Source organism: Lygodium microphyllum, chromosome 8 (assembly GCF_053477565.2).
Source record: "Lygodium microphyllum isolate KBCC chromosome 8, Lygodium_microphyllum_v1.1.10, whole genome shotgun sequence".
NCBI classification, from domain to species: domain Eukaryota; kingdom Viridiplantae; phylum Streptophyta; class Polypodiopsida; order Schizaeales; family Lygodiaceae; genus Lygodium; species Lygodium microphyllum.
The window spans coordinates 48,827,055-49,115,412 of record NC_141142.1 but is presented as its reverse complement, the minus strand read 5'-3'; the positions used below and the strand labels follow the sequence as shown (position 1 = coordinate 49,115,412).

General features: G+C 41.7%; 2 protein-coding genes across 3 annotated transcripts; both read right to left on the bottom strand.

Moving 5' to 3' along the window:
• Positions 1–11,217: 11,217 nt before the first annotated feature.
• LOC148032258 (haloacid dehalogenase-like hydrolase domain-containing protein At2g33255) lies at positions 11,218–29,635 on the bottom strand. The gene is made up of 5 exons (XM_087682910.1): positions 29,245–29,635; positions 12,863–12,905; positions 12,625–12,685; positions 12,394–12,531; positions 11,218–11,781 (listed from the first exon to the last, which is right to left on the bottom strand). Exons 1-5 carry the CDS (start codon positions 29,543–29,545, stop codon positions 11,593–11,595), a joined length of 732 nt encoding a protein of 243 aa, XP_087539036.1. The 5' UTR covers positions 29,546–29,635; the 3' UTR covers positions 11,218–11,592.
• Positions 29,636–100,586: 70,951 nt separating this feature from the next.
• LOC148032257 (uncharacterized) lies at positions 100,587–221,489 on the bottom strand. Of its 2 annotated transcripts, XM_087682908.1 has the most exons (14): positions 220,964–221,487; positions 155,630–155,700; positions 155,435–155,530; positions 133,600–133,745; positions 133,260–133,361; positions 133,088–133,174; positions 132,828–133,001; positions 132,394–132,516; positions 132,174–132,304; positions 131,816–131,966; positions 131,569–131,700; positions 101,614–101,658; positions 101,454–101,531; positions 100,591–101,368 (listed from the first exon to the last, which is right to left on the bottom strand). In XM_087682908.1, the coding sequence occupies exons 1-14, from the start codon at positions 221,056–221,058 to the stop codon at positions 101,306–101,308; spliced, it is 1,494 nt and encodes a 497-aa protein (XP_087539034.1). In that variant the 5' UTR covers positions 221,059–221,487; the 3' UTR covers positions 100,591–101,305. The 2 variants fall into 2 exon arrangements, with proteins under 2 accessions (XP_087539035.1, XP_087539034.1); XM_087682909.1 differs by lacking the exon at positions 132,828–133,001 and having other exon boundaries at positions 100,587–101,368; positions 220,964–221,489.
• Between the last annotated feature and the right edge of the window lie 66,869 nt (positions 221,490–288,358).

The window sequence follows — 288,358 nt, the reverse complement described above, 5'->3', positions numbered from 1 at the left end:
CCTCATAACATTCCATGGGAGTGCCGAGCAGCGTTGCTTAGATTCGTCTCTCGATGGACCGCTAAAAATATGCATGAACAACCAATAGGCGGGCACGTTACAATATGTCATGTATAGCCTATTTATATGTACGTATAGCCTTTATATCTTCTATATAAATAACCTATGCATATGTGTATATCATGTCATGCTTCTAATAAGCATTAGTACAACAAAGGGATGTGCAATAATCCAAATGGAATAAAGTGTCAATACTAATCATCATTGGTGCAATAGACAAAGCGTGGAATCTTTAGCCCATAGCAAACAAAGGTGCAACAAATCTAAATGGAGCAAATTCATTATGGGGAATGTGGACCCAAAAAGGGCCTCGTAAAGAATTGATTAGAAATATTTTATCTTAGATTAATCCCTCTTCAATGGTCATCATTGCATGTCAAAGTGCCACATCAACAACTCAAATTTATTTTTATCCAAAAAAATTTTAACATTTTTAACAAAAATTGAATTTCTTTTTCTTAAAAGGAACCCAATTATATTGCAAGTTAAAATACTCTTTTTTTAATACTTTTTTACATTAGAGATCCTCCAAATTAGTTCATCCTCTAAGAAGGAACTATCACACTCCCAAAAGTGCCACATTAGCAACTCAGATTTTTTTTCCAAAAGATAAATTTTTCACAAAAAATAGATTTCCTATTCTCAAAAGGCGCCCAATCATATTGCAAATTGAAATACTCATTTTCCATAAACTTTTTTGCATTAAAGGCCCTCATAATCAATTTCTATTTTTTAATACCCACACATGAGATACCTAGGACCCTGTAGAGGTAGCTACATATCTACTTTATGCTCCATTACTCCTCTTAACTACAACATTAGTAGAGCATATTAATGTTGATCCCAAAAAGTGACTTTTTCCCTCCCATCTCAAAATATGATATTTTCCATCTCTAGTGGTGCCTAACCGTACTATATATGTATCTAAGCATTTTTCATGATCCCTTTTTCTCTCGTACCTTATATTTGACCTAGTTAAGTTGCAATATGCCATGGCTCGTTTCTACAAGGTGCAATGCTCGAAAGATATTGACTTGTCCTAATATAACATTAAGGATTTAATACAATACACTTGTTTCTACTAAGTTCATACCAACTATGATTACCAGGTTTTGTTTCAACCTTGGAGTTTGTTATCAAAGCTTAACGAATGCCAAATTGTAAAGAGACACAAGTTGGAGAGGGTGGGCCTAACATAAATGAATTACATTATGGCCTATGCAATAGATAGCATGCTTATTCAACCATTTCATGTGCAATCAAAAAAGAAATTTTAGTGGCTAGCAACATCCAAAGTGCCTAATAAGACCCATTATATTCTCTCTTAGATCTTCTGACATACTCCATATCTAGATATAATTTCCAGGCAAATAAGTGGTGAGAAGCTCTACGTAGAAGGATTCAGAGAATTCAACATTAATTAGCACTTAGGTGACAATCTCAAGAGGTCTAAAGTGTATGTTCCATTGGTGTGACATTAAGGTATTATCATCATTGCCTTGTCCATTTTTCATGAAAACAAACAATTCTTCTGAGGCCATAGATAATATTGCATGGAGGGGAGGAGTATTGGCCATCAAAGAGAAAGGGCACCACTAAATAGGTCATGCCTTGATGAGAATTGGAAAGCCATATTCCAATTAAAATTGAGAATGTCCATTTTTGCACTTTGCATTGCCTCATGTGTATATTTAACAAGTTGTCAAAGTTGCATATCAATTATGTATACACAATGAAGCATGTCTCTAGAAGTGAAGCAATTATTGATAAAGTCAAGAAGCTATTAAATTCATTAGGTGTACTAAAGGCAAGATAAAGATTAAAAAGGTTCAAAAAATGTCACACTTAACTTATGATGTAGTACAAAAAATATCAATGTGAGTGGAGCGAAGACAAAGAGATTTCTGAGCAATATGATTGGCAAGTCATCAAAGCCAAAGTGAAAGCTATGGAAAGATTCAGGCAAATGTGGTATAGATTTGAAAAGAGATCCTAGTCTTAAGAATGCCCAAGTGAAAGTTTGGCATTCTTTTGATAAGCTAGTGTGTATAATGCTAAAATCATCAATAGATCATTCCACTCAAGTTGAATTTCATACAGTAGTCAATGATTTTACAAAGCTAGTTGTCAATGCATGGGGAGAAACCAACGTCACCCACTACATGTTATGCCTTCAACTCTACTACTTGCATGTTCTTTAATATTTGTATACTTTGATGTTTCAAATTTAATGCCAATGCTCCATACCTTTGTAGCACATATTATATGCTCATGGATCATATTTTTTGGAGAAGTATGGATAGAGCTCTTTTAGTTCATTTTTTGTTTTATACTTTTGTTGTTGTCTTCTCTTCTAATCCACCTCATGGATCACACCAAGAAAACTGTGCGATGACATCCACTACTAGGCCAAGGCCAAGGATAAGTATTCACTTCTTCACTGTGGCAAGACAAAGAGATCCCTAATTTCAGCTAGAGAGATGACTCCAATAGCACCAAAATCTCATCATCTCCATGTCCTTTCCTCCCCCTCATCCATCCAAAGGCTCATAGGCTCTCCCTAAGTTGACCATGGAGACTTTGAAAAGAGCTTGCAAGTAAGAAGACTCTTTTGAAGAGAAAGAAGCAAGCGAGGATGTGGAGGCTAACAACAAATGGCTAGAGAACAATGAGGGTGAATTTTCCACGAATGAGGAAGGTGGAAATAATGATGAAAAAGGGAAATATTGACGATAATATCACTAGGCCCCACGTCATGATAGAATGGCCTGAGGCTAGTATAGATGCAATTGAGGGACACAACTTGTGGTAAAGGTCCCATGCGATGTCCCAAGCTAAAAACAAAGCAAGCCAGACAACTTCCTCCTTCTCCTCCTCTAATATCCCTCCTCCCCCTACCCCAAAACTAGCCCCCGTTAAGCAACCCATGCCTTAGCCCCAACCTCAGGCTCAACAACACAAGGATGACAACCATGGTAGTTGGCCCAGAGCAAAGGCTATAGCGGAGGAAGAACTATCACGTTGCATCTCTTACGAGATCTGCAAGTACCAAAAGAGCATAGACTTGCTTATCAAGAAATTTTCCTTAGTGAAGGAAATCCTTCACTCTTATGGATATCAATTCCACATGCAAGGGATTGCAATGGAGGCTATCTAGAAAGTTGTATAAGCATATATTGTTACCCTTTCTGAGGATGCATTTTGTGTGCGATTTGTGCCAAGCAAGTTACCATCATGCAAAGAGACATGCAATTAGCAAGACGAATAAGAGGGGAGAGAGAATAGAGAGGCCAAGGGCCTAGAGTTTTTGTAATACACACTACAATGCAATATATTTTGTCAACTTTGACATAATGATAAACCTTTTCTTTTCAATTGCCTCAGATGTCCCATATTATATTTTTGTATGATGGTGTAATTATTAAATTTGCAGTGTTACTTGAAAACTTGACGATTAAATAGAACAAGCAGTCAATTATCGAGACAACCATCTAGTTAACATTTTTGCGATGTCGAATAACAAGTTAGCATGCATCATGCAAGTGATGATGTACAGAGTTCCTTGAGGAGGACCACCAAGTATGTTTCTTCATCTTTCATGAGATCTTCAACAGCATAAACACATTTGGATGGTTCTAACTTTTTTGCTAAGCTAGCTTCCTTCACCTTCACAAGCCCTTTAATTGGTTTGCTTGTTATAAACTCATTTTTTTCTCCTAGTGTGACTATCATCTAGTCTCATTTATTATATCTCCAAAAATATTTAGGGAGATGATTGAGGTTTTGTTTAATCAAGCCCTTCCTATCTCTTTTCTTATCTACACTCAACTCGTCGCAAGTGGATAGGTAAGTCCCTTTCTTTGTTCTTTTCTCCATTGGTTGTGTCATTTTGTTTCTTTTATTGAACTCGATTGTGCTTATGGAGGAACCGTATTTTGATGGATGGTAACTCACATGCTTCAATTTCCACATCTGGGAGAGCTCCATTTGTTTGGTTTCCACCTCATGAAAGCTACTCATTTTATAGGACATGCTAATTTTTTTCATTTTTCTCTCTTTCTATTTTTCGTATCACCTTCTATCCTTACCTTGAAGGTCATTGTCCTTGTTGGATTCCCTTTTAGCAACACACATCAAGCCATGGTCATTAATTTTAAGACTAACTCTACTATGATATTTATGTTTACCTCCCCAAACCAATTGTCTCTAGCTATCCTAGGTGCAAGGTGACTTTTCTCAATTTGTTCTAAATGCTCCTTATTCTCTAACGAGATATTCATTCGATCCTTGTTTGAGAGTCCTCTCTTGGATCTAGAAGGAAGTCTCATGGTCATGAGCCCTTAAGCATTGCTTATAATTTCGTGACTAGTTTAGACTTTTCTTTAGCTTCCCTAAACCCAACCTTTGGTGCCATATGTTTATCAATTGATGTTCGAGATTGTAGTGTTCTTCAACCCAACCTTTGGTCCCATCTATTGTTTCAATTGATGTTTGAGATATAACTTTTTCATGTTTAGCAATGGCCACTAAAGGAGGTAGGGTCCTCCTTGCACATGATACATCAAGCTAAGTCACTTCTATCACATCTCTCTCTTGAGAGCATCTTATTGATTTCTCTCCTCCTCAACGTCTTATTTATATTCTTCTTTCCTATCACCAACCCACCCATGATTAATGGTCCTAGTAGGCTTACTCATGTCCTCTTGCCTTACACTCTCAAAATGGCATCTAGTGGTATAGAGCTAGACTCCTTAGTCATCATTTCCACATTAAAACAATTTAATGGTGTTGATAGCACAATAGCCTTGTTAATTGACACGTTTCAAGTACAAACATCTCAACAAATACCACACAATTCAATATCTATACCCAACACATAGTATTGTGGGGAATATGAATACTTTGCATGATCCATTTACTTAATTTCAAACACAATAGAAAGAAAAAGATCCAAATACATGATACTCTAAACAAGAGAAAGTAGATGAACATGATAGTAGTGATATCTAATGCATTGCATGATTTAGGTTATATGTTTAACTGTTACAAGTGGTAGCCAACGAGCATGCAAATCCAAACAAACACTAGTGATAAATGTGTAACTCCTAATTGTTGTGGTGATGACCGATTCACCCAGCACCAACAATAACTTTCACCTTGGCAAGTCAAAATACATGTCTGTGGTACCACACTGATGGCATCTTTGATCTACCTTGCCATCATTTTATGCCTCTTATCTCTCAAGTTACATTGACAATATGTGTCTAGGTTGGCCAAAATTTTGATAAGTGATATCTTTGCAAGGATTTCACTTTCCTCTCTCCCTCTTCCTTGTCCTACCAGCATGACTAGAATGGGGTACAAATTCACTTGGATTGGTCACCATTTTTGACATAAGAGACAAATAAGGATTTTTTTGTGAATGTTCATCCATTAAATTTTTTTAAAATAATGGGCAAGTACATCAGTTGCAAGATGCAGCATGTAAGGGCTTGGTGGAATTGGATGCCTAATGGGCTTATTTTGATTTTTGGTCCATTGGATGTTTTATCTTATGGGATTGGCAAGGCTAAGGTGTCTCCCCTCTAGCATAAATAATAGGTCTATTTGCATGTATTGATTCACATGATAAGGAAAGTGTCTAGGGACTTAACAACTACACCATCATGACTAGGGTTACCACAGGCTTAAGAATATCCTTTCCCCACTGGGAATCCCTTCACAACTACTACAAAGACACTATCGCTTGAGTCTTTAGTTAAGTCTTCAAGCACATAGTGTATGCATTTGAACACTATGGAGGCAAGTGTTTGCCACCACAATGTATACATTGGGCATTGGGCATGGAGATTTTTCTAGGCTTTAGGCTTTCCACTAGTCCCCTCAACTTTCTTGGCTTTGCTACTTAAGAGCAACCATCTCTTATGAGAGACCCTTTCTCAACTCTTTTGTCAACTTGGATTGTGCTAAAAGATCTATACATTGTTTTCCCTACTCATTTTATTATGTACATGTATTACCTCATCAAAATACTCCATTCAAATTGCTTCAATATAGGTGAGAATTTCTTAATATAACCTAATAGCGGCTATCATTGTAGATTTCACTAATGAAAGCTCTAGAGATGGCCTTCTGTTGGACCAACCTTGAATCTTGGAGACATTATCTTGCATTGACTCTTATTCTGCTTGCTTCGAGTTCATAAAAGGACTATGAGGTTGTCCCCATACCCAACTTCTAAGAAACTCTTGATGAAGAAATCGTGGAGTATAGACAAGTACACCTCCTCAGTGAAGTCTAAGTTTATACATCAAGTTTTCCCTTTTGTCCTATTGTAAGGTCAAAAGCTTAAGACTCCCTTTTTGGAGATACGATATTGTTGGCTTGAAACTATAAGGCCATCGCCCAATCTTGTCTAATTACTTTGTGGCCAAGGAAATTTTGGTCCACTCCTTAGTAGAGTAGCATAATCTTAGGCCATTAAGTAGATTTAACACTAATCTAGCACTAGCATCTATACTGGACCAACTTTTTAGGATTGGCCTTTATATAAGGCCTGAGACAATGTTGTTAAGTGTCATCTATATCCTAGTATTGAATAGCAATCTTTGGATTCCTTCTAACTTTGCTCTTTAAGCTCATCTAAGTGCACTTGGATGGTATTTTTTCCTTCTAATGCTCCTTGTGTTGCAACATCGTGATTTTACTTTTAAACAAGCTTTGATTCTGTATTGGCTCCTCTACATCACTCCCCTTCTTATTTCTACTTATTAGGCCATGTAGCAGTCTGATGGAGTCATTGGCTCTTTTGAGAATATCCAGCTCCAACAAGTGCTTTACAACTTCGCTTATGTCTAAGTTAGTTGTATCTAAAAGAGGTTCAATTTCTCTTACAAGGGTTTCTCATGAGAAGAGACTACGAAAATCACGATCAAATGAGATGAACTATGAGGTCTAGATGGTTTAGGTGATTTGATCTTGGATCCACTTTATATTGCATGCATCACTGCCATGTTTAATTTTTTGTGATGTTAAATAAGCTCTTTCTTGTTTCATTTCTTTCTATTAAAATGCTTGAAGTTAGTATTGTAAGGTGTTTGAAGGTTTTATAGGTAATGTATGGTTATAAGACACTATTCCTTACGCTAGTACCTTTCTAGGTGTTGTTTGATCATCATATCAAGGTTTGTAGCCCTCGAAATAAATTTTGGGAGTCAACTAATACTAATTCATATTTGAGCTAGGAATTCAGTGCTTTTTCAACTTCTAACAAGTTTTACAAAGTTTAATAGTTACTTGTGTGGATCAATAACAATGGGCAGTTCACCTAGTTCAAATCAAACATTAGTATGGAGTCTTATGCTTCAATTCAATATCAAATTTAAACTTAAGGTGAAAATTATGATTTCACCTCTTTTTAATTATTTTCAACTTCTAAATCAATCGTAATAACATACAAGTTCCTCTCTAGCCTCCTAGTAGCATTAGGGACAACTCCTATACTTGCAGTGCTTGAAAATCTTCATGTTATGAAGAACAACAAGACTTCGAATTGAGGTGAAATTTTTTGTTTTCACCTTGAGTTCAAGTTTTCATTGTCTATATGACTATGACACTCAATGAAACTGCTTCTAGGCCACTATGGTTCCTCATCAACTTTTATGCATACACTATAGTAGTTGGAGATGGACTAAGATCCTTGAAAGGTCTTCAGCATCAACTTAAGTTGCAAATTAGATTTTTAATATTGAGCTATATTTCTCTAAGTTTTTTAAGATTCTAACAAGATCGAAACTATCTTCCAAGGTCCCCAAGATCCCCAAGCTAGTCTAACAAGCACACAAGAGGTTCTATGATGGTTTTGAGGTAAGTGTGTGCCAAGATCAAGCATGATCTAGCAAGTTGAGCACCCCAATTTAGGTCTTTCGCAAGCTCCATTATAGGGCAAAAGTGCTTCTAGGGTACTAAAGATGTTGTGCAACTTCTATATTAGCCTTATGGGAAACTAAATATGAATTGTGGTAGCTTCTTAATGACTTTCAGTACATGGCTTGCCTTAAACTACAAGTAGAGCTGGGACTATGGGTTTTTACAATTATTTAGCATTTTTCACAATGAGTTGGGGTTTCAAGGCTTTGGAAGTTTTCAAACTATGTCCTAATGTTCAATGATCACTAGTTGGGGCTTATGCAATCACCATTAGTGATCTAGGCTTTAGAATTATCATTCAAGGACTTGGTTATAATTCCAAGTCCTTAACATAAACTATGATTTAAGAACTTTCCAAGGTCATTCTATGATAATAGTGATAGCAAACTCAAGAGGAAACTTGGATTTTCACCTTGACTTTATGATTTTCATTTTCCCCTAGTTTAGATTTAACATTTGTAGTGAACTTTTAGATGGTCCAAGTCAATAATCTTGTGCAAGGTTGCAATATGAGTTTCTAGAGCTAGAGTTTGGTCAAAATAGGGCCTTTGAAAAGTCATATTAGCTTCAAAATACCAAGTTGAGGTAAACCTCACACTTTTCACCTCAATTTTCCATTCGTTCAATCTTGGATAAGGCACTTTGGTTCTCATTATAGTATAGAATCACTAAAGATTTCTTGTGATTTTCTAAAATCACTTCAAGTTTTGTGGTTGTCTACAGTTTTTAAGAACCTCCTATGCATCTACAAGTTTGATTTTTGGTGTAAATACGTGCAAACTGAGACAAGCACTTGGCTATGAATGGGTATTTGGAATCAATACATCTAGAATTTTCAACCTTGAAGCATCTTTCCACAAGGCAATTTGAGCCTTCGAATGGACCCAAGCTACCAAATGTAAGGAGACCAGAGGTTTCTTGTAATTTATGGTTTTCAAAACCATGTTGGTCAATTAGAGATGGAAACCAAGGTTTTCATCTCTCTATTTTTTGCAACTATTAGCATGCAAAACACTTTTGCTTATGCCTCTCGTCACTCGTTGATTGATTTTCTCAACAACAATTGATCAAGACCTCCATTGCAATATAGATACCTAAAGAAGTTTCTTGACCTAGTTAGCAATGAGTTTAGGTGGTTCAAGATTAAACTAGAGATGAAACTTTCCAACTCCTAATGAAAATGAAACTCATGATGAAAATACACTTCACTACAGAATACAATAACACCTTTAAGCTTTTTAGGCTCTCTAAGTACTCGAATGTGTGGGATGACCCCTAAGATAAACCCAAGTTGTCAAATGGAGGAATCAAAGTGTTTTATTCATGAAACTAAGTTTCCAACTTTTCATCTGGAGTTATTAAAAGTGGAAATATCTACAAGTGAATGATGGCTAAGTGCACCTAGGGTCAAAGATCTTGCTCTAACAAGTAGCCTAGAGTGGTTTAAAAGCAATCCAAACATCGAACTCTTATACAAAAGGCAAGGAATTTTCCAACCGATGATGAAGATATTTTCATATTGTTGACGCTCAAGCAAGCATATTTGGGTTTTGAAGCCCTTTAGAACTCTCCTCAAACAAGGGTTTTGAATCCCTTGAACACCCTCCTCAAACAAGGGATGACCCCTAATATGAACCCAAGTTATCAAATAAGGAGATGGATGGAGCCGAACTTCTGATTTTCTTTTCCAGATGAAAACCAAAAGAATCTGAGTATGAACTTTTAAGTATAGTTGTTGTGAAAACTATGCACATGCAAACTAGCTAGGGTTAAGATTTAGTACATTTTGAGGACTCCATGAACTAACCCCATTGAAAATCAACCAACTCATGATGAAAATCGAAAGTGATGGATGAAAACAAGCTCCACTTGAGTTAAGTATAGCATTGTATGGCTTCAAGGCCCTCGAGTGTTCACTTACATGCGAGATAACCTTTGCTTGCTTATATGCATAGTTGCACGGTATTTACACACGCATACATCTCAAAACTACATACGGCGTGACACAAAATAAGGGATGCACATGTAGGAAAAGAACAACTATACATATAAATTGGTCTAGCCATATACAAAAGAGCTATAAATCCTGTTACCCTTCACTCCAGAGGCACGATATTGCTGTTGGGTGGCAGTGCCGACACAGAAACTGGGAGCCATACAACGCTGAGGAAGAATGTGAACGATTTAGATTTAGACCACGCAACCACTGCAAGATGGAGCTTCGAAGTGAAATCAAGCAGGTGCAAGTTCATGGCGTCACATAGGAGCTGATCGAATGTCCACATTTTGGAGGTTTTTCAACCATCCTCATGACATCAGCTATAGGACGTTCAAATGCTCTTCAAGGAGTAGAGCCTAATATTGTTCAGCTTAATATGCATATGAGCTAGAGGTTAAGCAATTAGAAACAATCAAAATGAGGCCACCCTGTTCTTGTGCCCTTTAAGCAGTTTCTCTTAACCAATAGAACCATATTTCTCTCATCTTTAACATGAAGGCAGCTCTGTCTTATATGTAATGGATACTGGATCACCACCAACTCCCAGGTGTAGTCTTTTGTACAAGCTTCGTCCAGTTATTAAAGCAAATCTTAAGTATTTTTTGAGAGATTTTAATGGAGAACAGAATTTTTGTAAAACTCTATAATTAACGCACACATGGTTCTACAGGCTGCAGGAAAAGGACTTGCACTTCATGTACTGCCTCAGGATCAAACAGGTATTAAAAATACAATCCAGATCAGTTCTGAAGAATTTGGGAAACTTTTCTTGACATGCATAAACAACACTTGACTGCAGTTGGAGAACCCAAAGATAGCTGCAGAAGTGTTGTCTGATCAATCTAAATAAGAGCATTACTCTGCATCAGCTTTATGTCGTGTGCACCAAATATCATTTTTTTACCCACAGGTCCTCCAATCTGCCCATCAATCAGACATCAAGGTCTGATGCCAGCCTTTTTGCCATTCCAAGTAAACCCATTATCCCCAATGCAGTACATCAATAGTAACAGGAACATTCTAGAGTTACACCCTCTGATGCCAGCCTTTTTGCCAATCCAAGTAAACCCATTATCCCCAATGCAGTACATCAATAGTTACAGGAACATTCTAGAGTTACACCCCAATTCACCATTCAAAGTTCTACTCATGCGCCATTTCAGATTAATACATCAGTATAAAAATTTGTAAAGATCCCAACTAATTATCCCAGCCAGATTCACTGCCATGCATAACAAACCTCTCAGACAACTCTGAAAGAGAAAAAACCAGAGAATGATTAAACTTAGTGATGTATTTGATAGTACTGTGAAAATAGTTATCATGAGAATAAGATGTAGCAGTTTCAATAATGAAGTAATAGCATGTAGTAGTGGAGTCAAGATGCGTGCTTCAATTTCCATAATGAAGCAATAGCAACCATCACCTTCAATTTCATACTTCCTGGAACCTCTTAATTGCAATCTTTCCTTTGCAAAGACCATCCCGTCTTCGCTCTAGGATAGGAATGAATGGACATGCTAGTAATTCAGCTGCAATATCAACTGCAGGCACATATATATGCGCTGTAATCATTTTAAACTTAAAATATGAGGAAAAAACAATCATTGATCAGATCCCTTCACGCTGTCCAAGGCTTGACTCCCAATTGCTGATTCTAGCAGCATATGCACTTCCTTTAAGGACTTGACCTTAATGTTTGGCTGCTGTTCAGTTGGTAGGCTGGCCAAATCATATCGCTCTGACTCATCAAGTAAGCAAGTCAAAGCACCTGCTCTGTTTCCACAAGCAATCTGAAACAGTGAAATCAGAATTCTTAAGAAGAGACTTTAAGATCCTGCACACATCAATGTTTAGAAGATATCCATTACAGACTAGTGAATTTTAGGGACAGCCTTTTCCTAAACCAAAAATCAAAAAAAGCCTAACTCATCTTCTATGACAGCCCACAAAGCGAGTTGTCAAAAAGGATGATAAGCATACAGAGGCTCAGAGCACAAACTAATTTCCCAGAAACTTCAGCTTTATTAACGCTGGAAAAAACAGGTAGGTAGAGCAATCAATGGTTAAATGGGGCTAAATCGAGCTGCAAAGCATAAACATTTCCCCAATTCTTAACTAGAACAAAACCAGCAAGTGTAATACATATCGCCCACTGCTATACGAATTGGAACCCAAACCATGTTCTATGACTAAGCAACAGTTCTTAAAAGCTGATTAAACACACATGGATCACTTGTTAGGTGAAGAAGAAAAAGATAGAAGCTTTTTATTGAAAGGACAAGCTTCATATACTGGACTTCTATACGACCTAAGTTCTGACACAGAACCGAGTTAAAACATGACAGTGCACTAAGTGGATAAATCTGGCTAATGAATGCAGAAAGCAACTTCAAGGAGCTCACATCATCTTTAGCACTGTCTCCAATCATCATGACTTCTGCAGGTGAGACTTCCCATGATTTACAAATGTGAAGCAATGGAGCAGGATTTGGCTTATAAGGGCGAAACTCTCGGCTCAAGGCTGGGGAAAAATGCCTCATCTGCACAGTAAACCAGCACTAAATTGAACATCTCACCTATTCCTTTCCTCGTGATTAACTGATTACAACTCTTCACAATGTAAGAAAACTGACCCCAAAGCGAGTGTGAAACAAATCAACAGATGCCTTCACATTCCGAGTTATCAAACCTCTCCTGAGCGAAAAGTAAAGTGTTACTAAAATCCAAGTTACTCATTTAGACCTGTCAACCACAAGTAAACTTTCAAATGGTTTATTGAAGTTCATAAACTAAAAGTAAACATTGACTAAGTATGGATAGCAAACACTACTTTGCAACCTAAGGCCATGTAGCGTCATTTAAAAAAAGCACCTCAAGTTTTTGGCATCCAAAAAGGTGCAAATTTCCACTGCTCCTGCAATAGTATTGTCTCATAGTCAAACCTGTGAATCAAGCTTATAGAAAGAAAACTTTTAGAGTAAATTTGATGTATTCAAAACCTTCCAAGATGAATATCTAAACAGTCTGCCTCTAAATGTTAAGCTAGCTTACATACCAAAACACTCAGCAAACAATGGAATGCATTGAACCAAGTTGTTTATTATTCAAGTCTAATGAATTGGTGTTGTAGAAGCAAAAGAAACAAACCTGCAACATTGATAAAAGGAAGATGGATGCATTTCATGCATGGGAACATGGAAGCATAGGGTAATTGTTAGTGTTCACTTAGTTTAAACATCTTGTCCTGAAATATACCAAAACATAAAACACAGGTATAACTAGAAGTTAAAAGTTTGATTGCAAAATACCAAGGTGAATGCCATACATCTAGAAGTAAAGAGGTTAAGCAAATGCTATTTGCATTTGGATGGATCACTTGACATTCAAATGAGCTAAAATTTGTGAATACTCATGTCAAGTATTCCTTATCACATATGCAAGGATTATCCCTTGCACTCTGAATGTTGAATGCCAAAAAAATTTCAATCATGCAAGCGAATCATACTCATTAGCAATTAGTGCCCAACGGACCAGTCACTTCTGGTTTCTGAAACCATTCAGTGTCTAAGTATGTACTTGATACACTGGAAAGTCACAAGGTTCCTATTCCTACAACACGCATCAACAAATCCTATTCCTACTAAGCATGATGAACCACATTGACAACCTACTGTGATCAAATGGCCCAACCAACCGTGAAGAACAATAGCTGCTGAATTCAAGGTCATGCTGATACCTGCTCATATTCGAAGGGTTTTCTCATTCTTTAGACTTCAGATCAAGAGGGTATTGGAGGCTCTTCTGCATGGAAAGACAATTCATTGATCTAGGTGCAGATGACTCCTTAATTAGGAGATTCTTTTCTTGGAGCAAATGATTCTATAGAAAGTCCTCTCCTGAAGACTGATGGCTTCTTTTTCTCTTTGCATGAAGTTAGAAACATGTTCATGTCTTCCGTATTCTCTCCCTCTCCTGAGGGACCTTGATCAGCACTGTTTTCAAGCACCTCAAAATCATCTTTCTTTTCAAAAGAAAAACCTAGGCTCTAAATACTAATGAAACTTGGCAAGGTTGCATAAACAACATTTATCCTTGTAATCACACTTAATCAACAAAACATAGAACTGAATGAAAATAATCTAGACCATATATGATCATCGTGCCTTTGGCCAATCAAACACGGGATTCACATATCTTGTCACCAGGCTCTCCAAGCGCTCCAATAGCACCCAAAAAAAGGGGTGTGCAAATCACCTACCTAGATTTGATGAGGGTCAAGGGCATGGATGTATACTTTGGTCTATATAAGGCTCTAGCTTATACTCTCAAACCTAAGTTATGTCAATCTATTTCACTCATTATCATCTTCATGGGATGTGGAGATGAGGGAGAGATGGGATATAGAGTTTAGCTTCCTCAGGACAAGAAGATAGTATGCAACCGAGACGCAACATTTATTGAGGCAAAGTTGCTGAAAAATGCTACGCATAGTGATCTTGACAAAAAGAAGGTCAAATTTCAGCATGAACAACCAACCATTCAGCAACCATTAGCTGAAGATTTTGTCCTTTTGATGCTGAAAATGAGCAGCAACCTATTCTACTACAGCCAGAAGATAATGGACAGCAAATAGATGCACATGATGGAATAGGACAACAAGAAGAACATGCTGAAAACAGGTTACAGCAACAAGAAAATGTTGAAAATCAGCCACCAAGTAATGGGGTGCACATACTTAAGGATGTAGACCCATCGCCAATCAATACAGATCATTGGGTAAGAAGGTCTGCACATGTCAGAAGGCAGTCGTAGAAGTTTCAACCATCTTTGGATTGCATTTTATTGATTGATGAAGGTGAGCCTCTAACATTTAAAGAGGCACAGTTATGTGAAAACAAGAGAAAGTGGAAGCTTGCTATGCAGGAAGAGATGAAGTCTCTGTATGCAAATAACACATGGGAGCTTGTACCTTTACCCAAGGATAGGAAAGTATTCCAAATAAATGGGTTTACAAGGTGAAATGTGTTGATGGGAAGGCCAAATGCAAGGCATGTTTGGTTGCGAACGACTATACACATAAGGAAGGCATAGACTTCTAGGAGCTTTTTTCACTGATGGTAAAGATGACTACGCTCCGTGTTTTGTTTGCTCCCACTACATCCTTGGATTTAGAGTTAGATCATATGGATATGAAGATTGCTTTTCTCCATGGTGACCTGGATGAAGAGCTGTACATGAAACAGCCCAAAGGTTTTGCTATTCCAAGGAAAGAGCACTTAGTTTATAAGCTAAAACGCAATTTATATGGGCTAAAACAGACCCCTAGACAATGGTATAAAAAGTTTGATACTTTTATGCTCCACCATGGATTCAAACGCAGTTATGCAAATCACTGTTTATACACTAAAAAGGCTGATGATGAAAGCCTTATTGTGTTGGTCTTACATGTGGATGACATGGTGATTGTAGGAAAGCATAAGAGTACTCTACATGCTCTTAAAAGGCAGCTGAGTTCAACCTTCTCAAATAAAAGATTTGGGAGCAGCTGAATACATTTTGAGCATGCACATTAAAAGAGAGAGAGGATAGCATTTGTTTCTCTCACAGGACAAGTACATCAACAAAGTACTTGACAAATTTAATATAGCTGATGCTAAGCCTCTTGGTGTGCCTTTACCGACATATACAAAGCTTAGCAAAGCCAATTGCCCAAAAGATGATGCAACTACTGCTGCTATGAAAGGCATACCTTATGCATCAGCTTGTGGTTCTTTGATGTATGCCATGGTTGCAACTCGTCCTGACATTGCTCATGCAGTGGGAGTTGTTAGTAGATTCATGTCTAACCCTGGCAAACCACATTAGGAAGCAGTGAAATGTATCTTTAGATACTTAAAAGGTACACAAGATAAGTGTATATGCTATGGAACGGGTACACTAGAGTTGCACGAATTCTGTGATTCAGACATGGCAAGAGATCTTGACACTAGAAAATCTACCAGTGGATATGCCTTCACTTTGGCTGGTGGGGCTATTTCTTGGTGTTCAAGGTTACAGAAAATTGTAGCACTCAGTACTACACAAGCTGAATATATTTCAACCACAGAAGCTTCTAAGGAAGCTATTTGGCTTAGCCGTTTGGTCAAGGATTTTGGCCTTTCTTCATGTACTCCAGTGCTTGGTGGTGATAGCCAGAGTGCAGTATGTTTGGCTAAGAATGACATGTTCCATGCACGTATCAAACACATAGATGTTTGGTGTCACTTCATTCGACAGGTCTTGGATGATGGTCTTATCACACTGACTAAGGTCGAAAGTTGAAACCCAAGATAACCCTGCAGATGTTCTTACTAAAAGTCTTGTAAAGGCTCAGCATGAGCATTGCATTTGATAAGTGGGAGTTGGCTAGCTTTAAAGGTACCACTTCAGGCCTTTAAGTGGGAGGTTGTTAGGTGTAAAGTCCCTCCGGGTGTAAACTCCCATTAATCCCATGTGTATAAACTTATGGGTGTGAACACACCCTTATTTGTACCCTAACATATAGATACATTTCTATTCTTTGTGTACCATAGCACTACTGGTACTCTCATCTTGGGATTCTCTCACTCTCACTCTCAACTCTGTTCTTGGTCCATTCCTGTCTTGCACTCCATTGCACTCTGACACAACATTATTTAAATTTGAAAACCAAACCTAGGTTTAATCCATACATCTTAATGGCCTTAGATTCACTTAAGTCCAAAACAATACCCTAGTCAAGCATCAACATATCGGTTATGCGTAACTTGTTTCTTACCTCATAGCATTAAGCTAAAGAAGATACATTAAACATTAAATCTTCATTAGCTCATTAAAGCAGCCCCAAAACTCGAACTTTCCCAAAGTTTTTATGTCCCATAAGCAAACACCCAAACTTTGGAAGGATCCACATCTACAGACTATAAATAGGAGGCTGCCCAACCACTTCATTTCATCCATTATTTTGCATGTTATCGGATTTCTTCCCACCCTCCATTCATAAAGCACCTCATTCAGCTTGCTGCCATGGTCATCTCTAGCTATCTTTTCCAGCCTAGCAACTCTGACAAGCTGCATTTTGCCCCAGCTTGCTAAGGCCATCATCATCTACAGCAGGTGGTTTTTATGTTTTCAGCAATTTTCTTCATCAACCTCTACTCTGACTTGCCGAATGAGCACTTTGGATCGTCTCCAATGGACAACACACATTGACATCTCCCTTAGCAGCTCCCATGAGAGCCACCAACTGTTGGACAGCTCCCCCTTGAGCATCTTGTACACTCTTTTCTTCATTTATAGCATTCATTCATTCACTTCAAAGTTCTCTTTCTTCTCAGTTTATGTTTTTGCATGTGTTTGAGCTCTTTGTGTTTCAGTTATGGTTGGACACTATATGTATTCTGTTGCAAACTTTAGCATATCTCCACATGGTATCAGAGCCATTGATCTTCTAAAGAGTTACCTATGGCTATCATGGATTCCTTGGTTTATGATTACACTATACATCATGTGTTGATTCACAATGGCTCAAACCAATCTCAAGATTCTCTAATGTTCTCTCAGGTTTCTCCTTCAATGGAGACTTTGATGAGGCATTACAGTCTTGCTTTGGAGAACAACACTCCATCTACTAACATTTCTTCTAGGGATAATTCACAAAGACTCAACTCTTCTTTGTTCCATATTCCTTCATGAGGTGCATCTCAGTTGGAGAACTATGCTAACGAGACTAATCACCTCTCAATTGAGAAAAGACTATCCACTCCAAAAACATCCAAAAATTCAAATTCATCACAATCAAGCCTAGTGACAAGTTTGTACGATCCACTTTTGTATGAGTCTAATTACGTCTATATTGCTCATTCAATCATGTAGGGATCCACTGTAAGTCACCTAGGAGACCCAGTTCGATACCAATGTGGATTTCAAGAAAACTCTATGTTAAGAGATATATCACAAGGTAATTCTTTATCTTAGATTCTTCTTTGCTTAATCTAGAACCCTATTTCAAACATACCATAGGTTATCTCGTCATAGCTCACATTGTCTTTCATGTATATTTAGCTTTTAGGCCATCACTGGACACTCAAAGCTGTACCACTGTGCACCTTGGTGCTTTGTTGCAAGAATGATACCTCCACACTATGCACCTCCTCCATATTCGCACCATGGTGCTTTGTTGCCAAGAATGATACTCAAAGGTGTACCACTTTGCACCTTAGTGCTTTGTTGCCAAGAATGACACCTGTACACTATGCATCTCCTCCATATTTGCAAGTGCATCACTCTATCCTCTAGTCCTCTTCTCTAAAGAATCCCCCTTCAACACATTGTACCACCCTCCCTAGTTGCTCAAATACATGAACCCTCCTCTTGTGCTAATGAGCCATCTCCTCCATTAAAGGACTCAAGGAGTAGGAAAGGAATCACTTACACATTTAGACCCTATCTCACCCTCCCCAATTGATCCTAAACACAAACCACATTCCAATGCTAATTCTCAGTCTCCTTCTTTGAAGATAAAAAGGAGTTGTAAAGACCAAACCTCACAAACGCCCTCGTGGAATTACTTGCCTAAAAAGAATAGGTTATGTACCTTTTGCCAAAAACCCGGCCACATAGATAACAAATGTCACTTAAAGGCCAAGGGTATTAAACCCACACCCAAAATCACACCATCCACAATTAAGGAATTCTACCCACAAAGTTGAATCCATTACCGATTCCAAAACCAACCTCAACCCCTTTTGACAATGGTAGTGCCTCTCAAGGTGATTGAGAGGGGATTTTTGTCAAAAGTGGTGTAGCAATGGAAGCATAGACAAGTGCTGAAATAAACTGTTGGATACAAGACAGAAGAGAAAGGAAACAAAAGAACAAAAGAACACTGCAAAGGAAGAGAACTCAGAGATGTGCTCGAGAAATGGAATCCATATACCAAACATGAGAATGATGCATACAACAACGAGTCACTTGCTGTGTAGGCACCGGCACTAGCTAGCTCCTCTCTCCAACAAGAAGACCAATTGAAGAATGATGATGACTGAATGAGAGGAGCAGAAGCCACTGAATAAATAGGACAAAAATATGCCAAATATAGCAGCTGGTTGGCCAACAACAAATGCCTAAATAATCACTAATACGACCACCATAAAATGCCTAAAATACCCAGGAATGTCAAGCATAGCCCACACTCACACATGAGCTGACTAAACTGCTAAGACCCTCTCTTAGATCATGGGTGATCTGAGACAATACAATGAGACAATGATAATCATATACAACAAAGAACCACCAAAGTAGAACCATGTATACCCAAGTAGTGGGTGATCAAGCCACCACCAAGGTGCCTCGGATAGAACCTGAGGTCAATGTCGATCATACAGGTTTTGAAAATAGAGAGGAGTCATAACAGATCTCCATGTCTGTCAACAATGTCTCGCAGTAGCATACAAGACCATCCTATCAAAAATGCCTCTGAACATATGTAACCACGGATTCCCCGCCTTTGGCCGAGACCGCCAAAGTGTCCCCTCATGTGAGCTCAAGATTAGTAGCGAATCCTGCTGCTTGTGAAAGAAATAGCTCATCATAAACCTAGATGTCAATCCTAGCTCCAGGATTTGAATCTGCTTGACTTCGATTGATGCATCAAGAACGTCTCTCTCTAGAACCTATGCACTTGTATACCTGTATAGATGAGGCTCAGCTATCCCATCTCACCACCCTCTCACACTCCCTCTCTGGCACCAGAGAGTTGTGAGGGATGACCGCATCACCTAGACTAGAAAGCAGCTAAGAAAGGAGCAATCAAGCCCTTTCCGCAATCTGAAGAAGTGAATCCCTTCCGCACTATGTGCAAACAAATACCCTAACACAGAAACATAAACAGAAACCATACGACAAAGCACGGACTGATAAAAGAACACAGTTAGGATTAGGGTAACTCGGAGACAATGAACACAGTGAATGAATGAAGTGATATGACTACTGAACATACGATGCTCATGCAACAAACACACTATGCAGTGAATGAATATTGTACCTTGAACTCCTGTATCTCAAGGATCAAGGCAAGGATAATGAGCTGGAAAGTGTGTCGTACTCTGAACGGATCCCGAATCGCAGCAAAACAGCCTTTGGATGTCGAACAACAGCAAACGCAACAATGAGAAGCTGGATTTGATACATACAGCAATGAGAGAGAGAGACTAAAAACGCAGGCAACAAGTGAGAGAAAGACTAAAAACACAAGTAGAACAGCTTGTAGGAGAGAGAAAGACTAAAAACGCAGGTAAGATAGCCTACAGGAGAGAGAAAACTGCCAAACACGGGCATAACAACCTAGCGACAGCCTATAGCAGCTGGCGACTCCCGGAGGAGAGAGAAAACTGCCAGTCGACACCTGCAACAACTGAGCAATAGCCTATAGGAAGGAAACGTAGGGTTGTGATGATGTGGTAGGCTGTACGGCAACAACTCTGCATAGGAAAAGCAGTTGCCTGGCTAGAATCAGCTCCAAACTGCATGAAGAGGGCTAGAAATCAAGAGCCAACTAATGGAGACAGCAATGGACAGCTTCGGCTGAGATGTCCTCCGCGAATGGGGTGTGGGCAGCAAGTTGAAACACCTGAAATCTGCAAAAACGAGATTGAGGGCTGAATGGAGGGCAACATACATGTTTATAGAAAGTTTGGGCCCTCCCAAGTGGATTTGTACTTATGGGACACATAAACTCTCTAGGATCGCGTTTCTTTTAAATAAACAAGGTTTCTTCATTAATTAAGCATGTTTTGGGGCTGTTTAAGTAAAGCTAATGCATTTTTAGCTCAACACCGTGGACTTGGCCTTGGCCAAGGACCGGAATCAAAGTCTAAGGAAGAGGATGACGCGTCGAAGGAGGCCGCACCCACTTCTTCTTCTGTGAGGCTACTAACTCCGCCTTCGACTTCTTCCTATCATCCCTCTCTAAAGCTGTAAAGGCCTCACTGGAACCGCCACAATGAAATGAGAGCCTCCCCTATAAAAGCAAAGTCTCATGCTCGAGCAGCATTGGGGACATGTAAAGCTCACAAGTGTAGAGGATGTCTGCGTCCTCAAAGCATTCACCACTCCATCAAACTCCAAGGGGAGCTTGTAGAGTACCATGCCCGCTAGATGTGCCTCTGGAAGGGTAGACTGCATGTGTCAAAGCTAGTCCTGCACCTGTGTAACACAAAGCAAAAATGATTGAATAGTGTCCTTGGACACAAACTTCGTCTATTGAAGCTTTCATCACAACACCTATGGGGGAAGGTGCCTCGTACAACATCTGAAGCTTCGACCATATCTCTAGGGATGTCCTACGGGAGGTAACCTGGGGGAACTTATTTAGAAATACATTGAAGCAGTGCAGAATACGCATGGGCATCGTCCAAATCCCATGTAAGCACAACTTCTTCATGGTTGTCCTCATCAAAATCTTCGAGAAGAGGAAAAGGACACTGAGGCCAAGGAATAGCTCCACATACAATGTACCAAATCCGCTTTTGCACAAACCAAGCTTTCATCGCAGCACTCCATGTAAGATAGTCAAGGCCATGTAACTTATCATCTATAGAAGTGCATGGAGGAGCTATCTAGAGAGAAGAAGGGAAGATAGAGGATAGAGGATATAGGGAGAGACAATACATTGGGCTAGTGCAGTGGTTACAAGGGTGTGCTCCTGGAGCAGCCCATACCTTATGGCTCTCCTTGTTGAGATCTCTAGCCAACAGCAAAGACTTCACAAAATGAGAGTTCACATGTAGTGTAACCAAAAATCTGATCAAAAATGAAGGCCAACTGCTGCAAAATGAAGAAAAACCAGCCAAAAACAGCAAAAACGGCCCGTACAAACAATCGCCCAGCCATGGTTAGGTGCAAAAAACCAAAAACGCAAGCTAATGGAGCATTGAATGCAGCAAACTAACAATTGCAGGCTGAAACCCAGATTGAGACTGAAAAAGCAGGTTGCTGGTCTGAAAAACGTAGGTTTGATCAGCAAGGGGAAGAAAGACATGTAATCAACAAAAAAATTGCAGCAGGAACCGAGATCCTGCAATCTAATACCATGTCAGAAGTGGTGCAGCAGTGGAAGCATAGACAAGTGCTGAAATAAACTGCTAAACACGAGACAAAAGAGAAAGGAAACAAAAGAACAAAAGAACATTGCAAAAGAAGAGAACCAAATATGTGCTCGAGAAATGGAATCCATATACCAAACACGAGAATGACGCGTATAACACTAAGTCGCTTGCTGTGTGGGCACCGACACTAGCTCCTCTCTCCAACACGAAGACCACCTGAAGAATTATGATGACTGAATGAGAGGATTAGCCATTGAATAAATACCCAAAATATGCCAAATATGGCAACTGGTCGACCAACAATAAATGCCTAAATAATCACTAATATGACCACCATAAAATGCCTAAAGTACCAAGGAATGACAAGTATAGCCCAAACTCACACATGAGCTGACTAGACTGCTAACAATTTTTGGGAGAGTGCGCAATGGAAGAGAAACATGAACACAAAGAGAAGCAAAGAGAGAGAGAGAGAGAGAGAGAGAGAGAGAGAGAGAGAGGAAACCTTTACGGGAAAAAAAAAAAGAGAGAGAGGAAACCGAAGATGAGGGGAGAATACTACACTTACTGAAGAAGAATGCTCATACAATAGGGATGGACTGATCAGTCCCTAGACACAGCCCAAAGTGTCAGTGAGGGCACCAGATCAGGCCAATGATGATGGCAACACCAAGCACGGAGAGTCGGAGTATCAAAGTCTACACCTACAAATGAAAGACTAAAGCTTGAAAAGTGTGTGTTTGCCAAGTGGGGAATGAAGCTATAAATAGCCAAAACACCAAAAAACTAGCCAACCTCTTCTTGCAAAGGCCATAAATACTGGCTGCCCGGCAATAAATGCAAGTCACTAAAGAGAAAAAATGCCAAAAAAATAGGGAGACCTAGAAAAAATCACAGATGACAATAACAATGTTCAACAGGTGTAGCAAATTGTGGAAAGCAGAAACTGGCCTAGGAATGCACACAAGAAGCCAACAAATAAAGAAAATGCACCTAAACTACCAAAGCTCCTATGTCTCTTTCAAACTCTAACAATAGCTCACAACTAGGAGATGACAAACTCACAAGACTAACATAGGTAGACTAACATCCCCTCTCAGATCCTAAGAGTCTCGAAAGTCCTAACAACCTCATCTGATGAAGCATAGAAGCCTTGGGAAAAGGCGTCGTGAAGAGATCTACTACATTGTCCTCTATGGGACAATAGGCCATCAGGAATCCGAAGGGGAGATTGAAGGGATGGAAGTATGCGACGAAGATGAAATAGTAGTTGCATGCATCAGAAGGTAGTAGGGAAGCCGGAATAGAGGGTGGAGAAGGAGGAGGGAGAGGAGCCTAAGACGAAGGGGTGCTAAGAGGCATCCTAGAAGGAAGGAGAGGAACTGAGGGTGGGGGAGGATCAGCTGATGACGAAGAATCACCTGTAAGAGAACCATCAATAGGATCCTCAGAGGCCACAACCTCGTCGAAGATCACATCCCTACTCACCTCAAGCTTCTAAGTCATCCGATGGTAGAGGCAATCGCCCTTTGTGGTAGTGTTGTAGCCCAAAAAAAAACCTTCCTGGACTTCAAGTCAAGCTTCATCTTCCTCTTCTTCTTGTCCACATGGGCAAATACATCACATCCAAAGATGCAGAAGTGAGACACTAAGGACTTTCGACCAAAGAAAGCCTCGTAGGGAGTCATTTTCCATAACGCAAAAGTCGGGGAACGGTTGCGGATGTGAGCCGCAATAGCCGCTACCTCACCCCAAAGGGTATGAGAAAGACCCCAATGCTCCAACATTGATCAAGCCATCTCTAGCATGGTCTGATTCGCATGCTCCACCACACCATTCTCCAAAGGCATGTTTGGATGGATATACTTCACCCGAATATTGTGATCCATAGTTTTTCCATACGTGAATCAAACGTCAAACGCAAACGCGTATGAAAGTATGAAACGAGTATGATTCAGACCCTAGACCTGAATCGTACGTAACCCCAAATTTTTAACATATTCTTAACAAAATATAAGAAAAATACACAACTTTAAGATATGATAAACATGTGCTAATTTCAAAATAAAAGAACAATGCACAACTCTTGAACTTTGAACACTGAGACTCGAGAGTTTGAGTCAATATAGAAGGATTCATCATTCATCATTCAACTTTCAAGGAATTGACATGATACATGATACATGATACATCTGTCATCAAGCTTCAAGCCAAGTTGCCCAATGCCAACTGCATAGTAGACTAAAAATTGAAAGGGAACAATCAAAAGCAAAACTGAAAACTGCATAATAGAGTCACATCATATATCATGATTCATGATTCATCTATCATCAACTAATCTACTCATCATCTTCATCATTCTCAAGAGTGCAGTCTGTATCTCCCCTAGACCCACATGCAATCTTCAGGAGTGTGTGTTTCAGACTGCCTGGATCCAGGGAAAGAGTTGGCAGATAAAGGCGACCACATTCTGTATGCTTTTGTGTAAAGTCGTCAAACATTTTTAAATTAAAAAAAACGTCAAGTCTGATATGGGGTTTTCAAACGTCTGTTTTTCAGACCTTTACAGACGTCTGAAATTCATTTCAAACGCGTCTGAAAACAACTATGTTGTGATCCTTACAAAACTGAGAAAAGAGGTTTGGATTAAACTCTCCACCATGATCTGCTCATATGCCACAAACTTTGGAAGTAGTCTGTCTCTCCACAAACACCTTCCACTCGCAGAAACAAGAGTACGCCTCGCTCTTGTGCTCCAGAAAATAAGACCACACGTAACGACTGAAGTCGTCCATAATCAACAGCAAATACATGGCCTTCCCAGGGAAGGCCATGCCCATAGGTCCACAAATGTGAAGAGGAGGAAAATCACAGAGTCCCTTCACTCTCTTCCAAAGAACAACACCTGTAGAAGCATCCTCCATTGTTACCACATCCTGTGTAAATACCACGCCAATACCAAGCCGTGTAAGACCATGAATAAACAAAAGATTAAAACCTAAATCTAGGACATAGAGAACTTTGGCCGAAGAAGACTGCCTGTCCGACAATAAAGGAATAGTCCCCACTCCTCGAACGAGAACGGTAGATTTGTTACCAATGGTGACGGTGCCTCCTTTGGCACTCAGGTCCTAAAGCCAATCCTGTCTATAGGTCATGTGAGAAGAGGCCCCACTGTCAACAATCCAAGGCTTCTCCTGAGTGGAAGAAGCAAAAGCTATATCCTCCTCGACAAATACATGCACAAAGACAAACTTTGTCGTCATGGGGGCAACCTTCATATCCTTTGAATCCTTCTCCTTTGGCTTCAAATGGGATACTTTTGCCAACACTTCTCAAAATGAGTACCCTTTCCACAATGTGGGCACTTGGGCTTCCCCTTCTTCTCATACTTCTTGTCCTCTTACTTCTTATCCTTGGCCTGCACCTTCTTCTTCTTCCCTCCACTTGCACTTACACTGAATGTGTTGCTAAAGCTAGAAACACTAGCCCCAACCTCTCCAAAGTCGCTCGTCATACCCCAAGACAAGCAATGAAACCTCCTCCCATAAGAGTGTCCAATAGGTCCTCAATGTGATAAGGTTAGAGTAGAAGACATCAAATTGAGGAGATGGCAACTGAGTCAAAAGGATCATAGCCATGTCTTCGAAGGATATCATCTAACCAAGAGAGACAAGCTCACCCCTCATGTCCTCCATCTTTGTGATGTGCTCCTTCAGAGAGGAGTCATGAAGATTGGGCATCCGCAACTTCTTCTTAGGGAAAATCTTGTGGGCAAATGTCCTATTCTCATACAAAGACGCAAACTGAGGAGATGACAACTGAGTCAAAAGGATCATAGCCATGTCTTAAGAGAATATCATCCGACTAAGAGAGGCAAGCTCACCCCTCATGTCCTCCATCTTCGTGATGTTCTCCTTCAAAGAGGAGTCGTCATCAAGATTGAGCATCCACAACTTCTTCTCAAGGGATTGTGGGCAAATGTCTTATGCTCATACAAAGACACAAGCTTCTTCCACACTTCCATCGCGATTTTCAACCTGCAAACATGCACAAGGACAAAATCTTGTAAACTCATAAAGGGAAAGGATAAAGCTCAAGAGTTGACATGATCCCACAAGGCTACTCGGTCCATAGAAGTCCCATCTACTAGATCCTCTTGTTGGGAATAAAGGACCATCGTGCCTTTTATATGTGCATGGGTATGAACACACCCTTAGCACATTTGTACTTTCAGATATATATCTATCTAAAACCTAAAGAGGTACACTAGTCTTTTGTACCGAACATCAAAGGTGTCGCACTCACTCTCCTTTCTACTGCTCTCTAATCTCTGTGTGTGTTATCTGTCGCATTCACTCCCAGCTCCGTCAGGCTCCAACAAACTGGTATCAGAGCTGCGGTTAAGGTGTTTGCGCTTCTCAGAGTCCGTGCAGGTCAGCTCGTCATTGTTCTTCCAGGTTAAGTTAGGCGACAGTTCCAAGTCGTGCGCAGGTCAAAACGTCACTCGTGCAATCAGGCGCAAGTCAAAACGTCACTCCTGCAATCAGGCGCAAGTCAAAACATCACTCATGCAATCAAATACACATCAAAACATTGTTTTTCCACGTCACAAGCAGATCACGCGAGCAACAACGGATTGGCAACTAGAAACGGGGCAAATTTGTCATTTTTCTTCTGCAAATTTTTTACTTTTTCAAAGGTTCCCTGCAAGCAAGCCCTTTGCTCACTAACGGGCGTTCATGCGTGTAAGCACAATTCAGAATTTTGGGCAGATTTGTGCCAAAAATTTGGAGATTTGTCCAAATTTGATGCGAGAAAGACACAACAGTGATATTTGTCTATGAGCTTGCATGCTCAACCATCGAGCTATCAATTTCTGATGCCTTGCTATTTAACATTGAAGGTTTGGATTCTGCCTATGCTATTTGGACTTGACTAGGACTCCTCTCACTAACTATAATCACGATAATCGCATCTCCGCTCAAAAGAGTGTCTAGAAAGAAACTCCTCCTCTGAGTCATCAAAGCTTCTGAACTAGTAAGATATCTTCGATCCTACAACAATCACCCAAAAAGCTATATTTTGATGGAGATAGCACAGAAGACAGAAGGCAGTCAACTACACAAACTAAAAATGTATCATCTATCAAGGAAAAGCTATCACCTACCACCAGAAGGGGGTCACTTGTACCAGGAAGCTGTCACCTGAGCCAAAAAGCTATCGCTTGTAAAATGCAATTTTGCATTTGCTGCAAAATGCGAAAAATAGGGACCACCTAATGCCTCGATGTTGTCACCTGGTCTTCTAGAGAAGTTGCCTGATTGCCAGGAAGATCACATGGATAATGGACCACCTGTATGGACTGCAAATGCAATAAACATAGGCTGAAAATCTACATTTAATAAATTTGGGTTGCGCTCCTCCGCAATGAAAACTTGCTCTTCTACAAGAAGTCTCCAAACTGTGTCCTCGGTTAGGCGATGATACCATGTGAGAGTGCACAATAGAAGAGAAACACGAACACATAGAGAAGCAAAGAGAGATAGAGAGAGAGAGAGAGAGAGAGAAAACAAAAGAGGAAGGAAGAATACTACACTAATTGAAGAAGAACGTTAATACATTGGGGATGGACTAATCAATCCTTGCATGCAGCCCAAAGCATCAATGAGGGCACCAAATCATGCTGATGATGATGGCAGCTCCAAGCACGGAGAGTAGAAGAGTCAGAGTATGCACCTACAAACGTAAGACTGAAGACTGAGAAGTATGTGTGTTTGCCAAGTGGGAAGTGCAGCTATAAATAGCCAAAACACCAAAAAACTAGCTGACCTGCTCCTATAGGGGGCATAGAATTTGGCCGACCGGCAATAAATGCTAGTAAGTAAAGCTTTCCATTAGGCTTAGCCGTACTTTTTAAAGTCTTCTATTGCACACTTAACTTTTTTCACTTACTTCTTCGGCATTATACACTTATTTTTTCCCTAACTTGCTGACATTATCATCATCATCTACAATAGATCGTTTTTGCATTTTCAGCAATTTTCTTCATCATCCTCTTCTCCAACTAGTGGTTAGAGCACTCTAAATCCGTCTTCAATGGGCAACATACATCAACACCTCGCTCCCAAGAGAGACACTAACTATAAGACAGCTCTACCCTTGAGCATCTTGTATATTCTTTCCTCCATTTACAGCATCCATTCATTCATTCTTCACAGTTCTCTTTCTTCTCTATTTGCATTTTTGCACTTTTGCATTTTGTGTTTGTGTTTGTGTTCTCCATGTTTTAGTCATGGTCGTACACTCAGAGTTTTCTTTTGCAAACCCTAGCATATCTCCATGCGTAGACTACAAGTCATCTATCTTGACACGTGTCTTTAACCACAAAAGTTTATTTAAATCTACACCATGTAACACTAGAGATCAAATCACTAAGTGTTTGATCTTCAAGCTACAAGAGCCTTGCCCTTTTTCCTCTATACCAATGGTCAAATGAACTTGAAATGCCCTTGAACTTAAACATACTTGGTATGCCTTTGGTCTTAGTTTTTGATTTGGACTATGTTACTATTTTCAGGATCTCTTCGGCTCCATAACAAGCATTGAAGCAAAATAAGCCTGTATTTAAGATGTTGTAATCAGAATCTTTGTAATGCAACTCCTTCACCTATAGTTTATGTAGACATTCCTTATTACTACTTGAGTGGCTATTTCGTGATACATTGGTCTAGATAAAGAAAGCTGGTTGGGGGAGCCACTTCTAATTGGCCACTCTTGAAGGCAGGGAATTGACCCTTGGAGTGTTCACATGACCATCCTTGAAGGCAAGGAATTGCTCCTTTGAAGTGTTCACATGTCCCTCAATCCTAGATATAATAATCTTTCTCTGCAGTGAACATGGGAACACCAATATCTCGGCAGGCTATTTCATGATGGCCTGACATGTGCTGACACATCCACAAAGGTGCTTGTGCGCCACTAAACTCTTTCATAAGAAATGGTATACCGTGTGCATTATGCATCTGTGCGCCCCAGCTCTAAATAAGGCACCGTGCATTATGCATGTGTAAGCCCCGGCTCTACACAAACATTGGACAATCGTTGCAGCAAGAATTTTGTACTGACCTGGCATGATCTGAAGACGTTCCAGCGCTTCTTCCTCGTGGCGCGCAATGACATTGTAAGCAGCCTCCTGCTTGTCAGGGCTCCAATCTTGAATCTCGTGCAGGATGTCAATGGGAGAACCCGAGACGACGCGCGGATGAGTGTCACCGAGCACCTCACGGTACATCTGCCTGAAATCGATGACAGGCACAGTGAGAGTGCCGTCCATGTCGAACACTACTCCCCGCAGGCACCGCAGCTTGGACGAGAGAGACGATGCAGCCGCAGCAGCGGACACAGAACAGCAAGAGGACGCCGCCATCGCTGCCTCCTTGCGAGGGGGGGGGGGCGCTCAACACTATCTCCCACGGGGGGGCCTCAAGACTATCTCCCCCGGGGGAGAGAGTGTCGAGGTGGGGGGCGGGCACGGAGTATGGGCCATGATGCCTTTTCATATTGATCAAAGATCATTAGATATTCTTAAAGATTCTTCGTCTTAGACATCCAACACCATGGAGCAAATCGTCCACAAAACCTTGACTTGCAAGTTGTTGATCTCTGTAGGACTTGGTCCCCACAAGTTTTCCATCTTTTGTGAGATTATCAATCATGCAAAATAAAGGATGAGTAGCCACGACAAAAAGTAGTGGGCTCAAAGAATAGCCATGGTGAACTCCCCTTCCTACTTGGAAGAAGTCCAATCCTGTGTTACTTGCTAGAATCAATGCTTTTGCTCCTTGTCCAAGTAGAAAAGAAATATCGGCTATCTTTATACAAATGCCCATCTATAGTAACATAACCATCTTGAGATAGTTTCAATTACCCTTGTCAAAGGCTTTTTCCATGTCCATTTGGAGGAAGACAATTTTTTTATTAGAGACATTAGGGATAGCCTGGATGCTAGCGCTTTAGTGAAGATCTTATATATTATGCCCATGAGATAAATGGGTCTCCGATGAGTTAACTCAATGCATTGATTTTGCCTCAAGAGGAGTGTGATTATTTCCAAGACCATGGAAGCTCACTAGACTTCCAATACCATTCACTGGGTTAATCATGAGATCCTTCAGCTTAGACCAGAAGTGGATGAAAAATTCAACAATCATGCCATCGACCCATAGGGCTTTTTTTGTGACAAGATCTAATACTTTGTAAAGTTCTTGTTCTGAGAACTCCTTTGTTAGCATGGTATTTTTTTCATGAGAGACATTACTCTATCCACGTGCTCAATAAGTTTACTAGGAGCACCATGATCACACATTTCTTTCTAACCATAAAGTTCTTCAAAGAAGGTTCTACATTAACTTAGGATCTTTTTCTAATCTATGATCCAGTTCCCATCTAAACTTCTCAAAATGACTAGGCTCTCTTGAGGCCTTTTTGTTTTGAGACGAATGATGAACCCAAGTGAGATATAGTTAGGATCTAACACCAACCTCTTGTTGAGCAAAATACCAACATTTCCACTTCCCTATAGTAGGTAGCTTGCCTTATTTCTATCACATGCTGAAAGAGCTCGAATTTCATCCTTTTGCTAGCTTCTTGCTTTTTGCTACTATAGTAAAAGCTTTGAAGACTTCTTTAGCCTAGCTAAGTTCCATCCTTTTTTTTTCTACACAAACATATCCCTTGCAATTTGATGCTCTACTAAACTTGTTTGGAGAAGTTATCCATGCATCTTCTAGATCACTGCACATTTCTAATTTTAGTGTTTCAATGAAACCTTCAATTAGGTGGTTAAACTCTATTTGCTTCAAATGTCTTTGACTAGCCACTAGAAGTTTGTATCTAACTTTTAATCTCTACAACTCAAAAGAACTCATGCTAAGCACAATAGGAACATGGTTTTAAAAAAAGGAAATTAAAATAAGCATTCAAAGAGACCTGTGTGTGTGTGTGTGTGTGTGTGTGTGTGTGTGTGTGTGTGCATGTGTGTGTGTGTGCGTGTGTGTGTGCATGCGTGCGTGCGTGCGTGCCTAAGACAAATTACATTTGCTATATAATATAGTAGTGACACATTATAGCCATCTCTTTTGTAGACATGGTTATTGTACACTCTATTATTTTGTAGTTGTCTCGCTTTTTAAAAAGATTGTAACAAATTGTGAACAAACATGTTTTATACATATGTGGCATGTCAATCACACATTGAGGGAGCAAGAGAGCAACTAGAGAGAGAAAGAGAGGAACACTCCAAATTGAGTGTGTCAATCTTGGGAGTGGGCATCTCTATTTATACTAATTGCAAGTGGTTACAAAGAGGTTCACCCCAAGAACACCACACATCTCACACCTCCCCCTTATGGGAAAAAAGATGGATTTATTTTTTATTTTTTCAAAATAGACTCAACTTTGGAAACAACCATCAACTCTAATGCTTCGTGTGGGGGGAATGACTAAATGACTCATAGACTTGACTAGAGGGACTAGCTTCATGCCAAATATGGCGATGAGAAGTGGGTTGGCTTTAGCCGCTCATGCACATCACATCAAAGCACACAATACATCCCGAGGTTGGGCCTTACATTAGGTCACTATTGAGATAAAACGGCTTGCTTGAGGAATGGTTTATCTTCAGTATAGCTCAACACCTTGACTCAAGTTTTGTGACATACATCTATCTCTAGAAAAGGGTTTGGTGTGTGTATTGGCATCTTGTTTAGCAAACTAACCATGCATTTCCCAAAGCAATTCCTTGAGAAGTTGAGTGGTCATGTTGCTTGTTGCCCTTAGATTTACTTCCCACCACTTGTACGTGGATCCATAAGAGTTGTTGAACTTCCAATGGTATCATTTGAGTAGTATTAAGTATGACAAAAGCATCACAATATATATACCATTGTACATAATTGTCTACTTTACAACATAACAAAAAACTTTTGGTGTCATTACCCTCTGACTAGAATGAAATTCCACGCCTCGAATGAAAATGTAGCTAACACAAAATGCCATTCAAACACATCATCACAAACAAGACTAGAAGGATCCAAGCAATGACTAGCTCATTAAGGATAGGATGCATAAATTCTATCATAAAAAGTGTTGCTTCATAACTTAAAGGGATGAGTTTATTGCCCATGAGTGAAAGGACTAGTACCATGGATGAAGCTGATGAATGATTTGCTTTCAAAGGAAGCCCATAATTTTATCATTATAAACTAATTCCAATGTTTGATATGATGTGAAGACCTTCAAGAAAATATATACACATAGAGATTATTACTACATCATCAACTACCTTTTGATCATAAGTAAGGACATCCATCAAGAAAGAACAATTTGAGAGAAGATAGTTCCATGAAAATTCATGATCCTTAAGTGTGATTATAGCTAAATTTTGTAACAGAGATCTTAATGGATCATAGAAAGTTGGAAGTAGCATGGTTAGAAGTAGCATAATAAGCCTAATATTCGAATGTAGTTGTTTCAAGCTTAAACAAAAGACAATGACTTGAGAGCATTTGGGAATCCTTAAAATGCTTCTAAGAAAAGGGGAGTGGGACAAATCCATGTCTTGCATCTGTGAATGTTCCTTTCATGTAAGCTTTCCTCATTTGATTAGCATCATGAATGTCTAAATTGTCTTAGACAACAAATATTTTCTCCTCCATTTAATTATTATTAGGACATCTAGTTGTGACAAAAATGGCATCATTCCCACCTGATTGAAATATCTCATGGGTGTAGGGCATTTTGATGTTGACAAGTCTAATGTAACCCATCTAATTTGGCAGCTTTTGCACCTTCAATGTGGAATTTGGTGAATATGTCCCTTGGCTTCTATTCAAATGGACATGAACAATTTGCCAATGACTTGAACCCCACTTTGTCATGCTACCAGATGCTCACACATGAGTAGGCAACTTTGAGATTGGTGTTGGTAACAAGGACTTCCTTGACCATGGAAACAATAATTTACACAAAGAGAGGGAAGCACTATGTACAAGAAATCTTCTTGGGTTAAGGATGGAAAGGGAGAGTGGCTTTAAGAACTTAGTCATGGCGAGCTTAGTAATGTAAAGAAAATGCTCAAAAAAAATTTATGACATGTTTCAATGTAGCATTTTTGGGACAAGCCACCATATTTATTAGTAGATGTCTTAGCCAAGGAGTTCCAAGAAGCTTCCTTGTTTGTAGACTTCTTGGTCAAGGAAGTTGCAACAACAACCATAGTGATGGCATAAAGCTACTAGATAGCAAAGGTGCAAGAGCCCAATATGTTTCTTTAGAAGTTGGCAAAAAAGAGTTGAAAATATTTTGCATTTTTTAATAGTATGTTGGCTCAAGCTATGGTGATGGGAGTTTATACAAGAGGAGGGTGGATTGAGCAATGGAAGCTAGGGGACATTTGATATTGAAAGAGTACTTAGTTTGTATCTAAGTTGAAGCATGCCATAGCTAGCAAGAGAAAGGAGCAAGAAAGAAGAAAAAAGGAATTGTTACATGCCCCACATCTCCACCTATTATGTGACATGCTTGTTAGAGAGTGGCTAGAGAGAGAGAAAGAGAGAGGAATGCTCCAAATAAAGTGTGATTCACCATGGAAGTGGGCACCTCTACTCATACTAATTGTAGGTGATTACAAAGGCATTCATATCAAGAACATCACACAATCTACATAAATTTTGAGAAGTATCAAATGATCTATAAACTACTCTATAGGGATTGAAAATTTCTATGTCAGTGTTATAGGATAGAAGAGCTTGTGAGAGCCATCAAAGTCTAAAAAGGAGGGAATTCTAGCGAGCATGCAAACCTTGATATATGGTAGTAGAACAAGTAGCATCTACAACTAAATAAACATGTCAATAAATAATCACATGATGGACATTGATTAGGAAGATGTGACTAGTGGTGGTGATGGTGATGTCGCTATTGATGGAGGAGAATTACAAGCAAAAAGAGGTGAGATGGAGGATTAATCGTGAGGAGCATTCAATTGTTTTACAAAGTGATGGCAAGTGTAGAGCTCATTTTGTTGCAACATGGTTACTTCTCCTTATTCATAGGCTATAGAGTACATTACAATCATGGACTAAGGCCATCTTTTTTGTAGGTCATGCTTGCACTAGTATTGTACAATCTTGGATATTCTTTATTTGTTTCAGATTTTAGAAAAAACCAGCAATGAATCATAAACAAGCATGCTTTACATGATCGATACAGAGTTTGAGGGGTATTGGATGTGATTATATATAAAGAGGATGCGATTATCTATATAATGCTCTTTAGGCATTGACAACTTTTGTATAAGTATAGGGCTCGTGAGAGAGGTTAAGGTTGGACAAGGATTCTCATGAACATTCATATCTTGATATAGGGTAGAAGAGAAAGTGGTGTATACAACTAAAGAAACACTCACGAAACATAAAAATAAATAAGCACATCATGGACATTGATCAATAAGATTTGACCAGTATGGTTGTTGTTGTTATTAACAAAGGAGAGCAATTGTGTGATTGTAGGTGAAAAAAGGGATGAGATGGATGATTAATAATAAGAAGCAATTGATTGTTTTCTAATCTGATGGTGGATGCAAAACTCATTTTTGTAGCAAAACGATGATGTGTTTCTTTAATGCAAATAGATATACATTGAGTGCAACTTTTACATCAATAAAGACTAGCATTCCCTCACCCACATTGTTTGGTGTAAATACTTTGCTTGTACCTTGCTATATTAACTTGCATGTATTATCTTTCATTTTTAATGTAAACATTTTGTAGTATTTTCTTTTTGCATTTAGGGGTTCATAACTTGTTTTGTGGTTTTATGTTCTTTGAGTAGGGTCATCACACATATACTTGACAAACCTTTAAGACATCAAATAAGTTGAGTTTGCATGGAGGACGTGTCCTTTTTTCTTATTTTTTTTCTTATTGATACTTACTTCCTAAAATTATAGCCACTTTTTTACTTTGAAAGTCAAGTATAGACTCTATGTCTAGCATGACCCTCATTCATCATCTTCACTCATGACCACATAAGAAGTCTTTTCCCCATCATTTTATAAGTGTGTGCAAACCCATGTTGATGTAGTGGCTTTGACCATTAAAACACGATTGCATGCCACTATCATTTAAACCCTAAAAATATCCCTAAATGTCGCTATATTGGAAAAGTTGTATGTTTTGGAAGGTGGGGACCTTTCATAGGTCTATTTGGTCAATGCAACTTGTCCCATTTTGTAGTCATTGTTGACACATTGCATTGGTTAGAAGTTTTGAAGTAGAAAAATAAATGTCATCACCAAATAATAAATTTATGCATATATATGTATGTATATATATATATATATATATATATATATATATCTCCCCCCCACCCACACATGCCAATCATAAACTATCTTTTCATCTTTTGTGTGTGTGTGTGTGTGTGTGCATGCACACGCGCACGTGTGTGTGTGTAGACTTTATATACTCAGGTCATCATTTTTTAGTTGTGGATTTTCCTTCATTATACTCAAGCCATAGTCCATGGAACTTCACATATAGACTATGTCCACCTTTTTTGTCAACTTGCATGTGAGGAGATTATACTCCTATTTGAATATGTGAGTGCTTAGGTGTACATCGATGCATTAGATCTATCTATTTTTAGACGATTGACTAGATTGGATGTTGATTGCCATATACGATTCATGACACATTGATTTTCTTGCGCAAATTGATTCCTTATAGTTAGCTCCCACTTATGGTGGGTTTAACAATGATCCTTAACCATAAACATAATGTTACTAACCCATTAGAAAGAATTATCAATAATTAAAATAAAAAGTTTCAAATTGAGGTTGTAAAAAATGTGATGGAATAGTTAGCACCTAAAAGCTCCTATCCAAAAGCATGTCCTATTTTGCATGGCTAAGATAACCCATTGTCACAGTTGGGGGCATATAAACATATTTATGGTTGAGTGGGATCGAAGGTAAAATGATGACCTGGCTTTTAAAAATGTGCCACCATAAGGGGGTCCATGTATGCTTGTGTCCACTTTTCACATTTATCTCTTTGCATATGAGCCTAATATGAGCAACATAGACAAACCTACATGCAATATTTGTGATGATAACCAAGTATGTAATGTCATATACTAAAAGTTCAAGGGATATCAAACCCTAAATGTACTTCACTAGTGTGCCTACCAAGGATTTTATCTACAAAAATGAAGCAAAAAACAAACGTTAAAGAAAGTATTCCTAAGCTCTCTACCTAGCTATTCATAACTAAGAAGTTACCTTTGAAAAAAATAATAGAAAACCAATGTTAGAGAGAGTAATTTGAAGCTCTCTACTGGCTAAAATAGCATTGAACATCAAAATTTGTTCTTCTTTATCTTCTTTCTTACACACAAATCAAAATTTCCTTCTAGTAGGCTAGTAACTACTTGCAAATGCAATTCCCACACTTATACTTGCAAACATACTTGCCTATAGTTGGTAGTTAGTTGCTCAAGAAACACTTTTATGGATTTATACAAACATAGATGGGGGAGAGGAAGAGAAGAAAATGGGCCTAATCATAGGTGCTATCCAAATGCTTAAAATAGTGATGAACATGGATGGCTAAATGAGTTGATGAATTGGCAGCCTAAGAACTAGCAAATAAATGATGAAGTGATTGCTAGTAGTAGACCATGGATGAGAGTGAGAAGGCATTCCACCACCAATCTTTCCACAATATATGGCATATCACACCATTCTAGAATTGAGAAGAGGAGGAGGAGGAGGAGATAATAGAGACCTACCTCATTTGGGTCTCACTTGCAATAGTTTAATATATTGGAAAACTCTCTCTCTCCATAGATGGACGAAAACACACACACACACACACACACACACAGAGGGGGGGGGAGGGAGGGAGGGATATCCCAACATCCTCGCCATTGTCATCATCTTCTTTAACACCTTCCCTTTTTCATGTCCAACATACCTTTCTCCTACACCTGTAATAGATCCTTTAGCTCTAGCATGCTTGGCCCTCAGTCCTTTCCCTAAGAAGGAGGAGGAGAAAAAGGAGAGATAGGGATTACCTTGATCCCCTCATCCACACTCTCTCCAAGCTGATGAACTTTGGCTCTCTTCAATGGTAGCCTAGCGATCCCATTGATGAGGTAATGGTAGCTACAGCTTAGCCGAAGTAGTAACAAAGGCATTGCTCCACTATTGCCCTCATATGAAGGCTAACATGCGAATGATATCCAAGCCCAATGCTCTTTTGCTTGATGATGTTAGAGTATAGGCATTATTGGCATGCAAGGCAATGAGGACCATTTCCTCATTATCACACCTCACCTCTCACCAACTTGAGGACCACAAGAAAAGGAGATAGAAGAGAGAGAAAATGGTTGAAATTGAAATCTAAAATGCAATGCAAGTGCAAGAGTAATGCATAGCACATGAGAGATTGTAGCTTGTGTTACTTCATGCTTTTCTTTGAAATTTTGAAAATTCTTCATATTCCTTTTTTGGCTTGAGGTGTATGAACAGTTGCCATGTGTGCTCAACTGCAATTTGGTAGTTTGGAGTATAAGTTTTGGTGCATTCCTTTTAAAATATCAATATAAATAGATCTAAAAAATCAAGAATGGTATCCCTTGCATTGATGGATGTTCAAAATTGCTTATATACTCTTTACTGAAAGGTAGAGCTCGAGTGGAAGCACACAAGCGGAAGCAAGAGCTGTGCCACACAGAGAGAGAGAGAGAGAGAGAGAGAGAGAGAGAGAGAGAGAGAGAGAGAGAGAGAGAGAGAGAGAGAGAGAGAGAGAGAGAGAGAGAGAGAGAGAGAGAGAGAGAGAGAGAGAGAGAGAGTGTGTGTGTGTGTGTGTGTATGGGAACTCCAATACTCACAATGTGTGATCAACCTTTCCTTATTCAATAGTCATTGAAAGAATAAAGAATTAAGTGATAGTGATGGGCCATGCCACATACAATGTATAGGTGTGTGGTCACGGTGTATTGTAGCAAATACAAAGTGGTATAGGCATAGGTGCCTTTACCCCAAACAACCTCCCACTTAAACGTGAATGTGCCTTAGTGAGGAGTAAAAGTAAAATGAGGAAGTACAACATGTACATAGAGTACAATAGGATGAGGAAAGATGTCATCTCATCATATTCCCATCAACCTCCTAAGGAAGGAAAATGTTCTATTGAGAGACTTTTAGTGAGTAGATCTATAGGATTCTTGTCAGTCAAGCTCAACAGACTTATCCTCTACCACCTCTCTAATGAAATGATAACACACCTCAATGTGCTTAGTCTTCACATGGAAGAGTTGACCCTAGTAATAGCACAACCACCCTTTGAAAAGTGGGGAATCGATTTCATGGGGCCAATCAGTCTCACACATAGTACTCACAGTTGAAGTATATAATTGTGGTGATGGATTATCTCACAAAATAGGCTAAAGCTCAGGCCACCAGGAAGAATGATGTTAGGACCATGACTAAGTTCCTTTGGGAGCAGGTGATCTTGCGATTCAGTTGCCCCATTGAGCTAGTTAATGAGCAAGCACACACTTCATTAATGAAGTGATTGCCCATATACTATCCACGTTCTTGATCATCCAGAAGAAATCCTCACCATATTACCCTCAAGCTAACGGTCAGGCAAAATCTATGAATAAGATCATGGTAAATGTCCTGACTAAGGTAGTCTCCACCTCACAACATTGATTGGAATAATAAGCTCATGGTAGCACTATGGGCCTATAGGACATCTTATAAGATGGATGTAGGGTAGACACCATTCAAGCTGACCTATGGGACCGAAGCAATCTTGCAAGTGGAGTTCTTCATTCCAAGCTTGAGAGTGGTCGTACAAGAGAGATATGATGGAAGGGAAGCATGGACACAATGCTTAGTGGAGTTAGAATGTCTCTCTGAACCTGAGTTCTGGCAACCCATGCACTGATCTGCGAAAAGGTAAGACACAAGAGCTGGTTTGACAAACATGTCAAACAACGTGACTTCAAGCAAGGCAACCTAGTGCTCCCGTACTCTGTGAAGGGCCATAAGCAAAGTATGAAGTTCTGAGGGGCTTTGCATATAAAGTTCAAAAAGTGAATGAGAGCTCATTCTTTGGTGTGTGGCAAAGTGGATTCTTCTTCTTCTCTCCTTCTCTTCTCTTGCTTGCTTGTGAGTGCTTGAGGGAGGGAGTGTGAGGGAGGGAGCTTGTGAGAGTGAGGGATCTTGGAGGTGAAGCCCTCCACCTTCTCCTCTCTTCTTATTCTCTTCTCTTGTCTTGCGCGTGCCTATGGAGGATGGAGCTTAGAGGAAGAGGCTTGAGGATGCTTGAGCTTGCATCACGAATTGTGGAGCTATCGGAGTGCTTGAGAGAGGAGGTAACTCAATTGGGCGATTGAGCTTGTGCTCGCCTCTACATTTTGGTTCCATTGCCGGGACCAACGAATTCAAGCTTGAGCGCTTGCGCGCTTCAAATCGAGTATCGAAGTAAGGGTTCCATCCCCGAACTGGAGCTTGAGGTAGATAAGAGGTTTTGGGTCTTTAATCTGTGCTACAAGTAAGTATTTCTTATCTTTGATGGTTATTTTAGTAGGAGAAATTAGTTTAGTACCTTATTTTTAATTCTTGTTGCATCTAGAGTAGGCTAAAGTTAGAAAATTGGTTGGAAAAATGTACGGTTTGCTACTGTAAAACAAGCCAAATAGGGCATAGATCTATGAAAAACGGGAGGAAAGAGAGTTGAAGGGGGTTGAGACCGACAAGCAAGGGGGCAGAAGTGGCAAGAACTTTATAGAGGAGGGGTTTACTAGCCAGGAGACCAAGGGGAAGCTCATTTGAAACCTTGGTTGCTTGAGAGAGAGAGAGAGAGCTCAAAGAGAGAGAGAGAGAGAGAGAGAGAGAGAGAGAGAGAGAGAGAGAGAGAGAGAGCTTCAGTGCAAGGGCTTGCTTCAATCTCATCACCGATGAGTTCATTGCCCACTACAAGCATTCCCACACCTTCCCCTGCATGTGTAGTTAGGATCTGGAGGTGCTTGAGCAGCGTGAAGGCTTCGATCGATCGGTGCGATGAATTTTGTGCAATCTTGATGAAAAAAGCGTCGTGTTACGACAATTTTGGGTCGAGTCCCAAAATCAGCCCCCTCAATCACCTTGACTTAGCCCTCGGCCATTCGGCCATTCGGCCCACTTGACTTAGACACCCATGCTCGGCTTGTCCGAGTCAACCATTCGGACCAACCAGGCATTCAACCCATCTTACTCGGACACTTGAAAATTTGGCCCTCCGCTTTGACGACTTGGCCCAATCCCACTCGGACAAAGCCCGTCCAAATTCACCAATTGGCCCTCAGCCCACAATCCCAATCGGACAAAGCCCGCCCAAATTCACCAATCGACCCTCGGCTCACCTGACTTGGCCCTCGGATAGCTGCATTCGGACTATCTGAATTTGACACTCGGACCAATTGCATTCGACCCTTTCTCATTCGGCCCTCGGTCATTCAGATGGTCCGAATCAAACATTCAGCCCCTGCAATTCAGACTTGTTGGGCCGAGTTTGAATTTTTAGAATCTTTTGAACATTAGACCAGAACACCTAGACACTAGCTGTCTCTGAACATCAGAAGACTACACAGACGCTAGAGAAGCCTTTCTGGCACAAAAACAAAGGAATTAATGAGACTCAAGCATAGAAGTGATGCTAGTCGACTATGTAGCGATTCAGCCCAACAATAACGTTGAGAGGAGTCTTAGGGCACCATCGAATTGTGACAGGGTAGAGAGAGCAGTAGAGAACCCTATAAATCAGCAGGGTGGCAAAAAACCGGGCACATGAGCCTATCAAGCTAAATCCACGACAAGAGCGATAGAGTCATTTAGGCACTTGTCTTCTCACTCACTTTGAATTCCAGCTCTCACAGCACGATAGAGAAAAGCTAAAAGCCCAATTTTGCACAGTGCACAGAAAAGAGCACACGCACGTACACGCACATAAAGTGAGGGTAAGTTGAGGATTGGTTGTAATTAATAAGGGACTCACCTAGGCATAAGAACTTGAAGGATCCCACCAATAGGAGAAGACCCAAAGACATAGGTAGGTGATTGAATCCTCGAAGGGAGGACCAAGCGAGAAATACAGCTGAAAACCAAACATGCACTATTGTGGAGGTGGATCTACCAGGCCTTATTGACCTGATCAACGATGTGGCATTACAGGAAGTCCTAGACATGGAAGAGGGCAGCTTAAGCCATAAAAGCGACAAGGAGCTTAACCTAGGAGACTTTCCTGCGATTGTCTAACATTTAGTGTACAAATACGACACTCAAACTCAGCTAGAACACTGCAGCAGACTAGTCGAGGACATCTAATTAGACCTAGAGGAGGACAGAAAACTCGCCCACCGTAGAGCTCTGCAAGGCCTAACTGCATACAACTAGGATCAGTAAACTAGGGACTTATGCTAGAGTTTAGAAATGCAAGAGATCTAGAGGGTGCTAGCCCTAGCATGTACGAATCGGTTAGAGAGCAAGAGAGTGCTAGAAGGAGATCTCACACTGAGCAAGCTCCTAGCAAAGCAACTGCTAGATAACACGACTGCAGAACAAAGTGCTGCAGCATTGGCAACATCGCTATTGACAAGGTTAAGAGTCAACCAAGGCTCTAAGAGCTAATAAAAAATCCCTATGGTAGCAAAATAGCTGGACAAATATAATGCTATCGATGATCCATACAGCTTCGTGGAGCAGTTTGAGCAGGTCAGTGAGGCCAACAGCCTCACCGATCCTACTCAATGCTCCCAAGCCTTCAGATTGTGCTTAGGCAACAAGGGTCAGTCCTGGTACACAAGTTTAGATGTTGCAGAGCATGCCAATTTCAATGGCTTGAAAAATCTCTTTATTAAGAGGTTTTCCAAACCTGGATACTTCAATAACCTGTTGGTGCGACTTATGAATATCAAGCAGAAAAAGAGAGAGGATATTCAAGATTACGTGACCCACGTGAGGAGCCTCTTCAAGAGAATCCCCATGGGTGAGAGACCAACCAAAAGGGTGGTATTCACGGTATTCGTCAACGGAATACGAAGTGAAGAGCTCTACAAAGCCTTGGCCGACAACTCAAGTTTGCAGCGAGACGCACTGGCAAGGGTCTTTGAACAAGCTATTAGAGTGGATGACCAGCTCAAGGAAAGAGGCTCTAGAGGCTCAAATCAAGAAGAGTCCAATGTTAAGAGCTCCGAGAGAGCCTCAACACCGAGTGAGAGGGCAGACTCAAGCACTCAAGTTAAAGGGAAGAGCACCGAGTTGGGACAAGAGCTAGCTGAGATTAAAATGGACATAGCCAAACTATAAGAGATAATGAGATGACCAACGTGCCCACATGTCCAATGTGTGCATTGTGTAAGAAACCACTTACTAGCTAAGCATCAGGACCCTAGGTCACAACCTTGTCCTAATTGTGGTAGGCTCGGCCATGTCACCATGCATTGTCGATTACCTCGAAGGCTCCCATACCAATAGCCTTACAATCAACCCCACCTTGTGAGTAGGCCACTGAACTTCTTTGAAAGGGAAGCCCCATTGGCTCTTCTGGCACCAAATGACACTAAAATGACCATCCCTAGGATAGAAATAAATCCTACGGGCATCCTTAGACCGCTTGGACCCTATGTGACCCATCCACCGAGAGCGACACCCCAGTCCATTATGTGGACGAGCCTAGCAACAATGTACGTGTCATAAGATGAGGAAGGCAATGCTATCCTCATGGACTATCGACCAGTGCCCGTGATGGCATTGGGAAGATGGAGAGGCAGGGGCCTAGGAGGGCAAGCCCAAGAGCCAATCACATGCTGGACACCTAGGACATATTTATTTGGGCTACCCCGAGAGGGAGCAAGCAAACAGAGATAAGGTTGGCTTGAGATACGCTGAGTGTGGAATCACTCATCTCTTTGTCGACTGGCCTAGATGGAGACAATTCTCTAGTTCATCAACAAATGAGCCATTGGTTTCATTGGGGTTGTTTGGTGTCGAGACACTCAACGGGGAGGCCACACCTATCCCGTTGCATGTCATGACCCATGTGCAAACAAAGAAGGCTAGCTTATCATTGACAGGGCCTAGCAACCTTGATGCAACCTCAGTTGGAAAAAAGAGTCGGAGACGAGCGCAAGGTCACCCTCAAAATTGAATGTGCCACAACACTGCTGGTTGGAAAGTCATTGATGCAGAGGAAGAAACGTCGGCTCCATGGACAGTTGAGAAGGGAAGTGCTAAAGTCGAGGAGTACCCCAATCCAAAGCGCCAACTCGAAGCCATCAAGAAGGTGAAGGAGTGGGTGAAGGAGGCCCATGAACACCTAAAGGACCTTGAACCTATACTAGAGGATGAGATCGATGATCTCTCAAGCATAAGCATGCCAATCTCTCCCCCATGACCAAGATCAAGGGAGGCGATGGCACCACAAGCTGGGCCACCTAAACAAAGTCTAAATGCTTCAGGCCACCAAGCCAGTCAAGGCCAATTGGCCAAGAACTATGGAGTTAGAGGAGAGACAGGTTGCTAGCAACCTTCTCAATACACTGGTGACCACCCCTATAACTCTAAGCTTAGGTGACCTACTTAGGTATCACCCAACGCTATGGCTAGAGATGAAGCAGTAGGTTGAAGAAACAAATGAGCCAATTGCCAGAGATTTTCTTGAGCATGATGTAGAAACTCAAATACTGAGTCTAATGCTGCACTCCATGCCTAAATCCCTACACATCAACGCCTTTTGGGAAGGCACGAAAATGCATGTAGTCCTACTAGTCTTAGCACTAGGGGATGTCACTAGAAAGGATATCTTGTACACGGGGGCAGGAGTGAGTGTGCTAAGCCATGCAGTACTCCAAACTTGGGGCAACCCACCGGTTGAGACTGCTAGATTTAACGTCACACTAGCAAATGGAATGAAGGTGAAGCTATTCGGGGTGTTAAAAAATTAGCCAATAAAGATCGCAGGGATCCAATTCTCTATTGACTTCATAGTTGTGAAGGGAGTGGACAACGCCAGTCTGCATGATGTCTAGGAGTCTATGTGGAAGACCTACTCAGGTTGCATTCTGAGTCCCAAGCAATAGACGCAAGCTCCAGGATATCCTAGGATCTTTAACAAATTAGGTGATTGGTAATTCAGTGATGAACCTTAAGCCACTCCAAGATCTCTTAGATGAGCCTGAATGGCGATAGTCCAAGGTGCACGATTTGAACTTGAAGTATAATTGGGCCTTACTTCTCGACCAACAAGAAGGGAATAGTCAAAACTAGGAGAGTCACGAGCAATTGGACAAAGACAACTTTGATGAAAAACATGAGGGCTATTGTTTCTTCAGTGATGAGAGCAAAAAGGAAGTCAATACCCTAGAGTATGACACTAGGGGGCATATGATCGAACACATACAAGTAGACCCCAGACCATGCAAGTAGAGTGCACTTAGAGTAGAGAAAGGAGTCTGACACAAGGGTTGCGATCGAACTTGGTTGGAGCACATGAGTGCAATTGACTACAAGTAGGCAGGCCTAGCCCCACCAAATGACGCACCACTACTACGAACGAACTCACCTTTTGAGCTATGACCTCCAGGGGAGAGCCCCTCTTCTAGCTAAGACGAAGAGTTCGATTCTCAATCAGAAGTTAGCGCAGATAGTGATCTCGAAAAACCTCAGTCTCCCAAGACTAGGTGCACTAAGGGGGACCTACCCATCCACCTAAGGCGCCAACAGTTGAGGGAGGAATGACATAAGCTACCTAAGGAGACACAGACAGAAGAACAACGAAAACTGCAAGACCTACCGAAACAATTCACAAAGTTCAAAAAGGGAGATAGGGCGGTGATCTTGCTCGAGCCAAATAGCAGGGGGAAGCAAGTGAACCAATCGAGGGACCCACCAGGGTTAAGGAGGTCAATTTAGCTAAGGATGGGGAGACCCCATGACCTGTCTTTATAGCGGATGACCTGGCTGAGCAAGATGAAGCAAGTCTTGTTACTCTCCTACGAGAGTATATAGACGTGTTTGCTTGGTCCCTAGAAGAACTTAAAGGGGTGGACCGTAGTGTGGTGACTCACAATATACCCATGACACCTGATGCAACATCGGCCAAACAATGACCATATCCCATGAATCCAAAGTACACCCATGCTGCTAAGGAAGAAATCGACAAGCTAATGAGAGCAAGATTCATCTACGAAATTGAACACATGGACTGGGTTTCCCCCATAGTCATCATATTAAAGAAGAATGGAAAGATTAGAGTATGTGTCAATTACAAGAAGGTGAACGCAGCTACGAAGAGAGATAATTACCCACTATCATACACAGAGCACATGCTTGAGAGAGTAGCCAGTAAGGAGGCCTACAATTTTTTGGACAATTTCTCTAGATACAATCAGGTGCAAGTGCATCCTAATGATAGGCATAAGATTGCATTCGCCACCACTGAATGGGGAGTCCTTGCCTACATTGTCATGCCTTTTGGATTGACTAATGCGCCAACCACTTTTTAACGATTGATGTGTACAATATTCAAAGACATATTGAGGAAGGAGTTAGAAGTCTTCGTGGACAACTTGTGTGTTCACTCCACTTGACGAGAACACCTAGATAGACTCCAAGCGATTTTTGAAAGGTGTCGACTATATCATCTCTTATTGGACCCCTTGAAGTGCTAGTTTTGGGTGAAACATGGATGTATCCTAGGACATATTGTGGGAGATTTCTCTCAACCGCCAAGACCCACAGACTGCTTATTGTTTCAAGTGTTCCAAGCAAGCTCTAATGGCTACCTCTCACCTAGCCGATGCGCCTCCAAACTTATGAATGTAGTGAGCTTACCTTGATGCCAAAACGAGTTGACTCCTCCTTCGCACACATCGGCAGCTCTACGATCCTAGATGCCAGCTCAAGCATCCTCAAGCCTCCTCATTCAAGCTCCATCCACCATAACCGTGCGCGAGCGAGAAAAGAGAAGAGAATAGAAGAAGAGAAGGGAGAATGGTGAAGAACTTCAACCTCTTGATCTCTTACTTCCACGTGCTCACTCCCGCACCCTCTCAATCTCCCTCTCTCTATGTCACACACACACATACACAAACAAGAGAAGAGAAGAAGACAAGGAGAGAGGTCTCTTGTTAGCCACACACTAAAGAATGAGCTTCCAATCACTTTTTGAACTTTATATACAAGCCCTAAAATCCCATGGGCACCCATCCCTTTTTACATGACCGGCCTTTGTGGCAAGGTCCTTTTCTTATTTCCCTTTTCTTGCCTCATGCCTTAAGCCTACACCCGTCAATTCTTTTACAAATGGCACAGGAGGGAGCCTAGTGCTCTTTTACAAGAGTTTTTAGATTTTTTGAGGTGTCTTCTATTTAAAATTGCGCTTTTGTCTCAACTTAGCTTTTAGGGTTGCCTCTACGTCTTTGCTATTTTTCTATTCTTTTTTCGCTTTTTGCTTCATATTTCTGCCATCTCAAACTGAGGTTAACATTACCCCCCTCTAAGACGGGTGCTAGTTCCATGGCACTTCCAGGTCTTTGTTGTGGAAGGGTGGGGTCTGGGTCAGTGGTGGCTGGTGGGGGGGTGATAGGGCCACATGTGGACTCGTTGGATTGGGAAGCTTTGGTAATGATTTGGATGGAGAACCCAAGGTGTGTTGAGTGGATGATGAGGGCCTCTGAAGTTGGTGGTTTACAGCATCCTACTGTTCCTAGAAGGAGAAAGTGCTCGGCCTAAGGGGAGTATCTACCTCGCTGTGCAGTGCTCTGTGCTCATGCTGGTGGAACATGGAGTTGGTTCTAACCCTAGGTAAGCCTAGGTGATGTCCCACACTTGAGGACCCTGTTTATGCATAGGGAGGTGTGGTGTGTGTAGCTTAGATTGACAGGTCTAACCATAGGTGAGTGTGTTAACCATCAGACGAACAAGGTGGAAAATTTGGAAAAGCTAAAGCAGAAGACAAAGGCCAAGGCAAAGTGAAATGGAAGACAAAGGTGCGCCAAGAAAAATTTGGTAATACAAGAAGCATAGAAAAGTTCTAAATAAGGAAAAAAGGCACACGAGGAAAAGCGTAAGTCAATACTTTTGTAAAAGAGCGCAAGCGCATCATGATTTAATTTAAGGAGCACCAGGCTCTCACCCGTGCAATTTGTGAATGTAGACGGGCGGTGGAAAGGAAGCTAGGAAGATAGCAAGAAAATGGGAATAAAGGCCTAGGTCATGGCCGGCCATGTAAAAAAGGGGATAAGGGGATGACCGCCCAAAAGGGATTTAGGGTTTTGTATATAAAGTTGAAAAGTGAATGAGATGCTTTATTCTTGTGTGTGGCCAAAAGTGGCTCTCTTCTTCTTCTTCTTCTTCTTCTTCTTGTTCTTGCTTGCTTGAGTTTGTGCTTGAGAGAGGGAGTGTGAGAGTGTGAGGTGAGGGACCGGGGAGGAGAAGCTCTCCATCTTCTCCTCTCTTCTTCTCTTCTCTTCTCTTCTCTTGCTCATAGCAATGGAGCTTGGAACATGGAGCTTGAGGACGGAGCTTGCTTGAAGCTTGCACTTGGATCACGGAGCTATCGGAGTGCGCGGGAGAGGAGGTAACTCGATCGGCATGGAGGTAAGCTCACTACACCCGTAGATATGGATGGCACGTCGACTATGTGAGAGGTGGCCATTAGTGCTCGGCTTGGAACGCATGAAACAATAAGAGGTCCGTGGGTCTTGGCGGTTGAGCGAAAGCTCTCTACATTTTGGTTCTGTTGTCGGGACCAATGGATTCAAGCCTTGAGCGCTTGCGCACTTCGAACCGAGCATCGAAGTAAGGGTTTTCCCCGAACCGGTGCTTGAGGTAGATAGGTAGGAAGTGAGGGAGTTTGAAGAGGTATTCGATCTCCTTAGCAAGTAAGTTTTTATTGTTTTGGACTTGGGGAAGCATGATGGAGTACTGTAGGTATTTTTCTTATGATTTTTTCTTGCATTTAGAAAGGATAGGAGCAAAATATTGGAGCAAATAGTAGGGTTTTGTGTTGTTGTATAACATGCTGAAACAGGGAAAAGAAGGGCAAAAAATGAAATTTTGGGTTAAGGGAAGCAAGACTAAGGTGAATATAGGCCTGGGTAGGGTGATAAGGGACAAGAGTGGCAATAAAGGCCACATTGTGTATTGTAGGGTTTCAGGAGAGCAGGAGAGAGGGAGAAAGCTTCGTTGCGTGGATTCGCTTTGATTTGGCCATCCGGGAGTTATTTGCCCAGCCCAGGTAAATCCACACCTTCCCCTAAATGAGTAGGTTGGATCTGGAGGTGCTCAGCAGGTAGGAAGCCCTGATTGCTAGGCACAACAAATTCTTTGAAGTTCGGTAAAAATCACGTTGCGCTCGGCCCGTCCGAGTGATGGCGGTTTTGGGCCGAGTTCCAGAATCGGCCCTCGGACCGCTCGGCCATTCAGCCCACCACACTCGGATGCCTTTCAGTCAGCCCGCCCGAGTGAAGTATTCAGACCAACTTTGAAATTCGGCCCTCGGCCCACCTGACTCGACCCTTGGCCCTCGGACAACCACAGTCGGACTGGCCGAATTTGACATTCGGACTAGTTAGCCGAATTAGGCATTTGGCCCTTGCAATTTGGACTTGTTGGGCCGAGTTTTAATTTGTCCAAAGTTTAACCTGTAGACCCTAAAACTGACCGAGAGACCATATAGAGCTGAAACCATATCATAGATCGATCACTGGGCTGAAATTTAGAGCAAGTAGTTCAAAGTTTGGCTAACGGTCCTTCAAATCACACATAGCATTTACTGTAACAGCCTTGGGGGTCGGGGGGGAACCCCTCCCCTCCCCCCCCCCCCCCAAGAGGGGGCTCTCCGCACCTCCCCTGAGTAGATTGGAGAGAAAAAGCGTGCCATGACAGGTTCTCCAAATTAGACCCTAATGTAGTAATGGCTCTACACGAGCATGGATTCTCACTTGCAAAAGAGCAACCAAAAGCCCATACCCGAACAGAGACAAATAGAGACCCTAGAACCTCAATGGGCCAATCTAGCCAACAAGGGCAAAAAGGCCACACTGCAAAAACACGTACGTGCTGCATTCGGACTACATCTTGTCAAAGTGGAAAGCAACAACATCAAGCTACAATAGCGAGGATGACTAGATATGACAATCCTACTAATAGATGCACCTTGAATAGCACTGCACCGGCAATCCAAGACATCAGTGGAGAATACACATCTAGTCGTGCCGTTGGGGACTCAAGGGCATTTGTCAGAAGGCTTAAATTTATGAGCCAAGACCCGAAAGATGAAGACATAGTACCGCCTGCTTATCTTAGGGTCAAACTCACCGCGAAAAGAGAGCACACTATCAATGCTCTAATTGATGAAGGAGCAGATTTTAATATCTTGACCTATGAAGCATGGACCCTACTAGGCCAACCAGTGTCAAGATTGTGGGAGAGAAGGAAGGAGTCTCGCTTGAAGCTTTCTTGCTTGCACAATGGGGGAAGACACACAAGGGTGGAGGCTGAAAACAGTTTTTCCTCTTCTTAGTTGTGTAAGCCAAAAGAACTCAAGTACAAAGAAATAGAAGAACCCTATATATGGTTCTCAACCAAACTCAACTAACTAAGGTGGCATACTAACTGAGCCACGAACTAGAATAGATAAGGATAGCTATCATGTAGCTATTATTCATGGGCGGTGTACCAACCGCGTCTGCAACTGACAAGTCGGTGACATAAATATACAACGGTCACCCTGGCGTATCACGAGTGGAGCTCGATATCTCAACACTCCCCCTCGAGCTCAATCCCAATTCCTGCACACCAAGCAGGTCTCTGAACTTGCGCAGCTTCTCTGCGCCCAATGCCTTCGTGAATATGTCAGCTACCTGATCCTCTGTGCTGACATAAACTAGATCAATAAGACCTAGTAAAACCCTCTCTCGCACATAGTGATAATGCACCTCAATGTGCTTTGTTCTAGCATGATAGACTGGGTTATTTGCCAAGTGTATACTACTCATGTTGTCACAATAAATGACAACTGGCCCATCTGTAGACTGATGCATATCATAAAGTAGCTTATGCAACCAAGCTACCTCACATGCAGCCATTGCTGCACCCCTGTACTCAGCCTCTGTGCTCGACAAGGCAACTGTAGGCTGTTTCTTGCTGCTCCAAGTGACTGCAGCACTCCCAAAAGAGAATACATATCCACTGGTAGATCGTCTATCAGAAATACTACCAGCCCAATCAGCATCAGTGTATCCATGCAACTGTATCTGAACCCCAGTCTCATAAAATAGTCCATACTGCAATGTGGACTTCACATACCTAAGTATGCGTCTAGCCGCATCCAAATGTGGTTTCCTTGGAGCCTGCATAAACTGACTTACCAATCCAACAGCATAGCTCAAATCTGGCCTGGTAATAGTCATATAAATCAAACTTCCTACTATGCGTCTATACATAGTAGGGTCTTCTAGAAGCTCACCTGCATCTGTACTCAGCTTCACATTTTGCTCCAAAGGAACTGAAATAGGCTTACAACCTGTCATCCCATATTTGGACAGCATGTCCAATCCATACTGCCTCTGCAAGAGCTGTATCCCACTTGGTGATCTAATCACCTCAATGCCCAAGAAATAACGCAGCTCTCCCAAATCCTTCATCTCAAACTTCTGCTTCAATAGCATTTTCACATGAAGGATATCTTCATCACTGTCACCTGTCATAATCAAATCATCAACATAAATGACAAGCAGCATAATACCTTTCTCTGTTTTTCTCACATAAAGTGAGAAATCTGCCTTGGAAATCTGAAAGCCAATAGTGACAAGATATTGTCCTATCTTGTCAGACCATGCTCTAGGTGCTTGCTTCAAGCCATACAAGGCTTTCTTCAACCTGCAAACAAACTCAGGATGAACAGCATGCACATAACCTGGTGGCTGCTCCATGTAGACCTCTTCTTGCAAATCACCATGCAAGAAGGCATTCTTTACATCCATCTGATGTAAAGACCATCCCTTTGATGCAGCCATAGCAATGACTGCTCTTACGGTTGCCATCCTTGCAACCGGACTGAATGTTTCTTCATAGTCAATGCCATATGTTTGTGCATACCCCTTGACTACTAATCTTGCCTTGTATCTGTTCACAGAACCATCTGCATTGTGCTTCACCTTATAAACCCACTTACAGCCAATTGCATTCTTACCTTTAGGCAAAGGTATCAATTCCCATGTAGCATTTGCTTCCAAGGCATCCATTTCTTCATCCATGGCTTTCTCCCATTTTTCTTTTCCCATGGCTTGCTCAAAAGAAGTGGGTTCTGGTTCCTGTATCACTTTGACCATATATGCATAGTGAATGGCTGTAAATCCATCATATTTCAGCCTATCCACAGGATACCTAACTCTGGTAGACCTGCGCAAAGTGGGTTCACTCCCAGGTGCTCTCAAAACATCCCTGGTCTTCCTTACTCCAGGTGTAACAATAGAAGGAATACCCAACTCATCATCAATGCTCTGTTCTGAGCCACTGGATTCACCATCCACATAAGAGTGACCTGCATTCACATCAAACATGGGCTGATCAACCTTCTCTTTTCCTTTTCGTGATACCTGCATACCACTATCTGCATTACTTTGAGAAGATTCTCCTGATCTCAATCTTCCTGTCCATGGCGAAGACTGTGAACCACTACTAGAGGATGCTCCAGGTCCACTAATATTTTGTGACTGCTGCTGTGAATTTTGTGCAGCATTACCATTTTGTGCATCTACATCATCAATCACATTTACTGGTTTATACCAGCTACTCATCTCATCAAAAACAACATCTCTGCTCACTGTAAACTTACGAGTAGAAGGGTTATAGCATCTATACCCTTTTTGCTGCAGAGAGTAACCAATAAAGATGCACTTCTCAGCTTTTGGATCCAACTTGGATCTCAGCTCATCTGGCACATGTACATAGGCAATGCAACCAAAAATTTTCAAATGAGAAATATCTGGTTTCCTACCAGTATACCTCTCCTCTGGAGTCATTCCATGTATTGCTGCAGTGGGAGTCCTGTTCATTATGTAGACTGCTGTAGCAACTGCTTCAGCCCAATAAAAATCTGGCAAGTCTTTTTCATTGAGCATGGCACGAGATACCTCTCCAATATGCCTGTTTTTCCTTTCTGCAATTCCATTTTGTTGTGGGGTATAACTGCATGAATATTGCTGCTTTATGCCATGCTCCTGCAAGAACTTTGCAAACTCATTTGAGAGGTACTCTCCCCCTCCATCTGACCTTAGGCATTTTATCTGCAAGCCTGTTTCTTTTTCAACCATAGCTTTAAGAGTTTTGAAATGCCCAAAAACTTCACTTTTCTTTTTCATAAAATACACCCAAACTTTTCTGCTATAGTCATCAATAAAACTGACAAAATAATGACAGCCTCCAAGAGATGCAGCTTTAGTTGTCCACACATCAGAGTGAATTAATTCCAATGGCTTCTCACTCTCTTGAACATGTCTAGGAAATGGTTTCCTTGCCTGTTTTCCAAACTGACAGGCTTCACATACCTTATGCATTTCTGCAACCTTGAATTTGGGCAATCCTGCAACAATATTTTGGGCCTGCATTGATTTAAGTCGCTGTACATTAACATGACCAATGCGTTTATGCCAGATATCAATATCTGCAACTACACCGGTCCCATGTGCAAACATTGCTGCACTCAATTCAGACATGTCTGCATCCAATGTAAACATTCTGCCCTTCTTCTTTCCTTTTGCTATCAAGCGACCTTTATTTTTCATATCCTCAACAAAGCATCCATGAGGATTAAATCTGACCTGCAAGCCCTGTTCAACCATTTGACCAACTGAAACCAGATTCTTGGTGATATTCGGGACATGAAATACATCGGACAGGTATTTCTTTTTCCCACCCTGCATAGACAAGGGAATTTTTCCAATCTGCACAATAGGATGTGCAGTATCATCACCAGTCTCCACAAATCCTGGTTTTTCCATTTTCCTTGCATCCTCCATCCATTCTGCATGACCTGTCATGTGGTTTGATGCACCTGAGTCAACATACCATACATCATTGCTTTCTTCTGCACTTGTCATAGAATTGTTCATGTGCTGCACCATGAACAAATGCTCATTTCTGTCATCACCCTGTCTACTAGAAGATGCATAATTCCCTTGTTGCAGTTTTCCATTCATGATGTCATTCTGCTTTTTATAGCAGTCTTTAGCCATATGACCCATTTTACCACAGTAGTAGCATTCAACATTACTGTTTGCATTTTGGCCTCTTTGCCATCCACCACGACCTCTTTGGCTCCCCCTGCCTCTAGAGTTACCACGTCCTCCTCCATAGGACTGGTTTTCTTGAGTTTGCTGCATATTCTGATTTCTGCCACGGCCTCCAAATCGGCCTCCTCTACCTCTGCCTCTACCTCTTCCAGCATTTGAGTAGAAGACAGCTTCTTTTGAAGTTCCTCCTGAAGAAGATGCACCACCATTTCTCTGCTCCTCAGAAATTAGAAGAGCAATCAACTCCTCAAAATCAGGAAATCTTTCACGAACTGAAATGGATGTCCGAAACTGTGCATAATCCTTTCCTAGACCATTCAAGGTCACGGAAACTAAATCATCATCTTCCACTGGCGACCCAATGGAAGCAAGTGCATCTGCAATCTTCTTCACCTTCATGTGGTAGTCGTTGATGCTCATACTTTCTCTTTGCACATTATGCAACTCTTGCTTGAGCTGCATTTTCCTGGCTTGCGTATTTGTGCTATACATTTTTGACAAAGTATCCCATGCCTCCTTTGGCGTACTTGCATCCTGAATATGCACAATCATAGAGTCTGAAATACTGATAGACAGCCAATACATAACTTTCCTGGCTCTCTCATGCCATGTTTTAAATGCCTGCATTTGTTGTTGATTGGGAACATCAGGAAGAACTGGTTCTTCTTCATTTCCTGCAACAAATTCCCAATATCCTTTTCCCATAAGGAAATTCGTCATTCTAAACTTCCATGCCTGGAAGTTGTTCTTGTCAAGCTTTTCAGTGACAATCTGTGAAAGAGAATCAGACGCCATTACAGAATACTGCAAGAAATTCTGTCACTGCAAAAAACACAGCTTCACCCTCACAAGGGCAAATCTGCAAAACTGGCGAAAGTGGTGTTTGACCACACAGTCACTTCCTAGTGACGATTTTGCATAAACAGGAACCAAGGATGATTCTGAAACTCCCAATGTCTCTGCGCACAAGCATACGATGCAATTTCTACAGTAACTTTTCACCGACCTGTAGAACAGTGGTCGCACAGCATAAAACTGAGCCTTTTCTTGAGTGCGTGCAGAAAACTTCCGTCTGCAAAACAGGCCCCGAAATGGCCTCAAATCAAAATAACAAGGTCGCCGAGGGTAATAGCCCTTCTCCCGCAGCATATACTGCCCTCTTGCTTCACCGCGAAGGGCGTCTCAACCTGAGACAATGCACTCCTGCAATTTCCAGCTGTGCTACCTGCAGAGATCTGCTCCCAAAACAGAAAATGAAAGCAACACTGCTCCTCTTACCAGACCACCGCGAGCTTGGCTTGCTTTCTTGAGCTCCTTACCACGAACAAGGCTCTGATACCATGTCAAGATTGTGGGAGAGAAGGAAGGAGTCTCGCTTGAAGCTTTCTTGCTTGCACAATGGGGGAAGACACACAAGGGTGGAGGCTGAAAACAGTTTTTCCTCTTCTTAGTTGTGTAAGCCAAAAGAACTCAAGTACAAAGAAATAGAAGAACCCTATATATGGTTCTCAACCAAACTCAACTAACTAAGGTGGCATACTAACTGAGCCACGAACTAGAATAGATAAGGATAGCTATCATGTAGCTATTATTCATGGGCGGTGTACCAACCGCGTCTGCAACTGACAAGTCGGTGACATAAATATACAACGGTCACCCTGGCGTATCACGAGTGGAGCTCGATATCTCAACAACCAGAGCTCACAGCAACTAATGCAACTCTTAGCCCTTATAGGGGATACCCATAAGCACTCATAGGGAAGTGCAAAATCCTTGCGAAAATTAAAACTGAAAGCTTGCCTATCCTATTTCATGTTCCTCCAAATAGTGCTAATTACGGGAAGGAAACCCTCCTAGGAAGACCCTTCAAAAGGGCGACTAAGTGTGAGGCCGATAATGTAGCACAAAGGATACACCTGACACTACTAGGTGTGAGGATAGTCACAACCTTTAGCAAGGGTGACCTCATCGAACCTCGAGAGAAAGGCAAAGAAGGTGCTGACATAATAGTCAAGCCTGCTAACGAGAGCAAGGACTTGTTGGAAGAGTTGATACAAGCATAGGTCGAACAACGAAGCCCGAGCATTATAGACGAAGGCATCGATGGAGGGTCAGCATGACACAGTGATGGATATCCAAAGCATTGCTACATGCTCAAAGGTATTATGTAGGTAATCAATGGATTTGGGTGCCAAAACCCCCTCTATACTGAAGGCCAGATCGTATCAAGAGAAAAGAAGCGTAGGAGGAGATCTAAACGAAAAACCAAGTCTTGAGTCAAAAACATTGGAGTGATCGAGCCGCTCACGGTCGAAATCAAGAAACCAAATGGGACTAATCAGAGGGTAGATCCTCAGCCTAGCATGCTTGACAAGCAGATATCAGATGTAATAGTTGAGGATACGTAAAAGCCACTAGCCCAAGGAGCCTTTGATTCCCCAAGAGGATAACAGGCATCATAGGCACAACATTGCTCAGGGCAAAGTTAAATGCTCAACAAAGCAAATGGTAAAATCATCTAATAGCCACGAGCAAATCTTCCAGCCAGTGTTAGAGCCCCTTAGGAGTCGCAAGTCTCTTACACCCTCTTTCCCTAAACGGACATAGGGAGCACAACAACAGTCATCAAGTGTAGCTACTCAATCCCAATTTCTATCTCCATCTAAGCTTCCAAATGTCCAAGAGGTGGGACATGACACCATCCGTAGCTCTCAGCCCAAGGATATGCATGTGCAACCTAATGTGACTAGATCAACTCATGCTCGATCTATACAGCTCGATCTACACAAGTGAATGCTCAAAGGGCAACAAAAGACACGACCACTTCCGATCGCCCTAAGGACTTGACACTGCAATCTATTAACAATAGGCAGTCTACTGAAATAGTTGCTACTACTTCCAATCAGGGATCGCAACAGTCACAACCCCTGGCCATGACAATGCCCCTTGCGAAACGTGTCTTTAGCAGTTCACCTATGGAGGAGTGCCACAACTAGCATCCTTGACAACTCCAGCACTTCCAAAGCGCCTAAAGCCTAGGCTGGAGGACTTAAACAGAAGGGAATTGGCTGAAGAGCTAGACTCTCCAAAAAGAGAGGCAGTTGTACCCTCACAACCTAGCGAGGCTATTCAACGGGCCACAGCTATGTCCCATGAGGACACACTAGAGAAAGAGAATGCTGAGGCCCAACCAAGCACATCAACGGCTGCCCTAGTTCAGGGTCTTGAGTCGTTAAGCTATGCACCTTCACTGACCAAGAAAAAGAGGAGAAAAAAGCAAAAACAACGGCAGTAGGTAGTTGTGGACCCCAAGAACATTAAGATCGAGAGCGCTGGAGAGCTGAGGAATAAAGCATCGAGTCCATCCACCAAGGAACCCATTGATGTCTCTCCTAATAGCGGTGAAACCTTAGACACATTTGTGTGTCCTGAAAAATCAAAGCAACCATTACCATCAACGGTTACTTGTAATACTCAATCCATTGACAACAGAACTCACATTGACCAATCAAGAGTGGATACAATGCTATCACAACAGGGTGACAAATCTATACCAGTCACATTCAAGGAGAACCATGACACAATAGCAGCAAAACCTTAGGAAAAATGCACAAACCCTGAGAGCATAAGCAATCCTAGTATTGACCAATCTTGCTCATCTAGGGATGAGCCCCTAGCTATACTAAAGCCTAGGAAAACTCCTAGAACCTTGCATGAGATAGCAACCGAGCAAGTCCTTGTTGAACATAGAAGTGTCGCAGAATGCTTAACTGAGTTGGATGCTAAACTCAAAGTAGTATCACGTGTCTACGTCCTTGCAGACATGGGTGCATTCCCTAAGGAGCAGCTTGAAGAATACTTGCGATTTCCCCTATCTTGGGAAGATCAAGAACATCTTGACGAGCACTATGATAGGCTCTTGCATGAACGCATGTGACTCACCTCTAAACGAGGAAGTCGACGAACTACACTTAGCTGTAACATTCAATGATGTGCTCTGCCAACCAAATCTCTTAGAGATAGAGCAACTAAAGCGACGATTAGAGGGTTGAAGTCAATTTGAAAAACATTGGTTTGAAAACCGTGTTGCAATGGTTGAACTAGGAGCCCAAATTATGACAGTCTTAGAGGAGCGGTTGGCCAAATGGCACTCTCAAAGAAACCCAACCTATGTGGCACCAAATTCCTTTCGAGTGGTGCTGACTACCATTCGGGGTACAGACTTAGCTGGAACTAGCCAAGAGAACTCTCTGGCTGATAAGGTTCTCATTGAGGAGGAGTTACATGTTGCCAGTAGACTCGGACAAGGTACCATGCTACTCAATGTTGCAAAATATCTATCGCTATTGAGTAAGCTGCCACAAGTACTGGATGCGTGTGCCACACTCCAGTACAATCCCGAGTTCTACATTTGGTTTTTATCCTTATGAAGTGATATGGATTCGTAAATATGTACATAAATAAACAATGAGTTTTGTGACCTTGTATAGATAATATCAACACACACAAGCAATGATAGCCAAGCACAGGGAGAAGAGTTGGGTTTGACAAGCTGAGCTCCTCAGGTCTTCCTCTCACCACACATCTAGAAGTCGGGTGACCATTCCCGCCTCTAGGTGGAGGATGCAACCCTCATTACTGCCATAGGAAGCCCTGACCAACATCTCTGATGGCGTAGATGGGGTGCCGTCCCCTTCTGTACACATTTTCCCTTTCCGATCTATCCTTCCGGGGAGGAGCCGTGCCCCATTCCATGACAACCAGTCCATGCAACTTAGCATAAGCCAAGATCTGCTAATGGCTGGGAGGCAAAACAAACATCATCACGGGGGCCGTCCCTCTACAACAAACACTGTATGCCTCACCTCTCCCCTCGTCATATGCGCTAGATAACCCACTGTGTAATCCCTTCCATGCGAATAGTTTTATCTTGCCTCAGGGCCTAATCCTTGGTTCGCATTTGGAGGCCCCCCTACCGTAGTTGACATGGAGCACCCAGTGCAGCTGACTTGCAAGGATGCTATTCGCCATCGGAGGGAGCATGCAGCACAAGCTTCTCTATCGGAATACTACGTACCTACCTTTAAAAGGTATGTAAAGAAACAAGCCCCAAGCAATACCACCCCGGACGTAGACCAAAAACTCCCCAGGCCAGGGGAACAGAAGCTCAAGGGAATGCCCGGGGAGTGGCAACTTCGACTGTGCGGGCCCTTCCCAAAAGCTCGGGCCCTAAGTGCTCCAAAGAGGAGAGGGAAGCTCAAGACAAGCAGGGATTTGATGCATTGTTCAAAAGCATTTTGGAAATAGTGGCGGCCAGGGACTACACCATTCAGGTCCCGGTCGACATCTTTCCCGCCCAACCTCATAAGAGCCCCTCACCAGCAGAGCCTCAGTCGCCTGACCACCCGGACTTGCCCCACCTCGTTCAAATAGAGTAGAGTCATGTAAGGGGCTAAAGGGTAGGCTAGAATCCCCATAGTAGCAAAACAACTAGCTCGATACGAACCTAGCAGTGACCCGTACAGCTTCATGGAGCAGTTCGAGCAAGTATGTGAGGTGAACGGTCTTACTAACCCTGCGCAACGAGCTCAAGCCTTCAGCCTATGCTTAGGCGACAAGGGGAGGACATGGTATTCTAGTTTGGATGATGCAGAACGTACAAACTTTGCTCGCCTTAAGGGCCTCTTCATCAAGAGGTTTTCGGAGGCAAGGTATTCGGATAACCTCATCGTTAGGTTGATGAATATCAATCAAAGGGAGAAGGAAGACGTTAGGGATTACATCACTCAGGTGCATAGCCTCTACAAGAGAATCCCTGCCAATGAGCGACCTACCGAGAGGGCAGTGTCTACAGTGTTCATGAACGGGATTCGTAGTGAGGAGCTCTACAAGGCTTTGGCTAGTAACTCCACCTTGCAACGAGACGTACTAGCTCGAGTCTTCGAGGAGGCAATATTCGTAGATGATCAACTTAGGGAATGTAGCATGAGGACTACCAACCGAGATAGTGCAAGCCAGAGGGACCCTGAGAGATCAACCACTTTGGGGGAAAAAGCAATTGCTAGCGTGCAGGCTAAGGGAAAGAGTGTAGACCACGACCAAGGGATGGCAGAGATGAGAATGGAGATTGCACGGTTGCAAGAGCTCGTGAGGAAGCCTGTGAGGTTGCATGTACAATGTGTATACTGCGACGGCAAATCACCTCCCAGTTGAGTGCCAAGATCCTAGATCTTGGCCGTGCTCAAATTGCGGTAGATTCAGGCATGATGCAGTGCATTGTAGAATGCCGAGGAGATTTCCATACACGTAGCAGTACAACCCTCCATACGTAGGTAATAGGCCACCTAATTTCTTTGGTAGGGGAGCCCAGTTAGCTCTTCCAGCACCGACTGACTCAAGACCTGCCATGCCTAGGCTGGAGATGAACCCAACTGGTATACCCAGGCCACCAGGGCCTTTTGTAACCCACCCATCTAGCGATGCTCCTGTTCACTTTGTGGAGGAGCCTAATGAGGAAGAAACATACGTCAACCCGTAATATCCTATGATGAGGAGGGCAACCTAGTCCTGGTGGACTTTCGGCCAGTGTCGGTGATGGCTTTAGGAAGAGGAAGAGGAAGAGGCAGAGGCTTTGGAGGGCCCAGCCAGGATCCAGTCACATGCTAGACTTGCGGCCACCCAGGCCACATTTCATCACGCTATCCAGAGCGAGAACAAGCTAACAAGGACAAAGCGGATCTTCGATGCGCAGAATGTGGGATCACACATCTGTTTCCTGATTGTCCTAGGCGGAAGCCATCAACCAGCTCTGCCAACATGCCATCGGTGCCTTTGGGGCTCTGTGGAGTGGAAATGTTTCGTAGTGAGGATGCGCCCATCCCACTATATGCTATGACGCGAGCTCAAACGAAACAAGCAGGCATCTCCTTGCTAGGGCCAAGTAACCTTGATGCAACCTCAATGGGGAAGAAAAGCCGGAGGAGACGGAAAAAGAGAACCGATGCAAAGATAACCCTTAAAACCGAGGAAACGACTACGCTAGCAACGGGAAAGAAGGTCACAGACAGAGAGGCAGAGACCTCGGCTCCCAAGACAGTTGAGCTAGGGAGTGCCAAGGTAGGGGAATATCCCCACCCCAAACGGCAACTCGAGGCTATAGCCAAGGTCAAGGAGTGGGTCAAGGACGCCCAAAGGCACCTCGAGGATGCTGAACCCATATTGGAAGATCCTATGGACGACTTCTCCAGTGTGAGCACACTAGTCTCACCCTCAAAACCACAGGCTGCGAGTATACCTGCACCACTGGGAGCGACTCAGCAGCAAGGTCGGGGGGAAACGTACCAGGGCAGACAGAACGCATGATCTAGAACTGCTAGCCTCAGAGGAAGACAAGGGTCCAGTATCCTCCTCATAACCTTGTTGTCCACTCCAGTAACTCTAAGCTTGGAGGATCTGCTTAGGCAAAATCATTCCTTGTGTGGCAGAAGTTAAAAGACTTGATTGAGGGACACACAGGACTTGCGGGTGCTGATCTGCAAGATCATGATGCAGTTACATGGATCCCAAGTCTAACTCTACACTCAAATCCTAAGTCTTTGCACATCAATGCTTTTTGGGAAGGCACTGAAATGCATGCAGTTTTGCCCGTCCTAGCCTTAGGAGACATGACTCGAAAAGGAATTGTAGACACAGGCGCCGGTGTTAGTGTGCTAAACCATGCAATCCTAGAGGTATGGGGAAACCCTCCTGTAGAGACTGCTAGATTTAATGTCACGTTAGCAAACGGAATGAGGGTAAGACCATTTGGGGTCTTAAAGAATTGGCCAGTAAAGATTGTCGGTGTGCAATTTTTGGTAAACTTCATTGTCATGAAGGGTGTGGATTACGGCATACTATTAGGCCGACCTTGGATGAGGAATACACGTGTCATAGAAGACTGGGGCAATGGGTTGATTTTCCTAGGGAATAGAACTAGTGTAGTGAAGGTAGAGATGGACACTTGGATGATGACACCTGTTGACCTAGCTGCCATCTCGGCTATGCTAAAAGGTGATACTCAAACGACCAAACCCTATGGATCGCTCGCTAAATATATTCCTTGCCTTGAGGATGAGAGGGATTGGATGCACGTTTTGGCAACCATTGACGTACCATTCTCGGATGAGGAAGAACCACATCAGTAGGCTGCTAAAGCCGCAACCATGCCAACGTAGGAGCCAGTTGTGCCACTTTGCATGATGGCAGGAAGCTCACTCAACCCGGGCAAACCAGCCTCGTCCCACATCCCCAACAACAAATTAGAGCTTCAGGAGGTCGTAGAGTATCTCACCAATAAATTGGATGGCAATTTGGCTGCTAACTTAAATCCCCTACGTGATCTTTTGGCTAAACCAGAATGGAAATGGACCAAAGTCCACGACCTGAATTTGTTATATAACTGGGCTTTAGTTACTGATGACAAGGAGATTGAAGAGGGAAGCTTAGGGGATGATGAGCAGTTAGAAGGACAGGACTCGGATGATGAGGAGTATGAGGACTATCACTCTATGGGAGAAGAGAGTGAAGAAGAGATAGACACAATAGAGTACGACATGGAAGGAAAAGCGATAGAATAAATCAGGGCAGACTCGAGGCCTAGGAAAGAAGGGACCAGTCGGAACGAAAAAGGAGTCATGCGAATGGAGTGTGACAGATCCTGGCTAGAACGCATAGGAGCCGTGGATTACGAGCAAGCTGGAGAGCCGTGGATTACGAGCAAGCCGGAGTAGCACAACCATGGGTAATCCCAGTGCTCAAGGCAAATGCACCTACGGAACTACGACCCCCCTAGGAAAACACCTTCCTCAAGTGAGGGATGTGAGTTTAACTTAGAGTCGGAAGCCAGCACCGAGAGTGACCCCGAGATACCGCAACCCTCTCAGGTCAAACACACCAAGGGAGACTTGCCAGTCTACCTGAGGCGTTGGAGGCTAAAAGAGGAGGCCAGAAAGCAAGCAAGGGACTCAGAAGCAGAAAGGCAGAAGAAAGCATAGGATCTGCCCAAACGGTTTACAAAATTTAAAAAGGGTGACCAGTGAACCGATCGAGGGACCCGCCTCCAACGCCTCAGGTAGACCAGTGAACCGATCGAGGGACCCACCAAAGTCAAAGAGATTAACTTGGCTGGGGAAGGTGAAAAACCAAGACCGGTGTTCATTGCAGATGACTTGGCGGAGGATGAAGAGACCAAACTCGTTGCGCTCCTGCAAGAGTACATTGACGTATTTGCCTGGACATTGGATGAACTTAAGGGAGTCGACCCTAGGGTTGTGACTCATAATATCCCAATGGTCCCAGATGCAGTACCAACGAAACAACGACCTTACCCCATGAATCCCAAGCACGCCCATGCAGTAAAAGAGGAGATTGATAAACTCATGAGGGCAGGATTCATATATGAGATCGAGCACATGGACTGGGTATCACCTATCGTGATTATCCTGAAGAAAAATGGAAGAATCCGAGTGTGCGTGAACTACAAGAAAGTGAATGCCGCTACGAAGAGGGATAACTATCCTTTACCTTACACCGAGCACATGCTTGAGAGTGTAGCAGGAAAAGAAGCCTACAATTTTCTGGATGGTTTCTCGGGCTACAATCAAGTGCAAGTGCACCCCGACGACAGGCACAAGACTGCCTTTGCCACAGAATGGGGTGTATTCGCTTACATTGTCATGCCTTTTGGGCTGATGAACGCACCTGCAACTTTTCAATGCCTAATGTGCACTATTTTTAAGGACATGCTTAGGCGCGAACTGGAAGTGTTTGTAGACGATTTATGTCTACACTCTAGTTGGGCCGAACACTTGGAAAAATTGAGAGTTGTGTTTGAAAGGTGTAGGTTGTACCACCTCTCGTTGAACCCCTTAAACTGCCAGTTCTGGGTAAAACATAGATGCATCTTAGGGCACGTAGTGTCAAGGAACGGTATTGCTACTAACTTTTCCAAAGTCAGAGTCATTGTTGACTTACCGCCACCTGATAACTACAAGGGAGTTCGGTGCTTCTTAGGACACACTGGATATTATCGATGCTTTGTACTAAATTACGCACTAATAGCTAGACCATTGTACAGGCTGTTGATAGTGTTTGAGTGGACGGAGGAATGCCAGTGCGCATATGAGGAGTTGAAAAAGGCTCTTACGACTGCACCAATCTTAGGAGCCCCAGACTGGAACATAATGTTTCTTGTACACATAGACGCCTCTAAATTCGCTATTGGTGCCGTGCTATGCCAGCCTGGTGAACATAACTTGGATTACCCAGTGAGTTTTGCCAACAGGCAGCTCACAGAGACCGAGATGAAATATTCCACGATAGAAAGGGAGGGGTTGGCCATGGTATTTGTGGTAAAGAAATTTAGGCATTACCTGTTGGCCACTCCCTTTGTTTTCTTTGTTGACCATCAAGCCTTGCGCTACGGGACGCATCGCTAGATGGTTACTCCTTCTACTGGAGTTTGATTTCTCTGTGGTTGTACGCAAAGGAAAGCAGCATTACATGGCTGACCACATGTCCCGCATACCCTGTATAAAAGGCTTATCAAATGCTACCTGGTCATGACTTTTTGTCTCTAAATGGTTAAGTGCTGACAAGTTCTCCAATTGTACAAAATTTTTATATCTGCATTTAATATATTTCACGACTTTAGCAAAAGAAAAAGATAATCAAGCACAAGGGATAAGTATCTAAGTCAACACCATGGAATTCACATAAGTGATGTCTCCTTGCATTGCATTGGTTTATTATAGTTGCGGCATGTGCCGTGCATGTACCATCATGAAGTGGCAAGTGGATGCAGGATGACGCAGGTCTGTGCGAAAGTGTTCAATAACCAAGACACTGCAAGACCGCCAACCCCACGAAGAGCCGCGACAAAGCCATGCTGTTGAAAGCAAAAATCACCCTTGTCGATCACCCACATCACATGGACCAAAGCATGATCATAACCACTTTCTCTTTCTAGGTTACACTCTACACCGGGCACTCACTTCAGCTCTTATCTCAATTGTACCAACATTGTATGTTCCAAAGAGGGTTGAAAAATCTCAAGTGTATCTCCCCATCTCAACAATTGCTTCTCTAACAACGAGGCTAGGGCACAATCATTATTGTAATATCCATTTCCTAAGCCTTCGAAGCTCAACATCTCCCAACCCATTGAAAGGTTGATAGCCTCAACATATTGCAATGGTTGTACTCAGGCAAGTCCTTAAAAAAAAAAGAACAAGAAAAAGAAAAGAAAAAGAAAAAGAAAAAGGAGTAAAGGGCTCGTAGAATCGGTGCTGTGGTCAGAGCTTTTTTTAGTTCCTCATATGCGTATTGGCATTCTTCAGTCCAATTGAATATAATAAATAGTTTGTACAAAGGTCTAGCAATCAATGCATAATTCAGCACAAACCGGCAATAATACATCGTATGGCCTAAGAAGCATTGCACTCCCTTATAGTTGGTTGGGGGTGGAAGATCAACAATGACTTTGACTTTCGAAAAGTCCGTGGCAATGCCGTTTTTCAACACCATGTGCCCTAGGATGCATCCGTGTTTTACCCAGAACTGACACTTTAAGGGATTCAGAGAGAGGCGATATAGGTGACACCGTTCAAAGACCGCTTGGAGTCTGTCTAAGTGTTCTCTCCAGGTCAAGTGAACACACAAGTCTTCTTTGAAGACTTCTAACTCTTTCCTGAGCATGTCTTTAAATATAGTGCACATAAGGTGTTGAAAGGTGGTTGGAGTATTAGTCAACCTGAAGGGCGTGACTATGTAGGCAAAGACACCTCACTCAGTGGTGAATGCAGTCTTATATCTATCGTCAGAATGCACATGCACTTGATTGTATCCAGAGAAGCCGTCCAAAAAACTATAGGCCTCTTTGCCTGCCACTCTCTTGAGCATGTGCTTGATGTACATCAATGGGTAGTTGTCTCTCTTAGTGGCAGCATTCACCTTATTGTAATTGATGCACACCCTAATCTTTCTGTTTTTCTTCATTACAATGACTATGGGTGATACCCAATCTATGTGCTCAATTTTGTAGATGAATCACGCTCTCATCAACTTGTCGATCTCTTCCTTGACCGCATGAGTGTGTTTTGGATTCATAAGTACGGTTGCTACTTGGCCGGCATTGTGCCTAGCGTCATGGGTATGTTATGAGTCACTACACTTGGGTCTACCCCCTTGAGTTCTTCTAAGGACCAAGTGAACACGTCTATATACTCTCGTAAGAGGACAACGAGATGTGTCTCCTCTTCCTCCATCAGATCATCGGCAATAAAGACAGGTCAGGGTGTCTTCCCTTCTTGGGCTAGGTTCACCTCCTTGACCTTGGCAAGTCCCTCGATGGGCTCACTTGTTTGCCCTTGATGTTTGGCACCCAGCAGGATCACTACCCTATCACCCTTTTTAAACTTCACAAATCTCTTAGGGAGGTCATGTGGTTTTCGTTGTTCGTCCGCTCTTGCGTCCTTAGAATATTCTGCCCTTTCTTCTTTCAAGCGTCTATGCCTTAGGTGGATGGGCAAGTCCCCCTTGGTACGTCTAGTCTTGGGATGCCTCGGTATTTCTGGGTCGCTCTCTGAGCTCACTCGGAATTGAACTCCCCTTCTTAGACGAGGTAGTCTCCCCCGGTGGTTGCGGCTCAAAGGGTGACTCTGTTCTAAGCACTGGCATGTTACCTAGTTGGGTTAGGCTTGCTTGCTCAAGATCTATGGCTCTTATATGTCCCAACCAAGCGCGGTCACAATCCACACGCATGACCCTTTGCTCTATCTTGAAGGTGTTCTTTCTCTGTGGACTGGAGTCTGCTCGTATATGTTCTATCACTCATCCTTCGGTGTCTAGTCTATGGTATCTATCTCATCCTCACTCTCGTCCACCGCTGAAGAAGCGACGGTCGTTGTATTCGTCATCAGAAGCATCTTCGTCTGACCACTCGTCTTCTTTTAGGTCTTGGTATGTCTTGTGTGTTTGATTGGGGACTAGGGCCCCATTGTACCTGAGGTTTAGGTCATGCACCCTGGTCCATTGCCACCTTGGTTCATTTAAGAGATCTTGAAGTGGCTTGAAGTTTGCTACTAGATTGCCTGCTAGCTTGCTGGTCAAATACTTTAAAACCCCATGGAGCTCTCTCCTATTGGTTGGCACTTGAAAAGTGACAGGGTTGGGTCTTCTGCAAAGGTTTCCTACAATCATACAAATTGGTATTGAGGGTGTACCCTTGGGCTTGCCGATCATTTTAATGGCCTGTTCGTACCCCTCATTGTCCGAGAACGGCAGGTTGATGGTAGCAAGGACATGCATCCAATCTCACTTATCTTCAGGACATGGGATATACTTAGTTAGGGGCCCATAGGATTCCTTAATCTAGGTATCACCCTTGAGCATAGCGGAGATGGCATCGAGGTTGACTAGTGCAGTTTTCTAGGAGTCCATTTCTACCCTTATTGCTTCTCTTCTATTGCCTAGGAAGATGAAACCATTCCCCTAATCTTCGATCACTCTGGCATTGCGCATCCAGGGTCGGCCCAATAGGATATCGTAGTCCACTCCCTTCATGACTATAAAGTCAATTGAGAATTGGACTCTGACGATTTTCACCGACCAGTTTTTTAGCACCCCAAATGGCTTCACTTTCATTCTGTTAGCTAATGTGACATTGAACCTAACAGTCTCGACAGGTGGGTTGCCCCAAGTCTAGAGCACTGCATGGCTCAATACACTAACTCTCGTCCCTGTGTCTACAATCCATTTCATTGTTGTGTCGCCTAGGGCTAAGACCGGTAAGACCACGTGCCTTTCCAAAAAGCATTAACAGGTAAGGATTTAGGCATGGAGTACAACGTCAAACTTGGTATCTGTGTCTTTGCATCATGTTCTTATAGGCCTGCAATAGCTTGCTCTTGTGACCCTTCAACCCACTGCTTCAAGTCCTGCCATAGGATCGGATGCTATCTAAGCAGATCTCCCGGGCTTAACGTCATCGAGGTGGTCACTAGAGTGGTAAGGAGGTCATTGGCTGCTCGTCTTTCTCCTGTTTCAGATTGTCTTGGCCAGTGGCTCTGACTAGGTTGCTGGCCCGTAGAGTTAAGGCTTTGCCTAAGCGGTACTGCTTATGGCACAGTCTCATCTCTCAGTTTCGATGGAGGGGGTGAGAGTAGTATGGTGATGTTGGAGAGATCCTCATCTCATCCTCTAAGATGGGCTCTGCATCTTTTAGGTGTTCCTGAGCCTCCTTTACCCACTCCTTCACCTTCTTGATGGCCTCTAGTTGGCACTTCGGGTTGGGGTACTCCCCTACCTTAGCACTTCCCTTTTCAGCAGTCTTTGGGGCTAATGTCTCTGCCTTAGCATTAGTGACTTTCTTTCTAGCAGGTAGCATTATAGCACTCTCAGTTTTGAGCACGACTTTAGCTTCAGGTCTCTTCTTCCTTGGCACGTGGCTCTTCTTTCCTATCGAGGGTGTGTCAAGATTGCTAGGACCTGGTAGTGACATGCTGGCCTGCTTCATTTGTGCACGGGTCATGACATGCAATGGGATAGGTGTAGCCTCCCCGTCAAGATTCTCGACACCGAATAGCCCCAATGGAACAGATGGCACATTAGCTGAATTTGAGGATGGCTTTCGCTTTGGACAGTCAATGAAGAGATGAGTGATTCCTCAGGACACCTTAGGCCAGCCTTGTCTCTATTTTGTTGTTCCCTTTCAGGACAACGTGATGAGATGTGTCTTGGGTGACCGCAAGTCCAACACATGATTGGATCTTGGATCTGTCCTCCTAAGCATCTACCTTGTTCCCTACCTAATGCCATCACCGGTATTGGTCGATAGTCCATAAGGATTGAGTTGCCCTCATTTTTGCTCGGTGGATGTGTCACATAGGGACCAGGTGATCTGGGTATTCCATTAGGATTTATATCCATTCTAGGAATAGCCGGCTTAACATTGTTTGGTGCGAGAAGGGCCAATGGCACTCCCCTTTTTCGAAGAATTGTTGCGGCCTATTCGCTAGGTAAGGTTGATCGTACGGTTGTGAGTACGGAAGTCTTCTAGGCAACCTACAATGCGCACTATCATGACCAAACCTTCTGCAATCAGCACAAGGTCGTGACCTAGGGTCTTGACACTCAGCTGGCACGTGGTTCCCGCCATAGTACATGCATTGGACATGTGGTCGCATTGGTCATCTTAGCATTTCCTGCATCCTGGCTATTTCCATTTTCATGTTAGCCAATTCTTGGTTGGTATTTGCAGCCTTTCCCTTATCTTGGTGTTTACCACAGCACAGAGGAGCGGGAAATGGAAAAAAGGAAATAGCAAAAGGCGTAGGACAAAAAGAAGAAAAAAGCGCATTAACTGGTAACCAAACCCTGGAAGAAATTAAAAGCACGGGCACGACCCTCAAGAAGTCTTAGAGTCGCCCAAGGAGAGTAAAATAGTAAAAAGCGCACCATTAAGTGCAAAAACGCTACCAAATCCCTGTAAGAGAGCACCAGGCTCACTCCTATGCAAATTGTATGCATTAGTTGGGGGTAGGATAGACTAGAACGGTGGGAAATGAGAAATGGGCCTAGGCTAATGGCCGGCCATGTAAAAAAGGGGATGACCGCCCATGAAAAGTAGGGCATGTATATAAAGTTAAAAAGTGAATGAGAAGATCATTCTTGTGTGTGGCCAAAGCTTCTTCTTCTTCTTCTCTTGTTTCTTGCCTTCTTGCTTGTGCTTGAGAGAGGGATTGAGAGAGTGTGAGGGAGTGAGGGAGTGATTGTGTGAGAGTGAGAGATCTTGGAGAAGAAGCGCTCCATCTTCTCTCTTCATCTTCCCCTCCTCTCTTCTCTTCTCTTGCCTCGCACGTGACTATGGAGGATGAAGCTCTTGGGAGAGGGATTGAGGTTGCTTGAGTTTGCCTCAAGGATCGTGGAGCTACCGGTGTGCAAGAGAGAGGAGGGTACTCGATCGAGCATCAAGGTAAGCTCACTACACCCTCAAGGTAGGCATTGCGTGTCGGCTATGTGAGAGGTAGCCATGGCCGCTCGGTTCGAAACACTTGAGCAATAAGTGGTCCGTAGGTCTCGGGGTAGAGCTTGAAGCTCCCCTTCATTTGGTTCGCCGAGACCGCACGGAATTGAGCCTTGAGCGCCGCGTGCATCAAATCGAGCATAGAAGTAGGGTTTGCAGCCTAAACTGGTCCTCAAGATAAGTAGGAGATTTAGGAGGGTTTAATTCGTGAAACAAGTAAGTATTTGGGTTTGTTGGAAGCATTAGATTAGGACTACCGTTCTGCATTCCTGTTTTGCATGTTGGCTGCACTAGATTAAGGTTAGATTAGGGTAAGAAAAGAGAAAACAAAGGTTCTGGCTGCTGCTAGAAACAGGGAAACAGGGGACTAGATTCAAGTTTCTGGGTGAAACAGGGAAAGGGAACTGGCTGTAAGGTTTTGCAGTGTTGGGAAAGGACCTTAAGAGGCTTGGGAGGCCAGGACAAACCTCATTTCTTTGGTTAGCCTTGAGAGAGACACAGAGAGAGAGAGAGAGAGAGAGAGAGAGAGAGAGAGAGAGAGAGAGAGAGAGAGAGAGATTTTGGTTCACAAGAAGAGGAAACGCTACCACGATTCTGGGTGCCATCGATTCGTGCTACTCTAGGTGAGTCTGGTGTTTTTCAATAGTGATCTAATCAGATATGGGAAGTCTGTAGTGGTTGTGTGCAACAGACAGTAAGAGGGATCCAAATGCGTCGAAATTGCGCCCGCTGCCGATGCAGTCGGACTAACTCGTACTGGTCCGATTTCTAGAATCGGACAACCCGAGTCCTGGGGTCAGACCGTCCGATTCCCAGAATCGGACCATCCGACTGAGGGAGTCGCGGACTAGCCCTGTTCGATTCCCAGAATTGGACACCCCGATCGAACGTGCTACGTGGCACTCGAACTGCCCACTAGAGTTAGACCATTATAGTTGGACCATCGTAGTCGGACTCGGACTAGTCCATAATCAGACCACTTTGAAAATAGGACCACCCTCCTGGTCTGGACCACCAGGGTCGGACGAGTCCTAGAATCGGACCAACCCCATCCGACTATTAGAGTCGGACCAAATCTGTCCGATTGCAAGAATCGGACTATCCGACTCCTAGAGTCGGACCAGCTCTGTCCGATTCCCAGAATCAAACCATCCTACCAAAAGGAAAAGATAAGGATCTTTTGTTGGCCCTGCCACAGACCTAGCCCCCAGGACGCAACCCTGAACACCTCCAAGACCCAGTTTGACCATTAGAATCTCAGAGACTAATCGAACTTAGGGCAGAATAGAAAACACAGCACAGACTCGCAGAAAGACCGTAGAATAGCCGGGAACCGAGTTGAGAACTCAAATTAGGCTGGGAAGGTGGGTGGAAACAAGGTGGAGTTCGCATTAAACGCTTCCTACATCGGCACTTCACTCTTGTGCCCCACTAAGTCTACATAGCAAGAAAAGAGAAAAGCCTATTTTCGCACCAAGCACCATGAAAGCACTAAGCACAACGTGTGAATAAGGATTGTAGCTGCTTTCGAATAACAAGGAACACACTAGGATATCTAATAACATTAAGGAACCCACTAGTAGGAGAAGACCCCAAGACTTAGACAGGTGCCTGAGTGCCCTACTAGTGGTACCTGGAGAAGACATGAAGACATGGGAAGCAACAAGATAGAGGAGTGGAAGCTGCAGGAGCTGATTGGACTCATTGACAACCTCGTGGAGCAGGAAGCAGAAACAATGTTGGGATCAAGAGGCGAACAAGGGGAAGACCAATTAGACTTAGGAGAATTTCCAACCTCGGTCCAGGAACTGGTCCACAACTACGATCTACTCACCAGGACCGTGATCCAAGGCAGACTTGTAGAGGAAGTGGTAGCTAACCTGAAAGAAGAGAGAAGAGTTATCAAGAGAGCGTTGGAAGGCATAATTGCCTACAACCATGAGCAAGGGGCTAGAAGGCTGCATCAAGACATAGATATGTATGAGGCTAGATGAGTACTAGATCTAGCTGGGGTGGCCAAGTCCGGACGGAACGTAGAGAGGGAACGGGCAGCAGAGGCTGGCATGACATTGAGTGAACTGGTAGCAAAGCGAGTGATGGATAATACGTCTGTGGAACAGAGCACTACTGCGAAAGAATGCTTGCAGAAGCTAGGGTTGAGGCTACAGGAATAACCACTAAAACCCAGTGGCAGGCCTTCCTCAACACGGTGCTCCATGTTACGCAAGCTGAGGGCGATGATCCAGTGGAAAAGGTGAAAAGAAAGTTGGAGCTAACCACCCGAGCTCTAAGATACGGTCTTCAAGAGCGGGAGCTTCCAACGAGTACATGAATCACTAAAGAGCAACAATTCTACTACCTACGCTGTATGGGCCTTTCCACTGTTGAGCTCAAGGAGTTAGATTTTCAGGAGCAGGAGGAGCCACCACCACCACCACCAGTCATCCCACCTGTGGTTGAGCGAAATGTCGAAGAGGGTCCGGATTTCGAGCAAGACGATGACGAAGAGCCACAAAGGATGCTGAGTCCGCCTCAACCCGATATCCCACAGGAAGAACCTCAGATTCCCATCTACCTGAGCACATAGTTGCAGCAAGGAAAAGGAGACAAGAGTTAGCTGAGGAGGCCCAACGCCGAGCACGTACACTTCCATGACAACTCCCTGAGGAGCCCATGCCACTGAGGAATGATACATATCTTGTAGACTGGCCCCAGGAGTTGGTCATCTGGTGTCAGCGAGAGTTACATAAGAGGCCGTTCGAGCTTTCCTTTGCTTTCCCACACTCTCTGGACCGGGCCCTGCGTCTAGGAGTCATAGCCAAGATCAAAGATCTGGCTAACGAACTTGCAAACAGATGGATAGAAGAGACGAGCATGATAATGACTAGGTGGCGACAAGAGCCACAGGAGTACTGGGAAGATAAGGTCATTCTGGTTCCCAAAATCGTCCAAGGCTACGAGGCACAGCCGAAATGGCGAAGGAGGATTTGGGACACCAATTTTGATGCATGGACCGCATTTTGTAGTTCACTCCTCGAAGAGCGCAATGATGCTATATACAGGCCCTACCCCCGTAGGCATGGAGTGGACTATGATAGAGATTTACATAGGGATTATGACTTCCCGAAAATATATAATGTAAATGCTAGGAGCCCTTAGGAGTGCTTAGTGTTTAGGGTAGAGGATATACTCCCCTCTATAAACCGTTTTCTTGTAGACTTTTCTTCCTGCCCTGATCCCGCATTTTTGACCACTTGTAATTACCTTTGACTTATCAAATTCCTGCTACTCCAGAAACCTGCAGAGCGGAGGAAGAACATCTCCCCCCACTCTTCTTTGATATTAACCTAGGAATAGATAGTAGAGCCATGAATCGGTTAATGATGCGGGCTACTCTCCTCCCTTTCTTCTGTCTAGAGCTCTTAGAAAATATGAGCGACACCTGCTTTGCAAGGTGATATTAAAGAATACCTACAAAGTCGCGCATTCTTATCCAAAGCTGAAAGGTGAATTCACTACTAAGCAAGCTGACAAGGAGGACACTTCACATGTGCTTGCAGTCTCCCTTCACTGTTATTGTGCACCACACTCACTGCATCTAGGGTTCTCTCTAGCCCCTCCCCCACTTCACACTTAGGGCACATCAAGGGCAGGACTTTCAGATCTGTCACCCTAAGTTTTGCACCATGCCTCCAACGACACACGAATTGGGTTCTCAAGAGTGGGACATTACCAAGGGCTTGCCCAAGGTTAGACCCATCTCCCAGTTCCACTGGCACGGGCACCATGCACTTTATAGTGCGATAGACACACCCCCTAGGAAGTGCGTAACTTTTCTTGTGGGATATGTTCGTGTTTACAGAACTGACTGCTTGGCTGAAGAAGATCATCCACTACATCATCCAATGACAAGGAATTTTTCCATGAGTCGGACATGACTCCATTCCCACAACCTTGAAGCTTCACTACGACGGTCTAAAGGGCTCAACACAGTTCATGTTGCCAAACATCCGTCTATACTGATGGGTGCCATGACTGAACCAAATCAAGCAGAAGGAGACCCCAGTGATGGATCTGCCATTGGCATAGATCTTGGAACCTCATCATCCAACGATCCCTGCCCAACGCCTTAAGATCTACGGATCGCTTATTAACTCCACAAGCCTGAAGACCTTCAACTCCAAACTGAAGACCTTTTACTCCACGACAAGGATCTTCAAACACAGCCACGGATTTTCAAGGCAAACAGTGTTTGGGGGGTTTTTCCAGAATAAATCCCTCCAATACCATCCTCCTAAGGGATTGCTTATTGCTTCAAACGTTTCAGATACTCAAAGGACAACCGGCTACCTAAAGGGGCGACACAACAGTGTGAAAGATGCCGAGTATCTTCATGGAGCCTAAAGCACGCCAGAATCTCTCCTGATCATCGTCATCAAACCCCATCACTTCTCATTCACAAGCGTCAGTGTCATCTACCCACCAGTTCCACCTAGCGACAGCATTATCTATCCCAGTATCTCCCAGCACAGTGCCATGGGACTGGCACTTGGCTAGGAGGGGGTAATGTTTATCGCAGCACAGAGGAGTGGAAAATGGAAAAAAGGAAATTGCAAAAGGCGCAGAAAGAAGAAAAAGGTGCCTTAACTGGTAACCAGACCCTGGAAGAAATTAAAAGCACGGGCACGACCCTCAAGAAGTCTTAGAGTCGCCCAAGGAGAGTAAAAGAGTAAAAAGTGCACCATTAAGTGTGAAAACGCTACCAAATCCCCGTAAGAGAGTGCCAGGCTCACTCCTGTGCAAATTCTATGCATTAGTTGGGGGTAGGATAGACTAGAACGGTGGAAAATGAGAAATGGGCCTATGCTAATGGCCGGCCATGTAAAAAAGGAGATGACCGCCCATGAAAAGTAGGGCATGTATATAAAGTTGAAAAGTGAATGAGAAGATCATTCTTGTGTGTGGCCAAAGCTTCTTCTTCTTCTTCTTCTCTTGTTTCTTGCCTTCTTGCTTGTGCTTGAGAGAGGGATTGAGAGAGTGTGAGGGAGTGATTGTGTGAGAGTGAGGGATCTTGGAGAAGAAGCTCTCCATCTTCTCTCTTCATCTTCCCCTCCTCTCTTCTCTTCTCTTGCCTCGCACGTGACTATGGAGGATGAAGCTCTTGGGAGAGGGATTGAGGTTGCTTGAGTTTGCCTCAAGGATCGTGGAGCTACCGGTGTGCAAGAGAGAGGAGGGTACTTGATCGAGCATCAAGGTAAGCTCACTACACCCTCAAGGTAGGCATTGCGCGTCGGCTATGTGAGAGGTAGCCATGGCCGCTCGGTTTGAAACACTTAAGCAATAAGTGGTCCGTAGGTCTCGGGGTAGAGCTTGAAGCTCCCCTCCACTTGGGTACTTGCACATGAGTGCTCGTTGGATGCTAAAGCTCTCTTTGAACTTGTAGAGTTGGTCTCTTCTTGGTTCGAGTTCCTAGAGCTCCTCTCCTTCAATTGGTTGTCTACTCGAATGGCCTCTTCGAACACCCTTGCTAGTGCATCTCGCTACAAGTTTGAGTTGCCTACCAAGGCTTTATAAAGCTCCTCATTTTGTATTCCACTAATGAATACTGTCGACACTGATCTTTTGGTCGGTTATTCACCCATCGGGATTCTCTTGAAGAGACTCCTTATGTGGGTGGTCACATAGTCACGGATGTCCTCTTTTTTCTTCTGCTTGATGTTCATAAGTCTACTAGTAGGTTATCCGAGTATTTAGGCTCAAAAAATCTCTTAATGAAGAGGTTTTTGAGTCCATTGAAGTTTGCTTGCTCTGCAGCATCTAGACTTGTGTACCAAGTTCGACCCTTGTCGCCTAAGCAAAGTTCGAATGCTTGAGAGCATTGAGTCAAGTCGGTGAGACCATTGGCCTCGCAGAAACGCTTGAACTGCTGCTATATGGATTGTCTTGGGGCTGGTACTTATCGAGCTGCTTAGCGACGACTAGTATCTTAGGTTGGTTCTTAGAGCCTTGGTTCACCCCTAGCCCTGCTAGTAGTGACGTGGCTAATGCTGCAGCGCTCTGCTCTACTGCTGTGTTGTCTAGCAATTGCTTAATGAGAAGCTCACTTAGCGTCAAGTCTCCTTCTAGCGCTCTCTCATGGTCAGTTCGATTCCTGCCTGCTAGGTTCAACACTCACTATATCTCTCTCATCTCTTCATTCTACCTCAAGCTCCTAGTCTGCTGGTCTCGGTTGTATTCCACTATGCCTTGTAGCACTTTGTGGGCTAGTTTCCTTTCCTCCTCTAGGTCAGCTATGATGACTTCTGCCGTTCTACCATGGTGCTCATATCAAGCGTGAGAATCGTAGCTACTCACCAACTGCTGGATTGCTTCTGGGAAAACCCCTAAGTCAAATTCCTCATTTTGCCTACGGTCTGAGCTTTCTTTTGACATGGTTGTGTTCTCATGCTCCACCAAGTTGTCGATAAGGTTAAGGAGGTTGGGTGGATCCACGTCTCTGTTGCTATTCGCTTAGTCCTATGCTGGGTTCCAATTGCCTATCTATGTCTTGGATCTTCTCTTATTGGTGGGTTCCTTCATGCTCTTTTATCTGAGTGAGTTCCTTAATTATTGCACACAATCCTCAACTTACCTCCACTTAGCGAGCGTGTTCTTTTCCGTGCATTTGTGCACTCAATCGGGCTTTTGGCTATTCTTAGGTGTACTTCAAGTGCTGGAAGTCAATGTGAGTGTGGAGAGCAAGTGTCTAAGTGGCTTGTGCACTCTCGTCTCGTCTTAGGCATGATAGGCTTATTCGATCAATTTCTGGTCTTCTTGGTAGGTTTTAGGGTTTCTTGTTGCGCCGTCTTACTTGGTTTAGGTTCGTTTGAGGTCTATGTCTCCATTAGCTACCGTTAAGGCATTGACTCTCTCGACAGTCTACTCAAGTTGCTAAGTAACCACGTCTTGCAAATTTGCCTATTCCTTGCGCTAGAATCGAGTTATGGGTGTTAGGATGGCTCACAAAGGTTGGCGCCATTGAGATCTAGCTGGGTCTGGTGCAAACTTCCACAAAATTTGCAAAAGTCTGACTTGGCCCAACTCGTTCGAATTGCAGGGGCTGAGTGGCAGACTCGGATGACGGGCCATGGGCTGAATAGGAACATTGACTGAACTTGCAGCTCGGATGGCCGAAAAAATGTGGCCGAGGACCGAGTGGTTCAAGGGTCAAGTGATCAAGTGGTCCAAAGGCCGAGTCACATCAGTGGGTCGAGTCGATTGTTTTGACGGGCCAAGTCACAAAGGGCCGAGTGGGTTGGACGGAGTCAAGTAGGCCGAGGGCCGAATATCGATTTTGTCTGAATGGTTGACTCGGACGAGCCGAGCGATACATGTTCGAGTTCAGTGGTCTAAGGGTCGAGTGGGCCGAGTGGTCCGAGGGCCGAGTGGGCCAAGTGGTCCAAGGGCCGAGTGGGCCAGGTGGTTTGAGTGGTCCAATTCTAGGACTCGGCCCAAATCCAAGCCACTCGGACGAGCCAAGTCGTGCACGATGACGGCCACGCTGAGGATGATCTTGTTGAATACGATGATACATGCAATCACCAGGCACGCTGACTTCCATATCACAACAAATACATAGCAAGAAGGTTCTGATATATGTGAATAATGTGAAGAACTCCCCGATGGCAAGATCAAACCAAATCACTAATGGAAACTCTCTCCCTCTCTCACTCACTCTCTCTCTCACTACTAGGGTGAAAGATGAGCTCTTCTATGGTCTCCTGGCCCTTAAACCCCTTCCCGAGCAAGGCCTTGCTATCCCCAATCACTCCCTTGCCAGCGTTAATCATTCCAACCACTCTTTTTTTCCATTTACCCCGATTTGTGCCTGTTTTACAGTAGTAAACCCAACGTCTCTCCTATTTGATTTCTGAATTCTAACCTATGCTAAATGCAACAAGAATCAAAAGCAAATAACTAAAATGATTTCCCCTTCTTTCCCAATAATTGAACAACCAAAATAACCAAAATACTTACTTGTATCAAAGATCAAAATTCCTACCTATCTCAAGCTCCGGTTCGGGGATGAATCCCTTACTTCGATGCTCGATATGAGGTACGCAAGTGCTCAAGCTTGAAACTAAGCATTTAGCACTCCAATATCATGCTCAAATGCATGATAATAAGGGCATATACATTGTTAGGATGAAAGCCACTAGTGCCCTAGAACCACCTATTGTTTATTGCAGTAAACAACCAGTCTACATAGGTATGTGTTGAATATCTCAAAATCTGTGAGGAATTTGAAAAAACTTTATTCTACAAAGTTGTAGATCACATTGAAAAAATCAAGAATCACGGGCCATTTCTCCAAAATCCATTTCTGTAGTAGCAAGATATAGCTTTTGCAAAAAAAAAAAAGGGATGTAGGCACAATCTCCTTTGATGAGGTTTTCTTCAGATCTGATGTCTTGATGCCAAATGGCCACTACCAAGCCTTCATGCTTTAGGCATTTAGGCTTTGATACCATGTTTGAGTTTCAAAGGGAGAGAGAGAGAGACAAAGACATGGAGCTGTAACACAGAGAGTAGTGAGCTCTCTTGTTCTCTTCTTCTCATTCTTCCATAATGCTTACTAAAGTCTAATCACACATAACTGATAAACACACTAGGTCACTAACTGACTGTACCATTAACTATGGTTGAGTCTGATTGACTTAGTTATTACACCACACATGTAGAGAGATAGCTAAGACGACAACTATCTAGATAAGGTCGGTCATGTCGATGATACTGATCATGAGCTTGATTCTCAACAAAGATGATGAGCAGATGGCTCTTGCTTTAGATTGTCAATGGATCCAACCTCCTAATCAAAAGAATTGGGAAGGATAAGCCTAGAAGATGCACTAGGTACTAGTGCCATAGCAGTAGAAGGAGCTCAAGGACCTGCAGCCTGTAGTAGTGGTGGTAGGCAAAGGAAAGGCTCCATTAGACCCACCACTATCCGTCATGGTTGTGACCACTACCACCACATAGAAAACCATGGATGCAATGGTGAATCAAAGTAATGTAGTGGCATTGGTGTAGTACTTGCTAAGCTTAGTGTGTAGTAGGTTGGCCCAGTACCAAGTGGAGGAGCCCCAGTGCCGGGGATGAAGAGGCATGCTGCTATAGATGTGGAGTCAAGAAAAGACCCAAAGAAGGCCAGAGTAGAAGCCTCAACTTTGTCCATACCCTCGTGCTAGGGTCGGCAAAGTATGATGAATACGTCCAAGAGCTACTATGCCAACTCGAAAAGGCGAAAGAAGAGAGGAAGGTAGTGTTGGAAGATTTAAAAATGGAAAGAGATGCATTCTCGACTTACCAATTTGAAAAAACATGACAAACATCCACTTAGTAGAGGTAGATAAATGACCTGAGAAAGGAGTTGGATGCCAAGAAGGGACTGGAAGGGACATAGGAGGAGAAGGACATAAAAGAGCCCCAAGGTGAGGAAAGGGGAGAATGGATGATGCTAGAGGAGGACTTTTCAGTTCTCTTGCAATAGAACAAGGATTTGCAAGAATATCTCAAACAACCAAAGAAAATTGGAGATGAGCTCATCAAGGAATTGGAGAAGGTGACGACCCAAGCAACCATAGAGTCCAAGAGCAAAATGCTAGCACTATGAAACAAGTTACTTGAATAATGCAATGAGCGGGGAAGGGTTTGAGAGCAAGTCCAACGTTTGGAGAGGGACAAGGAGAAGATGAAACAAATATGGAAGGAGCAGGATCAGCTACTACACACCCTCTCCTGGGAGCAAACTCAAGGACTGGAAAAGATGAAGGAAAGGGTAGGTGAGTGGGCCATTAGGAATGAAGATAAAGTGACAGACATGTTGTATCACCTAACCCACTCGGAAAGTGAGTGTATCCTAGCAGAAAGTAGGGTAGAGGTTGTGGAGAAAGGGATGCTCATGCACCAAGAGGCTTTTGTGAATATGATGTTGCATGTGGCCTAAGTCGAGGGTGAGGATATAGTAGAAGGGCTAAGAAGGAAGCTGAAAATTACAAGAAGAGGCTTGAGATATAGTATCTATGAAAAGGCACCAAAAGAGAGCACTAAACTAAGCATGGAGCAACAACAACAATACTACCTGAGGCAGGTGTTGGGCTCTCGACAAAGGAGTTGGAGGAATTAGGATTTGGAGAGCCAAAACAACAAGATCAACCATCCACTGTAGAGCAAGGCCAAGATGAAGAAGAGCAGCCACATAAGCCAAGCCCAGCACATCAGATGCAAGCACAAACAGAAGAGCAAGGTGAGGAAGCCATCCATGAGAGAATGTGAAAAGGAATTGTGAGCAGAGAGAGTAGGTGGAGCTGGCATGAAGGAGACTCCAAGAAAAGCCACAACAAGTTCCTGAGGTCCAGATCCTACAAAGAGAAGAATGCTATCCTATTAAGTGGGCCCAGGAATTGGCTATTTGGGAGCAATGAAAGAACAAATACTGACCTTTTGAGTTCTCCATCCACTACTCTTGTTCCTTAGATAGGGTCCTGTCTCTGAGGGTGGTGGAGCACGTGATCAAGCTCGCATAAAGGCTAGGAAATCAATGGAGAAATAAAAGAGAAAATTGCCCTACAAGGTGGTAGAAAGAGCCTATGGACTATTGGCAAGACAAGGTTTGGGAGATCCCAAATACCATCACAATAGATATGAAGCCCAATTGAAATGGTGGTGATGTATCCGGGATCCCAACCTTGATGCTTGGATGGCTTTCTATAACACCATACCAGAGAAGCATAATGACCTTACCCACATGCCATACCCATGGAGAATAGGGGTAGACTATAACTTGGATGTGCATGGCATGTATGTTTTCCTCAAGATCTACAATGTAAATGCAAGGAGTCCAGAGGAGTGCCTAATCTTCACCAAGCGGGTCATCCGTCCACCCATCACGCACTCCCTCAATGAGTTTTCATCCTACCCTGATTCCTTTTGTATGGCCATCCTTGAAGATATGAATGACAGCCACTTCACGAAGTGTAGCCACCCCTTTCCTATCAAGAACACCCCTAAATGTACACATTAATATAAAGGGCTACTTGTAGAGGAGACCCTTCCTTACCGAGTCTCTTAGGCCTCCTCGCAATGTGCCCCTGGAAGGGCATCGAAATGACGTCTAGCCTACTCCTTGCTAATATTAAAAAAAAGGAGAGAAAAAGAAAGAAAGCAAAGAAAAGAAAAAGACGAAGCACAAGAAAAGGAAGAAATGAAATTCTCATGTACCATTAGAGTGCCACAGACACTGCACCTAGGGGTTCTCAAGTTATGTGTGTCCCAATAGCCTCGGTCGGTTGCCACCCCCTAGCCCTTTCCTCCGCTCCCCCACTTCACACACTTAGGGCACATCAAGAGGTAGACACACCCCTAGGTAGTGCCCTTTCTTTTCCTTTTCAAGTACATTTGACAACCCATGATCAACCATCGATCTCGGAGGCTCCCATCACCCAATCAATCTATCCTCGATCTCTGTAACCTCTCATCCATTTTATTATGCTTCTTCTCCATGGCCAATTTTTCTAAAGCCCCATCATCGACCCACATGGCAAACCTTCAATCACATGAGCCCTCATCAACAAGTGCCATGTGACCACTTGTTAGGAGAGGGAGGTAATGTTAACCCCGATGCAGAGAAAGCAAAAGAAATAAAAAAGATGCAAGAAAAAGTGAAAAAGATAGCCCAACGGAAAAAGAAGAGGAAAAAGGGCCAACAGTGCAAGGAGTAAATTTAAAAGTCCAGGGTGAGTGCAAAAGGGAAAAGGTGCATCTTAAATATAAAAGCACACTCTAAATCCTTGTAAAAGAGCGCAAGGCTCCCTGCTGTGCAATTTCTAAATGTAGATGGGCATGGCTGAAGGAACAATGTAAATAGGAAGGGAATAGGAAAAGATGACCTAGGCTAAAGTTGCCTATGGAAGTTGTGTGAGAGAAGATAAGATGAAGAGATTGTAATATGTATTAATGAATTGGTGAAAAATGATGTCTCAACACCTTATATACATATACGAGTGTGACATGCTATTATTTGATAAGCGACACTAAAATAATATCTCTTCCCAGCTTCTTACAATCCAACCCTTCCCAAAGGTTTTTACCCACAAAAACAAAACTTGAAAGTTATTAGAATGACCGATGGTATGGGCATAATAGAGTACTACTTTGTTAATAGTCATATAAAGGATAGAAAAGAATGAGAAAACTCAAATCTTTGACTAAGATGAAGACACATATAGAAGTCTTTGCAATGGATAATATCTAGATGTCATTAAGAGAGAGTTTGAGCCTTTAAATCTTCAAGAAAAGATCATTCTAGTTAGAAGATAGCTTGCTATAAGAATAGGCCATATTGGATAAAAATGGCTATAACTCCTCATAGAGTAGTCCAAATGGGGCATACCACACATTAATATGAAGCTCAAATAGTACTTTTGCAATATCTAGATGGCACTTTGTTGAAAATAGGATAGAATTAATCTATTAAAAAAAAATTTAATGTTTAGGTCCTTTTTGCATCCAATCTAGCCCAACTGAAGCTATGCTTTAGCAAGTAAAGCATCTAAAAGATAGGAAAACCCATCCAAAATAGAATCAGGTCTCCAAGAATATTCCTAAAGTGGCAATCTTTTCCACTTAATTAAGTACTCATGATAGAATTTGAGCACAAAGCTTCTTCTCATGCTATCCTATGATCTCCTTAGGGATGCATTGTATAAGACCCTCTTTGTTAATGGGAGGTGGCGCATCTACTATATCAACTTGGGTGCCATAAAATCGTTTAAACTAATTGATATGAAATGCATTATGAATCGTAGTGGAAGAGGGTAGTTCTAGTATGTATGCCAAGTCTCCTATGTGCTTTAGTGTGCATGGTCCATAAAACTTTGGGCAAACTTATTATTGGAACCATCTTTCAAGGTAGAGCAGTAAGACTTGGGTATTTTCAACAAAACCAACTCTCCTTCTTGGAACTCCATAAGATGCCTCTTCTCATTAGCATGTATCTTCATCAGCTCTTGGCTTTCCTAAGATTCACTTTGCACTGTTGAAGAAGGGTCTGCATCCTCTCTAATTCCTCTTTCCCATGAGGGTCTGCTTTCTCACTGAAAAGAACTATGGGAAGGGCCACTTTATAGCCATACAAAGCCTCAAAGGGAGAACCTCCAATATTGGCATGGGTAGAATCATTGTAAGCAAACTCAACCAAGTATAACTAGGAGTCCCATGCATATGGTACAACATGATAGAAATGTCTTAAGGTAGATCTCTAACTACATGCACATGATTATAATGCATCAGGATAGGATGACCATCTTTGTCATAGCAACTAAAGGGGTTAGTGTACTTCTCATCTTCTGTTGGTTCTTCAATGTAGTGGATGAAATGGTGGGCCTCATGGTTAAGAAATCTCAAAGGGGTTGATTTCAATTCTAGATATGATTTGTCTTAACTCTTGGGGAGTTGGTAAGGCTAAGGCCAACACTAATTGTGGTTTTCTTGGGCAATGGAGACCCCAATTATATTGTGGGTAGCCAAAATTAGGTCAGCTGTGGCCATTTTGAGGCACAATTGGTACCAACTCTACCTTTAAGGGATATTGAAGTCTTGATAGGTACATGGATGGGAAGACTGCGGCATTTTTTCAGCTGGTGTTTGGGTAGGTCACAAGAGAGTTGCTCTTGGATAGGTATGCTCTTACGATATGGGTGCTCATGCTCTTTCTATGTGGGGTGCCAATAGGTTGCAAGTGTAGTCATATCAACATCATCTAGACTAAGATCCATCGTAGCCAAAAGATTTGCGAAGGTTCCAAAGGTAGAGTCTAGTTGTAAGAAGAAGTATTGGGTTCAATGTGTAGTATGTTTGCTATGCCAATTCTTTTGCCATTTCATAGATGAAGTAGTAGCATGAGCTCTTTTTTAGATGTCTAGGGCAAAGTGGTTTGTAATTAGTAACTTTAAAGAGAGGTATCTTGTGCACGGTGGATAGGTTAGCTAGAGCCAACTCAGGCTACAAGAATTTTTTGATTGTTGACAATGTTAATGGTTTCTAGTGTCATGAATGTCTCAAGGAGAACAAAGGGAGTCTCAAGAGTTTGCTTAGGTCGATAAACCATGATGGGCCAAGTGTCCCTTTTTATCTCAATGGTGGTGGATAGTGTATAGGGTTTGGCACCATGGACTCTGTGGCTTCCATGATTAGGTGGGTTTGGTAAGATTAGCTTATAACTTTGTTAAATTGTAGCGATGGTGTGGGACTACTGCTAATGTGGTTCTCAAGTATGAGTGTGTGTGTGGGTTGTTGGCTTAGGGCAATGTAATGTCTTCTAAAAATTTGATGGCATTGGCATAGTTTTCTTAGGAAGCCATATATATGTATAACCTTCATAATATCCTTGAGTGCATAAGAGGGCCTTGGGAACTTAGTGGGGTGTCGATCTTGGTCTACAATAGTTATTAAAAACAATGCTTACTAAGTGTTCTCTAAAGCTAGCAATGGTCTTAGAAGGTTTGTATCTCATATGAGGAATGGATTGGGGCACTTGGTGGATTTGAGGTGGCTTAGTATTGGTGCTCATAGCCTCTTGGTTTCAAGCTTACATAGATAGTAGCTATGCAAAAGGAGGGCCATGTTGGAGATGGGCGGGTGGGCCGTAGAGTTAATGTGCTTCTCAATATTGTTAATACGGTAGTCTATAATGAAGTTGAATGAATGGCCCAACAGGATTTTGATTTTATCCCTTCTCCTCTTGTCAGAACATAGAAGGATATTGGAATGGTTTCAACTTCTACTATCAATTGCACTTTACACTTGCCTAATAATAAATACAGTTGGCCTACATAGGGTTGTAGTTTTGTGTAAGTGGGTCGTAGTGTCAGATGACCTAATTCCTACTAATAACACTAGGTTTCGTAGTTAGCACGTCTATCAATAAGCACATCAACTATGATATCCTTGGTGATAGTCAACCTGATGTGAAGATAAGCAAGTGGAATTATAGTGTCATCATTTGATCCTAGGTTACTAATAGTATGGTTGCTCTAATATTGAAGTTCTTGGGAAGAAGACCGATTGAGGGTTGATGGGTGAATTGTATGCATTGCATCATTTGTTCCTACCAAGTTTGCTCGATCACTATGATAAATTGTACAAGTATATTGGTTTCTTCATGGGTGACTTGTATAAGTAGTGCCCTAGAGGGTAGTAGTGTTTAATATGACTTATGTTAAAGTGACCAATGCTTTGCTTGTCCAAGATTTCTAACTCTACATTGCATGTCCTGATGATGACATAGACATGGTAGGGTTAGAGGCCTCAAAACTTAAGTTTTTGTTTATATGCCTGTAAAGTCGATATGAACTTCTGTCTCCCACTATTGTTCAAGACCCTAGACTTGGTTGATCCCTTGATATATAAAGTACACTTATCCCTAACCTAATCAAGTACGTAATAGATTTAGTCAACCAATAGACCACGAGGACCATACCAAGTACAATGAAGAGAGCTAAAACTTTGGGTGGAGCCTCGACAACTTCCAAGCCATCATCAATAGCTTCTAATAGGCTAGTGACTTGGAGTTGTAGAGGTTGTAGTGAAAGTGATGGTGAGTAAAAGAGAGAGAGACAATGAGGCAATGAGATGGAGAATGAATAACATGTATCATACACTTGTATTGAAATAGCTATGAGTACACATATATAAACAAGAAAGTTGTGGATATGGTAGGTTCTCTTATTGAAGTATTAGCCACATGTTCTAAATCTATCTTATCTAAATATATAGGTACCGTCGTCCTAGATATTCTCTAAGTACATTGTCATACGAGTACATTCCATCATTCTATGAATAACATGTATCATACGCTTGTATTGAAATAGCTATGAGTACACATATATATACAAGAAAGTTGTGGATATGGTAGATTCTCTTATTGAAGTATTAGCCACATGTTCTAAATCTATCTTATCTAAATATCTAGGTATTGTTTTCCTAGATATTCTCTAAGTACATTTTCATACAAGTACATTCTATCATTCTAACATTTCCCCTCCCTAGAAAAGATTAACAATATCTTCTAACATTCTTCCTCCCTTCTCAAAAGAAAATGGGATTTTCTTTTGCAATACAAAGACTTTGTGCCAATCATCTTGGCTATAAGAGCAGTAAGATTACAATGATGAGTATAGCACGAGACCTTGTCCTTGTTGTTGTAAAAGATATACATCAATATTTGCTTACAATGATTCAAGGAATATAAGTTGATGATGAAGATATTTGGACTTTGGTTGATGGATACCTTGATGAAGAGCTCATCACCATAGTTTGCTTCATGATAGACTTGATAAGAGTAGGCTCATCATCTAAATAGATGATGTATTGCAATTGCAACTTGATTTTGGTGGAGTGAAACCATAGTGAGAGAAATAATGACATACCATGTTTGAAGATGGAGATATGATCCCAATGTGACTACATACCATAGTAAAAGAGAGATTGATAAGGTGCTTGTGACTTGATCTTGTAGAAGGTTGTGATGAGTACGAAAGTGTAAAATAGCAAGTAATTGATAATGAATTTTGAGCATTTTACCTTTTAAAGGACTCCAAGAGTTGGGCATAACATCTTTATTAATGGCATACTCAGTTTCAACGTGCTCTTTTATCCATACAAAGTAGTTCGTGCAAATGCATTTCTTTGTACATTATCTATTTATTTTCTCCCCTTTGGAAGTCCAAGGTAGTTGGAAAATTGGAGAAATATACGATTTGTAGATGATGATTTGGGTAAGGTAAGTGGTAGACCATTTCATAATGAGATAGAGGAAAAATTGGAAGAGAAAGCATTTGTGATTGTTGATGAGGTTGTTGCCATGTAAGGTAGAATGATGATTTAGATTTGGGTATACAATTAGAGCAAGATGATTGTAGGAGGAAGGTAACTACGTGGATGGTTAGATAGGGAAGGATAGAAAGAAATGATGATTTGACGGATTAGAGTCGATGGGAGATAAATAACCATAGTGTGGATGGAATGTGATGGTAGGATAAGATCATGTGTAAGGGATCTAGGATTGCACACTGAGAAGTAGTGATGTGATAATGAGGAACTCCAAGAGATAGGATTTTGATGTGAACTTGGAAACATTGTGAGAATCCTGAATGTGTAAGAGGGAGCCAAGAGTGCGTATAATTGCAAATTTTGGTCAAGAGATTGTGATACACACAGTTGAGTGGAGTGCATCTATGACCGTGAGAAGATGAGGATATCGAGTACATAGAGTGGAAGATAAGGAAAAAGATATGATCTTGAGATTGAAGTGGAGTTTAGATAGTCAGTAGATGTGGAGTGACAAATGTAAGAAAATAGGATAGTACTCAGAGATGTAAGGGAAGTGAACGCGATGTACCTGATGAGGGAGGGAGTGACCTTGAAGGTTGGTAGAAATATCCAATAAGAGTTAGTGAGGAACGGTAGGAGTATCCATGTTGTCAATTGAGAGAGTGATGAGGTTTTGCCATCTTTTTGCCACTAAAATACTTTCCAAATATCTTGAAGAACATAGTCCAATAGAGAGACCACAGACAATGCCTTCTTGGGCCTTGAGATGTAGGGTACAAAGGGTGTCTCCTTCTTCAATTATTGTTCAAATTGAGTCATGAGAGAGAGGTTAGTATGAGGGGCCTTCATCTGGTAGAAGATTAGGATTGTGTAATAAAGAGTTTTCTATGTACTCCATTAGTTGACATGAGAGAGTGAATAGCTGACTTAATGAGGATACAAGGATAGGACATATGTGTTGTATGATGTGATAGAAATTTCTTATGACAATGTGTAAGGATAAAGTGAGAGAAAGTCTCTAGATAAAGGAGAACATTTAGAGTTTAACGAAAGAGGAGAGAGAACATGTGGCAAGGGCAAGGGGATATTAAGATATGGCAAGCATGTGTGTTGGCAAGAAGCAACAATGTATGTGTGGAGAGGTGGATAAGCATTAAGTGTGAGGAGAAGAAAAGTTCATGCAAAGTGGTGGGCTAGAGGAGAAATCAAAGTAACATTTGTCTAGGGAGGACCAACCTTGGGGATAAGGTTAGGTTTGGTAGGACTCCAATAGGTAGTCAGGAGGCGGGTCACAAAATTAGAGTGAGAATAAGATTAGAGATAAGATTTGTCTATAAGGTTAATCAAAGAGGAGAGAAGAAATGAAAGGAATGAGAAGACTTTTGCATTAGATGAGAAAAATGAAACATGCAACAGCTAGAGTGAGGAAAAATGAGGTTAATGAGAAGTTGATGGAAGCCTTAGAATTAGGTGAGAAAGGACCAAAAATGTGGCTAAGAAAATATCTTGAGGATAAGATAAGTTGAGAGAATGCGGTGACAGATGGCTTTAATGGGTTGTGAGTAGACGAGTGGGTTGGGCAAAGGTATTAAGGCTTAATAATCTCAATAAAACTATAAGCTTAAAAGCTTATAGAAAGACAGCTGAATGCTGCAGTGAGTCTCTGGATGATGAGTTGGGGTTGGCTATTGATGCCGTGACTGTGCATAGGTGTCGCTAGGCTTGCCACCAGTTCAGAGCTAGAGCTTGCCAAGAGGGATGCCTTGACTATCGTTGCTCTGCTTTGAAATAGTAATGGCTGTTGTTGATGATGCAGTTGATTGCTCGGCAGCGTCCATGAGTTGTTGATGCTGTCGTGGACGTCGTTGAGCTTGATCAGCACCAAGTCTGCTGCGTTCTTAGTGTTGATGGTGGGTCATCTTTTGTGTTGGTTGAGCTGAGGAAAAAGCTGGACCGAGCTCACTACTGATGATGGCGCCTTTGATGGTCTAGAATGAAGCTGCTAGTGTGCTAGCTACAGATCTACTCTGCTAAGTATAATGGACGCAAGCTTGTAGATGACGTGCGAGCACGAAGCATACCTAAGATGGCTAAGCCCCAGAAGACTCGCTTGATATGAGTTCCAAACTGGCTGTTGCCGCAGGTTACAATACTATATTGTCGGTTGCTGCAGATAACCAGGGTACTCTCAAATTAAGCGGCTCTTGGCAGATTGAGGACATGGTGCAGGTAGAATTTAGCAGGTCGACTATTTAGAAGATAGAAGTTGACTAGTGGCTGGCTGTCAGATAGATGGAGAAGAGCGCCAAAGATGGAGGGGTTTTTGGGTACTTGTTTGCTGGTTGTGACTTAGCTTTCCTTTGTGGTGATAAGCGTTGAGACTTTTTGCACTAAGATAGATGTAACGTACAATTGTACCTAATTTTGATGAAGTGCAAGATGGAAATACTCCTTGCAGTAGACCTTGTAGAGATGTAAAGTGTGTCGTGAGTCTTCTCAATGAAAGACAATTTTTTTTGGCGATGTAGAAACCTCATTTTTGCTAAATAGAGACTCCTTGAAGCTCTTGATATAGAAGTAACTTTGTGATGAAAGAGAACCACTTAAAAATGTGATGCAAACTTGATGAGTGAGAACCAAGATATAAGGAGATAGATTAGATTAGCTCTAAGATGCATGCAAAGCCTATCAACCTAGGACTAGCTCTAAGGTCATGGATGATGGAGAATGCTAGGCCATCAGGAGTTTGTTGCACTCTAATACCAAGTAGTGAAAGCGATGGTGAGTGAAAGAGTGAGACACAATGAGACAATGAGATGTAGAATGAATTACATATTTGTATCACACACTTGTATTAAAATAGCTAAGAGTACGCATATATATACAAGAAAGTTTTGGATATAGTAGGTTCTCTTACTAAAGTATCCTCCACATGTTCTAGATCCATCTTATCTAGTTCTCCTAGATATCTAGATATTGTATTCTTAGATATTCTCCAAGTACATGTTCATATGAGTTCATTCCATCGTTCTAATAGAGGCAAGGGATGGACACTCTTAATTGACTATTGGGCATCAACAACGATACAAAATAACAACTCGTAATCATGCAAATGGAAATGGATGGCATTCGAAGGATATTGTTGAATATTGGAGCCACAAGACCATTGTAGGATTTGTTATTAGATCTTGTGCAATGACACATGTCTGACCACACTGATATGCTACAAGTAGGCACATACATAGCTTAGACTCTCTTAACAGGAATGGAAAATACCCCAAGAAACAAGGATTAGGTTAAAATCCCATTAGAAGCCAAAAAATTGGACAAGTATCATAGTGAAGATGACCCTTATAGCTTTATGGAATAGTTCAAACAAGTTTGTGAGGTGAACAACCCCACGAGTGACACCAAGCAAGCATAGGTGTCTGGACTATGCCTTGGAGAGAAGGGGCACACCTGGTTCATGGGACTTGATGCCATATAGAAAGCCTCTTTCATATTGCTCAAGGATCTATTTATACGACATTCCCTAAAGACCGGATATGGGGATAACCTCATCGTTTGGTTGATGAACATTGATGTTAGGATGAGGAAGAGGACACGAGGAATGATCCAACCAAGAGAAATAATAGCTTGTTGGAATTGTAGACAACCAAGACATGTGTCCTCATGCTATTCACATAGGGAGGAACAATCTAAAGAAAATGAGGCAAACCGATGGTGCCCTGAATGTGGCATCACACACATGTATCAAGATTGCTTGAGATGGAAAGCTAGTAGCAGCAAGGCAATCGTGCGCTCAACGCACTTGAGTTTCTTTGCTCTAGAAATGATGAAGATGCCCTTCCCATTCTACTCAACACTATAACTAGACCACAAAGCAAGAAAGCTAGAATCACCATTGAGGGATTGACATTGAGGGATTGAGGACCATAGTAAAGGGTCAATGATAGGCAAGAAAAATGTTAACAAAAGGTGAAAGCATAGTGAACTCAAATTCAAAAGTGAAGGCTTGACCACTTAGCCAAGCACAACCCTTGTATCAAATACATAGAGTACAATGATAGCACCTCGAATAGAGAAGGCTACTACATCAAAGGTGGGGAGAATGTCCTAAACCCAATCAATAGTTGGCCATAATTGATATGATCATGGAATGGGTGAAAGTAGTGTAGAAAGAACTACCATTTGAGATAGCCTTGGAGGCTATCAATCTTCCCATCCTCTCTAACTCTTCACAAAAGTCTCTATCTACTCAATCCTCGAACCTTGCTAATTCCACCACAAATCCACTCTATTTTGGCCATCAAGCACATGAGCAAGAGACCACAATTTTGAATAATGTAGGACAATGCACATTCCATTATCAAGAGAGATAGAGCCTAGCATTATCTCAATCCTTACATCCATTAGTATCTCAATCCCACTTGGAATCCTAATGAAGGGAAGCCCTGAGGCATCCAAAAGTTGAATGGGCGGAACAAACTCTGCACCATTAATGCGTAATCCACAAACTAGATTCTAGCCACACCTACCATGGGAGCCTTGGGACTCAACACCTTCTGGGGAGAGCTAGAGTGTCACACAATGCTTCCTTAAGGACTCTACCATGAGAGGAATCATTGATACTAGGGTTGTCATTAGAATAGTTAATAAGAACATGCTCTATGCCTAAGAAAACCCTCCAACAAAACTTGTTCATTTTTTAACTTGACTATTACCACTGGATTTAAGGTTCATCCACAAGTTGTATTGAATGATTGACTAGTAAAAATAGCAGGGGTACAATTTCTAGTTAGCTTTATTGTCAATGGATTTAATGTTCATCCACAAGTCCTATTGAATTATTGGCTAGTCAAAACAGGTGGGGTATAGTTTCCATTTAACATTATTGTCACAAAAGGGGTCGATTATGATCTATTGTTTGGATGCCCATGGATGTGGAATACATGACTTGTAGAGAATTGATCTAGTTTTCCTAGGGAGCACAAAGGATGCAACATGAGTAAAAATGGAGACTTGGAAAATATCTTAATTGACCTAGATGAAATTTTAAGCATGTTGCGAGGAGATGTTAAGTATCCTTAGGTCCAACGACCTTTTAGGAACTACATTCCATCCCCCAAGGATGAGTGAGACTGGATACATGTATTTGCCACTCTAGAATTGTTGTTCATGGAGAAACCTGAATATCGAGAAGCTCACAAATGCATGAGTCAATGAGGAGCATGAGACCTTGCCATCCACATGATTGACCCTCATTTGAATGTATCTCAATGTCTCTCTTTATTATGACCCCTGACACAGTGGCACATGTTTTCATGAAGGGATCTCCTATTCCAATGAACATGATCGAGTTACACAAGTTGTTGAGCCAATGGCAACCATATTTCCATAATAAAATAAAAGCCAATCTCATAACACTTGAAGAGTTACTCAATGGACTAACCTCCTAACAAATGCATGAGTAGGGGGTTAATATCGAGGACGAAAGTGACTAACCTACGGACGATGGAGAAGACAATGACACAAATATTGACTTCGTCGACTACGATATTGATAGTCAAACAATAGAGTAGATCTTGGTTGACACCCAAAGACCTATCACATAGAAGGTTTGCTCATTGACATTAGCATGGTCATAGAACTTGAATGGCCAATTGGAGTAATTAGAAGTATCAGACTACGAACTAATGGAATATTAACCTACAAAATCGGTGCCCACTTCTGAAATACTCATAGCCGATAATGAATAAGACATAGCCTTTGACACTCCATCGATAAAGACTACTGATTCAAAAATAGATGGGAGTGGCAATTTAGACCCTAAAATATTGCCACCAATCCAAGTCTCACAAATCTAAAACAAATTGCCCAATCCATCTCAAGTGCAAATGCCTTAAAAATGTTGCTCTTGACAATAAGTCAAAAACTAAGAGCTAGAAAAATCCACATGATCTCCCAAAACTAATTATGAGATAGAAGAAAGGAGATCGAGTCATTGTGCTCGGCACAAAGAGAGAAGGGCAAACCAGTAAACCCATTGAGGACCCATCAAAGCTAGAAGAGCTAAACCTTGCTGATCTAGGGGAAACCCCTAAATTGATTTATGTAGCTGAGGACCTCATTGCCAAAGATGAACAACATTTAGTTGATCTACTCAAGGAGTATCGTGATATGTTTTCCTAGAATTACTCAGACCTTAATGGCATTCCACTTAAAGTAAGTCTAAAGCATACTATTCATTTGAAACCAAATGCCAAGCCCACTAAACAATGACCCTACCCCATGAAAAAAGCCTCTTATGATTGCACCAATTTTACAAGCCCCAATTTTGACAATTACCTTCCATGTGCATATCAATGTGTTTGAAATTGTAATTGGAGCTGTGTTGTGCTATGGACTTCTCAGTGAGCTTTGCTAACATACATCTCACTAAAGTCAAAATGAATTACTCCACCACGAAGGGGAAAGGACGAGTGATGGTATATGTTTTCAAGAGTTTTGACACTACTTGTTGGTTGTCCCATTCATGTTTTCTGTATACCATTAGGTAGTGTTGTACTTGGTCAACAAGCCCTGTACTACAGGTCGCATTGCTGGATGACTTCTACTAGAGTTTGATTTTTCCATGATTGTACTCAAGGGAAATCAACATTTTATTGCTAACCATATCTTTATCACCATTGGAGAGGAAGCAAATTGGATTGACAATAATCTCCCCAATACCCATTTGTTTTGTATTCAACAAAGGATCCCAAATCTTCAAGGCAGACCTCATACCTCATTGGGTAGATGACCTCATCCATGTATTGAAAAATAGACTGTTAGAGAGACCCATTGAAAAGGTGTCCCTCACCTATCTCTTGATCAAGACCCAACCCAATCAAATGATTGCTAGTCAACCCTATCAATTAGGGTAGGATAGTCTTCTTTTGGAGATGTGTTTGTGAGCACAAAATTGAGGGTGTGCTAGAAGAAGCACACATAGGAATTACATCAAGGAAAGTTCTACATCCCTAGTTGTGGTGGCCCACTCCCTTTTGAGATGTAGCCCATTTTGTCAAAGACTATCATGAATGCCAAAGAACCAAACTCCCAATTAGAAAGGAAAAAATTGAGCTTAGCCCTGTAATCACATGTCAACCCTTTGAAAGGTGGGGGATAAACTTTATGAGACCCATTAGCCCTTTTACCCAGTACTTTCAAGCATGTTACGTTATTGTAGCTACTGATTACACGACCAAATGGGTAGAGACCAGGGCCACAAGAAAAATTGATGCCAAAACCACAACTAAATTCTTATGGGAGAAGGTCATCTCATAATTTGGCCACCCCATAAAAATTATTAGCAAGACCAATGAACTCATTTCCTAATTGATGTTATTGAATAAGTTTGTTCATGTTTCTAGCCTTGCATTGAAAGTATAGTCCTATTATCCACAAGAAAGTGGCCAAGTAGAAGCAACTAATAAAACCTTGATGAATGTTTTGACAAAAATTATCTTAGCCTCTCAATCAAATTGGGATAATAAGCTCATGGTTGCACTTTGGGCTTATCTCACAGACTATAAATTTTAGTCCTACTATCCACAAGAAAATGGCCAAGTAGAAGTAATTAATAAAATCTTGATGAATGTTTTGACGAAAACTATGTTAGCCACTTGAGGGCTGATCTCATAGCCTATAAAAGAGCAATAGGCCAAGCAAGGTTTAGGCAAACTTATGTGATTGATGTGGCTATGCCAGTTGAGTTCCTTATCCGAGTCTTTGTATTGAAACTCAGGAACATTGGGAAGGTACAAAAGCCTGGACAAAATGCCTATAGAACTAGAACAATTGACTAAAATATGGTTACTTGCAACTCATGCCTTACCGAGAAACCTCAAAGAAACACCTAGTTTGATAAACATGTTAAGTAGCAATCCTTTGTGAGAGAGGTGACCTTCTGTTGCTATACTCAATCAAAGGACCTATGCTATGGTTGTAAGTGCTAGGCTTCCTATTATTGGCTCAGTTTTCTGTGTTTGTGTTGTTTTGTTGTTCTACCCATTTTCAATAATTGTTTGAACAATGTTTTGAATATCTAGAAAGCAACAACTTATTGTCTTAAGTATTATGAATTCATTGTGTAATGTGCATATACAAGCTTTCCAAACACTTTGTGGTGGGTGCTTTTAGCTCACAACCGTCACTTGATTAATTTGGTTATCCTTCACTTTGAGTTTGTGAGTTTCAATTGATTTTCTAATGCATTCCACTATTTTTGTTGTCTTTCCTTTTTTAGTCGACTTGTGTTTCATTTAGTTTCCCTTTGGTTCATGTTGTTTAACTATTTAATTGTTTGATTTCTTTGATTGAATGTAGATGTATGCACATGGTGTAGTGATGTGTGGCCTCGTAAATTTTGTGCCCATTGTGAGGTGTATGATTTTATGTGAATGAACTTTGTGTGTTAACCTAGTTGCAAGGGACTATATGCATAGTGAGTGGAAAAGCGTTCTAAATTAAGTTTGTGCAATGTATTACAATGTTTCTAGTTCTTGTGTACTTTGTGTGGTGTGATGGCTGAGAATACTCATACACACCAAGTGTACTTGTGGATTGCATACCAGGTGGTGTGAAAAGAGCGTGTTGGCAGTATGTGTATATGTACATGTGCATTATGTGCTACCTATGGGCATTATACATTGGATGGGCCTAGGTGATTCTACGCAATGTTCTACATGTGACTAAGATCTAAGGGCTCCCTAGGATCGTCTAAGGTGGAGTGTAATATAAGTGCGTAAAACTAGGTGTGGTGTATTGTGCATGTGCATTGTTGTGCATAGTGTGCCAAGTTGATGAGTTGGTGCACTAGGGTGCAATGTGTGTGTGGATATGCACTAGATGGATTTGATGTGGAGTGTATGTGTGCTTGTGTGCACATGCACATTGTATGCCATGACTGTGCACCATGCACCATGCATTGTGCATTGTGCAATGGTCCATGTTTTAGCACACTACGTGGTACATTGTGATGGTGTAGGTGCCTCCCCTTGCAAAGAGGATGTGTTAGGTGAGTGAGAGAAAAAAGAGTCAACTCATAGTTATGTAAGCGTGCATCTATTTTCTATGCACTAGGGTGGTGCGACCTAGTGCACATGCATGTGTGCACCATGCACCAAGTAGTGTGTGGAGTGCACTGTGCCCTGAGCGGGGGCTAGTACACAACGGTGTGATCCAAGGAAGATAATGCCCTAATAGGCTAGAGTATGGCTATATCATGCTGTGAGTGAGCTAGGGTCGAGCTAGGCAAGTACAATGATGGGCTACTTGTATGTGGGTGCACTAGTGCACATATGTACTAGTACTTGTGCACCTATATATGTGCATAGTGCAAGTGTGCATTATGCATTGTGTAGTGTACCTAGGTGAATGATTGAGTGGGATGTAGTAGTGGATTTGGGCATTAGGTGAAGGGAATGCATTGGTAAACTTGTAGTGAACTATATGTATATGAGCATGTAGGGATGCAATGCACTAGGGTGGCAAGCATTGTGGTGGGTTTAGGGAATTGGCTATGTACATTGGGGTGGATTCCTTATGCAAAGTGGCTAATTGTAGGATTCTAGATGTGGTAGGATGATACACTAGCACTAGGAGTGCCTCATTCTCTTTTCCTCCTACTAGTCCAACCCCCCTTGTGAATAAGGTGTGTGTCGATAAAGAGAAAAAAAAATCGAGAAGACATGTGTGCACTAGTTCACATGTGTGGGATTGTGTGTATACATGCATGTGTATTTAGGTGGATTAATGCAAGGTGCACAATGCTGGTAGGTAAAATGCAATGTAAAACTTAGTATGCTTGGTGGTTTTGGTGATGTGTCCTAGTGCGGGGATGCCATGCATGTGTGCATTATGCACCATGTGCTAGTTCGTGTGCATTATGCACTATGCACCAATTGGGTGGTGTGTACTACTGTCAAACATTGTAAGGTACTATCTTCTTTCCTCATGCTTCCCCTTAGTCTCCCCTTGTGAACAAAGTGGGCATCATGAAAAAGGACAGAGACCCCATAATTACATGAGTGCTATGCTACGCTAGGTGCAAGGTCTTATGTGCATGGTGTGTGTGAAGGTGTAGTGTATATCTACACTATGCACTGTGCATGGATGTATTGCATAGGGTTGGTCACTTTGATTCTATGCTTTCTTTTTGGTGATTTTCATGCCTATCTCACTTCAATAGTTCAATGAACACTTGTAGATGCTCCAAGTTGTAAGATCATACAAAAGATTCTATTGTATTTTGTAGTTGGAAAAAGGAGGTAGTAGTGCTTTGATTTATTTCCACTATTGCAAAGTCATTTTAAGGATTAAAGGTTGGTTCTTTGTTACTAGATTCTGTGTACTATTTCAAAGACCATCAAGATTCTTCTAATGGTTGAGAACAAACCAATTTTAGTTTGGCATTTTGAAGATGATTAAGATTCTTTTAGATTCCAAATGAATTTGATGATTATTTGCATTCTTTCTTCACATATGTATATATAGATACACTAGCATTCCATGCTAGACCTATGCAAGGTGTAGGTGTTATGGTGTATATCAAGCACCACTTTATCTTTTGTGTGTGTGTGTGTGTGTGTGTGTGTGTGTGTGTGTGTGTGTGTGTGTGTTGCATCCCCAACCCTTCATGATTAGAGTTATCAAAATGAACTATTCAAAGAATTTTTATTAGAAACAAAACGTTCTTTGACATTCATTTTCATGATTAGTTAGACAATTTGGTCCCACTTTATAATATATGCAACTCATTGCAAGTCATTTATCCCAATTAACATTGAATCTTTCAGAGCACGTATGTGAAAGCATGTCCTAGTAAATGCAACATCATAAATAATATAGATATTAACTCATGGGCAATCTATGATTTATTATTCCACTTACTATGTTTCCTTTATTGGTATCTTCTCAATTTAGCTACAACTTTCTATAAGCCAGGGATAAACAACAATTGGGGTTCTAAAATATTTGAATTTGGGTAATAGAATTTCATTAAATTTCAATCCTATTAAGGGCTCTTATTTGATATAGCTCATTGGGAACATCATCCTTTGATAATGATAATGCACCTTAGAAACCCGATTGTTATTTATCAATGGGATAGCCCTTAAGATGCATTGTAATATGCTTTTCATCTCTTTTCAAGCTATACCATTAACACAAAGTCACCATCAAGATCAAATGTATCTTCTCTTTTGACATATGTTACCAAATTTGTTTGTGTATAAGAATCAACTATTTCGAGGTATAATATCAAAATTTGGCATATGGGTTCTATGTCATACTTATGTGGGTGTGGGCATGGCTCCTTGCCAACCACAAATAGGTTTATTTTTGTAGCCTCATTTTCTTTGGCCCAAATTTGTTTGCTAAATGTAACAACCAATTCTCTCATAGTATAATATTGAAACCTCATTTGTTCTAGCTTGGTTTGATTCCATAATGCACTATGTTTTATTTCTTGACCTTTCACCTATGGAACACAAAAAACTGTATTATAATTTATGAAGGCTCGACTTTTGCATCATAGTTTTAGTGGAACACCACTACTTTTGGTACATCTTCCCGCACTACAAGTGTTTTTTTGTTACATCCACCTACACTACAAGCCTTCCCTTTGTTGGACATTCAATGTTCTCATATATTATACTTGTGCTAATTCAATACTACTATACATTCATGCTTTTTGTTGCTTAATCATTACATCACTTTTTCTTGGAATGACCATTTTCACACCACATGTTATCTATCCTTTCACAATGTACATCGATTGTTGTATCACATGTTTCAAACAAGAGTTTTATAAACAAAAACATGCAATACAACTTATAGCATGCCTTTTATACATAATTTTGAATAAATATGGATAAAATCAAATCATCTTTGAAAATGAAATCATGGTGATTAAAATTTCAAACCCAAATGCTTAAAAAAGCAAGAAATACTACTTTCATTTTAGGTTTGCTTTTAAAGTTCACAATTTAGCTTGTAGGAATCCTAAGTGATGAATATTTCCACCCATATGAAATCACTCCCCATCTTTAATGTAGAAAGATACAATCGAAGTTCACTACTTTCAATTAAATTTTAACCATGTTTCCTAATCCTTCATAAAGTTGTGTACAGGTCAAATATTAAGCCTATTTATAATTCATGTGACACATAAATCTAATTTGCTTATTATGTTTAATTTCTTATTGTTTCTTAACTTGCATGAAAGTTTCCTTATGGAGCCTACATGAGACCTTCAGTTTTTATAAATCTAGCTACATAAGGTCTATGGCAAGCTAGAAGTGGACAAAGAAGAACAAGATTCGATGTTCCATGATCTTCCTTGGGGCGTTAGATCCATAGATTGCTTGGGATACACATAAATGTGTAGGTTAAGGATATGCAAAGGGTTGTGCCTTGGATAGGTTATGGATGAGTGAAGAGGGTGCCTTGGATAGACTAGATTGGTGTAGGTTAGGCCTTGGATTAGTGACACTAACTAAATGTATTCCCATTATAAGTTGCTTTCTTTTATATAATGTATGGCAAACATTGGGCGAGTAGAGCATCACCAAACCTTTAAAACATGCTTACTAGTAGTACCTACTGGATACCTAGAGGAGGATGTTTTGTTGTTTGGTTGGTTGCCATGGAGGCTTGCAATGGGCAACTAGTTGAAATAGATACACCAAGATTAGACTTGTCAATGTTGTTTGTGATAGTGTGTGGAGAATCTAAAGCATCATCTTTGGGCTTGCAATGTCCAACCTAAAGTAGCATCTTTGGGCATGCGAAAAGCACCATCTTTGGACATGTAAGGTGACCCAATTTTGTAGTCAAGGACTCACAAGATTTTACGCCAAGGGAACTAGGATAACATGTATTACTAAAAGGGCCTTCAACCAACAATTAGCCAACTATGGTCATTAGTTCACCACATGGGGAAAACAAGATCATGGCCTTCAAGGTTGACTCCACCACAACAATAGACCTTGAGGTCCTACCTATCTAGTGCATCTTGGAGCCCTCAATATGCCAATCAAAGGTCTTTTGAGAGTTGATTCGAAGCCTTTTCAAGATGGCATATTTAGAAGGCTTGGCGCTAGTTGATTTTCGTCATTTAGGACCCCTCCACGCACCATTTTTACCAAGCTCTTAATCTTCCATTTTTCACTCACTTCATGGGTACTAGAAGGAAACATTTGGTACCATATTAGGAACTTTGGTATAACTTCACATCTAAAGTTACTATATTCGAATTGTACATTGGGCTGGTGACTTGATGTGGAGGCATATCCCTTCCACCCACCTTGGCTTCTCTCTTGTATTCCATCAAATCCACCCTTAAGAGGCTTTGAATATCTGGCTTCTAGCTTCTTTATGCTCCAATTATGTCATTGAGCCTATACATTTCCATCGACTTCGAACAATAAAATTAAACACACGATATTTTGCAAAGAGAACATAACCAAAAAAGGCACTTTACTTGAGGTGCCCAACATGCTCCTCTTCTTTCTCTAAAAGGCAAGATAAGTTTGCTATTTGGTTAGGAATCTTGGTGCATGGGCATTCTTAGGTGTTCTAGACCCTCCTCTCTTAGAAGGTAACATAATTGAACTAGCACAGGGAGGAACTTTGTGGCTTCTATAGTGTCCACATGCGCATGCCCACACACCCACATGCACAGACAGAACATGGATAAACATGCATTGCAATGTTTAGCTTGGAATATCCCCGATTGTTGCTGCAAATGCTGACAATGTTTTAGCATCTAGACTCAAAATGCATCAATTACCTGTCAAACATATTCATATGGGGCCTAAGGTTTACCTCATGACTATTCTACTACACAGACAGTCAATCAGGGATATCATCAATGGGTGGAAAGTTCCATGTATAGCGAAGGATAAGAGTTTCCAAAAGCATCCAAGATGCTTTGGAGCCAACGAATGGAAATAACATGTTAAAAAAGAGATATAATAATGATGATCCTGAGTCTTACAACAGAAAGAGGGTCACCCACAAGACAAGAAAAGCAAGAAATCAACAACATAGGCAACAAGAGAAACATCAACACAAGTGGTGAGGGATGAAGGATAGAGACCATGTTACAAGAGTGCATGTATAAATAGGAGGGGAGGCCACACCATGCCTCGGTATTTCCGACAATGTCTATTAAGATTGTCATCGGAAATACTTGCCATTGAAGCGACGCAAAGGTCCTTCAAGGGCAAGTGAGGAGGTGATCTCTTTGGATCATGAGATCTCGGATGCAGAAGACGATCCCTCTGCAACTGTCTCGGTTTCTTCTGTTGGAGGGGCCTCTTCTATCCCATCTAGAAAAATCCATTCGAGTGGTGTATCCATGCCCAAGAGATAGTCACTCTTGTCCAAACAACGTGGCAAGTTTCCAGTCCTCTCTCCTTTCTCAAGGAGAGGCAAAGGCAAGCAGAAATAGAGATTCTACGCACCATAATTGAGTGCAATCTCTCTTTCCATATTCTCAAGAATGTCCACGTATAGCAAGTGCATTGACTTTGATAGAATACTGTGTGTTATGCACAAAGATTAAGGCTTGAATGTGAAAAAGATGTTCTATGAACACAGCTCCTTGACATCTGGAGATGTTAACAGTTGAAATTATGATTATTGACCATCAGGCTAATATACACAGGAAATGCACACAGGAGGTTTACAGTTGAAATTATGGTTATTAACCATCATGCTAATATACAGAGGAAATGCACACTTTACAGAGCACCATGAAATCAATACTCAACATGGTAAGACCATGTGCATCTGTCCTTACAAGATAAATTTAGACAGATCTGACTTTGTCAAAAGATGTCCTACAGCAGCTCTCACTTTCTGCAAGAAACAGTACTATGTTATATTGAAAAGGTCCCAACGGTACAAACAAAAGTACAGTAATAAGTGAATTCTGAATGTATACCTCCTTGTCGATCACATATCTACTCCCTGCTTTTTCTGGGGCGTTGAAGCTAATATCTTCAACAACTTTTTCAATCACCTGGATTAAAAGATTTACATGCATAAGCAGTAATGCATGAGTGGAACACTTGATTAGAGATTATCTTGCACAGTCAACTTACCGTATGTAATCTTCTTGCACCAATATTGTCCACAGATCTATTTACCTGCATAACATCAACACGGAATATGACTCAATCAATCTTTTCAGTGTGATACTCTGTAGGCCATTAACCTAAACTACACCATCTAAGAAAAATGCCAAAAAACGTTATACACAAGTTTTGCATGAATACATAACTGGTCCCTAGTATGATGCAAAGGAATCCTGCTGCTCCCACTCTTGCCTTCCCCACCAATGCTAGTGTATTAATTACGAAAAAAAGTACAACGTTACAAGATTACAAGAAGCAAGGTGGCTCTAGGCCATCATGCATAGACCAGATACAAGAGATTCAGCAGATGAAAAAAGACACGAGTGCAAGACGCATGCCAGATGGTCCTCTTCATAGAGAATCAAGAGTTTTGATGAGATTTTGTTGCGTAGGCCTGGGCCTTTGCTGCCAATGTCTCTGGCACACCATCTTCAAAGAAGCCTCCCAGTTGGGTCATTGATGTACGGCTCATGAGGAAGAAGGCGTGTTTGTAGGGTGGGAGGTAGAACTTGGATGCTTGCGATCCCATGGAATGATGACTCTGCCAGCAGCATCAAAGGCCACCTGAGCTAGAGGGCCATGGGCGCGTGGCGATGACTGGCTCAATTGTTGCTGTTGCAGTTTTGTTATTTGGGGGGCAATGGATCCTTGGCAAGAGTGGGAACTTGAGTAGTAGGCACACTGGAGCATTTATCCTGGTGATATAAATAAGTGTAGAGGGGGCCCAATGAAAGCAAGAAGGATCAATAGGTGTTGTGGACACAGACGTCTCCTTGGCTTTTCCCTTATTGCGTTGGCAGGCTTTTGTCCATCCCTCTGTTTCCAAGTCTGAATAAGAAGCTCGTTGCTTGCCTTTAGACTTACTGGGCTGAATAATCTGTTGCTGGGAGGAAGTGGAGACATGTTTTGTTACTTGTCCATGGGCTGATCCAGCAAGGTGCTCTTTTCAGTCTTGGCATTCAGCCATGAAATGACCCAGTTGGCCACATGAGAAACAATGACCAACAAAAGTACCCCACTAGAGTTGGAACCAAAGAAGCTGCAAGCTGCAACAATTGAGGTGCAACCAGTTGGATCTCTTTATGGTGGTATCCCATAGCATGCACAATCTGTTTCTGTTGGCTGCCTTCAGACTTGGGGGTACCAACACAGTGCCTATGGCAGCCATTGCATCCTTGAGAAGGGCCCAATAAACAACCGGGCAATTCTCCACTTCCACACAGAGACAGGACATTCCTGCTTGAGTAAACATTGGAAATCTTCCATTAGATGCCATGAGACAATATGTACCAACTGTTTATCAAAGAAAAGGGGCTGCTTATTGAGGAGAAGATCCTGTGGCAAAGTAGAAAGAAGCACAACCTCATAGAATCCAAACGGACCGGTGAAGGTCTCCACACAATCAGACTTAAGGAAGAGTTTAACCACTAACAGATCCTGGCAAGCATAGGAACCCGGCCGATGAAAAAAAGAATATGCCTCGCTCATGAAAAGTAAAAAAGGAATGAAGAACCTCCCAAGGATGCACTTGTGTATCCAAAATATCCTCCTCCACACATGTAGGGCAAGATTAGGCACGGAGATCAAGATAGACAGACCTTACGCGCAGTGAGAGAGAGAGAGTACGAGTGAGCAGAGTAGAGAGTGAACACGTTTTTTGGTACAATGACAAGAGTACCACTTTAGGTTTTAGATAGATATATGTATGAAAGTACAATGTGCTAAGGGTGTGTTCACACCCGTGCACATATAAAAGGCACGATGGCCCTTTATTCCCAACAACCTCCCACCTAAAGGCAATGTACCTTAAGAGGAGAAAATAATCAGCTAAGTCTAAGTATGTACAAAGCTGAAATAAATATATCTATCCAACTCCCATCATCTGTCAGCAATGAGCAAACCGCTCTGCTGGAAGACCCTTCGTGAGAAGGTCTGCAAGATTATAATCTGTATGCACTTTGACAAGCTCAATGCTCTTGCTGTCAAGTACATCTCTAATGAAGTGATACTTCACCTATATGTGCTTTGTCTTTGCATGAAAGACAGGATTCCGTGCTAGCATGATAGCACTCTGACTATCACAATGGAGAACAGGTAACTCTGTGATGCCAAGCTCTCCCACCAGACGTGAAAGCCATAAAGCCTCCTTGCATGCCTCAGTGGCAGCTACATACTCTACCTCTGTAGTAGACAATGCAACATACTTTTGTAGCCTGGAGATCCAAGAGACTGCTCCTCTTGTGAAAGTAAACACATACCCAAAAGTGGACTTCATGCGGTCCGCATGACCAGTATAGTCTGCATCTGTAAAGCCAACAACAGATGCCTTCTGCTTTTCAAAGCAGATGCAAAGCTCCTTTGTGCCTTTGAGGTATCTCATAATACATTTCACTGCATCCCAATGCTTCTTGCAAGGGGGTGCCATATATCTGCTAACCACTCCCACTGCAAAAGCAATGTCAGGACATGTAGCAACCATAGCATACATCAAACTGTCAACAGCTAAAGCATATGGTATCTTGGCCATTTCAGCCTTCTCATCATCAGATGTAGGGCTGTCCTCTGCACTGAGTTTCACATATGGAGGCAATGGAACCCCAATTGTTTTCCCCCCTCCATATTGAAATGTTGCAAAACTTTGGAGATATACTCCTGCTTAAATAGATCGAGTAAACCTTTAGATCTATCTCTGAGTATTCGCATGCCAAGAATGTGATTTGCATCACCCAAATCCTTCATGTAAAAGCTGCCATGAAGACTTTGCTTCAATGAATCCAAGGCATGAGTATCCCTGCCAGCAATCAGCATGTCATCAACATACAAAACCAAGATAATCAGGATGCCATCTGTTGCCTTCTTGGTGTACAAGCAGTGATCCACTGGACTTCTATGAAAGCCTTGGGACTACATGAATGTATCAAACTTATGATACCATTCTCTTGGTGCTTGTTTCAGCCCATACAAACTCCTTTTGAGTTTACATACCATTTTTTCTTTCCCTTGTTCAACAAACCCTTCAGGCTGCTCCATATATATGTCTTCATGCAGATCACCATGTAAAAACACAGTCTTTACATCCATCTGTATACGTTCCATATCCTCAACTACAACCAAGCCCAAAATGATTCTCAATGTAGTCATCTTGACTACACGAGAGAAAATCTCATCAAAGTCAATTCCATGCTCCTGCTTGTACCCTTTTGCGACCAATCTTGCTTTGTACTCTGGTAAGGAACCAGAAGTGACCTTCATTTTGTAAACACATTTGCATGGAAGGGTTTTCTGCGCTTTAGGCAACTGCACCAAGTCCCAAGTGCCATTTTTTTCAAGAGATTCCATCTCTGACAGCATGGCTTTATACCATTTCTTGCTATCCTGTTTGTCCATTGCTTCCTTGAAGCAAGACCGTTCACCATAGTCTGTCAACATGACATACTCAACCACATTAATTGTACCAGGAATAAATCTGTCAGGTTGTCTAGTAGCCCTAGACGACCTCCTAACCCAAAGGTCATTGTTTGCTGGCTGTTCCTGCAAATTTCCATTTTCAGCATGCTGTCCTAGCATTTCAACCTACAAATCAGCATTAACAGCTTGCTGTCTTGGTTGTTCCTGCATGGCTCATTTTCATGGGCAATAGCTAGCTAATCATTTCCTGCATTTACAGGTTCATTTACAGCAGGTATTTGCTGCTGTACAACGGGCACATTTTGCTGTCCAAAAGGTATTTCTTCCCGGAATACAACCCTACGGACCTCCTCACTCTTTTCGGGCTGTTTGTGCATGCGATCTTCCCGGAAGATAACGTCATTGCTGCGTACTATTTTCCTTTTCTCGGGATCCCACAATTTATACCCCATTTCACTCTCATCACCATATCCTAGGAAAATGCATTTACAGGAATTTGGCTCAAGTTTGCTGGGTTTTTCTTTACGAATGTGCACAAAAGCCTTGCAACCAAACACTTTCAAAGAGCATATGAAGGTGGCTTGCCCGACCACGCTTCTTGGGGAACTCCTCCCCTCCAAAGACATGTTTGGTGACCGATTAATCAAGTGAATGGCTGTCATAACAGCCTCTGCCCAAAAACCATGGGGTAATGTAGCACGAGACAGCATCGTACGGACCTTATCCTGTATGGTCCGATACATATGCTCTGCAACTCCATTTTGGGGCGGATTATGAGGAGTAGTGAGCTCCCTCTTTATCCCTTTGCTGTCACAAAATGCCTGAAAGGCTTTGGACACATATTCCCCACCATTGTTAGAGCGAAGACACTTAAGTGTCTTATCTGTTTGATTTTCAACCAATGCCAAGAATTTTTTAAACTTATCAAGCACTTCATCATTGCTACGAATAGGGTAAACCCATACTTTCCGTGTAGCATCATCGACAAAGGTGACAAAATATTTCTTTCCCCCTAAAGATAATCCTGGCATTTGATATACATTCGAATGTACTAACTCTAGAGGAGAAGATTTCAAAGAAAGAGACTTTTTGTGAGAAGTCTGTGCATGTTTGCCATAAATATAATGATCACAGTGCTGAAAATCAGCATAACGAGGACAAGGCAAGTAACCCAAACGAGAAAGCACTTTCATTCCTTTTTGACTCATGTGTCCCAACCGGCCATGCCACAAAGAAACACTTGGCTACTCGGTCACGGCAACAACATGGTCACGCACACTAAATACATGAAGTGGATACAAAGTATCACTCTTGCAGCCTCTGGCAATAACCCTAGATCCCTTACAGATCTTCCATTTTCCATCACCAAAGGTGGTATGAAAACCATCATCATCTAGCTGCCCTGTGCTAATCAAGCTCTTCTTGAGTTGAGGTACATGCCGTACATGTTGAAGTGTAAAGATAGAGCCATGCTGAAACTGTAACTGCACACTGCCAATACCTGCAATCTCACGTGCATAGTTGTCCCTAAGATGGACAACACCATGTCAACCCCCTGTATATGCGGAAAACCACTCACGATGAGGGGTGACATGAAAGAAAGCACCTGAATCAAGAATCTAGGTATGCATGTCATCATCTATATCTGCAAGTAGAGCATGTGCACCAAAATATGAAGAGACAAAGAGTACATCCCTCCCACTGTCACTGTCATGAGTGATTGCATTCACCTCTTCAATTTTTACACTGCTTTTCTTAGGCTGAGTGTCCTTTTTCTCTTCCTTGCAGTCATCTGTTTTCTTGCCTTTTCCTTTCTCTTTCTTCCATTTGTAGCAGTCACGTTTAAAGTGACCCTTATTGCCACAATGATGGCATTCAACATCTTTTCCACGTGATTCACTGCGTCCCTTGCCATCATATTTTCCCTTTTGCTGTGATCTGCCCCTAGTATGCAAAGCACTGGAAGACTTACTAGATGCATTGTTCTGCCGATTCATCTCTTCCATAAGTAGAGCACTCTCTACATCAGCATACAAAAGGATCACATTAGAATTGCTCATAGCAGTTCTGAATGTATCCCAACTCTCTGGTAGTGTGCAAAGCAAGAAAGTAGCCTTAAATTCCTCATCAATCATGAGGCAACCAGCTGGCTGAAAATGGAGTTAGACTCACTCAAGTGAGTAGACATTGCTGTACCTTCTTTCATATGCAAATCCATAAGCTTTTTCAGCCAATACACTTTACTTGCATCTCTCTTCTATGCATACAGTTCTTCCAGTCTAGTCCATATAGCATATGCAGAATCCAAACCTTCAATGTTGAAGAGCAAGGCATCAGAAATCGATAGCTCTATGATTGAGCGTACAAGCTCATTCAACTCATCCCAATCGTCTTGATCCATGTCCGCAGGCTTTGCCCCTTTAGTTTTGATCGGCTTTGCCTGCTTCTTTTGTGACAAGATATTGTAGCAGTGTTTTTGTCACAATGCAAAATTATGTGCACCTTCAAGCTTCTTTATATGCATCAAATTACTGCTGTCATTGCTGCAACCATGGTTTTTAGCTCAAATGTGACCAAAAAACCAGTAAATGCAGGCCCAAATTGTCACCCAAGTGACCAAGGTACAAACAAGTACCAATCAGCAATAAATGACCACACAGAAGTACAGATTTCAGATCTGTAATTCAGTTTTCAGAAGCACCAAACCAAGTGCTACAGCATTATCCAACTGATTACAGCTGTTCCAAAGGGCATGTGCATCACATTACATGAGAAATCCCAAAATTTCAGCTGCAATTTCTGTTTTACGTGTACCCACGGGCATAAAATTTGACATGAACGGTCAAAAGCCCCAAAATTGCAAATTTTACCAAGTGTTGATGTCCAAATTGCGCGGAATTCAACCTGCATGTACATAAAATGACCAAATGCTGCACAAATTTTGCCCAAATCGCAAAAGCCCCAAATTGCACGGGCTCCAATGTGCCTCAATGTCAAGAAATTGGGTAAATTTCAGTCCAATTTTGCATGTACATTAAAATCCCCAAATGTTGGAGGCAAGATTTCACAAATTCCTGCAATTTCTGAGACAAATGTGCTCGTCTTGCATCACATTCTCCAAATCTGGGACAAGCCCCAAATTTTATGGGTCCAATGTTGAGAAATTTCACTCAGATGAGCAAAATTTCAATAATTTTGGCGAGATCCCCAATTCAAATGTGCACAATGTCTGCAATTTCTAACGCAGATGCCTCAATTTTGCATGAACAGTACTCAGTCTGAAGAAGCCCCAAATTTCCGGGCCAAAATTGCACAAGTCTGGCCTTTTGTGCCTGGCGTGCGAAACCCCATCAAGAAAGGGGTAGAATCTGATTTTATTTTTTCCTTTAAAAAAAGGGAGAATAGGAACGTGACGGAACGGGGTTCCGTTGACCCGTGGAACGTGGTTTGAATGTAGCCTGTCCCAGGGGCGCCGTCAACGCCTGCTGAAGCCGTCACGCGCTCGTCACCCCCGTTGCCCGTCACGTAGCTGAGCAGCCGTCTTGCCCGCCACATTTGGCGCCTATCGCCATGCAACACTGGTCGTCGTGCCCGCCGTGCAGTCGTGTTCCCTGCAGATGTCGCACCCTCTGGTCCACGCCTGCCACGCTGTCGCCTGTCACCATCACGCGACTGACCTGTCGCTCCTCCTGCTACAGTCGATTGTCTTTGCTTGTTGCTCTTGTCGATTGCCTCTTGCTAGCTCTGATACTAGTTTGTAGAGCAAGGTTAGGCACGGAGATCGAGGTAGACAGACCTTACCCGCAGTGAGAGAGACAGAGAGAGTGCAAGTGAGCAGAGTAGAGAGTGATCGGTACAATGACAAGAGTACCACTTTAGGTTTTAGATAGATATATGTATGAAAGTATGTGGGAGCCTTCGCTCAACCGCCAAGACCCACGGACCGCTTATTGTTTCAAGCGTTCCAAGCCGAGCACTAATGGCTACCTCTCACATAGCCGACGCGCCATCCATATCTACGGGTGTAGTGAGCTTACCTCCATGCCGTTCGAGTTACCTCCTCTCCCGCGCACTCCGGTAGCTCCATGATCTAAGTGCAAGCTTCAAGCAAGCTCCATCCTCAAGCTCCACGCTCCAAGCTCCATTGCCGCGAGCAAGAGAAGAGAAGAGAAGAGAAGAGAAGAAGACAGGAGAAGATGGAGAGCCTCTCCTCCTCGGTCCCTCACCCTCACACACTCACTCCCTCACACTCTCACACTCCCTCTCTCAAGCACAAGCTCAAGCAAGCAAGAACAAGAAGAAGAAGAAGAAGAAGAAGAGGAGAGCTACTTTTGGCCACACACAAGAATGAGCTTCTCATTCACTTTTCAACTTTATATACAAAACCCTAAATCCCTTTTGGGCGGTCATCCCCTTTTCCCATTTTTTACATGGCCGGGCGTAGCCTAGGCCCTTTTTCCCGTTGTCCTTCTATCTTCCTAGCTTTCTTTCCACCGCCCGTCTACCTTTACAAATTGCACGGGTGAGAGCCCGACGCTCCTTGAATTAAACCATGATGCGCTTGCGCTTTTTACAATAGTTTGACTTGCGCTTTTCCTCGTGCGCCTTTGTCTTCCGTTTCTCTTTGCCTTGGCCTTTGTCTTTATCTTCTGTTTTAGCTTTCCGGATTTTCCACCGCTTGGCACTCTTTTACAAGATTTCAGGGTGCGCCTTTATATTTTAAAATGCGCCTTTGCCCTTTTGCATTTCCCTTGGACTTTTAAGGTTGCCCTTGTACTTTTGGCCTTTTCTCCTCTTCTTTCTTCAGTCGGGCTACCTTTTTTCCGCCTTTGACCTGCATCTTTTTTATTTCCTTTTGCTTTCTTCGTGTTGGGGTTAACATTACCCCTCTCCTAGACGAGTGCCAGTCCCATGGCACTCACCGTCGTAAGTAGCAGGCTGTAGCATGCACCGAAGACGTGGGTGACAAGGACGCCTGTGGCTGCCATGATGGAGTGTTGCTAGTGGTGGGGAGGAAGGTCGTTGGTGGATAAGTGGTAGGTGGTAGGGCAATGGGAGTTGGTGGTAGGGCTGTTCTTTGAGGGGGTTGCATTGATGGAGTACAAGTGGCGGTTTGTTTAGGGATTCTGTACATGATGATTCTTGGCAGGCTTACAGGGTGAGAAGGATAGGAATTCAGAGTTGAGTGTTGATGAAGAGCGAACAACACCTTCGTTGGAGTCTTCAATGCCTGCAATTGGAAAACCTCTCATGTGGTCTCTCCTTAAGGGGTAGTGCTAGTCTTCTTATCGTGCACAAGACATATTTTGATTAGTTTGGGAGACAGGTCGAACTCTGAGCAAGCCTGGAGTATTGTCATGCACTTGAGGACCCAAATTGTGTTTATACTTTGGTGCAGATATTATGTGAGTGCTCGTGCATACTTAGATATTACATGGTTAGAAGACCGCGGGTTAGTTTCTCGTAACTATGCGTGGATGAAGCAAAGTTGTCCATGTTGAGAAGAAGTACAAGAGGTATAGGAGACATCCTTTGCATTGTGACTGCACGACGTATCATAAGTGAATACAGGGACACCGCACTTTTGGTAGCTGAAAGCTATTGGTTTTGCTTGATGAGGACGGTGTACTTTTCATGGCTAATCGTGCGGTGCTTACCACCACTGATTGCAAGGGTACTAAGGCAGAGTGCAAGAGAGAATTGTGCAAGTGGATCAGGGTGACAGGTCTAACCATAGGCGAGACAAGCTCCCTAGGTATGTCCTGCCCTTGATGTGCCCTGAACAATTGTGGGTGATGCTAAAGGGCTAGGAGACTAGGGACGGAGCCAGTCGAGCAAGGTCACTAGACGTACCTGATTTGAGGATCCCTAGGTGCTGTGCTGTGATCAAGGATGCTTCTTATCTTTTCATTCGTTTCTTTTTCTTTCCTTTTTTTTTTTTTTTGTAGACTTACCTGAGTATAACCATTACAATATGTTGAGGCTATCAGGCTTTCAATGGGTTGGAAAGTGTCAAGCTTCGAAGGCTCAGGAAATGGACAGTACAATGATGATTGTGCCCTAGCCTCGTTGTTAGAGAAGCCGTTGTTGAGATGGGGAGACACACTTCAGATATTGCAACTTCCTTGCGACACACGCGATGTTGGTACGATTGAGGTAACGACTGCCGTGAGCCAACTATAGAGCTTGACCCAGAAGGGGAGCGTGACCCATAAATGTACTTTGGGCCATGTGATGTGGGCGGTTGGCAGCGTGGCTCTGCCGCGGCTCCTTGTGGGGTCGATGGTCTTGCGGTGATCGGGCATTGAACACTTTCGCGCAAAGACCTGTCTCATCCTGTATCCACTTGTCGCTTCATGAGAGTACATGTATGGTCTTTGCCGCAACTATAATAAACCAGTGTAATGCAAGGAGACATCACTTATCTGAATTCTATGGTGTTGACTTAGACATTTATCACCTGCGCTTGATTAGCTTTTTCTTTTGCTAAAGACGTGAAATATATTAAACGCAGATATGAAAAGTTCGTACAATTCGGGAACATGTCAACATTTAACCTTTTAAAGACAAAAAGTTATGGCCAGGTAGCATTTGATAAGCCCTTTATACAACATGGGGCTACTCTATTTGTACGAGGCGGGGCGAGTCTGGGTGGCCGGGTGATTGGGGTTGTGCTGGTGTAGGACTCCTGTGGGGTTGGGTAGGGAACATGTCGGCCGGGACATGAATGGTGTAGTCTCGGCCTACTACCGTCTCCAGAATGTCTTTGAACAATTCATTAAATTCTTCTCTTTCCCGAGCTGCCCTTTCTGCCCTTGAGCATTTGGGGCCCGAGCGTGAGCTGGGGGTTCGTGCTACTAGTGCTACCACCTGTTGCGTGTTTTGAGTCTCGACTTTCTTGACTCGAGGATTCTTCGGCTTTTGCCCTGGACGGTGTCGCTTAGGGCCTCGCTTCTTGGCATACCTCTTGATAGTGGGCACATAGCGCTCCGGTGGAGGGGCGCGTGCCACATGCTCCCGTCTTTTGCAAAGAGCATCCTTGCATCCCAGGTGTCCATGGTTCTCCATGTGTTTCGTCTGGAAGCCTGCAAGATGCAACCCAAGGGTTTAGACCTTGATATAGGATACAACTGTTCGTAGGAAGGGATTTCAGTGTGGGTTAGCAAGCGCATATGGCAAGAAGGGGAGGGGTGAGGCATGCAATGTTTGTTGTAGAGGGATGGCCCCCAAGATGATGTTCGTTTTGCCACTAGTCATTAGCAGATATTGGCTCATGCTAAGTTGTGTGGACTGGCTGTCATGGAGTCGGACAAGTCACATCCTCGAAAGGATAGACCAAAAAGGGAAGAAGGTATATAGAAAGAGGCTACACCCTGTCTACACCATCAAAGTTGTTGGTCAAGGCTTCCTATGGCGGCAATGTGGGTTGCATGCCCTTTACTTGGAGGTGGGGCTGGTCACACGGTTTTTGAATGTGTGATGAGAGGAGGACTTGAGGAGCTAATTGACTCTGGCCTGCTGATAGTCGCTTTAGTTGCTCTATGTCTACGAGATTCGGTCGGCAGAGCATTTCATTGAACGTGACGGTTAAGCGCAGTTCGTCAGCCTCCTCGTCAGGGATTAGTCGCATGCGTTCATGTAAGAGCCTGTCGTAGTGCCCGTTAAGATGTTCTTGTTCTTCCCATGATAGAGGAAATATCAAGTAATCTCCAAGCTGCTCCTTGGGGATTGTGCCCATGTCCGCAAGGACGTAGACACGTGCGACCACTTTGAGCTTAGCATCCAACTCAGTTAAGCATTCTGTGACACTTCTATGTTCAACGAGGGCTTGCTCGGTTGCTATCTCATGCAACGTTCTAAGAGTTTCCTTAGGCTTTAGCATGGCTTGGGGCTCAGGCCTAGATGAGCAAGATTGGTTAGCGCTAGGATTTCTTATGCTCTTGGGGTTCTCATGTTTCTCCTGAGGTTTTGTTGCTATTTTGTCATGGTCCTTCTCAGATGTAACTAGTATAGATTTATCACCCTGTTGTGACGACGTTGTATCCACTCTTGATTGGTCAATGTGAGTTCTATTATCAGTGGATAGAGTGTTGCGATCAACTATTGATGGCAACGGTTGCTTTGGTTTTTCAGAGCACACGGGTGCGTCTGAGGGCTCACCGCTATTAGGAGAGGCATTAACGGGTTCTTTGGTGGATGGACTCGATGCTTTATTCCCCAGTTCCCCATCGCTCTTGATCTCAATGTTCTTGGGGCCCACAACCACCTGTGATTGTTGTTGCCTTTTGTAATTTCTCCTCTTTTTCTTGGTCAATGAAGGTGCATCGCTCAACGACTCAGGACCCTGAACTAGATCAACCGTTGATATGCTTGGTTGGGCCTCAGCATTTTCTTCCTCTAGTGTGTCCTTACGAGACATGGCCGTGGCCTGCTGAATAGCCTTGCTAGGTTGTGAGAGCACAATTACCTCCCTTTTCGGAGAGTCTAGTCCTTCAGCCAACTCCCTTGTGTTTAACCCCTCCAGCCTAGGCTTGAGGCACTTTGAAAGTGCTGGAGTTGTCGAGGAAGTTGGTTGCGACACCTCCTCCACAGGCAAACTATTAAGGACACGTTCCACAAGGGGCATTGTCACGGCCAAGGGCTGTGACTGCTGTGATCCCTGATTGGAAGTAGTAGCAGCTAGTTTAGTGGACTTGCTACCCTTGGTGGATTGCGGTGTCAAGTCCCTAAGGCAATCAGAAGTGGTTGTGTCTTTTGTTTCCATTTGAACATTCACCTGTGTAGATCGAACACGAGTTGATTCAGTCACCTTAGGTTGCACAGGCATATCCTTGTTCCGAGAGCTACAGATGGTGTCATGTCCCACCTCTTGGAAATTCGGAAGCTTAGATGGAGATGGAGATTGGGACTGAGCAGCCGCCCTTGACAACTGCTGTTGTGCTTCCTGTGTCCGTTTGGAAAAATAGAATGTAGGAGATCTAGGACTCTTAGGTGGGCTTGGCACTAGCTGAATGATTTGCTCGAGACTATTAGAAGATTGTGCCATTTGTTTTGTTGAGCAATTAGCCTTGCCTTGAGCAATATTGTGCCTATGATGCTTATTCTCCCCTTGGGAAGGCAAAGGCTCTTTGGGCACTAATGATTTTTGTGCATGCTCAATGGCTACATATGACATCTGTCTATTTAGCATGCTAGGCTGAGGCTCCTTCTTTCGAACAATCATGGCTGGTTTGTTGCCTCGAGACCTAGAGTTTCTCTTAGATTTTCTCCTGTGCTTCATTGCTTTTAATGCACTCTGGCCTTCAGTCGACCACGGAGGTTTAGCAAGGGGTTTTGGCACCCAAATCCATCGGTTGCCTGTATAATACCCTTGAGCACGTAGCAACGCTTTCGATATCCATCGCGGCGTTGTGCTGACCCTCCATAGATGCCTGCGTCTATAAGGCTTGGGCTTCTTTTGGGGTCTTCTACGATATTTTTAAGTCCAAAGCCTGTCCTTGGCATTGTCTCTTAACCTTTTTGGTTCGGGCATGGCCTCACTCACTGGCTCTCGTCGCTCGACCTGTACTTGTATTAACTCTTCCAGCAAGTCCTTGCCCTCGTTAACAGGCTTGACTGTTACGTCAGCACCTTCCTTGCCTTTCCCTCCGGGTATGTTGAGGTCACCCTTGCTAAAGGTCGTGACAATCCTTACACCCGGCAGTGTCAAGTGTATCCTCTGAGCTACGTAGCCCGCCTCATACTTGGTAGTCTTTTTGAAGGGCCTTCCTAGGAGGATTTCCTTTCCACCATTCTCGCTATTGGGAGGGACATAGAACAGGAGTGACAAGCTTTCTGTTTCAATTGTTACAAGGATTCTGCACTTCCCTAGAAGTGCTTGTGGGTGTTCCCCGTAAGGATTAAGAGTTGCATCCGTCGGTGTGAGCTCTGGTTGGTCTAGTAGGGTCCATGATTCATAGGTCAAGACATTAAAATCTGCTCCTCATTAATTAGAGCATCAATAGTATGCTCTCTTTTCGCGGTGAGTTTGACCCTAAGATAAGCAGGTGGTACTATATCTTCATCTTCCGGGTCTTGGCTTGTAATTTTAAGCCTTCTCACAGATTCCCTTGAGTTCTCGACTGCACGACCAGATGTGGATTCTCCACTGCTGTCTTGGATCGTCAGTGCAATGCGAATACCATCTTCAACCCCCTCGCTTCCTACCTATCTCAAGCACTGGTTCGGGGGAAACCCTACTCCAATGCTCGATTCGAAGCGTGCAAGCGCTCAAGGCTTGAATCCGTTGGTCCCGGCAACGGAACCAAAATGTGGGAGCCTTCGCTCAACCGCCAAGACCCACGGACCGCTTATTGTTTCAAGCGTTCCAAGCCGAGCACTAATGGCTACCTCTCACATAGCCGACGCGCCATCCATATCTACGGGTGTAGTGAGCTTACCTCCATGCCGTTCGAGTTACCTCCTCTCCCGCGCACTCCGGTAGCTCCACGATCCAAGTGCAAGCTTCAAGCAAGCTCCATCCTCAAGCTCCACGCTCCAAGCTCCATTGCCACGAGCAAGATAAGAGAAGAGAAGAGAAGAGAAGAAGAGAGGAGAAGATGGAGAGCTTCTCCTCCTCGGTCCCTCACCCTCACACACTCACTTCCTCACACTCTCACACTCCCTCTCTCAAGCACAAGCTCAAGCAAGCAAGAACAAAAAGAAGAAGAAGAAGAGGAGAGCTACTTTTGGCCACACACAAGAATGAGCTTCTCATTCACTTTTCAACTTTATATACAAAACCCTAAATCCCTTTTGGGCGGTCATCCCCTTTTCCCCTTTTTTACATGGCCGGCTGTAGCCTAGGCCATTTTTCCCGTTGTCATTCTATCTTCCTAGCTTTCTTTCCACCGCCCGTCTACCTTTACAAATTGCACGGCGCTCCTTGAATTAAACCATGATGCGCTTGCGCTTTTTTACAATAGTTTGACTTGCGCTTTTCCTCGTGCGCCTTTGTCTTCCGTTTCTCTTTGCCTTAGCCTTTGTCTTTATCTTCTGTTTTAGCTTTCCGGATTTTCCACCGCCTGGCACTCTTTTACAAGATTTCAGGGTGCGCCTTTATATTTTAAAATGCGCCTTTCCCCTTTTGCATTTCCCTTGGACTTTTAAGGTTGCCCTTGTACTTTTGGCCTTTTCTCCTCTTCTTTCTTCAGTCGGGCTACCTTTTTTCCGCCTTTGATCTACATCTTTTTTATTTCCTTTTGCTTTCTTCGTGTTGGGGTTAACAAAGTACAATGTACTAAGGGTGTGTTCACACCCATGCACATATAAAGGGACAATGGCCCTTTATTCCCAACAATACAAGCAAGAATAGTGTGGTGGTTATGCTCAACATACTCCTCTAAGAGAGCATTCGTTAACTTGAGCAATTGTCATGGATTTGATTCTTGCAAATCTTCTGAAGTAGAAACCACTTGAGCATATAAGCGAGGTGGAGAATCACCTAGATCACGGGCCTCAGGAGCAGTAGTAAATTCATCATGGAGATGCTTATTGCATTTGATAGATGGCTGAACATCAGTGGGGAGTGAAGTCATCTCGTTGGTGAAAGGCACTGTGTCTTCTTCCACTGCATCTTATACTGCTCCGCAGCAACCCCTAGTATTGTAGCTGTGGGAACAATGGTTTGGTATTAGTTGTTGTGACTAAGCCTAGGGGTTGTCTTTCATGATAATAGCAAATTCATAACTGATAGATGTAAATAGAGTTGTGTTCATATAAGTTTGACAAAAAAGGAAAAGTAGGCCATTTGTAGCATAATACAAGGTAAATCTTGATTCAAGAACATGAGAAAAATCTTGGGTAGCAGTCATCTTCACAAATCCTCATAAAAGACCATTGTGGATTATAGGTCAGGGCTTATATGAGATCCCACAGAACCTAGGAATCCAACGCATGCTACATAACATTACACCACATTGTGAATTTGACCCGTTATAATGAGTCTTATCACTAAGTGTGTTCATCATTGTAGCTATAGAGCGAAGAGGAGTGAGTGGGGGCTAACTAGGTGGCAAAACCTTAGAAGAGGATCAATTGGGTGGTACATGTGTATGGAGGTAGCTATCATATGCACTCTAGGACTTTGACCCACGAAAGATAATTTTCCCAAAAGTAGCATAGTGTCATGAGAACATCGATATTTGAAACCTCACTTAACATGTGGATTAATTTTTAATCACATGGTTAAGTAAATATTGCACATGTGAGGTGTAACTGGGATTAAAGTAAATTTATGAGCTCGAGACCGGAGGAAATCATGGGATGTCAAAGACAAAAGTTGCTATAAGTTATGCTACACAGTTACTTAGTGGTATCTAGTACCAGTTATTAGCCTAGGTCATTCATTTGGGTATAAGTGTCAGTTGGTGACACTAGGGAAGTGGCGTTTAATAGTACCTAATGCCAACCTGATGGTCAAAGATGACACAAAGATACTCGAGAATGGAAGTTGCCTAGCCAATTTAATTATTAGATAGTCAGATTATTTTTTTAAGGCACCGAAATAATTATCAGTTTAATTTTCAATATTTAAAGACTGAAAATTAATATTTAATTATGGATAATGCTGGAAAAACCATTTGGAAAGGCTGCCACTTGTTAAAAATGCCCATACAAGAATGAAAAACGTATTTAGAGGCTAGAGAGAGGCATTTTTAATATATTCAGTCTACAAGAGAGAGGGAGGAGATGTTGCTAGTCTGATTTGTAGCCATTAGAGGACCTTTTGAGGTAGCCAAGGACAAGAGAAGACCAATTAACAACAGGTGACAACATCTACATGCTATTGAGATAGGGCAGCAACAGTAAATGACTAACTTTCTTCAGTTCTTTGTATCTACAAGCTGTTGAGACAGGGCAACAGCAGTAAATGACTAACTTTCTTTAGTTCTTTGCATCTACAAGCTGTTGAGACAGGGCAACAGCAGTAAATGGTAGATTTTCTTCAATTCTTCACAAAGAAAGTTTGAATTTTCTCTCTCCTCAGCATTCTCTCTTATCTCCTAGGTTTTCTACAACCTTGCTTCGAAGATTACAACATTGAGATCACCAGACGCTAAGAAATTTCAGATTTCTCTACTATAAACCTTAATCTATAACAAAAATTACGGTTTACCAACAACCTCGGGAAGTGTGCCAGAAATTGGAAGTTCCAAGACTTGGATGCAACAGGGCTGAACCTGTTTTTAGTCTATTCAAGTCGAGGGACTAGCAAATCATTGAATTTGGGGCATTTTCCATCTCCATCAAAGCAAGTGAAGGCCAATTGATTGCCCAAATCAAGGAGCAAATCAGATTGAAGACTTGCTGGTCATTTTGGATAGTAAGGGGAGTTGGAATACCGAAAGGGATTGGGAGAATCCCATTGTACATTAACTTCTTCTTCAATTAAGTTAAATAAATACCAAAAGGGGCGCCAGTTTTGAGGCCAATAGGATGTCCAATGTCCAAGATTATATGGTAAAGTGTGCATTTCAGTTTTGTGAATTTGTTAATTGTTGTAAATAGTGCTTAATTAGGTTATTTACCACCCTATCCGAGGAGGCTGGTTTCAGATGGCCCACTAGCATGGTTATCAGTAGGTACAAGGTCAGGTACAAGATACGGTACGATATTAGTGCGAAAAAACTTACTTTTATGAAAAACTTTAAATGATAAGACACATGTTTAAAGTGAAAATAGACTACAACAATGCCATTACAAAATGGGATCAATGATTATACATGATATTGTATACATCAATGATCACAGCACTCGTCAAGAGAGTTTGAAGATAACCCCTCAACATCGGATGATGAGACACTCTCATACTGATCCTCACTGATGAGGTTACTATCATCATTAAATGATGGCTACCTAGGTAATGGCTGTGTAACAATAGGCAAGGAAGGAATGTCATCATCAAGCACACGATGAGAGCTACTAGAGCCCCACCTCACATATGTTTCCAAACTCGAACCACCGCTTGATCATCTCGGAGGGTGCCGAATGGCCATGCCCCTGCTTGCAACTATTGCAACTCCAACTCGAACTCCTCGCCCACGAGCATGCTAACTACAAGTGTCATGAGCGTTTGCTACTATGAGCTCTCTATAGAGCTCCACAAAGATCTCCTCCTGCTCCGCATTAACCTCCTAGTATACAATCGGAAGAGTGTTGCTCGTTAACTTGAATGTATCAACATTCACCTACACAATGCACATAACTTAACATAAGATTATACATACTAAATTGTTAACTTGTATAAAATTGAACAATGAAAACAATAAATTTAAACTTGACTTAACCAAAACGATAAGTGTTTACCTGCTTTGAACTATCCATGGTCATCATGCGCAAGTTAGTACGGCAATAGACTAGCCGCTCTAACTGTCGTGTGCTAAGCCGATTGCCAATCTTCATGTGAATGAGAGAATAGGCACTCCAATTTTTCTCACATGCACCCGAAGAGCAATCCTAAGTAAGGACTCTCATGGCCAAGGGTTGAAGAGTCTACAACGCATATCCAAAATTCTACCACCAAAAGAGAGGCTTCACAAGCGACTCTCATCTCCAATAAGTGAAAGAAGTAAAAGCCACATGCCCTCTCTGATCTGCATAGCATCCAAGCTCCTTTAGAGTTGTGTTGTGATTATCCGCGAGGACCACACGAGTGAGATATGCAAGCTGGTCATAGACCGGAGCTCTCTATCATCCATGACTACTGGAGACTTGTAGGTTGGATCTACTAGTGTTACAAATCCATGGATGGGCTTACGCATCCATGCCCATCTCTTCTATGCTATGCCAATGATGTGTGCACACTGTGACTCCGTGATCATTGTGCAAGCTTGTATCTCCACCAATGCTACATAGGGAACCCCTCGTAATCACTCATATGTAATACCCTATAAAAGGGAGTCACGGCAATCACGACCCCACACTCTCTGCTAAAACTACTCATTGAGGCACAAGCACTGCATGGCTTTCGCCTCCTCTATCTCATACTCATCCCACTCATTCCATAGAGTGGACACCACCGTTTAGCATAGGGCAGATTGCACCTCATAAAGGCGCTCCAATAGCAACCACATATAAGCAAAGCAAGTTGAAGAAGGCTTCTTCAACTAAAGCATGCTATACTCATGATACATTGGAAGTACATTCACCTTCACCTGAAGAACGTGACAACTAATGTATCCTTTTGCACCACCCTCTTCACTCATTTGAGCTTCCCAATGTCCTCCATGAGCAAGTCCAAGCAATGACTTGCACATGGAGTCTATGCTATTGAAGGAAACTCGTCCTCAAGCAAATGGCCTATGCGTCGATAATTGGATGCATTGTCAAGTAACAACTTGCACCACATTTGATTGACCCACCTACAACCACCTCATACATGGCACAAATTCAAAATTATGATAAGGAAAGCTTCGAGGGGACATGAATTAAAAATTATAATAATTAAAGCAACAAATTTAAAATTTTAAAAGACAACGTATATCTCAATGATAGCTTGCCAAATGTGGCGGTAGATGAATATACCAGTCGTTTTGCTTCTCTTGCTGGTGTCTATGGTCCACAAAAAAATATGTGCCAAGTGGATATGAAACGAGTCTCTCCATATGTCGGTGAGAATGGATCAATCGTAATTTGTCCATGTGGCTCGAATAGAATCAAGGACTTTATTAATCCTCTCCTTCTCTTCATCAATCTTCTTCGTCCTCATGTCATTGTATGTAACACTACTCCATCCTTCATATAGGCCCACATTGGCAATGGTTCTCACCATCTTTCTCCATTGCTCATGCTTTAGGACATTGAATGCAAGATTGCACTTGATTATCGTACGAGTAATCTCAATGTCCGCTTGTCATTGCCTTTCTCTAAGAAAGGCAACAGATCCAAGCATATGACTAGGAGCTTGAGAAAGAGAGGATTGCCTCTACGATGCCGCATGAGCCTTAAATCTTTGCCTTTTGCTAATGCCAGAGCCGGAAGCGGATGAGAAGTTGACACCACCAATGGTGGAGGCCTTACCCATATCGGTTGAAGATATGCCTATATTTGAGGCTTTCTCATGAGTAGACATAGGTGTGGGTGCCATCGCTGATGCGCCACTTTCTCAACCTCTAGTGGATCCCCCTTTCATCTTGGCGAGAATCTCCTCCGCAATGTGTTGAGGGATCGCCTTGCATGCGGCAACTTGGCCCCCCCATTTTGAAAAGATGTTGAAGAAGCCGGGTCACACCACTTGTGTAGCGCTTCTTACAATACTTACATGTCCAATGGTGGGAGTTGGACTTCTTTGCGTCCTTCTCCATATGGATGGCATGCAAGTTAAAGGCCTCATACTTCTCACGTGCCATGATGCCAACTTCCAAGGTGTCAAGGCAAGGCCCGATGGAGAGAAGAAATCTGAGACTTGTCACTCCGATTGGTGATCACGATGATGCTTGAAGAGGGAGGGGATGCGAGGAAGAGGAGAGAGTGAGAGCTTTAGAGGCTTGAAGACCCAAGAGGGGTGGGGTTGAGAAATGATGGTTCAAGAGGGAGGGAATGGGAGGTTGATGCTTGAAGACAAGAGGGTGGGGATGAGCCTTGAGGAGAGAGTGAGACTTGAGAGAGACTAGAGTTTGCAAATGAGCCCCAAGTCCACAACCCATCTCTTTTTGCCAAATGCTGCCCTGGGCCCCTGCAAAAATGCACCAAAATCGTGCTGCACAACTGGTTTTTGTCCGCAGGATGGGTGGCAAAAATGCACCAAAAATATCATACGAATTCGTATGGTATGAACCTGTCTGTACGTCGTATGAAGGCAACTATGCCCACTAGGCATTGGCATTTGTGCAAATTGTGTCGCCATCTAAGTGATGTCTAGGGCTTGATACACATGGGATGTATACCCACACATGAGAGCTCTTGAGGATGCTTGGTTTAGGAGAGGAATTCTGACCAACATTGCACCTCGACTACCTAGCAAGGGGATAGGAATAGGACCTTTGGGATTTGAGCTTAAAGGATTAGGTACCCCCAATATGGCGTGAGAAGGAAAATGTATGTAATTGAATGGAGCAGCAAAAGATGAATGTGTGAAGTAGTGGGTGGGATGTGTGGGAATATGAGTGTGAGAAGGCGATGTACCAGAACCAAGTGCATTAAAAAAAGCATGTGTTTGAGATGTATTAGATGCCCTTCTACCCCCTAGAGCCAACTCTTCTCATATTCCTATACAAGTATAAATGTAGGTCTCGACTCTCCCAAATAACTTGTGCCCATGATCCAGTAGGAGTAACAAAAGAAGAAATAGCAAAATATGCATCATACACACCTTGTACAAACTCTGATAGAAACAAAGGCATTGGATAGCTCATTCTGCCCATGTGGGTATGTCCTCTTTCAGCCAGGAGCTCTGGATTCTCAACAATGTCTAGCTCCAACTACTGTGCACCTCTCTTTGGTGTAAATTGGGGCAGTAGATTGGTATGTTGAAGGGGTTGGAGGAGTATTATGAGATGGAATACAGACCAAACGATAGCCAGGACTTGTTTCTTCTCAGTACCTCTCATATCCCTGTTTCAAGACTTCCATGTATTCATCATTGGAGGAGAAAGGATGACCTAGAAGGGAGATCTTTTCTTTTGGAAAAATCTTCCCTTTTAGCCCTTGCAGGTGACTAAGGTACCAGTTTCTCAGAGCCTATAATTTGGTGGGGGTGGGGGGAATGGATGATTGGGGTCATGGGGGCAGGCTCTGGATGAGAGTGCTTTGGGGAGGTAGGTTGATACATCTCCAAAAGTGCTTTCATTGTGCTCTTGAATCCCAAGCTTCCCGGATCAAGGCTCAGTTGTCAATCAAAAGCACCAAACTTTGATACCATGTAAGGAGATGCTACAGTAAACACAAGGAAATGCAAATGTACATTACAAGGCTCAGTTGTCAATCAAAAGCACCAAACTTTGATACCATGTAAGGAGATGCTACAGTAAACACAAGGAAATGCAAATGTACATTACACGATAAACCAAATCTGACAACTGCTCAATGAAGATAAGGGTGCAAAGAGATGAATCAAAGATACAAGGGGCCTCAATGCTATGAGGAAACAGCAGATTTTGCAAAGAAAAAACATGGACATGTATGACAAACTCAAAGAATGAACGAATAATGATGATTAAGATACAATGATGATACAACGATCTCAAGCCTTTATGTCTCTAGGACCAGGGCTGAGGAGAGCCAAAAGTCACTGACACTGGGGTGGCTCAGGATGATGACAGAATTGTCTTGAAGCTCAAGTGTGGAGATGGTCAGCCGCATCAGTAGGAGAAGAAGCAAAAGATGACTACGCTGTCCTGGCTGATAAAGTGAGGCTGCAGGTCTGTAGGGTCCTCCAAAGGGGCAGGTGGCAGGTTCAGAGGAAGGGCAGCAACCTGTAGCAAAGTGCAGATGTGTGTGGCAGTCTCCAAGGGCTAATGATAGCTGGCTGAGGTGAAACACTGATGTAGGCAGTCCTCTGATCCAAATGGCAGCTCTATGACAGCCAACAAGGTGAAGAAAGAGGCCTCCAAGGCTGATATCATCTGCTGTCCAGAAAGACTAGGAGAAAACCTCTAAATGGTGGCTTTGGTGATGGCAGACACACCCACAAATGGTTGACAACCAGCGGGTAGATGACAACAGCTCCAAACTCGAGGGACGGAAGAAATGCAGAGTTGCCACCAGCTCCACAGGTGGGCAGCAGCCTATAAAGTTAGGTGGCAGCAATGCCTATAGTGTGTGGCAGCAGGGTAGTTAGGCATACGACGTGTCCAGTACATGGACTAAGCATAGTACCAAATGCCACAGATTTTGCAGATAAAGTAGAATATTTTGAACAATTATCACAAAAATATATGTAAAATTAAGGATCAATATATTAAATATAAACTTTAAACTTGTTGCTTCAACATGATAAGTCATGACCCAATATACAAAATCTAAATAAAGTTACCACTAACAAGGCGAGTAATGATAAAGATAGCTCCATGTTCCAATATCATTCATAACTTCTCAAGAGTGGAGATGACGATATCCTCCCTTTGCGAACTTGTGCACAAGCTCGTACTCGTACCAATGATGGCACCGCCTTGCTCAAGCAAGTGAATGCTGTCAGGGGGCAGTGTTTGCTTGAGTGCGACGAGACACCACCTTCGAGCCGACGCCCAACCTTGGGGTATGGCATCCCTTTAAGGGAACCCACTAGGATTGGCAGTTTCAGCTGGTGAGAGTCCAGCACTACCTGGACCCCTGAACTGGGGTGCTAGGTGCCTACCCACACTCCCCCCCTTGGGAGGAGTCTTCCAAGGACCTTGGTCCTGAAGGAAGTAGCGAAATCATAAGCTAGTGGCACAGGGTTCCGCCTTTGAGTCTGATTAGGCACCCGGCATAAAGCTACCACTAACAAGGTGAGTAATGATGAAGATAGCTCCATGTTCCAATATCATTCATAACTTCTCAAGAGTCAAGATGCCTGTCAAAAAGAGGGTTAGTCTTGTAACAAGTGTCAACTTGCCATTGAGTCACTGACTTTTAGTACATTGAAAAAGGGTTCACTAAATAGAAGACTCTAGAGGGCCTAGAACTTGTCACCTAAGAGTTCATATCACATAAGTCATCATGCTGATCACTCATGATAGTCTCATGAGGCTGCACCAAAATTACCAATAGTAAGGAGATTGCATCTTTATCACTCTTTGGCTCTTGAAATAAAATCATCCTCATAAGTAGCTGCAGTAGATGAGCTCCTACAGCCACACCTCACTTATGTGTTGCTACCAATTGTAACACCTTGAGTATTGGATCATCACCCACTATGAGCACGTGAAACTCAATGATGTTAATCTCCTCTAGCTTCATGTAGATGTCACTAAATATGGCACTTAACATCATTGTCTTTGTGCACACTTTCAACAATGGGCCCTGTTAACATGAACATTACTAGTTTGGATCATGCCACAATATTTGTGATTCCATCAATAAGCATCCTTTCTATTCATGACACTTGCCTAAGGTGAGATTTGTGCAATGTGAAGGCTTCATGAAGAAGCTTAGGAATTGTTATAGAGGTAAAAGAAGAGATAGGAATAGAGGTAAAGGTAGTGAAAGGGGAAGAAGAGAAAGTAAATGAAGAGGAAATAAAGATAGAGCTTGAGATAGGGGATGAGAAGGTATAGGGAGAGAAGGATGTAGAGTTGGAGAGAAGTAAAATGAAGTGAGAAGAGAGAACAGTAAAGGAGGTTGAAAGAGAGTATAGCTTCCATGTATAGCTTCCATGTGCTCTCAATTTTAATGATTTGTGTATAATCCAAATCAACTTAGAGCCCTAAATTGGAATTCTGGCATACAAAAAAGAACAAAATGAGACCAGCTTCTTTACCCAAGAACAACAGAGCCTAGACTGGGTGCAAAATTATCACTGTAAGACACATAACCAGCAAACATCTCAATATGCCTAAACATGCATCTTGCAATCTCTTCCAACAACTATGAGCCCTGATCTAGGAGGTATATGGATGTCCATATACAAGGGCTGAATAGTAAATCCATTATCAAAGAGGCACAAGAAGTGACCCGGTAGAACTCCATCTCAATCCTAAAGAGAGTGGAGGGTGGGTCCATGTCCTCACTATCTCAAACCTTAGGATATCAACCCTGATTACCTAGTTCAGCTCTAACCAGCTAAGAGAAAGTGTAGGGCAATCAGGACTATAGTCAAAGGTGGGAGGCAGTCAATATTTGCACTGTGTAGGCTCATCCACATAATCATCTATGAACACCAATAATCCTCCTCGCCCTCTAGTGCTAGTTGTCTAGATGAACTCAATGCCAATCTAGAGTATTTGTGGTGTGGGAGCTCCCATAGTCTTTGCCAAAAAGTTCTCTACTCCGAAGAGTACCTCAATGACTATAGGTGTTGTCCCTAGCTCTACTTTGACAACAAGATGTGGGGTGGTGGGCTTACTACTAATCATACACGCTATCATCATGATTGATGGTCTCTCCATGCTATGCTAACCATCATAATAATCTCTGTATCCAGTCTAATTCGTAAGTGGGCTCAAGAACTTGAGGTACAAGCTACGACCTCATACCTCTACTACAGTAGTATATGTTGGAGCCTGCTGGATCAAGACTAAGTGAGCTGAGGTTGAGAGTGTTAGATATTGCACAGAGAGCAATAGAAAGGAGTAAGTCACAGGAGTGTAAGCACAACAAAATGGGTGTATGGTACAATGACGAATGTACCACTTTTTAGGTTTAGACAGTATATAAACTAAAGGCAACGTGTCTGAAGGAAGATAAAAGAATCAACTCAGTCTATGTATGTACAAAGCTGAAATACACATATACTATCCAACCCCCATCATCTGGCAGCGATGAGCAAACTGCTCTGTTGGAAGACCCTTCGTGAGAAGGTCTACAAGGTTATCATCTGTATATACCTTCACAAGCTCAATGCTCTTGCTATCAAGTATATCCCTAATAAAGTGATACTCCACTTGTATGTGCTTTGTCTTTGCATGAAATATAGGATTCCGTGCTAGCATAATAGCACTCTGACTGTCACAGTGGAAGATAGGAGCCTTTGTAATACCAAGCTCTCTCACAAGATGTGAGAACCATAAAGCCTCTTTGCATGCCTCAATGGCAACCACATACTCTGCCTCTGTAGTAGACAATGCAACACACTTTTGCAGCTTGGATATCCAAGAGACTGCTCCACCTGACACATATCCTGAAGTAGACTTCCAACAGTCAAGATGGCCAGTATAGTCTGCATCCGTGAGCCCAACAACAGATGATTTTTGCTTACCAAAGCAAGTACACAAATCCTTTGTGCCCTTAAGGTATCTCATGATACCTTTCACTACTTTCCGATGCTTTTTTCCAAGATATGCCATGTATCTGCTAACCACTCCCACCGCAAATGCAATGACAGGACGTGTAGCAACTATAGCATACATCAAGCTATCAATAGCTGAAGCATAAGGTATCTTGACCATTTCAGCCTTTCCATCATCAGATGTAGGGCTGTCATCTGCACTAAGTTTTACATATGGAGGCAATGGTACACTAATGGCTTTCCCCCCCTCCATATTGAAGTGCTACAAAACCTTAATGACATACTCTTGATGTGAAAGATAAAGAAGGCCCTTTGATTTGTCTCTAAGTATACGCATGCTAAGAATGTGATTGGCCTCATCAAGATCCTTCATCTTAAAGCTATTGTGTAAACTTTGCTTCAAGGAGTCCAAGGCATGAACATCCTTGCTTGCAATTAGCATGTCATCCACATACAAAACCAAGAGAATAAGACTGCCATTTGCTGCCTTCTTGGTGTATAAGCAGTGATCAACTTGAGAACGATGAAATCCCTAAGATTGTATAAATGTATCAAATTTATGATACCATTCTCGTGGTGCCTACTTCAGCCCATATAAACTCTTGTTGAGTTTACATACCATGTGCCCTTTCCCCTTTGTAGCAAAACCTTCAGGCTACTACATATAAATCTCCTCATACAAATCACCATGTAAGAAAGCGGTTTTTACATCCATCTATACGAGTTCCATGTCTTCAAATGCAACCAAGCTCAAGATGGTCCACAAAGTAGTCATTTTCACTACAAGAGGAAAGATTTCATCAAAATCAATTCTAGGTTCTTGCTTGTACCCTTTAAATGCACCAAATCCCAAGTGTCATTCTTCATGAGAGATTCCATCTTTGATAGCATTGCTTTGTGTCATTTCTTACTATCCTTTCTATTCATTGCTTCCTTGAAGCATGACGGCTCACCACAATCTATTAACATGAAAAATCAGCCACATAGTTTACACCAAGAATGAACCTATTTGGCTATCTTTGCACTCTAGTCGATCTACGGACCTAATGGTCAAGATTTACTCGTTGTTCAGCCTGTAAATCTATATTAACAAGTTGCTGTTCTGGAAGTTTAGCATGCTGTACAGCTAATTATGGTCGTTCTAAAGGCATATGTTCTTGTTGAATTTGTGGTACATCATGGGCAAGATCTTGCTGATCATGTTCAGCATCCTTTCCTGTATTTTCAGAAACATTTACAGCAGATATTTGTTGCTGCCTAATGGGATTCTTTGCTATCCTATTGATACATTCGCCCGGAATACAACCCTTCTGACCTCTTCTATCTTTTTGGGCTGTTTGTGCATGCGATCTTCCTGAAAGATAACATCATTGCTGCATACTACTTTTCTTTTCTCGGGATCCCATAATCGATATCCCATCTCACCTTCATCACCATATCCTAGGAAAATACATTTACACAACTTTGGCTCAAGTTTGCTGCGTTCTTCCTTGCGAATGTGCATAAATGCCTCATAGCCAAATACTCTCAAGTGAGCATACGAAGGTGGCTTGCCCGATCATGCTTCCTGAGGGACTCCTTCCTCCCCCCCCCCCCCCCCCCCTCTCCCCCCCCCCCAAAGACCTATTTGGTGACCGATTAATCAAGTGTATGGCTGTTGTAACAGCCTCTACGTAAAATCCATGGGGTAGAGCAACGTGTGACAACATTGTATGGACCTTGTCTTCAACGGTCCTATTCATACACTATGCAACACCATTTTGGGATGGATTATGAGGGGGGGTGAGCTCCCTTTTAATCCCTTTGCTATCACAAAATTCCTAAAAGGCTTTGGACGCGTATTCCCTACCATTGTCAGAGTGAAGACATTTTAATGTCTTACTGGTTTGATTAGCAAATAACCCAAGTGAGAAAGCACTTTCATTCCAGTATGACTCATGTGTCCCAACCAGCTATGCCACAAAGAAACACTTGGCTGCTCGATTATGGCAACTATATAGCCACGCATACTAGATACATGCAAAGGATACAAAGTATCACTTTTGGACCCCTTGGCAACAATGTGAGAGCCCTTACAAATTTTCCATTTGATGTGATAGCCTTCGTCATCTAGTTGCCCTATGCTTATCAAGCTCTTCTTGACTGAGATACATGTCTCACATTATGCAAAACAAACACAAAGCCATGTTGAAATTCCAGTTTTACATTGCCAATGCCTGTAATTTTACATGCATAGTTATCCCCTAAGTGGACAACACCACGTACACCACCATTGTAGTAAAAAAACCACTCACGTGCTACAAAGCCTCATGCCAAATAGGCCTCTACTGTCCCTCTCAATAGAAATTGTGGGCTAGAGAAGGTGACACCTAGATAAACATACTCCTACATGCTCCACTATCTCCTCCAAATGAGAATTAGTAGATGGATCTAGTCGCCTATGCTATTAAATTGTTGAAGACCATGGTTTTGGTCTTCCCCATGTTCCCAATGAAGCCTCTCTCTACAAAAGACGTGTAAAGCATCTACATGGCACTATAATCCCTCTAGTGAATCCAAAAGTGAACAATATAATCTACATACAATAATATCGGTATCAACACCCCTACTAGGCTAGCTTCAACTCCTTTATCAATGTAATCAAACACCTCATCTGATAGCCCTCCAAGTGCCCATACACGGCCTGTCATTGACTCATATAGTGCACAAATACCCCATTGTATACCCTCCAATACTCCAATATCATGTCATCTCTACATGATACATGTATGAGGCATTGTATCAAAATGCTTCAGAAATCTATAAAGTAGTAGTAGATCCTCTTGTCTCGAGCTCAACCCTCTTCAATAATGGCTGGTCCATGTGGTATATTCATGTTCAAATCATGTTTGTCCTTGTGCTCTCTTCCCCTACACCTCAACTCATTGGGTTAATGTTCCAGTATAGATCTATATATCTTGGCTAATATATGGCCACTCGTGATGGTTTTATAATTGCTATGGATAAAAGGATCACCATTCTTTCAAGGCTGGGATTTATAGTATTGTCTAACTAGCTCATAGGGAACCTCTCACATACCACTCTATTGAATATATGTGCCAATATGACTGCTAGTATGTCACAAGCATGTGAGAATTGTTCTGCCACTAGGCCATCCTCATCCTATGCCCTTCCATTTTCTAATCTATAAATTGGATCTCTAACCATTTTCCAAGTGAAGAAGGACCACTATGTTGGCCTATGGCCCTATGGGAGCTGCACGGATGGCTGTCTTGGCACATCATATAGCTACCTCCTCTAGTCAAGTCACGCATCTAGTGATGTAATTTGTATGGACAGCTTTCTCTCTTGAAACATCTTCCATGCACTCTTGCTATCCCATTCTAAATAGCTGATAATAGATACATCTTTGCCTCTACTTTCGCCAAGTAGTCTTGCTTCTTCTTTGGTACAAGGCATTTGAAGAGTGTCTTTGCTTAACAATGTGTCCAAGTGCCTAGTTGCACCTCTCTCTATAAGCGAGTGCGCGTAGCTCTGCACTTCTCATCGTACTAGCTACTTTGGGGAGTACTAGAGCATGTGGGTCTACATCAGGGTAAGGTGTGTGGGATCATTTCTTTAGCCTTTTGTTGCCTCTGTGGACAGTGTAAGGACACGTCCTAGTTGTCTGCAATTCCAGTAAGCTATTGTTTCTCTCGGGTGGATCATTCCTCGTCCTCTTCCTCTTCCTCATCCTGGCATCATGATAGGCATGGGCATATAATCCATCAGGTTAGGATGACCCTCTTTGTTGTAGCAAGCAAAGGGGTTAGGTGCAATGAAATCCCCCACTAACTGCATGTTTCCAATAGTAGCATATCTCATAATGTCCCCATAGAAAAGATCAAAGAGTGATCCATCTAATGTGGCATAGGTTGAGTTTGCAAGAGGAAAGCAGCATACTGCAATGGATATATCACATAGTCTCCCTGCACATATCCTATAGCTTTTTTTCTTTTTTTTTTGGGACGCGCTGCTGTGGTGGTGGTGGAGAGAGAGACTCATGACTTGTGAACTCACAAGAGTGTTAGTCTCATACACATTAGTAATTATTTCTTTTGTCTAAGTACTAAATGTTTTTCTAAATAAAGTTTGTTCTACCCTTCCTCACCATTATAAAAGTGGAACATGATTCCATCAATAAAAACCTATTTCACTATAATAGTAAGTGGAACATGATTCCACCAATAAAAGCCTATTTCACTTACGGATGCATTCTAAATTCATCCCTGACATAGGACGCCTAGTCCTTCGATGGCCAACAGTCACATCCTTCAACCAGCAACTCAGGGCCAGTCCTCAAAATCTGTGGTAAGCCTCATAGATCACACTTCTCACAAGAATCTCAGCACAGCAGTAGACAGATTTTTCCCCAAGAACTCTTCTTCAAGCTTTAGATATCTCAACAGATTAAGCTGCAGACTTGCAAACCGACACATCTCAACAGATTCATTTACACAACACCACCAACAAATATTAACAGCAACAAGACAGTAATAATACTTGGTCTTAGCAGTAAGCAGATTGTAGCATTTCTGTTCCCTTTAGGACCATCAAGTGCAGGTTTATACCTCTGCAGCAACATTGGCTAATTCTCTGATAGCTTCATCCGTAAAGATAAGATCAACACCCTCAGTTTTCATAAGCAGCACCTGCTGCTTAATCAAACTTGTTTCAGGCTCAGTCAAAATACGGTAAAGATCCTGGCACATTGAAACCCAATGAATAACAGGTTTGTCATTTTATTGATCAAACTACTTAACTTCAACTTTTATTCATCATGCAATGGGAAATGGCAAAGGGAAAAATCAAACTTACCTCCCGATTAAGACCTTTCAATTCAACTCGAATGGGCAATCGCCCCTGCAATTCTGCCAGCATATCACTAGGTTTGCATGCATGAAAAGCACCGCTACAAATGAATAACATATGATCTGTGTTGATGTTTCCATACCTTGTGCTTACCATGCTGAAAGATTGAACAAACATCATGTCAAAAATCAAGTCTTGACACAAGCACTGGGAACATGCACATTCTCTACTAGAGTTAAAGATGTAGCTCAAGCCAGTAGGCTATCTGTGCTTCAGGCACCTTTAGCTCATAGAAAGCAATGTTGCCTGTAGAAGCTTTAGATAAGGAGTTCGCTTAAACAGATTATAAGAGAGAGATTCAAACCTGCCCTCGATAATTGGCAACAAATCACGTTGTACTCCCTCTGCACTTGCATCAGCACCATGCCTCATCTCATGACTGCTAACTATTTTATCAATCTCATCAATAAAAACAATTCCATCTGACTCTGCAAGCTGTTATACACCAAACACTGTACCATATCTCAATTGACGTCAGCAGTCTCAACTTGACCAGAAACTAGCATTCATGACAATGCACAAACCTGAATGGCATCTTTGGTAAGTTGGTCAGTGTTCAGATGTTTTTCCATCTCAAGTTCAGCCAACTTCTGCTTTGCATCTTTCACTGGCATCTCTACCTTTTGGCTCTTTGTTACCTTCTCTATCTGCACAAAAGAAAAAGTTCAGCCCAAACATTGTCTGTAGCATTAAACTAAGTGCTGCCTCGGAGAGCAAAGGCCAACCTATCCATTTGACCTCTATACTCATGAAATTGCTAAAATGTCTACCATGCAAGATAATCCACCAATTTGGAACATGAAATGGGCATCATGAATGCAGAAGCAGTTGAGTTTACACATTTGCAGTGTAGAACGCAAGATGGTTTCTTTTGGATGCACATGATGTGTCCTCTACAAGAAACCTTTGTTCAATAAAACTGAGACATCGCAGAAAGAAACATGCAAAGAACTACCACCTTGTAAACAAAATCACACACTCCAATTCCACCTCCACCTGTCAAATCGAATGGCACACGCATCCTTCCCTCAGGTAACTCTATGGTTACTAATTTCGTGTCCAACCCACCACTGTTATACAGCTGACGATAGCCATGATAAGCCTCTTGTTCCTCTAGGGTTAGATTTCCACGCTGCCACATAATATAACAACTATGTTACTTAAGCTGTACACCAAGAGGCAAGGTAGAGTTCAACAGATTCGAGCATAAACAGTCACCTCTTTTGATCCATTCAATCCAGTCAACTTGAATAATATTTGTTCTGCCACAGCTTCCTCGACTTCTTTGCTGAGCTGAGATCGCACCTGCAAGCATGCAGGGTACAACACATAACAATGATCCCTTCTTTCAAATATCAATAACAAAAAGTTCAGGTTCGTGATGGTGTACTTTTTGGCGCTGCAGTTGAATTGCATTGTCAGCCAGATCACGGATGATCTGATCAACATCTCGACCATGAAACCCCACCTCTGTAAATTTTGTTGCCTCGACCTACATAGAAACAACATCCACTAAATGTTATTCTAAGCATAGCAATGTGCTAGTCTAACTAAGCCTAACACAAAGCCCTCCCTCCCACCACTCCCCCCTCCACCCGGCCCCCCGCACACCCCGCCCTCTCTCTCTCTCTCTCTCATGTCATATTAAGATGCTCTCATAATAGTTAGTCTAAAAGTCTTAATATGCAGAAGAGGATAATCATAAAATTTTCAACAATTAACAACTTGACCTTAACAAAGGGAGCATCAGCAAGCTTTGCAAGTCGTCTAGCAATCTCCGTCTTTCCGCATCCTGTAGGACCAATCATTAATATATTTTTGGGGACAATTTCTTCCCTGAGTTCAGGTGGGACACGGTGTCTACGCCATCTATTTCCTGCATACATAAAACTCAAGATTTTATTACATGGATTCCAGGTGTCATCAAATACTAATGTTGCTGTAGGACTCAATCAAAAAATTGTGTTATAATACTCTTGAAGAAATGTTATAATACTCTTGAGGAAATGAAGTGAATGACCAACGGAGCGCCCGCCCCCCGCCCCCCAGTCTGCTATTGCCACCTCCTCCAGCCATCATCACAACCTGCATCCACCCCCCATCCAGCCACTCGCCACCTCCCTCTCCTGCCACTGCTATCGTTGCACGTCCACCTGGTTTGTCACCTCCACCAGCATGCCCCCCTCCCCCCTGCAGCTGCTGCCCCTTGCTCCAATGTGCTAGTCCACCTGCTGCCACCCTGTCCACCTGCCTGCTCCACCTCCACCCTCAGCAGCCTATTGTGCTATCCTCCCTTTCATCCTGCTCTACCGCCTCTCCTCAGGTATAATACTGCTGCTCCCTCACTTCCCTCCTCTGGTCAACAAGCAGCTCACTCAAGAGGTCCTTGACGGAACGTACACAATGGCAACCTCTAGTCCGATGCTAGCACAACCCATGAGTGCAGCCCAATCATACTCTCTACATGTGTTCTCTTAGAAACAGCTCCGAATAGTTAGTGCCATGGAAAAGTTGGAAGAGACCACAATTGGATAGCTGTGGGTTATTTCCCTTCCCGATTCTAGCTCCAAGATTGGCTCTATTCTACCTTGCACATCAACATCTCATGCATAACAAAGGTGATGCTGCTCGGACAAGATATCTTCATGGTTCATCTCACCTCAGTGGATGTAGCATGGGAGCTCAACGGAAGTGCTAGAGTGCTCCTGCATTCATCTACATGGTTCCTTGGTACAATGGCATCATAGTCTCCACTTTTGGGTCTCACCAAAGGTTCTCAAGGTACCCTATTATGTCACGAGAACGTGATATTTTATTGCTTTCCTTAGCATTTGATTTAAAGTTAATCAAATGTGCTAATGTGAGGTGCAAGTTAATCATTTCACAGTGTAGGACCTAGGATCCCAAAATCATTAAAAACTAATCAAATGTGCTAAAGTGCCTTACACATATAAGGTGCAAGTTAATTATTTAACGGTGTGGGACCCAAGACCTCGAAATATCAATTGATAGGCAAAAGTTATAATAAGTTATGCTTGATAGATACTAGGTGGTACCCCGTGTCAAATTTTGGCTGCTAATATTAGTGGTGGCATTAGAGACTAGGCATTAATTAATTAATTAATTAATGTTGGTCTAAGGGCTAATAACTGCTAAGGTATATTTGGAAGATAAATTAGCCTAGCTAATTTAAATATTGGTTGGTGGGATTATTTTTTTGGGCACTAGAATAATTATCAAATTAATTTTCATAATTAATATTCTAAAAATTAAATTAATAAGTTGGATAATGCTAGAAAATGGGATTAGAAGGCTGCTGCTTGGCAACCCTCTAGGTGCAGATGAAAGTAGCCCAAGGTCCTTCTAGTGCACATAATAGTATACAAGAGGGGGCACCACTCTTTCTGGTAGTCCTAAGCTATAGGTGACCGTTTCCATAGTTGTTTGACCAAGGCACTAGTAGTTTTTCAGCCTTTCTCGCAATGAAACTCTGAATCCTCTCTCTCAACAACACTCTCTCTCATCTTACGACCATCTCTCAAGTTATCTTAGCAAAATCTAGCCATTTCAATCATTAGAGATGGAGGTATTGGAAAATCTTTGTTGTAAATTAGGGTTTGACAACCACCTCAGAATGCGTGCTTAGAATTGAGGGCCTAGGACTTGGATTCCAACAGCTTAAATCAAAGAATTTAAAGAAGACTTAAGAGGCCAACCAACCAATATCAAATTTGGGGTTGAATTTGTCTTTCAAGGAGTGAGGGCCAATCCCAAGCAAATTAAGGGTCAAATTGGTTTGAAGGCTTGCCAATCATTTTTGACAAACGAAGCACTTTGATTAGCGAGGAGATCAAAGAATCTCAGTTGTACTCCATCCATTTGCAATAAAAGCTAAAGAAATACCGCAAGGGATGCCAGTTTTGGAGCCGACAGGTTGTCCATTGTCCAAGATTAAAGTGGTAAAGCTCACATTTTTAGTTTATGCGAATTTTATGCTTGTTGTAATTATTGTTGATTAATCAAGTCATTACCACCCTCTCCGAGGAGGAAGGTTGGTTTCAAGGTTCCATTGCAAGGACACCATCAACTCCCTTGAATTGTTGGGCCCGCGGCACCTGATTGAAGGTCAAACGCTTTGCTCTAGTGCTGACATTATATTTTGCTGACCATTACAATAAGAATATCTTCAAATACTGAGATGGGATCAAGCAAGAATGATGCATCTCAATCTGAAAAGTTCACAAAGTGTTGGGAGAAATGTGATGCATAATCTTGAAAAAGGCACGCAGCATGGACAAAAAGCTAATAATGTTGGTTTAGACCAAAATATGGGTCCTTCTAGGCCTTTAGAAGCTGATGACCTACAAGAGGGAGAGACATTCAATGACCAAATTAAAGATCAACTCAAGACAGCAAATGAAATGTTTGTACAATTGGCAAACGATCCTTGGTTTATGCACTTTTTGAACCCCTTAAGGGAGGGCAACAATAGTAAGAAAAGGAAATCGTCTTCAAAGAGCTTCGAAACAACAAGATGCACTAAAGAAAGAACCAATATAGCAACATGATATCCCAAATGTGAGCAATAAGCATAAGCAAAGGATGCGAGTGGGGCAATTGACACATATGCAAGGCCAACCTAAAAGCACCAATCCAATGCTTTTTGGACAGCACGGTATGCATGCAAATACTTTGGTGGTGGCATTAGTTTCCATGCTATGGTGGGTCAAGGACCGCATACACGGATGTACGGCACAACTCCTTATGGTATGCAGCAACAAATGTGTGGTGTGTAAGGCCCAATGTATCCGGATACAATTGGTAATATGCATAACCCCATGTATAGCCATGTTACCATGATACTAGGGCGCAAGGTAGCAAGTTGACAATGTATATATGCATCCCACTGTGTTTGGGACATATGGTATTAATGTTGGCCATGCAAATGCTCTGTATAGTGTTGGTCATGAAGGAAATGCAGGTATTAATGCATGTAACATATAGGAAAATGTATCTTGGTATGCCTAGTAGTATGCAAATTCCCATTCACAATCACAGTGAAATAGTCCAAAGTATGTAGACATGAATGTTTCCTAATGCATCTAGTGCTCCTAGTATGTCAAGTATACATGAGGGGGTAGTCAACTGGATGTGAGGTTTCATGTTGGTTAAGATAGTATTGTAGCAATATGAAAGTACAAAGGATCTCCATGCTCCAAAGAGACAAAGGCCTAGAACCTAGTGGAGGTTTTAAGGCAACTAAAGTTAGAGGTAAAGTTTCCATGTACTTCTCGATGAAGCTTTCGCATTGTTTTATCTATGAAAGGATGCAACTGGATGGAGGATAACCTGGCAAATCATCCTCAATGTTGCACTTTACCTTGATATGTTTTAGTTAGCGCCGACTTTGGATTGGGCTCATTCACATTCAGTAGAGCATAGAAGGTTTAAAGTATTCCCTAATGTTTGAGGGGTGAAAGGTGAGAAGAATCAAAGCTTGCTTGGAAGTGAGCTATAGCGGAGAGCAAGAGCAAGAAGAGAGAGAGACACAAATGGGAACTCCGACAGTCACAATGTATGAGCATGCCTTCCTTTATTCAAACTCTCACTAAAAGAATAAAGAATAAAGTGACGGTGACGGGCGCCCGCCATTTACATTATGCAGTGGCGGGTACTGTCAGTGTAGTAATACACAGGCGGCTAGGCAAAGACACCTTTACTCCCAACAACCTCCCACTTAAAGGCAAATCTGCCCCAATGAGGAGGGAAAAGAAAAAAAAAGACAGTAGAATGTACACATATACAACAGGATGAGGAAAAACGTCATCTCATCCAACGCCCATCAATCTCCTAAGGTAAAGCGCTCAGTACTGAGGCTTTTCGTGAGCACATCTGCAGGATTTTCGTCTATGGAGATCTTGATAAGGTCAACAAACTTGTCCTCCACGACCCCACGTATGAAGTAATGCCTAACCTCAATGTGTTTCGTCTTCGCATGGAAGACCGGATTCTTGGCTAGCTGAATAGCACTCATAGAATCCGAATGCAGCGTAGGTATAGTATCAATCCCAAGGTCATGTACCAAACGGCCTAACCATATGGCCTCCTTGCAAGCCTCAGTGGCTGCAACATACTCCGGCCTCAGTGGTAGAGAGAGCCATATATTTCTAAACCCTGGACATCCAAGAAACAGCACCTCGAGCATAGGTAAAGACATAGCCGGAAGTGGACTTCCTACTATCTGCATGTCCTGCATAATCGGAGTCAGTGTAGCCTACAACTCCTGTATCCTGGCTGCCATAGCAAATACACATATCTGCTATGCCCTTCAAGTATCTCATGATACCTTTTACGGCATCCCAATGCTTTTTGCCAAGTGTAGCCATATAGCGTGCCACAATACCAACTACAAAGGCAATATCTAGACAAGTGGCTATCATGGCATACATCAAACTGCCTACGGTTGATGCAGAAGAGATCTTGGTCATCTCGGCCCTCTGCTCATCCGTCTGCGGAAAATTGGCTTGTGAAACCTTCACATAAGAAGGTAATGGACAGCCAATAGGCTTTACGTTCTGCATGCGGAAATGCTCAAAGACTTTATGAATGTACTCCCTCTGTGAGAGGTAGAGTAGTCCCTGATGCCTGTTGCACTTAATGTGCATACCAAGAATGTGAGAGGCCTCTCCCAAATCCTTCATCTCAAAGCTCTTCTTCAGTTGAGATTCAAGAGCATCCAGCTCATCATGAGCTTTTCCTGCTATCAGCATATCATCCACATAAAGTACCAAAATAAGCAATGAGCCATCACGGGCTTTCTTCATGTAAAGACACGGATCCATAGTACTTCTGCTGTAGCCCTGTGACTGCATAAAGGCATTAAACTTATGATACCACTCCCTAGGTGCCTGCTTCAAGCCATAAAGACTTTTCTTTAACTTGCACACTAGGTGCTCCCTACCAGGTTCTGCAAAGCCCTTAGGCTGCTCCATGTATATCTCATCATGCAAATCCCCATGTAAGAATGCAGTCTTGACATCCATCTGGTACAAGTCCAAGTCAAGCTGCACAACTAAGGCCAAAACCAAGCGTAGGGTGGTTATCTTTACCACAGGAGAAAAGACTTCATCAAAGTCAACTCCATGCTCTTGTTTAAAACCCTTAGCGACAAGTCTTGTCTTATAAGCCGGCTTAGGTTTCTAGGGGTACTTTTCAACTTCTACACCCATTTGCATAGCAAAGCCTTCTTGCCATGAGGCAGTGCAACCAAATCCCAAGTCATATTCTTGTGCAGGGAGTCTATCTCAGACTGCATAGCCCTCTCCCAGAAGTGACTGTTACCCTTGCGCATAGCCTCATCATAGGTGAGAGGCTCTCCTGCATCTGTAACCAAGACAAAATGCATCGAGAGCTCAAATCTATCAGGTGGACGTCTATCTCTAGTAGACCGTCTCATGGCAGGCTCTGCAGCCAGCCCAACACCCTGGCCATGTGTACCAACTGTTGCTGCAAGCTGTCCAACTGGCTATGCACGAGCACATGGCTCCTCTTGGAATATAACCCTGCGTATCTCTAACACCTTCTCAGGTTGCCTATGCATCTTGTCTTCATGGAAGACTACATCATGGCTGCGGCGGATGACTTTCCGCGCTTGCGGATTTCAGAGGTGGTAACCCATCTCATCTGCATCCCCATAGCCAAGGAAAATGCATTTAACACTCTTAGGATCCAAGTTAGTATGCTTGTCTTTGGGCACATGGTAGAATATCTCACATACAAAGACACGTAGATGCGCATAAGATAGAGGTTTCGCAGTCCATACCTCCTCCGCAACCTGGAAATCCAAACTACTAGAAGGTAATCTATTTATGACATACACAGTTGTATTGACTGCCTCAACCCAAAAGCTCTGTGGTAAGCCTGCATGGCTATGCATACTGCGTACACGCTTTTGGATGGTTCTATTTATCCGCTCAGCCAAACCATTCTGGGATGGGGTATAGGGGGCGGTCAATTGACGCTTAATATCCCTCTCGTCACATAGTTACTCAAAAGCACGTGACACATATTCTCCCCCATTGTCAATCCTAAGGCATTTCAACCTATGCCCAATCTGGTTTTCAACAAATGCAAGCCATCTCTAAATTATAACTAGGACTTCGAACTTAAGCTTAATGGGGTAAGCCCAAACTTTACACGAAAAATCGTCAATGAACGTCACAAAATACTTTGCACCACCTATAGACTAACAGGGCATGAGTCCACAGACATCTGAATGTACCAATGCTAGGGGCTCACTCATGTATGTCCTACTAGACTTCTTATGCGTATTTCTAGTTTGTCTACCGTAAAGACAATGCTCACATGAATCAAAACATGCGTAGTCAAGGGACGGTAAGTACTGCAAACCAGAAAGCATTTCCATTCCCTTTAAGGACATATGGCCCAAATGGGCATGTCAAAGAGATACATGTGGAATGGAACACATTGACAAAACATAGTCAACAGAGGACCCATCAACTACAAGAGGATAGAGGTTGCCAGCTTTGGCACCTCTAGCAAGCACAAATCTGCCACGGGTATCTTCCATGCAAAATCTCCAAATGAAACATGAAACCCAGCATCATCAAGCTGCCCTGCAGACATAAGACTGCGTATAAGCGTAGATACATAACGTACATCTTGTAACAGAAAATAACTGCCAGTAGAGAACTGCGGCCGTACATCCCCAATGCCAACAATAGCAAGTGACTTGTCATCACCCAAGAGAACTGAACTAGAGACAGTGCAGTAGGAGTGGAACCACTCACGGCATGGTGTAACATGAAATGAAGCACCAGAATCCAAAAGCCAACTCTGCACATACATAGAGTAAACATCGGTCAACGATGTAGCATCACAAGAACTAGCTGCAAGTATGTACTCCCCATCAGAGCCATCAGTCTGCATGGCATTTATCTCCTCGATTTTCACACTGGATTTCACAGGCATAATGCTGCGATCAGAGGACTTTTCATGTACTTTGTATTTTCCCTTCTCTTTGCGCTTCTCATTACGCAACTCATGACACTGTGGGCGTATATGACTCTTCTTACCGCAATGATGACATGTCACATTAGCATTTCTCCCACGAGACTTGCCACACAACTTAGATCTAGACTTCTACGAGTCTCTGCCACGGCCATTCCCACGGTCATTCTTTCCATTACCATCTCTACCTCTAATAGTCAAAGCATGGGACACACGAGAGGCATCCAAGTTCTTACAATTGATCTCTTCCTGCAGAAGAGCACTCTCTACATCAGGCAAGTTCAAAATAGTAGCAGGAGTACATAAGGCAGTGCGGAATACATCCCATGACTCACTTAAAGTCCCAAGCAAAAACAATGGAGTAACCTCATCATTAAAGGTAATACCCTGCGAAGTCAAGTTCTTGAGAATAGAATGGAACTGGCTCAAATGAGCAAACATTGTCATATTCTCCTTCATGCACAGGTCCATAAGCTGCTTCAACCAATACATCTAACTTGCTAGACTTTTCTTGTCATAGAGATTTTTAATTTTATCCCAAAGCTGCCAAGCACTCTGTGCTTCCTCAACCACATTGTAATACACCTGTTCAGTGAGAGACAAGATGAGGGTGGACTTGCATAACTCATCAAGCTCATCCCATTCATCATCAGTCATAGTTTCAGGCTACTCGCAATGCATCCTTAGTGGCTTTATCTGTGATTTTTGCACCAATACTTGCCAAACTTGGCTCTTCCATTAGGCATAATTCGTATCATCAAGCCTAGTGATGTTGAAGATAGCACTGTCAGTGGAATAAAAACCCATAATGCAGTCCAAAACAGTGCAAACAGTCTAAAACTGCTTACTGTTTTCTGTTGTAAACAGCCAAAGTACCACCAAAACCAAGGCAAAATGACCACGAACTGATAGCTAATGATGTTGCCCACCAAGTACCATCATAAGTACATAAAATCAGGATGATTCAGCATGAAAATTCCACATCAGTCCATACATAACTGCTTGCTGTAATAAATTACAGCCAGGTACAATGAGAGCAAATTGTAGGCAAAATCAATGCACCAAGTCAACCACTGACTGTCAAAGCATAACCAGCATCAAGTGGGCATAAATCAGCATATGACAACCATACGGACATCGAGCAAACACCCAAGCATGTCAAACGAATCTGTCAGTAAGCCGGCACACCCCCTGTGTAATAGGGCAAAGTGTACACAACACTGGCAAGACCTGACACAACGAGGTGTATGCTCAGGGAGTGTGAAGCCCAAATCAGCCCAAGTACATGTATGCGGACCACAGCATATCAACTATGCAACATCCAAGTGAAGAAGATCCCAGTCTCGGAAGACGCAAAGCTCAATAGCATAAACCACTTGCTCAATGTCTATCAAACATCCAACAATGCTCCTGGCACAAAAGCCGTATGGATCAAGCCAAATTTATCCAACGGGACACCTGAATGTCAACAAAGAACATTATGCATAAGCCGTCCCTGATAAAACCTTGCTGCCCAAACAATATACAGCAGTAAATCCCTGCATAAATCGAGCTATGGAAGCTCAAACCAAGTCCCAAAGCATCTCAAAACATTGGGCAAACATCCCCAAAGTATTTGGGCATTAAATACCAAGCCTCGGGAGCATTACATAAGCTAAGAGCATGACACTTTTTTGCTGTAAATCAACTCGGATCTGTTACAGAAAATGTTGTGATCAGAATTTGACAGATCTAACATTGTCATCGCGTCCGAAGCGTGTCAAAACCCCAAGTTAGACTCTTATCTTGCCTAAATCGGGTTCCGGATGCCCAAGATATGAGAAAAAATGGGATTTTTAAGTCAGATTTTGAAACAGACGTAAAAAAACGTAAGCTAACTGTGGGGCTTGCTGGTTATGCTGAGGATAAGGGGGCAAGTAGGGGCATACAAGTTGCCCAATGAAGCTAAGGAACACCTGCAAAGAGCCTATGGGGGCCGGGGAGAGGCAGAGATGAAATCTTACCTCGAGGGGATGAAGCCATAGTTGGCATTGAAGCTTCAAGCTCTAGGTCTTCAATCCGGGCTGAAGTAATGCCATGACAAGCTCCATGATCAAGCTCTAATCCAAAGCTCTAATGCCAATTGAAAGATGAGAAGGATCGAAGCTTACTTGGAAGTGAGCTATGGCGGAGAGCAAGAGCAAGAAGAGAAAGAGACACAAATGGGAACTCCAACAGTCACAATGTGTGACTGGGCCTTCCTTTATTCAAACTCTCACTAAAAGAATGAAGAATAAAGTGACGGCGACAAGCGCCCACCACCTGCAATGTGCAGTGGCAGGTACTGCCAGTGTAGTAATACACGGGCGGCTAGGCAGAGGCGCCTTTACCCCCAACAAGGGGCACATTGCACCTCCACTCCTCTAGTGATAGACAACCCAATTATGTAGTGGATCTCAGATGTACTTGGTTTGCATCTAGGGTACTACATGCGGATAATATTCCTGCCATTGGGATCACTATTCGGTGTACTAGTCACCATGAATCAATATGCATATGGTATGGTTTCCACCTAGGCTGTGAAACTATACATTTGCAAGGTTGCTAGCATGTATGGAATACAAGAAATGTACATTTGGATGTGACGTACATTTGTAAGACATGTATGGGATGCATGGATAGTATGCAATGTACATTTCCAAGTGATGCAAAAGAAGTATAATTGCATAAGTTACATGTACGTAGTTGAGGTATGCTTTGCATGACTATCATGTGGTATATCATGGTTGTTGGGTTTTGCCATGTGGATGCATCACTTATGGTTCTAACAGTGGTTACGAATCCTGTGTATGTATTGTAACTCGTTTAAGTGACTGGAATTTCATACACCAAGGGCATGCATGGTTAAGCAATAGGCGCACATGTTGTTTAACTACGATGCCAGCATGTATTTCTAGTAGGGAAAATGGATGCTTTGGCACATTGCAATGCAATCAAGGATGATTGCGATGATTTCAAGGGGGTGGTCTATCGGTTAGAAGTGGATGCAGGGATGAAATAGTGGAAAATTGTTGTAATAGACTACTTAACAAGAGACAAAGAAAAGAGAAACAGAAACACTACAAAAGAAAAGAACGCTACACAAAGAACTTAGAAGCAAAGAGATACTCAGGAAATGGAATCCATATACCAACATATGAGGCAATACAAAACCAATGTGAGTCACCGGCTATGAAGGCACTAGCACATGCTTCTCTCCCTCCACCACAACTTATCAGATGATGAATGACAGATGACGCATAATGATTGTGGAGAAGGAGCTTGAATAAATAGGCAAAAATAATGCCATAAATGATGTCTAGTCGGCTAACATAAAATGCCATAAACACTATCAAAATGACAAATAAAAAAATACTTAAAATATCTAGGATGTGCCCAGTCCTCTTTGGCATGCACAGACTCAACCATGAACTGACATATCTCCTAACACTCTCTCTCAAATCATGGGTGATCTAATACAATAGAATATAGAATGATAATATCCCATCATAGTACAGACAACAAAGAGTACCAAAGTAGAACCATGGATACCCAAGTAGTGGGTGCACAAGCCACCACCAAGATTCCTCGGAGAGAATCTAATGTCGATGTCAATCATATCAATGCCTAAAAACAAAGAAGAATCATAGCAGCTCTCAATATCTGTCAATAATGTCTTACAATAGTATACAAGACTAGCCTATCAAAAATGCCTCTGAAGATATGTGACCATGGATTCCCCAGCTGCCAAAGTTTCTTCTCATGTGAGCTCAAACGAGGAGCATAACTCTCTCTGTGTCAAAGAACCAGCTCATCATAAACCTGGATATCAATCCCAGCTCCAAGATTTGAACCTGCCAAACTTTGGTCAATGCATCGGGGAGAACCCTCTCAGGAACCTATGCACCCGTATACCTGTACAAGTGAGGCTCTCTGACCCCATCGCACCACCCTCTCACACTCCCTCTCTAGCATTGGAAAGTTGTGAGGGATGACCGCATCATTTGTACTATCACCTTGGAAGGAAGGCCCCTATAGCCATCGTCGGGGCCACATAGTTGAAGCCTAAACCTGGACGTGGAGATGAGGAAGACTCGTTGAGAGCATTGTCACCCTTCATCACCACCCGCACTTGCTCCAGTCATAAAGCTACTAAAGTCTTGCAGTCCTTCCAAAGGTAGCCCTTGCCACAATAATAGCACGGAGACTTCTTTTGCTTCTGCCATATGGCACTCCCCTCTCGAAACTAAAACATCTGAAGCACCAAGAGATAGCATCCACACAAAAACCTAAAGTTAAACACGGCAAGTCTCCAACATAACACTTGTATATGAGAAAATAATGTCCGCATGTTGACCATCAAGAGGAGATGTCGAAGGAGCCACGAGGGGGGAGATATAGAGAAGATGAAATAAGCAAGGGATCTTTAGGGAGAAAAGTATGCCAAAAATACAAACTCATGAAAATTGCACCAAGTTCAAAGCAGTAAAGAAAGCACATAGAGAAAAGATCAATAATAACCAGAGTATAGCGATGGGAACACGACAACCAGATGCACATGAACCCTCTCTAAAGCTAAGCAGTGTATCACAAAAGGAAAATACAGATCAAACATGGCCAAAAAATAGCCTGGAACCTAGCCCCCAGCCTTGCACAAAAGCAAAACAGAAAAATGCAGATGCTGATTAGGAAACACAGACAGTAGCTGCATTAAATCTAGTCGACTTGTAGGAAAAAAGGTTGCCTCAGCCTGCTGTCCCCAAAACGCAAATTGGAAGGATTAATAACAGGTCGCCAACCCTAAAACAGCCCCAAAAATCTGTAAGCACAGATGGGAGACTGCAAAACACTAAGAAAATAGCAGCAGAACAGGCCAAAAATAAGCAAAAGATGGTTGCTAAGGCTGCAAAGCAGGCTAGCAGTTAGAAACAGGTCCAATCAGCAGACAAAAAGTCAAAACTCAAACCTGAAACAGTGTAAAACAGCAGCACGGACAATGATCCTGCAATCTGATACCATGTCAAAAGTGGATGCAGTAATGGAAGCATGGAAAACTACTGTAATAGACTTCTAAACATAAGAGACAAAGGAAAGAGAAAAGGAAACACTGCAAAAGAAAAGAACACTACACAAAGAACTCAGAAGCAAAGAGATACTTGGGAGATGCTATCCATAAACCAACATATGAGATAGTACAAATCCAATATGAGTCATTGGCTGTGAAAGCACTAGCACATGCTCCTCTCCCTCCACCAGAACGTGTCAGATGATGAATGACAAATGATGCATAAATGATGACTAGTCGGCTAGCATAAAATGTCATAAACACTATCAAAATGACAAATTAAAAAATGCCTAAAATATCTAGAATGTGCCCAGCCCTCTCTAGCATGCATAGACTCAATCACGAACTGACATATCTACTAACACTATTACGAGGATGTAAAATTTTATTGCTTTGCTTAACATTTGATTAAAAGTTAATAATATGTGCTAATGTGACTTACACATGAGAGGTGCAAGTTAATTATTTCATAGTGTGGGACCTAGAACCCCAAAATATTAGTTGAAAAGTGTAATAAGTTACATCTAACAAGTACTAGGTGGTAGCCCATGTCAAATTTTGGCCTAGACTAATTTATTGGCCGCTAATCTCAATGGTGAGTTAGAGACTAGGCATTAATTAATTAATTAATGCTAGTCTAAGGGCTAATAATTGCTTAAGGATACTTTAAAGACAAATCGGCTAGTGGAATGATTTTCCTAGGTACTATAATAATTATTAAATTTCTCTCTCAACAACATTCTCTCCCATCCCCTAGCAATCTCTCAAGTTATCTCAACAAAATCCAACCATTTGAGTCATTTGAGGTAGAGATATTGGAAAATCTCTTATGTAAACCCTAATTTCTACTGGGTTTGACAACCACCTTCAGATGCATTCTCAGAATTAAGGGCCTAAAACTTACATTTCAACAACTAAAATTAAAGAATTTCAAGGAGATTCCAGAGGCCAACCAGCACATATCAAATTTGGGGCTTAATTTATCTTTCAAGGAGTAGGGTGTAGGCCAATCCCCAAGTAAACCAAGGGGCATATAGGTTTGAAAGCTTGCTAGTCAATTTTGACAACAAGAAGCACTTGGATTAGCGGAGGAGATCAGAGAATCTCAGTCATACTCCATAAGCAAATGGATTAGCGGAGGAGATTAAAGAATCTCAGTGATACTCCATTTGCAATAAAAGCTAAATAAATATTACAAGGGGCATCAGTTTTGGGGCCAACTGGCTTGTCCATTGTCCAAGATTAAAGAGGTAAAGTGTACATTTTCAATTTATGTGAATTTTATGCTTGTTGTAATTATTATTGATTGCCATTACCACCCTCTCCAAGGAGGAAAGTTGGTTTCATATTATCTCACACTCTCATCTTCCTAGCTCTTGCAGTAGAGTACCAACAATTGGTGGACTTCAGTTTCGTCATACATGAGTTGCAGGCCTTCAAGCATTCTCTGTTGTGTACACTATGTCTTTCTTCTCAGATTCTATTCGCTACGCCATGTAATTTTTTACATGGTATCAGAGCCTATGGGGGCTCTAGGGATCAAAGAGTGCGCAAGAGGCAAAAGCTTCAACAGCAAAGAGGAACGATGTCATCTTTCGGAAGCGATTCGAGCGCATCAGGAAGCGGTACAGGAGGTGGTGCTGCTGTATCAGCTATTCAGCTATTCAAACACTGAGGATTCGTCCACCAACCTTCAGCAAAGATAAGTTAGATGGTACAAACTACACCTTGTGGAAGTTCAAAATTACAACTATCCGTGTTCTTATAAGCTTTTGGAGACTATGTTGGGGACTGACGCAGAACCACAGCCTACCCCTGACCCATCAAATTCTAGTGTGATGATTCCTCCGAATTCAAATCTTCTACGAGCTTGGAAACAAAGGAATGCAGATGCATTGTGCACCTTAGTTACAAGTTGTTTTGACAGTGTTCTGACATTGATTCAGCATATAACCAAAGCATCAGAGGCTTAGAATGTACTGAGGAGTCAGTATGAAACGCGAAACCAAACAAGAATTCAAAACTTGGAGAATCAACTAGCAACACAGAAGTTTGTTGAAGAAGAGACGGCTAAAGCATTCATCACTGGGATTAAGAATCTAGTTGACCAGATGGCTGGCGTTAGGATACAAAAGACTAGCGAGGAGCTAGCGAGGAGGTGTCTTCGGATTTGTCCACAAAAGTTTAATGGACTAGTAATTACCCTTAATACTCAAGTAAGACCTCAAGCTTTGACTTTTGAGGAGTTTTGTGCATTATTGATGGAGGAGGAGTTGAGGCTGAAAGCCCGAGAAGGAAGCAACAATGGAGATGTTGCATACTATGCTAATCCAAAAGGCAAAGGTGGTTCCTCAAAATGATGGTGACAAAAAGAAGAAGGGTGGTGAGAAGAAGTTTCAAGGAAAGTGCTTTTGCTACAAGAAGAAAGGGCATGCAATCACAGATTGTCGTGTCAAGAAGGCAGATGAAAAGAATAGTACCCTTAAAAGTAAAAGGAAAGAGACAACCAATACAGCTAAAGCAGAGTTGGAGTTATTCATGGCGACCATTGAGAAAGTGTGCTCCTCCGCGCAAAAAGAATCTACCACTGACTCATGGGTGTTGGATAGTGGGACCTCCCGTCACATGACCAACAAGTAAGATCTATATAGTTCTATGAAGCCTCTACAAAAATCCATCACTGTGATGGTTGGAAATGATACAAAATGCCCTGCTACAGGAACAGATACTATTTATTTTGTTGCTACAAATGGTGAAGTCAAAAAGCTTTCAAATGTGTTGTATATTCCTGAAATTAGGAGAAATCTATTTTCAATTGCTTGCATAACTAATCTTGGTCATGAAGTGAGGTTCAAGAAGACAAGTGCAAAAATTCTTGACAATGCTAGCAAAGTTGTTGGCAAAGGAGAAAGAAGGAACAACCTATAGCTAAGTGCTCTTACAGCCAGCGCTAGAGTGGGCACAAGTAAGCTTTGGCATGAAAGATTTGGACACATCGGATTTGCAATGTTGAAGGAGATGCACAAGCAAGGTACAGTTGCTCACCTACCTGCAGTAGAGTTGATGCATGTTGACTTGTGTGGTAAGATGCCTACACAGGCCTTGGGGGGATCTTCTTATTTTATGATGATTGTCGATGACTATAGTAGGAAGATATGGGTGTAATTCCTTCATGATAAGGCTCAAGCTTTTGGTAAGTTTAAGAATGGCTAAAACTTGTTGAGAATAAAACAAAGAAAAGTGTGAAGAAATTTAAAACAAATGGTGGCGGTGAGTTCAACTCAAAGGAGTTTAAAGACTTTTGCAAGAGCAAAGGGATCAGACATCAATTAATGACACCTCACACACCTCAACAGAACAATGTTGTGAAACGCAACAATCGCACCATTGTGGAGATGGCAAGATGCATGCTAAAGGGCAAGGGATTGCCTAACCATTTTTGGGTTAAAGCTATTAATACTGCATTCTACATTCTAAATCGGAGCTACACAAAGACTCTCAAGGGAAAAACACCTCATGAAACTTACATTGATAAGAAACCATCTGTCTCACATTTCCAAAATTTTGGATGTGAATGTTATGCAAATGTTTCAAATGAGAAGAGAAACAAGTTAAAACCAAAAAGCAGAAAATGTATCTTCTTGGGTTATAGTGATGAGCAAAAGGCTTACAAATTATATGAGCAAGAGGCAAAGAAAATTATCGTGAGCTGTGATGTGGTATTCAAGGAGCAGCCGTATACAGTGGAGGAGGAGAATGCAAGTTCTTCCACTTTATCATCAAGCGAAGAAGTAGTCCAGTATGAACCTGTCCCGAGAGTTGTCCCTATCCTTAAGGAGGAGGAAGCATCATCTTCAGATGACAAGGAAAAAGTTCACCAACCTAACAGTACCCCACCGGAAAAGCCATTACCGCGTTGGGAGAAGCAGTTCTATAACCACAATAATCCTATGTCTACATCTGTTGAGGAGAAGGCAGACGGACCAAGGAGGTTTCAGAGAATAGAGGAGCAAAGGAGGGCTTCTACTCGCATAGCATAGTCAATATGGCCTTGATGGCTGAGATTATGAGAGAAGTAAAGGAGCCAACTGACTTAGAAGAAGCGCTTGCAGATGCAGCATGGAAGGCAACTATGCAAGCCGAGTATGATAGCATAATGAAGGATGATACTTGGGAGCTAGTGGATCAACCGGCAAAGCGGAAGATTATTGGCACCAAGTGGATCTGGAAGGTAAAGTACAAGGCTGATGGTATCTTTAAAAAGTACAAAGCTAGACTACTTGCACAGGTTGAAGGGTTTGATTTTTAAGAGTCATTTGCCCTAACTGCTAGAATGACCACTATTCGCACGGTACTTGCAGTGGCCACCTACAAGCGGTGGCCAGTTACCAAATGGATGTTAAGTCAGTGTTCTTAAATGGTGACCTCAAGGAGGAGGTGTATGTGGCTCAGCAACCAAGGTTTGAGACCCCCCATTCTGAGAACAAAGTGTATAAGCTGAAGAAGGCATTGCATGGGATGAAACAAGTCCCCAAAGCATGGTACCAACGGATAGATAAGTTCTTTTTAAACTTAAACTTCAAAAGATGTGCCTCAAATGCTAACTTTTATGTTTACATGGATGGTGAAAAGTCTGTAGTGATTGTCCTATATGTGGACGATCTTCTTATTATAGGTGACTATGAAGATATGATCAACCAAACTCGAAAGGCTTTGAGTTCTGAATTTGAAATGACAGAATTGGGCTTGCACTATTGTTTGGGGATTGAAGTCTTGCAAGAGCCAAGAAAGATCTTCATCTCTCAGAAGAAGTATGCGTGGGAGATCCTGAAGGCATTTGGCATGACCGAGTGCAAGAAGATAGCTACACCTATGGAGGTGAATGCAAAGTTATCCATTGAGAATACATCAGCACTAGCAAACATTGAGAGGTACAGGAGGTTGGTTGGCTGATCTACTTGTGTAACACCGGACCAGATATCAGTTTTGCTATTGGTATTTTGGGTAGGTTCTCAAACAAACCTCATGAGAGTCATTGGAAAGCCGAGATGCGGGTGCTCAGATACTTAAAGGAAACTCTTGACTATGGTATCGCATACAGTTCCGGAACTTCTCTTGTGGGGAACTGTGACTCAGATTGGGCATGAGACAATGATTCCAAGAAGTCAGTTTCTCGTTATTGTTTCTCTTTGGGTTTAGGAATTTCCTCTTGGGTTAGTAAGAAAAAAGCAGCCAACTGTGGCATTGTCTTCTACCAAAGAAGAGTACAAGGCATCTTAGTAGACCAGTTCCACTATCCCATCCGCTCCATTCTCCTCTATTGGACAGTAGACCAGTTCCACTATCCCATCCTCAATCAAATCACGCACATAGTGATACTGGATCTCTATATGTTTGGTTCATGCATGAAACACCGGATTTTTGGCAATGGCAATGCAACTTTGATTGTCACATCTCAGCATAGTTGGTTCTTCATTCTGCACTCCTATATGCCATAGGATCCTTCTCAACCATACTCCGAGGAGATAGTTCACCTGCGGGTGGACATTGAGAGGGGGTGTTAGATATGCTCAATGCCCCACTCTCATAAGGTGCCACCAATGATCCATGGTGCTCAAAGTTGTAAGGCCCCCATTATGAGGAGAAGCCATATGTGAGCCCGGATATTGGTTGAGTCCTGACTTGTATGTCAGATGAGGTCTATGTGACTAGATGGCAAAAAGGTGACCGTTGTGGGTCTAATCTTTGGGTTAGACGGAGTAGTTAAGCTAGTAGCAACTCGAGGCACATTGCATGGAGTTGCGAGGTAAGGGAGCTATCAGGGGCCCTAGCCAACGGTAAAGGAAATATTCCCTAGCCAACTAGTGGAGGTGCACATGGAAGGTCAACAGACACATGGAAAGTTAACAGACACATGGGCATATGAAAGGTCAATAGACACATGTGCACATGGAACGTCAACAGGCACAACCTACATGTGCATATGGAAGGTCATCCTTCATGACCCCCTTCACATCCATCTATCATCTATCTTTCACTCAGTCAGAGTTGTTCTAGCTAGCCTTAAGCTCTTCACCTATCTTCTGTCTAGATCGCCATCTAAGCTTCACAGTGGAAGTGCACAGGTGGACAGAGCCATCTTTGTATCAGTTGTTTGGAGCTAAAGAATTTTGTTATTCTCCTCTTATATGTTGTGTACTCTCTATCTCTTTCTCAGATTCTGTTCACTGTGCCGTGTAATTTTTACATGATTAACAACAAACTTTGCCTCCTCCTAGATAACATCCTCACTTACATTGAGGTTACAAAGTGGATTAAGGACTTTAGACAGAGGATTGCAGTGGTACAATTTATCTCCTCCCCAAACGGGGTACTGATTGCTCAATGGCATCCAATCACCATATTGTCAGTGGCCTATAAGGCACCGGGAAAGATGATCAACAATAGACTTCACCCCCTCCTAGACATCATTCATGACACTCAAACAAGTTCATCTAAGATCAGAGCATCCTGGATGGCATCTTCACTTTCTTTAAGGCTACAAAGTGGGCTCATCGCTTTGGACAGAAGATTGCAGTACTTCTCCTGGATTTTGAAAAGGCCTATGATAGGGTTGATTGGGGCTTTCTGGAGGATGCCACAGCCTAGTAATGCTTTCCCTAGCAGTGGATCAGTGGGCTCAGCACTTTACAGGTCAGCCAACTGCAAGGAGGGTGGAAGAGTCAGGAAGGGCAGCCCCTTGGCTCAATATCTCTTCCTGCTCTTAGCAGAGGTGATGTCCTACTTCCTTCACCAAGAGTCAGCTGGTTGAAGGGCCTCAGGCTTCTTGTGCGAACAGAGGCAGAGTTGCTGGTGTCAGCATCTGCAGATGACACTGTCTTGTACATTGTACATTGAGGATGATGTGCTGATGCTAGAGAGAGTGCAACTAGAATTGGAGGTTTTCTGCACCGCAGTTGCAAACTCTACAAATGTAAGTTGTATCTATTCTGTCAGCATGTCTGCTAGGTGGAATTTTCCAAATGTTATTTGCATTTATCAATGGGACTTTCTACAAACTGATCTCATTAATTCCAAGCTTTTTCCACACCCAACTGCAGGTGCAAGACTGTCGACAAGGCCTGCATACAGCCTGCACCCACCCGATAATCCCCAACTAAAATTATTGCTGTGTATCCATAAGTTCCTTGTCACAACCTCCCTGTATGTGGTTGAAGGTTCGTAACTGAACTGCAAGTCCACATGGCACCCTGAAATGGCATTGAACTGGATGTTGACTGGAAGGCACTCTTGAAACCCTACCCATCTTTAAGTTACAACAATTACTCGTCTTTTCAAGACAAAGCAGCTTATGCTTTGTCTGTTTGCTAACATCTTGAAGACATGCACTAGCTCAACCCCAGTTGTGAAACTAATGCAAAGTGATTACCTCAACCTATGTTAAAAGAAAGAAAATGCTAAAGCTTCATTCATCATTAACGGTTTCATAGTTCCATGGGAGTCTCTCAGTTTGAGAAGGCAAGGTTAACGAAGGATATAGGAGAAGTGTCAATTCACTATGCAACATGTAACCTTTTCCAAGTCCATAAAGGATCAAATATGTTGCTGTTCAGTATCCCCTTAAGCATTATCTTCATTTGTAAAAATGGTGTCGATGATGGATGATGTCTGCCTTAAGCTCAAGCGTAGCACATAGTCTAGCATGTTTGAGAAACTTTGATGGCTTTTTAACGTTGGTGAAAGTCAATCTTATATGTAACCATTTTACTTTTTGCTTGTTTTTCGTCCCTGTCAAGATAGCTCCCTCCATATGCTTCCAGCCACAGTAGCTTCTCCAATAAGTTTTTTCACCAATAGCTTCTACAGTAGCTTCTCCAGGAAGCATACCTCCATGGTAGCTTTTTCAATGGTCTTAAGCTGGGTTCTTTTCGAAGTAACTTCCTTAGGTTCATCAAGAAGCTTCCACATTAAGTTCCTCAAAAAATCTTCCACATTAGGGTCATCAAGAAGCTTCCTTTCACAATAGCTTCATTAAAAGCCTTCCTCAATATTCTGTCAATGATGAAGCCATTTGATGTCAACTCCCCTATTCACCTTCAATTTTAAGTACAATTGATCCATTATGATGCCTATATAGAAAAATCTCTACACCCAAAATTGCTCTCTTTCAAAGAAGAGAAAAGCCTAAGCTTTGATGCTATGGAACTTGGCAGGGGATGCAAAACATGGGTAATGCTCATAATCATACTTAATCAAACCCAAACAGAGCAGTAAGGAAATAACTCGGAGGAAAAGATCTGGATGGCAATGAAAATAACTGTACAGTAAGGCGGGAAGGGCCCACCTCCCTTATGAGAAGAAAGGTAGCTCTCTCTTCATTGAGTTCCTCAATCAAGATGCCAGGCAGTTCTAAAATTCTGAACAATATATATAAAGCAAAGCAAGAGAATCTGATGGAAAATTTCCTCCACAGGTCAGCTGTATCTCCAACAAGTTGAAGTGATAACAGGCCCACAAGGCTTGAATACAACCCATAGTGATCTTTTCAGAAATCTTATCACAAAGAATCATCACAGAATGAATTTCACAAGCTTAGAACAACCTTGCCCCACCAGAACAAAGCATCAATGAAAAAAATCTGACACAGATAGCTCCACAAGAGTCACGACTTATAAAAAACAGAGTTAGCAACAGTCTTGCTTGAACAATGTACAACTGCACAAGACAAACAGTAGCAACAATGATGCAATCCTCTCTTCACCTAATAAAGAAGGGCGGTGCGGAACTTGGCTGAAGTAGAGCAATGATAGTAGGCCGACTACCCTATGGAAGAAAAGCTCAAGACAGTCTGGCCTAACAAAAATGAAGCCCTGGGCAGCTTGATCTGGCACTGACAGATCAGATTCTCTAATGGCTTAATTGATTAGCAGTCGTGTGTTTGGCGTTTCCAAATATTTATTCCTACTTTCTAGGTTTGGTTTTCATTTAAAGCTATTAATGGCAACAACTAGCATTTTCAGGGGGTATTTCTTTGAAAGAAAATGCACTTAGCATTTTAAAACCAACCTAAGAGAAATGAAGTAAAAAACATAAAATGCCTTCATGTAGCTTATCAGAAGTACAACGGCAGAGCTGAAAACAGCAAGAGACAGTTTGGACTAATATCAACTTTTTTGACCACCCCAAACCTCTCTAAATTGAGGCCAGTCAGCTCGATATTGAATTTGAAAGCCTACAGCTTGTATTTAACGTCTGAAGCTGAATGATAATGGCTAATTTTAATCAATCATTCTCATCACAAACAGCAGGAGGAAAGCTTATTTCTGCTACAGAGCTGACTCCTTCCATTTTCAGGCTACTTATAAACTCAAAATACAAACTGCAAAACAATATGTGAAGAGGTCCATGCATTAGCTGACTGATATGAAACAGGAAAAGTAGTGAATGCATACGGAGAGCCACTGCCACAGCACGTTTTGCATCAGCTTGCCCAACAATAAAGCGATCCAGTATTTCTACAACCTTTGCAGGTGTCAAACTTGAATCACCTGACATAGATGCATCTGTAGTTTAGATAAGGGTTTTGCATTAATTTAAATCAAAATCACTCTAGCTTGTAAAGTAGGTCTTTGAAACAGATATCAAACCTGCCGAAGCAACATGAAATTCAACTTCTGAAGTCTCCACAGTTTCAGCTACTCCATCAGACTGTGCAGAGCTGCAAGCATTTGTGATGATGTGAGGTAATGATTGCTATATCTATGGAGCATGGGCTTCACATGCACTTAGATTATTCATGGTATGATTAATTCCATACATTCAATCTGCATCTGTGCATCTGTCCTCCAGTATTTTACATGTATGTACTATTCATGTATGATACATACATGCATGCACAAATAGATAAAAATGCAAGCACTTGTAGGCAGAGGCAGGCAGGCAGGTGAGCATTTATTTATGTATGGAGCAATTGCAAATATGTACATATATTGATAGAAGGTGGCAGGACATGAGACATAGGTAGGTGGATGGGTACATGGGTAGGTGTTTGTTTTCTATGCATGTGTGTATGACCAGCTGACTTAGCAAAATGAATGGCTGCCCTTGGTGTACGTTAATTAAGCATTCCAAAAAAGTAAAATGTTGCAACAAGTCTATGGGCTGATGTGTTGCAAATAGGATTGCATTGCTTTGATATGGATGGTTTGGGACAGTCGATTAGATAGAATGGACATGATGAACTAAAAGGTATGGAAATTGTTTGATGGGTCTTTACTTGTATATATTGTTTGCAACAACAAAATGTGTTACCTAATTGAACTTTGTCAATAAAACAAATATAAGCAATAACATCCATCCAAAAAACACTTGCTGAATTCAAAGGTTGATATCATATTTATATTAGATTCAGTTATACACAAGGGTGGACAGCCCTCGATCACATAGAAGTGACCATCAATCTCAAAAGAGATTACATGAGATTTAGAATCTACAGAAAATAACGAAGATCTATACAAAGAACCATGGCATGCCAAGGATGACATCCACATAGTCAAAGCTCATCAATCAGCAGTCTGCTCAATCAAACTATCCACCGACAGCGGCCAAACAATCCCAATATCCATACCCGTGCCCTTGTGAAAATAAGCTAGGTTTAGCACAAAGAAAACACAGCATGTATGAACAGGACTAAAACACGATAACTCAAACAATAACACAAAAGTGCAAAACACAAAGACACAAATAGAAAAGAAAGAGAACTATGAAATGAATGAATCAAGGTAAATGATGGAAAGAATGTACAAGATGCTCAAGGGTAGAGCTGTCAAACAGCAAGTGGCTCTTGTGGGAGCAGCATGAGGGAGTAGTTGGAGTGTGACATCCACTAAAGACAGATCCCGAGTGTTGTAACCACTAGTCAGGGCTGAAAGAATGCTGAGAAGAGAAGGGCAATAGGCTGGTAACCAAACTATAGTAGTCTAGAGGCTCTATCTAGCTGAACACAACAATGTATGCCCCAAATGTCCTGGAATCTGATCATCCAAGGCTGAGAATAGCCAAGTGACTGCTGAATGAGGGTGAGCTGATGCAGAGCGGCCTGCTCAGCATGAAATGTTAGAAGTGGGTGCAGCAATGGAAGTGTACAAGATTGTTGTAATAGACTACACAACATGAGAGAAAAGGAAAAACACATTGACGTGGATGAATGAGGTCGGAATATAATGCACAACATTTTGAATGTTCAGCTCGGAATTAACTATGCCAAAGCTTCTAACCAGCAAGTTGTTATGCTTCAGCTGGATATTGAGAAGGCATTTGATCATGTCAGCTGGTCTTTCTTGCGGCAATTAATGTCTACAATGGGTTTTGGGCCTCGTATGATTTCTTTGGTTGATATCATCAGTCAGGGTGTTGTGGCCCGTATTGCTCTTAATGGGGGGATTACGGAGGAAATTGCCTTATCTCGGTCCCTTCAGCAAGGCTGTCCTCTCAGCCCTTTGCTGTTTGCTTTGGTAACTCACCCCATGCTCTCATTATTGGAAGTTGGCAGCTCACGGTGAGATAGTTGGCTTAACTCTTCCCGGGGGTGACCAACTTGTGGGTCAATCTTTGGCAGATGATTCTTTTATGTTCCTTAAGGCGGATCGTATTAATGTTAATCGGGCAATGGTGGCCTAGAATCTTTTTGCTTTGGCATCGGAACTTTACATTAATACTCAAAAATCCACCCTTCTCTCCTGTACGGAGAATGATCTGCAGGCCTTGGGCTGGATTGGAATTGTGATCACAATGGGTAATATAACCAAACACTTGGGATATCCTATTGGTGTGAAGGTTGCTCCCCGAGCCTTGCTGAATTGAAAGGCCTCCCGAATTCATGACGGGTTCATGTACTCGAAATCCCAAAGTTGGACACTACATGTTAGACTAAAAGTGGCTCAATGCATTATGATCAGTATGATCTCATTCTTTTTGCCATTGCTTCCTTGGACTAAGAAGTTCGTTTTGGATTCGGTTCAACCTATCAAATTTATGCTCTGGAAAAAGAAAGGCAATCGTTTGGGGCAGGTATGGATCTCCTAACAGCATGTGACCACTCCGAAAAGGATGGGGGGTGCAGCTTTGCTAGATGTCAATTTGTATATGGCCGCTTTGAGGCTATCCCTGTTCCAGAGTCTATGTATTCAGTGTCATCCTTGGTCAAACATTCCCAAATTCTTCAAAGAAAAGACTGGCATCTCTCATGGTAGCACGGTTATTCATGCTTCCTGGTGGCATGCGCTTAATTCTACGAGGCCTTTAAAGGTCTCCCAGTCTTTTCTCCTTTCTCATTTGATAGCTTCCTGGCAAGAGATGCTTCATTTTGCAGTTTGGCGTCCCCCGGGTATTCATAAAGAGGAAGATTCGCAGCAAGGAGAAATACTAGCTTCCTCAAGGTTGTTGGATTAGCCACAAAAAGATTTGCAGCGAGACAAGTTCCATTGGATGGCTAGGTTGGGGTTGAAGACAGTCCGTGATGGTGTTATTCCTGGGCAGCCCCGTCTTTATTCTTTTAGGCGTATTCATCAGTACTTTAGGGTGCCTTGTGGATACAGGAACATTTGGTCATCCATACAGGGCAGTCTTCAGAGGTTCTTTCCTTTGCCTATATTATAGCCATTGGATCCTTGGCGTGACTGGATGATTGTGCTTCCTGATGAGTTTGGGAAAAGGTCAGCTAATCAAATATATCATCAGATGGTGGAAGCCAAGAGATGGGTCATGGGGAAAGTGAATAGGTTATGGCATTGTAGGGACAATAAAAAAAAGTGGCGGGAAAGATTTATCCATCTTTGGAAGTCTAAGGTTCTGTATCAGGGAAAAGTGTTCATGTAGCGGCTACTCATTGGGGGTCTTCCAAGGAGAGAAGTGCTCCGTGCCCGAAAGATCTCTCCTGGGCGTTGTGTTTTCTGCACTGTGTGATGAGACATTGCTTCACATCTTTGTCTCCTGCCCTGTCGCGCGACAGATCTGGAATTTCGTTTCCTGTGTGTGGTCCTCGGTGACTCAGCACCACCTATCAGTTTGTTCATGGATTATGGAAAATATGTCCTCTATGCCCTCTTTGAGTTCAGATTATTCCTACCTGTTTCATTTCCTTAGATGGACAACCTTGTGGTATATATGGCGTACTCGCAATGCCTTTATTTTTGATTCAACATCGGGCATCCATGGACATGTGGCCTGTGTGCGTGGAATTGTGTTATGGCAAATCTCCTCTATGATGTCAGAGGACTTGGTTCCTCCAGATATTGTTGCTCCTTGGCTGGCGATTGTTCGCTCTACTCCAGCTATTCCTTCTATGTGATCTATTAGTATTGTTCATGTAATAGGTTGTTCTGATTGTTTTGAGAGCCTGCAGGCCTCATGCAAATATTAGTTACATAGAGAGTGAGAGAGATAGAGTATGTTGAGTTGATGGTTTGATGTAATAGAAAGTAAGAGATACAAAGAGAATGTTGACCTGATGGTCTGATGTAAATATTCACTATCTAATTCAATTATCTTCATTAAAAATTTAAGAAAAACACAAAAACAAAGGAACATTGCAAAAAGAGAACTCGGAAATATGCTTAAGAAATGGAATCCATATACCAAAGCCGAGGCAATCATGTACAACAATGAGTCAATGGCTCTACACTAGAAGTCAAAGTCTACATATGAATGATAACTGAGGAGAGAGCCCACAAATAAATAGGCATAAAATAATGCCTAAAATGCATCAGGTGAGATAACATCATAATGGCCTAGAAATGCAGTTGGCCACCAATAAATGCCACAAACCAAAATAATAAGCACCAAGAAAAAGCCTAAAATAAATTGTTGTGCCCAACCCACAAATACACATGCACAGACTCACTCATGAGATGACTAAGTTCCTAACACCCTCTCTTAGATTAGGGGTGATTTGATACAATGATAGTGATATCATCATAGTCCATACAACAAAGACCACCAAAATAGGACCATGGATACCAAAGTAGTGGGTGATCAAGCCACTACCAAGGTGCCTCAAAGAGAACCTATTGTTGATGTCAAACGTACTGGAACCTAAAAATAGAGAAGAATCATAGCAACTCTCTATGTCTGTCAACAATGTCGTGCAACGGCATACATGGCCATCTTGTTATCAATGCCTCTGAACATACGTGATATGGATTCCCCGCCTTAAGCCAACAAACTACCAAAGTGTCCCCTCATGTGAGCTTCGACTGGGAGCAAATCTTGCTCTTTGTCAAGAAACAGCCCATCATGAACCTAGATGCCAATACTAGCTCTAAGATTTGAAAACCTACTAGACTTTAGACATCCCTCTCTGGATCCTATGCACCTGTAGAATAGATAAGCCTCACCTGCGCCACCTCACCACCTTCTCACACTCTCCCTATGGCACTAGACACTCCTAAGGGATAACCGTATCACCTACACTAGAAAGTAGCAAGAGGAGTTGTCAAGCCCTTCCCCTCCTCATCAAAAGATGATCCCTTCTATGCCTTGCTAAGGGATCAGAGTTGGAGTTCGAGAAGGGCGAGGAGGACTCATCGAAATAGTCCATATCTTGTTTCTTCATCTTCTCCTCCTCCTCCTCCTTCCTCCAAGCCACTAACTTCTTATAGTCCTTACACAAATGTCCCTTCTTACCATAGTGATAACACTAGGCCTTCGACTTCTTCATATCACCCCTCTCTAAAGCTGCAAATGCCTCATTATGGCCACAATAGCGAGATGCCAGCCTTTCAATGATGCCTCATGCTCGAGCAACATCAAGTGCATATGTAAAGCTAACTAGCAATGATGATGTCTAGGCCTGCAAAGCATTAGGCACTCCAAACTCTGGAGGGAGCCTATAGAGCACAGTCCCCACAAGATGAGCTTCTAGAAGTGCAGATTGTATATACTGAAGCAAATCATATACCTATGTAACACAAAGAAAGAAAGACTAGATAGTCTCCTTTTGTTGGAGCTATCCATAGAGAGTCACTACACATATAGTCAACAAAGCCTTGTAAAACATCCAAAGCTTCTTCCATACCGTTGAAGCTACTCTGCACGAGATCACCATTTGGGAGAACCTCTTTAGAGATGTATAGAAAAAGACCAAATACATATGGGCATCATCGGAATCCCATGTGAAACCAACATTCCTTCTCAGAGAGGGTGGTAATTGAGCCTTGTAAAACATCTAAAGCTTCGCCCATATTGCTAAAGCTACTCTACACGAGGTCACCACTAGAGAATCTCTTTAGAGATACATAGAAGAAGACCAGATACACATGGGCATCATCAGAATCCCATGTGAAACCAACCTTCCTTCTTGAAGAGGGTGGTAATTCCTAATCAAGCACTTCATTACAACAATCAATAAATAATCACAAATTGAAATGTACACTTTACCTTCAAATTCTTGGACACTAGACAACCTCTTGACCCCAAAATTGACACCCCTTTCAGTATTTCTTTGATTGTATTGACTAATGGATTGAGTACAAGCTGAGATTCCACAATCTCCTTGGCTGATCCAAAAGCCACTTGTTGTAGATGCAAACAACACACCAAATGGGCCAATTACCTTGATGAAATTATGCCAGTCATTTGTTTTTAAGCTTGAAGACTCGTGCCATCCATGGTGAATACATTCTACAAGGGAGCATTGTATCTTGTGGATATGTGGATAGATTATATTTTGTGATTGATCATATTAATGTCCTCCGATGTTAGCACCCATGGTGCAACTATGTACACTTTTGCCGCTTGAATTTCACCCACGACTTGCTCTAGTTGGACCCCAACTAGCCAAATGTTGCCCCATATTCACAATGGTAGTCTTGCATCTGAATTCCCCAATAATCTCACGAATTTCAAGTACTGAATTTAGTACACAATGCCTTCTTCTGATGGCACAGGTCCCGAGGTGATTGCTAAACCCTAATTTCTGCAGAAATTTAGGATTTATAGCGCAATTTCCTCTGTTGTCCACCAAATCTAGCAGGGATCTACTCCAAATAGCTGAGATAAGCTGAGATCTTCTGAGAATTGACTAAAGGAGATGAAAGAATGACAAAGAGAGAATTCAATGTACAATGCCTTCTACTAATGGCACAAGTCCCAAGGTGATCGCTAAACCCTAATTTTTGCAAAAATTTAGGGTTTACAGCGCAATTTCCTTTGTTGTCCACCACATCTAGTAGGGATCTACTCCAAATGGTTGAGATAAGCTGAGATCTTCTGAGAATTGACTAAAGGAGATCTTCAAAGATTTCTCATGCAGAAACCCTCCAATCTGTCTACTACATGTTTCAAACAATAAAAGAAAAGCAGTTGTCTCTAGCCTGGGAGCACTAGAATGCTTTCATCAGCTAGTTGATGATGTCGCCTACCCCTGATACGCCTTCTCCTACTATGGTCTGCTTGTTGATAGATCTAGATAGCGGTCACCTAATGTCATCTCCTGTTTCTACTCAAAAAATGGACCAGCAATCTTCTCTCTCTCTCCTTCTCTAGTTGAAAACTAATCTGAATGGCTGAGACTAAGCCTGAAAAACTTCAATTTGAATGCGTATTTTTGCTAAGTGGCAGCCTTCTGACCCAATTTTCCAGCATTATCCAGCCATTAAATCAATTTTCAAAATTAAATAATTCTAAAAATTAATTTCAACCTAGCTAGGCCATTTGCAACCTAGAATGGTCCCCAACTTTTGTTGACCCTTAGATTGGCATTAATTAATTAATTAATGCTAGTCCCTAATATCACCTCTGACACTTTTTGGCCAAAAAACTGACCTAGAGTCAAAACTGACACCAACTAACCACCAAAGCCCAGCTGGCATAACTTGTTACAACTTTTGCCTTTGACACCCACTGCATCCTTGGGGTCCTTGGTCTATTATCATGAAATAATTGCCATGTACATCACATGTGCTAAACAACCTTACACATTTGATTAGTGACTTAATCAAATGTCATTAGCAAGATTAAAGCATCTCAAAATTTCACGACCCCAGTACAAACCTCCCTCTTGAAATCCCTACAATCGTCCTCCATTGCACGGCATTGTGTCAAAGGAAAAGCATATTGCACTGGAATTTCCATAAGACATCACAATAACAACATTGGTTACTATTTACTTATAGCAATCATTTCTTGTGTGTCCCTTCTTGTTACAAAAGTAGCATTCTACATCCTTTTTGTTACATGACTTGCCTCTTGATTTACCTCTCTCATAAGAGTTTGCCCTAGCATTTAATCTTCCTCTCACCATAAGTGCTCTAGAGCTCTTTGACCCTAGATTGTTCTTTCTATTTACCTCCTTGGTGAGGAAGAGTCTCTCAACATTAGCACTTATGAGACCACCTGCGATGACAAGTGTAAAGTTACTGATGGGTCATGAAAGTATCCCACCTCTTAGGCAAGGCAACTAACAACATGGTCTAATGGCACATTCTTCTTCTGCAAAGCATGCAATGGAGATGTAATTTCAACAAACCAGCGTACATACTTCCTGTAGTAAAAACACAAACCCAAAAAGCTGCAGATTTCATGAATATTCTTCAAAGGTGATCATAAACGTATTACCTCAACCTTAGCAAGGTCCATACAAATACCATCAGCCGATACAATATGCCCCAAAAAGTGGATCTGATGAAAAAGAATTCACTTTACTTGTCATTGCTAACCAATCTATGCTTACGCAACTCATTGAACACAATGTCGAAGTGCTTTCTATGCACTGCCTCATTCTTTGAATAGACAATCGTGTCATCAAAGAAAGTGCCCGTAAATGTCCTATATGGCCTGAAAATGTGATCCATCATCCGATTAAAAGTGGCAGGAGCATTCCTAAGTTCAAAATGCATGACAAGAAACTCATACAACCCAAAAGATGTCCAGAAAGTTGTCTCGAGCACATCCTCCATTAGGTATATTTGATGATATTCACTTTTTAAATCTATATGACTAAAAATGGCTGCTCCTTGCAATCTATCCATAACATAATCGATCCGAGGGATCGAAAACCAAATTTTTATCGTGATTTTGTTCAAAGCACAATAGGCAATGCACATACGCCATGAGCCATCCTATTTCTGCACCTAAAGCATTGGAGAACAAAAATGAGATGAGCTAAGGCTGAATAAGTCCTTTTTCTAGCAACTCGTTCACCTAACTCATAATCTCCATCTAGGCTCACCGACTCTATAGGGTAGCTTATTAGGTGGGCTACTTTCAAGGATAAGATCTATGTTATAATCTCACACCTTTCAAGTGGTAACTGCCCTAAAAGTAACTGAGAGAAGCAATCGACGTACATTTTTAAAAATGACATGCAATCCTTCTCTTTTTTTTTTTGCAAATAAAATGTGGCTGATTATATGCGATTCTTCTCTAACTTAGAAGTTAAACATATTCCCAAAATTCTCACCATCATCCTTATCCTTAGTAAAAACCAAGTACGCTGAAATATGAGTTTTCATTGCTCTAGAAATAGCAATTGTAAATACAACAAGGACAGGTTCCCCTTTCAACTTTCCATCAAGTGTGAGTGCCTTTCTCTTATGCTGAATAGTGATCTCTTTTCAATATGAATCAATTACTACATGCATGCAGTGACACCACGCTATACCAAGCAACACATCACAACCCTCAAGAGGAGCAATGAAGAACTCTTTCCTGTCCACATATCCCTATATATACAACTAAAGCTTTCCAATGAGCGGTGTGACAGGCTCGGCATGGCCTTTAGATGCCATTCAAACTTCTCCCATCGGTCCCATCTCCTCCTCTCTGATGCCTAGATGGGATGTCATACCAATAGAGATAAAGTTGGCTCATACATTATTATCAAAGAATATCAATGCCTATTGATCCCTAATTTTGCCCCATGCTCTGCATGACTCAATAGCATCATCATTGGGCTGATCACTAACAATATTGGACACCAATCCCACTAATGTTTTGAGCTTCTTTCCCTTAGGATCTATCTCTTCCTCTAGTAGCTGAAAGCTTATCTCAATGGCTGAGTCCAAGCCCCAAAAACGTTTTCTCATTTCACATGGGTTTTTTTACCAAGTGGCAGCCTTCTAAACCCAATTTTCAGCATTATCCATCCATTGCTTCAAATTAATTTCAACCCTTCTAACCCTGCCCAAAATTAAATATGCCCATCCATAATTAAATTGACTAGGCTATTTGCAACCTGGAGCAGTGCCCAAACCTCTATTGACCCTTAGATTGGCAATAATTAATTAATTAATGCTAGTCCCTAGTATCATCACTGACACTTATTGGCCAAACAACTGTAGGAATCGATTAGGCACGAAGATCAAGCCAGACTGTCGTATGCGCAGTGAGAGACAGAGAGAGAGAGAGAGAGAGAGAGAGAGCGAAAGCAAGCAATGTAGAGTGTGTAGAGTGTGAGCACGTTTTTGGTGCAATGACGAGTGTACCACTTTAGGTTTTTAGATAGATATATATATGCAAGTACAATGTGCTAAGGGTGTGTTCACACCCGTGCACATATAAAAGGCACGATGGCCCTTTATTTCCAACCACCTCCCGCCTAAAGGCAATGTGCCTTAAGAGGAGAAAAGAATCAACTAAGTATAGGTATGTACAAAGTTGAAATAAATATATCTATCCAACTCCCATCATCTGTCAGCAATGAGCAAACCGCTCTGTTGTAAGGCCCTTTGTGAGAAGGTCTGCAAGATTATCATTTGTATGCAATTTGACAAGCTCAATACTCTTGCTATCAAGTACATCTCTAATGAAGTGGTATTTCACCTGTATGTGCTTTGTCTTTGCATGAAAGATAGGATTCCGTGCTAGCATGATAGCACTCTGACTATCACAATGGAGAACAAGTAACTCTGTGATGCCAAGCTCTCCCACTAGACATGAAAGCCATAAAGCCTCCTTGTATGCCTCAGTGGCAGCCACGTACTCTGCCTCTGTAGTAGACAATGCAACACACTTTTGTAGCCTGGAGATCCAAGAGACTGCTCCTCCTATGAAAGTAAACACATACCCAGAAGTGGACTTCCTACAGTCCGCATGACCAGCATAGTCTACATCCGTAAAGCTAACAACAGATGCCTTCTGCTTTCCAAAGCAGATGCGCAACTCCTTTGTGCCTTTGAGGTATCTCATAATACCTTTCACTGCATCCCAATGCTTCTTGCCAAGGGTTGCCATGTATCTGCTAACCACTCCCACTGCAAAGGCAATGTTAGAACGTGTAGCAACCATAGCATACATCAAACAGCCAACAGCTGAAGCATATGGTAGCTTGGCCATTTCAGCCTTCTTATCATCAAATGTAGGGTTGTCCTCTGCACTAAGTTTCACATATGGAGGCAATGGAACCCCAATGGTTTTCCCCCCCTCCATATTGAAACGCTGCAAAACTTTGGAGATACACTCCTACTGAGATAGATAGAGTAAGCCTTTCGATCTTTCTTTGAGTATTCGCATGCCAAGAATATGATTTGCATCACCAAGATCCTTCATGTCAAAGCTGCCATGAAGACTTTGATTCAGTGAGTCCAAGGCATGAGCATCCCTGCCAGCAATCAACATGTCATCAATATACAAAACCAAGATAATTAGATTGTCATCTGCTGCCTTCTTAGAATACAAGCAGTGATCCACTTGACTTCTATAAAAGCCTTGGGACTGCATGAATGTATCAAACTTATTATACCATTCTCTTGGTGCTTGTTTCAGCCCATACAAACTCCTTTTGAGTTTACATACCATTTTTTCTTTCCCTTGTTCAACAAACCCTTCAGACTGCTGCATATATATGTCTTCATGCAGATCACCATGTAAAAATGCAGTCTTTACATCCATCTATATGAGCTCCATATCCTCAACTGCTACCAAGCCCAAAATGATTCTCAATGTAGTCATCTTGACTACAGGAGAGAAAATCTCATCAAAATCAATTCCATGCTTCTACTTATACCCTTTTGCAATCAATCTTGCTTTGTACTTTGATGAGGAACCAGAAGTAACCTTCATCTTGTAAACCCATTTGCATGGAAGGGTTTTCTGCCCTTAAGGCAACTGCACCAAGTCCCAAGTGTCATTTTTTTCAAGAGATTCCATCTCTGGCAGCATGGCTTTATACCATTTCTTGCTGTCCTGTCTAAGACGGTTCACCACAGTCTGTCAACATGATATAATCAGCCACATTAATTGCACCAGGAACAAACTTGACAAGTTGTCTAGTAGCCCTAGACGATCTCCTAACCCAATGGTCATTGTTTGCTGGCAGTTCATGCAAATTTCCATTTTCAGCATGCTGTCTGGCATTTCAGCCTGCAAATTAGCATTAACAGCTTGTTGTCCTGCATGTTCCTGCATATGTAATGGCTCATTTTCATGGGCAATAGCTGGCTGATCATTTCCAACATCATTTCTTACATTTACAGGTTCATTTACAGCAGGTATTTGCTGCTGTACAGCGGGCACATTTTGCTGTCCAAAAGGTATTTCTTCCCGGAATACAACCCTACGGACCTCCTCAGTCTTTTTGGGCTGTTTGTGCATGCAATTTTCCCGAAAGATAACGTCATTGCTGTATACTACTTTCCTTTTCTCAGGATCCCACAATTTATACCCCATTTCACCCTCGTCACCATATCCTAGGAAAATGCAATTACAAGACTTTGGCTCAAGTTTGCTGTATTTTCCTTTACGAATGTGCACAAAAGCCTCGCAGCCAAACACTTTCAGATGAGCATATGAAGGTGGCTTGCCCGACCACGCATTTTGGGGAACTCCCCCCCCCCCCCCCCCCCCCAAAGACCTATTTGGTGACCGATTAATCAAGTGAACGGCTGTCATAACAGCCTCTGCCCAAAAACCATGGGGTAATGCAGCATGAGACAGCATCGTATGGACCTTATCTTGTATGGTCCGATTCATACGCTCTGCAACTCCATTTTATGAGGGACAGTGAGCTCCCTCTTTATCCCTTTGCTGTCACAAAATGCCTGAAAGGCCTTGGACACATATTCCCCACCATTCTCAAAGCGAAGACACTTAAGTGTCTTATCTGTCTGATTTTCAGCCAATGCCAAGAATTTATTAAACTTATCAAGCACTTCATCCTTGCTACGAATAGAGTAAACCCATACTTTCCGTATAGCATCATCGACGAAGGTAACAAAATATTTATTTCCCCCTAAAGATAATCCTGGCATTTGACATACATCCGAATGTACTAACTCTAGAGGAGAAGATTTCAAAGAAAGAGATTTTTTATATGACGTCTGTGCATGTTTGCCATAAATGCAATTGTTAACCCCAACACGAAGAAAGCAAAAGGAAGTGGAAAAGACGCAGGGAAAAGGCGGAGAAAAGGTAGCCCGACTGAAGAAAGAAAAGGAGAAAAGGCAAGGCCAAAAGCGCAAGGGCAACCTTAAAAGTCCAAGGCAAAGGCAAAAGGGGAAATGCGCATTTTAAAATAAAAAGGCGCACCCTGAAATCTTGTAAAAGAGCGCCGGGCTCTCACCCGTGCAATTTGTAAATGTAGACGGGCGGTGGAAAGGAATCTAGGAAGATAGAAGGACAATGGGAAAAAGGGCCTAGGCTATGGCCGGCCATGTAAAAAGGGAAAAAGGGGATGACCGCCCAAAAGGGATTTAGGGTTTTGTATATAAAGTTGAAAAGTGAATGAGAAGCTCATTCTTGTGTGTGGCCAAAAGTAGCTCTCCTCTTCTTCTTCTTCTTCTTGTTCTTGCTTGCTTGAGCTTGTGCTTGAGAGAGGGAGTGTGAGTGTGAGGGAGTGAGTGTGTGAGGGTGAGGGACCGACGAGGAGAAGCTCTCCATCGTCTCCTCTCTTCTTCTCTTCTCTTCTCTTCTCTTCTCTTGCTCGCGGCAATGGAGCTTGGAGCGTGGAGCTTGAGGATGGAGCTTGCTTGAAGCTTGCACTTGGATCGTGGAGCCACCGGAGTGTGCGGGAGAGGAGGTAACTCGAACGGCACGAAGGTAAGCTCACTACACCCGTAGATATGGATGGCGCGTCGGCTATGTGAAAGGTAGCCATTAGTGCTCGGCTTGGAACGCTTGAATCAATAAGCGGTCCGAGGGTCTTGGCGGTTGAGTGAAAGCTCCCACATTTTGGTTCCGTTGCCGGGACCAACGGATTCAAGCCTTGAGAGCTTCGAATCAAGCATCAAAGTAAGGGGTTTCCCCCGAACCGGTGCTTGAGTTAGATAGGTAGGAAGCGAGGGGGTTGAAGATGGTATTTGATCTCCTTGGCAAGTAGGTTTTTTGCTTTCTGAGATTTATGTTGTGGAATGGAGTAGTATAGGTATTTATTTTGTGATTTGGATGCGTTTAGGGTAGGAAAAAACAAAGAAAAAGAAGACAAAAAGAAACAAACAGTAGGGTTCTCTGTTGCTGTATAACAGGCTAAAACAGGGAAACAGGGGACCAGATTCAAGTTCTGGGTGAGACAGGGACAGGGAACTAGCTGTGAGGTTTTGTAGTGCTCGGAAAGGACCTTAAGAGGTCTGGGAGGCCAGGACAGACTTCATTTCCTTAGTTTGCCTTGTGAGAGAGAGAGAGAGAGAGAGAACTTCTGGTTCACAGGACGAGGAAGCGCTGCCCCGATTCCTAGGCATCGGTGATTCGTGCTATTCCAGGTGAGTCTGATGTCTTCCAACAAGTGCCCTGATCAGATTTAGAAAGTCTGTGGTGATTTTGTGCACCAGACAGTGAGGACGGGACAAACGCGCGGGAATCGCGCCCGCCGCCGATGCACTCGGGCCAACTCGCTGTGATCTGATTCCCAGAATCGGACCACCCGAGTTCGGGAGTCGGACCGTCCGATTCCCAGAATCGGACCAGCCCGATCGGACGTGCCACGTGGCACTCGGACCAACCCATCCGATTTTGAGAATCGGACGCTCGGACCAATCCGTCCGACTCGGACACTCAGACGAGTCCATAATCGGACCACTCACAATCGGACCAGGCCGTCCGAGTCCCAGACTCGGACCAGTCAGAATCGGACCACCCTGTCCGATCCGATTCCCAGAATCGGACCACTTGAAAATCGGACCATTTTTTGATCCGAGTCCCAGAATCGGACGTGACCAAAATCGGACAACTGGTCCGATCGGACCAACCCAAAATCGGACGTCCGATTCTGATAATCGGACTCCTGAAAATCGGACATCTGAGAATCGGACAGAAAACTGTCAAAATCGGACACGTGTCTAGAACATAAATTTTGATACATCTAAACCCCGAGATTGACCCCTAAGGCTACGTAGAGCTGAAGGCACATCACAGATCCATAATCGGGCTAAAATTTAGAGCACGTAGCTCAAAATTTGGCTATAAACGGTCCTCCAAATTACATATGGCGTCTACCGTAACGGCCCTGCGGGCCGGGGGGACTGCCCCCCCCAGACCCCCGCAGAGGGGGCTCTGCCCCCTCCGCACCTCCCCCGAGTAGGTTGGAGAGAAAACGCGCGCGGTGACAGGTCTTCCAAATTGGACCCTAGCATAGCAATGGCTCTACATGAGCAAGGAGTCCCACTTGCAATAGAGCAACCAAAAGCCCGTACCCGAATAGAGACAAACAGAGACCCTAGAACAGCAATGGGCCAACCTAGCCATCAAGGGCAAATAGGCCACATCACGAGAACACAAGGACATTGTGTTCAAACCGTGTCTAGTCAGAGCAAAATGCAACTTCAGCAAGCTACAAATGCGAAGATGACTAGACATGACACTCTTGACGAGAGATGTACCTTGAATAGCACTGCACTGACGATCCAAGACAGCAGTGGAGAATCCACATCTGGTCGTGCAGTCGAGAACTCAAGGGCATCTGTCAGAAGGCTTAAATTTACAAGCCAGGACCCGGAAGATGAAGATATAGTACCACCTGCTTATCTTAGGGTCAAACTCACCGCGAAAAGAGAACATACTATCGATGCTCTGATTGATGAAGGAGCTGATTTCAACATCTTGACCTATGAATCATGGACCCTACTAGGCCAACCAGAGCTCACACCGACTAGTGCAACTCTTAGCCCTTATGGGGGACACCCACAAGCACTCATAGGAAAGTGCAAAATCCTTGCGACAATTGAAACAGAAAGCTTGCCTATCCTATTCCATGTTCCTCCAAAAAGTGCTAGCTGCAGGAAAGAAACCCTCCTAGGAAGACCCTTCAAAAGGGCTACCAAATGTGAGGCTGACTATGTAGCACAGAGGATACACCTGACACTACCGGGTGTGAGGATAGTCACCACCTTTAGCAAGGGTGACCTCATCAAACCTCGAGGGAAAGGCAAGGAAGGTGCTGACGTAACAGTCAAGCCTACTAATGAGGGCAAGGACTTGTTGGAAGAGTTGATACAAGCACAGGTCGAACAACGAGAACCAGTGAGTGAGGCTAGGCCTGAAACAAGAAGGTCAAGAGACAATGCCAAGGACGGGCTTTGGACTTACAAATATCGTAGAAGACCCCAAAAGAAGCCCAAGCCTTATAGACGAAGGCATCGATGGAGAGTCAGCACAACACCGCGATGGATATCCAAAGCGTTGCTATGTGCTCAAGGATACTACGCAGGTAACCAATGGATTTGGGTACCAAAATCCCCTGCTAAACCGCCTCCATCAGCTGAAGGCCAGAGTGCCTCAAAAGCATGGCACAGGAGGAAATCTAAGAGAAACTCTAGGTCTCAAGGCAAGAAACGAGACATGACTGTTCGAAGGAAAGAGCCCCAGCCTAGCATGCTAAATAGACAGATGTCATACGTAGCCATTGAGCAGGCACAAAAATCGTTAGTGCCCAAGGATCCTTTGATTCCCCAAGGGGAGAACAAGCATCATAGGCACAACATTGCTCAAGGCAAGGCTGATTGCTCAACAAAGCAAATGGCACAATCATCTAGTAACCCCGAGCAGATCATTCAGCGAGTGCCAAGTCCACCTAAGAGTCCTAGATCTCCTACGCCCTCTTCTCCCAAACAGACACAGGAAGCACTACAGCAGTTGTCTAGGGCGACTGCTCAATTCCAATCTCTATCTCCATCTAAGCTTCCAACCGTCAAAGAGGTGGGACATGATGCCATCTGTAGCTCTCGACCCAAGGATATGCCTAAGCCACCTAATGCGACTAGATCAACTCATGTTCGATCTACACAAATGAGTGCTCAAAGGCCAACGAAAGACACAACCACTTCTGATCGCCCTAAGGACTTGACATCACAATCCACCAAGGGTAGCCAGCCCACTGAACTAGTTGCTACTACTTCCAATCTGGGATCACAGCAGTCACAGCCCTTGGCCGTGACAATGCCCCTTGTGGAACGTGTCCTTAGTAGTTTACCGGTGGAGGTGTCGCAACCAAATCCCTCAACAACTCCAGCGCTTTCAAAGTGCCTAAAGCCTAGGACGGAGGAGTCAAACGCAAGGGAGTTGGTTGAAAAGCTAGACTCTCCGAAAAGGGCGGCAGTGGTGCCCTCACAACCGGGCAAGGCTATTCAACAAACCACGGCTATGTCCCATGAGGACACACTAGAGAAGGGAAATGCTGAGGCCCGACCAAGCACATCAACGGTCGATATAGCCCAGGGTCCTGAGTCGTTGAGAGAGGCACCTTCATTGACCAAGAAAAAGAGGAGAAAGCAGAGAAAACAACAACAGATGCAGGTGGTTGCGGACCCCAAGAACATTGAGACGAAGGGCACTGGAGAGCTTATGAATGAAGCATCGAGTCCACCCACCAATGAACCCACTGATGCCTCTCCTAATAGCGGTGAAACCTCAGACACATCCGTGTGTTCTGAAAAACCAAAGCAACCGTTGCCATCAACAGTTGCTTGCAACACTCTATCCACTGACAATAGAACTCACATTGAGCAATCAAGAGTGGATACAACGCTGTCACAACAGGGTGACAAATCTATACCAGTCACATCTAAGGAGAACCATGACAAAATAGCAGTAAAGCCTCAGGAGAACCGTGAGAACCCCAAGAGCATAAGAAATCCTAGCGTTGACCAATCTTGCTCATCTAGACCTGAGCCCCCAGCCATGCTAAAGCCTAAGGAAACTCTTAGGACTTTGCATGAGATAGCAACCGAGCAAGCCCTCGTTGAACATAGAAGTGTCGCAGAATGCTTAACCATGTTGGAGGCTAAGCTCAAAGTGATCGCGCGTGTCTACGTCCTTGCAGACGTGGGCACGATCCCCAAGGAGCAGCTTGGAGATTACTTGACATTCCCTCTATCATGGGAAGAACAAGAACATCTTAACGGGCACTACGATAGGCTCCTGCATAAACAGATGCGACTCATCCCTGACGAGGAGGCTGACGAACTACGCTTAACCGTCACGTTTAATGAAGTGCTCTGTCGACCGAATCTCGTAGACATAGAGCTACTAAAGCGACTGTCAGCAGGCCAGAGTCGATTTGAGCGGCGTTGGTGCGAAAGCCGCGTCGTAATGGCCGAACTAGGGGCCCAGATCATGACGGTCTCAGAAGAGCGATTGGCCAAATGGCGATCTCAAAGAGACCCAACCTACGTGGCACCAACTTCCCTTCGAGTGCTCATTGACATTCGGGGTGCAGACTTGGCTGGGGCTAGGCTACAGGGCCCTTTGATTGATAAGGTTCTCACCGAGGAGGAGTTACATATTGCCAGTAGACTCGGTCAAGGTTCCATGCTACTCGACGTGGCAAAATATCTATCAGTATTAAGTCAGTTGCCACGAATACTAGATGCGTGTGCCATGCTCCGGTACAACCCCGAGTTCTACACTTGGTTCTTATCCTCGTGAAGTGACATGGATTCATAGATATGTATATAAATAAACACTGATTTTTGTGTCACCTTCTATAAACAATATCAACACACACAAGTAATGATAGTCAAGCGCAGGGAGAAGAGTTGGTTCTAACAGGCTAACCTCCTCAAGCCCTCTTCTCATCATACATTTACTCGTCATGTGCGCTTGATAAACCACACTAAAATCCCTTCCATGCGAACAATTGTACCCTGTATCAAGGTCTAACCCTTGGTTCACACCTTGCAGGTTTCCTTTTTTAGCGGAACGCATGGAGCATCATGGAGATTTGGCTTGCAAAGATGCTCTTCGCAAGAGACGGGAGCATGTGGCATGCGCCCCTCCACCAGAGCGCTATGTGCCCACCATCAAGAGGTATGCCAAGAAGCGGGGCCCTAAGCAACATTGCCCAGGGCGAAGGCCGAAGAACCCTCGAGTCAAGAAAGTCGAGACTCGAAACCTGCAACAGGCCGCAGCACTAGTGGTACGCCAGGCTTCGAAAATGAATAGTACCATGATGATGGTGCCCTAGCCTCGTTGTTAGAGAAGCAGTTGGCGAAAGGGAGAGATACACTTGAGATATTGCAACCCTCCTTGCGGCACATGCGATGTGGGTACAATTGAGGTGACGACTGCCGTGAGCCAACTATAGAGCTTGACCCAGAAAGGGGCGTGGCCCAGGAATGTTTTGTGGGCCATGCAATGTGGGCGGTTGGCAAGGGTGTTGTCGGCAGCGTGGCTTTGCCGCGGCTCGTTGTGGGGTTGTGGGTGTTGCGGTGATTGGGTATTGAACATTGTCGCACAAGGACCTGTATTGTCCTGCATCCACTTGTCGCTTCATGAGAGCATATGCATTGTGTATGCCGCAACTATAATAAACCAGTGCGATGCAAGGAGACATCACTTATTTGAATTCTATGGTGTTGACCAGACATTTATCACTTGCGCTTGGTTAGCCTTTTTTCTTTTGCTAAAGACATAGCATATATTAAACGCAGATATGATAAGTTCACACAAGTCAGGAGCATGTCAACACTTAACAAGTCGGGAACACTCAACCATTTAAAATAAAAAGTCCTGGCCAGTTATCATTTGATAAGCCCCTTATGCATTATGGGCTACTCGATTTGTACGAGGCGGGGCGAGTCTGGATGGCCGGGTGATTGGGGCTCTGCTGGTGTGGGACTCCTGTGGGGGTGAGCAGGGAACATGTCGGCCGGGATATGAATGGTGTAGTCCCGACCCGCTACCGTCTCCAGAATATCTTTAAATTCGAGCTTGACATTTTCCAACCCATTGAAAGGCTGATAGCCTCAACATATTGTAATGGTTGTACTCAGGCCAAAAAAAAAAAAAAAAAAAAAAAAGAGAGAAAAGAAAGAAAAAGAAAAAGAAACAAAAAGAAAGGAAAAGAAAAGGAAAAGAAATGAATGGAAAAATAAGAAGCACCCACGATCACAGCACAGCACCTAGGGGTCCTCAAATTAGGTACGTCTGGTGACCTTGGTCGACCGGCTTCGTCCCTAGTCCCCTAGCCCCCTACAATCACCCACAATTGTTCAGGGCACATCAAGGGCAGGACATACCTGGGGAGCTTGTCTCGCCTAGGGTTAGACCTGTCACCCTGACCCACTTGCACAATTTTCCCTTGCACTCTGCCTTAGTACCATTGCAATCAGTGGTGATAAGCACCGCACGATTGGCCATGAAAAGTACACCGTACTCACCAAACAAGTCCAATAGTTCCAGCTACTGAAAGTACGGTGTCCCTATATTCAATTATGCTCCATCGTGCAGTCACAATGCAAAGGATGTCTCATATACCTTCACGTGTACTTCTTCTCAACACGGACAACTTTGCTTCATCCACACATTGTTATGAGAAACTAGCCCACGGTCTTCTAACTACGTAATATCTAACTATGCACAAGCACTTACATAATATCTGCACCAAAGTATATGCGCAGTTTGGGTCCTCAAGTGCAGGGCAATACTCTCAGCTTACTTAGAGTTCGACCTGTCTCCCAAACTAATCAAATATGTCTTGTGCACGATAAGAAGACTAGCACTACCCCTTAGGGAGAGACCACACGAGAGGTTTTCAAATTGCAGGTGTTGAAGACTCCACAGAAAGTGTCGCTCGATCTTCATCAACACCCAACTCTGAATGCTTATCCCTTACCATCCGACAAGCCCGCAAAGAATCGACATGTGCAGAATCCCCAACAAACCAACATGTGTGTTGACCATCAATGCAATCCCCAACACAGCATAGCCCTACCACCAACTCCAACAACCTTCCACCAGCCACCTTGACCACCAACACGCCTCCACGGAAACCACAGGCGTCCTTGTCACCCACGTCTTCGGTGAATGCTACAGCCTGCTACCTACGACGGTGAGTGCCATGGGACTGGCACTCGTCTAGGAGGGGGGTAATGTTAACCCCAACACGAAGAAAGCAAAAGGAAGTGGAAAAGACGCAGGGAAAAGGCGGAAAAAAGGTAGCCCGACTGAAGAAAGAAAAGGAGAAAAGGCAAGGCCAAAAGCGCAAGGGCAACCTTAAAAGTCCAAGGCAAAGGCAAAAGGGGAAATGCGCATTTTAAAATAAAAAGGCACACCCTGAAATCTTGTAAAAGAGCGCCGGGCTCTCACCCGTGCAATTTGTAAATGTAGACGGGCGGTGGAAAGGAATCTAGGAAGATAGAAGGACAATGGGAAAAAGGGCCTAGGCTATGGCCGGCCATGTAAAAAGGGAAAAAGGGGATGACCGCCCAAAAGGGATTTAGGGTTTTGTATATAAAGTTGAAAAGTGAATGAGAAGCTCATTCTTGTGTGTGGCCAAAAGTAGCTCTCCTCTTCTTCTTCTTCTTCTTGTTCTTGCTTGCTTGAGCTTGTGCTTGAGAGAGGGAGTGTGAGAGTGTGAGGGAGTGAGTGTGTGAGGGTGAGGGACCGAGGAGGAGAAGCTCTCCATCGTCTCCTCTCTTCTTCTCTTCTCTTCTCTTCTCTTGCTCGCGGCAATGGAGCTTGGAGCGTGGAGCTTGAGGATGGAGCTTGCTTGAAGCTTGCACTTGGATCGTGGAGCCACCGGAGTGTGCGGGAGAGGAGGTAACTCGAACGGCACGAAGGTAAGCTCACTACACCCGTAGATATAGATGGCACGTCGGCTATATGAGAGGTAGCCATTAGTGCTCGGCTTGGAACGCTTGAATCAATAAGCGGTCCGAGGGTCTTGGCGGTTGAGTGAAAGCTCCCACAGCAATGAACACAATGCTCAAAATCAGCATAACGAAGACAAGGCAAGTAACCCAAACGAGAAAGCACTTTCATTCCTGCTTGACTCATGTGTCCCAACCGGCCATACCACAAAGAAACGCTTGGCTGCTCGGTCATGGCAACAACATGGTCACGCACACTAGATACATGAAGTGGATACAAAGTATCACTCTTGCAGCCTCTGGCAATAACCCTATATCCCTTACAGATCTTCTATTTTCCATCACCAAAGGTGGTATGAAAACCATCATCATCTAGCTGCCCTATGCTAATCAAGCTCTTCTTGAGTTGAGGTGCATGCCGTACATGCTGAAGTGTAAAGACGGAGCCATGTTGAAATTGTAACTGCACACTGCCAATACCTGCAATCTCACATGCATAGTTGTCCCCAAGATGGACAACACCATGTCGATCCCCTGTATAGGCGGAAAACCACTCACGATGAGGGGTGACATGAAAGGAAGCACCTGAATCAAGAATCCAGTTATGCAGGTCATCATTTGTATCTGCAAGTAAAGAATGTGCACCAAAATGTGAAGAGACAAAGAGTACATCACTCCCACTGTCACTGTCATGAGTGACTGCATTCACCTCTTTAATTTTTACAGTGCTCTTCTTAGGCTGACTGTCCTTTTCTTCCTTGCAATCATCTGTATTCTTGCCTTTTCCTTTCTCTTTCTTCCATTTGTAGGAGTCACGTTTAAAGTGACCCTTCTTGCCACAATGATCGCATTCAACATCTTTGCCACGTGATTTACTGCGTCCCTTGCCATCATAGTTGCTCTTTTGTTGTGATCTGCCCCTAGTATGCAAAGCACTGGAAGACTTACGGGATGCATTGTTCTGCCGATTCATCTCTTCCATAAGTAGAGCACTCTCTACATCATACAAAAGGATCACATTAGAATTGCTCATAGCAGTCCTGAATGTATCCCAACTCTCTGGTAGAGTGCAAAGCAAAAAAGTAGCCTTAAATTCCTCATCAATCATGAACTTCAAGGCAACCAGCTGGCTGAAAATGGAGTTAGACTCACTCAAGTGAGTAGACATTGCTGTACCTTCTTTCATACGCAAATCCATAAGCTTTTTCAGCCAGTACACTTTGCTTGCAACACTTTTCTGTGCATACAGTTCTTCCAGTCTAGTCCATATAGCATATACAAAATCCAAACCTTCAATGTTGAAGAGCAAGGCATCAAAAATCGATAGCTCTATGGTTGAGCGTGCAAGCTCATTCAACTCATCCCAATCGTCCTGATCCATGTCCGCAGGCTTTGACCCTTTGGTTTTGATCGGCTTTGCCTACTCCTTTTGTAACAGGATATTGTAGCACTGTTTTTGCCACACTACAAAATTATGTGCGCCCTCAAGCTTCTTTATATGCATCAAATTACTGCTGTCATTGCTGCCAGCCATGGTTTTCCGCCCAAATGTGACCAAAAAATCAGCAAATGCAGGCCCAAACTGTCACCCAAGTGACCAAGGTACAAACAAGTACCAATCAGCAATAAATGACCACGCAGAAGTACAGATTTCAAATCTGTAATTAAGTTTTCAAAAGCACCAAACCAAGTGCTACAGCATTATCCAACTGATTACAGCTGTTCCAAAGGGCATGTGCATCACATTGCATAAGAAATCCCAAAATTTCAGCTGCAATTTCTGTTGTACATGTACCCACGGGCATAAAATTTGACACGAACGGTCAAAAGCCCCAAAATTTTGTGCTCAAAAGCGTCAAACACACATCTGCATTTCCTTTCTCATGCATAGGACTGTCCAATTTTGCCAAAATAAAGTAATTTCAGCAAAACCCCCAAATTTTACCAAGTGTTGATGTCCAAATTGCGCGGAATTCAACCTGCATGTACATAAAATGACCAAATGCTGCATAAATTTTGCCCAAATTGCAAAAGCCCCAAATTGCACGGGGTCCAATGTGCCTCAATGTTGAGAAATTGAGTTAATTTCAGCCCAATTTGCGCATGTACATTAAAATCCCCAAATGTCGGGGACAAAATGTCACAAATTCCTGCAATTCCTCAGACAAATATCACTGTTGCATCTTGCTCGCACCAAATCTGGACAAATCCCCAAATTTTCCAAGTCCTGTGTGCACTAATTTCAGTGAAATTGAAAGAATTTCACTAAAATGTGAAAAGCCCCAAAATTCCTAACAAATGTGCACCGAGTTTGCAATGTCTGAGTCTAATTGACCAATTCTATGTTGAGATCCCTAGATTCAAGAAAAGCCCCAAATTTTTGAGCCGATTTTGCACAGATCTGAGATTTTGTGCTTACGCGCACGAAACCCTGTCAGTGGGTAAAAGAAATTTCAAAAAGATTGAATTTTTCAGAAAATTCTGACGGGTCCGTCCTTGCTGGTCGCGATCGTCGCCCGTACAGCCTGACACCCTGCCCTTGTCTCGCGCAAGCCTGGGTTCGTGTCACACAGGAGCAGCCTCCTCGTTCGTCAGCGCTGCAGTCGTCAGCTCATCTGCAGTGTCACCTGGTGTTTCGTCAGTGCTACAGCCCGTCGCACGCCTGGTCCACGCCTGCTGCAGTCGACTGTCACCACGTTGGTCTTCTTCCTCAGCCTGGCGATCGTCTGTAGCACCTTGCACTCTGATACCAGTTTGTAGAAATTGATTAGGCACGAAGATCGAGACAGACTGTCGTATGCGCAATGAGAGAGAGAGAGAGAGAGCGAAAGCAAGCAATGTAGAGTGTGTAGAGTGTGAGCACATTTTTGGTACAATGACAAGTGTACCACTTTAGGTTTTTAGATAGATATATACATGCAAGTACAATGTGCTAAGGGTGTGTTCACACCCGTGCACATATAAAAGGCACAATGGCTCTTTATTCCCAACAACAACTTTCCTAGGGTCAAAATTGACATCAACTAACCACCAAAGCCCAACTAGCATAACTAGTTACAACTTTTGCCTTTAACACCGACTTTATCCTCGAGGTCCTTGGCTTGTTATCATGAAATAACTACCATGTGCATCACATATGCTAAACAACCTTGCACATTTGATTAATAACTTACTCAAATGTTATGAACAAGATTAAAGTATCTCAAAATTTCAAGTCCCCGTGACATATGTAAGCACAAATTGCTCATGGTTAACGAGGTCTTAATTCATGTGGAAGAGTAATGAAAGGCTAAGACTACTCCAATAGCTCTAAAGAGCATCTACCATAATCATTTTTGCACAAACCATGCTTTCATTATTTCATGACAACACTACATTTGAGATAATCAAGGCCATGTGATTTATCATTAGTAGAACAACAAGGAGGTGTCATTTGGAGAGAATAGAATAAGAAGGAAAATAAAATAAAAGAAATAGAGCACAAAACCAACCTTCCTTCCGTGGATGGGTGGTAATTCCTGATTACAACCTAGTTACAGCAACAACATTTATTACAAAATTGAGAAATGCGCATTAGCTTATAATCTTGGACAATGGACATCCTATTGGATCCAAAACCGGCACCCCTTTCGGTACTTAATTGAAGAAAAAGAAGATGTACAATGGGATTTTTCCAATCCATTTGGGTAATCCAACTCTCCAATCTGATTTGCCCCTTGATTCGAGTAGTCAATTGGCTTTCATTTACTTTGATGGAGATGGAAAATGCCCCAAAGTCATTAATTTATTTGTCTCTCCACTTGAGAAAGAATGCTGAGGAGAGAGAAAATTCGGACTTTCTTCGCGAAGAGCTAAAGAAAATCAATCATTTACAACTGCTTTCATGTCTCAATCACTTGTGGATGCAAAGAATTGAAGAAAATCTGTCACTTACTACTATTGCCTTGTCTCAACAGCTTGTAGATACTGTCACCTATTGTTGATTGGTCTTCTCCTGCTCCTGGCTACCTCAGAAGGTCCTTCAATGGCTGTAAATCAAACCAACGGCATCTCCTCCCTCTCTCTTGCAAGCCGAATGCACTCAAATGTCTCCCTCCAACCTCTAAAGATGTTTTTCAATCTTGCATAGGCATTTTTGACAAGTGACAACCTCTCCAAATGGTTTTTTCAACATTATCCATAATTAAATATTAATTTTTATCTAATAATTATTTTGATGCCTAAAAAATTTAATTTGATTGTTAATTTGGCTAGGCAACTTTCATTTCTGAGTGTCTCTATCCCATCTTTGACCATCAGATTGACGTTAGGTATTATTAAATGTCACTTTTCTAATGTCACCAATTGACACTTATGGCCAAATGAATAACCTAGACCAACAACTAGCACTAGATACCACTAAGTACATGTGTTACATAACTTATAGCAACTTTTGCATTTGATATCCCATGATTTCCTTGGGTCTCAAGCAAGCTCATAACTTACTCTAATCCTAGTTACACCTCACATGTGCAACATTTACTTAACCATATGATTAAAATTTAATCCACATGTTAAGTAAGGTTTCAAAAACACATGTCCTCATGACAACCCTCCCCCTTAAAATCCTTGCAATCCTCCTCGATTGCACTACCATATTCATCAAAAGCAAAATATTGGATTTGAATTTCCACAAGACATCATAGTTAACACAACATTGCGCACTGCTGCTCAGTCATTCCATATACCCAACACATGCTAAAAATTACCAACCAATCATAACATAATATAAGACTCACAAAGAATCTCAAAAACATTATCAAATTATCATGCAACGTGTCTATTTCTCATGGACTCAACTCATCTAGCAAAACTAAATCATAGCATAGCATAACTAAGCAAAAACCATGGCTAAAATATTAATAGCATCATAATATATGCTATTATCCATGGAACTATATGTAAACCATTGAAAACTGAGCATAAACTGATCATAAACTAATCATTTGCTAATTTGAGAATTGATCATAAACTAATCACTTGCTAATCTGAGAACTGATCATAAACTGCTACAAATATGATCCCAACTTATCACAAACTCATTGCAAAAACTAATCAGCAATCAATGCAAAATTTGATGCAAAGCTAATCCCAAAAGTGATCATAAACGGTTCTCAAGCAAATAAAAATCTGAGCTGAAACTGATCAAAATTTTGTCTCGAAATTGAGGTTAAATTCATACCAAATTGATCATAAGCTGATGCAACCGTATAGTTCCAGTACCTAGGTAAAACTTATACATACATCTCACAGTAAATAAGTACACTAAGTAGTAGCCTCATGGTAAACATATTGTCAACACACTACCTTGGATGCATACTGAATACATCCAAGATCCACTACATATGAGAGTTGTTCATAACTGTAGGAGTAGAAGTGCTACCTCCCCCTTGAGCATCAGGTAATATTTTGAACCCCTGCTATGCTAAATCTGACGGAACTTGAACTAAATTTAGCTCTAGCTAAAAGGCACCTAGGTAAAGCTGCAACAACTAAGAATGGTCTGCCAAGTCATCCTCTTCCATCCATTTGGCATCCATTGGTGAATAATTCTAAAATTTCGCCAAGTATCTCCTGGAAACTTTACCTTTGATCTTTCTTTCCTTAAGTGTCAAAGTCTGCTCAGGTACCAAAATCTCATCCAGCTTCTCAATCTCAAGCTGAATTTCAGCAGGCATATCCTCAGCAGACATATCCTCTAGCACATCACCATGAAAAGGCCTCAATAAACTGACATGAAAGACATTGTATATCCGCCAATGTGGAGGTAATTTCAGCCAATATGCCACATCGTTGATCTTATTTAACACTTGGAAGGGCCATAGTATCTCATTCTCAACTTTGGATACAATCTTTCTCTTCCTTTCATCTTTTTCAGCCTTGCCTTTTCACCTGTGCAGCATAACTTATAGCAACTTTTGCCTTTGACATCCCATGATTTTCTTGGGTTCGGAGCTTATAAATTTACTCTAACCCCAATGACACCTCACATGTGCAACATTTACTTAACCATGTGCTTAACACATGCTAAGTAAGGTTTCAAAGATACATGTCCTCATGATAGAGCAAGCATACAACCAAACATGGCACAAACTGCACTATTTACGAGTTCAATACAATGAACAGAGACAACTGATCACAAAATGACTACTGCAAGAAGGCAAAATCTAATCAAACACAGCTAGAAAATAAAAATTACAGCCAAACAACCTACAAATATTGTCACCCAGCCTACACATGGTTAAAAAGTGAAAAACACAACCAACTGAATGAAATACACAGTCAATCCAAGCATGAAATGCAGCCGTACAACAATAAAATAATGCAAAAAATCAAAACCGAGTGAGCTATAAAAAAAATACAGGCAGCAGATGACTGAAAACATATCGATTTGCTCTAGAGTGAAGTCAGTTGGACAGCAACAGGCGTAAGAAGCCTGACCAACAGCACATGTGAAGATAAGCTAGTGTTTCCACAAAGAAAACACAATAACTTACACAGTATCCTAATAAACACAAAAACACAAACACAAACAGAGAGGCAAGGGAACTCTAGAGTGAATAAACCAATGTTGTAAATGAAGGAAAGAATGTATAGAATGCTCAAGGGCAAAGCTACCAACAACTGATGGCTCTCATGAGAGTGGGCTGAGAAGTAGTCAGAGTGTGACATCCACTCGAGACAGATCCGGAGTGTTGTAACCAAGTGGAGCTAAGAGAGTGCTGAATATCAAAGCGCAACAGGCGGATCACCACAGTGCAGCAATTTGGAGGCTGAAAACTTGTAACACAGCAGTGTACCACCAATCAAAGGTTGAAATCTGGTCACTGAGACTATAGGCATCAAGGCGACATGGGAGGAAGGTGTGTCGGATGATGAACGCGCATGTGCTGATGAAAAAACTAGCTAGCTAATGTGCAAATATGGTTGAGCAGCATGACAGCCTGCGGAGCCTGAAAACGCAGATGTCTAGGGCTGTAGGAGCAGTCGCCAACAGCTAGGAGCAATGAGTGGGAGCAATGGGCATGCGCCAAGGGCTGATGATGATGTGGCAGTAGTCTACAAAGGCAAACCAGACAACCTTTACATCACTAAAGGAGGTGTTGAACACGTTGGTTGCCCAATGGCCTGCCAAGACTACAGAGGCGATGGTTATCGCACTAAGCCCAAGTGATCACCCTAGAGAGGCCAAGGCATTGGACAAAGGATACTTGTCAATTGTCCAGTGGCCTAGCAAGACTTGCAAAGGCGGATAGAACCACATTTAACTTTCATCTATCTTAATTTCTTTTTGGACAAGATATGGTTTAAGTCTTGTCAAGTAGCTATGCCTGGGAGGAAAAGGGATAGTTATATCCAGCACATCACGAAACAAACAAGCTATCCTAACTAACGATGATGAGGAAAAAGAGAGAAGAAGTATGGAAGTGTGGTAGTGATGATAGAAGAACCGCCTATGAAAACAGCTCAAAATCCGATCAAGGATATTTTGCATAATGAGATGCATAAAGTAATGCTACATGATGAGAATACGCATGCAGCGTCACTTGGACAATCTCCCTCATGGGAAAATTATTCACTTGCTCAAGCACCCTTTTACAAAGATGGTGATGATGATCAAGCAATACAAAGGGGAGACACAGTAGAGAAGGGAGGCCGATGTTGAGGACAACTATCAAAACCTCTGAAATACCAAGAAAGGGAGAAACCCCCTCGCAACCATGCATATTGATGCCGAAGGGGGAAGAGAAACCTAATGTCAGTCTTTGTGTGGTATCAAAAAACATGAAAATTTTGATCATGGAGATAGACCTGACATCCCTTAGCCAGAATAGCCAAAGGGAAATCAACCATCCAGGTACCAGAATATGCCCGTACTCCATCTCAGGAAGGGCTTCTATGTTGACCAAGTGGTGTAGGCAAGCCCAAATCTCAACCTCAAGAGAGAGCTCCATGCTAGTTGAGAAGTGCTAGGATAGCAATCCACAATGCAAATGGATCAAGGGGACGAAGAAGAAAGACCTGACCCTCTCCCCAGCTGGATGATTAGTCACCAAGACAGTTGAGATGTACCCGTACTCGATCTTAGCGGGAGATGGCTCTAATGCTAGACTAAGTGTCATTGGCATGCCTAAAACTCAACCTCGAGAGTTATCTTCTATGCTAGTCAAGAGTGAGAAGGCACAACCACCAAGGTAGTAGTCCACCTATCATGAAAAAAATAAACTAGAAGTGTAGTAAATGATGGTTAAACAATAAAAACACCTCAACTGAAAAGGAGAGAAAGATGGCTACCAAGAGAAGAAGGATGCCCAAGACCCAATCTCAAGAGAGAATATACTATCTTCGTCTCCATGCCAATGGAGGCAATACTCACCAAGGCAAAAAGTGAAAAACAAAACTTCACCCCAAGTAGGACTAGTAATACACCTGCAATGTTAGTCCTAATTGGAATACAAAACCCAGCATGAAAAGATCAAGAAAGAAACCTACATACCAAATGTTTTATACCGGGATGCTTTGGATGTTGTGAGAGTGAGATGCAATGGAAGTCAATGAAACAAGAAAGAGTGCAATGGAAGACTTGAAAAAGTATGGCTGAGCCTAAAGGAAACTAGCCAAAGATTCCTAAGGATCTAGGACTCAAAGACTAGGCTAGGGAAAGGTAATGACTAATCCAATCAAAGATGCTATAAGGGGGAGATCCAAGATTCACCATACCCATGGCCAACCACTGATGAGCATAGATACTAGGGGGCAAAGAACCTCCGCTACCTCCCTAAGGAAGTGTTAGAGATATGGTCATCTGGTCATCCCCTATACACGCTTGTGTCTATGCAGCAGTTTGATCAGCGTCTATAATCATTCCATTTATTGCAGGATGCCACATTAGCAATCGAGCAACAGGCCACATCAGCACGTCACCACGTCAACAGTCGTGCTAGATGCCACATCATCAGTCGGAAAGGCTGCCACGTGGCAGCTATGCAGTTAGACAATTTTCTGCCTAGTCGGCTGCATTTAATGCAGCTGACCTGCACCAGCTTTTTGGCCTATTTATTATTGGAGCAAGAGGAGCACAGCTAAGAGAGATGGAGGTCGAGCCGGAGTGAACGAGTGAGTGTGTCGACTGGAGAGAGTGTGAGCAGAGTGAAAAGTCAAATCAATCAGAGTGTACCAACAATGTGTTGGTACTGTACAATGTGCATGTACTATACACGGAGGTTACCGGTCCTTTATATCCCAACAACCTCCCACTTAAAGGTCCGATATGAACCTCTAGCTAACCAACTCCAACTAGTCGAATGCAATGCTCGTGCTGAGCTTTGCTTAGACTTTTAGTGAGAACATCTGCAAGGTTATCTTGTGTTTTAATTTTGGTCAATGTGATTTGGCCATCTTCCAGAATCTGTCTGATGAAGTGATATCGCACATCTATATGCTTTGTGCGTGAATGATACATGGCATTCTTAGCCAGATGCACAACACTCTAACTATCACATCCCAAAACTGCAGTACCCATAGACATTCCGAGATCATCTGCAAGTCTGCTCAACCATATAGCTTCCTTAGAAGCTTCAGTAGCTGATATGTATTCAGCTTCAATGGTACTCAGTGCAACAATATTCTGCAACCTGAAACACCAAGAAACAACCCCACCAGCAACTATAAAAACATACTTGTTGGTGGACCTACGAGTGTCCAAGTCACCTACCATGTCTCCGTCACAATGACCCTGTAAACTAAGTGCACCCTGCCCATAGCAAATACTTTTTCTTTGTGTACACTTAAGGTATCGAAGAATATGCTTGACAACCTCCCAATGTGCTTTGCCAAGATTTGACATAAACCTGTTAGAGATCATAGCCTGTCTGGCAGCAGCAGGGCAGCTGCACAGTCGGACTGTGCAGTCGGACTGCCAGCACGTCTGCCTGCAGCCCAGTCGGCTGCATTTAATGCAGCCGATCTATTTCCTGGCTGCGCCCTATTTCCTGGCAGATTTCGGCTATTTATAGTCGACACTTTCAGCAGTCTGGACACACTTCTCTGACGCAGATTACAAACCGGTGACGCGCAATTTCTGTCTCTGTTCACAGATTTCAGACAGCAGACAGTGCAGACTGCAGCAGACTTCGAGGTGGACAGCAGGTTGCATCGTCGAGGTGGAGACACGCAGTCCAGCGCACTGCGCCCTTGTATATCTTTGTATTCAGCATTCTTTATACAGCAGATCTTCATCGTCCACTGTCTCTTTCTCTCCCTTCTCTCTCTGCGTTCTCTCTCTCTCAGTCCTCCGCTTCCGCACCGCTGCACTCTGACATGGTATCAGAGCAGTGTTTGAGGGCTGACTGAGCGCAGAATCAACCTGAAGAGGAGTTTCCATCGCGACACAAATTTGCGTTTTTTGCGTTTAAGGGCAGACAGGAGGGCTCCGCCTTGGAACAAGGCTGAAACGAGTGTGGGCGCACAGGAAAGGAGTACAGGTGGTGGATTTGCTGCTGTTTACTGCTGTTTGACGCGGAGGAAGTTTGAGTTTTCAGCCTACAAGTGCAGGTTTTGCTTTTTCATCGCCTCCGGCGGGTGAAGAAGCTTCAGGACGCGGAAGAGCCTTAGCAGGCTGAGTTTTCCCAGTCAGAGGGGGCTGCTTTTGCGTTTGAGAAGGCATTGCAGGTGAAGATGTCTACAGAGATGGACTTGGAGTTCCAGGCGATTATGGACCGGAAGGTGCCTGTCTTACCGGCTCTTCCTACAGATCAGAAGCTCGACGGCGACAACTACCACATTTGGCGCGTCATGATGTTGGCCATCCTTGAGTCCTATGATTTGGCGGAGTTGGTACAGGAGGAGATTGACCGGCCCTCGGTAAGAGATGAGTCCAAACTCTCTTCCGATGCTCGTGCGGAGTTGGCCAAGGCCCAGTCTCATTGGGACAAACTGAATGCCAGGATTCGATCCTTTCTCTTTCTATCATGTACTACAACCGTGATCGCTCACATCGAGCACTTGACGGTGGCTCGTGAGATATGGCTGGAGCTTGATCAAATGTACAATAGGATGACCCTAATGAAGAGGGTTTCTTTGGAGGTACAAATGCGGACCTTGTCCGTAAATAAGTCTTCTTCGCTACGGGAGCACATTAACAAGCTAAGGCAGCTACAGATGCAGGTTCAGAATGCGGGGAAGCCGATTTCCTCCGAAGACATGGCGATCACACTATTGTCCCAGTTACTGCCACGATTCGGTACATTTTACTCTGCCCTCATTGCTTCGGGGCGAGAGTCTACTCTTCGGTGGGAAGAGTTGGTTCCTATGGTCTTGGACCAAGAGGAACAATTAAAGGGACAGAGTGCTTCCAAGTCGGAGGCGCTGACAGGTCAAGCCTCTCAGAAGAAGGGGAAGGACCAAAAGAAGAAGAAGGGGGATAACAAGTCCAAGAAGGACAAGGAGAAGGACAAGGACAAAGACTCCACATGCCATATTTGTGGAAAGACTAGCCATTGGAAGAAGGATTGCCCTGACAAAGACACGAAGGACACCAAGAAGAAGGACACCAAGGATTCTGGACCGGTGGCTGTACCCTCATCAGCTGCATTTCTTCATCTAGCTGTCATTGAGGACGCTTCACTGAATGCTTCTTATGCTGCGATGACGGCTCCCCAGGCTCGAGAGTGGATTGTTGATAGTGGTGCCTCACGGCACATGACTCCTTCATCAGATGGTGTTGCCCAGTTGCGACCCTCGCGTGGGCAGATTCTCATTGGAGACAGCTCTTCAGTTTCTGTTGCAGGTCGGGGTAAGATGCAGCTTATTCCGGATGGACGAGGTGGTACCCATACCTCAGAGGTTTTGCATGTACCAGGATTAGGGTACCATCTCCTTTCAGTTCATAAGATTTGCTCCCTTGGTCTTTTGGTGGAGTTTGACAGTACTACGGTGCGCGTCCTTGATCGTGGATCGAGGAAGATTCTCTCATCTGGATATGAGGAGAACGGCATTTACAAATTGAAGTCTTCCACTGTCCTCTCTACTCTTCTTCTTACCTCACAGTCACAGTCTGAATTATGGCATGCTCGGTTTGGTCACCTGAACTATGACTATCTTCGGAGGGCGTCACGTGGACAGCTTGTTCGAGGGTTGCCGGATATAGTGGTGAGCCACCAGCCATGTGTCTCCTGCATTCGGGGGAAGCAGCATAGAGATGCCATTCCCCACACAGCTTCGCGGCGGTCTACTTTACCGATGGAGCTAGTATCTACGGATCTATGTGGCCCTATGAGGAATGAGTCCCTGCGTGGGAGCTCGTACTTCATGCTGATCGTGGATGACTATAGAAGGATGACATGGGCCTACTTTTTGGCACTAAAGTCAGAAGCTTTCTCGCACTTCAAGGATTGGCTTCTCTTTGAGGAGAACCGATCAGGCCGGAAGTTGAAGACCTTGCGATCCGACAAGGGAGGTGAATTTGTGTCTAATGAGTTTGCTCGGTTTTGTGCAGATAGAGGAATTCACCAGGAGTTTGCCAATACCAATACTCCTCAAGAAAATGGTATTCTTGAACGGAAGAACCGCAGTGTGATCGAGATGGCGCGCACCATGATGGAGCACCGACAGACCCCTCAGGTTCTGTGGGCCGAGGCTGTGGCTACTGCAGTCCACATCCTTAATCGATCCCCTACTTCGGCCGTGGAAGGGATAACCCCATTTGAGGATTATTTTGGGACGAAGCCAGATGTTTCTTACTTTCGGGTCTTTGGGTGTGATGCCTATGTTCACATTCCCAAGGCTCACCGTGATAAATTTGAAGCGGCTTCCCGAAATCAGGTATTTGTTGGCTACACCTCCCAGTCCCAAGGCTACCGACTGTATGATCCCGTCAAGCGGGATGTGTACACTAGCCGTGATGTGCGGTTTGTGGAGGTTCCGGCTACTTCAACGGGTGAGGAGCATCCCGTTCTTGGAGATCCAGGGGAGAGTTGGGCTCCTTCTACAGTTCCACTGGAGCCCGTGCCTTTTGATTATGATTCTGTTTCTAACACAGAGTCTACAGTTCCACCGAACACCTCTGAGGAGTTACCACTGGTGGATATTCCAGAGTCTTCTGCTGATGGAGAACGACGAGGGGAGGTTCGGCCTCCTCCTCGCTGGGCCCGTGACACACTTCGTGATTCAGGGATCGAGGGGGTTCCTGAGGAGTGGGGACCGCAGGATGGTCCGAGGCGGTCACGAAGGCACCAGGCACATTCGACGGAGCTTGTTTGCTCCAACTATTGTTTGATGACCCGTGTTATGCAGGATCGAGAGCCCACCTCCGTGAAGGAGGCTTTACAATCCGCACCATGGAAGAAAGCTATGGAAGCTGAGTTGGAGGCTATTGAGAGGAATGGCACTTGGTTACTCGTGCCACGCCCCCCGAAGAAGAAGGTGATTGGAGTCAAGTGGGTCTTCAAGACCAAATATCTCAGTGATGGTACTTTGGATAAGCACAAGGCTCGCCTTGTTGCTAAAGGTTTTGCACAGCGCCCAGGTATTGACTGTCATGACACTTTTGCCCCCACAGCTCGTATGGCGACCATTAGAGCTGTTCTTGCTTTGGCTGGCCATAGGAGATGGCCTGTTTATCAGTTGGATGTGAAGTCGGCCTTCCTGAATGGTGATTTGAAGGAGGAGATCTATGTTGAGCAGCCTCCTGGCTTTGGTTCTTCAGATGGGAAAGTCTACAGGTTGAAGAAGGCCTTGTATGGCCTCAAGCAGGCTCCGCGTGCATGGAACGAGAAGATTGATTCGTTCCTCCAATCTCAGTTGGGATATCAGCGGTCCAAGGCCGATCCGCAGCTGTATGTTCACACTTCCGAGGATGGTTGTGTGCTGTTTGTCTTATATGTTGATGATTTGATGGTCACAGGTGATGATGCACAGCAGGTCCAGGAGACAAAGTCAGCTTTACATCGGACGTTCGAGATGACGGATTTGGGTCTACTCCATTTCTTTTTGGGCCATGAGATTTATCAGTCTCAGAGGGGAATCTTTATCTCCCAACAGAGATATGTACAGGAGCTCTTGGTGTCTTTTGAGATGGAAGATTGTCGGGCCCTCTCTACTCCTATGGATCCGAACTGGAAGGCCACTTCCAATTCAGCTTCTCCTTTGGCGGATGCGTCCCGCTATCGACAATTGATTGGGTCCATGATTTGGCTTCTCAACACCAGGGTTGATCTATGTTTTGCTGTTGGGCTCTTGGCAGGGTTCATGAGTGAACCTAAGACGGTGCATTGGCAGGCTGCTCAGAGGATACTTCGGTATCTGAGGGGGACGTCTGATTTAGGGATTCATTACCCCGCAGGGACAGATGGGTCAGATCTTGTACTTGCAGGTTGGAGCGACTCGGATTGGGCCGGTGACGTGGACCACAGGCGGTCTACTACAGGTTACTGTTTTACTTTGGGTGTAGGTGTTATTTCATGGAGTAGCAAGAAGCAGCCCACGGTAGCCCTTTCGTCTACTGAGGCGGAGTATCGGGCCGCGTCTTCCACCACATGCGAGGTTGTGTGGCTTCGGAGATTATTGGAGGAGCTTGGGTGCCCCCAGACTCGTCCTACATTGCTGCGATGTGACAATGAGAGTTGCATTGCCTTGGCACGGAACCCTGTTTTTCATGCCCGGACGAAGCACATTGAGATCCAGTACCACTTCATCCGAGAAAAGCTTCTGGATGAGACCATCACTGTGGAGTATTGCAAGACGGAGGATAATCTTGCGGATTTGTTTACAAAGGCGCTTTCTCAGGCTCTACTTCGGCAACATTCCAGATTCCTCCGGCTTCTGCCCTGTCCAGGCTCTGAGAGGGGGTGTTAGAGATCATAGCCTGTCTGGCAGCAGCAGGGCAGCTGCACAGTCGGACTGTGCAGTCGGACTGCCACGTGGCAGTCCGACTGCCTGCAGCCCAGTCGGCTGCATTTAATGCAGCCGACCTATTTCCTGGCTGCGCCCTATTTCTGGTGCCCTATTTCCTGGCAGATTTCGGCTATTTATAGTCGACACTTTCAGCAGTCTGGACACACTTCTCTGACACAGATTACAGACCGGTAACGCGCAGTTTCTGTCTCTGTTCACAGATTTCAGACAGCATACAGTGCAGACTGCAGCAGACTTCGAGGTGGACAACAGGTTGCATCGTCGAGGTGGAGACACGCAGTCCAACGCACTGCGCCCTTGTATATCTTTGTATTCAGCATTCTTTATACAGCAGATCTTCATCGTCCACTGTCTCTTTCTCTCCCTTCTCTCTCTGCGTTCTCTCTCTCTCAGTCCTACGCTTCCGCACCGCTGCACTCTGACAAAACCTGCTAACAACTCCCACTGCATGAGCAATGTCTAGACAAGTAGCAACCATAGCATACATAAGAGAGCCACAAGCTAATGCATAAGGACCTCCCTTCATAGCATTTGCTTCCACGTCATCTTTCGAGCTGTTGGCTTTGCTAAGCTTGAGATAAGGAGGTAAGGGTATCCCAAAAGACTTAGCTTCAACCATGTTAAATCTTTCCAATACCTTTCCAATGTACTTTTCTTGAGATAAAAACAGCAATTTCTGCATTCTATCTCTACGAATCCTCATGCCCAAAATATGCTCTGCATTCCCCAAATCTTTCATGGAGAAAGCTGATTTCATCTTATTTTTGAGAGCATCCAAGCTAGTCTTTCTTTTCCCAACTAGTAACATATCATCCGCATACAAAACAAGTATGATGGGGCTGCCATCTGTATCCTTTTTCATGTACAAGCAATGATATGCATGGCTGCGTGTAATCTCATGAGATAGCATAAAAGTGTAAAACTTTTTGTACCATTGTCGTAGTGCTTGTTTCAGCCCATACAGGCTGTGTTTTAGCTTACACACCATTTGCTCTTTTCCAAGAACTACAAAGCCCTTGGGCTGTTTCATATAGATTTCCTCATCAATGTCACCATGTAAGAAATCTGTTTTTACATCCATTTGATACAACTATAAATCCAAAACAGCAGTAAGAGCAAAAAGCACACGTAAAGTGGTTATCTTCACAACAGGTGAGAAGACCTCTTGGAAGTCAATCCCTTCCTTCTGTGCATAACCTTTGGCAACTAGCCTTGCCTTGTACTTGGGTTTCCCATCAACGGTCTTGACTTTGTATACCCATTTGTTTGGAAGTGGCTTCCTTCCCTTTGGCAATGACACAAGATCCCAACTATCATTTGCATATAAAGATTTAATCTCTTCCTGCATAGCTAGCTCCCACTTACTACTGAACTCACATGACTTGGCCTCTTTGTATGTAAGAGGCTCACCCTCATCTGTAAGCATCACATAATGCAAGGAGGGGTCAAACCTATGTGGTTGCCTTCTTACACGTGTAGACCTGCGTACCCAATGATCAACATTTTCAGGAATTGGGTCTACATCTGGAGGTATATTATTTTCAGCATTCATTTGCTGTTGTAAACCATTTTCAGCACGCTGTTCATGCTGTACAGCATCTTCATTTTCATTTCCAACACCTGCATTTTCATAATCAGCAAGCCTATCTTGCTGGCCATGACCTCCTTGTGCTTCTATTTGCTGTCCATCATCATCTAGCTCAAAAATAACCGGTTGATCATCAGTTTCAGCCTATGATACAACACCTTGAGGCTCATTTTCTGAAGTAATGGGTGGCTGCAAACTCTGAAATTTCACATTTTTCAGATCTTCATTAGAGACTAAAGAGCCTTCCAGCAATTTTGCCTTTAAACACAACATTACGACTGCGAATAATTTTCTTGGACTGAGGTACCACACGCTGTGGCCAAATTCACCCTCATCACCATAGCCCATGAAAATGCCTTTGGTGGATTTTCGATCAAGTTTATTCCTCAGCTCATCCCTAACATACACAAAAGCATCACAGCCAAATATGCATAAATGGTCATATGAGGCTCATTTTCCAGACCAAACCTCCTCAAGGATGCCATTATTTAAGGATTTATTTGGAGAGTGGTTGCAAATGTGAACCGCGGTTTTCAGTGCCTCTCCCCAAAATGCATGAGGGAGATTAGCAGTGGAAAGCATGCACCGCACTCTTTCACATAAAGTCCTATTATATCTTTCAACCATCCCATTTGAAGAAGGGCTGTAAGCTCCCTCTTAATACCATGCAAGTCACAAAAGGACTTGAATTCAATCGATGTGAACTCACCCCCATTATCAATTTTCAAGCATTTTAGCTTTCTACCTCTCTGAGTAGTCACAAATGCATGAAAAGTTTTAAAAACAACAAACACTTCACTTTTCTTTTTTAGCAAATACACCCATATCTTCTTGCAATAGTCATCAATAAAGGAGACAAAATATGCAACACCACCCAACAATTTTACGGGCATACTACATACATCAGAATGCACTAAGTCCAAAGACATTGGACTTACGTGAGACACTAGAGTAAAAAGAATTTATATTTGCTTTCCAAACTGACACTCATTACAGAAATCAAGTTTAGAGCCTTTTCCATCAACCCTCTTCAGAGAGGTAAGGACATCAAGTCCTTTTTGGCTCATATGCCCTAATCTCTTATGCCATAACTCCAAGTGGCTGCAAATTTCAGCAACTGCAAGAAACTTATCATTCAAGGCTTTACAATGCAGACAATACAAAGTGCCCTTCTTGGTTCCTTTTGCAATCAGCACGGAACCCTTTTTCACTTTCCGCAAACAACCACCAAACAGTGTGGTGTAACCATGCAAGTCAAGCTGACCAACAGATAGTAAACTCTTTTTAATGCCAGGCACATATCTGACATCTTTCAACACAAGCTCTTAACCATTGTCAAGTGTACTGTGCCAATCCTATCAATGCTACAAGCATGGTTATTTCCAAGATATACCTTTCCATTAACTGTCTACATTGAACATAACAAAACACTCCAAGCAAGGAGTTACATGGAAAGAGGCACCAGAGTCTACAATCCAAGTCTGAGTGACACCATCATCAACTGACAAGAGTGCATCAATCACATCAGCCTTGGTAATCTACATATCCTACATGTGACATACAAGGGCATCATAATCAACTGCACATAATACATCAACCTCTGTATCTGAAAGCTCTTCTATGACCACACTAGAGGCCACATTGGCCTTCTCTTTGCCTTTGGTTGTCTCCGATGCATCTGTCTTTTCTTCCTTCTTCTTTTTATCTCTTGCATTTTTCTTTCTCTCTTGTTCCTTCTTGTAATACCTGCAATCAGGTTTTTTGTGGCTCTTCCGACCACAGTGATAGCAAGTAATGTCACTCTTATCCTTTCCTTTGCTCTTGCTCATGTTTCTGTGTCCTGCATTTGCATTTTTGTTTTCAGCCCTACCTCTTACATTATAAGCCGAGTTGCTGCCTTCTCCACTAGACATACGTCTAATTTCTTCATTCAAGATAGAACTCCTCACCCCATCATATGAGAGATTGGGGTTATTGCTAAATGAAACCACCAAGGTTTCCCACGAGTCTGGTAGTGTCATGATCAAAAAGATCACCCTCAACTTATCATCAAAATCCAAATTTGCATCTTTGAGCTGATTTAGAATCCCTGTAAATGCACTCAAGTGCTCAGCTACAGGCTTTGACTTATCCAGTCACATATTCACCAACTTGTGCATTAAATGCACCTGATTAACAGGTCTGGTGATCTCATAAGTAGTTTTCAGCTTCTCCCATATTGCATAACCTGTGTCTAAACCCTTAATGTCTGTCAAAATGTCATCAGTGATGCCCATCTTTATGTAGGCCACAGCCTTTTTATTCACTCTGGCCCAATCTGCATCAAACATTAGTGCGGGTTTATCTTCCTGCAAAGCACCCGCACAATCCTTTAGGAACAAAATGCCTTGCATACGGTCTTTCCAAAGGTCAAATCCATAACCATCAAACCGTTTAATCTCCATCAAACTCTTGATGTCTGAACTGGAAGAAGTTGCAGCCATTTTATCACGAACACAAGAGTAAATGCACTAATCTGCGGAAGCACAAGCTGAACCAGCAAAATACCCTGCTATTTTTCCTCAACCAAAAATAAATCTCTGCTGTTTGTACATTAACCAGCCATTGCACGTGCAAAAGATGTAGAAATTTACCAAATTCTGCACAAATCCCCAAAATTTCAAGTCCAAAATTGCATGAATGTCAGTCAATCTGACCCAGCTGAGTATAGCTTTGACAATACATGAAAAGCCCCAAATTTCGGGGATCCAATGTCAAGAAATTTTACCTAAGAAAGGCAAAATTTCGACAAAATTGGCAAAATCCCCAATTTAATTGAGGTCACCGCTCATGATGTCTGCAATTTCCGACTCAAAAGTCACTAACAGGCATGAATGACGCATCACGTTGACCCATCACGTTGCGCGTCTTGCCCGCCGACGCAGGTCACGCCTAACTATGCTGGTCGCGCTGCTCCCATGCTGGTCACTGGCACGTCGTCTCTAGTGCCCGCATGCCCTGCAGGTCAGGGCTGCTGGTTGTGCTAGTGCCTGCCACTCTCCCGTCGCCCACTGCAGCCCAGTCACATCACGCCTGCCATTGTCTCATCGCCTGCATGCCATGCTTGTTGTTGTACGTCTGCCTGTGGCCCCTCATGAGCTCGACATGTTCGCGAGCTGACTGTCACCTGTCAATCAGTGGTCTCGGAAAGCGCCCACAATCTATGCTCCGATACCAGTTGTTGAAGCAAGAGGGGCACAGCTAAGAGAGATGGAGGTCGAGCCGGAGTGAACGAGTGAGTGTGCCGGCTGGAGAGAGTGTGAGCAGAGTGAAAAGTCGAATCGATCAGAGTGTACCAACAATGTGTTGGTACACAAAGAATAAAATGTATTTATACTTACGGCACGTAAAGGGCGCGTTCACATGTACAATGTGTGTGTACTATACACGGAGGTTACCGGGCCTTTATATCCCAGCCTTTATTGCAAATTTCCAACACACTTTCAGTCATATTCTGATCGCAGATTTCAGGCTCAGTTCAGGGCAAGGATCCTGCTGATTGCTACAGGCTTCGAGGTGTACAACAAGGTGACATCAGCAAGGTGGAGATATGCAGACATATGAATTGCGTCTGTGTACATACCTGTATTCCTTATTCAGCATTCTTCCTAATGCAGATCTGCATTCCTTTATCTCTTTCTCTCTCTCTCTAAAACCAGCCTTCCTTCCATGGATGGGTGGTAAATCCCTAATTACAACTTAATTACAGCAGCAAACAATTAGTGCAAATCTGAAAATACAAATTTGCCTACTGATCTTGGACAATGCACACCCAATTGGCCCCAAAATTGGCGCCCCTTTTGGTATTTCTTTAGCTTTATTGAAGAAGAAGTTGATTTACAATGGGATTCTCCCAATCCCTTTCGGTATTCCAACTCCCCTTGCTATGATGAATCACCAACAAGTCTTTAATCCGATTTGCCCCTTGATTCGGGCAATCAATTGGCCTTCACCCGCTTTGATGGAGATGTAAAATGCCCCAAATTCAATTATTTGCTGGTCCCTCCACTTGAATAGGCTAAAAACAACTTCAGCTGTGTTGAATCCAAGTCTTAGAGCTTCCAATTTCTGGCACGTTTCCTGAGGCTGCTGCTAAACCCTGATTTCTGCTACAGATTAGGGTTTACAGCAAAGAAATCTGAAATTTCTCAGCCTCCAAGGGTCCAAATGCTAAGATCTTCAGAGCAAGGTTGTGAAATGGTTGGGAGATGAGATGGAAAGCTGTAGATAGAGAAAATTCAAAGTTTTGTCGCGAAGAATGACTGAAAATCAGTCAAATGCAGTTGTTGCCCTACCACAACAGCTTGTAGATGCAAAGAACTGAAGAAAATGAGACATTTACTATTGCTGCCCTATCTCAACAGCCTGTACATGCTGTCTCTTGCTGTTGATTGGTCTTCTTCTGCCCTTGGCAGCTTCAAAAGGTCCTCCAATGGCTGCAAATCAGACCAGCAGCCTCCCCTCTCTCTCTCTTGCAGGCTGAATTTATAAAAATACCTCTCTCTAGCCTCTAAAGACGTTTTTCAGTCTTGCATGGGCATTTTTTACAAGTGGCAGCCTTCCCAAATGGTTTTTCCAACATTTTTCATAATTAATTATTAATTTTCAGTCTTTAAATACTGAAAATTAATCTAATAATTATTTCAATGCCCTAAAAAATAATTTAACTGGCCAATAATTAAATTGGTTAGGCAACTTTCATTCCCGAGTGTCTCTACGCCATCTTTGACCATCAGATTGGCATTAGGTACCATTAAACGCCACTTCTCTAGTGTCACCAACTGACACTTATGGCAAAATGAATGACCTAGGCCAACAACTGGCACCAAATACCACCAAGTACTTGTGTGGCATGACTTATAGCAACTTTTGCCTTTGACATCCCGTGATTTCTTGGAGTCCTAGGCTCATAAATTTACTTTAACCCTAGTTGCACCTCACATATGCAACATTTACTTAATTATGTGATTAAAAATTAATCCACATGTTAAGTGAGGTTTCAAAAATGCATGTCCTCATGACACTCTCCCCTCTCTGTGTTCACTCTATCTCTTAGTCTTGGTCATACACTTCCGCACCGCTACACTCTAAAATGGTATCAAAGCAACGCAAAGATTGATTGATCGTGGGCAAACCTAAAGAGGAGTTTTCAGTGCGACACAAGGATGCATTTCAGCATTCAAGGGCAAGCGAGAGCACTACGCATCAAAACAAGGCTGAGGCGAGCGCAGGCGTGTGGAAAAGGAGCAAAGTTGCTGATTTTACTACAAGTTTTTTGCTGCACAAGAAAGAAGGCTACGTTTTGAACCTTCATTTGCAGATTTTAACTTTTCATCGCCTCCGATGGGTGAAGAAGATGCGAGACAAGCAGAGAAGAGCCCAATAGGCTGCATTTTCACAATCAAAGGGGGCTACTTTTGTGTTTTTGCAAGCACTTCAAGTGAAGATATCTTCTAAGGCCGATATGGAGTTTCAGGCAATTACAGATCAGAAGGTGCCCGTCCTACTAGCTCTTCCATCAAATCAGAAGCTCGATGGTAAGAACTACCACATCCAGTGCATTATGATGCTTGCCATCTTGGAGTCCTATGATTTGGCGTAGCTTGTTACAAAGGCCATTGACTATCTTGCATTGAGAGACGAGTCCAAACTTTCTACAGACAATCGTACGGATTTAGCAAAGGCTCAAGCACATTGGACAAATTGAATGCTCGCATCCACTCAATTCTCTTCCTTTCATGTACTACAACCGTGATTGTCCATATTGAGCACTTGACAATGACTAGAAACATATGATTGGAGCTCGACCAGTTATACAACTAAATGACCGTTATGAAATGGTTGTCTTTGGAGGTGCGACTACGGACGTTGAACCCTAACAAGTCATCTTCTATGCTGGAGCATATGAGCAAGTTATGGTAACTTCAACTCAAGGTTCAGAATGCAGGGAAGGTAATCACATCTAAAGACATGGAGATAGCTCTTATGTCACAGTTACCGCCTAGGTTTGGTGCTTTTTATACTACCGTGATTGCTTTAGGTCGAGAGTCGACTCTTCAGTGGAGGAGTTGGTTCCTATGGTCTTGGACCAAGAGAAACAATTTAAAGGGCATAAGCTTCCAAGTCAAAGGCATTGATAGTGATAAGTCGATCCTCTCAGAAGAAGGGGAATGACAACAAAGCAAAGAAGAACAAAGAGAAGGACTCTACTTGTCACATCTGTGGCAAGACAAGTCACTAGAAGAAGGATTGCCACGACAAGGATAAGAAGGACACCAAGACAAAGAAGGCTTCAAAGGAATCCGAAGCGGTGCCCACTCCCTCATTAGTTGCTTTCCTCCATTTAAAGGTGGTTTAGGCATCAACCATTAAGGCTTTTGATGCCGCGTTGATGGCCCCACACCCCTGTGAATGGATTGTTGATAGTGGTGCCTCTCCGCACATGACTCCTTTTACAGCAAGTATTGCGCATTTGCAACCTTCGCATGGACAGATTCTTATATAGGAGATAGCTCTTCTATTTCGATACAAGGTAGGGGTCATATGCAGTTGATTCCGGATGGACATGGTGATACTCATACTTGAAAGGTGCTTTATGTGCCAGGCTTGGGTTATTACTTGCTTTCGATACACAAGATTTATACCCTCGGCCTCTTGGTTGAGTTTAATGAGGATTCCTTTTGGATTCTTAATCATAGATCGCAATACATGTTTACTTCCGATTATAAGGAGAACGGAGTCTACAAGTTAAGATCTCCTTCTGCCTTGACCTCTTCTTCTTCTTACCTCTCAGACATAGTCCGAGCTTGGCATGCTTGATTTGGCCACCTAAATTACGATTACCTTCAAAAGGCTTCTAGGGGACAGCTTGTTCAAGGTATGCCAGACATTGTGGTGAGCCAGTAGCTGTGTGTATCCTATATTCGTTGGAAACAACATTGAGATGTCATTCCCAGCATCGAGGTAGTCTTCAGTACCCTTATCTACAAATCTGTGTGGCATAGAAACAGGGAACAGTCGTTCCGGTCTGTAGGAACGGCCTAACGCGTTCCAAACCCTCCAAGAAGGTGAAACGGCCAGAGAACGTTCCCTGTCGTTCCCAGGGCCGTTCCCTGCCGTTCCCTGTTTGGAACGGCCATTCTAGGCCTGTTGATCGAAAATTGACGTTTTTTCTGTTTTTTCTTTTTGCTTGGGTCACACTCCTTCTACCACATGTTCACCCATCTCCATTGCCTAATGTGCACACACTAATCTCTCTCTCTCTCTCTCTCTCTCTCTCTCTCTCTCTCTCTCTCTTTGAAGATTCAAAGTGTCAAGACAACCCATAAGCTAATTAGGAGTCCATGCAGAGTTCAAATTTGATGCATTATCAACTCTTGCAAATCACAATCAAATTTCAGCCTATCCTCAATTCCAAGGTATTCATCCATTTATATTGTCTAATTTCAAGGGAATTATGATAATTGGGGCAATTCAAGGCAATTTGGAGCTATGGGGGTAATCGAGTCAATTTTGGGACATTTGGGTCAATTTCAAGCATTGAGGGGTATTGGGGCAATTACAGAGACATTCTTTGGGGTAATTTGGGTCATGTAGGGCATATTTGGGGCACTTAAGACATGTGTCGTTCCCCCCGTTCCCGTTCCCTGACATTGGACGTTTCCCCCGTTCCAGGGGGTCCCGTTCCCGTTCCCCGTTCCAAGTAACTATGCTGTGTGGGCCTGTGAGGATAGAGTCCCTTAAGGGCAGCTTTTATTTCATGCTGCTTGTGGCAATTTTAGCACGATGACATGGACTTATTTTTTGCAGTTGAAGTCAAAGGCGTCCTCCCACTTCAAGGATTAGTTACTCTTTTAGGAGAACTGATCCAACCAAAAAGTGAAGACATTACAATTGGACAAGGGTGGAGAGTCTGTTTCTCATGAAAATTGGTAGGTTTTGTGCAAATCGTGGTATCCACCAAGAATTTGCAAACACAAACACACCTCAAGAGAATGGCATATTAGAGCGGAAGTACAGAAGTGTGATTGAGATGGCTTGCACCATGATGGAGCATCAAAAGATACCTCAATGTCTATGGGCCGAGGCTATGGCTGCTATTGTCCACATCCTCAATCAGTCATCTACTTCGACCATGGTTGATATTGTTAAGAAACCCTTCACCCGTCACCCACAATTTGCATTTTTGCATTTCTACGTTTTGCGTTTAGGGTTTGTATTTAGGGTTTGCAGCCCCAAAAAGGGGCGCTATCCTAGACTAACTGTGCCTATTTATAGGCCACTCTCTCATTCATTCCACACGGCTAATTCATTCAATCTGTCACCTCTTCTCTCCAGCCTCTCCACTGCCCTCACACCCCTTTAGGAGGACATTGCAGTTCGTGGTTCACGGTTGTCTTCATCATCTTCCTTATGCTACGGCACCCTTGTTCCCTTGTATCACATTCACTCCATGATTCAAGTCTTTATTATTCCATTCATCGAAGTTTCTTCTCTCTTCTCTTCTCTTCTCCATGTTTACCGAGTTCACTCCATGTTCCTCCCCGCAAAACCTACTGTCTCGCTGGTACATCATCTTTTGACATGGTATCAAAGTTGAATCTGCTCAAACTACGGCAAAGATCCTCCACTCCAATGACGGCAAAGACCGGTGGTGGGTTCGGCATCCACTTCTCTTCTTCTTCTGTTGCATCAAAATCTCGTTTTTACCGGTTTCAGGTGTTTTCAGCTTGTTGCCCACACCCCTTTCGCAAAGGACATCACAATCTCAGCTGTTCCTTGCTGTCATCTACAGTCTGGCGCCTATTTCCAACCTTTCACCCGCAGTTTGCAGTTGTTTACAACAGAGCGACTGTTGCTGATCACTCTCCATTCAGAAAACAATCTCGTTTTTACAAATTTTAGGTATTTTAGCTTACTTCCCACACCCCGAACGCGGAGGACATTATGGTCCAAGCTAGTCATTGCTGTCTACAATATTCTGGCGCTTGTTTCCAACCTATCACACACTATTTGGAGCTGATTTTAGCATGCTGACTGTTGCTGCTGGTTTTTCCTGCGTTTTTAGTCTTTCTCTCCTGTAGCTTGAGTTTTTAGTCTTTCTCTCTCCGTTTTTAATATTTCCTCCTCACCTGCGTTTTTAGCCTCTCTCTCCTCACCTGCATTTTTCTACTGGTTGCAACCTCTTACTGCTAGTCGCATCCTCCTCCCACTAGCAGCTCACTTCCAACCCTTCCACTACCCTCCTAGCCCTTGAGACGAACATTGCAGTTCATGGTTCGTGGCTGACCTCTTCCTTCTTCAACAAGGCACACTAATACCCATGGCTTCTTTACCAACACATGACCAACACAAGGCACACTAATACCCATGGCTTCTTTACCAACACATGACCAAACTACTAGGTGCTTCTACTATGGCATCATCGGACACACCACCGATGCTTGCCGACTTCGACCTTTGCTCCCCATCCCCCCGGAGTATATGTGTCTTCCACCAAGCACTCCTTGTGCCACCTCTCCTTTCTGGGTCACAAAGATCGTTTTGCATCGGCTATCAGAGTACTATGCTCAAGGCAATAAGACGCATCTGATGTGCACTAAGTCCTTTCGATCACATGGAAGATCCATTGGCACTACGACCTCTTGGAGATCATCACAATGCCATCGACAGTCTTCTCCCATCTATTTTCACGTACAGTGGCTACCATAGCCCGCCGTCTGCAATGCGCTCCATCAAGAGACAGTGATTGTTTGATACCGTCTCCTCTCAATCCGCTCCTTCGAGAGAGAGTGGCTACTCGACTCCTTCCTCGTCTTCAGCTTCTTGGTCCGCTCCATTGGGGCTGATTTGGCTTCTCAACGCTCGTCTTAATTTGTGTTATGTTGTAGGTTTGTAGGCCAGGTTCATGATTGAACATAAAGAGGTACATTGACAGGTTGCTTTGTAGATTTTACAGTTCCTAAGGGGGACCCGTGATCTAGGGATCTTGTATCCAACAAGTACAGATGGTTTAGATCTTGTGCTTAGAAGCAACCCACAATTGCCTTATCTTCGACTAAGGTGGAGTATCACGCAGCATCTTCTACAGCATGTGAGACGGTGTGGCTTCTGAAGTTATTGGAGGAGCTTGGCTACTAGCCAACAAGTCCTACTACACTTCATTGTGACAATCCAAGTTGCATTGCCTTGGCTCGGAACCCAGTACTTCATGCTAGGACGAAGCACATTAAGATACAGTACCATTTCATTCGAGAGAAGCTTATGGATGAGACTATCAATGTGGTTTACTGCAAGACAAAAGACAACCTAGTAGATTTGATTACGAAGGCACTTCCCCGAGCTTTACTGTCAATATTCCAGATCCCTCAGCCTCATGCCGTATCCAGGATCTGAGAGGGGGTGTTAGAGATACGATCATCTGGTCACCTCCTGGACAGGCATATGTCCATGCAGCAGTTTGATCAGCTTGTACAATCATTGCATTTATTGCAAGATGCCATGTCAGCAGAGCTGAGCAGTCAGCCACGTCAGCAGTTGGACATATTGTCAAGTGTTTTTGCGAAATCAATAAATCCCTAGTAAAACATAAAGTAGATAGGATTTTTTGTGTTTAGCTATTTGTGTGAATGTTTGTTTTATTGTGTTTCAGCTAAATTTTCATGTGTTTGTCTAGAGTAGGAATTGTTTTTGCCTTTTTTTGGCATTTTTTGTGTTTGAAACTAGATAGCGTTGGTCGAGATAGGTGTTTTTTTAGACAAGTTGGAGCTGGATTTTAATTGTAGCCTCTGATATCCTAAGTCGGGTATATTTTCTTACTGAGATCTTTACACAACACGGGGATTATGGGTTCACAAGCACATCACATTGCACTTGTTGCAAGCATTGCACTTGGGGGTCATCTCCTGATGTTTTTCAATTACTTCCATGCCATGGGTTGGGTTGATGTACTTATTGCACCACCATGGACCACTAGCACGGCATAATGCCTATTGCAGCTATATACAATAAAACTTACAAGCATGTGCACTTGAGGGAACACATTTCATTGTGCACGCATGAGAGTTGGGATATTTATCACCAAATTAGGAATGTCCAAATGAGTGGAAAAGGTGATTAGGTGAGTTTGAGGGTCATGAAGGACACCTTCAGTTGTGAGATGGATTGTTTTACCTCATCAACATCCTGAGGACCATTGTTTATGTGTGATGGTGAGATTTTGGGAGGGTGAAGCGAAGTGCAACATTTATTTCTTTCACTAAGAGATGAGAGGTGAGATTAAGGATCGTAAAGTATTCAAGGAACTGTGTTTGCATATTGCATAATGCATGGGCACTTATGGACTAGGCAAGGCACAAATCTTTTCAATGCATCCATATCTTTGTGTATAAAATTCCTTGTATAAATGCATGGCATGGATTCAGATTTTGCACTCCTTAAAGCATGTGTGACTAAGCACAGAGTTCAATTTCAAAACATGTCTTCAATTAGGACACATTACATGGAATCAAGCAGGTACATCTGAAGAAAACAACATCTTCTGAAGACACAAAGAAGATTTGAAAAATATATGTTCAATCGTTGTTTATGTGGTGCTATAGTCAGAGTAGCTATTGGTGAAGGGATTGATGACTAGTTTGATTTGATTAATAAAACTTTACAACAAATGAGCATTAACTCAACTTTACATTCAAGGACGCATTATTTTTACATTGGCTGAAGGAACCATGTTACAAGAAGTGGAGGTAAAGTTGGTAGATTAAGCTTGATTGGGGAAGTTGAGATTGGCCCCTTGAGATGCCGGCCAAGGGGTCTTAGTTTCTCACGGTCTATAGGTGATATGAATCTTGATAAGTTTATTGTGCCAATACCTCATGTGAAATAAGTCGCGCTTTCAAGTGCAGGTGGGAGACTCATTATTGCACTAGGTTGCATTTGGGATACAATCAACTATTACAGTGGCCAATGTGGGGGAATCTTGTTGCATTCCAAAATCACAAGGAAGGCAGCATTAACTGTGGCAGTGTGCTTATCTAGACTACCATGTTTTCTTGTTGGAGGTGATTGGCTCAATTTGAATTACATGTACTAGAATATACATTACATACTTGAAGACGAAGCATTCTGGAGGAGATTCTAACTACAAGTTTTAGGAAGCTAAATGTCCGATTTCTCAAGCTTGTTGACATATCTGAATTGCCTGATGACTACATGGTGGCTGTCTCTTGTTGGATAACGATAGCTTCAATACCAAGATTCTAGTGGGTGTGTCAATGATTGTTGAGCACTATTGTTGCAACCATAGTTGTCAGGTACGATACGGTACGGTACGATAAAATACGACATCCTTGTTTCACTCCTATAGTACTGTCAATCCTCTCTGATAGCCCCCCAGGTGCTCGTACATGACCTGTCACTGCCTCATATAATACATAGACACCGCATCGTATACCCTCTCGTACTCCAATGTCCTGCAATCTCTACATGATGCCTGTACAAGGCACTGTATCAAAAGCTTTGCGAAAGTCTACAAAGCAACAATAGATCCTCATCTCGCGCTCGACCCTCCTCAATAATGGCTCTAAGTGTGAGAATATGGTCCAGCATGGTATATCCTCGTCTGAAACCTGCCTGTCCTTGTGCTCTCTTACCTTGCATTTCAGCCCACTCACTGAGTTCATGCTCCAATATAGATCCATATATCTTGGCCAAAGAATGACTGATCATGCTAGTCCTATAGTTGCTAGGAATCAGGGGATCACCACTTTTAAATAGCGGAATTATAGTATTGTTTGACCAACTCATAGGGAAACCTTCACATACTGCTCTATTAAACATATGTGCTAATATGGGTGCTAATATGTCACCAGCATGTAAGAAATGTTCTGCTACTAGTCCATCCTCATCCTGTGCCCTCCCATTTTGTAATCTATAGATTGCATCCCTAACCATTTTCCATGTGAAGAAAGACCACTGTGTTGGCCTACAAGCTTGTGGGGGCTGCATAGGTGGCTGTCCTCGCAGGTCATACAACTGTCTCCCATAGTCAACCCAAGCATCTGGTGATGTAATCTATATGGGGGGCTGTCTTTCATGAAACATCTTCCATGCGCTCTTGCTGTCCCGCCCCAAAAATAGCTGATATATCTCTGCTTCTGCTTTTGTTAGGTAGTCTCGTTTCTTCTTCTGCACAAGGTGTTTGAAAAACGCCTTTGCTTGGTGATGTGTTTGAGTGCCTAGCCTCGACCGTGCACTCCACAAGGAAGAAACCTGCATCAAAGGCACCTACAATCAGATACGGGGGTATCCTGACAGCCATCATAGATGAAGAAATAAAGGATGAGAGCGTCTTGGATAAGGAAGCTGCACATCAAAGCCCGCCTTACCACGAAGGAGGGGAATCAAGGGAAAGAACAATAAGTGACCCTCTGTAAGCGAGCTCGGGTGACTCTACACTCATCATCATACCAGCTATTTTGGGAAGCAGTAGATCGTGTGGGTCTACATCGGGGCAAGGTGTGTGGGAATGCATACATGGCTGATCCATGTATGGCCTCTGCTAAATCCCTTGTACATTCTTCCAACAATCTACTCAAGTCCAATGTATGTAAACTGGTCTGCAGAGAACCACTATAGATGTGTGAGGTGTCTTCTGTAAAGTAGTATTTGGGATGTTTAGGGAGGCATGCTGTTTCATGTTTCATATGTACACAAGAGAGCATGAGTGTCAGAATAGCATGATTTGCTGCTATGCCACTTTGCCTCTTAAATATCTTGAAATTTTGGATGTCTGGTATCAATGCTAGTGAGCCCATCAAGTAGTCCACAGTATTTGCCCCTCCTTTGTGATTCCAACATGTCAATTTGTCAGATCCTGACCATTGTGGAAGACCATTAAAGATGGCTAGTCCATGTGCACTTCCCAAAGTCAATAGGTGTGTCCCATAGGTACTCACTTCTTTATCCTGGGCTCTCCTGTGTAGGCCTATTTCATCTATGTCGATCTCTTTGAACATGGCACTGTCATGCATATAAAAGTCACTCTGTCTATCTCTAATGCATGCATTGAAATCTCCTACTAATAATACGTCCCCAGTGCTAGCATATCTCATGATATCCTCATAGAGTACATCAAAGGGAGATCCATCTCATGTGGCATAGGTAGAATTTGCAAGAGGAAAGTAGCATATTGCAATGAATATATCCTGTGGTCTTCCTGCATGTATCCTAATCCATAAATATTGTGCATCATCATCTCTTTTCATTACTTGCACTGTACCTTTGAGGTTTTCCCGGTATAGTATGGCCACACCTCCAAAACCCCTAGTGCTTCCTGGTTTTCTAGCTGGTGGATGAAATGCACTTTCCCACCTGTATTCCTGAACGTCTGGTAGTCGGCTACCTTTACATTGGTGTGTTTCTGTGTACATTGCTATATCTATGTTTCGGAAGCTATCTTCAAAGTAACCAGCATCCAAGCACAAGGCTCCATTACAATTCCATATTGACATCCAAAGTGTCTCATAGGCCTCGTACCATCATGAAGTCCTTTTGTCAGTGATGATGACTCATCCATCCCTATAAATAGTCCACTTTCCCTCTTTGCGAGCCTCCAATACCTTGGGCATGTGTTCTCTGCAATGCGCTATCTCTGTTGGGGTAAGGTCCTCATCCAAATAAATATTCTCACCCTTGAGGGCTCTCCTCTGGGAGAGGAAGGCCTTTTTTTTCTCTATGTCTCCAAAGTGAAGAATTAGAGCCTTGGACTTAAGAGTCCTCTTTCCCCACTCTCCAAGCACTAACGATAGGTACATTTAAAGCCCCAATTTTGTCAGCAAGAGTCTGAGCATTTTCCTGTGGGCTGCTCTTCTCCTCCCATCCTACTACCCGTACATGTAAAACCCTAGTCCGTCTCCTAGCCTCTTCTTCCAAGGTAGCATTCATTACTTCAGTCTTGTTCATTGACGTTCCCTTATTCTTTTTTATTGCCTCAATCCATGGGCTAGCTTCTTCTATCTGCTTTTGTGTTGTCTTTGCCACTTCTGCCCATGAGTGAACCTCCCTTTCACATGCCTTCAAAGCCTCTTTCTCTTTGCTAGAGAGAGAGAGAGAGAGAGAGAGAGAGAAAGAGAGAGAGAGAGAGGAGAGGCTTGAGAGAAAAAGAGGGTGTGAGAAGCTTGAGAGAGAGAGAGAGAGAGAGAGAGAGAGGCTTGGGGGAGAAATAAGAAAGAAAGAAGAAAAAAAAAAGAAAAAAGAAAAAAAGAAAGTTGTAGACTTAAAGTAGAGTGGCCAAAAAGTGCCCATTTTTTCGTACTAAATCGTACGGATATGTACCATACGGATCGTACTGTACGGATCAGTCCGTACTACGTACGGAGACAACTCTGGTTGCACCAAGATTGAAGGTGCTTCTCTACATGTTCAGGGTGGGCCTGCAGTTTTGTAGAATAGTCCATATGGTCAATGAGGGCTTTGCCTCCAAGACAGGCTCATTGCCAACCTCAACGCCCATGCAAACAGCCTGGACGCAAACCTCCAAGCCTTTAGTGAAGAGCTATAAACACACTTCGGGCCCCTCATCCCCCTTGAAGACCTCCTGCAAGATGATATCGCCATACACGAGTCTCTTGATATCAATGCAAATGGAATATTTGCACCCATACCTACAGGTAAGATTGGCGCACATCATCTCAAGAAGAAGATCGATGAATGGATTCTGATCACGCCAACCTTAAAAGGTCTACCGAGGTCCAAGAGACCTTATTCACTCAATAGCTTAATTGATATCTTTACTCACTTCTTCTCGAGTGCCATCAGATGCTTCATTCCTTTGGACAACTAAGCAAGTTATAATACAAAGGCTTATAATGATTAACACAGAGCAACTATGTTGATAAAGGCTGCTCATGCCATCATGTTTATTGCAGTGAAAAGCTCATGTGAAGGTAGTGAGCAATTTTAAGGAAAAGCATAAAAATGATAAAAAGCCTTGACGTTTTTAAACGTCAAAGAAAAGCTAAAAGGCTTTTAGGAAAGCAAGCCATGTAGGAAAAACTATATAAGGAGAGAGAATATGGAGAATTCTCTTGTTAAGTTCTTGTTGGTATTGTGACAAGGAGATTAGGATCACACCCAAGTTAAGTCACAAAAATAAGCTAAAGGCTTTACTATAGAGTTTGGTCCATTCAAGCTTCAAACATCGTGGAATTAATATGAATGATGGATTCGCAAGTATAAAGATATGATATTTATTTCTTTAGTGACTATTTTTGCTGTGTGTATGTGTTCTGCAACTACGTGAGGCAAAAGTGTTGTCTGTTTATCTAGTGTTTGAAATTTCTCTAGTTGAGTTTCATTCTTTAAATAAAGTCTTTCACATTACCGGCACTCCTTATCGTCTAGTTTTCGGGTTGTGTGAGAGGATTATCTTCAATCACCACTCATGAAACGTCATCAGCAAGTCACCATGTCAGCAGTCGTGCTGGATGCCACATCAGCAATCAAACAGGCTGCCATGTGGCAGCTGTGCAGTCGGACAGTTTTCTGCACAGCCCGACTTGTACCAGTTTTTTGGCCTATTTATTACAGATTTCCAGCACACTTTCAGTTACATTCTGATTGCAGATTTCAGGTTCAGTTTGGGGCAGAGATCGTGCTGCTGCAGTTTCAAGGTGTACAGCAAGGTGACATCATCGAGGTGGAGATACACAGACATACAAACTGCACCCGTGTACATATCTATATTCCTTATTCATCATTCTTCATATTGCAAATCTACATTCTTCTATCTCTTTCTCTCTCTCTCTCTCCTCTCTGTGTTCACTCTATCTCTCAGTCTCGATCATACGCTTTTGCACCGCTGCACTCTAATAGGAAGACCCTCCTTTGGTAGAAGACCCTTAGCTAGGAATGAGGAGATTTTGGGTGCAAGTCTAAGACCCTTGGCCTTTGAGCGATAATTGTCATCCATATGGCTAGGTTTTCGGCAAAATGTACAAAACCTTTTCTTTTTAGGCAAGAAGTGCCAGGAGAAACTTTGTGAGGGTGTGAGTGTATCTCTCCCTTTAACCTTCAAAGAAGGAGACAAACCATCGATATCACAACATGGTCTGTGTGGGTCAATCAAAGAAGGCAGAACTAGGTCTAGATGTGGAGATGATTTCTTTCCACTCCTTGTTTCCTTCAAAGAAAGAGATAACGTTTCAACACAAGATGGGGATTCATGCATTTGAGCAACTAAGGAGGGTGGTACAATGTGCAAGAGAGGGATTCCCCGCACAACATGACCAAAGGACATAGAGTAATGCACTTGCAAATGTGGGTAGGGCATGATTTTAAAGGGTGGCATTTCCACTATCGATGTACAAGGTGCAGAGTGGCATACCTTTGAGTGTCTAGTGAGGGCCTAAAACCTAGATGTGCATCAAAGACAATGTACGTTAAGACTGGATAACCTATTGTAGGTCTAGAGTAAAGGTCTAGATTGAAAGAAAAGAAATTTAAATGTAAAGTGAGAGTAGGAGAGAAGGGCGGGAAATATGAAGGTGGATGGAAAGCACCAAGCTCATACTCAAATGAAACAAAGGATGAAGGATTACTGAAACCAGCCTTCCTTCTCGGACAGGGTGGTTTAACCTGATTAAGAACTTAATTACAGCAATTAGCAAATGAACATAAACTGAAATGCTCACTTTACCTTCATAAACTTGGACAATGGACACCCTGTTGGCCCCAAAACTGGCGCCCCTTTCGGTATTTCTTTAATTTCAATTGCTGATGGATAAATTACAAGCCGAGATTTCACAATCTTCTTGGCTGATTCAAAAGCCCCTTGCTGTTCCAATAATTAGCAAAGCATTCGGGCAAATTGCCCCTTGATTTTCACCCAGGACTTGCTCTAATGGAACCCCAGCTGGTCAAATGCTACCCCAAATTCACAATAGATGGGCTGGCATCTGAAATCCTCACAACTCCACGAATTTCCGGTGCTGATTTCAATGTACAATGCCTTTGGCTGATGGCACGGGTCCCAAGGTGGCTGCTAAACCCTAATTACTGCTGTAATTTAGGGTTTACAACAGCAAACTCTCTACTGTCCACCAAATTTGGCTGTACTCTGCTACCCAATGGCTGAGAATTGCTGAGAATACTTGAGCATAGACTGGAGGAGATGAGAGAATGCTGTAGAAAGAGAGAAAATCAGCTGAAATGTATCTTCTGATTCGTAGCTCTGATGACAAATCTGATGGCACCAACAGCTTCAAAAGGGGGGTAAAACACCAGCTCAGCTGGCGAGCCCTCCTTCCCTACCGCCGCCTCTCTTGAGGCGGAATAGAAAACCTACTGCCCCCTGTCCTGTCGCGGCGCGCGATCAGTCAATCGTCGTCGCCTCTCAGAGCCAAATCTGATCACCTTCTCTCCCTCCACCAAGCTCCGAATGGCTGCCATTCAACTTCCACCACCCTCCAACAGCCTTCCCCCTAATTGCATGGGAAAGTTTTGCCAAGTGGCAGCCTTCCTAATGCATTTTCAGCCATTAAATTAATTTTTCAGAATTAATTAATTCTAAAAATTAATTTCAGCCCTTTTGGGAACGAAATTGGCTAGGCCATTTGCAACTTAGAGTGGTTCCCAACCTCTGTTGGCCCTTAGACTAGCATTAATTAATTAATTAATGCTAGTCCCTAGTGTCACCACTGACACTTAATGGCCAAACAGTTGCCCTAGGGTCCAAGCTGACACCAACTGACCACCAAAACCCAGTTGGCATAACTTAACACAACTTTTGCCTTTAACACCCACTGCATCCTCAGGGTCCTTGGCCCGTTCCCATGAAATAATTGCCATGTGCATCACATCTGCTAAACAACCTTGCACATTTGATTAGTAACTTAATCAAATGTTACTAGCAAGATTAAAGCATCTCAAAATTTCACGTCCCCATGACAATTACTTTGTGGAACATCTCTAAACATAGAGTTTTCTTCAAATTCATATTGGTACCAATCTGAGTCTCCAAGGTGACTTACAATTTGTTTCCTGCATAATTAACGGAGCAGTACAGACAAAATCAAACTCACATAAAAATGGATTGTACAAACTTGCCACTAGGCTTGATTGTGGAGAGTTTGAACTTTTGGTTATATCCCGAGTGGATAGTCTTTCCAACTAAGAGGTGCTCAATCGTATCAATGGAATGCTCCAATTGAGATGTACCATGTGAAGGAGTATTAGATGAAGAAGAGCTGGCCATTGTGAATGACTAAAAGAAAAGTTAGTAGATGAAGCGTTGTTCTCTAAATCAAGACCAGAACGCATTCTCAAGGCCTCCATTGAAGGAGAAGTTAGAGGATCCAAAGGTAGAGTTTTTTGAGCCATCATAAATCAAATATGTATCAGCATTGACTCTAATACCCTATAAAGATAAGCTAGGGTTTACACACAAAATGTTAGCCTGCCTATGTTAGTCATGTCAATCTGTCATCTCCTAGTTGTGAGCTCCTGTCAGAGTCTAACGGAGACATAGAAACTCTAGCAATTTAGGTGCATTTTCTTTATTTGTCAGCTTCCTCTATGCATTCCTAGGCCAATTATTGCCTTCCACATTCTGCTTGCACCTACCAGACATTGTCATTGCCATCTAAGATTTTTCTGTCCCCTATTTTTTCTGGCATTTCTTTCTATGTGACCAGCATTTATGGCCTCTCTTGATCAAGTTGGCCAGTTTTTAGTGCTCCTGCTATTTATAGCTGCACCCCCCACTTGGTAGGCACACACTCTTTAGTCTTCAATCTTCCCTTGGCAGACACACACTCTTCAGTCTTCAATATTCCCTTTGCAAGTGCACACTCCAACTCTTCATGCTTGGTACTGCCATTGTCATCAGCCAAATCTAGTGCCCTTACTGACACTTTGGGCTGCGTGTAGGGACTGATCAGTCTATCATCATTGTATCAGCATTCTTCTTCAATCAGTGCAATATTCTTCCCTCATCTTCTACTTCCTCTGTGTGTGTGTGTGTGTGTGTGTGTGTGTGTGTGTGTGTGTGTGTGTTCATGTCTCTTCCATTGCGCACTCTCACAAGGTATTATCACCTAAGTGAAGACATAGTTGAGAGATTTCTTGCACAAGAGCAAGTTTTCATTGCGGAGGACCCGCCCAGATTTTCGAAATGCAGATTTTCAGCCTATATGTACTGCGTTCATAGTCAAAACCAGTGGTCCATTGCCCGTTTTCACCCCCAAGCAACCAAGCAACGAATTCCAAGGACCAAACGGCAGCTTTTCTATATCATGCGGCATCAACTTTTGCATTTTGCCCAAAACGCAAATTTGAGTTTTTGCTAGTGTTCATTCCCTACTATTGGCATCAACATATTTTTGTAGGTGACAGCTTCCTCCACCACCTTGGCGACAGCTTTGTGTTGTGGGCAATAGTTTTTGTGCAAGTAAGAGTCTCCTGGTGGTAGGCAATAATTGTTTCTCTGTCAAACACAGCCTTCTAGGTGATTGCATATTTGAAGATGTCTTACCAGTTTGCAAGCTTTGATGACTCAGAGGAGGAGCTTCTTTCCAAACACTCTTCTGAGCGAAGACACGATTATCGCGATTATAGCCTACATGAGGAGTCCCCTGTTTGCACCCATCCCCCGTCTATTCATCTTTCACAAAAGGTTCCATCCTCAATGAAGATGCCATCCTTGATACCTTCCATACAGGTGTCTATCTTACCTTCATTACCCAAAGAAGACAAACTCAATGGTTTGAACTATTTGTTGTGGTCAGATAAGTGGAGTGCATACTCGGCACCTTCGATCTTTGGGCTCTTGTTTTCGATTCCATCCCCCGTCCTAAGGAGGATTCCACGGCCTTAGCTCATTGACAGTGGGACCTCTTCTCACATAACCTATAGACAAGATTGGCTTCAAGACTTGAGTGCCAAAGGAGGCACAGTCACCATTGGTGACAACTCTACCATTCCCGTTTGAGGAGTGGGAACTATTCCTCTATTACCACACAGGCAATCTTCTTCAGCCAAAGTTCTCTATGTACCGGATTTAGATTTTAACCTATTGTCTATTCATGGTCTTACACGGCTTGGTACCCATGTGGTCCTTACACTAGATGCGATGACAGTGGAGGACGTTTCAATAGGCACCGTTCTTTAGATGGGATCCTAGGAGCTTTACACACTCACACCCTTAGCCGTGAGGACTTCCCACAAGCTTGGACTGCTTTGGCATGCTCGTTATGGTCATCTTCACTTTGATGCAATCTGACAAGCTTCTTGGAAGAAAATGGTGGAGGGACATCCTGATTTCCCTCCTATTAACACTTTGTGCCCTAGTTGTTTGAGGGGCAAGCAACTTAGGCAGCCACAACTTTGAAGTGAATGAATGCTATAAATGAATGTAAGAGTATACAGTGTGCCTAAGGGCAGAGAAGTGTGTCGAAGAATGATGTCCGCCGAAGACGAATCCCAAGTGTTGTGACTACCAGTCAAAGGTTATGGAGTGAGAGAAACACCAAACATTGATCACCAAAGTGTAAGAAGACTGAGGCGATTGCAAAGGATGATGCCTGATGATGTGGGCGAAGAAGCAAAACGTAGCAATAGAATGCAGCAATAGAACGCCATAGTAAAGCGTAGTAGTAGAGCACCAAAGTAGAACGCAGCAATAAAACGCAATAGCAAAGGACCAAACGAGGTGATGGTAGCAGTCGAAAAGACTAGACCGCCACGTGGTGGAAGATTGATGATCTTAACTCTCTCAAACCACTCCCTGTATTAGGGTTTTGATTAAATTAAGCTTGTTTTGGGGCTGTTTAAGTGGCTAATCAACATGGAATGCATTTCTTAGCTCAACACCCCCTCTAAAACCCAAAATAAGGTGAGACAAAAAGGCCAACCCATTTTGCTCAAGGCATCCCATCCCAAAGCAACCAAGCTACAAAGGCGAACGGAACTACAATGAACTGTGATTTTTAGGGCTTTTTTTTTTTTAGTAAAAGATGGATTGCGGTCGATTGAGGAGAAGACGAAAGAATGAGAAGGGATGGTTAGGTCAAACCCATCACAATAAGGGGAGTTGAGAAATTGCTCTTTGAGCTGATCTCCAACCTTGGGGTATGGCATCCCTTTAAGGGAATCCACCAGGATTGGCAGTTTTAGCTGGTGAGAGTCCAACATTACCTAGACCCTTGAACCACGGTGCTAGGTGCCTACCCACACTCCGTCATTTGGTTGGTAAGCGAAGTCTTCCGAGGAACACGTTCCTAAAGAAAGTAGTGAAAGCGAGATGAGTGATAGAGGCATCACATATAAGCTAGTGGTACATGGTTTCACCTTTGAGCAACTATAGAGTGAGAGAGAATGTTGTAGAGAGAGATTTCTGATTTTCTTCGTCGAAACCACCTCCAATTTGTTGTTGCCTTGATCAAGAGAGTCTAATCTAGTATTATCTTCAGTTGCCAAAAATGGTTGTTACTAGCCTCCAACTCCTATTGCCTGCTTGTTTTGGCCCTACTGGGGGCTGGGCTGTCACATGTATGCCTTCAAACAATTGTTTCTACCTTCTAGGCAAGTCTCCAATGCTATAGAATAGTTCGGTAACGTCTCCTCTCTCCAATAGCCTCCTCTCAAAATGGTTCAAATAAACTTCCACTAGCCCCCAAAAATGTATTTTCCACTTGCATGGTTAATTTTTGCCAAGTGGTAGCCTTCTTATTTCATTTTCTAACATTATCCAACTTATTAAATTAATTTTTAGAATATTAATTCTAAATTTTGATTTATTAATTATTCTAGTGTCCAAAAAAATAATTCCACTCTCCCAAGTATCCTTGAGTAGTTATTGACTCTTAGACTGGTATTAATTAATTAATTAATGCCTAGTCTCTTTTGTCACCCCATTGATATTAATGGCTAATACATTCGTCGAGGCCTAAATTTAACATCAAATATTCTAGTCCCTGTCAAGTATAACTTATTGCAACTTTTGCCTTTGACACCCACTAACTTCTTATATCCTTGGCCCGTCATTGTCAAATAAGTGACTTACATATCACATGTGTATCTTAGATTTGCACATTTAATCAACACTTAATCAAATGCTAAGCAAAGCATCAAAATTTCATGTCCTAGCGACAAACCTCCCCCTTGAAATCCTTGCAATTGCCCTCAATTGCACTACAATTTGTCAAAAGCATCCATTGCCACTACTGAAAATATATGTTGACATCATAGTCAAATCTGTGCACCTAGTGCTTAACCATGCTCATGCCCTCTGCTTGCATGTCTGAAATTCCAGCTACTTAAACTGATTACAATCCACACACATGAATCATAACCACTGTCAGAACCATAAGAAATGCATCCAAATACCAAAACCCGACACTGTTCTAACCATCAAGGCATTATAATGTATAAACTAAGCATAAACAACATCTCATAGCAATGATGTACCACATGATAGTCCTAAAGCATATATCAACTACAAACCACATGTAACTTATGCAATTGTACTTCTCTTACATTACTTGCAAATGTACATTTCATACCATCCATGTATCCCATACATGCCTTGCAAATGTACATTCCATGTGTTCCATGCATATTAATAACCTTGCAAATATATAGTTTCAGAGCCTAGGTGGAAATCATACACATCTGCATATCAACTCACAGTGACTAGTACACAAAATAGTGATTTCAATGGTAGAAGTAGTATCAATATTCCATACCCTAGATACAAACCAAGTATATCTGAGATCCACTACATAATTGAGTTGTCCTTTATTATGGGTGCAGAGGTGCAACCTTTCCCTTGGTGCATGAGGCAATACTCTAAACCTTCTATATTTTGTTGAACCTAAATGAGTCCAATTCAAGGTCGGCTCTAACTAAAATGCATCAAGATAAAGTATGCCTTGGAACCTCCACTATGTTCTATGCCTTAGTCTCTCTAGGGCATGGAGATTTTTTATACTTGTACATTACTGCAATTCTATCTTAATGAGCATAAAACCTCGCATTCAATTAACTAGCCCCTCATGTATATCTAATATACTAGGAGCACCAAATGCATTAGAAAACATTCTTGTTTATTGTCCTGAGGACATGTATTTTTGAAACCTCACTTAACATGTGGATTAATTTTTAATCACATGGTTAAGTATATGTTGCACATGTGAGGTGTAATTGGGGTTAGAGTAAATTTACAAGCTCGAAACCCAAGGAAATCACAAGATGTCAAAGGCAAAAGTTGCTATAAGTTATGTTGCATAAGTACTTGGTGATATCTAGTGCTAGTTGTTGGCCTAGGTCATTCATTTGGCCATAAGTGTCAGTTGGTGACTCTAGGGAAGTGGCGTTTAATAGTACCTCATGCCAATCTGATGGTCAAAGATGGCACAGACACATTCGAAAATGGAAGTTGCCTAGCCATTTTAATTATTGGTTAATCCGATTATTTTTTAAGGCACTGAAATAATTATTAGATTAGTTTTTAATATTTGAAATCTAAAAATTAATATTTAACTATGGACAATATTGAAAAACCCATTTGGAAAGGCTCCTGCTTATCAAAAATGCCCATGCAAGATTCAGCCTGGAAGAGAGAGGGAGAAGATGTTGTTGGTCTAATTTGCAGCCATTGGAGAATCTTTTGAGGCAACCAAGGACAAGAGAAGACTAATCAACAGCAGGTGACAGCATCTACAAGTTGTTGAGACAAGGCAATAATAATAAATGACTGATTTTCTTCAATTCTTTGTATCCACAAGCTGTCGAGACAAAGCAGTAGTAGTAAATGACACATTTTCTTTAATTCTTCGCAAAGAAAGTCTGAATTTTCTCTCTCCTCAGCATTCTCTCTCATCTTCCATTCTTTCTACAACCTTGCTCCAAAGATTGCAGCATTGAGATCACCAAAGGTTGAGAAATTTTAGATTTATTTACTGTAAATCGTAATTTGCAGCAGAAATTAGGGTTTAGCAGTAGCCTCGAGAAGCATACCAAAAATTGGAAGCTCCAAGACTTGGATTCAACAGGGCTAAAGCTATTTTTAGCCTATTTAAGTGAAAGGACCAACAAATTATTGAATTTGGGGCATCCATCTCCATTAAAGTGAGTGAAGACCAATTGATTGTCCGAATCAAGGGGCAATTCAAATTAAAGACTTACTGGTCATTTTGAACAGCAAGGGAAGTTGAAATACCGAAAAGGGATTGGGAGAATCCCGTTGTACATCAACTTCTTCTTCAATTAAGTTAAGTAAATACCAAAAGGGGTGCCAGTTTTGGAGCCAACAGGGTGTCCAATGTCCAAGATTATATAGTAAAGTGTACTTTTCAATTTTGCAAATTTGTTAATTGCTATAAATAGTGCTTAATCGTGTTATTTACCACCCTATCCAAGGAGGAATGCTAGTTACATTTGCATACTTTGGACTATTCCAATGTGATTGTGCATGAAAATTTGCATAGTACTAGTCATATCAAGATACATTTTCCCATAAATTGCATACATTAATAGGTACATTTCTCTCATGACCAACACTATACGGAGCATTTGCATGATCCACACTCATATCATAAGTCCCAAACACAGTGGATTGCATATATACATTGCCAAACTTGCTACTTTGTGCCCCAGCATCATTTTACCAATATTACTATACATTGGGTTTTTCACTCGACTTACCATATCTAAATACATTGAGCCTTGCATACTGTGTATAAGTGGCTACATACGAAATACATTTCATCCTTGCATCCCCACAGTTGAAGCATTACCACTCATTGCTTGGAAAACCAAACCACCACCAAAGTACCCCAAGTGACCTACATTAACATACATGCCTTGCTGTCCAAAAAGCATTGGATTGACACTTCCAAGTTGACCTTGCATATGCATCAATTACCCCACTAGTATCATTTGCTTATACTCGTTACCCATATTTGGAATATCATGTTGTTGCATTGGCTCTTCCTTTGATATATCTTATTAGACAATTTCCTATTATTACCTTTACTGTCCTCTTTTAAGGGGTACAAAAAGTGCATAAATCAAGGATTTTTTGCCAGTTGCACAAGCATTTCAACTACTATCCTCAAATGACTTTAAACTAATCATCAAATTCCTCTCTCTCTTGCAGATCATCAACTTCTAAAGGCCTAAAAGGACTCACATTTTCGTCTAAACCAATATTATCAGCTTGCTACCAATACTATGTGCCTCATCCAAATTCATGCATTGTATTTTTCCCAACACTTTGTGAATTTTGTAGATTGGGAGGCATCATCCCTACTTGATCCCATCTCACTATCTAAAGGCATTCATGCTATAATACTCAACTAGATACTATTTCAGCACTAGAGCAAAGCTTTTTACCTTCAATCAAATGCCACAGGCCCACCAAGTCAAGGGAATTAAAGGTGTCCTGACGGCGATAGAACCATGAAACCAACCTTTCTCCTTGGATAAGGTGGTAAAAACCTAATTTAACAGTAATTACAACAAGTAATTAATTCACATAAATTGAAATGCACAATTTACCTCTTAAATCTTGGACAATGGACAACTTGTTGGCTCTAAAACTAGTGCTTCTTTTGGTATTTATTTTATCTTTTTTTACAAATGAATGAAAACAAATGAGATTCACCGATCTCCTCCACTAATCCAAAGTGCTACTTGCTGTCATTAATGACCAGCAAGCCTTCAAACCAATTTGCCCCTTGGCTATTGTTGGGTTTCTTGAAATTTTGATTTCTACCATAAATATTGGTAAAAAGTATTAGATTTTTGGCTTGCCTTCTTTCCCATGGATGGATTTCTCTCTTCAACACACTTGGAATAGGTTTGGGCTTTGTGAAACTATCTACACTGCATGAAACCATTTGATATTCCAGCATGCTAACAATTAAGGTAAGATACCCTCTGATGCTACTGCTATACAGTATGCAATCAGCTTGCTTACAGCCTACTTCACATTTCAACTGGATGATGTCCCACCCCAAGATGCTAAACCCAGTCTTGTGATGAAGCCCACATCAGGTAGGCATTACAGAAATATCATTAGCAACGTTCACACAGAATGATTGGGGCATTAAGCTAAAATGAAAAGTGACTCTGCAGGGCTACTAGCCAGCACTGGTAAAATGTTTTAACAGTACATAAAATGCATTCAATTAGTAAGGCCCTAGATACCCAAAAGTTCACAGCAGGGAGGAGGTATGGACATGTGAAAACACACCAAAGGCCTCAAAATGCACAGCACAAGGAAGAAAATTTCCAAATTCACATTCAGTTCTGAATTGCATCATATTCTCTCTCTCTCTCTCTCTCTCTCTCTCTCTCTCTCTCTCTCTCTCTCTCTCACACAGACTGACATGGAAAAGGTTCGCGGCCCCAACGAAATCCATGCTTGCTGTCGGCTGTAGCACCGGTTTGCCCCGATTAAGCCCACCCGCAGACGCTGCAGCATCGTCAAACTCACTCCACCCTGTCTTGGATTTCGTGCTCTTCCTTCTTCAAATCTTCTGTTGCAGCAGAAGAATGCATGCCAATTCTCAACTGTTCACTCTCGCCCCCAATTCTTTATAGAGCTGCTTGCAAGGTTCATCAATTCTGCGCGACCGGAGATCCATACGATGGTTGCTTTGGGATGAAAAACTCGAGGGTGGTAGCGAGGATCGACCACAGATGAGATTATACACCCCGGCCTACGGGCTGCCTGTCAAAGTTGCTTCACCCTGGAAGAACTTCTCAAAGCAAGCGCTCAGCATGGATGGCCTTTTTTGGGTCGCCTCGCTTGAAGGCAAGGTTAAAAACGATAAAAGATTAGACAAAAACTCCATTCTTAAAAGAAGCCATGTATACCATGGGACGAGAGGACCTCTCCACCTAAAGCCCTAGAGCTAGCTGTTGTACAATGTTATCGAGGTGGACATTGATGTCAATTTTGCTACCCTCCATGCGAGTTGTTATGTTTGTCGAGATGTGGATACTTTTTCTTCAATTGTCCCAAGAAGCACAAATGGGATGAGAAAAGGAAAGTCTGAGCAAGAGAAGATTAAGGAGTAGATAGCCAAGTCAACAGTACTACCGAAGGTGAATAAGGATAGCATAGGGAGCAAAGAAGCTTCCACCAACCTAGCTAAGGCCAAACTGAAAAGGGCAAAATCTTAGAAGGATAAGTAACCAATCAACCCCCAAGCAAGGAGAGTCACAAGAGCAAGGCTAAGCTGCTAACAAAGAAGAGTGTCTACTCTAAAAGCTTGCATGGAAGCCACTTGTTGAAAAAACATATTCAGGGTGCTTGAGGAGGAGGATTATGATGACCTTGACACATAGTAGTAGTGCTCTCGATGAGGATTAAGATTGTATTGTGCAACATTTGAGCACATCAAAGAGAAAAATATCATGCTGCAAAGCTACTTATGAGCTTATAGAGAAACTATCTTGCTAGTCAAATTAGACCTAAGACTCACCTTTCTTTGAAAAGAAGAAGCAAGCCACATGGTAGCAATCAAAGTATCAAGTGACAACATGGAGATTAATGTCATCTCAATTTATAAAACTCCCCTCCCTCCCTCCCCCCCCCCCCCCACAATTGATCAGTCGAAAGAGAAAAATGCTAGGGATACTAGTAAGGAAAGGATGTGCTTAGCAACAATGTAATTTGCCTTCAATTTCTAAAGTGGTCACTTAAATGGCCTTCACATATATGACATAAGAAATAAGATTCAAATTGGTGTGCAGATCGGATGCTGTACGCTCGCGTAGTGAATGCCGGAAGGTCCCCAAGAACAATAGAACTCTACTTTTTACACAAAATTCAATGTAAAAAGCATGAACGACATGAACAAGAGACCAATTGGGTGCAATCTCCCCCCATGCCTTGTGCGAGCGCTCCACAAAGCATGTATTTTATGTATTAATCATCTTCAAGCTCAAATAATAGCCCAAATTACAAAATAGCAAGCTTTTAGCTTTTGAGTTTGCTTTAGCACAAAATAGGAATAAATCTAATGGGCGGTGCCCAAAGAGTGTGGCATGCCCAATACAATGTCCAAGTATAAATAACATAATCGTGCGCCCATGCGCATACAAAATAATAAATGAATATCCAACGCCTTAATAAATAGGCGTGACAAAATATAGGCGCCATGCCTAGGGTATGCACCCATCAAAATATAAGTAATAAATCGAATACTCGCTATCCTCCAATGCTTTCCTCCGCCACTGCTGCTATCTCTACACATCAACTGAAGCATTCACAATCGTTAGTAAAATAATACAATTAAACCGACAAAAGTGAATACCTAGCAGTCTTCAGCTACATAAATAAATCAACTGGTTAGAAATCAATCCTAGCCTTAATTTATTACGAGTGCGCACTCTAAACTCATAAACGTTTATTAATTTAATATGCATTTTGCGGAATCACCCGCTATGGAATCACCCATGTACACACTAAATTAATGAAACGCCCGAAAAGGACAGGCGTCCCCATCAGCTTCTCGCACAAAGAAGCCACTTTGTGTATGAGCCCCGGTCATCAAAGTTTACGGAATCCACCGTAAAACCTCACGGAATCCACCGTGGAATATGCCTCCTGGCATCATACCCTCGGGGTGGGATAGCAATTGACCTCAATTGCTATTAGCTCAATGTGGAGCTAACAGAGTCTCTAGCGTGCATCCATTGTGCTTCCTCTACAGGATGGTTCTTAAATTTAACTAGATATCTAGAATATCTTCGGCCAGTTCTAGTGGTCATAAAGTCAGTATCTATGATAGCTTCAGGTTCAAGTATTTCAGTCTCTTCCTCTAATAAAGGTGGGTTTTCATAAACAGGGTGTACAGGTAATTGGCCTCTAAAGGGTCTTAATAAACTAATATGAAATGTGTTGTGAATTTTCCAGTGAGGTGGTAATTCTAACTTGAATGCATTGTCATTAATCTTATGAATGATCCTAAATGGTCCATAGAATCTAGGGGCTAATTTAACAACTGGGTGTCTATCTACACTTTGTAGTCTACGTTTTTTATTCTCAAGCAAACATAGTCATCAACTTTGAAATTCATTGCTTGTCTTTTCTTATTGGCTTGCTTGGTATATGATTGCTGGGCTTTGGCAATCATGTCTTTAACCTCATCAAAAATAGTATTATGCATACTAGCAATATCATTAGCAGTCTGAATTCTATTTGACAAAGATGCAACTGGTGTAGACAATCTATAACCATAAATCACTTCAAACGGTGCTTTCTTTGTAGATGTGTGTGGTGTATTGTTATATGCAAACTGTAATAAATGCAAATGTGTATCCCATGTCTATGGTTTAGAAATAGTATAAGCACGTAAAAGATCTAGTATAGTACTGTTAGTGGCTTCTGTTTGTCCATTAGTTTCACGATGAAATGCAGACGAGAAATCAATTTTTGTGCCTAGGTTAGCAAACAGAGTAATCCAAAAGTTGTTACAAAATCTAGAATCACGATCTGAAATAATAACTTTTGGTAATCCATGGTTAGTGAAAATAGTTTTCAAAAACAATTGTGCTGCTTGTGATGCTGTTAAAGTTTTCTTACATGGAATGAAATATGCTTGTTTACTAAACCTATCTACTACTGTCCAAATCATATCATGGTTAGATTTAGTATTAGGTAAACCAGTAATAAAATCCATAGAAATTTGTTCCCATGGTCTTGACGGAATAGACAAAGGCATAAGTAATCCATACTGTTTACCATGATGTCTCTTAACTCTTTGACAAATCAAACATTCAGAAACAAAGTTAGATACATCAGTGTCTATATGCGGCCAATAAAAATCTTCAGTTAATGTACGTAAAGTAGATATGATACCTCTATGACCTTGATATGGAGGACAATGAATCTCATTCAAAACAAAAGATCTGAATGGAACTGTAACACATAATCTCTTTTCATAAAACATAAATCCATCATTATAAGATAGTGAGTCAATAGGAATCAAGTTATTTTGAACTAATTTATTCCAATCAGTATGAAAAGTAATATCCTGATGATAAGTATCTTTCATAGCAATCAAAGAATCAAATGATATAACATAAATATTATGAATGGCAGGTCTTCTACTTAATGCATCAGTCACTACATTTTCTCTACCGGGTTGGTATTGAATGATAGGATGAAAACTTTGAATAAAGGATGCCCATTTGATATGTCGGTCAGATATTTGAGGTTGGCTAAGTAAATGTCTAATACTTTGCTGATCGGTCTTAATCATAAATTCAGAGCCCATTAAGTAGTGTTTCCACTGTCTTAATGCTTGTACAACAGCTAATAATTCTTTGTCATATGTGGAATATTTCAGTTCAGAGGGTTTCAGCTTACAACTAGAATAGGCTATGGGATGATTGTCATGCATAAGTACGGCTCCTATTCCTGATCCGCTAGCATCGGTCACTACTAAAAAGAATGGTCTATTAAAATCAGGCAACTGTAAGACAGGGGCATGGGTTAATGCATGTTTCAATAAGTCAAAGGATTTCTGTTGATTATCGGACCAATGATAAACAATTCCTTTCTTAAGAAGTTTGGTTAATGGTAAACCAAGTAATGAAAAATTATGCACAAACTTCCTATAGAAACTAGCAAGACCAAGGAAAGATCGTAACTCATGCACATTTTTAGGTACATGCCAATTCAATATTGCATCTATTTTCTTAGGGTCAACTTTAATTCCATCAGATGATACAATATGACCTAAATACTCAATTTTTGTTTTAAAGAACTCACTCTTTTCCAGATTTGCATACAGTTGATTATCTTTTAATAACTGGAAAACCAATGACAAATGCTCATAATGTTCTTTCTCATTTTGACTAAACACCAAAATATCATCAAAGAAGACAATTACACAATACTGATATTTTAAAAATATACGGTTGATCATTCTACTAAATGTAGCAGGTGCATTAGTCAATCCGAAAGGCATCACTAAAATTTCATAATGACCAAACTGTGTCCTAAATGCAGTCTTGAATATGTCTGACTTAGCTAGTCTCACCTGATGATAACCAGACTTAAAGTCCATTTTACTAAATATGGCAGAACCTTGCAGTTTATCCATAAGGTCATCGACTCTAGGAATTGGATACCTATTCTTTACAGTGATCTTATTTAAAGCACGATAGTCAATGCACATACGATAGGTATTATTCTTTTTCTTGACTAACAGAACAGGTGCACCAAATGGAGAACTACTAGGTCTAATCAATCCTCTATTTAGTAATTCCTCAACTTGACTTTGAATTTCTTTTTGCTCTATCTGGTTATGCCTATATGGTGCTTTGCAAGGTGGTTGGGTACCAAGAATCAAATCTATTTTATGGTCTTCTGGACGTGAAGGAGGTAAACCAGGTGGTAAATCTTCGGCAAAACAGTCTTTAAAATGTGCAAGAAATTCTTTACGCCTAGGATGCATATGATTTTCTTTAACTTGCAGTTCATTCACCCAAATGAGATAAGATTTACTACTTTTGCGTAATGCATGTTTAGCTTGAGTATGCGAAAGCAGTGGTATTAGATGCATGCATACCATACAATGTAATATGTTTTCCTTGAAATTGAATATTAATCGAATGTGTGGAATAATCTATATCTGGGTTATGCTGATGATGCCAAGGCATACCTAAAATAATGTCACTGGACTGTAGTGGTACAACTAGAAAATTTCTTCTTTCAGTGTATTGACCAATTTGAATTTCTAAGTCATGCACTTCCTGTGTACCATTATACCTAGTGCCTAAGAATGCTGCTTTGATGCGATAATGCGTAGGTACAGTCTGTAACTTCAATTCCTTTACTAGCTTTGCAGAAATAAAATCATGAGTACTACCGTCATCATGCAAAATAATCTTTTCCTTTCCATGCACTAAACATTTCATAGTCAATAAAGAATGTGGAGTTGGCATACCTGGTAAAGTATCCGAAGGAGTGGTAGTGTCGTCCTCATCTTCAGTGAAGTCAGGCATTTCTTCATGTTCGTCATCTTCCATTGCTCCAAGGTAGTTGATATGGGCAGGTGGCTTCTTCGAATGGCAATTTGCTGCTAGATGGCCAGGCTGGTGGCATTTATAACATACTATAGGCTTGGCTTTGGTTACATTGTTTGCAATGGCGGGAAGTCTAGGTACATTAGGATTTGGCTGTGGAATAGGCTTGGGGTTTGGGTTGATATTGGATGGTAAAGTGGGTGGTTTTGCCCAATTTTTACGGAAAGATGATGAAGGAAAACGACCTTGATTAAATCTTCTAAAATTTGAGTTGAATTGCTTAGATCCATAACTACCATTGGCTTGGAATTGCTGTGGATATCTATCTCTGCCTTGCAGCTTGTCTTCAGTGTCATGCGCTAATGAAATTGCGTCTTCAAGAGTTGCAGGCTTGAACATATTAACTTCAGCGTAGTAATGCCCAAGGAGTCCAGACATATACTTGTGCTTGTGTGTCGCTTCAGGTACGTCTTCAAGCATGCGTAACTGGAGTAGTGCATTCCAAAAGCGTTCAGTGTACTGAGGAATAGGCTCACGATCCCGTTGCTGAAGAAGGTCCCATTGCTTTATGGCTTTTTCATGGAATTGTGGAGGAAGGAAATTCTGCATAAACTTCTTCTTGAAATTCTCCCAGGTAGCGGGACAATCTATACTCTTGCGTACCACAGTCCACCAAAGAGATGCTCTATCCACTAAATGATTAGTGACACACTTGATTTTATCTTTTTCTGCATAGGTTTCCTCATGAAAGTAGACATCAAACAGACTAATGAATGCAAGAACAGTTTTTCCCTCTCGAGTGCCATTGAAAGCACGGAATTTGAAATTTCTTTTACTTATCTTTGTTTCCTTGCGGATGGATTGAGCTTCGAGAGTTGCGTCAATGGTACGTCGGATAAGGTCTTCAGATTGAGGTTCCTCTTTGTCGGTAGTCGATCTTTGTAAATTTGCCAATTGAACTTGCAATGCTTGCCTAGCTCGTCGTTCTTCATCCAACTGCATCATAATTAAGTCCAGCTTTTGCTCCATCGTAGGTTCAGGTAGGTCGCCTTCAGCCATTAAATCATCCATATGTGGTTCCGTCATCCTGCAAAACTCAAAAGACCTCTCGCTCTCAAAATCAAGTTAGCACGATGAGCGTAGCTCAAGATCAGGAATACAAAGCTTATATATTTTTGGGTGTGGCTTTCACAAACTTCGTCTTCAACTATTGCGGGATTTGTAATCTTTGAAAAATCTGCATTTTAATCTTCTGCGTATGCTGAAAATGCTTCAGCAAACCTGCGTATGCGAACAGTACCTTCCAATGAACAACTTTGCAGTTCGGAGTTTCTGTGCAAGAACAGCCATTCTATGAGTTTTGAGCAGAAGTCAGTTTTGACTTCAGATGACTTGTCTGACTTGCAGAGTTGCAGACTTATGTGACTTGCAGAGTTTGTAGACTTGCAGAACTTGGTTGCTTTATGTAACTTGCAAAACTTCGACTTAGAATACTTGCAGAACTTGAACTTTGCAGACTTGCAGGATTGAGAGGACTAATGTGATTGGAGCTTAGGTGACTTAGTGTATTAGCCTTAGTAAAGGCAAAGTAGCAAAACGTCGAATCGTGGGGGGGCGTTTTTGCAACGCGGCGCAAATTTCGGACATGTCCAGATACCACGCGATGACGTTTTTGAAGCTTTAAGCTTCTCTTAAGCTTTCTAAGCTTTAAATTTTAAAGCTTTGAAAATATCAAGATTGAAACTTATCTCTGCAACTCCACGACTTGAAGAAGAAGATGTAGGAGTGGTCCTCCGCCTCTGCAAGCTGGTCCTTCGCGATCTGATGATGGAAACAGAGGTTCTTGATCGCCAGGAATCCACCCGTATCGACCGTTCGCGACGAGATTGACCGTAGAGCCCGGTCGTTCCAGGAGCTCCGCCTTCGCACAAGATGGGTAGCGATTGGAAGCTCTTGATCTCAGTTTCGCTCTAATACCACTGGTGTGCAGATCGGATGCTGTACGCTCGCGTAGTGAATGCCGGAAGGTCCCCAAGAACAATAGAACTCTACTTTTTACACAAAATTCAATGTAAAAAGCATGAACGACATGAACAAGAGACCAATTGGGTGCAATCTCCTCCCATGCCTGGTGCGAGCGCTCCACAAAGCATGTATTTTATGTATTAATCATCTTCAAGCTCAAATAATAGCCCAAATTACAAAATAGCAAGCTTTTAGCTTTTGAGTTTGCTTTAGCACAAAATAGGAATAAATCTAATGGGCGGTGCCCAAAGAGTGTGGCATGCCCAATACAATGTCCAAGTATAAATAACATAATCGTGCGCCCATGCGCATACAAAATAATAAATGAATATCCAACGCCTTAATAAATAGGCGTGACAAAATATAGGCGCCATGCCTAGGGTATGCGCCCATCAAAATATAAGTAATAAATCGAATACTCGCTATCCTCCAATGCTTTCCTCCGCCACTACTGCTATCTCTACACATCAACTGAAGCATTCACAATCGTTAGTAAAATAATACAATTAAACCGACAAAAGTGAATACCTAGCAGTCTTCAGCTACATAAATAAATCAACTGGTTAGAAATCAATCCTAGCCTTAATTTATTACGAGTGCGCACTCTAAACTCATAAACGTTTATTAATTTAATATGCATTTTGCGGAATCACCCGCTATGGAATCACCCATGTACACACTAAATTAATGAAACGCCCGAAAAGGACAGGCGTCCCCATCAGCTTCTCGCACAAAGAAGCCACTTTGTGTATGAGCCCCGGTCATCAAAGTTTACGGAATCCACCGTAAAACCTCACGGAATCCACCGTGGAATATGCCTCCTGGCATCATACCCTCGGGGTGGGATAGCAATTGACCTCAATTGCTATTAGCTCAATGTGGAGCTAACAGAGTCTCTAGCGTGCATCCATTGTGCTTCCTCTACAGGATGGTTCTTAAATTTAACTAGATATTTAGAATATCTTCGGCCAGTTCTAGTGGTCATAAAGTCAGTATCTATGATAGCTTCAGGTTCAAGTATTTCAGTCTCTTTCTCTAATAAAGGTGGGTTTTCATAAACAGGGTGTACAGGTAATTGGCCTCTAAAGGGTCTTAATAAACTAATATGAAATGTGTTGTGAATTTTCCAGTGAGGTGGTAATTCTAACTTGAATGCATTGTCATTAATCTTATGAATGATCCTAAATGGTCCATAGAATCTAGGGGCTAATTTAACAACTGGGTGTCTATCTACACTTGGTAGTCTACGTTTTTTATTCTCAAGCAAACATAGTCATCAACTTTGAAATTCATTGCTTGTCTTTTCTTATTGGCTTGCTTGGTATATGATTGCTGGGCTTTGGCAATCATGTCTTTAACCTCATCAAAAATAGTATTATGCATACTAGCAATATCATTAGCAGTCTGAATTCTATTTGACAAAGATGCAACTGGTGTAGACAATCTATAACCATAAATCACTTCAAACGGTGCTTTCTTTGTAGATGTGTGTGGTGTATTGTTATATGCAAACTGTAATAAATGCAAATGTGTATCCCATGTCTATGGTTTAGAAATAGTATAAGCACGTAAAAGATCTAGTATAGTACTGTTAGTGGCTTCTGTTTGTCCATTAGTTTCACGATGAAATGCAGACGAGAAATCAATTTTTGTGCCTAGGTTAGCAAACAGAGTAATCCAAAAGTTGTTACAAAATCTAGAATCACGATCTGAAATAATAACTTTTGGTAATCCATGGTTAGTGAAAATAGTTTTCAAAAACAATTGTGCTGCTTGTGATGCTGTTAAAGTTTTCTTACATGGAATGAAATATGCTTGTTTACTAAACCTATCTACTACTGTCCAAATCATATCATGGTTAGATTTAGTATTAGGTAAACCAGTAATAAAATCCATAGAAATTTGTTCCCATGGTCTTGACGGAATAGACAAAGGCATAAGTAATCCATACTGTTTACCATGATGTCTCTTAACTCTTTGACAAATCAAACATTCAGAAACAAAGTTAGATACATCAGTGTCTATATGCGGCCAATAAAAATCTTCAGTTAATGTACGTAAAGTAGATATGATACCTCTATGACCTTGATATGGAGGACAATGAATCTCATTCAAAACAAAAGATCTGAATGGAACTGTAACACATAATCTCTTTTCATAAAACATAAATCCATCATTATAAGATAGTGAGTCAATAGGAATCAAGTTATTTTGAACTAATTTATTCCAATCAGTATGAAAAGTAATATCCTGATGATAAGCATCTTTCATAGCAATCAAAGAATCAAATGATATAACAGAAATATTATGAATGGCAGGTCTTCTACTTAATGCATCAGTCACTACATTTTCTCTACCGGGTTGGTATTGAATGATAGGATGAAAACTTTGAATAAAGAATGCCCATTTGATATGTCGGTCAGATATTTGAGGTTGGCTAAGTAAATGTCTAATACTTTGCTGATCGGTCTTAATCATAAATTCAGAGCCCATTAAGTAGTGTTTCCACTGTCTTAATGCTTGTACAACAGCTAATAATTCTTTGTCATATGTGGAATATTTCAGTTCAGAGGGTTCCAGCTTACAACTAGAATAGGCTATGGGATGATTGTCATGCATAAGTACGGCTCCTATTCCTGATCCGCTAGCATCGGTCACTACTAAAAAGAATGGTCTATTAAAATGAGGCAACTGTAAGACAGGGGCATGGGTTAATGCATGTTTCAATAAGTCAAAGGATTTCTGTTGATTATCGGACCAATGATAAACAATTCCTTTCTTAAGAAGTTTGGTTAATGGTAAACCAAGTAATGAAAAATTATGCACAAACTTCCTATAGAAACTAGCAAGACCAAGGAAAGATCGTAACTCATGCACATTTTTAGGTACATGCCAATTCAATATTGCATCTATTTTCTTAGGGTCAACTTTAATTCCATCAGATGATACAATATGACCTAAATACTCAATTTTTGTTTTAAAGAACTCACTCTTTTCCAGATTTGCATACAGTTGATTATCTTTTAATAACTGGAAAACCAATGACAAATGCTCATAATGTTCTTTCTCATTTTGACTAAACACCAAAATATCATCAAAGAAGACAATTACACAATACTGATATTTTAAAAATATACGGTTGATCATTCTACTAAATGTAGCAGGTGCATTAGTCAATCCGAAAGGCATCACTAAAATTTCATAATGGCCAAACTGTGTCCTAAATGCAGTCTTGAATATGTCTGACTTAGCTAGTCTCACCTGATGATAACCAGACTTAAAGTCCATTTTACTAAATATGGCAGAACCTTGCAGTTTATCCATAAGGTCATCGACTCTAGGAATTGGATACCTATTCTTTACAGTGATCTTATTTAAAGCACGATAGTCAATGCACATACGATAGGTATTATTCTTTTTCTTGACTAACAGAACAGGTGCACCAAATGGAGAACTACTAGGTCTAATCAATCCTCTATTTAGTAATTCCTCAACTTGACTTTGAATTTCTTTTTGCTCTATCTGGTTATGCCTATATGGTGCTTTGCAAGGTGGTTGGATACCAAGAATCAAATCTATTTTATGGTCTTCTGGACGTGAAGGAGGTAAACCAGGTGGTAAATCTTCGGCAAAACAGTCTTTAAAATGTGCAAGAAATTCTTTACGCCTAGGATGCATATGATTTTCTTTAACTTGCAGTTCATTCACCCAAATGAGATAAGATTTACTACTTTTGCGTAATGCATGTTTAGCTTGAGTATGCGAAAGCAGTGGTATTAGATGCATGCATACCATACAATGTAATATGTTTTCCTTGAAATTGAATATTAATCGAATGTGTGGAATAATCTATATCTGGGTTATGCTGATGATGCCAAGGCATACCTAAAATAATGTCACTGGACTGTAGTGGTACAACTAGAAAATTTCTTCTTTCAGTGTATTGACCAATTTGAATTTCTAAGTCATGCACTTCCTGTGTACCATTATACCTAGTGCCAAAGAATGCTGCTTTGATGCGATAATGCGTAGCTACAGTCTGTAACTTCAATTCCTTTACTAGCTTTGCAGAAATAAAATCATGAGTACTACCGTCATCATGCAAAATAATCTTTTCCTTTCCATGTACTAAACATTTCATAGTCAATAAAGAATGTGGAGTTGGCATACCTGGTAAAGTATCCGAAGGAGTGGTAGTGTCGTCGTCATCTTCAGTGAAGTCAGGCATTTCTTCATGTTCGTCATCTTCCATTGCTCCAAGGTAGTTGATATGGGCAGGTGGCTTCTTCGAATGGCAATTTGCTGCTAGATGGCCAGGCTGGTGGCATTTATAACATACTATAGGCTTGGCTTTGGTTACATTGTTTGCAATGGCGGGAAGTCTAGGTACATTAGGATTTGGCTGTGGAATAGGCTTGGGGTTTGGGTTGATATTGGATGGTAAAGTGGGTGGTTTTGCCCAATTTTTACGGAAAGATGATGAAGGAAAACGACCTTGATTAAATCTTCTAAAATTTGAGTTGAATTGCTTAGATCCATAACTACCATTGGCTTGGAATTGCTGTGGATATCTATCTCTGCCTTGCAGCTTGTCTTCAGTGTCATGCGCTAATGAAATTGCGTCTTCAAGAGTTGCAGGCTTGAACATATTAACTTCAGCGTAGTAATGCCCAAGGAGTCCAGACATATACTTGTGCTTGTGTGTCGCTTCAGGTACGTCTTCAAGCATGCGTAACTGGAGTAGTGCATTCCAAAAGCGTTCAGTGTACTGAGGAATAGGCTCACGATCCCGTTGCTGAAGAAGGTCCCATTGCTTTATGGCTTTTTCATGGAATTGTGGAGGAAGGAAATTCTGCATAAACTTCTTCTTGAAATTCTCCCAGGTAGCGGGACAATCTATACTCTTGCGTACCACAGTCCACCAAAGAGATGCTCTATCCACTAAATGATTAGTGACACACTTGATTTTATCTTTTTCTGCATAGGTTTCCTCATGAAAGTAGACATCAAACAGACTAATGAATGCAAGAACAGTTTTTCCCTCTCGAGTGCCATTGAAAGCACGGAATTTGAAATTTCTTTTACTTATCTTTGTTTCCTTGCGGATGGATTGAGCTTCGAGAGTTGCGTCAATGGTACGTCGGATAAGGTCTTCAGATTGAGGTTCCTCTTTGTCGGTAGTCGATCTTTGTAAATTTGCCAATTGAACTTGCAATGCTTGCCTAGCTCGTCGTTCTTCATCCAACTGCATCATAATTAAGTCCAGCTTTTGCTCCATCGTAGGTTCAGGTAGGTCGCCTTCAGCCATTAAATCATCCATATGTGGTTCCGTCATCCTGCAAAACTCAAAAGACCTCTCGCTCTCAAAATCAAGTTAGCACGATGAGCGTAGCTCAAGATCAGGAATACAAAGCTTATATATTTTTGGGTGTGGCTTTCACAATCTTCGTCTTCAACTATTGCGGGATTTGTAATCTTTGAAAAATCTGCGTTTTAATCTTCTGCGTATGCTGAAAATGCTTCAGCAAACCTGCGTATGCGAACAGTACCTTCCAATGAACAACTTTGCAGTTCGGAGTTTCTGTGCAAGAACAGCCATTCTATGAGTTTTGAGCAGAAGTCAGTTTTGACTTCAGATGACTTGTCTGACTTGCAGAGTTGCAGACTTATGTGACTTGCAGAGTTTGTAGACTTGCAGAACTTGGTTGCTTTATGTAACTTGCAGAACTTTGACTTAGAATACTTGCAGAACTTGAACTTTGCAGACTTGCAGGATTGAGAGGACTAATGTGATTGGAGCTTAGGTGACTTAGTGTATTAGCCTTAGTAAAGGCAAAGTAGCAAAACGTCGAATCGTGGGGGGGCGTTTTTGCAACGCGGCGTAAATTTCGGACATGTCCAGATACCACGCGATGACGTTTTTGAAGCTTTAAGCTTCTCTTAAGCTTTCTAAGCTTTAAATTTTAAAGCTTTGAAAATATCAAGATTGAAACTTATCTCTGCAACTCCACGACTTGAAGAAGAAGATGTAGGAGTGGTCCTCCGCCTCTGCAAGCTGGTCCTTCGCGATCTGATGATGGAAACAGAGGTTCTTGATCGCCAGGAATCCACCCGTATCGACCGTTCGCGACGAGATTGACCGTAGAGCCCGGTCGTTCCAGGAGCTCCGCCTTCGCACAAGATGGGTAGCGATTGGAAGCTCTTGATCTCAGTTTCGCTCTAATACCACTGGTGTGCAGATCGGATGCTGTACGCTTGCGTAGTGAATGCCGGAAGGTCCCCAAGAACAATAGAACTCTACTTTTTACACAAAATTCAATGTAAAAAGCATGAACGACATGAACAAGAGACCAATTGGGTGCAATCTCCCCCCATGCCTTGTGCGAGCGCTCCACAAAGCATGTATTTTATGTATTAATCATCTTCAAGCTCAAATAATAGCCCAAATTACAAAATAGCAAGCTTTTAGCTTTTGAGTTTGCTTTAGCACAAAATAGGAATAAATCTAATGGGCGGTGCCCAAAGAGTGTGGCATGCCCAATACAATGTCCAAGTATAAATAACATAATCGTGCGCCCATGCGCATACAAAATAATAAATGAATATCCAACGCCTTAATAAATAGGCGTGACAAAATATAGGCGCCATGCCTAGGGTATGCGCCCATCAAAATATAAGTAATAAATCGAATACTCGCTATCCTCCAATGCTTTCCTCCGCCACTGCTGCTATCTCTACACATCAACTGAAGCATTCACAATCGTTAGTAAAATAATACAATTAAACCGACAAAAGTGAATACCTAGCAGTCTTCAGCTACATAAATAAATCAACTGGTTAGAAATCAATCCTAGCCTTAATTTATTACGAGTGCGCACTCTAAACTCATAAACGTTTATTAATTTAATATGCATTTTGCGGAATCACCCGCTATGGAATCACCCATGTACACACTAAATTAATGAAACGCCCGAAAAGGACAGGCGTCCCCATCAGCTTCTCGCACAAAGAAGCCACTTTGTGTATGAGCCCCGGTCATCAAAGTTTACGGAATCCACCGTAAAACCTCACGGAATCCACCGTGGAATATGCCTCCTGGCATCATACCCTCGGGGTGGGATAGCAATTGACCTCAATTGCTATTAGCTCAATGTGGAGCTAACAGAGTCTCTAGCGTGCATCCATTGTGCTTCCTCTACAGGATGGTTCTTAAATTTAACTAGATATCTAGAATATCTTCGGCCAGTTCTAGTGGTCATAAAGTCAGTATCTATGATAGCTTCAAGTTCAAGTATTTCAGTCTCTTCCTCTAATAAAGGTGGGTTTTCATAAACAGGGTGTACAGGTAATTGGCCTCTAAAGGGTCTTAATAAACTAATATGAAATGTGTTGTGAATTTTCCAGTGAGGTGGTAATTCTAACTTGAATGCATTGTCATTAATCTTATGAATGATCCTAAATGGTCCATAGAATCTAGGGGCTAATTTAACAACTGGGTGTCTATCTACACTTTGTAGTCTACGTTTTTTATTCTCAAGCAAACATAGTCATCAACTTTGAAATTCATTGCTTGTCTTTTCTTATTGGCTTGCTTGGTATATGATTGCTGGGCTTTGGCAATCATGTCTTTAACCTCATCAAAAATAGTATTATGCATACTAGCAATATCATTAGCAGTCTGAATTCTATTTGACAAAGATGCAACTGGTGTAGACAATCTATAACCATAAATCACTTCAAACGGTGCTTTCTTTGTAGATGTGTGTGGTGTATTGTTATATGCAAACTGTAATAAATGCAAATGTGTATCCCATGTCTATGGTTTAGAAATAGTATAAGCACGTAAAAGATCTAGTATAGTACTGTTAGTGGCTTCTGTTTGTCCATTAGTTTCACGATGAAATGCAGACGAGAAATCAATTTTTGTGCCTAGGTTAGCAAACAGAGTAATCCAAAAGTTGTTACAAAATCTAGAATCACGATCTGAAATAATAACTTTTGGTAATCCATGGTTAGTGAAAATAGTTTTCAAAAACAATTGTGCTGCTTGTGATGCTGTTAAAGTTTTCTTACATGGAATGAAATATGCTTGTTTACTAAACCTATCTACTACTGTCCAAATCATATCATGGTTAGATTTAGTATTAGGTAAACCAGTAATAAAATCCATAGAAATTTGTTCCCATGGTCTTGACGGAATAGACAAAGGCATAAGTAATCCATACTGTTTACCATGATGTCTCTTAACTCTTTGACAAATCAAACATTCAGAAACAAAGTTAGATACATCAGTGTCTATATGCGGCCAATAAAAATCTTCAGTTAATGTACGTAAAGTAGATATGATACCTCTATGACCTTGATATGGAGGACAATGAATCTCATTCAAAACAAAAGATCTGAATGGAACTGTAACACATAATCTCTTTTCATAAAACATAAATCCATCATTATAAGATAGTGAGTCAATAGAAATCAAGTTATTTTGAACTAATTTATTCCAATCAGTATGAAAAGTAATATCCTGATGATAAGTATCTTTCATAGCAATCAAAGAATCAAATGATATAACAGAAATATTATGAATGGCAGGTCTTCTACTTAATGCATCAGTCACTACATTTTCTCTACCGGGTTGGTATTGAATGATAGGATGAAAACTTTGAATAAAGAATGCCCATTTGATATGTCGGTCAGATATTTGAGGTTGGCTAAGTAAATGTCTAATACTTTGCTGATCGGTCTTAATCATAAATTCAGAGCCCATTAAGTAGTGTTTCCACTGTCTTAATGCTTGTACAACAGCTAATAATTCTTTGTCATATGTGGAATATTTCAGTTCAGAGGGTTTCAGCTTACAACTAGAATAGGCTATGGGATGATTGTCATGCATAAGTACGGCTCCTATTCCTGATCCGCTAGCATCGGTCACTACTAAAAAGAATGGTCTATTAAAATTAGGCAACTGTAAGACAGGGGCATGGGTTAATGCATGTTTCAATAAGTCAAAGGATTTCTGTTGATTATCGGACCAATGATAAACAATTCCTTTCTTAAGAAGTTTGGTTAATGGTAAACCAAGTAATGAAAAATTATGCACAAACTTCCTATAGAAACTAGCAAGACCAAGGAAAGATCGTAACTCATGCACATTTTTAGGTACATGCCAATTCAATATTGCATCTATTTTCTTAGGGTCAACTTTAATTCCATCAGATGATACAATATGACCTAAATACTCAATTTTTGTTTTAAAGAACTCACTCTTTTCCAGATTTGCATACAGTTGATTATCTTTTAATAACTGGAAAACCAATGACAAATGCTCATAATGTTCTTTCTCATTTTGACTAAACACCAAAATATCATCAAAGAAGACAATTACACAATACTGATATTTTAAAAATATACGGTTGATCATTCTACTAAATGTAGCAGGTGCATTAGTCAATCCGAAAGGCATCACTAAAATTTCATAATGACCAAACTGTGTCCTAAATGCAGTCTTGAATATGTCTGACTTAGCTAGTCTCACCTGATGATAACCAGACTTAAAGTCCATTTTACTAAATATGGCAGAACCTTGCAGTTTATCCATAAGGTCATCGACTCTAGGAATTGGATACCTATTCTTTACAGTGATCTTATTTAAAGCACGATAGTCAATGCACATACGATAGGTATTATTCTTTTTCTTGACTAACAGAACAGGTGCACCAAATGGAGAACTACTAGGTCTAATCAATCCTCTATTTAGTAATTCCTCAACTTGACTTTGAATTTCTTTTTGCTCTATCTGGTTATGCCTATATGGTGCTTTGCAAGGTGGTTGGGTACCAAGAATCAAATCTATTTTATGGTCTTCTGGACGTGAAGGAGGTAAACCAGGTGGTAAATCTTCGGCAAAACAGTCTTTAAAATGTGCAAGAAATTCTTTACGCCTAGGATGCATATGATTTTCTTTAACTTGCAGTTCATTCACCCAAATGAGATAAGATTTACTACTTTTGCGTAATGCATGTTTAGCTTGAGTATGCGAAAGCAGTGGTATTAGATGCATGCATACCATACAATGTAATATGTTTTCCTTGAAATTGAATATTAATCGAATGTGTGGAATAATCTATATCTGGGTTATGCTGATGATGCCAAGGCATACCTAAAATAATGTCACTGGACTGTAGTGGTACAACTAGAAAATTTCTTCTTTCAGTGTATTGACCAATTTGAATTTCTAAGTCATGCACTTCCTGTGTACCATTATACCTAGTGCCTAAGAATGCTGCTTTGATGCGATAATGCGTAGGTACAGTCTGTAACTTCAATTCCTTTACTAGCTTTGCAGAAATAAAATCATGAGTACTACCGTCATCATGCAAAATAATCTTTTCCTTTCCATGCACTAAACATTTCATAGTCAATAAAGAATGTGGAGTTGGCATACCTAGTAAAGTATCCGAAGGAGTGGTAGTGTCGTCGTCATCTTCAGTGAAGTCAGGCATTTCTTCATGTTCGTCATCTTCCATTGCTCCAAGGTAGTTGATATGGGCAGGTGGCTTCTTCGAATGGCAATTTGCTGCTAGATGGCCAGGCTGGTGGCATTTATAACATACTATAGGCTTGGCTTTGGTTACATTGTTTGCAATGGCGGGAAGTCTAGGTACATTAGGATTTGGCTGTGGAATAGGCTTGGGGTTTGGGTTGATATTGGATGGTAAAGTGGGTGGTTTTGCCCAATTTTTACGGAAAGATGATGAAGGAAAACGACCTTGATTAAATCTTCTAAAATTTGAGTTGAATTGCTTAGATCCATAACTACCATTGGCTTGGAATTGCTGTGGATATCTATCTCTGCCTTGCAGCTTGTCTTCAGTGTCATGCGCTAATGAAATTGCGTCTTCAAGAGTTGCAGGCTTGAACATATTAACTTCAGCGTAGTAATGCCCAAGGAGTCCAGACATATACTTGTGCTTGTGTGTCGCTTCAGGTACGTCTTCAAGCATGCGTAACTGGAGTAGTGCATTCCAAAAGCGTTCAGTGTACTGAGGAATAGGCTCACGATCCCGTTGCTGAAGAAGGTCCCATTGCTTTATGGCTTTTTCATGGAATTGTGGAGGAAGGAAATTCTGCATAAACTTCTTCTTGAAATTCTCCCAGGTAGCGGGACAATCTATACTCTTGCGTACCACAGTCCACCAAAGAGATGCTCTATCCACTAAATGATTAGTGACACACTTGATTTTATCTTTTTCTGCATAGGTTTCCTCATGAAAGTAGACATCAAACAGACTAATGAATGCAAGAACAGTTTTTCCCTCTCGAGTGCCATTGAAAGCACGGAATTTGAAATTTCTTTTACTTATCTTTGTTTCCTTGCGGATGGATTGAGCTTCGAGAGTTGCGTCAATGGTACGTCGGATAAGGTCTTCAGATTGAGGTTCCTCTTTGTCGGTAGTCGATCTTTGTAAATTTGCCAATTGAACTTGCAATGCTTGCCTAGCTCGTCGTTCTTCATCCAACTGCATCATAATTAAGTCCAGCTTTTGCTCCATCGTAGGTTCAGGTAGGTCGCCTTCAGCCATTAAATCATCCATATGTGGTTCCGTCATCCTGCAAAACTCAAAAGACCTCTCGCTCTCAAAATCAAGTTAGCACGATGAGCGTAGCTCAAGATCAGAAATACAAAGCTTATATATTTTTGGGTGTGGCTTTCACAAACTTCGTCTTCAACTATTGCGGGATTTGTAATCTTTGAAAAATCTGCGTTTTAATCTTCTGCGTATGCTGAAAATGCTTCAGCAAACCTGCGTATGCGAACAGTACCTTCCAATGAACAACTTTGCAGTTCGGAGTTTCTGTGCAAGAACAGCCATTCTATGAGTTTTGAGCAGAAGTCAGTTTTGACTTCAGATGACTTGTCTGACTTGCAGAGTTGCAGACTTATGTGACTTGCAGAGTTTGTAGACTTGCAGAACTTGGTTGCTTTATGTAACTTGCAGAACTTCGACTTAGAATACTTGCAGAACTTGAACTTTGCAGACTTGCAGGATTGAGAGGACTAATGTGATTGGAGCTTAGGTGACTTAGTGTATTAGCCTTAGTAAAGGCAAAGTAGCAAAACGTCGAATCGTGGGGGGGCGTTTTTGCAACGCGGCGAAAATTTCGGACATGTCCAGATACCACGCGATGACGTTTTTGAAGCTTTAAGCTTCTCTTAAGCTTTCTAAGCTTTAAATTTTAAAGCTTTGAAAATATCAAGATTGAAACTTATCTCTGCAACTCCACGACTTGAAGAAGAAGATGTAGGAGTGGTCCTCCGCCTCTGCAAGCTGGTCCTTCGCGATCTGATGATGGAAACAGAGGTTCTTGATCGCCAGGAATCCACCCGTATCGACCGTTCGCGACGAGATTGACCGTAGAGCCCGGTCGTTCCAGGAGCTCCGCCTTCGCACAAGATGGGTAGCGATTGGAAGCTCTTGATCTCAGTTTCGCTCTAATACCACTGGTGTGCAGATCGGATGTTGTACGCTCGCGTAGTGAATGCCGGAAGGTCCCCAAGAACAATAGAACTCTACTTTTTACACAAAATTCAATGTAAAAAGCATGAACGACATGAACAAGAGACCAATTGGGTGCAATCTCCCCCCATGCCTTGTGCGAGCGCTCCACAAAGCATGTATTTTATGTATTAATCATCTTCAAGCTCAAATAATAGCCCAAATTACAAAATAGCAAGCTTTTAGCTTTTGAGTTTGCTTTAGCACAAAATAGGAATAAATCTAATGGGCGGTGCCCAAAGAGTGTGGCATGCCCAATACAATGTCCAAGTATAAATAACATAATCGTGCGCCCATGCGCATACAAAATAATAAATGAATATCCAACGCCTTAATAAATAGGCGTGACAAAATATAGGCGCCATGCCTAGGGTATGCGCCCATCAAAATATAAGTAATAAATCGAATACTCGCTATCCTCCAATGCTTTCCTCCGCCACTGCTGCTATCTCTACACATCAACTGAAGCATTCACAATCGTTAGTAAAATAATACAATTAAACCGACAAAAGTGAATACCTAGTAGTCTTCAGCTACATAAATAAATCAACTGGTTAGAAATCAATCCTAGCCTTAATTTATTACGAGTGCGCACTCTAAACTCATAAACGTTTATTAATTTAATATGCATTTTGCGGAATCACCCGCTATGGAATCACCCATGTACACACTAAATTAATGAAACGCCCGAAAAGGACAGGCGTCCCCATCAGCTTCTCGCACAAAGAAGCCACTTTGTGTATGAGCCCCAGTCATCAAAGTTTACGGAATTCACCGTAAAACCTCACGGAATCCACTGTGGAATATGCCTCCTGGCATCATACCCTCGGGGTGGGATAGCAATTGACCTCAATTGCTATTAGCTCAATGTGGAGCTAACAGAGTCTCTAGCGTGCATCCATTGTGCTTCCTCTACAGGATGGTTCTTAAATTTAACTAGATATCTAGAATATCTTCGGCCAGTTCTAGTGGTCATAAAGTCAGTATCTATGATAGCTTCAGGTTCAAGTATTTCAGTCTCTTCCTCTAATAAAGGTGGGTTTTCATAAACAGGGTGTACAGGTAATTGGCCTCTAAAGGGTCTTAATAAACTAATATGAAATGTGTTGTGAATTTTCCAGTGAGGTGGTAATTCTAACTTGAATGCATTGTCATTAATCTTATGAATGATCCTAAATGGTCCATAGAATCTAGGGGCTAATTTAACAACTGGGTGTCTATCTACACTTTGTAGTCTACGTTTTTTATTCTCAAGCAAACATAGTCATCAACTTTGAAATTCATTGCTTGTCTTTTCTTATTGGCTTGCTTGGTATATGATTGCTGGGCTTTGGCAATCATGTCTTTAACCTCATCAAAAATAGTATTATGCATACTAGCAATATCATTAGCAGTCTGAATTCTATTTGACAAAGATGCAACTGGTGTAGACAATCTATAACCATAAATCACTTCAAACGGTGCTTTCTTTGTAGATGTGTGTGGTGTATTGTTATATGCAAACTGTAATAAATGCAAATGTGTATCCCATGTCTATGGTTTAGAAATAGTATAAGCACGTAAAAGATCTAGTATAGTACTGTTAGTGGCTTCTGTTTGTCCATTAGTTTCACGATGAAATGCAGACGAGAAATCAATTTTTGTGCCTAGGTTAGCAAACAGAGTAATCCAAAAGTTGTTACAAAATCTAGAATCACGATCTGAAATAATAACTTTTGGTAATCCATGGTTAGTGAAAATAGTTTTCAAAAACAATTGTGCTGCTTGTGATGCTGTTAAAGTTTTCTTACATGGAATGAAATATGCTTGTTTACTAAACCTATCTACTACTGTCCAAATCATATCATGGTTAGATTTAGTATTAGGTAAACCAGTAATAAAATCCATAGAAATTTGTTCCCATGGTCTTGACGGAATAGACAAAGGCATAAGTAATCCATACTGTTTACCATGATGTCTCTTAACTCTTTGACAAATCAAACATTCAGAAACAAAGTTAGATACATCAGTGTCTATATGCGGCCAATAAAAATCTTCAGTTAATGTACGTAAAGTAGATATGATACCTCTATGACCTTGATATGGAGGACAATGAATCTCATTCAAAACAAAAGATCTGAATGGAACTGTAACACATAATCTCTTTTCATAAAACATAAATCCATCATTATAAGATAGTGAGTCAATAGGAATCAAGTTATTTTGAACTAATTTATTCCAATCAGTATGAAAAGTAATATCCTGATGATAAGTATCTTTCATAGCAATCAAAGAATCAAATGATATAACATAAATATTATGAATGGCAGGTCTTCTACTTAATGCATCAGTCACTACATTTTCTCTACCGGGTTGGTATTGAATGATAGGATGAAAACTTTGAATAAAGGATGCCCATTTGATATGTCGGTCAGATATTTGAGGTTGGCTAAGTAAATGTCTAATACTTTGCTGATCGGTCTTAATCATAAATTCAGAGCCCATTAAGTAGTGTTTCCACTGTCTTAATGCTTGTACAACAGCTAATAATTCTTTGTCATATGTGGAATATTTCAGTTCAGAGGGTTTCAGCTTACAACTAGAATAGGCTATGGGATGATTGTCATGCATAAGTACGGCTCCTATTCCTGATCCGCTAGCATCGGTCACTACTAAAAAGAATGGTCTATTAAAATGAGGCAACTGTAAGACAGGGGCATGGGTTAATGCATGTTTCAATAAGTCAAAGGATTTCTGTTGATTATCGGACCAATGATAAACAATTCCTTTCTTAAGAAGTTTGGTTAATGGTAAACCAAGTAATGAAAAATTATGCACAAACTTCCTATAGAAACTAGCAAGACCAAGGAAAGATCGTAACTCATGCACATTTTTAGGTACATGCCAATTCAATATTGCATCTATTTTCTTAGGGTCAACTTTAATTCCATCAGATGATACAATATGACCTAAATACTCAATTTTTGTTTTAAAGAACTCACTCTTTTCCAGATTTGCATACAGTTGATTATCTTTTAATAACTGGAAAACCAATGACAAATGCTCATAATGTTCTTTCTCATTTTGACTAAACACCAAAATATCATCAAAGAAGACAATTACACAATACTGATATTTTAAAAATATACGGTTGATCATTCTACTAAATGTAGCAGGTGCATTAGTCAATCCGAAAGGCATCACTAAAATTTCATAATGGCCAAACTGTGTCCTAAATGCAGTCTTGAATATGTCTGACTTAGCTAGTCTCACCTGATGATAACCAGACTTAAAGTCCATTTTACTAAATATGGCAGAACCTTGCAGTTTATCCATAAGGTCATCGACTCTAGGAATTGGATACCTATTCTTTACAGTGATCTTATTTAAAGCACGATAGTCAATGCACATACGATAGGTATTATTCTTTTTCTTGACTAACAGAACAGGTGCACCAAATGGAGAACTACTAGGTCTAATCAATCCTCTATTTAGTAATTCCTCAACTTGACTTTGAATTTCTTTTTGCTCTATCTGGTTATGCCTATATGGTGCTTTGCAAGGTGGTTGGGTACCAAGAATCAAATCTATTTTATGGTCTTCTGGACGTGAAGGAGGTAAACCAGGTGGTAAATCTTCGGCAAAACAGTCTTTAAAATGTGCAAGAAATTCTTTACGCCTAGGATGCATATGATTTTCTTTAACTTGCAGTTCATTCACCCAAATGAGATAAGATTTACTACTTTTGCGTAATGCATGTTTAGCTTGAGTATGCGAAAGCAGTGGTATTAGATGCATGCATACCATACAATGTAATATGTTTTCCTTGAAATTGAATATTAATCGAATGTGTGGAATAATCTATATCTGGGTTATGCTGATGATGCCAAGGCATACCTAAAATAATGTCACTGGACTGTAGTGGTACAACTAGAAAATTTCTTCTTTCAGTGTATTGACCAATTTGAATTTCTAAGTCATGCACTTCCTGTGTACCATTATACCTAGTGCCTAAGAATGCTGCTTTGATGCGATAATGCGTAGGTACAGTCTGTAACTTCAATTCCTTTACTAGCTTTGCAGAAATAAAATCATGAGTACTACCGTCATCATGCAAAATAATCTTTTCCTTTCCATGCACTAAACATTTCATAGTCAATAAAGAATGTGGAGTTGGCATACCTGGTAAAGTATCCGAAGGAGTGGTAGTGTCGTCGTCATCTTCAGTGAAGTCAGGCATTTCTTCATGTTCGTCATCTTCCATTGCTCCAAGGTAGTTGATATGGGCAGGTGGCTTCTTCGAATGGCAATTTGCTGCTAGATGGCCAGGCTGGTGGCATTTATAACATACTATAGGCTTGGCTTTGGTTACATTGTTTGCAATGGCGGGAAGTCTAGGTACATTAGGATTTGGCTGTGGAATAGGCTTGGGGTTTGGGTTGATATTGGATGGTAAAGTAGGTGGTTTTGCCCAATTTTTACGGAAAGATGATGAAGGAAAACGACCTTGATTAAATCTTCTAAAATTTGAGTTGAATTGCTTAGATCCATAACTACCATTGGCTTGGAATTGCTGTGGATATCTATCTCTGCCTTGCAGCTTGTCTTCAGTGTCATGCGCTAATGAAATTGCGTCTTCAAGAGTTGCAGGCTTGAACATATTAACTTCAGCGTAGTAATGCCCAAGGAGTCCAGACATATACTTGTGCTTGTGTGTCGCTTCAGGTACGTCTTCAAGCATGCGTAACTGGAGTAGTGCATTCCAAAAGCGTTCAGTGTACTGAGGAATAGGCTCACGATCCCGTTGCTGAAGAAGGTCCCATTGCTTTATGGCTTTTTCATGGAATTGTGGAGGAAGGAAATTCTGCATAAACTTCTTCTTGAAATTCTCCCAGGTAGCGGGACAATCTATACTCTTGCGTACCACAGTCCACCAAAGAGATGCTCTATCCACTAAATGATTAGTGACACACTTGATTTTATCTTTTTCTGCATAGGTTTCCTCATGAAAGTAGACATCAAACAGACTAATGAATGCAAGAACAGTTTTTCCCTCTCGAGTGCCATTGAAAGCACGGAATTTGAAATTTCTTTTACTTATCTTTGTTTCCTTGCGGATGGATTGAGCTTCGAGAGTTGCGTCAATGGTACGTCGGATAAGGTCTTCAGATTGAGGTTCCTCTTTGTCGGTAGTCGATCTTTGTAAATTTGCCAATTGAACTTGCAATGCTTGCCTAGCTCGTCGTTCTTCATCCAACTGCATCATAATTAAGTCCAGCTTTTGCTCCATCGTAGGTTCAGGTAGGTCGCCTTCAGCCATTAAATCATCCATATGTGGTTCCGTCATCCTGCAAAACTCAAAAGACCTCTCGCTCTCAAAATCAAGTTAGCACGATGAGCGTAGCTCAAGATCAGGAATACAAAGCTTATATATTTTTGGGTGTGGCTTTCACAATCTTCGTCTTCAACTATTGCGGGATTTGTAATCTTTGAAAAATCTGCGTTTTAATCTTCTGCGTATGCTGAAAATGCTTCAGCAAACCTGCGTATGCGAACAGTACCTTCCAATGAACAACTTTGCAGTTCGGAGTTTCTGTGCAAGAACAGCCCTTCTATGAGTTTTGAGCAGAAGTCAGTTTTGACTTCAGATGACTTGTCTGACTTGCAGAGTTGCAGACTTATGTGACTTGCAGAGTTTGTAGACTTGCAGAACTTGGTTGCTTTATGTAACTTGCAGAACTTCGACTTAGAATACTTGCAGAACTTGAACTTTGCAGACTTGCAGGATTGAGAGGACTAATGTGATTGGAGCTTAGGTGACTTAGTGTATTAGCCTTAGTAAAGGCAAAGTAGCAAAACGTCGAATCGTGGGGGGGCGTTTTTGCAACGCGGCGCAAATTTCGGACATGTCCAGATACCACGCGATGACGTTTTTGAAGCTTTAAGCTTCTCTTAAGCTTTCTAAGCTTTAAATTTTAAAGCTTTGAAAATATCAAGATTGAAACTTATCTCTGCAACTCCACGACTTGAAGAAGAAGATGTAGGAGTGGTCCTCCGCCTCTGCAAGCTGGTCCTTCGTGATCTGATGATGGAAACAAAGGTTCTTGATCGCCAGGAATCCACCCGTATCAACCGTTCGCGACGAGATTGACCGTAGAGCTCGGTCGTTCCAAGAGCTCCGCCTTCGCACAAGATGGGTAGCGATTGGAAGCTCTTGATCTCAGTTTCGCTCTAATACCACTGGTGTGCAGATCAGATGCTGTACGCTCGCGTAGTGAATGCCGGAAGGTCCCCAAGAACAATAGAACTCTACTTTTTACACAAAATTCAATGTAAAAAGCATGAACGACATGAACAAGAGACCAATTGGGTGCAATCTCCCCCCATGCCTTGTGCGAGCGCTCCACAAAGCATGTATTTTATGTATTAATCATCTTCAAGCTCAAATAATAGCCCAAATTACAAAATAGCAAGCTTTTAGCTTTTGAGTTTGCTTTAGCACAAAATAGGAATAAAGCTAATGGGCGGTGCCCAAAGAGTGTGGCATGCCCAATACAATGTCCAAGTATAAATAACATAATCGTGCGCCCATGCGCATACAAAATAATAAATGAATATCCAACGCCTTAATAAATAGGCGTGACAAAATATAGGCGCCATGCCTAGGGTATGCGCCCATCAAAATATAAGTAATAAATCGAATACTCGCTATCCTCCAATGCTTTCCTCCGCCACTGCTGCTATCTCTACACATCAACTGAAGCATTCACAATCGTTAGTAAATAATACAATTAAACCGACAAAAGTGAATACCTAGCAGTCTTCAGCTACATAAATAAATCAACTGGTTAGAAATCAATCCTAGCCTTAATTTATTACGAGTGCGCACTCTAAACTCATAAACATTTATTAATTTAATATGCATTTTGCGGAATCACCCATGTACACACTTAATTAATGAAACGCCCGAAAAGGACAGGCGTCCCCATCAGCTTCTCGCACAAAGAATCCACTTTGTGTATGAGCCCCGGTCATCAAAGTTTACGGAATTCATCATAAAACCTCACGGAATCCACTGTGGAATATGCCTCCTGGCATCACAAATTCTCAAATTTTTGGAGGGAATTGTTCCTTAAGCATCGATTGGATTGCCAACAAATGTGTCACTTCAGCAATGATATTTTTTAATGTGGGCAATATATTTAGTGATGTTTGCAGACCAAGTTTGTGTCGCTTAGCAATGCCCTTGGTTAATAAGTTGGGATCACAATGGTAGTGCAATTTGCTACATATGCAAGCACGCACATGCACACACAGAAGTGGTGAGAGCAATTAGTGCTCTTGATTTAGCTACTATTTCATGGTCTATCAACAATGTTTATATGTGCATCCAACTTCTTGGTCCACTTAGGTTTAATCTTACTACTACTTTTAACAAATTCTTGTTGGCATACTTGTTCCTTTTGTTTCTTAATCAATTATAACTTACTCATATGTATTAACACTATTATTTTCTAATACAAAATTCTATATAAGACTTGCATTACTTAGATAAAAGCTCAATGTCTAATATTGGCTCTAGGCAACTAACTACTTTGGTTTATTCTTTAACATAAAACTAAGATGTATATGAAATCAACAAAAAAATTAGCAATTTTACTCTATTATGGACATGTAAAAACTTAAGAAGATACTATCACAAGGCCTAAAGAAGAGATAATCAAAGCAAAAGCAACTTTTTGGAAACTATTTGGATTCTAATAATTGTATTCCATGTCAATTTTTGGTTGAAATCTTATCTGTGTTATGTTTGCTATTTTTAGGGATCTTTCTACATGTGTGTGTGTGTGTGTGTGTGTGTGTGTGTGTGTGTGTGTGTGTGTGTGTGTGTGTGTGTGTGTGTGTGTGTGTGTGTGTGTGTGTGTGTGTGTGTGTGTGTGTGTGTGTGTGTGTGTGTGTGTGTGTGTGTGTGTGTGTGTGTGTGTGTGTGTGTGTGTGTGTGTCTAAATGGCACCCCAACCTACCCAATATGTTCCCTTAGTTTCTAGCGACTACTCTCCCTTGTTGCAGTCAAACCTTATTTAAAAGGCTCGCTTATCTGGCTTTGTGGTTGTGCCTTACCACTTGTTCCAAGTGATCTTATCTTGTATGATGCTTTTCTTTCATTGTATAGCAAGCATGTAGGTCTTGTTGGGGATATAACCCTTACATTGACCCCCATAGGGATAAGCAAGGCCTTGTCTCTTCTGTATCAAGGAGACTCCTTTCCAACATGTCGTCAACTATTAGCTAATGAGGAAATCATGGAGCTACTATAGAAACAAACTCGAGATACCCTGGATGCTAAATGAGTTATCACTACCTTGGGTGTTTGTGTCTCCATGATTTCTAATCCCTTTTGGAAGCAATTATACCAATTTTTACAAAACAGGTTCATGCCACCTAAGACTCCTACAAATTACCTATCTAAGGAGCTATTCACTATCTCCAAGTTAGTGTTAAAGGGCGTTAAAATTGATTGGAGTTCTTACCTCCTTACAAAGATGGGCTAACACTTCCTAAAACTCAAGGTAATGTAACTAATGTGACATATGGTTCATATCCATACATGTTCATTACCTATTCTACCCCTTTATAGATTTGCCTCCTCCAATTGCAGATCCACCAATCAATTCTCCTACTCATGTAGAGGATCCTCTACCTATTGAAGAGGATGACATGACTCCTTTGCTCCCTGTGGAAATCTAATGCAAAAGGTTAAAGAGAGTGGTTGATCAAGTTCCTCCTGTAAAGATTCCTACCACATTGAGAAGTTTTCTTCCTACGTTTCTCACTTGCCCTAATTTATTTTTGGCACATCCAGAGGGTAATGTGGAGATTAAAGATTCCTCTCTTCATCACCTTGGAGTGGGAGAGGCTATTTCTTTCCTATGTCAAGGCATTCAGCGCTCTATTGAGTTGACAGTTACAACTTAGGTCCATCATTACTATACATACATAAGGTAAGAGTAATTAAAGCTTTGTTATTATTTTAAGGATTTATCGACTCAAGTTTGGTTAACTTCACCTCCATCCATCTTAGGTTCATTCCAAGGGACCACTTGCATTTAGAAGCACCTAGGCCTTGAAAACCTTGAGTGTCCAACATTTGCAATCTAAGAATGTTAAAGCTATATTGTGACCTTGCAATACTAATATTGCAATATCATAAAACTAAGTGTTGCATCCTCGCAATATTCCTTTTAATATGACTGCAAAAGAGGAGTGTTATTATGGTGATATTATAGCTTAGGGTATTGAGGACCTTGATGTAATCAATAATACTTGAGACCTAGGCCTCGCCTGATTCAATCAATCTAAGAACTTGCACCGAAATCAAGTAACATGTACACTTACAACATCAATTATTCAAAAAACACTTATGTATGATACATGCACTAAAATAGTAGTTATAGGATGAGCTCACTTGACCCCTTTAGAGTCCCTATCCCATCATGTAACCTTGATCACCCAAACCCTTTCTCACAAAGGGCTTTGACACAAACCTTATAGATTATGTAAAATGATAATTGACATGGAAAATTCAAAGATGGACCATGTTGTTAGACTTTTCTTGACCTTTAAAAGTGAAGCAAAGAAGAATGCAAAGTCAATCCAAATTCAAGCAAGGAAGCATGAAAGGAAAGTATTAAAAGTTGATTCAAAAATGGATTAATATTTCAAGTTTGCACCTATTAATTTAGACACTATCCATTCATATTACACAATTTGCATGGGCTCGCTCCCATGCAATTTGTGATACCTCTAGGTGATAGATTGGATAGTTCCATTCACTCTAGTTAGATTAGGCCAAATGAGCCTAAATAAAGAGAACTGTTCAAAAGCCATGAAAGTAGATAGGGTGCTTAACTTTGGTTGGAAACTCTAACCCTAATGTATAAAAACTAAAAAGTGATTGAAATAGCTCAAACTTATATGTACCAATTTGTGAGTCCTAACTTTATTCACACTTTCTTCTCCATTGCTATTGAGAGAGAGAGAGAGAGAGAGAGAGAAAGTGTGTGTGTGTGTGTGTGTGTGTGTGTGTGTGTGTGATCAGTTACTCCATGCAACATGCATCACACAAGCTTGGAGAGAGGCTTGAAGGTGTTATAGCAAATGCTTGGCTTGCAAAGCACTATCGTTAGGATTTTGAAATCACCTACTTCTAACTTCAAGTAAGGACTACAATAAGGATGTATTGGAGAGGTGTGTCTACTACACTCTCATGAATCATTGACGTTCTTTCTTGCATGGATATTGTGAAAAGATAGTGCATTGGTTTTGAGTTGGAAGGTGAGTGGCTAGGTGAGAGGTAGTTAACCAAGGTTAGTTAAACTCTTAAACAAATAACCAATTTGTTTATGTCCCACCATCAAGAGTGCTCATAGAGCCCAGCATTTTGGTTCTATTATCAAGATCGATAGAATTGACTAGTCAAAGTCTTCACATTCTTTCCATGTGTATGATTAGGGGATTTTGTGCATATAGGTGAGATGGATCAATGAGGATTGATCTCTTGCTTGTATGTTATGTTTACCCTAAAACATGCATGATTAGGTGAGGATGTGGAATGACATTTTCAATAGATTTTAATAGAATAACATTGCATCCCTACCCAACCCTACCAAATAATTATAGGACAATTGAATAAGCTAAGAGAGGATGGTCTATTGACACAATTAGCATGTGAGGATGAGATAGAGAAGATGTTATGATGTGAAGGACATGCAAGGATAGTAGGAGATCATTTCAATGCCAACACCAACCTTGAAAAGTCTCACAACTATGGTGGCCTACACTATTCAAAGATGCGGCACATTTTGCACAACACTACAATGACTATTAGTGCACTAAGATACCAACCCAAAAGAATAAGATGAAACTCATTCTCATGATGATTACTCATCAATTCTTTAAGAAATGAAATATTGATTTTATGGGACCCATTAGCTATTGATGAAGATTGAAAAAGAAGCATTGGAATCTAGAAGGATTAAATCTTTAAAAAACCAAAAAACTTGTTGGAAATCCCTTCATGATTACGAATCATTGGTTTCCATTGGATATTCATTGAATGAGGTATTGGTTAGATGAAAGAGTAAGAATTGATGGAAGATATACATGCTTAGAGAGAGGATAATCACAAGTGGAAAGCTTAAGAGTGGGTCTTTATTTTTTGTTTTGGAGGCCATTGTGGAATTCATAGTATGTTGAGTCATAGGCCACTTAGATGAGATCTTCTAGTACACATTTAAGTGGCTTAGGTGTGTTGCCACCCTCTATATACAACATTGATGAAATCACAAAGATAGGTTTCATAATAACACGACAATGATAGACCTCGGTATTAGTTCCTTATCCCATGGGCACTTGATGGTCCTACTAGCACCTCGAGAGTGTGGGAATAAGTCTTCAACTTCTAGGGCATGTGGGGTGCCTTGAAGGCTATCCCCATCGCCATCTTAGGAGGCTCAAGGAGTGCATTAAAGATACCCCTCTACTCTCCACACTCACATGGTGTAAACACCTCCTCAACACATCCCCGGGTGCAACACCCACCACCCTAGCAAGTGCACCCATGTGGAAGGCCATCAAAGAGACCTTGAGAGTTGATGAGTATGAACAAGTGTAGCACATGGTCTAGTGTAAAGGAAAAGCAAGTGCCAATTAAGGCTTGAAACCCACCCACTCAAGTGCTTGATACAATCATGAGTTGTATGCATGACCATGTGCTAGTTGTAAAAAGTAGGATTAAAAAAGTGCTACTTATCAACTCAAGCAAAAAGGCCACTTGAGTGCTATCAATGTAGTTAGGAGAGCTAGCAAATAGAAGGTATATTGATTCTCTTGCATCACTCTTTTTGAAGATTTTGCTGTGGTAGGATAGGATTAGGTGAGATGGATAGAAAATAATTTAAAATATGAAAAAAACTCTCTAGAAATTTCATTTTCATGGTCTCTCTTACAACATGTGGGAAAGGGCAAAACAAGGCTTTTTGAGCGGCTTTCTTGTGCCTTAAGAAGAATGCAAAAAGCAAGTGTCATTTGTGGTGTTCTGAGAAAAAGGAAAATGAAAAACATGGCTACTTTATGGCTTTTGCTAAGATAGTGGGAAGGAAAGCATGAAAAAGGAATTGCAAAGGAAGAGAAGAGAAAAGAGGTTGTGTGGTTGCTCACAAACAAAGAGGGAGAGGGAGAAGGAAGCAAGATCAAGCTCTAGACCATAGCATTATCATCTATAATACTTGTTGAGCATACATCTACGAGTTTTTTGCTTTTCTACAATTGACCAAGAGAGGATATGATTGTTTTCTTTTTTTTTGTATGCTATAAAACTACATGGCTATCATTGAGGATCATCCCTAGGGCACCCCTTGTAAGAACCATAGGCCTACTAGACCTTTTTGCTTCAACCCATCATCTCCCTCCACCCTCCACCCCATAAGCCCTAGCCATCTCACCACACCCACAAACCTTGCCATTGACTATTTAACCCTATCAAAGCTTAGCTTCGACCATCATCATGGCCATCATTACCTCACCACCCCTAGATACACCTCTCGCTCGGCTAGTCTACCACACCTGACTGGCCACCTCACTGCACCCACAAAACTTGCCATTGACTATTTAGCCCTACCTTGGCCTCGATTTTCATCAAGGCCATCATTAGCTCTCCCACACCTAGGTACACCTCTTGCTAGGTTGGTTAGTAGCCTACTCAATCCCTCACGCCATTCATATTCCTTGGCCATACATAGGCCACACCACCCAAAGCACCCCTTATGCTAACCATAGGCCATACGACCCTTCCGTTGATCAATCATCATTAGACTAGCCAACCATGTGTAGCTCCTAACCCCAAGGCCTTAGTTTGCTCTACTCTTGACCGAGCATTCATGCTTTGAGACTGTTGTCTACAACCATCACCTTGGCCAAAATAGTTGCAACCTCGGCCCATACCATAAGCACCACATCTCAATCGAAAATAAAACAAGCGCACAATATCACGTGCAAGAGCATTGTCCTTTTTCTCACATAATATAGAGAGTTAAAGATCCATTTTCTTTAATTTTCTAAAATAATTCTAAAAAAGCAAGATATTCACACAGTTCAAGACTGAGTGAACCACTTAACTGAAGTTAATAGTGGGCAATTATTTTGGGACTTACACCACCTTGTCACCATACCATTGTATAAGCACCTGCCCTAAAGGGCAATGCTAATAAAAAGAAACAAAAGTAAGAAATAAGTTCATGAAAACTCTTATTGGCTACACATGCTCCTTGGCCCAGGTGTTGAGATATTGAGCTTTGCATGAGCTGGCATCCACTATGTGCCTTGGTGATGTGGCACAACATTATTCACTAGTGTGTTAGGTGAGTGACATAAGGATACACTAGTGATGCTATAGGACTATATCCCTATAGTCCCATCCTTGGTTATAGCACATTTATTGTGCCACCTCTTCTTTTCCACTTAGTGACCGCGTGCACATATGTTATGGTACTTTTATGTTAGTCTTTTATCATGCTATAGATGTAGTTCTTTTGTGTGGAAGAAGAAGATTTCATCCCTATCTCTCTATGTGCTCAAGTCTCCATTGCTTTTGTGTGTATGTGCTCTTGGGTGCTTCATCTCTCTCCCCTCTTGTCTATTTTCATGGTATCAAAACTGCCCCATAGTTATGCAGACCTTAATTGAAGACTGAGGTGAAGGCATTGGAGCATGAAAGCAAGCCAACAACGGTCTCTAATTATAGGTCACAATAATAGTTTTTGGGTACACTATAGTTTCAGCTATGTCCACCATTTATAGGTGCATAGGTTATAGATTTTGAATATGCAAGGTTTCAGGTGTTTGTTGGGTTGCAAACACAAAAGGCATTTACATACAAATTGCAAATTGTAGCTATTGTTGTGTAGTTAGTGAAAAAGGCTACATATTTAGTCATGGTGCACCTAGTATCAACTTGCTTATAGATTGCAGGTTTTGCAAGGTTTTTGCTTTTGCCAAAATGACTAACAACTTCAACCATATTGTTAGCAAGAAGCTTGATAAGAACAATTATCCTTCATGGAAGTTTGGGATGACAAATTTCTTGAAGGGCAAAGGTGTTTGTAATTACATTGAAGGAGACATGGCAGTAGCACTTGAAGTTCTTGCACAAAATGCTACTGCAAAACAGTTAAATGCTAAGGAAGATTAGAACCAGACATAGAGTAAATTCATATATTGGTTGTATGTCAGTGTCACAAATAGCACAATGGGCTATTTGTAGGAATTTAAAACCCTCGCTATTCCATGGAAGAATTTGACAAGGCTGTTCAAAGTAAATACAAAGGCCAGAAAGCTGCAACTCATTTAGAGCTAAAACTTAGTGAAAAGAGGGAACCTATCCATTAATGATTATGCCTTGAAGATCAAGAGTATTGTGGAAGGTCTTGGATCTATTAATGTGATAGTTGATTATAATGATGTTGTACGTGCATGCTTAGATGGACTTGGAGATGAATACAAGAGCTTCAAGTCATCTATGAATACGAGGGATGATATTCTTGCTTTGCAGACTTGATTTATATGCTGATACTTGAGGAAAAGAACCTTGGCTTGGATTCCTCTTCTTCTCAAAACAAAAATAATAGGTGTTTTACTCTACTAGTAGAGGTAGAGGTTGTGGTAAATGCCAAGGTGGTGGTCGTGGTCAAGGTTATGATATGTACAACAAAATAGAGGACACTCTCGAGGAAGGTGGAGCCATAGAAGGATAAGTTATAGATTATTCTAATAGGCAACATAATTTTGGTGATAAACAGAGAGTGTTGGTATTGTGGTAAAAAATGTTACATTTTTAAAATTTTCATTGAACGAATTGAAATTAGAAATGGAAGAAAGCAGCAAGGCAACTATGCATCCAATAGCAGAAACAATGATAACAAAAGTAAACAGTTGTTTGTTATGTAGTACTTTATGAATACTATGATTGCTCATGGTAATCATTGTAGGTTGATTAAAAAAGGGAAACATGTTGGTAGACTAAGTTACTCTTGATGTAAGTCTACTTGAAATGGATGCTACAATGTTTGCATAAGGTTTAGGTATTGTGGTTGATATTAAAATTTGGTATAAGAGAATTGGTCATGTGATGTGCAATGACTGAAAGTCATGTAGTTAAAAAAATTTGTGGATAGCTTGCCTAAGTTTAAAGTTGATGGGATACACAAAGTATGTGAAGGATTTCAACTTGAACAGCAAGCAAGGCACGTATTTCCACATGAAAAGCATGTATGCAAGAAGCCACTTGAATTGATACATTTTGATGTGTGGGGTTCTACAAGATTGTAACTTTGAGTTGTTGTAGGTATTATGTTTCCTTCATTGATAATCAAACTCGCGAAGTATGGGTTTACTTTGTGTGAGAGAAAAGTGAGGTGTTCATTCACTTTAAAAGCTTTTAGGCTTTAGTTACAAGGAGATAGGGTTTCACATTAAATGCATAAGATTCGGATGGAGGAGGAGAATATCTCTCCAATGAGTTTTCTTATTTTTTACATAAAAATGGTATGCAAAGATAGTATACATGTAGATATACTCGGCAGCAAAATTGGATTCATTGGTAAAAAAAACAAGCATATTGTAGAGGTGGCTCGTACATTGATGTCAGAAAGAAACTTGCCTCATTACTATTGGCTTGAAGCAGTTTGCTACTGTTTTATACATTATGAACATGACACCTACTGTTGTTGTACATGATGGTATGCCATTTGAAGAGAAGTTTATAGGTAGAAAGCTGAATCTATCCCATACGAAAGTATTTGGATGTATTGCTTATGTGCATATTCCTAATGAGTTGCACAATAAATAGGATCCCATAGCAAAAAAATGTATATTTATTGGATATTCTCTTGAGAAAAAGGGATATAGATGTTATTACCCTATTACACGTGAGCTGAGAGTTAGCAGGGATGCCATTTTTTATAAAAATGAGTAGCTCATATAGCAATGTAGATAATGCAGCTGGGGTTGATGAGCATGAGAGTGTGGCTATTCAAAAAATAGGTTAGAAGTCATAGACATTGAGTGGACTACAAGTGTCTCCTAGTCATGGTTCTATTGAGATAGACCTTGGAGTGTGGCAGATTGAGGTCATAGGTTACACCACCAAGTACATCACTGATGTCAAGAAAAGATAAAGAGAAAGTTGGGGACTCACCTATTGTGATAGATGCATCATCAGGTTTCTCTCATGTCAATGTTGATTCAGATGGCTCCAAGCAGAGCTTCAAAGAGGAGTTTGGGATTTCAAATATTAAAACACTTTGTGTATGAAAGGCAAAAGAGGATGTTAAAGCACCTGGCCTAGGTCCACGCATGTCAAGTAGAGGGAGAAAGCCAACATAGTGATTGACATATGATAGCTATGTAGCTCATCACTATGCATACATGGCTAAGGTTATGCAAGATATGTAATCCACTTGTTTTGAGGATGTAGCAGGTAATGAGTATTGGGATCGTGCTATGGATGAAGAAATGGTTGTACTTATGGATAATGAAAAATGGGAGTTAGTCCCCTTACTTGAAGGCAAAAAAGCTATTGGCTGCAAATGGGTTTACAAGGTCAAGCATAAGTCAAATGGATCTATTGAGTGCTATAAGACATGGCTAGTTGCCAAAGGCTATGCACAGACTCATGGTAATGATTATGAGGAGACCTTTGCTCCAATAGCTAAAATGGACACTATAAGGATTGTCATCATAGTGGTTGCATCAAAAGGTTGGATCATGCATAAAATGGATGTTAAGAATGCCTTCTTGTAGGGGGAGTTGCAAGAGAATTTTAACGTGTAGTAGCCACCTAGTTATAAGAATGAGAATCATCCAAATTATGTATGTAGGCCTTGTAAGGCCTTGTATGGGCTGAAGCAAGCACCAAGGGCATGGCATGACAGGATTGCAAAATACCTTGTTCAAATTGGATTTCGCAGAGTACAAGCTGATTACTCACTCTATGTATGTAAGAGTGATACATGTATTATGGTCATTACTATATATGTGGATGATTTGATCATTATGGATGATATTGAGACAAAGATTGACAAGGATGATATTGAGACAAAGATTAACAATGTGAAGGGTCTTCTCAAGGCTGAATTTGAGATGAAGGATTAAGGAGAGGTGTGCTACTTTCTTAGCATAGAGATAATCAAGATTCTAGAGGGTATATGGTTATCGCAAAGACAGTATGTGTTGTATATGTTGAAGAAGTATGGAATGGTTGATTGCAAGCCTATTTCTATACCTTTGGATGCTAATGCTATGCCTAATGCATGGCATCCTTAATCTATTTGACGATTTGGCTTAGAGAGTCAATTTATGCAGCTTCTATGGAAAGCACATTTGGATGCAGTGTAGCACACATTGTGCTATGTCAAGTCCACATTGGACTATGTCTTATTCTATGTGGTGTAGGTGTATCATTAGAGCATGGTTATATAAATACAGATTGGGCTAGTAGTATTTTCGACAAGAGATCTACCAATGGTTTTACATTTTCCTTTAGGAGTATTGTTGTTACTGGGAATAGCAAGAAACTGTAGATGGTTGCCTTGTCTAGTACTACAGAGGCATATCATAGAGGTGCTACAATTGCAACATGTGAGGTAGCTTGGTTACACAAGATACTTGGTGATTTGGGGATGCTAATGGATAATAAGGTTATCATATACTGTGATAACCTTAGTAGCATTCAATTGGATAGGAACCCAATGTATCATGTGCAGGCCAAATGCATAGAGGTCCATTACCATTTCATTCGGGAGGGGGTTCTAGTAGGTGATATTGACTTGGTTTATGTCACCACACAGAGGATCAAGCTGTTGACATTTTCACCAAGGGTCTTGGATTTAAGAAGCTTCAATGTTTAGGACAATGCTTTGAGTTCACGAGATCATGTTGAGCTCAAGGGGGAGTATTGAGATATTAAGCTCTGAGCTAGCATCCACTACGTGACTTGGTGATGTGGCATGATATTATTCACTACTGTGTTAGGTGATCGACATAAGGATATGCTAGTGATTCTACATAAGGACTACACCCATGTAGTCCATCCTTGGTTATGGCATCCACCTCTTCTTTCCTAGTGGATTCACACTTAGTGACTACATGTACATATGTTGTGGTACTTTCATATTAGTCATTTATCATGTTATAGACTTAGTTCTTTTGTGTGGAAGAAGAGGAAAGAAGAAGAAGAAGATTTCAACTCTATCTCTTTGTGTGCTCAATTCTCCATTTCTTTTTTGTGTGTGCTCTTGGTGGGTACTTCACCTCTCTCCCCTCTTGTCTGTTTTCACCAAGCATGCACACCTTTCAGACATCTGCCAGCCCTAGCACCACATAGAGGCTTAAGTGAGTAAAGAGAAGACCCATCCTTATTTGATTTTATATTGTCAACAATTGACCACATAATACTTCGGGGTGATAGAAGAGATGCCTTTTGTGGACTAGCATGTTGAGAGGTTCTGTGGGTTCCTAGACTATGAAACCCTTACATTGAGATAGGGTACGAAGAAGAGCTTTATGTGCTTCACAACAACCAAACTTCAATACATCAAGCTATCTTTGGATGGGTATGATTTCTCGCCAACCTCATTGGAATCTCAAAGGCCTAGAACATTATGAAAGAGAACCCATGCTTAGGACCCATTGGATTTAAAGACACCACACAATGCACTTAGGCATTTGATACTAATCACATGTCATACATATGCATCAACTAGTTGCACCACCACAACCACTAGCATGATGTATCACCCCTTGAACACCTCAAGTTGTCAAACTTTACCTAAGCATCTTGATCAAAAGAACTCCAAAACGTCCCCCCCTTCTCTCTCTCATTAATAGCATGCCTTTGTAAGGTGGGTGATTAATTACCAACCACATTGTAAGTTCTATTATATAGCCCTTCATAAGGCATAATGCATGGTTGATAAGTCCAAGGTGGGGGGGGGGGGGGGTTTGCTACAGTTCAAGCCATTTTGTATGGCTCTTAGCTCTTTAAGAGCTTTAGTATAGTCTTGTTGTGTTTGTTTGCCAAGGCTTTTGCTTGACTTCATCAATGCCTTTTTCTCCATTTATCTTGTGATAGTGACCACTTGTTAATTTGGTTTTATGGTGGTGATGGAAACCTTATTAGTGTTCTTCTCTTCTATCAGTCTCTTTTTTAGCTCATCACCTCAGTCTCCTCATTTTCATGAATGGCTCTTCTCTTATCCTTTCCATTTATGATAATGGAAAAGAAGAAACATTAGAAATATAAATTTATTGAAATAATTAACCTTATTTCCTTTATTTTGTCTTAGAGACATTACAAGTTCTAGATTGGTGCCAACAACTTCGAACTTATTTCCTAGATATGGAGGGGGGGTCAATGCTCGTCATCGAATGGTCACAACTGGAGTTCTCTCCTCAATGTTGGAGAGTAGTTGCAAAATTGGCTTTTGGAGTGCTTAAGGACATTATGATATCATCAAGTAGAAACTCTTACTTTTCTATTTACACATGGTTTTTAAAAAAGTTTTCTAAACAATGCATACTAACACATTGTTTGACATATACAAGCATCCTTTAATACTGGGTTCCTTTCACGTCTTCATTAGGTGCAACATGAATACGATTAAGACAATCCTTTCAAAACTTCAATTTTATTATTTAATAGTCATTACATCAAGTTCCTATTCATAGAGCTAGATACAAAAACCCACTCCCTTTCTTAGAGTGAGAAACCAACCCATAAAATTTCTAGGCTCCCAATGCTCATCTCATCATATACGTATGGATTTCTTCTCCGTTTTAGGGTCAACTATGTGATTACTCTTTTTGGACTAGATCCCCTTGGTTACATGTTTTGTTTTCACATCCATCTGTCATATCTAACTGTGTAACCAAGGCCAAAATGAATTGTAGGGTAGTCATCTTAACTATACTAACAGATTGTTTGATACGTATAAGCATCCTTTAATATTGAGTTCCTTTCACGTCTTCATTAGGTGCGACATGAATACGATGAAGACAATCCTTTTAAAACTTCAATTTTATTATTTATAGGTCATTACATTGAATTCCTATTCATAGAGCTAGATACAAAAACCCACTCTCTTTCTTAGAGTGAGAAACCAACCCATAAAATTTCTAGGCTTCCGATGCTCATCTCATCATATACGTATGGATTTCTTCTCCATTTTAGGGCCAACTATGTGATTACTCTTTTTTGGCTAGAGCCCCTTGGTTACATGTTTTGTTTTCACATTCATCGGTCATATCTAACTGTGTAACCAAGGCCAAAATGAATTGTAGGGTAGTCATCTTAGCTATAGGAGAAAATATTTAATCAAAGTCAACTCCATGCTCCTGTTTAAAACCCTTAGCAACCAATCTCGCCTTGTATGCTAGCTTAGCACGTCCAAGGATACTCTTCAACTTGTACATATACTTGCATGGCAATGCATGTTTTTCACTAGGCAAAGGAACCAAATCCCATGTATAGTTTTTCTATAGTGAATCAAACTCAGACTGTATGGGCCTCTCCCAAGAGTGATTGTTACCTCTATGCATGGCCTCCTCATAAGTAAGAGATTCACACTAGAATTCATCACCATAACATAGTCCATGGATGGTGCAAACCAATCAGACGAATGATTATCTCTAGTAGATCGAAATAGGCCATGGCGCTCACACATCTTGTCTAATATCATGGTCATGGGCCATTATGGCTATAGGTTGTTTAGCTAGTTGTATTGTAACAAGAGGCTCCTCTTGAAGAAACGTTAGAAATATAAATTTATTTCATTAACCTTTTTTCCTTTCTTTTGTCTTAGAGACATTCCAAGTTCTAGATTAGTGCCAACAAGTTCAAACTTTTAATTTCCTAGATATGGAAGGGGGGGGGGGGGGTTCAATGGTCGTCATCGAATGGTCACAACCGGAGTTCTGTCCTCAATGTTGGCGAGTAGTTGCAAAACTGGCTTTTGGAGTGCTTAAGGACATTATGATATCATCAAGTAGAAACTCTTACTTTTCTATTTACACATGGTTTTTAAAATTTTTTTTCTAAACAATGCATACTAACACATTGTTTGACATATATAAGCATCCTTTAATATTGAGTTTCTTTCACGGCTTCATAAGGTGCAACTGAATATGGTGAAGACAATCCTTTTAAAACTTCAATTTTATTATTTAATAGTCATTACATTGAATTCCTATTCATAGAGCTAGATACCAAAACCTGCTCTCTTTCTTAGAGTGAGAAACCAACCCATAAAATTTCTAGGCTTCCGATGCTCATCTCATTATATACGTACGGATTTCTTCTCCATTTTAGGGCCAACTATGTGATTACTCTTTTTTGGCTAGAGCCCCTTGGTTACATGTTTTGTTTTCACATCCATTTGTCATATCTAACTGCGTAACCAAGGCCAAAACGAATTGTAGGGTAGTCATTTTAACTATAGGAGAAAATATTTAATCAAAGTCAACTCCACACTCCTGTTTAAAACCCTTAGCAACCAATCTCGCATTGTATGCTAGCTTAGCATGTCCAAGGATACTCTTCAACTTGTACTTCCACTTGCATGGCAATTCATGTTTTTCACTAGGCAAAGGAACTGATCCGAGAAAATCACAAATTTTTTTTTGTCTAACACTTTGTTGATTTTTTGTACATTTGGAGGTTTGAAATAAAGAAGAGGGTGGGAATAACCTCTTGGGAAATCTAAGAAATCACTGGATGGAAATATTTCATGGACCAGTTTACCAAGGGGGGGTGAAGAGTAAAGATCAATGGAGGAAGGTGAAGGGAAAATGTGTAATGTGAAACTAAAAGACATGAAATGGATTTGGAGCCATCCAAAGGGCATGTGAGGCTCATAATGTCATGGCTTTGGAGCCTTATGATAATTCAACCAAATGGGACCCTTCTTGGAAGCATTAGTGGAAGAAAAATCAGGCACATGATCTTGTAAGATTTTTTAAAAATACTTCCACTCCGATACAATAAAACTTTTCACATGAAAGTTATAGCACGTGAGCTGAAGTTTCGGCTGGTAATTTTATATAATTTTTTGGAGCTACGAGTCGGGAGATATGGCCAAAATGGTGGATGCCAACTTTTTCCAACTGCGGTGGAGACCACCTCCCAATTTTATACACACCCACACTTTCTTCCTGTTTACCCCGCAGCACAGAGGAGCGGGAAATGGAAAAAGAGAAAAAAAAGGAAAAGGCGTCCTAACTGGCAACTAGACCCGGGAAAAAATTAAATGCATGGGCACGATCCTCAAGAAGTCTTGGAGTCGCCCAAGGAGAGTAAAAGAATAAAAAGTACACCATTAAGTGCGAAAACATGTCCAAAACCTTGTAAAAGAGTGCCAGGCTCACTCCTGTGCAAATTGTATGCATTAGTTGGGGATAGGATAGACTAGAACGGTGGGAAATGAGGAAATGGGCCTAGGCTAATGGCCGGCCATGTAAAAAAGGGGGATGACCACCCATGAAAAATAGGGCATGTATATAAAGTTGAAAAGTGAATGGGAAGCTCATTCTTGTGTGTGGCCAAAGCTTCTTCTTCTTCTTCTTCTTCTCTTGTTTCTTGCCTTCTTGCTTGTGCTTGAGAGAAGGATTGAGAGAGTGTGAGGGAGTGAGGGAGTGATTGTGTGAGAGTGAGGGATCTTGGAGAAGAAGCTCTCCATCTTCTCTCTTCATCTTCTCCTCCTCTCTTCTCTTCTCTTGTCTTGCGCGTGGCCATGGAGGATGAAGCTCATGGGAGAGGGATTGAGGTTGCTTGAGTTTGCCTCAAGGATCGTGGAGCTACCGGTGTGCAAGAAAGAGGAGGGTACTCGATCGAGCATCAAGGTAAGCTCACTACACCCGTAAGGTAGGCATTGCGCGTCGGCTATGTGAGAGGTAGCCATGGCCGCTCGGTTTGAAACACTTGAGCAATAAGTGGTCCGTAGGTCTCGGGGTAGAGCTTGAAGCTCCCCTCCATTTTGGTTCCGTTGCCGGGACAGATGGAATCAAGCCTTGAGCGCCGCGTGTATCAGATCGAGCATGGAAGTAGGGTTTGCAGCCTGAACCAGTGCTCGAGATAACTAGGAGATTTAGGAGGGTTTAATCCGTGGAACAAGTAAGTATTTGGGTTTTTTGGAAGCATTAGATTAGGACTATTGTTCTGCATTTCTGTTTTTCATATGTGGTGATTGAGTGCAGCAGGCATTAGGAAGGATTCAAATGCGTCGGAATCGCGCCCGCCGCCGACATAGTCGGACCAACTCGCAGTGGTCCGATCCCCAGAATCGGACCACCCGAGTCCTGGGGTCGGACTGTCCGATTCCCAGAATCGGACCATCCGACTGAGAGAGTCGGACCAGACCGATCCTATCGCAAACTCAAAAGCCAAAAGCTTGCTATTTTGTAATTTGGGCTATTATTTGAGCTTGAAGATGATTAATACATAAAATACATGCTTTGTGGAGCACTCACACAAGGCATGGGGGGAGATTGCACCCAATTGGACTCTTGTTCATGTCGTTCATGCTTTTTACATTGAATTTTGTGCAAAAAGTAGAGTTCTATTGTTCTTGGGGACCTTCCGGCATTCACTACGCGAGCGTACAGCATCCGATCTGCGCATCAGTGGTATCAGAGCAAAGCTGAGATCAAGAGCTTCCAATCGCTACCCATCTTGTGCGAAGGCGGAGCTCCTGGAACGATCGAGCTCTATGGTCAATCTCGTCGCGAACGGTCGATACGTTTGGATTCCTAGCGATCAAGAACTTCTGTTTCCATCATTAGACTGCGAAGGACCAGCTTGCAGAGGCGGAGGACCACTCCTACATCCTCTTCTTCAAGTCGTCAAGAACCGAGATAAGCCATAATTTTTGCCAAGCTTAAAAGCTTCAATCTTTAAGTTACAAAGCTTAGTTAATTAAAAGCTTTACTTAAGCTTCAAAAACGATTGATTACGAGGACGTGAGGATGATCTGAGCGCCGAAATTTGCGCCGAGGACATATTCACGTCCTTAAAAATGACGACTGGCCAAGAAGCATAAAGCTTCTTAATCCCCTAAGTCATCTAAAGTCATTCAACCACTCAAGTCTTCAAAGTTCTTTCAAGTCAAGTTCTGCAAGTTAGATAAAGCAACTAAGTTCTGCAAGTCCTGGAACTCTGCAAGTCACATAAGTATGCAACTCTGCAAGTCAAACAAGTCATCTGAAGTCAAAACTGACTTCTGTTCAAAACTCATAGAAGGCCTGTTCCTGCGCAGAAACTCCGAACTGCAAAGTTGTTCATTGGAAGGTACTCTACGCATACGCAGGTTTGCTGAAGCATTTTCAGCATATGAAGAAGGATAAAACGCAGATTTTTCAAAGACTACAAATCTCGCAATAGTCAAAGACGAAGATTGTGAAAGCCACACCCAAAAATATATAAGCCTTGTACACCCGAACTTGAGCTACGCTCATCCCGCTAACTTGATTTTGAGAGTGAGAGGTCTTTTGAGTTTTGCAAGATGACGGAACAACATATGGATGATTTAATGGCTGAAGGCGACCTACCTGAACCTACGATGGAGCAAAAGCTGGACTTAATTATGATGCAGTTGGATGAAGAACGACGAGCTAGGCAAGCATTGCAAGTTCAATTGGTTAATTTACAAAGATCAACTACCGACAAAGACGAACCTCAATCTGAAGATCTTATCCGACGTACCATTGACACGACTCTCGAAGCTCAATCTATCCACAATGAATCAAAGATAAGTAAAAGAAATTTCAAATTGCGTGCTTTCAATGGCACTCGAGAGGGAAAAATTGTTCTTGCATTTATTAGTCAATTTGATGACTACTTTCATGAGGAAACCTATGCACAAAAAGATAAATTCAAGTGTGTCACTAATCATTTAGTGGATAGAGCATCTCTTTGGTGGACTGTGGTACGCAAGAGTATAGATTTTCCCGCTACCTGGGAGAATTTCAAGAAGAAGTTTATGCAGAATTTCCTTCCTCCACAATTTCATGAAAAAGTTATAAAGCAATGGGATCTTCTTCAGCAACGGGATCACGAGCCTATTCCTCAGTACACAGAGCGTTTTTGGAATGCACTACTCCAGTTACGCATGCTTGAAGACATACCTGAAGTGACACACAAGCGCAAGTATATGTCTGGACTCCTTGGGCATTACTACGCTGAAGTTAATATGTTCAAGCCTGCCACACTTGAAGACGCAATTTCATTAGCTCATGACACTGAAGACAAGCTGCGAGGTAAAGACAGATGTCCACAGCAATTCCAAGCCAATGGTAACTATGGATCTAAGCAATTCAACTCAAATTTTAGAAGATTTAATCAAGGTCATTTTCCTTCATCATCTTTCCGTAAAAATTGGGCAAAACCACCTGCTTTACCATCCAATGTCAATCAAAACTCCAAGGCTATTCCACAGCCAAATCCTAATGTACCTAGACTCCGTGCCACGGTGGATTCCGTGAGGTTTTACGGTGGATTCCGTAAACTTTGATGACCTGGGCTCATACACAAAGTGGATTCTTTGTGCGAGAAGTTGATGGGGACACCTATCCTTTTCGGGCGTTTCATTAGTTTAATGTGTACATGGGTGATTCCATAGCGGGTGATTCCGCAAAATGCATATTAAATTAATAAACGTTTATGAGTTTAAAGTGCGCACTCGTAAGAAATTAAGGTTAGGATTGATTTCTAACCAGTTGATTTATTTATGTAGCTGAAGACTGCTAGGTATTCACTTTTGTCGGTTTAATTGTATTATTTTACTAACGATTGTGAATGCTTCAGTTGATGTGTAGAGATAGCAGCAGTGGCGGAGGAAAGCATTGAAGGATAGCGAGTATTCGAGTTATCACTTATATTTTGATGGGCGCATACCTTAGGCATGGCGCCTATATTTTGTCGCGCCTATTTATTGAGGCGTTGGATATTTATTTATTATTTTGTATGCGCATGGGCGCACGATTATGTTATTTGTACTTGGACATTGTATTGGGTATGCCTGACTCTTTGGGCACCGCCCATTAGCTTTATTTCTATTTTGTGCTAAAGCAAACTCAAAAGCCAAAAGCTTGCTATTTTGTAATTTGGGCTATTATTTGAGCTTGAAGATGATTAATACATAAAATACATGCTTTGTGGAGCGCTCACACAAGGCATGGGGGGAGATTGCACCCAATTGGTCTCTTGTTCATGTTGGTCATGCTTTTTACATTGAATTTTGTGCAAAAAGTAGAGTTCTATTGTTCTTGGGGACCTTCCGGCATTCACTACGCGAGCGTACAGCATCCGATCTGCGCATCAGTGGTATCAGAGCAAAGCTGAGATCAAGAGCTTCCAATCGCTACCCATCTTGTGCGAAGGCGGAGCTCCTGGAACGATCGAGCTCTACGGTCAATCTCGTCGCGAACGGTCGATACGTTTGGATTCCTGGCGATCAAGAACTTCTGTTTCCATCATCAGACTGCGAAGGACCAGCTTGCAGAGGCGGAGGACCACTCCTACATCCTCTTCTTCAAGTCGTCAAGAACCGAGATAAGCCATAATTTTTGCCAAGCTTAAAAGCTTCAATCTTTAAGTTACAAAGCTTAGTTAATTAGAAGCTTTACTTAAGCTTCAAAAACGATTGATTACGAGGATGTGAGGATGATCTGAGCGCCGAAATTTACGCCGAGGACATATTCATGTCCTTAAAAACGACGACTGGCCAAGAAGCATAAAGCTTCTTAATCCCCTAAGTCATCTAAAGTCATTCAACCACTCAAGTCTTCAAAGTTCTTTCAAGTCAAGTTCTGCAAGTTAGATAAAGCAACTAAGTTCTGCAAGTCTTGGAACTCTGCAAGTCACATAAGTCTGCAACTCTGCAAGTCAAACAAGTCATCTGAAGTCAAAACTGACTTCTGTTCAAAACTCATAGAAGGCCTGTTCCTGCGCAGAAACTCCGAACTGCAAACTTGTTCATTGGAAGGTACTCTACGCATACGCAGGTTTGCTGAAGCATTTTCAGCATACGAAGAAGGATAAAACACAGATTTTTCAAAGATTACAAATCTCGCAATAGTCAAAGACAAAGATTGTGAAAGCCACACACAAAAATATATAAGCCTTGTACACCCGAATTTGAGCTACGCTCATCCCGCTAACTTGATTTTGAGAGTGAGAGGTCTTTTGAGTTTTGCAAGATGACGGAACCACATATGGATGATTAAATGGCTGAAGGCGACATACCTGAACCTACGATGGAGCAAAAGCTGGACTTAATTATGATGCAGCTGGATGAAGAACGACGAGCTAGGCAAGCATTGCAAGTTCAATTGGCTAATTTACAAAGATCGACTACCGACAAAGACGAACCTCAATCTGAAGATCGTATCCGACGTACCATTGACACGACTCTCGAAGCTCAATCTATCCGCAAGGAATCAAAGATAAGTAAAAGAAATTTCAAATTGCGTGCTTTCAATGGCACTCGAGAGGGAAAAATTGTTCTTGCATTTATTAGTCAATTTAATGGCTACTTTCATGAGGAAACCTATGCAGAAAAAGATAAAATCAAGTGTGTCACTAATCATTTAGTGGATAGAGCATCTCTTTGGTGGACTGTGGTACGCAAGAGTATAGATTTTCCCGCTACCTGGGAGAATTTCAAGAAGAAGTTTATGCAGAATTTCCTTCCTCCACAATTTCATGAAAAAGCTATAAAGCAATGGGATGTTCTTCAGCAATGGGATCGTGAGCCTATTCCTCAGTACAGAGAGCGTTTTTGGAATGCACTACTCCAGTTACGCATGCTTGAAGACATACCTGAAGCGACACGCAAGTGCAAGTATATGTCTGGACTCCTTGGGCATTACTACGCTGAAGTTAATATGTTCAAGCCTGCCACACTTGAAGACGCAATTTCATTAGCTCATGACACTGAAGACAAGCTGCGAGGTAGAGACAGATATCCACAGCAATTCCAAGCCAATGGTAACTATGGATCTAAGCAATTCAACTCAAATTTTAGAAGATTTAATCAAGGTCGTTTTCCTTCATCATCTTTCCGTAAAAATTGGACAAAACCACCTGCTTTACCATCCAATGTCAATCAAAACCCCAAGCCTATTCCACAGCCAAATCCTAATGTACCTAGACTCCGTGCCACGGTGGATTCCGTAAACTTTGATGACCGGGGCTCATACACAAAGTGGATTCTTTGTGCGAGAAGTTGATGGGGACGCCTATCCTTTTCGGGCGTTTCATTAATTTAATGTGTACATGGGTGATTCCATAGTGGGTGATTCCGCAAAATGCATATTAAATTAATAAACGTTTATGAGTTTAGAGTGCGCACTCGTAATAAATTAAGGTTAGGATTGATTTCTAACCAGTTGATTTATTTATGTAGCTGAAGACTGCTAGGTATTCACTTTTGTCGGTTTAATTGTATTATTTTACTAACGATTGTGAATGCTTCAGTTGATGTGTAGAGATAGCAGCAGTGGCGGAGGAAAGCATTGAAGGATAGCGAGTATTCGAGTTATCACTTATATTTTGATGGGCGCATACCTTAGGCATGGCGCCTATATTTTGTCGCGCCTATTTATTGAGGCGTTGGATATTTATTTATTATTTTGTATGTGCATGGGCGCACGATTATGTTATTTGTACTTGGACATTGTATTGGGTATGCCTGACTCTTTGGGCACCGCCCAGTAGCTTTATTTCTATTTTGTGCTAAAGCGAACACAAAAGCCAAAAGCTTTCTATTTTGTAATTTGGGCTATTATTTGAGCTTGAAGATGATTAATACATAAACTACATACTTTGTGGAGCGCTCACACAAGGCATGGGGGGAGATTGCACCCAATTGGTCTCTTGTTCATGTCGTTTATGCTTTTTACATTGAATTTTGTGCAAAAAGTAGAGTTCTATTGTTCTTGGGGACCTTCCGGCATTCACTACGCGAGCGTACACCATCCGATCTGCGCATCAGTGGTATCAGAGCGAAGTTGAGATCAAGAGCTTCCAATCGCTACCCATCTTGTACGAAGGCGGAGCTCCTGGAACGATCGAGCTCTACAGTCAATCTCGTCGCGAACGGTCGATACGGTTGGATTCCTGGCGATCAAGAACTTCTGTTTCCATCATCAGACTGCGAAGGACCAGCTTGCAGAGGCGGAGGACCACTCCTACATCCTCTTCTTCAAGTCGTCAAGAACAGAGAAAAGCCATAATTTTTGCCAAGCTTAAAAGCTTCAATCTTTAAGTTACAAAGCTTAGTTAATTAGAAGCTTTATTTAAGCTTCAAAAACGATTGATTACGAGGACGTGAGGATGATCTGAGCGCCGAAATTTGCGCCGAGGACATATTCATGTCGTTAAAAACGACGACTGGCCAAGAAGCATAAAGCTTCTTAATCCCCTAAGTCATCTAAAGTCATTCAACCACTCAAGTCTTCAAAGTTCTTTCAAGTCAAGTTCTGCAAGTTAGATAAAGCAACTAAGTTCTGCAAGTCGTGGAACTCTGCAAGTCACATAAGTCTGCAACTCTGCAAGTCAAACAAGTCATCTGAAGTCAAAACTGACTTTTGTTCAAAACTCATAGAAGGCCTGTTCCTGCGCAGAAACTCCGAACTGCAAACTTGTTCATTGGAAGGTACTCTACGCATACGCAGGTTTGCTGAAGCATTTTCAGCATACGAAGAAGGATAAAACATAGATTTTTCAAAGATTACAAATCTCGCAATAGTCAAAGACGAAGATTGTGAAAGCCACACACAAAAATATATAAGCCTTGTACACCCGAATTTGAGCTACGCTCATCCCGCTAACTTGATTTTGAGAGTGAGAGGTCTTTTGAGTTTTGCAAGATGACGGAACCACATATGGATGATTAAATGGCTGAAGGCGACCTACTTGAACCTACGATGGAGCAAAAGCTGGACTTAATTATGATGCAGCTGGATGAAGAACGACGAGCTAGGCAAGCATTGCAAGTTCAATTGGCTAATTTACAAAGATCGACTACCGACAAAGACGAACCTCAATTTGAAGATCATATCCGACGTACCATTGACACGACTCTCGAAGCTCAATCTATCCGCAAGGAATCAAAGATAAGTAAAAGAAATTTCAAATTGCGTGCTTTCAATGGCACTCGAGAGGGAAAAATTGTTCTTGCATTTATTAGTCAATTTAATGGCTACTTTCATGAGGAAACCTATGCAGAAAAAGATAAAATCAAGTGTGTCACTAATCATTTAGTGGATAGAGCATCTCTTTGGTGGACTGTGGTACGCAAGAGTATAGATTTTCCCGCTACCTGGGAGAATTTCAAGAAGAAGTTTATGCAGAATTTCCTTCCTCCATAATTTCATGAAAAAGCTATAAAGCAATGGGATCTTCTTCAGCAACGGGATCGCGAGCCTATTCCTCAGTACACAGAGCGTTTTTGGAATGCACTACTCCAGTTACGCATGCTTGAAGACATACCTGAAGCGACACACAAGCGCAAGTATATGTCTGGACTCCTTGGGCATTACTACGCTGAAGTTAATATGTTCAAGCCTGCCACACTCGAAGACGCAATTTCATTAGCTCATGACACTGAAGACAAGCTGCGAGGTAGAGACAGATGTCCACAGCAATTCCAAGCCAATGGTAACTATGGATCTAAGCAATTCAACTCAAATTTTAGAAGATTTAATCAAGGTCGTTTTCCTTCATCATCTTTCCGTAAAAATTGGGCAAAACCACCTGCTTTACTATCCAATGTCAATCAAAACCACAAGCCTATTCCATAGCCAAATCCTAATGTACCTAGACTCCATGCCACGGTGGATTCCGTGAGGTTTTACGGTGGATTCCGTAAACTTTGATGACCGGGGCTCATACACAAAGTGGATTCTTTGTGCGAGAAGTTGATGGGAACGCTTATCCTTTTTGGGCATTTCATTAATTTAATGTGTACATGGGTGATTCCATAGCGGGTGATTCCGCAAATTGCATATTAAATTAATAAACGTTTATGAGTTTAGAGTGCGCACTCGTAATAAATTAAGGTTAGGATTGATTTCTAACCAGTTGATTTATTTATGTAGCTGAAGACTGCTAGGTATTCACTTTTGTCGGTTTAATTGTATTATTTTACTAACGATTGTGAATGCTTCAGTTGATGTGTAGAGATAGCAGCAGTGGCGGAGGAAAGCATTGAAGGATAGTGAGTATTCGAGTTATCACTTATATTTTGATGGGTGCATACCTTAGGCATGGCGCCTATATTTTGTCGCGCCTATTTATTGAGGCGTTGGATATTTATTTATTATTTTGTATGCGCATGGACGCACAATTATGTTATTTGTACTTGGACATTGTGTTGGGTATGCCTGACTCTTTGGGCACCGCCCATTAGCTTTATTTCTATTTTGTGCTAAAGCAAACTCAAAAGCCAAAAGCTTGCTATTTTGTAATTTGGGCTATTATTTGAGCTTGAAGATGATTAATACATAAAATACATGCTTTGTGGAGCGCTCACACAAGGCATGGGGGGAGATTGCACCCAATTGGACTCCTGTTCATGTCGTTCATGCTTTTTACATTGAATTTTGTGCAAAAAGTAGAGTTCTATTGTTCTTGGGGACCTTCCGGCATTCACTACGCGAGTGTACACCATCCGATCTGCGCACCAAACTCAAATGTCGTGTTTCTCTTATGCTATTGTATGATAAGACAATGAGATCCTCAAAATGTTTGTAGAGGAAAATAACACCCTTGTGTTTACTTTCTCCCTTAACTTCTTGTTTGGTCCTAAGATTTTATCTAACATCATGGATAAGACTTTTCCATCCAACCACATAGTTTTGGTTCCATGCAAATCTATTCCTTGAAGAAGATAGATAAAAAAACATGTATTGTGACAAAACAAGATAATCGAAGTTGCCTTGATATTCTCCAAATCTTCATTGAACTTTGAATATCTTTGATTAGTGCTAACTCAAAGCCTTGGATGGTCCCACTATCAAGTGCATTCTAATTTGTAAGTGATTGCAGGAAGCTCTTACAACCTTTCATTTGCATGTATGTTTGTTGCAACAATGTGTATTGCAAAATGAAAACTAAACTTTTTTTTAATGAAGAAGGAAGGAGGACGGTCAAGGTAAATAAGATTGTTCAATTCAACATGCATGACATTGGATGTACTTGTGAGTTACTCAAATGGCTAGCATTCCACACTTATTTGGAAACATGTCTTCACAAAGTTCTCAAAGATAGATTTAAAGCTTATTGAAACAACAATGCAACTAAAAGGTACAATTAAACTTAAACTTCATTAAAAGATAAATTTCATTGTCTTACAGATGAGGTGGAAAATACTCTTGCAGTAGAAGGTGCTAGATGAAAATCCTATGCAGAAGAAACATGTTTTTCCATACCATTTTTTATCCTACAACTTGAAGCCCAAAATTTATGCTTTCCATTGAAAGTTCACATTTCCTATTTTCCATGTGTTGTAAGGACATTTGCAAGAGGGAAGCATTGTTATCTAACTATGGAGCTTGTATTTTTTTGGATACTACACATCAATTTTCTAGTTTTTTAATTTGAAGGTGATTAATCTCACTTCTCAAATATCACATGAAGGGTGTTGGGGGGAGAAAAACCAAAAAACGTCATGTGAAGTATAAACCTTTTGGCTAGAAGGGTCATGAGAGGATAAGTTTAGAGACTCTTGTTTATACTTTTGCTTGAAATCTCCTTGAAGTGGATAAACTTTTGCTAAATTAGTAGAGAGTTAAATGTTACATTTGACCACACATGGCATTGTCCTATTCACCTAATTACTAGCCTCATCATTAGCGAAGTTTAAGTGAATGGCCTATTTGGCCTCAAAATCGGCCTTAGTGTTTATTTACATATAATCATATACATGTGTGTATGGATGCATAGAATAAAAATCATGCAATTCAATACAAGCCTATCGTTGAGAATTTTCCCAATTTTAAAAGTGACAATGGCTATGTATACACAAGACATGCACATAGTTTGAAATTTTGATGCTCTTCAATTGCAATTGAAAAGGAAAATAATAATGATCATCTTCTTCCATTACACTAGTAATGATGATGGCTAGTACAAGAAGTACTAAGAGATTGTTCTTTACATATTGCACTTATGCATAGCGCAATGAGCCATTGTTAATATCATGCTTATAATGAACTATGTATATGCTTGCAATTTTGGTAATCGTGCATGCGTGTATGGCCATGACTCTCATATATATGCATACTAAGTTTCACAAAATACGAGGTACATGGAGTCATAAAGTACTATGCAATAATGTCATGTGCTAAAGGATTTAGAAAATGTCACCATGTGATAATGTGGATGATGCCCATGTTTCCAGTAGTAAATAACATGTTTCCACCTATATTTCTTTATAATGTGGGATATTATTTGATGTGAAATCAAGCATCTAGGTATAAGATTAAGGAGTGTAAGGATTACCACAAGTAGTGATGTGATCTGCTAATGATTTTTCCTTGGTCACAAAATAAGCAAGGACAATTCACAAATGAACAAAGGTGACAACAATCATAATATATTTGTGAAGTAGTGGCTAGAACTAGGCCAAATAGGTAACCATGTATTAACACCTACATATTGGCTACTAGAGAGTAAAGTAGAATATGTGATGTACGATGTATATTACAAAAGGCCATAGAATATGGCATTGTGTGTGTGTGTGTGTGTGTGTGAAGGGCAAACATAATAAATATCCAATGAGAATAAAGGGGCCAATAGATTCAAATATGTTAAAAACAACATACACCCCACCCCAATAATGTGATAATCTTCTAAAGTAGATGCATCATTTTAAGATATTTCAAGGAATGACAAAGATCTCAAGTTTTTGAAATAGATTGCATGTATAAATAGGTAATTTATACATGTAGTTTTATTATTTTTCACTCTTTTCAAAGGCTTCAAACAATACATCCTTTAAATATTGCCTATATAGATCTTCTACCACAACCACTCATTTTTAAACTCATAAAACAAAAGGATATTTTATCTTATAGAAATCCAATCTCTTAATTCGGTGATCAATCCATGACGAGGATGAAGGGTGAGTGGAACTAAATGGAGGTTAGAATGATTGATGTTAAAAAAATCAATGAACTTGGTTAGGGTGAAATGCCACTCTAGTGTGACTATATTGACCACCTCATTGTCAATATTGTGTAATCACTTCCTCTATAACTACAATTACTTAAGAGAAAAAATCAAAACAATCAATTTACTTTATTTTAGGAGAATAATTTGTGTATATCTCAATTATAATTCAAAATATATTTATGCTTTACCCAATTAATAAACTATCTAATGGGACCCCTTAAATATGAGTCCACTAGAACCTCTATCCTAGCATGTGTATAGTGAGGAGAGGACATAGATATATGAAGAGTGTACAGGATGTAGAGAGTGTGTGTGTGCACAAGCATATGTTAGACAAAGATGGAGCGTGCATATCATGAGAGAGAGAGAGAGAGAAAGAGCACACGCACATGCACGTGTGCGTTTGTGTATGTGTGTACATACATGTAAATGTATGTGTGTGTACGCCTATGCATGCGCACATGCTTGTAGGCATATGGTAGGAGAGATTGTATGTAGATCCAACAAGTTTGATCAAGGTCCATGTAATAAGTATGTGTGTACATGTGTCTGCACATGCACATGTGCATGTGTACACATTTATGCATGTGTCTATGTGTTCATACATATGCTCACAAGCATGCATGTTTTGTATTGTATAACATGAATAAGATTCGGGTCACACCAAATGGTAGTGAGGGCAAGGGAACCCCACTCACCCCACTACCATACAATGGCACCTTGTGCCAATAAGGGGGAGGAGGTTTTCTTACCACTAAGAGACCCCTACAAATCCTTGCAAAAAGTGGTCTTCTAAGGCAAGGTTTGTTTTAGGAGCAGCAAAGATGATTCCAATCTATCCACTAAATGGTAGGTGTGCTCTATCTTGCCAATCCCGGCCCTATAGTCTCTATAGTCTAACATATTTTCAGCCACCTATTTTTTATTTGTCTAATGCACAAATGTAGGCGCCATAGGTGTGACCAAAAGGCTAGCATGAGGAACAAGAAACACCACTATCCCCGTTAGCACCAAGTGCAACATGGCTCTAAGTCTTAAGCACTAATATAACAATTTGTTTCTAGTATCCTCAACAAGGTACATTAGTGGGAAGTGCTCAAAAGGAGGATATTCACTTGTTTGTGACATTTAATGGGTATAATATTCTTACAAACCAAATATGAAATGCTTTCTGAAAGGTGAAGCAAGTGTGGAAGCACTAGCAGAAGCAATAAAGAAGGAGGTTTAAGCAAACAAGAGAGAGATGAGTGTGGAAACTCCAATAGTCACAATGTGTGACATGTCTTTCCTTATTCTATTGTCATGTAAAGAATAATGAATAAAGCAACAGTGAGGCGATTGTCACATATAGTGTGCAGGCCTGCCCAACAACCTCCCATTTAAAGGCAAATGTGCATCAATGTGGAGAAAAAAAGAAAAACGTGACAAAGTACAAAGTCTACATATAAGTATAACAAGATGAGGAATAGACATCATCTCATCCTACACCCACCATCTTCCTAAGGCATAACATTCCATTGGGAGAGCAAATCGACAAGATTCTTGTCACTCAAGATCTTGACAAGCTCTATTTACCTATCCTCAAGTAGCACTCTAATGAAGTGATAACAAACCTCAATGTTCTTGGTCTTTATATAAAAGATTGGATTACCTGCCAACTGCATTGTACTCCTAGAGTTCAAATGCAATGTAAGAGTTTGTAAATGGCCTAGCCATAGGGCCTCCTTGCAAGCCTCAATTGGCTGCAATATACTCAGCCTTGATAGTAGATAAGGTCATACATTTTTGTACCCTAGACATCCAAGAGGGAGACAACACCTCCAACAAAAGTGAAGACATAGCCAAAGGACTTTCTATTATCTCTATGTCCTACATAATCAGAGCCTATGTAGCCCATGACTCCAGTATCGGCCACCATGAAAAATGCACATATTCTTGTTACTCAAGATCTTTACCATCTTGGCCCTTTCATCATCTGATTAGGGGTAATCTGTCGCCTAACTGACCTTCACATGAGAAGTCAATGGGAAATCACTAGGCTTTACCACCCTGCATATGGAACCACTCAAGGACTTTATGAATGTACTCCCTCTTTGATAGGTTGAGGAGTTCCTCTAGAGAGATTGTGTATAATGTGCATAACAAGTGTATGAGAGGCATGCTTCATGTCCTTCACCTCAAAGCTCTTCTTGAGATGAGTATTCAAAGCATCAAGCTCATCATGAGAACTCCTAGAAATCAGCATGGCATCAATATAAAGTACCAAAACAATAAGGCTACCATCATGGACCTTCTTCATGTAAAGACATATATACATATCACTACCCTGTGAATGCATAAAGGCATCAAACTTATGATACCATTTCCTAGGTGCCTACATGAGTCCATAAAGACTCTTCCTCAACTTGCACACCAAGTGTTCCCTTTCCTTTTCCTCAAATCCCTTAGGCTGCTGCATATACATATCCTCATGCAAGTCTCCATGAATAAAAGTTGTTTTCATATCCATCTAGTACAAGTCTAAATTCATCTCTGTAATCAAGACTAATACAAGTGCAAGGTAGTCGACCTGACCACAAAAGAGAATATCTCATCAAAATCAACTCCCTTCTCTTATCCAAAACCTTCTGTAACAAATCACCTCTTATATGCTAGCTTAGGGCAACCAAGGGTACTCTTCAACTCATACACCCACTTGCATAGCAATTCACATTTCATATTGGGCAAAGGCACTAAATTCCATGTATAGTTGTTATGTTGTGAATCTGATGCTAGGAGGCATATTCCACGGTGGATTTCGTGAGTTTTTATTCCACTTGATTTCATGAGGTTTTGCGGTGGATTCCGTAAAACTATATTTATTTGTCGGGGCTCGTACACAAGGTGGATTCCTTGTGTGAGAAGTTGCGGGAACGCCTATCCTTTTCGGGTATTATGTTAATTTAATGTGCACGTGGGCGATTCCATGGCGGGTGATTTTGCAAAATACATATTTAAATTAATGAACGTTTATGAGTTTAGAGTGCACTCGTATTAAATTAAGGTTAAGACAGAGTTCCAACCTATTTATTTATTTTGTAGCTGAAGACTGCTAGGTATTCACTTTTGTCGGTTTAATTTTATTATTTTTTAACAATTGTGAATGCTTCAGTTGATGTGTAGAGTAGGCAACAGTGGCATTGGGAAGCAGTGGGTGATAGCGTATATTCAAATTATCTAGAAGAAAATATCTTTTTTTTAAATGGACGCGCTTCTTATCATTAAAGACGTGGCGCTAATATTTATTTAGGTATGCTTATTTATTGAAGTGCTTGATAAATATTTATTATTTTGTATGCACATGGGCACACAGTTTAAATATTTCATTATGGGACATTGTATTTGGGCATAGCCCTACTTTTGGGCCATCCAACTGCTTTATTCTTTATTTGGACAAAAGCAAACACAAAAGCTAAAGCATGCTTATTGTAAACTTGGGCTATTTTTGAGCTCTGAGATGAATAAATTTATAATACATGCCTTGTGAAGCGCTCACACAAGGCATGGGAGGAGATTGTACCCAATTTGTCTTTTTGCCTCATGTTGTGCAAATCTTCTTTCTTGTCTTTTGAGCTTAAGTAGAGTTCTTTATTCTTGGGGACATTCTGGTGCTCGCTACGTACGCATCCAGTATCTAATTTGTACACCAGTGGTATCAGAGCAAAGCTAAGATAAAGGGCTTCCAATCTCTTACCATCTCATGCGCGAAGGCAAAGCTCCTAAAACGAACGGGCTCTACAATCAAACCGTCAATACCAGTGTGTTACTGGCAATGAAGAACCCCATGCTATGTTGTTGGATCGCGAAGGACCACCCAGGAAGTTCCTTTATCAAGTCATTTTTTTTCTCAAAGATAAGAAAACTTTCATTAGTTAATTGGGGTATAAAGCTTAATAAGCTTTATAATAAAGCTTAAGCTCTCTAAATCTAATGGACTACAGCGGGAGGATATACTCCACGACGTCGGCGTCGTCCAGGACATGCCGCTGTCCTAGCATCAAAAAAATGGATTCTTTAAAGCTTTTATCTAAAGCTTAAGCTTTCTAAGCTTTACAAAGGCTTTAAAAGAATTAAGCTTCATTGTCTTCCTAAGCACGCATTCACACCAAGCTTATCCCGAACTACCATCGAAAGCCTCAATAAGCCCATGTTCGTACATGCACTTTGACAAAGCCAATTTCCAGCAAATAGATTGCTATACGCAATCTACATGGACAAAGTATTTGTTGGAAGGACTTCATCAATTTTCGTACTCATAAAGAGAAGAAAGATCGCAAAAAGCCATATATATTTTTTTTAAAGCAAGCCTTGTAAACCCAACTTTGAGCTACACTCATCCCGCTAACAAGATTTCGAGTGTGTGAGGTTGTTTGAGATTTTTCAGGATGTCTGATCAAACCATGGAAGATTTTATGGTCGAATGTGATTTACTGGAACCAACAATGGAGCAAAAATTAGACCTAATTATGATGCAGCTTCAAGAGGAATGAAGAGCACATCAAACTTTGCAAGCTCAAGTGGCTACTCTTCAACGATCTACTGTCGATCAAGATGGACCACAACCCAAAGATGTTATACGACGTATAATCGATGCGACACTCAAAGCGCAATCTATTAGGAAAGAAGCCAAGATAAGTAAAAGAAATTTCAAATTCCGTACTTTTAATGGGCTACGTGATGGAAAAATTGTTCTCGCTTTTATTAGTCGGTTTGATGATTATTTCCATGAAGAACAATATGCCAAAAAAGACAAACTCAAGTGTGTCACTAACCATTTAGTGAACAAAGCATCGTTATGGTGGACTATTGTCCACACAAGTATTGATTGTCCTACTACTTGGGAGGATTTTCAAAAGAACTTTTTATAGAATTTTCTTCCACCTCAATTCCATGAAAAAGCAATCAAACAGTGGGATCTTTTGTAACAAAGAGATCATGAGCCTATTTCGCAATACACTGAGCGTTTTTGGAATGCCTTATTGCAACTTTGAATGCTTGAAGATGTACCTGAGGTGATCCACAAGCGCAAGTTTATGTCTGGTTTGCTTGGTCACTTCTATGCGGAGGTGAACATATTCAAGCCAATGACTCTCGAGGATGCGATATCTTTGGCCCATGATGCTGAAGACAAAATTCGTGGATGAGAGAAGTGACCACAATAATTTCCAACTAACGGTAACTTCGATACAAAGCAATTCAATTCTAACTTTCAAAGATTCAATCAAAATCGCTTTGTTCCATCTTCTTTCCGTAAATCTTGGACACAACCCCCTCCTTTACCATCAAACACAAATTCAAATCCTAAGCCATCTTTCCAACCAAATCCCAACATACCTAAACTCCCAGCCATTACCAATAATGTTTCCAAAGCCAAGCCTATAGTCTGCTACAAGTGCCACCAACCTGGACACCTAGCTGTGAATTGTCAATCCAAAAAGCCAATTGTTCACATCAACTACTTGGGAGCAACAGAAGATGAAGACCATGAAGAAATGCCAGATTTCACAAAAGACGATGACCATATCGATACTACTTCAGATATTTTACCAGGTACGCCAAATCCTCATTCATTATTAACGATGAAATGTCTTGTGCATGGTAAAGAAAAGATTGTTTTGCATGATGATGGAAATACATATGATTTTATTTCTGCAAAATTGGTAAAAGAATTGAATTTACATACTGTTTCAACTCATTATCGCATCAAGGTTGCATTCTTAGGCACTAGATAAAATGGTACACAAGAAGTTCATGATTTAGAAATTAAAATTGGTGATTATGTTGAGCGTAAAAATTTCTTAGTTATGCCTTTGCAATCCTAGTGACATTATTTTAGGAATGCCTTGGTGTCATAAATATAATCTTAATATAGATTATTCTACGCATTCAATAAAGATTTATTCTAATGGGAAACAAATCACATTACATGGTACGCACACTTTAGATAATTTTCCATTGCTTAGTCACACACAGGCTAAACATGCATTAAGAAAAGATAGAAAATCATACTTAGTATGGGTGAATGAAATTGAAGCTAAGGAAAATCAGATGCATCCTAAGCACGCACAATTTCTTTCACAATTTAAAGATTGTTTTGTTGTTGACTTACCACCTGGCTTACTACCTACATGTCCTGAAGATCATAAAATAAACTAGGTTCTCAACCACCATGTAAAGTACCTTATAGATATAATCAAATTGAACAAAAAGAAATCCAAGCCCAAGTCAAAGAATTGTTAGCCCGAGGACTCATTAGGCCTAGTAGTTCTTCTTTTGGTGCACATGTCCTATTAGTTAAGAAGAAAAATAATACTTATAGGATGTACATTGACTATCATGCCCTAAATAAGATCACTATCAAGAATATATATTCGATCCCTAGGGTAGATGACCTCATGAATAAACTACAAGGGGCCACCGTTAAACTATATTTATTTGATGGGGCTCGTACACAAGGTGGATTCCTTGTGCGAGAAGTTGACAGGTATGCCTGTTCTTTTCGAGCGTCATGTTAATTTAATGTGCACGTGGGTGATTCCAAAAAATACATATTTAATAATGGACGTTTATGAGTTTAGAGTGCACTTGTATTAAATTAAGGTTAGGATAGAGTTCCAACCTATTTATTTATTTTACAGATTATTCACTTTTGTCGGTTTAATTTTATTTTTCTAACAATTGTGAATGCTTCAATTGATGTGTATAGCAGGCAGCAGTGGCGTTAGGAAGCACTAGGCGATAGCGTGTATTCAAATTATCTAGAAGAAATTATCTTTTTTTTAATGGGTGCACATCATATCATTAAAGGCATGGCGCTAATATTTATTTAGGCATGCTTATTTATTGAAGCACTTGATAAATATTTATTATTTTGTATGCGCATGAACGCACGGTTTAAATATTTCATTATGGGACATTGTATTTGGGCACAGCCCGGCTTTTGGGCTACCCAACCTCTTTATTCTTTATTTGGACAAAAGCAAACACAAAAGCTAAAGCATGCTTATTGTAAAATTGGGCTATTTTTTAGCTTTGAGATGAATAAATTTATAAATGTGAAGCGCTCACACAAGGCATGGGGGGAGATTGTACCCAAGTTGTCTTTTTGCCTCATGTCATGCAAATTTTCTTTCTTGTCTTTTGAGCTTAAGTAGAGTTCTTTGTTCTTGGGGACCTTCTGGCGCTCGCTACGTATGCATCCAGCATCCGATTTGCACACCAGAATCATACTCAGACTACATGGCCCTCTTCCAAGCATGACTATCACCTCTATGCATAGCCTCCTCATAATAAGAGGCTCACTAGAATCTATCACCATGATATAATGCATAGAGAGCTCAAAATGATCAAGAGGATGCAAGGCTCTAGTGGAGCCTCTTCAAGAGTGGTTGTGGGGCCTATATGGCATGTCCTCTCTGTCCAACATCATGATCCTACATAGAAAATCCTAGGACACTATATCATCAGTAGCTATAGTAGATTGTCTAACTAGGGTTGGTTTTACTATAAGAGAAGACTCCTTCTCAAATATCATTTTGCGTATCTCAACTACCTACTTTGGTCTCATATGTATCTTTTCCTCTCTTGAAACACAATATCATGGCTATGGATAACCTTCCAAGCTTGTGGATCCCAACGTCAATATCCCATCTCACCTGGATCATCATATCCAATGAAGATTCATTTGATTGACTTTGGATCCATCTTATTGCCTTTGTCTATGGGAATATAGAGCAGAAAGCCTCACATCCAAAGACATGCAAGTGTGCATACGAGGGAGGTCTACTATACCATACCTCCTTGCAAGTTACCACTAAGAGCAATGCATGGGGATCTATTTATCAAATGAATAGTAATAGTAACTACATCAACCCAAAAGTACTGTGGTAAGTCTACCTGACTAAGCATATTGCAGACTCTTTTCTAAATAGTCCTATTTATGTGCTTTGCAATACCATTCTAAAGTGGGGTATATGGGATGGTCAATTGATGCTTAATACCCCTCTCATTGCAAAAGTTGACAAATGCCTTAGAGACATATTTACAACCATTGTTAAATTGTAGGCATTTCAACCTATGCCTTAGTTGATTCTCAACCATAGCAAGAAAGCATTGAAATGTACCTAGTACCTCTAACTTCTACTCAATAGGATAGGCCCAAACATTATACCACGAATAATCAACAATGAACATCAAAAGATGAGTATTCAAGAGGTGGCAAATACTGCAAAAACGAGTTATTACTTTCATTCTATTAAGAGACGTATGCCCAATACGGCAATGCCAAAGAGCTACATGTGGAAGCTCAGTCACAATGAAAACATGATCGACAAATCCATATACAAGTAAAGAATAGAGACTACCAACCTTGGCACCTCAAGCAAAAACAAGACTACCACAAGTAATCTTCCATACATACTCACCAAAAGAGATACGGTACTTATCATCATCCAACTATAAATGCAATGCCCTCTCCTATTCTAACCAAACCTATAATAGTATGATAGTTATAAAATCAATGGCAATGCACGGTAACATGAAATGAAGCCCTCGAATCAAGAAGCCATTATTGAGAGTAAGAAAATGGAGCATTGGTCAACTAAGTAGCATCAAGTAAAGTAGCAAGTATGTAATCATCAAAGCTATACTCCAAGATTTTTATCTCTTCTATTTTAAGACTTGACTTAGGAACAATGTTGTGATCGTAAGAAGATTTGGCATTATCCTACTCTTTCCCTTTGGCTTTTTTGCACATATCATTGTGCATCTTATGGCACTGCGGCCTTATGTGGCCCTTCTACCCACAATAATGATAAGAGAGGATGTAGGACCATGGGACTTACTATGTGATTGTGCGCAACACTTAGACTTGACCCTATTGGGCTATGAGTCTCTACCGTGATTATTATTCCCATTACCACCTTGTCTGCCTCTCACTTTAAGTGCATGAGAAGTATGGGTTGCATCAACATTCTTCCTTTTCACTTCTTTTGTAAGCAAAGCATCATCTATATCCTTGAGTTGAAAGCCCTCTTTAGGAGGGTCGCTCATAGCAATGTGAAACTTTATCCCAAGACTCTGGCAATGTGACAAGCAAGAAAAGAGACTACATTCTCCTCAAACTTGAGGACCTCCTAAGAAAACTTACTAAAAGTAGAATGAAACTCATTTAAGTGAAAAGACACATATGTCCCTTCCTTCATACGAAGATACATGAGTTTCTTAAGTTGACACAATTGAGTTGCAGGACTCTACTTATCATAGAGATCACAAATATTCTTCCATAATGCATATGCACCACCCTCAGTCTCAATGACTTTGAAGTACACTTGCTTTGACAATGACAAAATAATAATATACTTACATAGCTCATCAATCTCTTCCCAATCCTTTGTGTCAGAAAGTGTTGGCTTTATGCCCTCTAATTTTAATGGCTTAACCTACTTCTTCTACACCAATACCTGCTAAATATGACTCTTCCAATATTTGCCATCCAACTTCTCTGTAATAAAGATAGCACTATCATTGGAAGCATTGGAAGCACCTCCATTATGTCTACCAACCAAAGAGAGTGCACACTACCATAATAACAATAAATCAATCCCAAAACCAAGACAAAAAAGAGTATAGCCAGAGGAAGACTGACCAATGCACTATTGTCCACAAGTAGAAAGCATCAGATTGTTGAATGTAAGTGTTACTCTCAAAAGGGCTACTCAAAAATAATTTTTAATATGGTTTTCCATAAGACCACAATAAATCAACATGTAACTACAAGAAAATATACAATACAATAAGCTCCCACTGCCAGGAAGATCCAGGTAGCAACCGAGATATACAATGCAACTAGAAGTGTAGCATAAACCATTAAGTACCAAAGACTATTGAAGCATCCAAGGTGTTAGGTACATAGATGCATATCACAATGCATGCCAAGTAGGTATCCACCACTAACAACCCACTAACAGGAAGTGGTACAAGGTATCCAAGTCAAAGGAAAATCAATCCATAGTCATAAACCTATGCAATGGCGGCAGTGTATGCATAACTAAGAGAGCATAAGAGATTATCCCATTGACTCAAATGACCCAAGCTCTACACAAAAAATCTGAAGTAGTCCCACTAGAGCAAATAAAAAGTATCGAAAGTAGCAAATGAAGCTCAATGCATAGAGCTCATTGCATCTGGTTGCCCAAAATACATTCTGTATACATTCGAGATCATAAACCTCCAATAAGTCATCAAGCTTGCAAGTTGAAATCACTAAAGCAAAGAGCCATTGCCCAAATGCAACCAATCGATGTCAAATCCAAGATGCAGAGCTCAACATAAGCATAGTTGGGCATAAACAACAATGGCAAGGAAGTAATATAACCATGCAGCATGCCCAACTAGCATGTATGCATTCAAAACATGCATTCACCATGAATGCTTATTGTCCAAACTTTGCTACACTAAGAAACCCTTCAAATGCCAAGTTATCATCCAGGAGTTAGAAACTTACCCCATAAGCATTACATGAACCATAGGCATTCGAATACATGTTACCCACATTGTATTTTAATAAACTTACTTTGTTTACATAGTCAATGGCTAAGCATAAGGACTTCAAATAGAGCTTAAGTTCAAGCCTTTGACATTGGGAGTAATGTCCAAGAGTCACAGCAAGAGTGGAGGTAATGAGCTCAAGGCTCAAATCCATGCCCTGAAGGTCCTTAGTAAGTCTAGAAGGTGTCGAGCTAATCAAAGAAGCCATGGGATTGATGCATACCTTGATGTATGGCTATATTGAAAGCTTCAAGTAAGCTCTTCTTCCCGAGTTGAATGTAATGTCGGTGAATCTCCTCAAATGCCAACTCTGATACCAATTGAAAGGCGGAGGAGGAGTGAAAGAATGAGTAGAAGCAAGAGCTATAGAGGTTCAAGCAAAGATGAGAGAGACCAGTGTGTGGGAACTCCAATAGTCACAATGTGTAACCTACCTTCCCTTATTCTATTGTCATGTAAAGAATAATGATTAAAGTGATAGTGCAACACTTTCTTTCTTCATCTTGCAACATGTTAGCTACATCATTAATCAATTATGCTTCCTTTTTAAAGCTTCAAGAACTTGTGTATACACTACTAAAATGAGATGGACATGGTATCCTTTCTTCTCGTTTATCAATTTTATTGTACCTAATTAAAATGCCATAGGCTGAGGATAAAGCTGACAATAGGAATAGAGGGAGGGAGAAAAGCATGTTAGATGAGCATTATATGAATGGTGGGAAGTCATTGTGGAAATGGTTGAAGAAGACATGGTGTTTCCGAAGAGGGGGAAGAACAATGTAAAAAGCCCAAAAGAAGCTACATATGTGAAAGTAAGTACATCTAAGAATTATAGCATTTCACAAGAAGTAATAATGTGTTCACAAAAAGTGAAAAAATCACCAATTTAGGGCCCCATATTTGGACATTTCATGCAACTAGGAGGGAGTTCATAGTCTAGGCTATTAAGAAAAGGGACACGATCCACCTCAATCTTTCAAACTCTAAAAGATTTACATGGAGACTACCTAAGAAGGCATATTGCTACATTTGGAAAACCACTATAAGGAGGCTAAATTTTGCACTTGTTTCTCCTTTTGTTCCCCCCATGCTATTTGAATCTCAAGTTCTTCATCAAAGCTTTCTAAAAAACAAGTTTTTTCTTAAAGCACATTATCTCCTATTGACACATCCCTAAATGGTAATCCACCTTTCCTTAAGTTTTTATCTAGCATGTGAGCTGGTTGTATCATGTATCCTCCTTATAGCTATTGATTTTACCACAATCTCCAAATTTACCTTTGACCATTTGATCCATTTGTATTATTGGGCCCTCTAACAAATGCCACTAGGAACTATGAGCCCTTTTGATTTGACATGAAGAATCTATAACATATGGTTGGACTACCTCCAACTATTTGCTAATTCTACATCCTAAACTTAAGAGGTTACCATATGACTAAACATCATCACATTTTGAGATTTTTTCTCTTTCGCAAAATATCAAGACCCTATCTTATACAATCACAAAAATCTCTTTAGGAGACAACTCATATGTCTTGTTTACTGCATCACAGAGGATCGAAAAATGGAGCAGAGGAGCGGGAAAATGAAAGAAGGAGATAACCGAAAGGACATAGGACAAAGGAAGGAAAAGGCGCCCCGGATGGAGGTCAGACCCTGAAAATTTTGAATGATGACCTCTCCATAAGGCCTCAATGTTGCCTCGAGAAAAGAAAAGAGTAAAAGCGCACCATTAATTATGAAAGCGCTCCCGAATCCTTGTAAAAGAGTGCTAGGCTCACTCCTATGCAAATTATATGCATTATTTGGGAAGGGGATAAGTTAGAACGGTGGGAAATAGGAAAAGAGGGCCTAGACTAATGGCCGGTCATGTAAAAAGTGGGGATAACCGCCCAAAAAGTAGGGCATATATATAAAGTCCAAAAGTGAATGAGAAGCTTATTCTTGTGTGTGTCCAAAGCTTCTTCTTCTTCTCCTCTTGTTTCTTGCCTTCTTACTTGTGCTTGAGTGAGGGATTGAGGGAGTGTGAGGGAGTGAGGGAGTGAGTGTGTGAGAGTGAGGGATTGTGGAGAAGAAGCTCCCCATCTTCTCTCTTCATCTTCTCTTCTTCTCTTCTCTTCTCTTCTCTCGCACAGCTATGGAGGATGGAGCTTGACAGAGAGGGCTTGAGGTTTCTTGAGCTTGCTACAAGGATCGTGGAACTACCGGAGTGCAAGAGAGAGGAGGAAACTCGATCGAGCATCAAGGTAAGCTCACTACACCCGTAAGGTAGGCATTGCGCATCGGCTATGTGAGAGGTAGCC

Excerpts from the sequence above, each read along its gene's own strand:
- LOC148032257 (XM_087682908.1), bottom strand. The coding sequence starts at position 221,058 with ATGCTGCAGCGTCTGCGGGTGGGCTTAATCGGGGCAAACCGGTGCTAC. Across the intron at positions 101,532-101,613 it reads GTGCAAGAAGATTACATACG|GTGATTGAAAAAGTTGTTGA; the intron begins GTAAGTTGACTG and ends CTTTTAATCCAG. Across the intron at positions 101,369-101,453 it reads GATATGTGATCGACAAGGAG|AAAGTGAGAGCTGCTGTAGG; the intron begins GTATACATTCAG and ends TGTTTCTTGCAG.
- LOC148032258 (XM_087682910.1), bottom strand. The coding sequence starts at position 29,545 with ATGGCGGCGTCCTCTTGCTGTTCTGTGTCCGCTGCTGCGGCTGCATCG. Across the intron at positions 12,906-29,244 it reads ACGTCTTCAGATCATGCCAG|GAGCAGTGGAAATTTGCACC; the intron begins GTCAGTACAAAA and ends ATACTATTGCAG. Across the intron at positions 12,532-12,624 it reads TGTTTCACACTCGCTTTGGG|ATGAGGCATTTTTCCCCAGC; the intron begins GTCAGTTTTCTT and ends TTTACTGTGCAG.